General features: G+C 43.0%; 1 protein-coding gene and 2 non-coding genes across 11 annotated transcripts; all 3 read right to left on the reverse strand.

The window, feature by feature from the left end:
- Positions 1–36322: 36322 nt before the first annotated feature.
- Positions 36323–171364, reverse strand: SEMA6A (semaphorin 6A). 9 transcript variants are annotated; one of them, XM_066382059.1, is made up of 20 exons: positions 170548–171364; positions 101956–102093; positions 99694–99811; positions 95091–95151; positions 93732–93794; positions 92669–92770; positions 86316–86406; positions 81732–81851; positions 80979–81067; positions 79877–80094; positions 74347–74478; positions 71757–71912; positions 70233–70409; positions 69337–69477; positions 69176–69256; positions 66759–66817; positions 64229–64249; positions 64041–64091; positions 58867–59031; positions 36323–39743 (listed from the first exon to the last, which is right to left on the reverse strand). In XM_066382059.1, exons 2-20 carry the CDS (start codon positions 102053–102055, stop codon positions 38548–38550), a joined length of 3141 nt encoding a protein of 1046 aa, XP_066238156.1. In that variant the 5' UTR covers positions 102056–102093; positions 170548–171364; the 3' UTR covers positions 36323–38547. The 9 variants fall into 9 exon arrangements, with proteins under 9 accessions (XP_066238156.1, XP_066238149.1, XP_066238147.1 ...); XM_066382052.1 differs by lacking the exon at positions 64041–64091 and adding an exon at positions 154569–154671 and having other exon boundaries at positions 170548–171363; XM_066382050.1 differs by lacking the exon at positions 64041–64091 and having other exon boundaries at positions 170548–171363.
- TRNAP-GGG (transfer RNA proline (anticodon GGG)) lies at positions 74053–74128 on the reverse strand. The gene has a single exon. It is a non-coding gene; the product is annotated as a tRNA-Pro (tRNA).
- On the reverse strand, positions 86024–86099 carry TRNAV-GAC (transfer RNA valine (anticodon GAC)). The gene has a single exon. It is a non-coding gene; the product is annotated as a tRNA-Val (tRNA).
- Positions 171365–288358: the final 116994 nt, after the last annotated feature.

Consider the following 288358-nt stretch of genomic DNA (forward strand, 5'->3'; position numbering starts at 1 on the left):
TGCCCTGGCCGGGAATCGAACCCGGGTCCTCCGCACGCTAGGCCGACGCTCTACCGCTGAGCCAACCTGCCAGGGCCAGGAAGGCAATTTAAAAATGTAAAAATCTGAACTTTTTATATAGATCTTGAAAATGGTTTCCGATCCCATGATAACATAGGTTTTAGGGGAATATTGTATGATTCCCATTAGTTTGCATGCCTGCAAGAGCACTGGGAACCAGGGTACCACAGCACATAAATGGTCTAATGATGAAGGACTCAGGTCATTGGACTCCAGTGATTACTTAAAGGACAATGTCCAACCCAAGCTTCAGGTGCTGTGGGACATGCCTATGTTTGGAAGGATCATAGTTTACTTACCTCTTTCCTGGTTCAGTAGACACAGCTTCAGAGGGCAGTAACTCTCTCTGACTCTACATCTGCCAGCTGAGTCTGAAGTCTGTCGGGCCCAGGTGTGAATCCTGACTCAGCTGCTCACCACTTTTCCCATCTAGAGGTCACTTTTCCATCTGTAATACAGGGTTCTTGTGAAGATTAAATAAAATTTTGAGACTGACACACATAGTAGAGATCCTGGCAAAAAATCAGATTCCTACAAATAATATATTTTTTTGCAATTATTTCCTTTCTCCTTCCTCCCTGAGGTAGCTAGCTTATTATTCTCCATTCTTCAGCTCTCTCTGTGTACTGTTTGCAATGTCACTTTGATGTCCCTTTCACTAGAGGCAGAATATATATTTCTGCCTCACTGATACTGAGCTTGGCGACTTGGTTTGCTTTGGATTTGGCCGAATGCCTTGCTTTGGCCATTGGGATATTAGCAGATATGATATAAGTGGAGACTTGAAGTGTGTTTTTAGGGTCGAGCTTATTCACGTGCATCCCTACTTTTTAAAATTAATTAATTAATTAATTTTTTACAGAGACAGAGTGAGTCAGAGAGAGGGATAAACAGGGACAGACAGACAGGAACGAAGAGAGATGAGAAGCATCAATCATTAGTTTTTCATTGCGCGTTGCAACACCTTAGTTGTTCATTGATTGCTTTCTCATACGTGCCTTAACCAGACTGAGTAACCCCTTGCTGGAGCCAGCGACCTTGGGTTCATGCTGGTGGGCTTTTGCTCAAACCAGATGAGCCTGCGCTCAAGCTGGAGACCTCGGGGTCTTGAACCTGGGTCCTCTGCATCCCAGTCCGATGCTCTATCCACTGCGCCACCGCTTGGTCAGGCTGCATCCCTACTTTTTACCATGAGCACAACGTGCCTCCACAGAGGATGAGAGAGAGACGTGCCCTGCGGAGGAGCCCTGGGCCCAGCCTGCAGTGTGGAGTCAAGTCCGGCCAAGCCCAGTCTCCTTCAGCTGAACCCCAGCTGATCTTCAGATGCAAGAGGGAGAAACAAATGCTTATGATTGTATGCCTCTGAGTTTATATAACATTATTGTAGCAATAGCTGAGAGCTAACATTATAGTTTTCACACTTCATAAAAAATGCTCCATATATTAAATAGCAGAGAAAGTAACTGTTCCAGGGAAGCAGTGGAACAAAGTGAATCACTGGTGTATAGAAGGGACTAGAGTTTTATTCTTCTTCTAAGCCCTGAAACCATTTGGCGGTGTCATGTGCTGAAACGTCCCCTCCATCGTTATTTGTGGGTGGGAAATTTCATACCAAAATGGAACTATTCGGGGATGGCACTATATCCTTTAAGATAATAATGCCAGGGTTATTGTTTCTCTGAGAGTAGGGCCAAGCTGTTTATAGAAGAAATAAGCATACTTTGTGCAAAAGCTGGCTGTATTGATTTCAGAAGAAAACTGATTCTTACTGAGCAAGGTTGTTAGCTCCTCCGTCATCATAAGGTGGCCTGAGCTGTCAATGGCGGGGAATCTAAAGTGGATTTCTATCAAGCATGGGACAGAGCCCCTGACTCCCCACTGTGCAGCCAGCAAAAGAAAGCAAAGGGAAAGGGCCCCGCCTCGCACAGCTGGGGAGACAGCACTTCCCCTGGCCCTGCAGCCCTGTTTCCCAGGGGGAGGGTGTGTCCAAGCAGACCGGCAGAACACTGGACAAAGCGGAGAGAAGGGAGGGGCTGCAGGAGTAGAGGGATGGAGATAGAGTTAGGAGACCTCCGTGATCCGGGAGCAGGTTGGGCAGTTTATGTCCTGAGCCTCAGTGAGCGGATGGGATGAGGGAGGACTGGAATTCCGGCCGTGTCCACTTACCAAGCCAGGTGTCCAGGCATGAGGCTGGGTCTGCCTCGGGGAACATCAAGATGAAAAGGAAGCTTTCTTTATTTTTCTAGTTCTTACAGGAACACAGCATGAACTAACAGCTGCTCCAGGGGATAGCAAAGCACTGCCTCTGTGGGGCTGCCCACGTAGGATATCTCCTGAAGGCCTAGACTCTGCAGTCTGTGCTCCCGCCCCCAGCCTTGTATGGCACAGGGAACAATGTTAGTTAAATAAAGCCACATCTTCCGGCTCATCTACTCTGTCTGCCATGGGATACCTTCTTGAGCCTTCAGTAAATCATCCTGCTGAGATCAGAGTGGGCTTCTGCCGGGGAAGACAGGGTGATGATTCTTCCAAAGAGGAAGCACCTGTTTCCTGATCACCTAGCAGCACCTCGCCCTTCCTCTTTGGACTGCTGGAAGGAGTCAATTACAGAGCCTAGACAATTCCTCCAGCCAAGGGACCCAAAGGCAGCATATTTCTCTGCTTGCCCGGACCCCCATTAAGTATGGAGGGGCATTCCCCAGTGGACAGAAAGACGGGACACTCCCTGGTTACAATTCTCTTCTATTTCAAAAGCAAAAATAACTTTTAGCTTTTGATTTTGTTCAGAGTCCCCACCTCTAGCTTCCTGGTTTTATTTTTCTGCCCTCTGTCTTGCACTCCGGATAGAGCCGAGCTTTGCGCAGCCCACTGCTTACACAATTTGGAGGGCCTGCTTAATGAAACAAACATACACTAACAATGCGGAGTTAGATTAAATGAGGAAGTGAATCTTTATTCAGTCTGAGACTGGAGGCGGCTGCTGTTAGTACAGGGTTGGGTTTTATAAGGTTCACAGTACTTCGGCCTCAGACCACAGTTGACTTAATCCCCCCCCCCTTTAGTCCAGGAGGGTGATAGCTGCAGCCAGAGGTGTCCTCAGAAGAGAGAGGAAGAAAGCTTCCTCCTGGGCTCCCTGTGGGGGATGTCCCCTGCTGTGTGCGCCACTGCACACAGGCCGGCCTGCACCCTCTTCTGCAACCCTCCCTCAGAGGGCGTCAGCGAGGGCACGGCAGGCTGCCCCGGCCGGAGTCATCTCCAGGCCATAAAGTGAGTAGGAAACCCATCCAGAGGTCTCTGCATGTGTCAGACGTTGCCCTCAGGCCTTTGGTCGTCCCTGGTGGAGCCCATTGGTACAACAACAGGGCGAGTCTGGGCTCTGCTGAAAGCAGCTACTGTCGCTTCCTCTTTTCTCAGGGAGCACACCCAAACCTCCCCAAGGGCCGCGTGGTCTACAATAGTCTCTTCCAAGGTTTCCTCTTCTTAAAATGTCCAGTTCTCTATTCTTTTCGGTAAGGAGAAGTATTAGGGTTTCTTGCCTCGCTAACTAATCTAAGAGAATAAATGGGGGGAGCACTTTCCTGGGTCGTTGTTCAGGCTTCAGAAAGAGCAAGGGAACCAGCCCAGTCATGGAGATCTAGAGAGCCCAGATTAACGCACACCATTTTCAGAGCCCCCCTTTGGGGTCAGTTGTTTTGAGCTGATGGTCATCCTCTTGTCACTTCTCTCAAGAAGAGCCCGATTGGTCTGGCTAAGGCCATGTGCGCCTTTCTTGTTCGTGACAGACCTGGTCGTTTTGGTCATCTTGTCACGATGACATAAAATGGGGAGGTGAGGCTCTGCATAGTTACAGGGGAGCTGTTGCCGGGTGGGGAAGAGGTGCAGGCAGGCACACGCACTCAATGTGTATTTCAGGTGGGAAGCACCTTCCGTAGCAACCCGTCACCTACAGGGACTGCTGCAGCTGTGCCACTTCGTCGTTAGAGTGACAGTGCAGGGTGTGAGGACACAGGCCAGGAAGGTGACTGATGGAGGATTGGGCTGCGGGAAAGGTCTGGAATGTGGAAAGTGATGAGGCAAACCTGGGAGGAGCATCCACGGTGGGGTGGGAGGAACCTGAGCCCTGGAGAGGCTTCGGGAGTGTGGAATGTTAGTGCCGATGAGCTGGGGTGCTGAGAGGGGGACAAGGGCCCGGCCAGAAAGTGCACTGAGTTCACCAGTTCATCTAGGGAGGACTCTGACTTCCAGACGGGAGCCTTCCCGATAACTAAGCACTCTTACACTAGCCATTTTCAAAACGTGATCTAGGCAGCCGAGTCCAAACGCGGTCAGAGAATAAGGGAGGCAAGCTCCAAGGAGTGAGGAATTTCAGCTTTGCCAGGTGCATTGAAAGTTCTGAGGAACACCCCTACAAGGCAGTTTGGGAGATCTGAGGTGTTGAACGGTCATAGGCAAAGTTTGCCTGAGATATATTTGTGGGAAGTCATAAAGGCCATGGCCGACTTTGACAGATTGGTTCCCGGAAACAGCAAAGGGACAATAAATCACTTCTGGATTTTAAAAAGGTAAACACACATGGCATCATGCCGCCCCATGAGAGGACTTCCTGTGTCAAATCGCAGGTCATAGTTAAGGTCAGGCTCTGCACACCGAGGTCTTCAGAGCCTTAACGTGAGAGTCACAGCTGGACCACAGTCCACGCTGGCCACAGGGTTTCTGGCATCAGAAATCACTTGTATGTTCAAACGATAGAAATATTTCCTTTTTCTACCAGATTCTTCAGGCTCAAAACACATGGCATGAGCAAATCTTAAGAGTACAAGACCCCGTGAGGGTCTGTGAGCTCCCAAAGGGAGGCTGGTAAGGCTTGTCCGCGAGGAAAAGCGGGTCTGGTTGTTGTCAGAGGTGGAGTCGAGGTGAGTGCCTGCAGACAGCAGGAAAAGCAGTGCTCTCTGGCTTCTTGTCCTTCTTCAGCCTCATGAATTCCCCCTCCCCCTCACATTTCAAACAGGTGTGTGTCCTGTCCACACCCGAACAAACCATGGGATCCTGGAACCACTGTCCTTGGTACCAAATCCATGTTGAGCTCCCGTCCCTCATTCAGCTATACTGACCTTGGCTGCTCAGTCCCACTAGTAACCTGCTGCACTAATGGGAACAGGTCTTTTTTGTTGTGGTGGTTCTTTTTAACTGCACAGAGAAGCAGAAAGTACTTGTATGTCCTTCACCAGGGAATATATTTTTAGACAGCTCCCAAATGCTTCTTTTCTTTTCCTTTTTTCCTCCCCAAACTCCCAAATTTATTCTTGGAAGCAGCCCACTACTGCTAACATGACGTCTCTCCCTGGTTGTACCGAAGTAGGACCGCTGAGCCGGAGTCCCTGTTATCTGCTTTATGATGAAGAAGGACACTCAGTTCTGCTTTGCAAAAGAACACTGAGCTTGCGTGAAAGGCCCTTGTTTCAGCTCCTGGTTGCTCCAGGTGAGGATTCGTTGACTAATTTTAGACCTGTCATAAGCCTTCTGGGTATGGATTTGAGGATCTTAAGCAAACACACAAAGCCCACAGCGTTCTGACTGCATCACTCCATGCTTAAACATCTTTGACGATTCTCATGCCAAACCCCAGATTCGTTAGCCTTACGTATAAAAGCCCTTCACGATTTAACTGAAGCCAAATTTTCAAGCCTCTACCTGTTTCATGACCATGCATTCTACACTCCATGCACACCACCTCGCCAGAACTGGCTGCCCACTTCTGTACTTTCTTTCCCTGCCTTTGGCCCTCAGCTGGGAATGTCCCTGTTCCCCCATCCTGCTCTCCTAGGCACTGGCACTGGCACTGGCACTTCTCCCAAGCAAAGTTCACGGCTCCCATTTGTACTTCTGGGTTTGATGTTCATCCCTCTACTGGGACATATTTCCAGAGTCATTTTTTTTTTTTTTTTTTTTTAATGAGAGGAGGGAAGATAGTGAGACAGACTCCTGCATGTGCCCTGACTGGGATCCACCCTGCAACGCCCATCTGGGCTGATGCTGGAATCAATTGAGACCTTTTTAATGCCTGAGCCTGATGTGCAGACCCCACTGAACCATCCTCAGTGCCCAAGAACAGTGCTCAAACCAACTGAGTCACTGGCTGCAGGAGGGGAAGAGAGAGAGAAGGGAGAGAGTGTGGGGCAGAGAAGCAGATGCTTGCTTCTCCTGTGTGTCCTGACCAGGAATCAAACCTGGGACATTCATACACCAGGCCCACACTCTATCCAGTGAGCCAACCAGTCAAGGCCAGGGCCATTTTAATTATTTGCTCATGTCTACCTTCCTTGACAGTGAGTTCCCTGAAGAAAGGCACCAGGTTCTTATTCCCACTTTTAAATCCTTAGTATGGAGTCTGGCCAGTAAATATTTGATGAGTAAAAGGAATAGTTTTGCAAGCGCAACTTTCCCTTAGACACTAGAAAATCAGCCCTTTTTAAATGGACCCAGGTCCCTACTGTACCTAGATGTTTGGGGAGGGACTCACACCTACTCTCCTTCCCTTGCCTGACTCTCTGCTGTCCCAAAAGGCCAGAATTTCTGGGGAGGACTCTTATGCCTCCCCTGACGATTTATTTCCTGTTCCTAGCAAAAGAGAACTATATACTATTGGGTTTTATTTCTTTTTTCTCTCTTGAAGGAAGTTCAGCTCTAAGCCAATGTTTTCTGATGTAATTATTCTACAAATTTCATCTCCACATCTTCTGACTTTAGTTTTAGAGATTTTATTATGGTTCTTTCATATTTGTGCTTTTCATTGAGGGCTGTGTCACATCCTTTGGAAGCAGGTAGGGTATGAATAATAAATGAAAGCTGAACCCATGCTTCACAACAGCCTTGCCTCATAAAGCAAGGGATTGCCCACCCTGTATATGGGTGTGTGCCTCTGGCCCCTCAGGTGCACACTCTGGTTTTTTGGTTGCATCATAAGACAACAAAGTCTTTGTCACTGTTTATATCATCCCTAGCTGGGCATGGGAAGAGAATCCTTTGGTGATCTCCTTCTCCAGAACAGCTGTCACAGATTTCAGGGAAGGGGTTCTGTGCATGCAATGGATTTACCTTACTGTGGATAGAGAGCCCTGCCTTGTCTACCAGATGCTTTGTAGGAGATTCTGAAAGAGGAGGGTGATCAGAGATATGTTGTGGCTCAGAGTGACTGCCTTTCATAGATCTCTGGACACACACACACAATTTTGCATGCAATTTCAAGGGGTCTACAACTCCAGTTTAAAAACCCATTCTCTACAGGATAGCTAAGGTCAGAGATGGCTACATCTTAATCTTGGCTATATAGTATGTACATTAATATACAGTGTGTCCGTAAAGCCATGGTGCACTTTTGACCAGTCACAGGAAAGCAACAAAAGATGATAGAAATGTGAAGTCTGCTCCAAATAAAAGGAAAACCCTCCCAGTTTCTGTAGGATGATGTGGCAGCATGTGCGCATGCACAGATGATGACGTAACACCGTGTATACAGTGGAGCAGCCCACGGTCATGCCAGTTGAGATGTGGATGGTACAGAGGAAAGTTCAGTGTGTTCTGTGGCTTGCTAAATTCGAATCCGTGACCAAAGTGCAACGTGAATATTGGCGCGTTTATAACGAAGCACCGCCACATAGAAATCACATTACTCGGTGGGATAAGCAGTTGAAGGAAACTGGCAGTTTGGTGGAGGAACCCCGTTCTGGTAGGCCATCAGTCAGTGACGAGTCTGTAGAGGCTATATGGGATAGCTACCTAAGAAGCCCTAAAAAATCTGTGCATGCGTGTGCTTGACAATTACACCTAAGCAAGACTACAGTTCATAAGGTGTTAAAGAAACGTCTCTGTTTTACAGGATACAAATTGCGGCTGTTGCACGCTATCAAACCGTTGGATAGACCCACATGGTGCGCGTTTGCTACAGATATGCTTCATGAGATCGACAATGATGCAAGATTTTTGCAGAAGATTGTATTTAGCAATGAGTCAACCTTCCATATCTGTGGACATGTTCATCGCCATAATGTTCGAATATGGGTTGCTGAACATCCTCATGTCTACATTGAGTACGAACATAACACCCCTAAAGTGAACGTGTGGTGTGGCCTGATGCATGATAAGGTGATAGGCCCATTTTTTTTCCACAGAGCAGTCTGTGACGGCCAAGTCCTATCTTGACATGTTGGAATTGTATGCAGTGCTACAATTTCCAGAAGGTGTTATCTTTCAACAGCACAGTGCTCCTCCACACTACACCACCATTGTTCTTGAGTTTCTGGATAGAACATTCCCCCGGTGGTGGATAGGCAGGGGTTCTGTCAAGCCATGGCCACCACAATCCCTGGATCTGACACCCTTAGACTTTTACTTTTGGGGTTATGTGAAGCAACATGTGTACATTGAACATATCCATGACATTAATCACTTAAAACAGAGAATCACAGATGTTATTCACTCTGTTACACCAGACATCCTTACCCGTGTGTGGCAAGAACTTCACTATCGTTTGGATGTGTGTAGGGCAACAAATGGAGCCCACATCGAACTGCACTGAATAGGGATGAAACTGGGAGAGTTTTCCTTTTATTTGGTGCAGATTTCACATTTCTATTGTCTTTTGTTGCTTTCCTGTGACTGTCAAAAGTGCACCATGTCTTTACGGACACACGGTATATGTGATAAATGCCAAGAAACTGTTAAAAAGAGAACATTGTGATGATTTTACTTTACCTGCTTTAAAACAACCCCAACTAAAGAAGCATGATCCTGAAAAAATACAAAAATGAATCAATGGAAGAGAAAAAGGAGAGAGATCCATGTAAATTTGGAAACAATGCATGATAAAGGTGATAGTGTCACTCACGGTTCAATCAATCATGGAAGCAGAATCACCATCAGTGATATAGAATGGTAGTTGTCAATACAGGTGATCTGGGCCCGAGGAACATTTGGCAATGTGTGGAGACATTTTTTTGTAACCACCACTAAGCAGCAGATGCTAATATTATCTAATGGGTAGAGACCATGGTGCCGCTAAGCCATTCTACAATACACCGGAAAGCCTCACATAACAAAGAATTATCCAACCCAAATGTTAATAGTGATGCAGTTGAGAAATTCTTATATAAAGGATTTTTTCTAGGATTTAGATCTCAGTCAACAATGGGAGCTTATTGAGAAGTCTATGCAAAGCTATTGCCTCTACTGTTAGGGCCTGAGTCACCATAGAGCAGTCAGGGAAAGAAGCTGAGCTGGAGCTGGTGAGAAAAAAAGACAAAGTTGGGCACACCAGTGAGGATAAACTGGAACCTGTGATGCTATGGGTGACCTGCAGACGAAGCCGGTGCCCTGTGCTACAGAGCTGTGTGTGCTCCTGGCCCAGGACTTAGAGAAGCTGATGGAGACTTGGTGGGAGCCAAGAAGCTGCAGTCCTGGGTGCTGCCCCAGTCAATAACACCCAAGAGCACCTTGCACCGTACAATGACCTTCAAAGAATAATCATTGCTGTGTCACTTCCACTTGTAATTTTTCTTGTAGATATCTCTAATCTGAACTATACAGGAAAGAAAGTTCTGGAAAATACAGTTCCAGCTTAGCTGAGTTGACAGAGTTCAAAGTCACCACACCAATATTACAAGACAGTGGGGGAAAACGCCTTACTTAGTAATTAGGCTTAGAAGAAATTGCATCTGTTTGGAAGACAAGAAGCGCAAAGCCTGGCCTAATGCACACATAAAATTAAAGAAAATGGAGAAAATTCATGAAAAAAGAGATTCTTTTTGTTTTCCTAAACAAAGGGAAACTTGCTTAACTTTAATAATATTCAGGAGCACAGACACTTAAAACAATCTTTTACTCACAATATTGATCAAATTTTAAAAGATGGAGGCCCGCCAAGGGTGGTCATGGTATGGGGAGAAGGTTAATTGCGCTTGTTATTGGTTGTAATGGACTGAATGTTTGTGTCCCCTTCAAAATTCACATGTTAAAACCTGACCCCTCAATTTGGTCATATTCGGAGGTGGGGTCTTTGGGAGATAGTTAGGGTTAGATGAAGTCATGAGGGTGGCGCCCTCATCAATGGGATTAATTCCCCTAGGAGAGTCAAGAGAGAGCTCATGTCATCTCTTTACTCTCTGCCATGCGAGGATACAACAAGAAGGCTGGAGCCTGCAACCTGATCTTGAAGTTCCAGCCTCCAGAAGGGTGAGAAATAAGTTTCTGTTACCCATAAACTACTATATTTATGGTATTTTGTTATAGCAGTCCAAGCTGACTAAGACATTGGTAATTATTGTGAATTATAAGATCATTTTTGAGTGATTTTCAGAAATAATCATAGATATTAAAATATACATATCTTTTATAATAGTAATCCAGAGTCTGAGAAGCTAATAAATAAAAATATCAGCTTTTAAAGATATAGGTTTAAGTTTATGTATTATAGCCTTGTTGACATGGGAACAACTAGATATGTGATGCTACCTATTTTTGATATGTATAATATTATAAAGAACAAAACTACGATTAACCTGGATCTGGTGACTGCAAAAATGTAATTTACAATATATGGTTAATGGAAATATAGATAAATTCTGGGGAAGAAAGCCTGCAAAAGAGTAAGTATGTGACAGCACATATCAAATTGTCCACACTGTTATGTTTTCTGTGTTTGTATTTGTACAAGAGAAGGAGGCTGCCTAAGGAAAAACGTTATGTGTAGATATTGATTGTATAATAAGGTCTTCAGGGACCTTAACATCTAAAGAAATGTATCCTTGTTAGAGTTGAAGTCTTTGCACATTCTTTTTTTTTTTTTGTATTTTTCTGAAGTTGGAAACGGGGAGGCAGTCAGACAGACTCCCGCATGCGCCCGACCGGGACCCACCTGGCATGCCCACCAGGGGGCGATGCTCTGCCCATCTGGGGCGCAGCTCTGTTGCAACCAGAGCCATTCTAGCACCCGAGGCAGAGGCCACAGAGCCATCCCCAGCGCCCGGGCCAACCTTGCTCCAATGGAGCCTTGGCTGCAGGAGGGGAAGAGAGAGACAGAGAGAAAGGAGAGGGGGAGGGGCGGAGAAGCAGATGGGCGCCTCTCCTGTGTGCCCTGGTCAGGAATCGAACCCGGGACTCCCGCATGCCAGGCCAATGCTCTACCACTGAGCCAACTGGCCAGGGCCTCTTTGCACATTCTTACAAGAGCCATACACAGTATTATTGGGTCTTTATTTACACATGGTATTTCTTTCTCACAGAACAACTCTACGCCAACCCCCAAAGCCAACCATCGACCCCTTCTGTTTCTAATTCTTATTCATCCTTTAAGATACAGCTTGGGAGCCATCTCCTCCAAGAAGCCTTCTCAAAACCCCCTCCAGCCTCACAGTCTGGGGACAGGGTCCCTCTTCTAGCTTTCTGGTTGGTCACACATAACCAGATCAGAACACCTGACTCACTACCTCACATTCATCTCTTGACTGACTTACTTTTCCAGCCCCTAGAATAGCAACATGCAACATGATATACAATAAATGTTTACAGACTAAATGAATCAATTGAAGATTTTATGAGACATTTTGGGGAAATATATCTTTTTTGTGGCCATTAGAATTATGTCACAATTCCTGTCAACACTAAAGACAACCAGAGTGGGGTCTAGCCAGGGGAGATATGCTATATTATTATTTTTAATTTTATTTTAAAATTAGAGTTTACATTCAATAGTATTTTATATTAGTTTCAGATGTACAACAGAGTGGTTAGACAATCATACACTTTACAAAGTGTTCCCCAATATTTCCAGTAACCGTCTGGCACCATACATAGTTATTACAATAATATCAACTCTATTTCCTGTGCTGTATTTCACATCCTGTGACTGTTTTGTAAGTATCAATTTGTACTTATTAACCCCTTCACCTTTTTCACCTAGTCCCCTAACACCACTCCCCTTTGGCAACCATCAGACAGTTCTCTGGATCTGTTTCAATTTTGTTTGTTCATATATTTTGTTTTTTAGATTCCATATGTAAGTGATATCTTATGGTATTTGTCTTTCTCTGACTGATTTATTTCACTTAGCATAATGCCCTCTAGGTCTATTTATGCTATTGTAAAAGGTAAGATTTCCTTTATGGCCATGTTATGTTCCAATATGTAAATGTAACACAGCTCTTTTTTCTTTTCATTCATCCACTGATGGACACTTTGGCTGTTTCTAGATCTTGGCTCTTGTAAGAAACACTGCAATGAACATGGAGGTGCATATATTATTTGGAATTAGTGTTTTGTGTTTCTTCAGATATATACTCAGAAGTGGAACAAATCGTTGGGTCATAAGGCAGTTTCCTTTTTAATTTTTTGATGAACTTCCATACTGTTTTCCGTAGTGGCTGCACCAATCTGCATTTCCACCAACAGTCCAAGAGGGTTTCTATTTTTCACAATCTCGCCAACACTTTTTTGTTAACTTATTGATGAGCGCCATTCTGACAGATGTAAGGTGATACCTCATTGTGGTTTTAATTTGCATTTCTTGGATGTGACAGTGAGCATTTTTTACATGTCCATTGGCCATCTGTATGTCCTCTTTGGAGAATTACCTGTTAGGTCCCTTTGTCCATTTTGTAATTGGCTTGTTTCTTTGGTGTTGAGTTGTAGAAGTTCTTTATAAATTTTGGATATTAACCCTTTATCGGATGTATTATTAACAAATATGTTCTCCCATTCAGTGAGTTGTCTTTTCATTATGTTGATGATTTCCTTTGCTGTGCAAACACCTTTTAGTTTGATGTAGTTACATTTATTTTTCTTTTGTTTCCCTTGCCCAAGGAGATATATCAGAAAAAATATTGCTAAGAGAAATGTCAGAGATTTTACTGCCTGTGTTTTTTTTCTAGGAATTTTGTGGTTTCAAGTCTTTTATTTAAGTCCCCAATCCATTTTGAGTTTATTATTGAATATGGTGTAAGGAGGTGGTCTAGTTTTATTTTTATTTTTTGCATGTATTTGTCCAATTTTCCCAACATCATTTATTGAATAGTCTGTTTTTAGTCTATTGTATGTTCTTGCCTCCTTTGTCCTATATATTGATCATATAGGCATGGGTTTACTTCTGGGATCAGTAGTTTGTTCTGTTAATTTATGTGCCTGTTTTCATGCCAGCCCCATGTGTTGATTGCTATAGCCTTGTAGGATAATTTGATATCAGGTAATGTGATAACTCCAACTCTGTTCTTCTTTCTCACAATTGCTGTGGCTATTCAGAGTCTTTTGTTTTTCCGTTTGCATTTTTGGAATATTTGTTCTAGTTCTGTGAAAAAAAACACCATTGGTATTTTGATAGGAATTGTGTTGAATCTATAAATTGCTTTGGGTAGTATGGACATTTTAATTATTTTAATTCTATCCATAAATATGGTATATATTTCCATTTATTTGTATCTTCTTCCATTTCTTTCTTTGGTGCCTTATAGTTTTCTGAGTAGAGAAAACTTTTACATCCTTGGTTAAATTTATTCCAAGGTATTTTTGTGTGTGTACATTTGTGAATGGGATTCTTTTCTTAGTTTCTCTGATAGGTCATTATAGGTGTATAAAAATGCACCTGATTTCTGGATATTTATATTTGGTGTTCTGCTACTTTACTGAATTCATTTACCAGTTCTAGTAGTTTTTTGGTGGAATCCTTAGGGTTCTATCTATATATTATATGTCATCTGCAAGTAATGACAGTTTTACTTCTTCCTTTCCAATTTGGATCCCTTTTATTTCTTCTTCTCATCTGATTGCTGTGACTAGAACTTCCAGTACTATGTTGAATAATAGTGGTAAAAGCAGACATCGTCATCTTGTTCCGTATATTAAGGGAAATGCTTTTAGTTTTCTCCCATTGAGTAAAATGTTAGCTGTGGATTTGTCACATATGGCTTTTATTATGTTGATGTATGTTTCCTCTATTCCCACTTTACTGAGAGTTTTCATCAAAAATGGGTGCTGGATTTAGTCAAATGCTTTTTCTACATCTATTGATTTTTAAAATTTTTTTTATTTAGTGAAAGAAAGGAAGGCAGAGAGACAGAGTCCCACATGCAGCCAACCGGGATCCACCCAGCAAGCCCACTAGGAGGCAATGCTCAGCCCATCTGGGGCCATTGCTCAATTGCAACCAGAGCCATTTTTTAGCACCTGAGGTGGAGGCCATGGAGGCATCCTCAGTTCCTGAGTCCAACTTGCTCCAATTGAGCCACGGCTACAGGAGAGGCAGAGGAAGAGAGAGAGAGAGAGAGAGAGAGAGAGAGAGAGAGAGGAGAGAGGGGGGGAGGGGTGGAGAAGCAGATGGTTGTTTCTCCTGTGTGCCCTGAGAGAGGGGGAGGGGTGGAGAAACAGATGGTTGTTTCTCCTGTGTGCCCTGACTGGGAATCAAACCTGGGACATCCACACGACAGGCCAATGCTCTATCACTGAGCCAAGTGTCCAGGGCCTGATTTTTTCTTATCATCTGATTTTTATTCTTTATTTTGCTTATGTGGTATATCACATTAATTGATTTGTGGATATTGTACCAATGTTGCATCCCAAGAGTAAATCCCACTTGAACATGCTGTATGATTTTTTTTAATGTGTTGCTGAATTTGGTTTGCTAATATTTTGTTGAGGATTTTTTAATCTATGTTCATCAGGAATATTGACCTATAATTTCCTTTCTTTGTAGTGTCTTTATCTGGTTTTGGAATTAGGATAATTCTTTGTAAAATGGAATAATGACCTTGTAAAATGAGCTTGGAAATCTTTGCTTCTCTTGAAAGAAAGAAATTTTTTAGAAAATGTTTATTTTATTGATTTTAGAGAGAGGAAAGGAGAGAGAGAGAGAGAGAGAGACAGGATGTTCCTATATGTGCCCTGACCGAGGATCAAACCAACAACCTCTGTGCTTCAGGACAATGCTCTAATCCAGTGGTCGGCAAACTCATTAGTCAACAGAGCCAAATATCAAGAGTACAATGATTGAAATGTATTTTGAGAGCCAAATTTTAAACTTAAACTACATAGGTAGGTACATTCCTTATCGAGGTAGTGCCCGCATGTGGTATTTTGTGGAAGAGCCACACTCAAGGGGCCAAAGAGCCGCATGTGGCTCACGGGCCGCAGTATGCCGAACAGGGCCCTAACCAACTGAATGATCTGGCCAGTGCTTGAATTTTTTGAAATAGTTTGAGGATAGCTGTTAGTTCTTTTTTGAATGTTAGGTAAAATTCACCTGGGAAACCATCTGGTCCAGGAATTTTATTTGTTGGGAGGTTTTTGATTACTGCTTAAATTTCATTAGTTATAATCAGTCTGTTCAGATTTTCTGTTTCTTCTTGATTCAGTCTTGGAAAATTGTATGTTTCTAGAAATTTACCCATTTCTTTCAGATTTGTTGGCATGTAGTTGTTCATAATTTTTTCTTTCTTTCTTTTTAGGGCAGGGTAGACAGAAAGACAGACTCTTTCATGCACCCCAACTGGGGATCCACCCGGCAAGCCCCCTATGGAGTAATGATTCTCTGACCGGCAACCAAACTACTTTTAGTACCTGAGGAGGTTCTGCTGAGCCATCCTCAGTGCTGGGGGCCAATGTGCTGAAATCAATAGAGGCATGGCTGCAGGAGGAGAAACGAGAGAGGGCAAGAGAGAGAAGGGGGAGGGGTGGAGAAACAGATGGTGTTCTCCTGTGTGCCCTGACTGGGAATTGAACCTGGGACATCCACATGCTGGGCCAATGCTCTACCATTGAGCCAACTGGCCAGGGCCAATATTTTCTTATACTCCTTTGTATTTCTGTGGTGTCAGTTGTTACTTCTCCTTCAGTTCGATTTTGTTTATTTGGGTCCTCTCTCTTTTTCTCTTGATGAGGTCTAGTTAAAAGGTTATCAGTCTTGTTTATCTTTTCAAAGAACCAGCCCTTGGTTTCACTGATATTTTGTATTGCTTTTTAGACTATTTCATTTATTTCTGCTCTGATTTTTATTATTTCCTTTCTTCTACTTACTTTGAGCTTTGATTGATGTTCTTTTTCTAGTTTCTTTAGATTTATTTCCTTTTTTCTTGAAGTAGGCCTGTAATGCTATGGATTTATTTCTTAGGACTGCTTTCACTATGTCCCATTGATTTGGGGTTGTTGAGTGTTTATTTTTATTTATCCCAGAGAATCTTTTGATTTCTTCCTTGATCTCATTGTTAACCCATTCATTGCATTATAACATGTTATTTAGCTTTCATGTGTTTGTGTGATTTTCAGCTTTTTGCTTGTGATTAATTTCTAATTTCATACTATTATGGTCAGAGAAGATGCTTGATATGATTTCAGTCTTCTTGAATTTATTGAGACTTGTTTTGTGTTCTAACATGTGTTCTATCCTAGAAAATGTTCCATATGCACTTGAAAAGAGTGTATATTCTGCTGCTTTAGAGTGAAATGCTTGAAAATATCAATTAAAATCCATCTGATCTAATGTATTATTTAAGGCCACTGTTTCCTTTTCTTTTCTTTATTTTTTTTTTTTAAATTATTATTAAGTGAAAGGAGGGGAGGCAGAGAAACAGACTCCTGCATGTGCCCCTTATGGGGCAATGCTCTGTCTGTCCATCTGGGGCCATTCTCCATTGCTCAGCCAAAGTGAGACCATTGTGCCATCCTCAGTGCCTGGGGCCAACTTGCTCAAAGGAGCCATGGCTGCAGGAGGCAGGAGAGACAGAGAGGGAGAGAAAAGGAGGAGGGGTGGAGAAGCAGATGGTCACTTCTCCTATGTACCCTGACTGGAAATTGAACCTGGGATTCCATATGCTGGGCCAACACTCTACCACTGAACCAACCAGCGAGGGCTCCTTTTTTATTTTCTGTGTGGAAGACCGATCCATTAATGTCAATGGGTGTTAACATCCCTCACTATGACTGTACTACTGTCAATCTCTCCCTGTATGTTCATCAAGATTTGCTTTATACATTTAGGTACTCCAATGTTGAGTGCATCAATGTTTATAAGGGTTATATACTCCTGTTGGATAGCTCCCTTTTTTATTGTCTCTTTTTATAGCCTTTATTTTAAAGTCCATTTAGTTAGATATAAGTACTGCTACCCAATTTTTTTTCATTTCCATTTGCATGATATATATCAGTGGTAGTCAACCTGGTCCCTACTGCCCACTAGTGGGCATTCCAGCTTTCATGGTGGGTGGTAGCGGAGCAACGAAAGTATAAATAAAAAGATAGATTTCACTATAGTAAGTTGTTTTATAAAGATTTATTCTGCCAAACTTAGTAAAAATCCGACATGAAGTACTTGGTAAGTAATTATTATTATATGCTTTAACTTGCTGTAACTCTACTTTATGAATTTTATAAAGTTACTTCCTTACTTTATAAATCACCATTACTGTGGAACCAGTGGGCAGTTAGAAAATTTTACTACTAACAGAGATACAAAAGTGGGTGGTAGGTATAAAAAGGTTGACACCCCTGATATATATTTTCCCATCCCTTTACTTTAAGTCTGTGTATCTTTCATTCTGAGGTGGCATATATAGGGATCTTGTTTTCTTATCACTTATCTACCTATGTCTTTTTCTTTTTTGATTTATTAATTTTTTTAGAGAGAGAAGAAGGGAAAGAGAAAGAGAGAGAGAGAAACATCAACCTGCTGCTCCACTTATTTATGCATTAAATGGCTGATTCTTATATGTGCCCTGTCCTGCGAACTGAACCTACACCTCAGCACATCAAGACGATGTTCTAACCAACTGAACTACCCGACCAGGGCTACCCTATGTCTTTTAATTGGAGCATTTAAGCTATTTACATTTGAAGTGATTATCGATAGATACTTATTTATTGCCACTTTACTCTTTTAACTGTGTTCTTTCTTTCTCCTCCTCCTCCTTCTTTTTTCTTTCTTCTTTTCTTCTTCTTCTTCTTCCCTTTGATGTTTCTTGTAATACTAGGGTTGATAGTGCAAACTCCTTTAGCTTTTCCTTGTCTAAGAAGTTCTTTATTTCTCCTTCAGTTTTAAATAATAACCTTGCTGGGCAGAGTAGTCTTGGTCATAGGTCCTTGCTTTTTCTCATTTTGATTATTTCTTGCCAACCACTTCTAGCCTGAAATGTTTCTGTTGATAAATCAACTGTGTTTTATAGGAGTTCCCTTGTAAGTAACTTTCTTTCTTTTGCTGCTTTTAAGATTCATTTTTTGTCTTTAACCTTTGCCATTTTAATTATGATATATCTTGGTATGGGCCCCTTTGGTTAATCTTAGTTGGGACTCTCTGCAGTTCCTGGACTGTGTGTTTTTTCCTTTGCCAGGTTAAGGAAGTTTTCAGCCATTATATTCTCAAATAGGTTCGCAGTCTTTTGCTTTCTCTCTTCTCCTTGTACCCCTATGATGCAGATGTTGCTATGCCTAATGTTATGTCAGAGGTCCTTTAACTACCCTCATTGTTTAAAAAAATTTTTTTTCTTTTTGTTGCTCTGATTGGATGTTTTCTGTTACCTTTTCTTTCAAAATATTAATTTGATCCTCTGCTCCATCTCACCTACGGTTGATTTCTTCAGGTGTATTCTTCATTGCAGACATTGTATTCTTCATTTCTGACTGGTTCTTATTTACAGTTTTCTTCTTCTTCTTCTTCTTCTTCTTCTTCTTCTTCTTCTTCTTCTTCTTCTTCTTCTTCTTCTTCTTCCTCTTCTTCTTCTTCTTCTTCTTCTTCTTCTTCTTCTTCTTCTTCTTCTTCTTTTTCTTCTGTGAGCAAAGGAGAGATAGTGAGACAGACTCCTGCTCCTGCATGTGCCCCAACTGGGATCCATGCAGCAACCCCATCTGGGGCTAATGCTCAAGTATCAAGCTAATTTTAGTACCTGAGACTGATGCACTCCAATGGAGTTATCCTCAGTGCCCAGGACTGCAATCGACCAATCAAGCCACTGGCTATTGGAGTGAAATAGGGAGAGAAGGGGGAGAGAGATCGGGAGAGAAGCAGATGGTTGCTTCTCTTGTGTGCCCTGACGTGGACTCGACCTGGGATGTCCATACACTAGGCTGACGCTCTATCCACTGAGCCACTGGCCAGGGCCTCTATGTCCTTTATCATGCTCACTATCTCTTTGTTTTTGTGTTCTCACTGAGTTCATCCATTCTCCTCTGAGGTTCTTTGAACATTCTTAAAACTGTTGTTTTGAACTTTACCTGGTAGGTTGGTTGCCTACATTTTTGTTAGCCCCCCCCCCCAGGATTTCTCCCTTTCTTTAATTTGGGGCATGTTTCTTGGTATCCTTATTTTGACTCCCTCTCTGTATTTGTTTCTGTGTTTAAGTAGATGAGCTCTGTCTTTCAGTTTTGGTATGGTGGCCTTATGTAATAGATGTCCTTTGTGGGCTCAGTGGCACAGTCTCCCTTATCACCTGAGCTATGTGCTCCAGGAATGTCCTGTAGTGTGTTATGTGAGCCCTCCTGTTGTAGTTGAGTCTTAATTGCTGTTGGCCTGTTTGTGGGTAGGATTGGCCTTTAGGCTGGCTGACTATGAGTATCAACCCTGACCACAGCGTACATGCTGCTATGCGGGCACTGATCCCATGAAGCAGAATTTACCCCAGCAGGGGAGATGCCTGCCAAGATCTCTTTTTGAGTATATGTCACTCCTAAAGCTAATTGGGTCATCCTCTGATGTGATCTGAAGCCTTCCATTGGGTGTGTTGGTTCTGGGCCTTCTTGGGAGGATCTCCAGTGCAAGTCAGTATCAGACCTGGCCTGTGATTGGCCCTGGTCTACCTTTTTGGAGCTACAAAGCAATACATAGTTTGTGACTGCCTCTGCTGAGCTTGAGTATGTATGGGAAGGTCCAAGCCAAACACCAAGGCCTGTTTCTACCAGCACTGAGTTTAGGTACAGGTTAGCAAAAACTATAAGGCACCTCAAGATTCACCTCCACCTGCTGTCTGTCTGTTAGGTTCTGGTGGTACGTGAGTCACCTGGTAGAGGTGAGTGGTGTCACCAGATTGATATAGATTTAAACTTGGTGCCAGTGCTGGGTATGAGGCCAATCAACAGGAGCCTCAATGTATATATACTAGGTCCAGCTGCCACCTGCAGGGTGCCATGGACCCTTGTAGTGAGATACAGTCTCAAGAGCTGTCAGGTGAGGTCAGCAGAGTTCATCAGGCCCAAACAGACCAAGATTTGGCTGTGTGAAAGGAGGGCTCTGCACGGGCGTGGTTGCACCAGGAAGTCATGTGAGGGAAAATGTCCCCCAACCTAGAGCCACACAACTCAGTCTCTCTGTCTGCCTGGACCTCCTTGAGAACCTTCTAGGAAAGACTGCATTGTGGACCCAAGCTGTTGGCAGCCAGCTGACTCTTTTACAGGGTGGGATCTCAGCAAGACGGGCCATTGTGAGTCAGGAGGGTGGGGCTAGTGGACTCCTGTGTGGGGGGTGCTGGTCAGGTGTGGGGAGGTGGCTCAGAATGGCCCCTGTGCCAGAGGCACACAGCTTAGTCTCTGACATCCGGAGTCAGCTCAAACTTCCTCAAGAGCCCTCCATGAAAGTCTATACTATGTGCCCAGGCAACCGACTCCTCTGCAGATGTGGGCTCTGCAGGGAAAGGTGACAGGGAGTTGGGAGGGCGAGGTTACTGCATTTCCTGAGGCTAATCTCATAGGGAGGGGAGTGCCCAGCTCAGAAAAGACGGCATCTGTGTGCAGTGTGGGAGAGGAGATCAGCACAGGGACCCTGGCTGCTGTCCCTTCAGGGCTCTCCCTAGAGCCTCACAACCCAGTCTCTCTTCACATGACTCCAGTCTGTTCTGAGTCACCCTCCCTCTGCTGGAGCCCAGGGTGAGTGGCCTTGAAAAAGATTTTGTGTGCTGGTCCTTTAAGATGGCACTTGAGTTTCTAGCAGACTCCTGTCTCTGTGGTGGACAGAATTCCACTGATTTTCACAGCCTGATGTCATATGGGCTTTCTTCCTGGCTCTTGTGCTCTGGGCTGGGGAGCCTGATATGGGGTTGAGACCCCCTCACTCCTCAAGGGGGACCTTTGTATCTTAACTATCTCTCAGATTCTCAACTGCTGCATGTAGGTGCGAGACAAGCCCTTTTTGCATCTTTGCCCTTCCTACCAGTATTGATGCAATTTTTTTCTGTAAATATTTAGTTCTATGACTTCTGTTTGGCTAGTCTTCAGTTGGTTTTTCAGGTTAATTGTTCTATAATTTAGTTGTAATTCTAGTTTGGTTGGGAGGAGGTAAGTGTAGCTCCTACCAACTTCACAGCCATCTTGGATCCTCTGAGGAGCTTTATTATTAAAACTTCATTTATATCCACCGTACTCAATCACCCTCTCCCCTCAACTCTGAATACAATTCTCAAACAGAGATTTTTTTTCCACCCTCCTCACCTGACAACTGATGCTCTGATATCAAGGGGAAAATATTTTTTAATTATAACATTAAAGAATAAAAATACATTGAGCACCTATTGAGTTGCATTAACCATGTAGAATGTTGTGTTTGTTTAAACACATTCAGGGCCCAGAGACTGCTTTCAGTGCTGTCACTCAGCCTAGTGCTCTCACATGTGGAGTCTAGATGTCAGAGCAAGCGCTATGAATTTGTATTTACAGTCAGAATGGACCCTCAGAAAAGCTAATAAAAATCAAGTACTGTGCACCTGTGTGTAAAACCTTAGGAACAGGTGAGCGCCACAGGAAAGGGTACCTGTCCTCTGTGGCCCTCTATGTAGCAAGACAGGAGAAGGGCTGCCATTTCTTGAGAGCCTGTATGTGCCAACAGTGTTCTCAAATTGACTAATTTGAATCTCTCCAAAAAACTTATTTTTTTTTAAATGAGGAAGTTGGGGTTCAGAAAGGTTAAGTAATTTTCCTCAAGTTTTTCAACTTAAAAATAGTAATTATTAAACTCCAAAATCATAGTCTGCTTCTTCCTTCTGTCCTTACATGGCCCATAAAAAATTCTCGAAACGGCAGATAATGGCTGTATCTCCTTGGAGCACAGGTATGCTATGCTCTGGCCAAGTAGGATGACTGCCAGGCCTCCACTACCATCAGCCAGCCCAATTATAGATTCCGAACCTTGGGCTCCATCCCAAGGTCCAAGGCTGACACTCAGAGAGGCTGGTTAGTATTTGCCATGTGTTGGAAGTGATGTGCTTTGGAGGATCAGGCTGCCTTTCTGGAGGGGCCACTTTGGAGCCATGTGCAGAGAGTCAGAGAGGGGCAGTCTTTGGAGCTAAACTAAGACATCAGAGGCCCAGGGGCCTCAGAGACACAGAGGATCCTGCTTCTTGTTCTGGTTTCCAAACCCTTGTGAGGCCCAGTGAACTGTGCATCTAGTATTTGATGTAGCCCCATATCCTGAGAACAAACTTCCATGTTACTCAATTAAATTTTGACTATATGTCATGTTAGTTTGGTCCTCAAGTTGTACCCTTTGTCGAGAAGGCTCAGTGCCCCAGCTCCATGATTCACCAATTCTGGGTGCAAATTGCCTTTAACCACCATATCTTCTAGAATCTAGAAGGTCTTCCAGGGGACTCAGCTGAATGACGCAGCCTGTCGCCCCACCTGTTCCAGACAGAGGGTTCATATGTTGGCTTCTACTTCCTATCTCACCTCTTTGTGTGTCACTATGTGCATCCCTTCCAACAGCACTTACCCAGTCCTTAGTGGATATGAGTATTTTATTGTTACTACATCCAGAGCAGTTTCCAGCTGTGAAGCCTGACTCTGCTTTCCAGGGCACATCCAGTGAATGTCATCTGTTTAGGCATGGGTGACAACCACTGAGTACAGGGGCCATTGGGTTACGACAGTCTCGACATATGGCATTTTGAGTATACGACACTCACTCCCATAAAAACTTAGTACAGGTAGAATCATCTCCAGCGTCTCCTGCATGTTCCTTAGGCAATCCTACTCACCTGACCCAGTATCTCCAGCACCTTCTGCAGGTCCTCCTGCCTCTCCAACTTCTTCTTCCCGATAGGTCACTCTCTCCCACCCTGCAATGCCCCTTTTAGTGTGCAAGCCAACCATAGGAATAAAGGTAAGGAATTTTTTATACTAATTTTTTTATCATTTTTTCTTTACTACAGGACAGTGTACAGTACAGTATATGTATATCTTTTTCCTTTTTTCTGTGGCTTAGTTGTGATTTTATGTTCTAGACTATGATTTTACAACTATGTTAGGATAGGTAAGTTACTTAGGTAGGCACAGGCATGGCCAACAGTTTTTGCCCCCGGGCCAGATTGGAAAGAAAACTTTTTTCATGGGCCAGACGAAATATTAAAATTAAAAAATGTTAAATACAAAAGCGATTTGTTTAAGTAAACAAAATTTTATTATGGAATTTGTTTATGGAATTAATGTGAATGAAAAAATTTTTAATATACAATATTATTTTAATAAAAATATTTTTAAATAAAAATACAATTACAAACCATATAAATATCCAAACTGTACTGCAATCAATCAAAATAATATTTAATTAATAGAATGAGCTTGAAGGGGTTATATCGCAAATAAAACAATTATTTCGTTTTACAAACAGCCTGGACACGTTTTCAGTTATCAACTGTAGCTATTGTCTATGCTACAGTGCCACTTGATTCAGCACACTTGACCACAAAAATAACGAACTAATTGTTTGACCTTGGGTGCACACTGGCAAACTCCACCTAAAAGAATGTGGGTTTCACATCGCCGCTAAACGTCAAACAGTTCATATTGAGTACAGACGAGTACAAAAGTTGTAAATCTTTATAATGGAATTGTTTTAAAAAATAAAGAAGTATTGTGAATCCATTTGACCAATTATTGGAAGTTAACCCTAGATTAGTCACACACGGAATTCTTTTCCGTGTATCACTATCTTCTTAAATATCTCAATTTCCAATAATCAAACACGTTTTTGCTTCTGAGTAGCTGAGATTTTAAAGTAGCGGAAAATATTAAAAATTTAATCGCGGGCTGCATAAACTCACTATGCGGGCCAGATGTTGGCCATGCCTGGGTTACAACTTACACCAAAATACAGGTTACGCACTATTGTAAGAATGGAACTGTGTCATAACCTGAGGACCCCCTGTACATCCTTCTCCTTAAGATTCTGGGAGAAGACTCTGATTTATCTTGTGTTACCTGCCCAGTTCTTGGTTCAGGGAAAAGCAAGAAATCTTAATTTATGGTCCCATCAACATTATATATAACAAAGGGGGATTAACTCTCCAGAAAGAAGGTAGGATGCTGTTGTCAAAAAAAAAAAAGCAAGGCAATGTGGCCTTTTACTGTCTACCATTATCTATCATTATGAGGCTTTTATGTGTATTATCTGGTCATTTCCACCTGTCTCCTTATTGCACAAAGGTTAATGGTTTGTCCCCTCTTCGCGTATCCAACAAACTGCTTTTAAAGTCAGATTTCTTACCTTCAAATAGGGTTCCTTAAATTTATTTAATACAATTCAATCTGTATTTAAAAGAATAAGTGTGGGATCTGGCAGGTTGGCTCAGTGGTAGAGCGTCAGCCTAGTGTGTGGATGTCTTGGGTTCAATTCCCAGTCAGGGCACACAGGAGAAGTGACCATCTGCTTTTCCAATCCTCCCCCTTTCATTCCTCTCTCTCTCTCTCTCTCTCTCTCTCTCTCTCTCTCTCTTTCTCTCTTTCTCTCTCTCTGCCCCACTTATTCTCCTGCAGCCATGGCTCTATTGGAGCGAGTTGGCCCCGGGCACTGAGGATGGCTCTATGGCCTCTGCCTCACGCGCTAAGAGCTCAGTTGCTGAGCGTTGGAGCAACGCCCCAGATGGGCAGAGCATTGCCCCCTAGTAGGCATGCTGGGTGGATCCCGGTTGGGATGCATGTGGAAGTCAGTCTCTCTTCCTCCCCTCCTCTCACTGAATAAAAAACAAAAACAAAACAAATATGTGGAGTGGGGTTGTACCCCTCCAGTGCCTGGCATGTTTTTTGGCATGAAAGCTTGTGGATAACTATGGTGCATGTCATCTACTTTTGCTGGTTTGGCATTTCATAGTTCCTCACCTTAGAGAAAAGGCTTCCAATTCTGGGTTCCTCCCTCTTCCTGGACAACTCCTCATACAGTGTCCCATTTAGTCAATATGTTTTGTTTTTTTGTTTTTTTAATTTTTTCTCCAAAGATTTTTCCACATCTATCTGTGTTACTTCTCTTTCTTTTGTATCCATGATATTTAATTTCCTTTTTCTTTTTTCTTTTTGTATTTTTCTGAAGCTGGAAACGGGGAGAGACAGTCAGACAGACTCCCGCATGCGCCCGACCGGGATCCACCCGGCACGCCCACCAGGGGGGGGACGCTCTGCCCACCAGGGGGCGATGCTCTGTTGCAACCGGAGCCACTCTAGCACCTGGGGCAGAGGCCAAGGAGCCATCCCCAGCGCCCGGGCCATCTTTGCTCCAATGGAGCCTCAGCTGCGGGAGGGGAAGAGAGAGACAGAGAGGAAGGAGAAGGGGAGGGATGGAGAAGCAGATGGGCGCTTCTCCTGTGTACCCTGGCCGGGAATCGAACCTGGGACTTCTACACACCAGGCCGACGCTCTACCACTGAGCCAACCAGCCAGGGCTAGTCAATATGTTTTGATGACCATAAAGACTCTTACACAGATTCTCCTCCTCAAAGATCCCAAACAAGAAACAATGGTATTGTTTTCTGCTTCAAGAAGTTTTCTCCCAGAACGTTACGCTTCCCCAGGCTCTGGTCGGGCAGAAGGGCAGGGTGTACGTGGCCTGCTGATGCTGGGAGTGTCCACCACCACCAGCTGTTCTCCTGACCCCTCTTTCCTCTGGGCTCCCCCCAGTTCTTTGCACAGAGGTGGGGTGAGAGCATCAACCAGTGAGGAACTTCACGAGGCTATCATGTGTTCCACCTTTGCCCACCCACAGAAAAAATTTCCAAACTTCTTTTAAACCAATGTTTAATTTTTACCCCCAATTTTTGAAGTGAAATTTGAAGCTTTGATGCCTTCTTTATTTTAAAATCAAATTTAACTCCTTCCCACACAGCCCAGATGTTCCTTCACTTTTCCTATTTTGATTTCCTCTTGACGTAAGTCAGGAATGACAGAAATTAGGGCCAGTGCAGGTATCACTGCAAACAACCTCGTGCTGCTTGAAAGGTTCCTGACCTGCTGATTCCCAACTCTTCACCCAGAGGTCCTCTGCCATCTTTAGACCCCGGTGATCTTGCATCTGAACTTGGGAAATGTGTAAGTCTGCTGAATCAGGCCCTCTCTGCCAGCTTGCACATGCTGGCACGTCACAGAGGTGGATGAACAAAGTAAAAATAAACCTAAGTTAAAATGGTGTTCGAAGACCTTGAAAGAGCTGAATTTAGATGTGATTTAAAGAAAAAGTAGGTTGGCCTTTTTTTTCTCTTCTTCTTAACTTCTTAGATGGAATTTGGGGATTTCTTTTTTTTAATGGAAGAGTGAAAGATTCAAATTCTATTTCTTTAATTTCTTCAAATTGGTGTAGAGAGTAATGAAGGCTCAACTTGGCTCAAATATTTTTCCTTTGTGTAGAACAGGCACTCAGTTAATGAAAGGACATTCAGTGCCCACTGCAAGGAGAGGGAGAAGCAGATATTAAACACTGATCAAAAAAAAATTAAAATAAAGAGGAGCCCTGGTCCTTGAATTACCTCTAAGTGATATCATATACAACTTTTTAGTGTTTCCTAGGAAACCAGTTCGTGTAAAACCCTAGTCTTTGTCTTCTGCTCTTTGCAAAATTGTTTGAACTGTATCTCATAAAAGGTTGCTTCACAGGTGATTTGAACCACATTTTAAAAAAACTTAATCTACAGTTTGCTGCACTGATGATGGTGATACAGCTTTATGCTTCAGATTGTATTTGCTGAAAACAGATAAGACTATATCACTAATTTTGAAGCATCTGTAAAATCAAATCTTGTTGTCCTTTTCCCTCAAAGTTATGATTCTGTCTGCACCTAACAGACTCAAGGTGCATTAAAAGTATCTCCTAATATAGAGAAAAGTAAGTGCCCCCCAACCCCCCCTTCTCTGTCTCTTTTGCTCTCTCTCTGTCTCACCAACACGTGCTTGGTCTCCAGAGCTAATGTGCTTTGTGTCCCAAGTGTTACCCTGAGTTGGAATCCTCCTAAGGCCCACTCTATTGTCTTGGGTCATCTCTGATTTATATTCCATTACATGTTCAGTGTTACTGCGGTTTGACAAATGATTGAGGTACTGGGGTAGGAATCTCATGAGGGTCAAGGGTTTAGGCCAGTGGTTCTCAAACTTTTTGAAGTTGAGGCGCATTAAAATTCTAAAAATAATTGTAGTTGCACTATATACAAATTTCTGATAAATATGTTATAATAATTAAATCAAATATTAAAGAAAAAAATAAAGTCCAAGCATGCTTTTATGGTAATTAAATGAAATAAATACCACAAAATTCTATTTATTCTGACATTAAAAAACATTTTTGTTACATTTTTTGAGTTATGCTTTTTAAAATTTGTAAAAAAGAGGGGTTAAAAAAAAAAGACAATAGGTTATCTTTTTATATACATAGATACATTCTTAGTAAGATTTAGTAAATTCGGCAGGTCCCAGCACGAATGTGTTAAGTTTTTTCATTCTTGTGTTTATGAGAAACATGAGCCTGATGTATCCTAGCGATTTTTTCAATGTTTGGGCATATATTTGAAAGGCAAACTCTCATTTCCTCATCAATACATTGAAGAATTCCTTTCTTTTTACTCTTAATTGCATTGAGAGTAGAAAATTCTAATTCACATAAATAGGATGTTGAAAATTGTAGTAAAATGTTCAAAGCTTTTTTAGATATTGTCACATATTCTTCTTTTATAGAAATCTAAAAGGCTTCAAGAGACAATTCCTTATGTTTAATCATCAATCCAAAACCCCCACCATACATATCATCTTAACTTTACATCAAACAAAGGATAGAAGAAACTTGCCTCCAGTCTATCTGGGGAACATGGGGGTAGTGTAAACAATCCAGCACCACAGCTTAACAGCCTTCCTTTTGCAACCTAATCAGGCAAGTGAGGTAGGGGGTTGGACAGACTGTCAGCTTACAGCCAGTTCCCCACACCTGTGTCCCCCAACAATCTAAACTCCAAAAACTCTGTTGGTTTTTTGGTCCCCAACAGGCACATATTTCTCTGGAATACCATAGGGCACACCTGGAAATCTTCTAGGGTGCACCAGTGCGCCCTGGTCACACTTTCAGAACCACTGACTTAGGGTATTGGGAGGTTTGATTGTTTTTAACACTAGAAGTTGCAGCTACTTTCTCATACGGGCAAGCCCTTTGGGGAACAGGATAAGCATCTCCATGATAGTGACGTGGGCCTACACATATGGATTATCTGTCTGTGTGGTAAGGAAGAGTGTCACTAGGGATTAGTCTAACTCCTATCTTTTGTGTCATTAATCACTTAGCTTCCTTCAGTGTCTGGCTGTCTCTTGATTTCTGACAGACACTTTTCATTATATTACAGAACGCATCCCCTATCCCACCTCACCTGGTAAGACACAAGATGACTAAAGGCCCTGCCTATGGGATCACCCCAGTGTACACCCTGGATCCATCATGACCAGCTCACTCAGTATGGCCCAACCTGTTCTCGCCCGACTAGCCATCTGGGAATGGAGCCGTACTAAAGTGGAACCCAGGTCTCCACGCATGCATCGTGTGGTCGAGACGGCCACACCAGTGAAAAGAGCCAGAACTCTATCTGGTCAGGCAGGGCTTTAGTTTAACCAGGTCTTGCTGGCTGCTTTTGTTGGCAGATAAGTATTTAGGGGAGAGAAAAAAGAGACTTTAATTATCAGCAACATGGGGACTCAAACTCACTTATTTAATTTGAAGATTTAGAGACCTGGGATCTTGTTTTGAAGGCCAAGTAGGGATTCCGTGTCTGCAAGCCCCTACACACTTGCCTCGTTGGACTCTCTCCCGCTTCTGTGAGGGAGGCAGGGCGGTCCTCATCAACTCTAATTTTCAGGTGGGGAAAATGGAGCAGCAAGGGTTTGAATGCCCAAATGGCAAAGACAGCTTGGACTAGGCCAAGCCCACAGACTCACAATCTGACATGCTTCCTTCTAAAGTACTTCGCCTCGCGAAAAGCAACAACTCCAAGTTGCCAAGTGGGGGGTAACTTTCCCTAAGAGCCTCTTTGTGCGGCTGGTCTCAGAGCACCTCGTCCTCACGACACCAACCCCACTGAGCCTTGCTCTGTCCCTGGGCCCCGGCCCATCTGCTGCTCCGGCCATGTAATTAGAGAGGATCTTTTTGGGTCAGTCTTTCTTAAAGACAAAACAAGCCCTTTGGTTTCTCGACTAGAAAGCTCAACAGATTAAGTGACGTGGAAAAGTTTTTGATCTTGCCATTATAGTCACCTAATTAAAATGAGATGCAGATGCTCCAGCACCTAGTAATTTTCACCTCACTCACTTTGGCTCCAATTACAGCCCTTCCCTACTGACTTACACTGTTTAAATTACAAAGTCAGAAGGAAATATGACTATTTACCTGTTTCTATTCATACATATAAGTCTAACACATTACCTTTTCTCCCCGAGCAAGAAATGTGATCACAGATCACCCTGGAAATAGAGGAGAATAAATCTTTGGTTCTTAAATAAAATTAAACGCTGATAAGAATTAAAATCACCCAACTATTTTGTTTCATTAAAAAGAAAGAAAGTATTCTGCTCCAGGAATGGAAGAGTGGGGTCTTCAGAACAACTATAGCATTTGGTATTGTCCTGGAACACACATTTTGGAATAGAAAACTTCTTTTTCGAACTTAATCAGTTATCCCCCCCTCCCCCCAGGAAAGAGCTGATGAACACATTCACTCTCAGGTGTAAATGACTAAGAATGCCTTAAAAACAGGGGGGAAAAGTTAATTGGTATTGATGCTGACCCTTTAAATCAGTAAAGGTAATTGTTTCAAAGGTTGTTACCTTTATTGAGTACCTAATTAAGTAAATAGCACTGTGCAGCAGTTGAAGTTATCTATGTATTTTTCCACAGTAGGTGGCAACCAAGCCTTCGTCTTTACTAAAAAAGCATGTCTGTGTACTGAGAAGAGCTTTGTGGACTGGGAACAGGGCTTCAACTGGCAAGCAAGCAAACAAAAACAACAGCAACCAACCGAACATAAAGAGAACAGTGGGGATCTGAGAAGAAGGACTCTTTTTCTTGCCCTCTGAGTGGAATCTGTCTGGGGTCATCTGTCAGGGCAGCATGTGCAAGATGCCAGCTTCGTGTGAGTTCTGCATGGTGAGTGACCGGGCCACGCTACTCCCAGGGCAGGAGGGAGGCCAGGAGCCTGTTCTAGAGAAGTCAGTCCTGCCTCTTCTGCACCTCCTGCACTCAACACCAAATAGCTTATTAACTCCAGGAGGGCCAGTCGGAGGAAGTAGCAATGTGGAACATGGGCAGCGATGTGGAGTAGGAAGATAGGGACCACATGGAGACAATCTTCACCATCTATCTCCTCGTGTGGGAGACTTTTCTTGGCATTCAACCAAATTATCCCGCCATTGACATCAGGGATGAACTCAAATTGTTTGGTACCCGCAGCGCCAGAGTATCTAATGGGGCTAACAAAGACAGTAGTGACATTTCTTACCTCTTCCTTTCACACTTTCCCTTGTCTTCTACAAAGGGAAAGGTGGGCAAACTCTTCTTCCTTCTAGATACAGCGCATGTCTTCTCTGTTCCCAATCAATTCTCAGCTCTTTAAGCTTAAGTTTCTCTTGTGATCTGTGGCCTGAGTAGGAGAAAGGAGCCATGAAAGCTGGCTTTTCGTCCTTTTCCTTCCGCTGAGGCAGGCGGTGTCGCTGGTTTCGAGGTGGCAGGGTGCGCCTCAAGAAGGGAGGTCACTGAGTTTGGCTTCACCTCTGTCTTTTCCTGCTTTGTTGACAATTTGTAATAACACTGCTGGCATCGTGACTTTGCAGACGCAGGAAGGAAGAGATGTGTTCTTTAATGATGGAAAAATATTAGAGCACAATGCCCTTAAAATAGAACATGTGTGCCTAGCCTTTATTTTGGGGACTGTATTGTTACAACCATCTCCCCTGGGGAATGCTGTGGGAGGCCTTTCCTCTTTGGTGAAGCAGAGTGATTGTGTAACCTGAGGTGTCCCTGAGAGAGCTCAGAGGGGATGATGTAACACATGGGTGTCTGAAACATTACTGCATTTTTATGTTGATTGGGGCTCCACTAGATCCGTCCTCTCCAAACTCCAACTTCTGTGAGATGAGGAGAATCATCTAAGTGCTGCCCACCTCACTAGGCTGTCATGAGGGTCTCTACCAAAATAGTGGACAAGACTATGTGTGCAAACTGTGACATGCCACTGATTTGTACTGATGTTAACTATCACTGTTATTGACAGTTGGAAGCCCTGCCCCACTTGGGCGGTACACTTTTCATTTTTTTATGAAATAAACCTTAGTCCTAATGTTGAATTTTATGCTTTTTGCACTGACATGGACTAGGTGTGCAAAATGTTCAGTATCCACACCAGAGACCTGCTATTAAGCTTGTGAGATCAGCTCCCTGTCCCACTGCCCTGTAACATGGAAAGGGCAGTTGTCATGATGAAAAGGAAAAAGAGAGTGTTTGGCTCTCAGACAGATTTTTCTTTTTATCATCTTCCTCATCCTAGGAAACTGGGGGCATCCTGCCTGCTTCTTTTGTGCTGACTTCCTGGCACTTGGTATTGTATCAAACGTCACCTGAAGGTGTGTTTTTTTCTTTTTTCTTTTTTTTCCTGAAAATCATCAACGAAAAATGCTTCTGATTTGATGGTTACCTACTTTCCCCCTTTATTAGCATCACTGTATTTGGACCATTGTTGCATCCCATTAGAAGGACTGATGATTTGCTCTGGGGATGTTGTTAATGATGGTCATGGGAGTCTTCATCCAAAGGTGATTAGGAAGAATAAAGAAGATGCTAGCCACCTCACTGAGTGGCAGTGGGCTGTAAGTGACCTGTGTGAGGCTCCTCTGCAAAGGTCTTGGTTCCCATTCTTTTTTTTTTTTTTTACAGAGACAGAGAGAGGGACAGATAGACAGGAATGGAGAGAGAGGAGAAGCATCAATCATCAGTTTTTCATGGCGACACCTTAGTTGTTCATTGATTGCTTTCTCATATGTGCCTTGACCATGGGGCTACTGCAGACCGAGTAACCCCTTGCTCAAGCCAGCGACCTTGGGTCCAAGCTGGTGAGTTTTGCTCAAACCAGATGAGCCCGCGCTCAAGCTGGCGACCTCAGGGTCTCGAACCTGGGTCCTCTGCATCCCAGTCTGACGCTCTATCCACTGCACCACTGCCCGGTCAGGCTTGGTTTCCATTCATAAGACTAGTTTATGACAGTTCGCTTTTGCTCAGAAAGTGCTGGGGGGAACCCATGCTTTACCAGGAAAAGGGGTGAAAGACCTCTGAAGGGGCCCACATTCTGCAAACATGGGTTCTAAACACAGACATTTTGGTATTAGGCACCAAGAGGAAAAGGCGGCCTGAAAGCATTTTTGTGCACATGTGTGTGTGCAGGGATGTGTTTACAAAGGGGGATGGGAACTCCTCGCTACTCAGCTGCCTCTCTTGATTTGCTCCAATTTCATTTCCATTTGCTAGAGGGACATCTGCACATTTTTCTGCCCAGCCAACATTTAATGCACATCAGTTCAGCCCTAACCCTCTGTTGAGGTCAACCACCCTCTACCTCCAGGCATCCCAGGGGGTTAGAGCAAAGGATACACAATACTCTAAATGGAATATTGAAGATCCCCATCTGTCTGGCAGTCCCGATCAATAAATATGAACCCTTCTTTTCCAATTTTGTATAAGCAACACGTCACCTCTGGGTTTTAAGACAAGTGTGAGATGTGGGTGTTTAAGGGTTACTGAGTCTAAGCACCCAGCTGTCACAGTGCTCAGCCAGGACAAGGATTATGCTCTTAATCATGTTATTCTGTTACTAAAGCGTTCTTTTAAATTCCCCTCACCCCTTTCTGTCGAGCAAAATGTACCAGGGTCTGAAATTGTAGGTGCCTTTCTGACACTTTTATTTCGCTTGCTGAATGACTTTTTTGAAAGAGCTTTTGTTCAGGTGGTCATATTTAGGCTCTGTGGTTCTGGGGCATCTTGTTTGGCTTCTGCCAACTTACAAGGCTGAACAAGATCAGTTTGTGTTTATGAACAAAGCACTTAAGGAAAGCAGGCACATCTAAGATGCCACTTCTGGCCTCATGAAACACCTAGCCTGTTGATTGTACTGGGACAGCCACTCCTTAAGGCCAACAGTTTGAAAAAACCTTACAGAAACCACCAGCCCTATACTAGCAAGCAAGTAAACACAATTAAAAACCTGGGTTGTCTGAGGCACTTCTCCAGCCTGAGCAGGGACATCCCTAAGGCCCCAGCTAAAATACAGGCTGCACCTGTTCAGCCCCGTCACCTCTTCCCCAGACAGAACAAAGCTGACTGCAGCAGAAGCCATCCTACCAAGTATCAGGTTGCACCGCGGGGACTGTCTGCTTCAAGCCAGTGAGATCCGAGCTCCGGCCCATCCCCTCCCCTTGGCCCAGATTAAGGAATTTGGGATGCCCAGGGCAGGGCTGTGTGAGGCGGGTATGAAGGGCTTTTTGTGAGAAAGGATGACTGAGTGAGAAGGAGATGCTGTCTGGGCTGAGGGGGCCTCGGGCCTTCCTACCAGTATTGCTCTAATGATGCAAATGGAGGAGGTGGGTGTGGGGGAGGGGTAAGAGACAGACGACTTTATCTTCGGAAGAGCTGTTGTACCACCGGCTGTAGGATTGTGGGAACATCCTTTCACTCGGTGGACCTCAGCTTCCTCATTTTTTAAAATGAAAGGGTCAGAGTAGCTGTTGGTCATTCTCTCAGTTCTACACTTGGGTGTAAGTGGGCAGGGCAAACCTGTCAGTCATAGAGACAAAGAGAGATCTTCTATCTGGCAAAAGGGGATGATCACAGAGCTGCTTAATGAAGAATCTGAAGTTGGATATGGAGTTTTCACTTGTGTTGCTCCCAATAACTTGGCATGCCTTTGGCACATTGCCCAGTAGTCTGCAGCCTCTCCCTGAACCAGTCCGTTTTCCAAGTTACTGCCAGGTAGCTTTCTAAAGCACAAACACATGTGTGTGCTGTTTCATAGATTGCGAAGGTGCCCCACTGCCCACCAGCTAAACTCCCAGCACAGTGAAACTGGTCCCCTCCCGGTCTGGTCCCAACCCCTTTCCCAGCCTTGCCCCGGCCAGGCTCTCTCATAGACAGTGGTCGAGGCCTGCCAGATCTTTTGTTTCCCAAACAGAGCACACTTAATGCTTTTCCACAAGTTATCCCTTCTGCCTGGGCTAGCTGTCCAGAGGACTCATTCTGTGAGAGCCAGCTCAAATGTAGCCTTGTGCCCCAAACTCCTGGGCCACGAGCTCAGCACTTGGTTTTCCTCTCCCAGTGGCAATTACAGAGGCACTCCAATCTCTCCTTATACAAAAGAAAGAAGGAACTATATTCTAGTCAATTTTGTGCCCGACAGTGCCTAGCCCTATGGGTGGGATTTAAGAAAAACAATTGGAAATGACTTATCAAAGGTGATTGGATAACTATAGGTGTGAACTGAGGCCCAACCCAGAGCTTTTCACTCTCAAACTGACTTACCTAAAGCATTAAAAAATTATTTCAGAAGGTCAAAAGTAAACTACGTTAGCTGAGGACTTCCTTAAGTAACTTCTAAAAATATCCCAGAGGGAAAACCTGAACTAGGTATTTTATAATGCTGTTCTGCAAAGTAAAAAATGCTGCATCCCAATTTACCTCCAACAGTGTCTTCTGGGTTTACAAGAGATAAATGCTAACAAGGAGTGAAATCTGGCACCCTCTACCTTATTAATATGTAAAAAGGCTGAAGTCACATCTGTGCAAGGATCTATTTTTAGTGGATCCTACATACTAAAATCCTAGCCTTGATCTCTTAAACTATCAAGCCTACCATAAATGTTTGATGATGAACAAGCCCATAAAAAGAAAACGCATAAGATGAATAGAGGAAGTCAGTGCATGCTCTGCCTTTTAATTATGGGTGGCTTCCGCACGGTCCTGCTCCAGGCTGGGTGCAGGAGAGAAAACACAGCAATAATTTTATCCTTTGGGGGGGGGGGCAGGGTGTGCGTGCTATAAACAAATGGGTCCAACTACATTCTTATTTATGCTTTAGAAGCCAAATAGAGATGGCAGAAAGAGTAGAATCCTACCAAAAAAGTGTGAAATTTAAGAAGGGAAAAATTAAGACATAAATAAAAGCATCCAGGACACAAAAGATAATGAACAGTCTTGTTTTATTACTTTTAAGTAATAAAGAGCCTTTTTCCTTGCTTTTTTTGTCTTTTTTTTCCCTTTTTTTCATTTTTTTTTTTTTTTACAACATACATTAAGTCGTGAATCAGATGTTAGGGGATGTGGAGATGGAAGGAAAATTGGTGACATCACAATATTTTTACAACTTTACAACAAATATAAATCTGAGTTGTTGCATCTACCAGTGTCTAGCAAGGGTGGAAAGCAAAGGCACACTCAGGTTTATGGACCCTCCCCCCACATGCAGTGGGGAAAACAAGAAAAGGTGAGAATACTTAAATGCAGAAGACCAGCTCAACACATGTGAGCACTCTAGGGTTAACACCGTACGTGAGGGGTTGTGGGATGTCAAGATGTGGGATGGGAGTTGGACACAGGTCTCCATAACACAGCTGAGGCGATGGTGTCCACACGCGGGGAGGAGACAGTGGGCACTGCACCATCAATACTCTTGGGAGTCAAGCTTGGGGAAGAAGGTAGCAGGGTAATATACACCCATCACTTTCCTACGTTTGGCATTTCTAAAGAAAATCCAAGGGAATAAACAATATCTTGGTTTCTATCTGGAAAAGACTTCATGGATTCAGGATATAGAGTTCACAGGATGTGAACATCGATTCCACTTACAAAACAAAAATAGAAGGACACAAAGGCTACCGCAGACAACAGTAAAACGTCAAGAAAGGTTTGGGACAAAGGCTGTGCCTGCAACCTGCTACACATCCACCTTTCTCTCTGACCATGGAGGCATCCTTTTTTTTCACCAGCCAACTCCAACTTGCCCCAAATTGTCCGTTTTGAACATTTTTATTTTTAAGAAGACAAAACTAAACCAAGATCAAACTGGAAATAAAAACACAAAGAGACCACCAAATAGGTTTAACTGCTGAAAAACACAATGATCAATAATGCTCACAGTTTACAGTATGTTGACAATTCCTTTGTTCGTGGTAGAGTAAACAAAAGTCCCTTCTGTGTGCTTGCACTAATAAAAACTATGGGGAAAAACACTCATTCACCCACCCCCTACAAACCATAACAAAAGGATAAAGAAATTAAAAAAAAAAAGTTAAAAATCTTTTGCCCCAGTCAAGGTTTTTGCAGCATCCATGGTGGTTGGCCTTGTACTTGGAGTTATTTATTAATCACAGCAGGGACCAGCCTGACTGCATCTATTTCCATGTCATTTCTTTGTGTGCATGGCTCGCATGCGCTGAGCACACAGCTTGGAGACTCCTCCCAGATGCCTGCCCAGCCACACACAGCGTGTTCTCCAGCCAGTGGACATGGCAGAAAAAAGGACTGGGACATTGGTCCTTTTTCTGCCAGTAAATGAGGATATCATCATGTTGAAATGATCTGAGAATCTAAGGGAAGCAAGGAGGTCTGGAGGGAGAAGGATTTGCTACCCACAACACTGGGGTCCATGCTTGGCTACATGGCCACAGGGTGGGTGGAGTTGGCACGACTAGAAGGAAGTGTGAATTGGAGGGTGTTGTGCGCCCAGCTTTCCCAGGCTGCGAGATTATAAGCATCACCGCTGCATTCTTCTTCCATCTGCTGGACAGCTAATCTTCCAGAGAACTGGAGTGGGGTGGGGGAGGGTTAAATAAATATCTGCATTTCAAAAGGAAGAAAAAGTTTATCATAATGACAGCTTACAAGTGTACACAACTCAGGGTGTAAGGCACAAATTTACATGTGGAAAACAGGCTATTCACAGATGTAACCCCACGAAAAACCCGTGTGATCAAACCATTAATTTATGCAAGGTAGCAGCCAGCGTATTAATTAGTTCACACCATTTATGGATTTTGTTTGCTGTCTCACATGCAAGGTGAAATGAGATGGCATATCACAAGCTGGTGCCTTCACAGAAAGTAGGAACCACTGACAAAGCCATGTTGGCAGCAATGGGACATGGATGTGCCATTCTGAAAGTTCCTCTCCTGGTTGCTTTAGAAGTTAGGATCTGGAAGGACTTTTAAGCTAATTAATTTTTTGCATGTTATATAGCACAGAGACTTGACCAGCAAATTAACTGGTAGATTTAAATAAATATTCCCCTTAACTCTCCTTAAGCTAGAGATCAGACAGTCCAAACACAAAGCTCAGAATTCCAGCTCCAATAATTTACTCAGTGAATTTATTGTAAAAATAAAGAAACTCAATTATTCCAGTTAATGGATTTCACGTTAAATAGTGTAACTTCAAGGGGCTTTCTGAAGAGCTGTTCATAGGGTGGTTTGTGGAAGAGTCCTTTCCTTAAGGAAAAAAAAGGGTGAACAATAAATAAAGTTACTTGCGTTAACGGTCACGTTATTTCATTAAAAGAGAGGAGCAGAAATCTATGACATAGTTGCCCAACGTGGCATTCATCTGCTATAACAGAAAGCTGTAACACTGGTGGGCATTTCACAGTATCTGCGCATAGTAAACTTCTGCCATTGTTAAAAGTCTGAGTTAGAATTATCAATGAATCTTTATTTTTTTGTCTTTTTAACTTTCATAATTTTTAAAAATGCATTTGTTTTGCAAGTTGGAACGCTAGCCTAGTTTGGCAGCGCCCTGTGCAGTCATGGACAGAATGTTGCAGTTGCTGTTCGTGTGTGTGTGTGTGTGTGTGTGTGTGTGTGTGCAGTTGTTCGTGTGTGTGTGTCCGTGCTCGCACACGCAGGCGTGTGGCGGTGGGTGGGTATGTGCTTTTGGCTCATGTTTGTGATGATAATTTAAGTCTTTCGTGAGTTCGACCTGTTGCAGGGAGTGGGAGCGGGGGAGTGAAGGAAGAGAATGGAGGTGAGTCCCGTGTTGCAAACCTTCACCAAACCACATGGGCCACTTGGCACGTCCCCCCGAGTCCCAGAGAAGGACGCAGCACCCGCGCTCTGCCGCGGCCATCTTGGTCTGGTGTGGACTCAGGCAGCTGCGACCCGCGCGGAGCGGAGCACGCAACTCGCCCTTCCTGCTGGTTCAACACCTGACCCCAGCCCCTGGGATTATGTACACGCGTCATTGGGCTTCATGGATGTGGAAAGGGGTGCAAAGGTAGGTTTGGGGGGTACGTCCGGCTTTAGCGAGGGTGTGCGCTTCAGCCCCGACCTGGTCAATGAGTTGTAGGCGTTGAGGCTGGGCTGCCTAGAAACAGTCACCGACGGGCCCGACGGCTGGGAGCTGTGCACCTGGATGGAGTCCACCCGCTGCGGGGCGGGGGGCGGGTTGTCCCCCCGGCCAAAGCTCTGGTTTCTGGAGAGGTGGGAGGAATTGGAGGAATTAGTATTGTTTCTTTTCAGAGTGGTGGCCTGGTGGCTTCTCGTGAGCGAGTTCGTAGGGTAGCTCCTCTTATAGTCAAGCCCATAGGAAGAGGAGTGGTGCATCTCCAGCCGCTTGCTCAGGCCGCTCTGAGACAGGGAGGCTCCCGGGGGGCCCAGGGAGGCCTCCCGCTGGGGGACCTTGGGGGGCAGGCTGTCCAAGTTCTCCACTAGGTTCACCCCATGATTGGGACTCTTGCTGTTGAGATGTTCCTTGATGGTCTTATACTCCAGGGTGGCCGCCTGGTCCTCCAGGGCCAGTTGGGCCACCTCACTCATTTTGGGCTGGTCCACGTACTCATGTTGGTAACCCTGCTGCGTGATGGGCAGGACCACCACGCTGGGGATGTGGCTGGGGGAGGCCCGGAGAGGCAGGTCGGTGGGAATCACGGGGGAGCCCATGGGGGGCATGTCCTTTGTGCAAGCATTGATGAGGTTCTGGTTCCTTTCCCACTCGCGGCTGCCGCGGCTGGGCTTGCGCTTCTGCTGCAGCGTTGGCGTGGACTCCGGCGTGGGCAAGGCTGCTAGGTCGAGGTGGTGCTGGTCAGCCTTAATGAGCATCTTGGCCGTGTTGCTGGGAGTGGCGAGCTTGCCGTTGTGCATTAGTGGTGTCAGGATGGCCTCTGGCTTTGGGTCTTTGGACTGGGTGTCACCAAAGAGGCCGCTGAGTTTGGTGACGCTGCTCATGGAGCCCCGGCGTGAGTGGGTGAGCTCCTCCTTGCGCTGCACGGCGGATACATCTTTGCGCCGATGATCGCAGACGCAGTAGACCACGATGCCCGAGAAAACGGCCCCCATGACAAAAGCCAGAATGACTGCAATGGCCAAGAGGGTGACTGGAACGAGCTGGTCATGTCCTTTGAGGTAACTTTCGCGAATCACTCCTGCAACAGACATCGCGTATGGTGTTAAGAAATGAAAGGGCACTGCGAGGCATATTTTTATTTGGCATTCACCCTGTTAATTAATAACAGTAATAAGTGACAATAGCACCTCTGCCTAACTTCTCATCAAGATTCAGCTTGCCAAATATTAACTAATTAATCCCATCCCCCAGAAGTATGTAAAAGACTTTATTTGTTGTCTTTGTGTTCTGAAAAAGTGCTTCTCTCTCTCTTAAATGCTTGCTCTACTTCGCTGCACTATAGAATATGGCAGTTTGTCGTTTCCAAAATATCACTTTTTCTCTTTTTTCAATCTTTCCCCTTATAAAATTGGGATAATCAAGATAGTTTGAGTCAGGGGAAGAGGCAACAATTTTACCCACGTTAAATGAACAGATCACACTTCCAGGGTCCTTTCTGATGACTTCCTTGTGGGCACCATGGCCTGTATCTGAAGAAAAGCTATGCTTGTTTTTGAAGCAATTGGAGGAAAGACAGTGTGTGCCACTTTCAGGGAAAGAAAATAGCTAAAGCTCACAGATTACCAATGTATGCTGATTTTGCATCACCCTAAAAAAAAATAGAAAAAAATTACGCACACCCAATTTCAGGTAAACATGCTGAGTATCTGAATTAAGCTCTTCCCTCACTTGAATTGAAAGGATCTTTAGAAAAGGAGACTATTTGGGGCCCTGAAGTGGATTTGAGAAGTGTCAGGTCTCGTTATTACAGCTAGAGTTTGCTGTCATGGTGAGATTTTTCAGCAGAGCTAATCTCTTTGATTTAACAAAAATTATGTGACTACGCTCGTCAATAATCTTACACTGCATTAACCAAGATGCTGTGTTTCCGAAAAAAGTTGCTATCCCTGCTCCTGCTTAATCAGCCACCAAGCTGAGAGACTCTAATCAAATGCAAACACTGAGACTTTTATTTTTTAATATGAAGTGAGAATACATATCACAATTGTCAGATCTTAAGCGCTTGATGCAGTAGTTAAAAAATAAAATCGCAAATACTTCAATTCCTGCCTCGGGAGAGTGAAAGAACATGAATACATTAGAAGCACTGCATGGGCTGAGGAAATGTAAACATTGTTCCTATTATGGAAACTGATAGTAAGACAGAAGATGTACCTTCTATAGTCCTAGGAGACACATTTTTCATCTACTAAATCAACTCTTTCTGAAATATGTTTAATGTATTTTCCTAGAAGATTATCAGTGGTGCAGAATTAGAATGAAATGAAATAAAAATCCGTACCCCTCCCAAACCCACAACATGCAACCGTTAAATCTATGCCGAAATGCTTTTGTACGTTACAGCCGAGACCTTGAAGAGATGCAGCTTTATTGTGTGGTTTCTTTTGCTAAAATATTCTGATTAGTGAAGTGATGGTTTTAGAACTCAGAAACCTTTAGCCTGAGAAGATGCATTCTCTTTTTCTTTACAAACTGTCCTCCTCCCCTCAAATGTGACATCACAGTTGGTTGCTGTGCAAATGATTGTCCAATGATAAAGGATTGTGACTTCAGGTGAGGAATAAATAGAAGCAGCAAATAGCTCTTGAGAAAGAGTGAATCTGTAATTAAACAAATGCCCTTGGTAATAAAGGGCAGCGCAGGCAGTTCACCCCAAGGAAAATACGTGTAAGGTGGTAAGACATTGAATAATTTCCAAATGTGACACTTTTCAGATATTTCTTGATTTATCTTCATGAACTTTTAGGGGGTAGAAGCTGAGAAGAAAAAAGCCAGCAGGAAATTCAGCTGTAACTCACACCTTTTATGTTATGGAGCTCCCTAATCAGTGGGTGTCTTTGTGTTCCAATAAGTTTTAAACCTAGTTACCAAGGAACTGTACTAATGAAAATTTCTTTTCCTTAAATTTGCATTTCCGTGTTGTAATGCTAAAAATAGCACAGCTTTTCTATCAATTTTGATTGTGTATGGGGGTCTACTGAACATCATTTATTTAATTGATTTTAGAGAGACAGAGAGAGAGGAAGGGAGAGAGAGCGAGAAACATTATTTTGTTGTTCCATTTAGTTGTGTAGGCATTGTCACTTCCCATATGTGCCCAAACCTGCAACCTTGGTGTTTTGGGACAACTAACACTCTAACTGACTGAGCTAACCGGCCAGGGCTCTCCCGAACATCGTTTTTAACCACTTACCTATAATGGTACAAACATGTAAACTATGAGAAAAATAAGTTTAATTACCTTTATTGATTTTGTGATCTCAGTGGGACTAGACACCACTAATGGGGGTACTAGGTACGTTTTCTTTTTCATAGCAAAGGGTCTTTCATGAGTCCCTTTTAGGCAACCATATTTATGAGGCTGTGTCCTCTCAATAAATGCATACTCATAGTAGATAGCTGTTTACAACTGGCTTTGTAATTTTATAATTTAAATTGGCCTCTCAGTTTAAGAGGACTGTGACAAGAATAAGGTTAGAGCAGTCAGTTGTTTCCCCCATTCATTGTTCAACTGGGAATACTGCAACATTTTCAAGTATAATTATATTTTCACTGCTTCTTTTTTAAGCTTTCATTCTTTTTTTCATGTCTGAAGGTCCTTGACTATGTTAGACTCATGAAAACCACTTGCTCTTTGACTAGGAAAAACTCTTCTTTAGTGGGTGACTTTTGGTTCAGGTTTTTGGTTGGTAACAAATCAAGCAGGGTCTGACCTTTGAAAAATAAAATGGTGTCTCAGACAGTGTGCCTCTGTCTCATTTTGTTTGCCCTTTAAAACCTTTCCATATCTCTTCAGCTTTGAGATATCTACCATAAAGCAGGTGGTTTCCTTCATCTGCTTGTGCAAATCCAGAAACTCCATGTCCAAAGTTACAAACATGTCAGAGATTAAGTTGAAAACACAGTCAAGAAGTTGAAAGTTATTTTTGGAAAATGCCTTTTAAACTTAAAGCTTTTTGCATATATCATGAAAACAGTGAAAGGGGGCATTTATGGGAACGATTACATCATATCTGTGCCATTGGTCACTGTGAAAGATTGAACACATTAAATTTGTCAGAGAGGCTGCAGGTGGTGTGTGCTATGCTAGAGATCTCCAAAGGCATGAAGACTCAGGCTTCATGGGCGACCTTTTGCAGATTGACTTAAGGTGTCTGGGCCTTAGTTTTTTCATCTGTAATGAGGGGTCGACACACCTGATTTTAATGCCTTATTGGCTTGTTGCAAGAATCAAATGAAATAATGTATAAGAAAGAGTGCAGATGCTATATATAGTTCACTGCACAAATCTAGAGGCCGAAAGAAGCCACAAAAGAAAAGTGGTGGGTTAGTACTTCACCAAGGGCTCGAGGCCAACAGTCCTAGCCGCTTCCATTTGCTGTGGATCTCCTGGGGAGATTATTCCCAGCTCCAAACCTTGAGCTGTCCAATTGTTACAAAGGGTAATATGTTGAGGCAACATAAGAAAACACTGCCTACTGCTCCTGAATTTTGAAATAAGTAAAACAACAAAAGCAGGGATGTTCAGCAAAACATCAGTTATAGTTAGGTATCTAGTGGGGTCATAATCTAGCAATCATCTCCTTGAGGATAGGGACCAAATTATATGCAGGTATCACCTTCCCCATCCCCAGGACTCACAGGCACTTAATAGATGATTATTAAATAAATGGCTTTGCAGTGCATTGTAGAGACATTTTTAAATGGACTTCTAAAACTAGGTGGGTTATCTTTGGAGTGACTATATAACCTTGCTTCTGAAGTCACAGACACATATCTCCAATCATATAACAAAATATAAACATACTAACATCCACGAAATAAAAGAAATCTATTTAGGTGCTCAGTACTTATTCAAAATAATGAAAAGCTATTTTAAAAGTGAAAAACTCATTTTGGGACAATTCCAAAAGAGCCTATGAGGGTAAATGGGTTATTTGTAACAACTGAGTATTCAGGTGGAATTGAATAACTGGAAACACATGCAGCCCCGCGGAGGGCGCAGGGCAGCCCTGGGGCAGTGGCAGGGCCTTTGTGTGGTGGCGTACTCCGTCCCCAGGTTTCCCTCCACGGTGGAGGCGCGTTGGCTTCTGTACTCCAGGGTGTTGAAATGCCCTTCTCTACCAACCTCTGGATTTTCTGCTCTCATCAACTGAAAATGGAGTATTAGTAATGAAAAACGTTTCTGAAAAACTTCTCTGCATTGATTCATTAACCACAAGCTATTTCTCACCAGTCATAAGGTGCTAAATGGTTTATTCTTTCCACCTTCCTATTGCAGGAAGCAAGCACACAATGGCTTAGAGATTTCTCTGAAATTGTGCCTAAATTGGCAGAACTGAGAAAGAATAGAATCTCTTCGCCTCTTCGCTTTTTTTTTTCTGATGTGGGAGGGCTTTCAGATACTGGAGGAAGGTCTCAGAGGGAAGGTTCACAGGGCTTTAGAGGTTGAAGCAATGAGGAGATTGTGAACAACCCCGCACCCCAGGCCCTGAGCTATGTCAGTCAAAATAAGAGCAGTTATAAACTGTATCAAAGAGAAAGTCCAATACAGTTGTGTTTTTTTGTGTGTTTTTCTGAAGCTGGAAACGGGGAGAGACAGACAGACTCCCGCATGCGCCCGACCGGGATCCACCCGGCACGCCCACCAGGGGCGATGCTCTGCCGCGACCAGAGCCACTCTAGCGCCTGGGGCAGAGGCCAAGGAGCCATCCCCAGCGCCTGGGCCATCTTTGCTCCAATGGAGCCTTGGCTGCGGGAGGGGAAGAGAGAGACAGAGAGGAAGGAGGGGGGGTGGAGAAGCAAATGGGCGCTTCTCCTGTGTGCCCTGGCCGGGAATCGAACCCCGGTCCCCCGCACGCCAGGCCGACGCTCTACCGCTGAGCCAACCAGCCAGGGCCCCAATACAGTTTTGATTTTCCCTATGATGACCATGTCAATGCATTTTAAAATTTCAAACATCAAATTCTTTAAGAAATGGTTTCTGGTTGCCTTGCTTGCAGCTTCTCTACAATTGCCTAGTCTGCATGGGGGCCAGCCCAGCAGCAGGTCTGGAACGGTGTACCTCAAGAAAGATGCTCTTCTAACTCGGAATGGGTTGTGATGTTCTTGGTGCCTTTACTGTTACTCTCCTGCTATAACAAGGTTTTGGCTCCAACCATCTCTGTGGCTGTCTTCAGCAAACGTTTACTGACATGAACTAAAGCACTGTGCTAGGTACAGGGAGACAGGGGAGACGGGGTGATGGAGGCACAAACCCCGCGATTCAGGAGGGGAGGGAGAGGCAGGCGCTCACACAGGAACTGCATCCAACGTGTGGAGGCATCAGGAGCTACATCGCTTCTACTTCAACATGGGCAAAGGCTCTATGTAGGAGGTAGCTCTCGAGCTAAGCGTTAAGAATGCACAGGATGTCAGCTGAAATGGAGAGCGCTACCAGAACGATGCATGGAGGGAGGGAAAGTGAAGGCTATGCTCATGAACGCCGAACGGTCTAGCTCCCTTCTGGTCTCTTCTGCTCTCTGTACTCCACACTGTGCTGTACTCTGGCTTGCTTCTGGACTTCCACACAGGCTGTTCTCTGTCTGGAAAACCTGGCTCACTTTCTGTTTCTCCGACTTTCTCCTTTAGGTCTCAGCTTAAACGGAGAAGCCTTCTCCAACTCAGACTGGGTCAGCTCTTCCTCTTACAAGTGTCCCGAACTCTGCACTTCTCTACCCTAAAATCACCACTCCTAAGATACCAGCTTTACCTTTGTTTTTCTTGCCTAGGCTGCTCTAGGAGGGAGAGATTTACCACTGAATTCCCAGGCAGAAAAATGCTCAGTAAATATCTATTAAATAAGGAGTGAATGAATATTTGTGGAGGGAAAATAAGAAAGAGCTAAATACCATTCAGAAGCAGGCTGTGAAGCCTGAAAAAGATACTTAGAAGACATGCCAGTTTTGGAAGGAAAGGTCTAGTTCATTTGCCTGCAATTTCAAGTGTCTCCTTTCCCATGAAAGCTGACTTTCAGCTTACTTGCTCCATGTTGAATCCATTACTGGAAAACTGGCTTCAAAGAGTCAATACCTTTGCATTAAAAGCACAGCTAGTCTACCTGAATCTATTATTACTGTTTTTAAATTTGTCTTCAACTCTACTTATCCCCTGCATCCCACAGAAATAGGTAGGAGATGTTATCTGTCCTTTCAAAAAAGTGAAGCAAAACAAACAAACAAACAAACCCACATAAAATCAATTACACCCACTAAGCTAAGTACCAGGGAGGAGCCCTAGCCATCTGACCCCAATTACGTTGCTAAGTGTATGAGACCTAGGCAGCCAGTACCTCGAAATGGTTAAGCGCCTACTTTCCCCTCTCACCCCTGTTCACTGGACTGCCTGTTTCAGAGCTGCTGTGATATGATGGATGTGTCTGTCTCCATAGTGAAGTGATTAATAGGCATCTGTGTAAATCGGGCCCGGTAACCACAAAGACAACAAAGCCTCTCTGTGTCCTCTAGAGAAGTCTGCAAAGGCAAAAAGGAGGATGGACATTTCCTCCGCTGCTGAGCCAAGGCAGCGGGGTTCGTGTCGGGTCTGAGAGCTAAGAAAGATGGCAAAACACCAAGAAAAGTCCCAGAGTGGGAACCCCTAAAAATAGACTCTTGATTCTGCTTTATAGTAAGACAAGCCTACAATTTCCTTGAAATCCTCATAACAACTTGGGTGAATGGAATCTAACAACCCAGTTTTTCTTGTTTGAAAATCGTATTGCAACAAAACGCCAGGCTTACAGTCCGCAAGGCAGCATGAATGAACTCATCGTGGCCCAAGCATCATGGCTGCTAACCACAGAGGGCCCGCTGTAATCCCTATTAAGGAGAGAAGAAAATAAATAGGGGAAAAACCCCTAACTGGAGACAATTTAGCCTCAAAGCCACACCCCCGCCCATGGTGATGACCACACTGAAAGTGCAGTGGGAGCTCTCTGTGGTTATCTCAGCAGGAAGCAGCCTTCTTCTTGTCTTACGGTATAATGGGAACCAGATGGTTTGGGAATAAACTGAAACTCCAGCAGCCATGGACACGGGCTCAGAGTTTATAACTCAGACTTTCCTTTTTCCTTTTATTTTTTATTTCCCCACTGCCCCGTGCCAACAGGAGGCTGAAGATTAGTTACTGGGAGGGGCCATGGTCTTCAAGAAGATCAAGTTAATGACTGACCATGCCAAAGCAGAGGCAGCTTTCTGGCTGTTTAATATCTTCAGTTCAGAAGCTATTTTTAAAAAAACTTACATATTGAAATAGAGCTTACTGTGTGGTTGACTGCAGATGAATGCACTTCCAGTTCTATCACCTTTGAAATGGATGCATTTTGTTGTTGCTGGGAGGCCATCACAGGAAGAAAAGGGAGAATGAGCATGAAACTCATTGATTTCATATATATATATATATATATTTTAGGGGAGGAAGAGCTTCATTTCCCTGTTAACAGGAGCGCTCAGTTCACCGTTCCTTCTCTGCTGTACTGTTTTAGATTTGGTGCTGCTGAAGGTCGGGCCACACCCAGACCCTGGGCTGAGGTCTAGAGTGGGAGTCATGATAAGGTAATTTTTAAACGCCACGCCCTGGGATTTTGGTCTGTGGTTCCATGTGTTAAAACTGTCACTGTCTTTGTAAAAGGTAATGATTATTTCAGATGGGCAAAGTTTTAGCAATATTTGCATGGTTTATCTTCTCTCTGAGGTTTTCTTTCCACGAACACTGGAAAGGCAACATCTAAATAATTTCTGAAACCAGACAAAACACTTCTATTATCCAACATCCTGGTTCCATTTTGTTCCTTTGCTCCCTCACAAGGCATCAAAGCTAGAAAAATGGGGGAAAGAATATCCTTATAAAATTGTGAAATTTGGGTGATCTTTTGGTATTATTTGTAGGTTTTGATTTTTTTTTTTTTCTCTACAAAGATAAAACAAATATGAGGAAACAGGTTTGTTTGAAAACTACTAAAAACCAACAACTAACACTTGCTAGAAATATAGTTCTTAGGATCTAGATTGTAGATGAGTCTGGGTATTAATGGTTAAGAACATAAACTTTGAGGTCATCAAGACCTGGGTTTAAGTCTTGGCTCTCTAACTAGCTGCATGACCTTGGGCAAGTCACTCAATCTCTCTAAGCCCCAGCAGTGTTGGCCATGAGGTAAGTGTTTTTGAAAGGATTAAATAGATTAAGTAAATGAATGCATATAAGCATTTGGCAGTGTGCAGGACCCATGTTAATTTTCAATTAATAACATAAGGGAAGTGTTTCTAGAATTTGTGACAAGTTAGCCTAGGTTTCACAAGGGCCAAGACAAGACACAACACTCTCGTAGGGTTCGACTCTGTTAGCAAACAATATTTTTAAATTGAGGATTTAAAAATGCAACAGAATCCTGGAGAGGGACCTCAAATAAGCTAGTCCATAGCAACTGGGAAATTGTCCTAAATCAATGATAGAGTTACCTGGACATAGAGTTACCTGGGTCCTACCCAAACCTTCTGAATCAGAATCTCTGGCACTGGGCTTCAGAAATGTGTGTTTTAACAAGGCCCCCAGATGATCCTTACATTCCTGAATGCTTGAGAAGCACTGCCCTAGAAAGCACGAACAGTACCCCAGAGAGTACATCTGAGGGTTTACTTCTAAGTCCAACCTCAGATACCACTGAGGCAGTGTATAACCAGATTTGAAATGAATGAATGCAGGTTTACCTTGGTGTTCAAAGTATGAGTTTTAGTGAGTCTCATGTACAACAGTTTCTTTATTGCGGTCACCTTTATTCTGATGAAGAATACAAAATTGATATGATTTTATTAAAAAGACAAATCCCTTACACTTTCCTTTGGTACCTGACAGTAGTTTGACACACGGCCTGAAATACTGTGCTACTACTCCTGGAAAAATGCCACAGACCTCTTTATTTGGCCCCAGCATGAAGACACAGAGGGAAATTTCAGACATTCCCCATCTGTCACAGGGGCCACCAAATATGTTCTAGATTGGATCAGCCCAGTCAGGACTGGGTCCCAGGGCCAGAAGCAGAGTCTCAGTGGGAGCTCACTACTGAACGGAGCAACCTTCCTTAAAGGCCTGAACCTCATGTCACCTCAAATCAACTCGACTCAAATAACACACAGCTGTCAAGCGACATCTCCCCTTATCCTTGCGTGATAGCAGATGGAAGAATAAGACACTCAGGAAGAGTATTTTCCTTTACATTTCTGGACTGCCCTGAGTTCATATGTCATTCCCCAAGTTAAGGTTCTGCTTTATAATAATAATAATAATAATAATAATAATAATAATAATAATAATAGAAATGCCCAGCACAACACTGCACTCACTGGAGCTCTTTGCTTGCAGATCTGCTGAGTTGAACTGACTCTGCAAATCCATAGACTTATATAAGACATTTTAAATTACATTAAATTTCTGCTGTGTGCTTTTAAATCATGGAGTGCAAGACCCATCAGCACTTAGGGTATATTTATTACCTTAACAAATGTCAGATGATTGTGTCCAGTGTTATCTATTATTTATGAATAACAAGAAGCTGTAAGACTGGAAATGACAAGCTTTAATATGTCCAAAAGGTTAGGCCTAATGCAGTTGGCTGCCCTATAAATTTCTTGGCATCCTTTTCCCTCCTAATAAAGCCCTGTCAGTGGTGACTACACTGAGCTTCCATTATTTCTGTACCGTTCATAATGACTGCTCCGGCCTTCAGTGAAGAAATGTGATTGCAGATACGTATCTGAAAAAAGAATGCATCCTTTAAAAAAAATGAAATTTTAAAATAATTGGAGTGGGGAATTCTTGTTATCCTATTAAAAATGCATCTGTTCACCAAGACAGTTTTCAGGCTGTAGACTTCCAAGAGCTTTAAGAAATGTTAATTAAGGATGAGGAACCTTCACCCCACTCCTAATGAGCTTTCTGACTCCGACCAAGATGCCATCTCCTGTGCATCCAATGTCTTTGAGTCTCTCCGACTACACTTCAGTGGTTCACCTCAGGGCCCGGGAGTGGTTTAGGGCGCTGGGCCATCTCCACGGGGTGTGGTTCACCAGGGTCCTTTCGGGCCACAGCACAGCCCTCCACCTACCTGCAGGACTTCACCCAGGACTGTGGCCCTCTCTCCCACACAGAAGCCCCACTCCCCTGGCCTCCTTCTCACTATGGCAATGGCATGAATCATGTATTCTGAGCACCGTTTGCAGCTCTCCAGGCCATTCGCATGGATAATGGCAAGAAAAGAGAAAAAACGTCCTGAGGAAATTTTCTGGTTTCTAGTCTTTGGCCCTTGCCAGACTACGTTGTCTATGGAGCAGTGAGGTGTGCAAAATAAAACGTAACAAGTATTTTTTGTTTTGTTTTGTTTTAAACTCCAGGAAATAAGGCTACCAGAAAGTGTTATTACAAAACTAATACTATTTTTCCATTATTATACACGAATTCTAAATACAAATGACTCTTCGCAGTTTTACTGTTAGGACACAACAAATTTTAGATGAACACAGTACAGCTGAACTAATTAAAAAGCAAATTTTTAACTACTCCATATGTTCAGTTAATAAGATCACGCCTAGCCTAGTCCCTGCAGTCCTTGAAAGTTCCATTAAGCTGTCAGGAAACTTTGTCACTGTGTGTGTTTGTGCTTAAGACGGGAGAGAATGGAAATAAAAGAGACTTTCAGGAAAAGGGTGGGGTAGAGTGGGTTTGTGTCAGTGGTGATGCCGCTTGAAAAAGTGGCCACAGATGAAAGGTAAGAAGCACTTCTTGTAGGTGGGCTGATTTTTTTAAATACCCTACAATTTAAGGTGCTGATTTTAAAAGAAAAAAAATCAAGTCACCATAGTCATAATTTAAGTCCTTCATTTTTTTTTTAAGAAAAATGGACATTAAAAAAATAAAGGTTTAGTTAGTATTCTCTAGAAAGAAAAATATTAGTGTGCAGATTCCGACAGGCAGGGAGATGAAACAGCTTTCTACAGGGCTGACATTTAACTTATTTTTTCTTTTACCCTTTCCACAATAATCTCATCAAGGCCTTAGATAAATTCAGCAAGTTGTCAAGAGTATACAAAATTAATTAGATCAAATCCACGCCTCTGCCCGAGCTGCTGGAAGGACAATTGCAGCCTTCTGTGTGGGCCTCTCAGTCATGCCCCCCTTCCCCGCGCTCACGTGGCAACGTCCACGTCACCTGTCTGAGCCCAGCCCTGACCTCACAGTATCATGTCCCTCAGTTCTTCAAAGAAAAACCAGAGACTACAAATAAATTCCTTTTCTGGTAGGTGACAAAGAAATACTAATATAGCAAAAATAAGTGGTGGTGCCCAGGATTACGTTATTACTTTCTCAATCTCCCTGACTTCCAACTCTGTTCTGGATAAAAACCTCTGCCATGCGCCACACACCCTGCTTTTTAAACTCAAGTGACAGAGGAGCCCAAGGTTGGAGTTCAGCTTGCTGAGGGCTTTACCTAAGACAGAGCTTTCAGCTTGGCAAGGAGCTTCTACCAGGAAAATGCCAGTGATGTGCAGACACTTCGGATCCAAAACTGATGCAACCTTTCATGTCCCAAATTTATGGCGTATTATGTAATTAATAACCTACTATGATTGAATAATCAAAATACATCTGTCTCGACCTCTGTCTTTCCTTCTCTCCTCCCTCCTTTTGATTCCTTTCCATCCATCCATCCCCGCCTCCCACTGCCTGCAGCTGTAGCCGAAGCCCCTTTGCATGACTTTCAAGGCTCCATACTATCATTTCAATCCCAGTTCCCATTCTGGCCCTCTGTACATATACTTCATCACTTTCACCACAGCACACTACTTGCCCTTTTATCATTACACTCTGTACTCTAATAGCTTTGTATCTTGGTCATGTTATTTTGCTTGGAACGGCCTTTCCCCCTTTTCCTTCAAGACTTTGCAAGGCCTTCCCCTAGCCCTCAACTTGGAACGAGTTGTGTTTCCCTTTATCCTTCCTCAGCGCGTGGCCCGTCCTTGTTCCCTTTCCTTCTTTGACTCTCAGACTTCACCCTGCCCCGTCCGCTAGCCAGGAGGTCCCCTATGCATATCCCCTGCTAAACTGGAAGCTTCTTGAACGCACAGCTGATGTTGCCTTCAGATCAGTATCTGCCAAAACACTCAGCATACGGCTGATATACAGCACAGGTTTGCCGAATGCCAGTTGAATGCATGAAGAAAGAAACGAAGGAAGGCTGCTCTTTGGCAGCCTTTCTTCGAGACTAGGGTTGTTGTCATCATTATTAGATTATTATTTTTTAGTGTTTTTGGATTCCAGTTCATCCCCTTCAGAGCCATGGAAATGAGAAACGGGAGGAAATTAACAGCCACACAAAGAAGGAGGAAAATATGGTTAACATAAGAGTTGATTAAAACATGAGATTAAATAAAATAAGAAAGAACCAAACGTTTTAACCATGCCCTTGTTTAGAAACAGATTTCTGAGCCTTCCTTAATTAAAAGTGGCATTTGAAAGCCTGCTTTCAGTGAGAATCATTTACATTATTACATTACAAACACATAGCTTTTAGTGAGAATTCTCTGAAATATTTTTTCACAGAAGGGAATTTTTACTTTAATTCTTCTCGGATGGGTTATTCTAGTGTTAAAGGGCAAATGTAATCTAGAGATTAGATCTACTGTTCTTACCAGTTAAGTTAGCAGGAATGTCTTCAATAGGCTTGTCAGGCAGCAACTAAATATTATTATGTAACACCTGGATAAATTTCAGCTTCAGGCACATAATCCTATGATATTTTAGTGTAAGTATGTCCCATGCAATATGTGGGACATACACTAAAAAATTAATCCTGGTTTATTTGAAATTCAAACGTAACCGGCATTCTGTGCTTTTTATCCAGCAATCCTACCTACACTTCTATCCCCAAATAATGATTCCTACAAATATTCTTTAAATCCACTGTAAACTTACGGAGATTAAAGTAGTTTAACAGATAGTAATGAAAATGGCACTTAAACAAATTTAAAGAAAAAGAGGAAAAAAAGATACTAAACCTTTATGGGCAGGTATAGCATAATTTACAAATAAAAAATACTAACTGAATTTCAAGAATTATATTTTATTTTTTGCAACGACAATTAGATACCAAATTTCTTGTGAACTTTGAAGGATACCTTTGCTCTACCCCTCAAAAATAGAAATAAATGAACCGTGATTCAAAAGAGTTGTTAGAGCCATAGCAATCCGTTTCCCATCTCTGTCCTTGGCCCTGACCATGCATGTTCCTACCTGGTTCAGTTAATGATCAAATTGTTGGGGGGGAGTCTGAGTTTCTTGTCCCTCTCACTACTAGTCCTCCTTATCGGACTGAAACCCTTTCTCTGAATTCTCTAAGACTGTCCTGTCTAACCATCACATGTAGAAATAGCTGTGATACTACAGGTTTTTAACTTACAAAATCTATGGAAATTATCATGGATTTAGTGTTTTGTTTTTGTTTTTTAATAAAGCTCAGGCTGTTAACAAAAAGAAAAAGGCCTGCTTTTGCCAGCAGTTCCACAGAAAATTTCAATATGAACCCTATAGCAAACATCCTTCACTTCCTTCTTCCTCCCTGTCAAGTGATATATGGCTGCTATAACATAGGTACCGAAGAGAAGGAAAAACTGTTTCCAAGTGCTGTGTCCTTGATGTGTTCGGCCAAGTTGTCTTCAGTTGTTTAATATCTTTTTCGAAAATCTGCTGTGCACAGTTTTGCCTTGTTCACAAAGACAGTGGTGGTCGTAAAAGCTTTTTGGTGCATTTCCTAGTCTCTGTGTGCTCCATCTGTCTGGCGGCTTGATAGTTTTTGGACAGGAACTATGTCTATCTCTAGTATAGCCTCTAACTCCTTATTGGCATCCAATACTGTGCTAGGGAGCCAGTAATAAATTTTGTTTGAGAAGCTTCGGAAAACATTTTTGTTATGGTAATGGTACTGAAGAAATGGCAGAGAAAATCTGATCCCAGCTAAGGAGTCAGGAAAAGAAGGGAAGCTTATTATTCTTTCTTTATTATTGTTATCAGCAACAATTTTCTCTGTACATAAAATTACCCGCATATGACTTGATAGGAGCTGAGAAACCACTTTCCCCATCAGATTTAAAACAGAGAAGACTGTTGAAATGGAAGAGCAGTCAGGACTAGGTTCTATCATCGACTCTACCTGAAGTCAGATTTCTAAGGTTGTTAATGAAGAAAGCCAGGCTCTAACAGTCTGGGACTAAGAATAGGTAAGGGTTAAATGGGAGAAAAATGAAAGAAGGGTCAGGTGTAGGCCATTGCCAGGCCAGGGGAATGTACTGTAACACAGGAGTCCTTACAGATAAGGCAAAAGTAGCCAAAGAGCTAAAGGTAAACTTCCCTATGGCCACAGTTCGGGTAATAACTAGCTGAAATGAAGCCTACACTTGGTGGCACACTGCTGGTTTGGAGAAAATCTCGCCAGATGCGTAATAAGCCTAGAATGACTTTTTTTTTTAAGTTTAAATTTGTTTTACTTTAAATATCTCCTTGACCAAAGTTCTCATTCCTAACCATAAAAGCTCAATAGTTGGAGGAGAAATCAGAAGAGCACTAGGTAATATAATTGCAACATTTAGAGCCTAGCCAACAGAAGGTATAGTGGTTACTAAATCTTGTTCTTCCAAATGCCAAAAGTAAAGTTTTGGTTGTAGTTTAATCCTCAGTGGGCTCTGATTGACTCTAGGCCAGACTTACCCAAATTTGAATCACTCCACTACCAATACTACAATTTTAGTGATACCAGTGAACCTCATCGACTGTTATTTAATATTTCCTTTAAATTATCTTTAGGATATATTTCAAATGGAAACTTTATATCATTATCATAAATGGAAAAAAGAGTGTCACTTTTCATAGATAGAAGGTAATCATAAAAATAAAATTAACTGAAAGCAAAACAAGGTTACTTCCAGCTAGCTCCAGCTGCAAGTCAAAGCCCACAATCTAAAGCCAGCTCTTTCTTATCAAAAAGAGATAGCAGTAGCAAGTTGAGGGAGTTGTTAATGATAAAGGATCAAACTGAGACGTTTTCCTAGACATAACCGAGAAGACCGAAAGAGAAATGAAAATGATGTAACTTTCCACCATGTGATTCTTGAGAGCCTAAATCATCATGTCAGGTGCTGTGTGTCCAGCTTGGAGGCAATACTGCTGTAGGCTACGATGCATTTGAGGAATAAATAATTAACTATAAAGAGGATTGTTAATAAACCCTGTGATTTAAAAAATTCCATTCAGGATTGCTATGAAATGTGGACAATAGACTCAACAATACTTTATAGACCTTATGATACTTCCTGGACTAAAAATTGCTTATATACAAATAGTTTACACATTGATTAAAATATATTCAACATTTACTGTATAGTTTACTTTAAATTATTCATTTGATCTCTTATTTAAATTTTGTTTCTGCATCTTTTCCATGTCTATAATAAGCATATGGTGACTAACTGTAATAATGTGGTATCTCACTTTAAAGATTTTCCAAAATATACACGCATTTTACAATTCTGGTACTGTATAGTATGTACCTTTGTATGTGTTGACTATTCCATCTATTTTCTGAGCGCTCATAAGAACCCTACAAAATAGCGTCTGAAGCAGGGGGTTTTCTTCTGTTCCTGATTTATTCTTGTACCCCAGTGGTCAGCATTTACATTTTATAGTTATGCTACGTACGAGCTCTCTTGGCAGATCTGTACATGGCTAATTTCCTCACATATCTTGCAGTCTTCTTGGAAATCAGGTTTTTTGGTATTGTTACTTTTTGGTCAGAAACAAGAAGCACAGGAATGGCTATTAATTCTCAGGACTGCTTAACCTAAGAAAGAAAGCTCTTATTCCTTTTGCTGTGGGAAGGGGCTGGTGGCGGTAGGGGCGACAAGCCAGATCTGAAAAGAAACCGAATTTTTTTTCCCTATTCATATGTAATTAGAACCCCTTTGTAACTACTGATTTCTACCTCAATAGTTATAGGAAGAATAAATAATATATGTTTTTAACTGTGGCAAAACTAAGAAAGAAGTAGCCAGGGCTGCATCTAATTTATCAACTTGGTGATTAAAGGGCTGGCTCTAGAGGCTCCAGACATCTAGGGACCCAGAGATAAAACAGAGCGGTTGGCTGTGTTTTCACTAATGAATCCAGGGCTTGAAAGATATCAGGCAATTTTAAAGGAAAGCAGCAAGGACAAGAGACATTAGACAAGGCCAGTAGGGTAATGAAGGGCAAGGCCAGTAACTGAGAGAGAAAATTACTTCATTTTCTGTGATAATGCTTCTGTGTGCTTTGCAGGTCTCTTCTCACGCTTTGTTAACATGACTATATAAATATAAAACATCAGAACGCTACTCACAGTAGAGAAGGAAAGAGCCTTGGAACATTCCACAGAGGGGTAGAGGGCTTGGGTCTACTATTTTGAAAGGGGGAGGCTAAGAACAATGGTAGCAGAAGGGGGTTAGATTGCAAGGCTGGTAACGGTGCTTGAACAGAATGTGAGGGACGCACAGGATTAAATCAACACGGAAGACACAGCAAGGAAAAGAAAGACAAGGCAAGTAAACATACTCTGGAAGTGCAGAAGTGTTTGGAAGGCGAGGTGGGACAGATGAGGAGACTCGCCCACTGGTGTTCAGCATATCTGCAGAGCAGAGCTGTGGGCTTCTGCTCACTCTTGGTTTTTGTTTTTTTGTTGTTGTTTTTCCAGTGGCCAAAAAGCGCATTGGACATTTGACTCCTCCTCAGCTAGCTGGTCAATTGGCACATTTTCTGCTTAGTGGGGGAACTGTACAGTATTTTAGAAACAATTCCAGAGTATATTTAGCTCCTAACGCTGGCGCATACAAATGTCACATTCCCATGAGACAATCGACCCAGTGAAAAGAGCACCTGCCAGAGGCCCTCAGAAAACCCACGAAAGTCCCGCATCCCAGGAGACGCTGCACACACGGATGTGACATCATTAAGGCATCCACGTCAGGGAATGAGAAGGAAAGCGAGGGGGGGGGGCATCACAGATTGGGTCAAGTCAAGGCACGTCATAATGAGTCAAAAAAGAAACAGGACTTTTCCAACAGAATAACGCCACCACCGAGTCATAACACACAGCGCTTGGCAAAAGAAAACAGAAGATCAAAAGAAATCATGTTCATTAAACAAAAACAGTTGAGAGCAAATGGAAATTAAAATCATAAAAATCATGGTAAAAGGAACATTAAAGCTACATCTCTCAAAAATTTCTGCATAGCATCTCATTGTCATTGCCCCGTCAGATACATAATTGTCAAACATCAAACTCGGATCGGACAGGGCAAGGCAAGGAGTTAACAGCACAAGAACAGTGATCATGTTCAACACCCATGCAGCCACCTCTGCCACCATTGTCTGACAATTTGTAGCCTGCTTCCAGCTTTGTCAATATTCATAATAAGACCCAAGAGAATGAACAATGCCGATTTTTAAAACGATGTCAAGTGTTAATTGGACTCTTTGATAACCTCCATCCCTTGGGGGAGTTAATGATTGGAGAAAATTCAAGCCATCGATCTCAGTGAAGTGAAAATGATTATAATAACCAACAGCTAGATATTTGGTTGACATATTGAATGCTTTACTGGAAAGGCTGTTTGGTTTTTCAGAAAGTCGCAGTAGGCAAACACAAAGAGGTTTTACTGAGTTGTCTCGCCTTGAGAACCCAGCCAAGACTAATACATCTGCGGTCTGGAGCCACACATAACAAATACTGGCACACGCTAGGGCTTGTGGCCCGCTGTGAAGGTTCTCCCCATCACAAACCCGCCTCGTGCTTCCTCGGTGTGGCAAGTGCAAGGATCCCTCCAACTTAAAGAGGCTGCTGAGACAAAAGCCACCTTTTAAAAAGGACTTGGGGCAGGGCACATTAATAAGTAATAGAAGAAGAATAAAATCGACTAAAGGGGACATGCTCAAGAACAAGTTAAAAGGGCCACGTCTTCACAGTTTGGCTTGGCACGTGGAGCCGCAGAGCAGACGGCAGTCTTGGGAGATGAGATGCAAACAGGAGGATGGGAGGGCAGCGTGCAGTGCTGCCTAGAAAGCATTCTCTAGGAGGAGGGGTGGTCACAGGTAGACAGGAACCCCTGAGGGAGGACATGGTAGACACTGTCTTCTAAGGGTCACTGTGGCTGGTCTGCCCTCGAGATTCCAACCCCTGCTTGGGTGAAACTCTCAAAAACATACAGAAGTAAACAATTCTGAATGGGGGAGGGGGCAGCTCACAACATAACCGGGCTTTTCAGCCTCTGATTTACAAGACCGTTTTTCGGACAAGTAAAGGCCTCTTTGGTTGCAGCTGCAACTAAAGTAGGATGTGTTACTAGAAGCCACAAAATGGCGAGAAAAAAGGACGACATTTCCTGTCTCTAGATGAGCAAAAGAAGGCAAGGAGAATTTAGGACAGTTCACAGTGGAGTCCCTTTCATTCAGTGCGGCTTCCTTCCCGTTTTAAATGCACAGCAATTCTGCTTGATTAAATAACATATTTTTGTTTTAGCTGTTGTCCTCTCAAGGCAATTACAGTATGTCTTAGGATCATGGCTCTTTTCTAATTCAGGACCATGTGAGAGTGAGAGATACGACCAGCCAGAAAAGCCTTTGCCCGCTGTTCCTCCATTCACTGATTAAATGGGCCTTTACTTTGATTACACACACTTGCCAAAGTCCTCACTGCATTCCGTTCCATTGTGGTGTGAAAAGAGGACCCCAAATTCACAGACCGAGGGAAGAGGAGTGGAAAGGGATCTCAGGAGCCAGCCTTTGCTTTGGGCCAAGCCACACCTCTTTTGGGTGGAGGACGCTTAGAGGCTGTGTTATTTGTTTTGTGTGGTTTCTCCTTGCTTGGGCAATAATTTCTGATCAAGCCTAGCATCTTTTTTTGAGATGCTTTCAATCACGTTGTGTTGGAGGTTCCTTCAATCTTGCTGTTATTCAGCTGGAAGCAGTTACACAGTCCTCCCTACTTTCCCCTCCCTCTCCCCCCAGAGGAAGAGCCAATTCCAAGGCCTTACCCTTCTTGTCTTGGTGATTATGGGAAGACACTGCCCCCAAAGAGTCTGTGCTGTCAGGTGAGTGCAGCAGATTCTTCCAGTCCATCATTTCTCCCCTAGACTCATACCCCTCTTGAGCCGCCGAATCGGACGTGGTGGTGCTGGGCAAGAGGGAACTGGAGTGCCCTGTTTTCATCACAAATACAGTTAGGGAAACATCACTGGAGATGCCCACATTCCCTTTGCTCAGAGGCCAGGAGAAGGGACCCCCAAGCTGGCTCTGAGACTGGGAGGAAACTGCCTGAGACACAGTAAGAATGGTGGGGGTGGGGGTTCAGCAGCAGACCCCTTGAACTTATAGTTAGAGGATCAAGGGTCAGCTCCCATCTTTGCTTCTTCCTCGGTGGTGAGCCTAGGGATCATTAACCTCTCTGGGCCTTTGTTTTCCTTGTGGACAAAATGGGGATGATGCCACTTACCTTGCAGTGTTGGGAGGGTAAAGTGGCATAATGGTGAAAGTACCTCACTGTGTCTGGCATATAGTAGGTGCTCAAGAAATACCAGTGTTCTTCTTTGGTATTGCCATAGCAGCATTAAAGGCAGGACTTGCCTACTCTGGGGGTGCCATTTGTGACTGATGTGGGAGGTTTATGGCAGTGGACCAGGCCTCCCCAAATCACCACCAAGAGCTCAGTTGTCCTGAGCCTTTCTCATGGGGGTGTGTCTAATTTTCAGCTTCAGCTCAACCTCACAGGCATTCCTCTTTCTGTTTTTAAAGGGATCTGCTCCCTTTTCACCGGAGCAGAGGACTCAAATGCTCATGTTGTTAGGACTTTGCCTTTTGTATCTTACTCTAACATTATCAGTTTCATGATTTTATGAATCATACTTGTGAGAGGTTTTTGAGGCCGCACCAACTGATATTATTCCGATTAGAAAGAAATATATAGCTTTTTGAGATCCAGAGTAGTCTGTGACAGGATGTCAGGAGAATGGCTAGGTTGGGAATTATGGTAGAAACTGGACATTTCCTGTAAATACATACCTAAGCTTTTCTTCCCTCATTCCACAAGGTTAAATGCAGATCATACTAGGGGCTTTGCTCTAAACTGTCACGATGATTTAAAGAAGCCCCACTATCTGTTCTTTTTGGCAGAAATAAAATATAACCTGTGATTTTTCAAGTAGTCTTTGGTTTATTCAACCATTTTAATCTATAGCGACCTCTTGAGTCATTTTTAGAAAGACAACATCAGGGCAACTCCTGTGAATGTGTAATTGGTACCTTTGGTAGAAAGCAGGGCAGATGCACAGGTGGTGTCAGCCTTGGGCTGTGAGCACCATATATGTGATCAATAACATACTGGCCACCAGAAAGAAAGATTATAAGGATAAATGCATTGCATTTTTCCTTTTTACAATGATTGCAAATTGGATTCCCAGGAGACTTTAATACTGCAATTACAGAAGAAAAAAAAAAGCTATATATATAAAAGAGCAGGGAAAACAAGTCAGCGAAATGGCTGATCTAAGCTATAACGATGTCTATGAAAGCACCACACTTACATGCTACCACAAAGCTTTGGTCACATTTAAGAGGCTGCTTTCTTTGTAGAACTTGTTTGGCTCCCACACATCTTCAGACATCCTCTTTGTGGCAAATTGTCTGGTTTATATCCAACTGCTAAAAACACTTTCTAAAACTCAAGAATACCTGATTCTAGACTTTTTGTTTTTACATTTCTAGGTTTCATATCTCATCTCATAATACTGGTAAGAGATCAGGGTAGGAAAAGAACCTAGAATTGGAAATACAGAATTACTTTTACTTCCTCTTGCTTATATTGGGGTCTAAAATCCAGCCTGCATTTTCTAATCTTCAATTCAACACTGCTCCAGTGAAATATATAGTTAAACTAAGAGAGAATTTAGCACACAGCATAAGCAAACAATTAGAAATGGCTTTGTAGGGAGTTAAAAGGGGGAGGAGAGATAAAGCTCTCCTCTAAGAGGCAAAGATTTCTGTTACCTGAATTGAGATGCATTTTGAGAACTTTCAATTTAACTGCGTTCAAGGGGCAATTTTATGATAATGCCATAAGTATGGTTTAGGGAGAACATTTCTTAATACGGTAATCTAGGGGAAATATATGCCTAAGGGACACATTCTCTGTAGAAAGATTTCTTGGACCATATGCTGCAAATATGTGGAAAACTCATTGGTAATGGAAAGCTATGGCTATGAGAGGATATTAATGTGGACCAGATGGTAGTTAGGTAGGAAAATGTTTTACACAAATGTGAGAAATCAGCTCCTTCCTATTGCTGAAGTGTTAGTCTAATACCCACCACATCTCCATTTTCTGTATGTAAATCTAGAGAAACCATGCATCTGATGTTCTCAAAAGGAAAAAATAGAACAGCATGAGGTTTGTAATCTTTTAAACTTATGCTTGAGGATAGGCAACACGTGTGTCACTGGTAAATCAAATAGTCAGAGAAAGCAATACCTGATTCTCAAAAATTTTAGAACCACCATGTAAAAGGACCATTAAGCAGCACAGCGTAGTTTAAAATCAAAGAGGTATATGATTATTACCTCTCCAAGCTTAAAAAATGTTGAAAGGAAATAACTTTATTTTTTTCTTAGAATCTGATTCTACAGATACATTATTTTTATGCATTCCCTAATAGACTTTTAACCAAAATAATGCTACAAAAATAGGCAATCATTTGTGGATATAGAACTATGTGTCAAAAGAATTTAACCCTATAATTTTGTCTTGTTAATCCAATTAGGGAGGTCATATTTTAGTTAATGTAGTTTATACTGTATTATTCTTATACAAAGAACTATATTTTAAAAGTAAACCTGAATATGCATCATATAGTTTCTCTATATCTACAAATCTTTGTGATTCCAGAGGTTAGAGACCCTTCACACTACTCTAACCTATTAACAATGATTGTAGCCAGTTAGACACAAAAAAGAGATACTATATATAATATAAGAGAGGAAGCGAGAAGGCAAATCATCAGGGTCCAATTCACTAAAAAGGGGCTCTTGGTTATATGACTAGTATCGCAGAGCTTTTGCCAGGCAGAGAGTGCACGGTTTATTGAACTGATCCCTTCTTTTGGACTTCAGGCCGTTGTGGTTTTGTCGTTCACTCTATGAACCTGCATCAATTAATGAACTTTTTATGGAAACATTCAAAGGGCACAGCTAGAAACAGTGATTGCACTTTGGACTGTGGGGTTGGCTTCCTAATCTACAAACATGCTCTTAAAAACAGCAATTTGGTATTTCCTTTGATGGTACAATTACAGCATCTAGTCCAGTGCCTAGCATAGAGTAGGCGCTCAACAAATATATGCTGAATAAATTAAATCTGTTTATCAACTTCCAAAATAACCCTATCTTCAACAGTTTGTGAAAAGAAAGTTCCTGTATTTTTCTAAATGTCCGGATCAGGATAATTTTGATAGTCAAAATTTGAAGCTAGAGAGATTTAGTCTGAAATGAACAGGATCTTTAGTTAAAAGGAATATTCCAGCTCTTTAATTTCATCACAGATCAAGAGCTGAGGGTAAAGGGGCATTGTCCTTTAAAGTGTTAATATGAAGGGATTAATAAATTCCTTTCCTTTTGTAAAGGAATTAAAAGATACATAGATTAGAGAATGATTTTTGCCCATAAAGAGCATCCCATGGCTTAACTGTTCTATGAAAAATTACCTGGGAGTTAAAATAGCCTTTAGTAAATTGATGAATGCTGGGGGTATTGCTGGTTCAATTAGATTCAAGACCTGAATTTCTCAATATCTGATAAAGATTATTCAATTATAAGAAATGATTGCAAAGTATGATAGTGAGAAGAGTAGATGCTAAGTGGGTTCTCTTTCTGAAGGACAAGCTGAGCTAGATGACATTTGCCTCCTGAGAAATTTTTCTTCCAGCAGTTGCTATTTAATATTCTGGCTTGAATCACAGATGAGAGAATGCTAAAGGTGAATGAATTCTGTGGGCTCATCTATTCCACACTGTCTCACTTAACATGGTGGACAATAAGGAGAGTCCAGGCTTTGATTTCCACATCTGCACAGCTCCAGTTTATGAGATAGTCTTTAAGACTTCCAAAGAGGCTTTTTATTTATGCTAATTAGACATATGGACTGAGAGTTTACATGGGACTATTAGACACAAGTGTAGCCATCCTGAATTCTTTGAATTTTAAGTCCACCTCCTTGCTTGCTTTCTTTCCTCTTTTATTCTCTTTATTTTTTCCCTTCCTTTCCAACCTACCTTTATATGTATTTAAAGTCTATCTTAGAACTGGTATTGTTCTCAATCACAAAACTATAAAATGTCTGCATGTCAATGAAACTCGTAGTCCCTGTTATAATGCATAAGCTTAAGTTTGCCATCTCACATAATTCTCATTTTATTTAAAAAACACATGAATAGTTTATCCTAATAAGTATTTGGGGGAAACTTTGAGAAATGGAAACGGAGCATTTCAACTTTTCTTATAAAGCACTCAGAAAATTTTATTTATGGACTTAATAGCTTTGTTTAATACAAAGTCTGTGTATTTCAGAGCAGGAACAATAGACAAATCCTGTTTGCATATCATTTGTACTGTATCACTCTTCCTTGTATACATTCTAAAGAAATCTCAATGAAAATATGTCTAAATATTCGCACTGTTGGTGAACTTAAATTTCAACGGCCAATTTCATGCTGTATTGGAAAATTTTGCCTAGTTACAACTTGGTATGTTCACCCTGTATAGATTTTCCCCTGCAGAAGGTATTGTCCTGAAAGTCAGCATTTTGGGATTGTGACTCTCTTAGCAGATAAAGAGCTATGACCTATTAGTATAAACACTATTCTTTTATATTGGATACACTTATGTCCAAAAGCAATTTCTTCTCCCTCAAGAACTCATTAAATGTATTCACCAAGTTCCCTAAGGTTGGCATATTTCATGTTATGTGGATTAAACTGTAGCACTCTTTCTCATACATTAAATACAGGCAGTGATTTTTGAAGCATCCTGAAATCTATTATTTTAGTGAATTGGGACCCTGAAGTAACAAAGAATCTGGTCCATTATGTCGAGGAATGAAAACTATGAACTACCATAGGATGAGTGGCTTGAAGAATTAAAAAAAAGAAATCCATAAACTGACCATATACTGTGTTGTAAGACATTTCATGATCTGGTAGAGGAGTTGAAATGTCTATAAAAAAATAATGAGGATATAAAAATTAATTTTAAAAGAAACCTAAGGTTTGAAAATACTGAAGAGGATTAATGAAACAAGATTTCCTAAACAGAATTTTATCAATAATTAATTATGAGTAATATCTTCCTTACCATTCAATGCCACGAAGGAATCTGAAAGACAAAAGGGAGGAGAAGGTTACTCGTGTTCAACAGTGCTTAATGTGACTTACATGGTAAGTGGGAACGAACTAATACAGAATTATGGTAACATATGATGCCTAACACTGAGTAAGTTCATCTTAATCTTGTTTTGTAATGTAAGGTGCTTTATATTCAGTCAAACCCCTATCTCTTCCCCAGGTGAGCTTCGTCAAAGTCACTGCTTTTGTTGCCAAGAGACAGAGGAAAAGCAAGAGTTAGTAAGGAAATGGTAACTACAATTACATGTTTCTGAGACTCTAAGCCCTATTGTACACAGATGGACATATATGTGGGTAAAGTAAGTGGCTTCTGGACCACACTTATTCACATTCTTTCATTTTCATCCTTATAACCAGGCTGTGAAGAACTATCCCATAACACAATATTCTGAACTCAACAGGGGTTTTAGTTAATTAAAAACAAAAATAAAAGTAATCACACACACATATAGGCAACATACGTGTGTGTGTGTGTGTGTGTATATGTGCTGTATGTCTGGGTCAGAGCATGGGTTCACTCAGCCTGGAACTCAGCTGCTGATACTGGCTCTTCTAAAAAAAAATTTTTTTTTAAATTTTAGTTAGAGGAGGAGTGGCAGAGAGACAGTCTCTTACATGTGCCCCAACTGGGATCCACCAGGCAAGCCCACTAGGGGGCAATGCTCTGCCCATCTGGGGCCGCTGCTCTGATGCTCAACAATGGAGCCACTTTTTTAGCGTCTGAGGCAGAGGCCATGGAACCATCCTCAGCACCTGAGGCCAACTCGCTCGAACCAATCAAGCCATGGCTGCTGGAGGGAAAGAGAGAGATAAAGAGAGAGAGAGAGAAAGAGAGAGAGAGAGAGAAAAGGGGGAGGGGTGGAGAAGCAGATGGTTGCTTCTCCTGCGTAACATGACCAGAATTGAACCCGGGACACCTACACGCTGGGCTGATGCTCTACCACTGAGCTAACAGGCCAGGGCAACACTGATTCTTTATGATATAATTTTCCTTTACAATCCTGTTGAAGAGTAACTGTGCATCAGTGATCTAAGCCCTGTGAATAGGTACATCTGATAGAAGTAGGTCATGCTCCAGCAGGAGCACAGGGAGCTGAGAGGCCACTAGGAAAAGCAGCAGAGGGTCGGGTCAGCTGTGGCTTCTGCCCTGCACGGACAGAGTGCCTCAGCAGGAATGGGAGTCAAGGTTAGGGAGCACATGAAAACAGAGGCTTGGCTGTTGAGATTAAAGAGTTAAGCCACTGACTTTGGACCTGAGGGTCTCCCCTGTGCTAGAGACTGAGGTTTTCTTAGGCTTCCCTGCCAAAGACACAAGTGTGCTGTGAGCCTGCTGGTGCAGTGGACACTTGATAGAGATAGTAACAACCATTTTCACATTCGAAATCCAAATCGACACCCTAATATTCTACAGAAGCCCAAACCACCAGATCATAAAAACGTGATGAAAATTATTCATTAAAGTCAGATAATTAATAAGTTCGCTCATATAGAAACACATATAACCCAAAACCTGTTTCCCTGAAAATGGAGCCCTTAAGGCACTCGTGTGATTAAGACCCATGGATCAAATTGTTTCACTGCATGAAAGTAACAGATCTTTTGGCAACGACACTGTCATCTATGCTGATTTCTTAAATTGTTAAATTTTGTGTGCGAAGATATAAGCTTTTGCCAATGTACAGTATTTGCAAACAAAAACAACAAAAATACATGGCAATGAATTTGGAGAGAAGCCTGCCTTATCTCTTTATTTAATTATATCTACACTCTATAAAATATAAGGTAGAAAGTTGAATGACACCTTAGCATTTTTAGGGGAATTTTTGATATTCATCAGATCACAGGATAGTCAGGATCCTTTACAATACATGAAGGTCTAGCTAAAATGTTACCATTTAATAACTTTTGAAATGAACTCAAGAGATTAAAATTGGTTATTTCCTATGAAAAAGTTGAGTCACTTTATACTTAGAGGGTTATTTCTGAATTTTTTTTTCTACTGCAAATGGTAACAGTCATAAGTCTAATTTAAAAATAATTTTGTAAAGTTTTTATGTTCAAGAGGAATAAAACAGTCATATTCAATTAAAAAGTTAAGATTACAGTGTTCAATCTTTTTATTCTTTCTCTAAAAATTACAGTTGCAATAACACATTTCAAAAAACAACAAAATTGGTTTTTAAAAGTGAAAATGCGGATATAACTTACTGCTCCGCTATAATTACTATCTTTTAGAGTCAATTTGTTCTACAGCATTATAATAATGAAATAGGTGCCAGCACTTACAGCAACAACATTGACAATAACATTGGCTTTAAAATGAACTCTTTTCTTTGTTTGATATGTAGAAGATGGTTTCTGTTATTTATGCATGTTTTGGTGCCAGCTGTACTTGGTTCCACATTCAGGGTAATGTTTCTGGGCCATTCAATAAAAGCATCTCTGCCCAAAGATAAATATGGATAACAAGCTTTACTTACTGTGACAGTCTCCGAGGCCATCTGTGTTGCCACGCTCTATGTCCTGTTCAAAAGTTAGTCTTTAAAAAAAGGAGGGAGGAGAAAGAAAGAAACAAATTCAATAATGTGTGTCATTGTTCTGGTTTAGTTTCACTAAAGCAACTTAACACAGTTGGATAAATTGAGTGCCAGGTGCAAAGAATAAGTAAAAAAATTATCTCCTAATTTAAAGAATTGAGTCTTAATGTATAAGAATATCCAAAGAGAAGCCATGGTTTAAGCAGTTAATTCAAATACTGTTTAGGAGTTAGTTTATGCATTATTTATATCCTTCTTTTACTCTGATCCCCTGAGTGTTTAGTAAACATTTAAATGTTAAAATACAGTGTTGTAGGCAATATAGAAGTCTATAAAACTTGACTTGGGGGTGGTGAATACATAATATGATGTACAGAGATGTGTTGTGGAATTGGGCACCTGAAGCCAGTGGAATGATGTTAACCGGTGTCACCCAATAAATTCAATTAAAAAAAGGAGTGGATGGGAAGAAAGCCTTTCTTTTTTACTATCTTTCACCCTACCCCTTGTCTTCCTACACCTTTATCTATTGCTTTTGCTTAGCAATAACTTAGATAACCAAGTGTTAAGAAGTACAACTGGCCAGCGGACCTGTGGGGCCAACAAGAGAGGACTTGGAGGTGTGTTTTGCTGGGACTACACAGCTATTCCGCTCACTCCTCCCAGTCCTCAGGAGGGTAAGTGCATGCTCCCCACACACTCATTTTTCTTTCAAACCCACCAGGTCACCACTGGGCTGTGGAAGCTGTGTAATGTTAATGAACGAGATCAATCTGAATGTATTTTGGTTTTTAAAATAAGCACAGTGGAATCATCCAAAGAAGTATTGTCCTTTCGGGGCAAGCTTTGCACTTTGTCCCATAACATACTTAAAATTCCTATTCTGCAACTGCCTTCAGTTTATTTATGAGCCATATAGGAAAACTTATTTTGAAAGTCACACCTTGATCTAGTAATTCACCATGTTTGTTTGCTAATGTCTTTTTGTTTTTGTTTTTAACTGTGTTAAAACCTCAGATTCATCCTCAAAGGATAAAGATTTCTAGTGGTAATGAAAGCCAATATTCGTCAGGCCCGAAGGCCGTTTTCCAAGGAAAGTTCCACATATTTTGAGCAATATCTGTGTAGATGTTTTGAGAAATATGTACATAGATCCTTAAAGGAACAATTTTAGAGTTTTCATGTTAACTTAGAAATGATATTTAAAAATCAGTAATCAGTTCTATTGCCTTCGGTTACTCCTTGACCATAGAAAGGAGGCAGGTCACCCCTTAGCTTTCCTCGCTGCTTCGTGATCCCTCCTCCTTCACTTCAGGAGCTCCCATGAAAAGCTGTACCGTGCTAACATCGTAGTATGTCTGTAGTGCTACTTGTGAAGCTGATCTAATAATATCTAGAAGTCAATCCTTTGTATTCGTCGATTTCCAGGTCAGCTTTAGTTAGCCTTAGCTCTATTATGGGACTACTTTCCCTCATCTTATGCAGGTGGTGGTCAGAATAAGCCCTTCTGTCTAGCTATTCTAAGATGGGAGAGGAGATTCAGAGTGATGTGAGGACCGTTCTGTTTCCCCTCTGGATCTGGGGAAGTTGAAGAATTTGTCTAAGAAAGAACTGTCCTGACATATGGCATCTTTCTTGAGTTGCCATAACCTGTCAAGGACATGCTTTGGATGTTTTTTTCCAGTGTAATTTTGGATTTCCCATCCACTGAAGTAAAAACATAAAAGAAACCTTTTAACTAATGCCATATGAGCATTTAAAAACACGGTAACAATTTTAAGCACCAGAATCACAGGCATGTTCGACTGCCCTGATCTAGCTGATCTGCTGGCGAGCTGCCAGGAATTGACTACCCAATGAGCAACAGGTTAACTGTTCCTCAGCACGGGAGAAAGGTTTATTGGATGTATACAGCATGCTTGCAGTACAAATGCATCGCTTAACAAATGCTCTGCAATTCCTTCTCAGCCTTGTATGGTCAATTAGAGGAGCCAGTTTTGTGACGGCTGGACAAACCACATCACTAATCTAATTGGTACCCAACTGCTCCTTTTCTCTGCTAGTCACGAATAGTGATGATTAAGGCATGCGCCGCCTTGTGCCTCTCTCCAGGGGACACTCAAAGGCCCACTGTGTTTCTTTTGTTTGTGTTTTTAACCAGCCTGAGGATGGGTGATTAATCAGCTGAGAATCTGCCACATGTGATATTGGGGTGTGCTATGGAACGGGAGAGGGAAGGAGAATGGCCGGCCCACTGATGAGGTTGTGCGCAGAAGGCTGAGGGTGGTGGTGCAAGCACAGTTAATCACACATATAGAATGCACGGCAGTTCACACCCTCCCACACCTCAGGCACCCTACCTGCTGTTGGGTGATAGGTGGGCGCAGGAACCTCCTTCCTTTAACCACCCGCAATATGGGTCTCTGGAGGCGATACAGGTTCTGCAGGAAGAGGAGGACCATGAGCTACCTAGGACTCCTTTCTAAGCATCTCCTAATGGTCAATGAGGCAAAATACATACTTTTTACACTTCCCATGTCGTTCGCAACGGCCAAGGGGAACCTTTATCACACAGGTGGAGAACGCAACGTACAGAGAGTTGCTTGCTTTGTCCAGTTGCAATCCCATAATCCTCTTGTCTTCTACTCCATCATAGCTGCACCTAATTTTTTAAGGCAGTATAATATCATTAAAAGCTTCTCTTAGCTCAGTTCTCTGTTTGCTGCCACTACCCTCATACCCCATCTCTCATAGTAATCTTTTTTTTTTCTGTGACAGAGACAGAGGGAGAGACAGAGAGAGGGACAGACAGGGACAGACAGACAGGAAGGGAGAGAGATGAGAAGCATCAACTCAATATTTCCATGTGGTTCCTTAGTCATTAATTGATTGCTTTCTCATATGTGCCTTGACAGGGGGGCTACAGCAGACCAAGTGACCCCTTGTTCAAGCCAGTGTCCTTGGGCTTTAAGCCAGTGACCATGGGGTCATGTCTATGATCCTGTGCTTAAGCCAGTGGCCCTGCGCTCAAGCTAGTGAGCCCATGCTCAAGCCGGCGACCTTGGAGTTTTGAACCTGGGTCCTCTGTGTCCCAGTCCATTGCTCTATTCACTGCGCCACTGCCTGGTCTGTCTCAAAGTGATCTATTAATCTGATCCTAATTGAAGGTGAAACAGATCCCTAGGCATGCGTGCACACACACCCACCCACACAAACACACATGTATGTAACTATATAATTACATACGTTATTGGCAAGGAGAAAATAATGCCTCATGTATTAAAAGATTTTTATAAATAATTTTAAAAGCCACCTAAAAATACATAAAACCTAAGTCTGGCATGATTTTCTGTGAATGAAAGGGATTACAATAACATAACAAATAACAACTAAGAAAGGACCAAACATTCTACATACTTTTCAGGGTTGTAAACGCTCATCTCCTCCAGAAAAAGGCTGTCATTTAGGAAACCACTGTTTCCTATTCTGGCCAAGAACTTCAAGATGATTCCCTTCTCCGAGCCCAAGAAAACCACAGTGTGATTCTGATAGGGCCCAGCAGCGGTGTCCACTGCAATTTTGGTGAGGCGGTATCTGAAATGACAGGGTCACAGTTTTTACCTCTTTGTTGGTCTGTCATTGAAGTGTCCACTTTTCCACTTCAAACAATTGTGACATGGCTTTCTAGTAATAACCTCAAGAAAAATATATACATATAAATAATGCCATCAAGCTGTTTTAGTATGTTATTTCCATATGCATAGCATTAGAATAACTCCAAGGGGAGAAAGGAGGTGTAGTGTGGGAGGCCAAGTTACATAATGGACAACTATAACCATCTGAAACCACTCAGCAGTTATCCCTTCTGTGAGCAACAGGGAAAGGCTAATGTCTCCTCTGAAGAGGCAAGAAGTAAGGGACCTCATTTAACATTTCACTTAACATTGGAAAGAAAAGCCATGGCTACCATTTTTTCATACTGTTCTAGAAAGCTTTTCAATCGTATGTAGAAGGACTGAGGGTTTTGAAGGACGCCCCAGCCAAACAAGATCCACTTAAAGCAAAGGTGAAGGGCATCAGTCTTGCCACATGTCTAGAGTAAGGCCTATTGGGCATCCTCTTTCCCTGAAATTCCTCAGCCATTTATTACTCCACAGACATGTATTTGTATTGTCCTAAGCACCAAGGCAGGTCCCAGAAAATATGGATCCTCCTGCAAGTTACATCGTTTCTATCTTATGGGCAAGAGCCATTATAATACTCTAATTTCAATAAAGGCACAGTTTAAAAATGGTGGTAAAGTTAATTAACACATTATTTGATGACCGCCACAACTGGATTGTACTTGGGAAAGACTGTTGGATTGTTTGGAAATGAGCTCTAAATATATCCAAGGAGGAGTATTTAATGCTTTCCCAGATTTCAGATCAGTTAGTTATCCCATATCGTTTGGCTGCCACTTCAGATAAATGCTTAAAGTATGGACCTTCATACTTCACCTTTGCACAGTGGTGCAAAGCCTCCTCCTGTCTGTGCTCCATTTGACAGTTAACTACCCACCCAGGTACAGTGCTTGGATCGGAACTGCAGTGCGTTTTGTAGCCATATCCAACCAAACAGGTATCCATATCCATGAACTGATTCTCCTTCACTGTTCCTCTTCTTTTGCACAGATTGGACTAAAGGGCTAACCAGTAAGGGAGGTATTTTTATTTCCTCTAATTGCTGTTATGTGTCTGGTTACGCAAGCATACGCAAACTTTTCCCACTGGGAATGAGGTTATGGGGGTTTGGTGGCATCTACCTAATTCGCCAGCATTTCATAGCTGAATCCATGAGCATAATGGTAGGTGTCTGTGGCATTTCAAAACATGATCTGCTGATAGAGCATGAGGTCGAGTCGGGAAGATCCATTCGGGACATGGATTGCTTGACACCCACCTGACCATCGTCCTCAGGAACCACGGCCTGTTGATGATAGAAGGCACGGCCTCATCCATGAGCGGGTGTGTTTTGATGAAGTTCAGGGTATCATCAGGAAACTCATTAGAGGTTGCATATTTTTCTAAGGAGGAAGAGCCAGCGCAGCAACCTGGCCTAAGAAGAACAAGAAAAAGAGAGGGAGCTTATTTCATGCCTCATGGCAAATTCTTTGAATGAACTGCTTCTCTAAGCATCTGGCATGAGGGAAAATGTCCCGTGGGCTGAGAGGAGGAAGTTGAATGAAGAATACCACCAAATAAATGTGCTGAGATTTCCTTCAGGCCGCCTCCTCAGCCCATGGTGGAGCCTCAGCCCCAGCAGTTCACCCTTGGCTGGGGGCAGCTTGGCTTCCCCCCCAGAAGCACAAAAGGAGAGAATTAAGCCAACCATTCCACCAATGTAGAAAGCGAAGGCATTCAAAAAGCCACCAGTCAGCATATGTGCCAGCAAGACTCCATGTAACCATCTCTCATGGGGAATCAGAGAACATCTGTGTTTTGTTTCTTTTATTGGGCTTTTGTTTTTGTTTGATTTGGGCAGGTATGAAAAGCCAATTACAACGAAGATTCCCTACTGCAAGGTCACTTCTTTGTGACATGACAATTTGTTTCTACAAGAAATTCTACAGTTTCAGGAGTCAAAAGACATCTCAGGAAAGTCATATCAATGAAACACTGACACCAGTCCTATCCAGACACCTGGTTTGCCTGCTGGGCAGGAGGGAAATTGGACCCTGCTAAAAGGGTAGAGTCTAGCCCCATGTACACGCTCTGTCACAGCACTGACCCATCCAGCCCTGTGATAGCATCCTGCTGTCTGTAAGAGGGGTGAGACATGCCTGTGGAAAAATGAAGTTAAACACACTGCCAACAGTAGAAAATCACTTAAAGTATGTTCCTTGGTCATGACTGATACCATGTTATGCACCAAGAACATATTACTTAAGTTCTCCCTGAAACCTGATCCCTCAGGCTCCATTCCCCTTCTTGCTTACTTAGAAGGCAGTAACAATTGCAGAAATTGACTCAGAAAATCTATCTGAGGTTTTTTCCAGAATGTGCTTTTTGCACATAGTCTGTTCTCCATAAGTAACAGAGTGTGCACATTCCAAATACTTCAGATGATGAAGGCAGATAAATAGTAAGTTTCTCTCCTGGGTATAGTGGTTCACGTTATCTAAGTTCAATGAAATGAATTAGACAAGGCATTTTCTATGGGGGACTAGAGGTTGGAGGTGATAGTTGGAAACCAAAAAAGTTAAGACATTGGGCTTCCTTTCAGAGGTTCACAAGTTCAGTAGAGGAAGCTGGGCACACAGGGATGTTTCTATGTAATTTAGATTGCGAATGCTGTAATGAAGGCATCCAGTGCGTGGCACATAAACAGGGCAGGCACAGGGTTGGGGGACAGTTTTCTCCTGACCCAATTATAAATAATGAATTAACTGCTAGTGTGAGTTTTTGAAGTAGATTACAGAGAATCAAGAGATCTCTGAATTGTTTTGGGATGATAAGTTATCAATGAAGGCGATTCTGGGACACATTTTGGGGCGAGAGGAATCTGGATTGCAGCTGGACCCAAAACGGACCAGAATCTGGCAGACCAGAGACATGTTAATGGTCCACTGCACCTGTGGTCTCTTCTTGCCCTTGGCCTGAGTCTTGACTCAGCTCTGATCCAGCCTACTCAAAAAGCACAGAGAACACCATTTATATTTCACATTTTATTAGCACTTAAAGACATGAGTTTGTAAAACTGAAGGGAAGCAGGGAGGAGTGGTGGAAATAATCTATACAGCTATGTGAACTCACGCAATACACCTTATACTTCTCTGGGCCTCAGTTTCCTCAACTAGATATCACCAGGGCTGGCTGACCACATGGTTCTATTCATCTTAGGATTACATTGGATAAACCACAGATATAGAGGTTAAGCAGAAGACTAGAGTCACTGTTTTTTGTTTTGTTTTTGTATTTTTCTGAAGTTGGAAACGGGGAGGCAGTCAGACAGACTCCCGCATGTGCCCGACCGGGATCCACCCGGCATGCCCACCAGGGGGCGATGCTCTGCCCATCTGGGGTGTCACTCTGTTGCAACCAGATCCATTCTAGCGCCTGAGGCAGAGGCCACAGAGCCATCCTCAGTGCCCAGGCCAACTTTGCTCCAATGGAGCCTTGGCTGCGGGAGGGGAAGAGAGAGACAGAGAGGAAGGAGAGGGGGAGGGGTGGAGAAGCAGATGGGTGCTTCTCCTGTGTGCCCTGGCCGGGAATTGAACCCGGGACTCCTACATCCCAGGCCGACGCTCTACCACTGAGCCAACTGGCCAGGGCCTCGAGTCACTGTTTTAAATACAATACAGGTAACTCTGAATTTTGCTTTAGCAGAAGAAGGCAAAAGGACCTTATAGGCCTTTCTATTGGTCTGGCATTTGTGTCTGTATGGCTCACACAGAAGACACTGTGTGCAGTTCACAAGGTGTTCATTATCAGAGGAGCAAGCTGCACCATTTTTAGAAGTTCAAAACAGCCATAAAAATATCCGCATGTACCTGGGCTTAGGCACTCGCTCATCAGGAACTGGTGTCCAGGTGGAATCCGGAGACTTCTGTTCCTTGAATCTCCCAGTGAAAACATTGGCTATGTCAAGCATGTCATAGGCACAAACTGCTGACCCAGGGATGCTGCAACGTGACATTTCACACAGAGTGTTACTCACACGACAGGTACACACAGAGCTTGGAAAACATACTCCAAAGTAACTTTCCCATTACGGGCAGTTGACATTTAAAGTTCATATACTGAACAAAATCAACGTAAGCAATCCTAGTGCATAAAGAGAATGTTCCTATGAATCAACTTTTCATCAGTGGCCCCAAGAAAGCGCTAGTTACAGCGAACTCCTAAAGAGGAAGGGCCTCTTGGTGTCTTCTGGAACTGCATTTGTTTATAAAGGAAGAGTAGTTGGAGTGATCATTTAGAAGGTTCATGAATGCTCTGATATTAATTATCAGTCAATAACCCCAAAATAAAATCTTTAGAAAGTATTTTACATCTCTGTTATTGGCAAAACTTTACAGTAAATGTGCCTCCACTGTCCACACATCGCTTCTCTGGCTTTGCTACCTCAAGCTAAGGACTCCCGGAGTGAGAATGTATGTGGGCAGGACCCACGTGTTCTGTTAATCTCTGTACATTCCAGTTTTTCCTTCTTCATTTACATACAACTGAACAATTCAAGTCTCTAAAGCATCACACTTTGCAAGGACAGTGCTCTATTAAGCACTAAATAATAATAATGATGGGAATCTCTACCAGTGGTTACATTCTTGCCTGGCACTCCTGGAAGGACTTGGGATTATTTTTTCATCAATAGTGAAAATCATGAATTATTCATTCATCAAGGTCAGGGGTCAGGAACCTATGGCTCACGAGCCAAGTGTGGCTCTTTTGATGGCTGCATCTGGCTCACAGACAAATCTTTAATAAAAAAAAATAATGTTGCCCTGGCCGGTTGGCTCAGCAGTAGAGCATCGGCCTGGCGTGCGGGGGACCCGGGTTCGATTCCCAGCCAGGGCACATAGGAGAAGCGCCCATTTGCTTCTCCACCCCCCCCTTCCTCTCTGTCTCTCTCTTCCCCTCCCGCAGCCAAGGCTCCATTGGAGCAAAGATGGCCCAGGCGCTGGGGATGGCTCCTTGGCCTCTGCCCCAGGCGCTAGAGTGGCTCTGGTCACGGCAGAGCGACGCCCGGAGGGGCAGAGCATCGCCCCTGGTGGGCGTGCCGGGTGGATCCCGGTCAGGCACATGCGGGAGTCTGTCTGACTGTCTCTCCCCGTTTCCAGCTTCAGAAAAATACAAAAAAAAAATAATAATAATAATAATAATAATGTTAAAAATATAAAACATTCTCATGTATTACAATCTATTCATTTCCTACTGCTCATCTTCATGGTTGCAGGTGGCTGTTGCCAATCACAGCTGTCCTCCGGGACAACACCAAATTTTTATTGGATAATGCTTAATGTACACGAGTCGTTGTATGGCTCTCACGGAATTACACTTTAAAATATGTGGCATTCATGGCTCTCTCAGCCAAAAAGGTTCCCGACCCCTGATCTAGGTATACTGTTTGAACTCATGTTTGTTTTTGACTATGCTTGTTCCTTGATTTTGATCAAATAAACTCCAGGCATCAGCTTGCCAAGAGTTTTAATCAGGCTTTGCGGCTGTGGGCCAGTGTGAGGCAGGAGCACCGGGCGGGACCCAGCGCTTTGCAGATGGGCGTGGCATCCAGGCCGACTGAACGATCTAGTCTGGATTTTGCAAATGTCGAAAAGTACATGGAAATCACTACATAAATGATCAGAACTTTATGCCATCTTTAATTTCATAACACAATTACTGAAGAATTACTAGTGAAACAAGAAATAGGGAGAGCATTTGGAAAGCTTATTTAAAAAAAGGTGGCAGAATGAATTTAAAGCATTTTAAAATTAAAAGTAGTAGTACATTTTTAAAGTAGTATATATGCTACACATTGTTTACAGAACTGAGTATATAAGACAGTGATCCACACTTGTTTTGAAATTTTAGAACCCTCACGTTACTTAACTTTGTAACATTTCTTTATACTCCCTTTCCTAAAACAGGTGTACATATTTACTTTAAATGTTAAAAAAAATAGGATAAACATTGAATTATTTTATGAGGTACCTTGTAATGAGTAAACCCTAGGGTTTTATAATCTTTACAAGGTCAGAATTACTTGTGACATCCTTTCTACTTCCTTCCTATTTTATATCCAGCCTCCTTTCTTTCATCTTCCTTTCCTTCCTTTTTCTCACCTGCTGTTCATTCAGTCTATATTTAAGAAATCCCAATCTCTCTTTTTTTTTTTCTATTGAAAGGAGGGGAGACAGAGAGACAGACTCACGCATGTGCCCAGACTGGGATCCACCCGGCAAGCCCACTAGAGGATGATGCTCTGCCCATTTTGGGGGCCAGTTGTTCGTTGCTCAGCAACTGAGCCCTTTTTTTTTTCTTTTAAAGAGCCTGAGGTAGGCCAGGGAAACATCCTCAGTGCCCTGGGCCAACTTGCCATGGCTGTGGGAGGGGAAGAGAGAGAGAGAGAGAGAGAAAGAGAGAAAAGGGGAGGGGGAGGGGTAGAGAAGCAGATGGTCACTTCTCTTGTGTGCCCTGTCCGGGAATCGGGAATTGAGCAGGGGGACACTCACACCCACACGCTGGGCCAATGCTCTACCACTGAGCCAACCACCCAGGACTAGGAATCCCTAATCTCAACCAGTCAGTGCTCAATAAATAACTCAAGAGTACTGCTCTCAGTTGACTCACAGTTCAGTGTAGCGGTAGATAGCAACAATGATGATAATAATAACTAATCCAATACAATCTGCTAAGAGCAGTACAGGGTGTCGTCCTCAGGTTACGACACAGTTCCGTTCCTATGACAGTGACATAACTCAAATTTTGGTGTAAGTCGAAACAAACCCTAGACTAAGTCACTTACCTATCCTAACACAGTTGTAAAATCATAATCTAGAACAAAAAGACACAACTAAGCCACAAAAAAAGAATAATGTGTCTTCTTTCGCCGCACACAACCAAACCAGTTTGCCCATGTAGTCTGTAAATATGAGGCTACACCGAAAAGCTCACGTTCCAATTTTTTAAAGTTTTTATGGGAGTGAGCTGTCAGAAACTCAAAACGTCAGATGTTGAGACTGTTGTAACTCGAGGACCCCCCATATTTAAAGAGGAATGGACCAGATCTCATGGGAAATGACTTGAATTGAGGTTTGGAAATCCTTAGGGTTTCAGTGGGCAGACAGACACTGGTTAGATGGGCAGACTTGGTAGAGAACAGGACACAAGCAAGCATGGCATGTTCAAGACAGATCTTAGTTCCAGAAAGCCCGTGCTGCTGGAGGAGATGGACCAGACCATGTGGGGGTTTGCATACCATTCCAAGAAACTTGAGCTTTAGCCCCAGGGCAAAGAGGAGCACCTACAGGGTTTGAAAGAAGCTGACAGTGACCAAGTTTGCATGTGTAGAGGATAGGGTGGAGAGGAATGAAACTAGAGGGAGTAAAACCACAGAAGGACTATAATTTATAGATGAAAATGGAAATGTGCATTTTACTATTTTCTGATTTTACTGAACAAATATGTTTCTGAGACTACATAAGCATGCGGTAATTGGATGTTTCCTAGGGGCCTTTACAGAAAATACTTTAAATGGAGTATCTATATAATATGCAGGAATCTACTACTGTATTGTAATCATGGAGCAACTCACCCCCCTCAAAAAAACAAACAAGTATACTCTGAAATTCCACTAGCCCTGCATTCCCATGTACCAGGACAGCATTCTTTTCCAATAATCTTAGATAGATGCAGTCTGAAGTATGAATAGTCAAGGCCGGAATTATTCTACCTTTTCTATTCTCAAGTCTAAAAATCTCTACAGTTGATTTAAGGTTACTTAAATGTCACTGAGTACTTCTTACTGTGATATGGTTTCATATTTTCACATATCTTCAGTGGGGCACTCTTGACTTCCACATCATTAAGGAACATAATTTCATTCTGTAGCTTGCTCTCTTCTGGGATCTACCCGGTTCTGAAGCATTTCTTTCTAGCCGCTATCCTCCACTCTCATGTACGTGACTGTTAGCTAGGCACTCATCGAGTTCTTCAAGTCTTTGCAAAAATTATCATTCAAAATAAAACAGTGTGTTCTAAAAGAAGATAATATAGAACACCCAAAATTTCTACATAAAAATGAAAAAATAGGCCCTGGCCGGTTGGCTCAGCGGTAGAGCGTCGGCCTGGCGTGCGGGGGACCCAGGTTCAATTCCCAGCCAGGGCACATAGGAGAAGCACCCATTTGCTTCTTTACCCCCCCCCCCTCCTTCCTCTCTGTCTCTCTCTTCCCCTCCCACAGCCAAGGCTCCATTGGAGCAAAGATGGCCCTGGTGCTGGGGATGGCTCCTTGGCCTCTGCCCCAGGCGCTAGAGTGGCTCTGGTCGTGGCAGAGCGATGCCCTGGAGGGGCAGAGCATCGCCCCCTGGTGGGCAGAGCATCGCCCCTGGTGGGCGTGCCGGTGGATCCCGGTCGGGTGCATGCGGGAGTCTGTCTGACTGTCTCTCCCCATTTCCAGCTTCAGAAAAATAAAAAAAATAAAAAATGAAAAAATAGTATGTGTTTTTAGATTTTATGACCATACCCAGAGTTACGATCATTTTCACACTAGTGCTCGGACTCAAGGGTCTGGGAGAACTGAGTATCAGAGAACCTAAACGCCTGCCTTCTATTCTTTAAACTCCGCACGTCCCCGCTGCTTCGGGAGCAGGCATAGGGTATTACTGCTCAAAGTCTTAGCTTTTAAAAAACCAAAATAGGAATAAACAGGCTGACACTCAGCATTTCTAGGTTTGACAACTTAAAAGTCCGCATTCGAGTCCCCCAGAGTCAGACAGTGGTGCTGTGGTTGGGAGCCAGGTTGCCCTAATGGGGTGACAGCCAGTGTGTCTTAGGTGGGATGCAAGCTGGACTCATCTGAATCCTGACTTTCACTCTGTAGCATTTTAATAAGTTTCCAGTGTTATTGCTTCAAAAGTTATCAATATTAAAAGTCAAACAGAATGGTACATGACCTAGGAGAGAAAGGAGAAACATTTTTGGGTTTGAAGCTGATTACCTGAACCAGGTACAATTTTAATTGAGTTCAGTTTTCTCAGGCATAAAAAGAGGGCAACAGTGTTTATTTCTAGGATTACTGGAAGGATTGAGAAATAATATATGAATAGTGTTTATATGCCAGGCATATAATTAGAAGATACTGTTATAATTTACCTTACTGCTTTCCCTAAAATCCTAATCTAATCATGCTTATCAATGACTGTTAATTTGTTGATAAAAACGGAGTGTTAAGTGCTTTTTAGCTACAGATAATGAATGGCAATGTTTCCATCAGTTGCGAATCTTATGTATTAGAAGAGGCCCCCAGGAAAAGGAACCCGGGAAGAACTGATTAGGTCAACACAGCCAGGGCATGGTTACCTGTTATAAGGTGTGGAGAAGGTTGCCAGGACAACATCACGACCATTAATACGAATCACCTCTGTAACCGCCTGGAGTATGTTGAAATAAAAATGAGAGTCTCCAGGAACTGAGCAGTTGAGGCGAGCCTTCAGGAAGGACGTCCACTGTTTCTCCAGGACTCTCTGCGAGCCTCCCCTGTCGTTCTTACAGACCTGGGCCACTCTTGGGAAAACGACCTGCGGAGGAAAAACACACAGGGAAGATGAAATGCACTCACTTTTCGAGGAGATCTCAGTAGAATTTCCCTTTCTTTGAAAATAGAACAACAAGGTACTTAATTTAATCTCATGTTTCTAAAATCAGTACCAGAAAAAAAAAAAAAAAAAAAGAAAGAAAAGAAAAACCTCAGCATTGGAACAACATGTTTTAAAAGATAAGGCTGTGGCATTTAATACGGAGCCATAAATCCTTCAGGGGATCAGCTCTCAGCCACATACACTCATTTCCATACAGACTGCTTGGCTTTTTATTTCTTCAAACAAAAGCATACTTTGTATGCACCATCTCTGGCATCCTCACTAGCTGCCTATGGGCCTTGAATCATACTCTGAATTCCTCGAACTGTGCAAGCCACCCTGACATTGAATTTGTGCCCTCTCACTTAGTGACCTTGATCCACTCTCTGGTAATAATAACTGAAATGGATGACCCCTAAGTGTTCTCTTGCTTTATTCAGCAGACATAAAATTCAAGACATTCAGCTTGCTTAAACATACTAGATATCTCTTCTTTCTATGTGGAGCAGCTCATTAAAAAGAGAAAGCAGTTGAGTATACCTGGAAACCAACCACATTTCAAGACATACTTGAAACTCAGTATATGAAATCACCAAACATCTGTGATTTCAAAAGAAGCATTTTCAAAGGAAATATTTAAGATGCTCCCTGCCCCCTGTCGCTGTCCTGGTAAAGCCCACAGGGCTCTGAAGCTGCACGGTGTACCACCCCCATCAGTCTTTGGATCTTCTCAAAATAATGACCTTGTCATTTGACTTATGGTTCCTATTTCAAGGTCATTTATGATAACATTGGTCCAAAAACGAGATACCCTCCTCTCTTACCTTTCCCATGGTGTTGTACTCCACTGCTATTTCCCTGAAGAAGAAGTAGATGTAGTCTCCATAATCCACTGCTTGGACAAAGTATGGTTCTGTGGACAAATTGGGAACTTTAACTGGGGACCAGTTACACAGAGTTAAAAGAATTTTAATCAATTGCAACCAATGATATGTTATTAATTAAAAGTGTAGGGCCATTAGATATTTGATTAACACTAACCACTTCTAATGACTTCACACATGCAAGTGCTGGTGACTTCAGAAAACACTCGAGCCTACAATTATGTATCTCAGATGTGGTTGCAACTAACAATGAAGACTAAATGAGTTTTGTGTATCTCTGTAATATTCTTTTCCACAGTGGAATGCCCACACTACAGGAAGGTTTCTGTACACCCCTCCTCATCCACCCTGACTCACACGGGTTACAAATAGCTTTTTTCCTGTTCCCTACCACCTCCAATCCCCTGCCTCCCTTTTATGAATGCAATGTTCAATTCTTTTCATATGTGCAGGGAAAGATGAATGTAATGTATTCTATTGCAGTGGCATTGGTACTTTTGTTAATATCCCAGAAACTCATGGGAAGTGGAAAGGGGAGGTCAGTTAATTAGTTGAGGCAAAAGATGCAATTTTCACCTCCCTGTCTATCAGAAGCCATTACTAAAATGAAACCGCAGTCTGGTCCTTCGGGACTCCAGATCTCTCTCAAGACATGCGTCCCCCCTCCCCCTTTTTCTTCTTTTGTTTGTTCACCTTTCAGCCATTTTGAATCATGCTTGACGGTCCGTAGGGTTGGGCTGTCTCCAAGACTCCGGTAAATAACGGCGTCGATGGCAAGGAAGTCAGTCACTGTGGCCGAGTATAGTTTTCCGTCTTAGCAGAAGAGGAAAAGAGGTGAATGGGGTGGGGTAGGGCAGTGGGCAAGGGGGGATAATAGAGACAGACCCCAGATCGTTTTCCTACATCAGGCAAATGAGATCGGACAACTGGGAAAAATCCAGAAGTCGCTAGGAAAATACTTGGCCCACATTCCTAACCATTTTAAATTGGGATCATGAGAGAGGAAGCATTTTTCATTTTTAAATTGCATGGCAATTTCTAAGCAGCGGCAGCTCCAAGAACCAGGTAAATGGAAAATGTTTGCTTCTATCGACTAGATGGTCCTTGACTGAAATCTATAGGCCAAGGCCCCTTGGACGCTGCTGCTGCCACGCCACCATGGTAAGCTGGATTTGCTGGGGTCCCAGGGAAAGACAGATGCTGTTATCACCTGACTTTTTCTGTTCAATAGAGGTAGTGGCGTCCTCAGACTAAACAAGTGAGGGGATTTAAAAAAGGAAGTTAAGAAAGGGGGGTTCATAAACAAAAAGGAGCTGACTAAATTGCTGCTTATATCCTGAGAGTCACTGCTCCTCCTTACCTCAGTCATGAGAACCACTACACCCTGCCATTCTCTTTGACTTAGATTTACTTCAGTATTTTCAAAGGCATAAACTTGAAAAGATTTTGACGTACAAGATGCCAAAGCAAAGAAAACAGGGGAAGGGGTGATAATGAGTTAAAATTTGGCTTTCTTTATGAATTCATGCTTTATGGGAGTTAGGTTTGAAGGAATATCTAAAGCAAGAGAGACTGACTTAGACTAAAGATTAATTCCTAAAAATTTTTATTCTTTTCCTGGATTAGCAAACGATCTGCACACAGATAATTAAATGGGATGTTCTAGAATAGCAAAATCTATATAGATGGGACAACAGTTATGTTCAAACTAAAAAATTACTTCCTTGGTTCATTTTTAATGGATTACATATCTTCATTAATTATATGTCAGAGTGGCTTATGTACAATATAGTATTCCTTAAGCTCTTCCATTTGTAGGAAAGCATAATGTTTTTTAAAAAGTTTATTCCAATATACCTAAGAAAAGTTTGTATTTTTGGCCTTAAAATAACTGAAATTGGTTCAGGTTCAGTTTAGAGCTGTCTTAATATCTACATTATTAATAGCCATATATCAGTAACTGTTGATTGTCTGGGTTAGATTGGAACTGCAGAAAACAAACATTCTTTTGATAAACATATCTACAAAAATCACAACTTTTTATTGTAGAGTCATAGTCCCAGATCATACAGTATAACTGGGGGTTAGAGGAGCGGGGGAAGGTGGTGTGTGTGCCTGTTGTGTATTCATTCACGTTCGTTCTCCTTGACCACTGTCTAGAACAGGGATCCCCAAACTTTTTACACAGAGGGCCAGTTCACTGTCCCTCAGACCGTTGGAGGGCCAGACTATAAAAAAAACTATGGCCTGACCAGGTGGTGGCGCAGTGGATAGAGCGACGGACTGGGATGCCGAGGACCCAGGTTCGAGACCCCGAGGTTGCCAGCTTGAGCACGGGCTCATCTGGTTTGAGCAAAAGCTCACCAGCTTGGACCCAAGGTCACTGACTCAAGCAAGGGGTTACTCGGTCTGCTGAAGGCCCACAGTCAAGGCACATATGAGAAAGCAATCAATGAACAACTAAGGTGTTGCAATGCGCAACGAAAAACTAATGATTGATGCTTCTCATCTCTCTGTTCCTGTCTGTCTGTCCCTTTCTATCCCTCTCTCTGACTCTCTCTCTGTCTCTGTAAAAAAAACAACAACAAAAAAACACACTATGAACAAATCCCTATGCACACTGCACATATCTTACTTTAAAGTAAAAAAACAAAACGGGAAAAATATAATATTTAAAATAAAGAACAAGTAAATTTAAATCAACAAACTGACCAGTATTTCAATGGGAACTATGAGCCTGCTTTTGGCTGAGATGGTCAATGTCCAGTTTCATATTTGTCACTGCTAGCCAGCCGTAACAAGTGATATGACGTGCTTCCAGAGTAGTGACGCATGCCTTCCGCATCACAGGAAGTAGTACTGTACGTGAGCGACACCGCGCTTCGCGGTGCCACCGCATACAGTACTCCAGGAGCACAGGATGCATCCACCAATGAAAGAGGTGCCCCTTCCAGAAGTGCAGCGGGGGCCGGATAAATGGCTTCAGGGGGCCGCATGCGGCCCACGGGCCGTAGTTTAGGGACCCCTGGTCTAGAACTCTTTGTTTTACAGTCAATACCAGGTATCTCACCAGAACTTTTACTTGTAAAACAGAGCACTATTCTGGCATTCATAATAATATGGCAACCATTCAGTTGCAGCAAGGATCTTTTGGTGGCTTTAGAACATACTTTGCCTGTTCTCCCTTTCCTACTTTAGGCTAACGTCCTCTTTTTAGTTTATAATTAAATTTAAATTTTCCACTGTAGCCCCACATCCTCCATAGTACCAACTAATGCAGGTTCAAGTGTCAGAAATGTGCTACAGTGGAAGTTATGCGTTCAGGAGTATATTCCGGCATCTCTTTCTATTGGACTTGCTCCTGCACACTCTGACATAGGTTTATAAGACCTTGTGTTCCTTACAGTGATGCTGCTTTTCAGTGATACTGTGCTCTCACTTTGGCAGAGGAAGGCAAGGAGACTTTCCTTAATGTGTCACAAGCTGTCTCTTCATTCTGTGACTAGATTTAGAACCACAAATGGATGACACTGAGGATGAGTCAAGGAGTTAATGTCATTTCGTAATCAAAGGCCTGAAGCTCCTCATCTAGCTAGGATGTGCCAGTTCTTAGCTTTTATAATGGAAATTATAGCTAACTGCTTTATTACATACTCTAACAATCCCTGTTATACTAACTCTTTTCCCTATACCCATCTTCCACACACACAGCTGGCAATGAATTCCTAAACAAATTTCTTTTTTATTTGATTTTACTTTATTGACTGAGAGGTGGGGAGGCAGAGAGACAGACTCCTGCATGTACCCGACCAGGATGCACCCAGCAAGCCCCCTAATCGGGAGATGTTCTGCCCATATGGGGCCACTGCTCCATCACTCTGCAAGCTGTTTTAGCACCTGAGGCCATGGTGCCATCCTCAGCACCCGGGGCCAACTTGCTCGAACCATTTGAGCCATGGCTGTGGGAGGGAGAGAGAGAAAGAGAAGGGGAGGAGGAGGGAGAGAGAAGCAGATGGTTGCTTCTCCTATGTGCCCTGACTAGGAATCAAACCCAGGACTTCCATACACCAGGCCAATGCTCTACAGCTGAGCCAACTGGCCAGGGCCACAAATTTCTAATTAAAACACACACATTCATCTACAAGAACCTCAGTCTGAAAATGATGGTTTATGTGTTGCTGCTTTATATCATTTACAATGGGAGGAAAGTGTGAGGATGGGGAGTATGGGTCACCCTAAGCTAACCAGCATCATCCTGTCAGCCACTGCAACCATTCCATTAGAGCCAGGCGTGTGACCCAATCAGGTCAATGATATTGGAGAAGGTGTTTGCTGACCACTTGGGATTATGTAGCCTCACTCTCTGAGAGAGCTTCCAGAAACTTCCTTTTATCTCTTTCCTTCTCCCTTCTATGGACAAGAAGATATATAGCCCTAATTGGGGTTGGCAGGCATTCTATGACATGAGAGCAGCCAGTTTCTCTCAGAAGGATATGAAAGTGAGCAGAGAATTGAAAAGAACTTGTGTCCTGGATGATATCAATGAGAGGTTGAGTCAGACCGACCCTTACCTTATGTAATCACTCTACATCAGTGACTTGAGATAGGATTTTTTATTATTTGAACCAAAGAGGCCCTAACCAGTATGTCACGTGTGCAGTACAAAGCTGTAATCTTTTCTTTCTTTTTTTTTTTTTTTTGTATTTTTCTGAAGCTGGAAACGGGGAGAGACAGTCAGACAGACTCCCACATGCGCCCGACCGGGATCCACCCAGCACGCCCACCAGGGACGATGCTCTGCCCCTCCGGGGCGTCGCTCTGTTGCGACCAGAGCCACTCTAGCGCCTGGGGTAGAGGCCAAGGAGCCATCCCCAGCGCCTGGGCCATCTTTGCTCCAATGGAGCCTTGGCTGCGGGAGGGGAAGAGAGAGACAGAGAGGAAGGAGAGGGGGAGGGGTGGAGAAGCAAATGGGCGCTTCTCCTGTGTGCCCTGGCCGGGAATCGAACCCAGGACTTCCGCACGTCAGGCCGACGCTCTACCACTGAGCCAACCAGCCAGGGCATGTTAACCTTTTCTGAAGGCACAAAAGCTGGGTAAGTGTGGCACAGACATCTTTTAAGAAGCAAAAGTACAATTTCCATACTAATTCCAAATGGTAAAGGTGTTCTTAATTACAGTATTCACCAGAGAAACAAAGTCTAACGGTGACTCGGCGAACCCTCCGGAGCAGGCTTGCAGCACCAGGCAGGAGATGCAATGAGAAATCAGGCTGTTTACCTGCAAACAGTGCGATGTTGGCATGTTTGGCATCATAAGGGCATCTGGCCATTCCACTAAATTCATCCCCAAAAGGTTCCAAAGTATCCATCTAAATGAAATGATAGAACTTTGTTAGGAAGGACAACTAATAGTAGTAATAGCAACTAATACTTAAAAAGCCCTTCATGTGCTAAGTAATTCATATTCATGGTGCAAACTGTCCTCAGATACCCTCTTAAATGAGCGTGTTGGCTTCAAATGAGGGAACTGAGGTCAAGACAGGTTAAGTCACTTGATCAAAGTTCTGTAACTATAAGGGTCTGAAGTTCAGGCATGTCTGCGTGCCTCTTAACCATTACAATAAGTAGGTTCCCATATCCTTCTAAAGTCCTCTACAAATAAGTGTCTTCTCTTTGGAAAAGGAATTTTTGAGGCAATCACCAGGGAAACTTATTTGTCTCCTTCCTTCACCCTCTTCAAATTATGTGGCTTCATGAACTCTACAAAGAATGGCCTCAGTTTTTTATTTTGTTTTGCCTGAGGAGTCCTGCCTTTGTGGGTTAAATCCCAGGAGAAGGCACTGGACTCTTTTTTGGGTTACCTGGTAGAACAACGTGGCATCAACAAAGGTGCAAAAACACAGATGCAAGCAGATCTCAGGTGACCTTTTGCACCTACTTCAGAAACGTGTCCCAACCTCTGACTAAGTTGTTGAGAAAGAGAGGTCCAGATGAGGAGGGCTCACACTGGTCAGTGAGGAGGGGGCTGCTACCGACTTCTGTCTCCCAGTGCTTGACCCAGGCCTTGTTCCTGTATGGTAGAGGTTACCACTGGCTTGCCAGTGAGTTTTGTTTGATCACCTTAGTATGTTTAAAAAAGAAAAGTCAAAGACAGAGAAACAAAAAGAAAGAAAGAAAAAAGAAAAGAAAGAAAGAAAGAAAAAAGAAAAGAAAGAAATGGCCCTTTTTTAAAACAGAGAGTTTGCACATGAAAACCTGGATTTCTTCTCTTGAACAAGTGAGAAAGTCAGTTCCCGCCCTTCTTACCCAAGTGGCAGCGACCAGCTATTGTTGAGTAATGGGCACCCTTGTCCATTTCTTCAAGCACTGTGGTATCCAGTACCAAGGCCCCTTCACCCACAGAATATATCAACATCTTGCTTGCTTCACATCTACTTGCTTCACTCCTCCATTACCTGCCTGGTCCTACAGGCATCTGCAGCTGTGGCAAAGCCTTGCTAGCTATTCATCAAATTCCATTTCTCTTTTCTCTATATCACACTAAACTATATTTATCACCTTGTGGTTAGGTGTGATCACATCCTGGTCAATGGAATGCTAGTGTAACGCTTTGCACCACCACTAGCTCTTGCCACTAAAAACTTTCCAGGGCCCTCTGCTCTTATTCTCCTTTCTCACCCTCCCCCGAGACACAGAGGACACAGTGAACGATTCCAAGACCCTAGGAGATGGCACAGATATGAGCAAGAAGGAGCTTGGCCTGAGTAACCTCATAGAACAAAACCTCTGTCATTGACCAACATTCGACTGTGATGCGAGCAGGAAATGACCCTCTATTTATTGGTCAGCCACTAACATTAGTCAGCAGCTGGCCTATGTTGATCAGTAGTTCAGTGGTGCAGGCTTCTACCTCTGGTCTTCTTCCTTACACATGGGATCTTCCTAGCATTTAAATCTCAGAACTATGCAGTCCCTGAAATAAACTCCTCCACATCATTACATTCTTTAAAACAAATGTGCTCTTTTCCCCAGCACATAATTATGAAAGTCTTTTTCTGATATTTTATTCCAATGGGACCTTCCTGTTGAACTGTGCCAGATTTTGCTGTCTATGGGTCTGGCGGGTGAGTATTCAGAACTGATGCTGAGCACACCGTGGTGTGACGGAAATGCCCTTCTCCCAAGCACCAAACTCTAAATCCTGGAAACATGTACAAGGGGAAGGTGTTTCAACGTACCTACTCCTAAAATAGTGGCCTTAGCATAGCTAGTCAAAGGCAGGAGGCAGTGAAGAATTAATATGTTAGTTTGTGAGTTTGGACAGTGCAGAGATGAAACAAGGCCATGGTGAAATCCTCTTTTCATCAGGTAAGAACTAATCTTTGCATTACTCATCGAGTCTCAGATGTGACAGCAGCCCCTGGGAAATGAAGTCTTCATAGCGGATAGACAGTTATACTAAGAACCAGCCTGACTTTTGCAAAAGTTCAAGAGGTTTAGAGACCGGATGGAAAAAGTATGGAGTATAGTTTTAGAGTTACTGTGGGTAGCCTTCAGAATACCCCAGGTTAGCTTCTTTGGGGGCCATAATCTTTCTAATACATTCAGCCTCTTTTGTTATACAAATTATATAAATAAGGGAGGGCATGGAGCAGAGTCAGAGACCAAAAAATCACTCACCCTCCTGTTTCAAGTTAGTCTAATGAACTTGATGCTTCTACACTGTGGGGCTTGGGGGTTTTGGTGGAAGAATGTTCACTGTTCTTGCTTTGAATCTTTGGTCTTGACCTCTTGATAAAAAGTGCTTCCGAGACAGGCTGTCCATTCTCTCTGAAGCCAGATACAACATGTCCCGAAACGACAGCAAAGTTCGGCTGTGCCTTGAGTCTACTTTTCTGAGCAATGCCCAAGGGTCTCACGACCATTCACCGTGCTAGGCATACAGATGGGGACCGCGCAGGGAGGGCATCTTATCTGGTTTCTGAGAGGCTCGTGCTCCTGGATCGTGTCTCAGCAGGCGAGGCCGGAACAAGTGAGAGGTGACGGGACCGCCACGGGTGAGGCATCGTGGGGAATGGAGCATGAGCGGGAAGAATGAGTGAGATCACTCGTGGCCTGTGTATCACAGTGCCAACAAAACCTGTCATTTGTCATAAAAGATAGCTTTCCAGCTAGGGAATTTATTGGGATTTGTTAGAAGCATTCATCTTAATGAATCCTAAACAATGAAAGGCAGCAGTGGAATATTAAGTGGTGGAATTAAAGTCGAACCTTCAGCTGTGTGCTGTTACTGGCTGGAGTAAATGTTGACTGGCCTGGCTGCCTTTATTAGAAACTGCTTGGATCCTGTCATGATTTAAAATTTTGATATTTTATGACAGTATTTTTTTGCATTGATTTAGGTTTTTAAAAATAGAGCATTAAAAATAATAGCATTTGTCTTGATAACTGAATTTTTTTGGTGCCCTTACATTTTGCAAGTTCCTTACGTCACCCTATCGCTGGCTCAGGTGCCGCCCATGTCCAAGCCCAAGATTGAAAATGAGCATTAGGGTGAAACAGACCCTCCCTTTGATGTCTGTCTCTGCTAAGGCACAGGGTCTCTTAAAGCAGTCAGAGACTCCAATGGCAAGAGAAGTGAAGGCAAAGATAAATGAATGGGACTACATCAGAATAAAAAGTTTTTGCTCAGCAAGAGAAACTGATATAAAAATAAACAGACAGCCAACTAAATGGGAAATGATATTTTCAAACAACAGCTCAGATAAGGGCCTAAATTCCAAAATTTACAAAGAACTCATAAAACTCAACAACAAACAAACAAACAATCCAATAAAAAAATGGGAAGAAGACATGAATAGACACTTCTCCCAGGAAGAGATACAAATGGCCAACAGATATATGAAAAAATGCTCAGCTTCATTAGTTATTAGGGAAATGCAAATCAAAACTACAATGAGATACCACCTCACCCCTGTTAGATTAGCTATGATCAACAAGACGGGTAATAGCAAATGTTGGAGAGGCTGTGGAGAAAAAGGAACCCTCATTCACTGTTGGTGGGACTGTAAAGTAGTACAACCATTATGGAGGAAAGTATGGTGGTTCCTCAAAAAACTGCAAATAGAACTACCATACGACCCAGCAATCCCTCTACTGGGTATATACCCCAAAACCTCAGAAACATTGATACGTGAAGACACATGTAGCCCCATGTTCATTGCAGCACTGTTCACAGTGGCCAAGACATGGAAACAACCAAAAAGCCCTTCAATAGAAGACTGGATAAAGAAGATGTGGCACATATACACTATGGAATACTACTCAGCCATAAGAAACGATGACATCAGATCATTTACAGCAAAATGGTGGGATCTTGATAACATTATAAGGAGTGAAATAAGTAAATCAGAAAAAAACAAGAACTACATGATTCCATACATTGGTGGAACATAAAAATGAGACTAAGAGACATGGACAAGAGTGTGGTGGTTACCAGGGGTGGGGGGAGGGAGGACAGGGGGAGAGTTAGGGGGAGGGGGAGGGGCACAGAGAACTAGATAGAGGGGGGCGAAGGACAATCTGACTTTGGGCGAGGGGTATGCAACATAATTTAATGACAAAATAACCTAGACATGTTTTCTTTGAATATATGTACCCTGATTTATTAATGTCATCCCATTACCATTAATAAAAATTTATTAAAAAAAAAAAAAAAAAAAAAAAAAAAAAAGCAGTCAGAGAGAAGGCTGGTGACCCCCTGGTTCTGTTATCTTTTCTCATTCTTCACACCACAGGGTTTCACTTTCTGCTGGTAAAACCCAAAAGTTCTCCCCATGTCTCCCCCTAAATCAAGGCTTAGCCATCACTCTCCTTGTTAGATATCGCTGTTCACGTGTCAGAGGCATGGCCACCCGCAGCGCTCTGCATACTCATGATGCACAAGACCGGACCCCATTTTCTTACTGCCCAGCTCAACCTGTCTGCACTCCTGGCAGCCCTTCTGTGCTCTCACCCTAGAGAGAGCCTAGTGGTCATTCTTAACTTCTCCCTCTCGTGCTTCTTATTGATTCTTGAAACCCACTGGTATTTTTGTCACTTAAGTATTTCCTGAGTCTTTCCCCCTCTTTTCACCTGTGGGGCCACCTACCTCTCCAGCCTCTTTTCTGTTATCACTTGTCACTTCACAGTTCAGCACTCCAGAGCCAAATGAAGGGTTTTCAAGCTCAATAGACTGCTTTTACTCCATGCCTTTGCTCATGCTGTCCCCACTGCCTGGACTGCCCTTCTCCCTGCATTTGGCTAACTTCTACTTCTTCTTTAAGAAGAAGGTTAGGCGTGATCTCATTCACTATCTCACAGAAATGAACTGAGCACCTGTTCTGGAGGTGCCCTGCCAGGTTCTGGGCAATCAAAGGTGTGGGTCCTTGTACTCACAGAGCTGATGGGTTTCTTCTAGGCTGAAAGTATTTGTGTACTATGTGAGAACATCAGGGGGGGATGTTTGAAGAGAGGGGTCATCCGCCTCTTTCTGGAACTATCCCTGACTTCTCCTCTCAGGCTAAGTACTTCTCTGTGGACTTCTGTAATGCTGTACACTGTGTTGCCATGGCAGCAACCCTTTGGATTGTGGTTTCTTCTTCCTGTCTGGCTTCCCTAAGGATGGAGACCTATCCGTCTTTATGACTTCAGTGCCTGGCCTTGGGAGAAACTCGGTACGTTTGCTGGATGAAAGACTGTGGCGGACAGAAGGGACAGGGAGAGCTAGCAACTGAGGGGCCAAGACCACAGATCACTGCAGCGGCCAGCTCCCGCCGCTTCAGCAGTGCCTCTGCTCAGCTGCGTCAGAACTGACCAGATTTATTAACCCTTTCAGAGTTCGTCCGTTCCCCTTGCATGGAGGCCAAGTGAGGTAAGGCCGTGGTTAAGTAAATGCAGTGCCAAAAGGAATTATACTGCTCATCAAAATTAGAGGATATTTCAAAATATGAAGTGATAAAAAAAAGAAGCATTTGATTTTTTTTATTAAACAAGAACATCAGAAAAGCAAATGACACCTCAAAGAAAGTTGTTTGATTATGCAAATGAGATGCAAAACCAACTTTTATTTCATTGGTGGAAATGCACTCTACAAAAGGCTGAAAGCACTGGACTGGCTGCATGTTCCCCCGATCCCCTCATTTTGGTGAGCAGTGTGCATGTCTATGTTCTTGAAAATCTTACCTGGAGGAAAGCCCCCATTTCAGTGGCCTGCTTTTGAGATACCTTTGAAAACAGGAATCACAATACATACGTGTAAGTGTGTTTCTGTGCTCAAAGAGGTGGGAGGGAGAAAGAAGAAGGAAGAGAGAGGACATCCACATGGCACGTTGGTGTTCTGACCAATAAAGAATAGGGTCTTACAGAAACTGACTTTGCTGGCTAGGCTCTGTAAAGACGTGTCAATCAATCCTGAACCAACAGGAAGCTTAGAGGCTTGCTCAGGATTCCCCATGTGGAGCAGTACATTAAGTTAAACAAGTCAGAGTACCCAGGTGGTGTTGAATTACCCCTCTTGGGTTGCTGCAGGTACAATCACAGTGAATTATGAAATCCCTCCAGGACAACTGGTTCCAACAAAGTCACACTTACCTTATAGTTTCTGCAGGAAGGGTTGAAGGCATTAGTTCCACAGACAAACAAAGTATCATCGTTTTTCTTTAGAATAACTTTAATAAAGTTGTGACACTCGTCCTGAAAAATAATTCAAACGCTTTTGTATCCAGTCCATTCAGCACAGAAACCCATTCTCCACTGTGTACCATGGTCTGCCGACAGGTTAGAAACCCATTCTCCACTGTGTACCATGGTCTGCCGACAGGTTAGAAACCCATTCTCCACTGTGTACCATGGTCTGCCGACAGGTTAGAAACCCATTCTCCACTGTGTACCATGGTCTGCCGACAGGTTAGAAACCCATTCTCCACTGTGTACCATGGTCTGCCGACAGGTTAGAAACCCATTCTCCACTGTGTACCATGGTCTGCCGACAGGTTAGAAACCCATTCTCCACTGTGTACCATGGTCTGCCGACAGGTTAAAAGGATGGTGGCCGAGGAGCTCCTCTGTTAAAGGTTTGAGCTCCTTCGGAAGTGTACCGAAAGATGGCAATGACAACAACAGTCATCTTTAGAACAGTAAGTAACAACGGGGCACAAAGTCTGTGTTTATGTCATAAAAGGAAAGCAAGCCTCCCGCCATATGAATTCTAATGCCAGAGGCCATGGGGTTTCTTGATGTACAGGGCTACGGGCTGAAGTGTGTTTTTTATGTTGTTCTGCGACCAAAGGCACAAACCCGTGTCTGTCTGCAGCAGCCTTTTCTGAGCTCTTCTGCAGGGTCCCCGGGGGCTTTGCACTGTGAGGTGGGCTGCTAGAGAGTGCACTTAGAGGAGTCAGGGCAGCCAGCTTTGTGTCCGTATTCCCTAGTGCCCCTAAGTAGTTCACGAGGCAGCCCTAGCAGCTGTCGTGGTGTTTCATCACATTAAAAGCAAACTATTTCTGCAAATTAAAGCCTTCAGTGAGTTGATGGAAAAAGCAGTTACTGGGGGGAAAGGGACTAGCCTGATCCACTCCACATCACGGTCTATGGCTGGAGATAACAGTCAAAACCTTAACCCAAAGTGGCAGTTGCAGGAGAAATGAAAATTGCCTACCTTATGTTTTCCCTTCATTCTGCATGTGTCTACATCAGCCTGTCTAGATTTCCATGTCAGTTTCTGCAGGGATCAAGAAAGAAATCAATTAGAGCTCAGAGATTGTTGCATTTGATTTTTGAAGTAAGAGTTCCCTTGGGGAGACTAGAGGCTGAACATATATTTATTGAAAGCTTTCCACACCCTTTCTCCATGATTAATTCACCATAACAAAAGATTAAAGATGGAAATGTTCATTTAATTTTGAACTCACTTAATGAATGTTAAGCTACAACATCATCTTCTCTTTGAGATAAAGATGAAGAAAAAGGAAGAATAAACAACTGTGGAAATTTCACCCAAATTAACTTGCTAAACTGTGCTCATTTCAATAAAATACATGCTGTTGCTGCCCTTTCCTTTCAGTGGATAAATCAATTTTCATAAAGCAGGCTTTGCCCTTAAAATGTGGAAGTAATTTTCCTAAAAATAAAGAAGACATTCACTTTAGGTGGACAAAGATTTAATTCAGGTTATACTCCATGTAAATTCATGGACTAAAGGGATTGTCTACTTGTACGGCAGATTTTATTTACTATGTAAAATACCTCCGTGTGGAGATATCAGGGGAGCCCACAATATATTTTAGGTCTGTCTGAAATGATAACGATCAAATTCCTGAGCCACAACAGTCAAATCAAACTTAATACTGCAAGACATGGAAACATAACATTTAAACATTTGTGGGACAAAATTTTACATATGAAAACTGATATTTTCCTGAATAAACATGGCAATATTTTATTGCAGGAATGTAGGAATTACCTAAGACTCCAAAGTTTAAGTGTTCACATATTCGATGAATAAAATATGACATGTATAACTGTTTCTGAACATGTATTAACTTACCCCCAAAATAAGATTTCACAAAATGTTCTAAATTATAATATTATTGGCCATGTCATCTCAATCAATGCATTTAAAATACAAATTCTCTGGCCCTGGCCAGTTGGCTCAGTGGATAGAGCATTAGTCTGGTGTATGGACATCTCGGGTTCAGTTCCTATTCAGGGCACTTAAGAAAAGCGACCATCTGCTTCCCTTCCTCTCCCTCACCCTCTTTTTGCCCTCTTCCCTTCCCGCAGCCAGTGGCTCAGCTGGTTCAAGTTTAGGCCCTGGGCACTGAGGATAGCTCCATTAATTTGAGCATCAGCCCCAGATGGGGTTGCTGGGTGGATCCCAGTTGGGGTACAGGTGCGAGTCCGTCTCTCTAGCTCCCCTCCTCTCTCTTAAAAAATAAAAATAAAATAAAATAAAAATTCTTTTCAAGAACTACCCTAAGGTCCTTCATTTCAGAAAGATGGTTTTAAAACTACTTACTTTGCTACAATAAATTTCTTCTCTGTGTGATGTGTCTATATCAACAGTATAAATATGGTCCCTAGAAACAAAGAAAAATTAATACAATGTCAAACATAAGAATCAAGACAGTTCATTTTCTCCTGAATGAGTATGTATCCAATTCAGGATAAATAAATCCATATCCAGGCTATTAAAAACAAGACATCCACATGCAAGTAAAAGGGAAGAGTTCAGTCTGCATGAGGTGCCTTTGGATCACATTTGGCACCTTTTGATCTGGTGGCATTTTTAATTAAATTTTTACAATTTATTCATTTTAGAGAGGAGAGAGGAGGGGGTGAGGGGGAAAGAACAGGAAGCATCAACTCCCATATGTGCCTTGACTGGGCAAGTCCAGGGTTTTAAACCCGTGACCTCAGCATTCCAAGTTGACACTTTATCCACTGTGTCACCACAGGTCAGGCAATCTGGTGGCATCTTGCTGTATGGGACAACTATTATGAAAACTTTCCTGTATTCTCTCTCATATCAGAACTACAGTGATACCTTGAGATACGGATTCAATTCATTCTGTAACCGAGCTCGTAGGTCAGTCAACTCGTATCTCAAACTGCTGATACTGGACCCATGCACCAACGCGCCAACTAGTGGCAGCTTCCCAAATCATGACTTGTATTTTGAAATTTTGCTCGGATCTCAAACAAAAATACGGACCGAGTCACAGCTCTTATCTTAAAAAAAAATTCGTGAGTCACAGCTCTTATCTTAAAAAAAATTCGTATGTTGGTCTGTTCGTATCTCAAGGTACTACTGTATATATATATATAATATCTGTATAACAATATAGTTCAGGAGAGAAGACTATGAAAGTTAAATTGGCCCCTAAACTGGAACACAGATGGGTTCACATTTCAGTATCTTCAAATCCGTGTGCCAGGCACATGCTATTCAGTGTGCCACATCTGTTCACCAGGGGGGTTAACAAAAAGCTAATCTTCATCTCCGTCTCTCCGCCTTGGCTTTGGTGATGTGATTGACAAGATGGACAATGATAAAGGTAAAATTATTTCCAGAAGCCACCCTGTTCTTCATACAATGATGGTCAATTAAGGTCTAAAATGTACGTGAGCTAAAGTTTACATTTCTTGCTTCTGTTCACCTTCCTGTTTTGCCGAGAATTTGGCTGTCTTTGAGACTTGCTGCCAATCTCTCCTTGGAAGGGGAGAAATAGAATCAGCAGCTCAGGTGTGGGGCTATATTTAAAAATCCCCTTCTGTTTGAGCTGAGTACAAGGGCGTTTTTGTCTGGAATTCAGAAGAAAGAAAAGAAAAGAAAAGAACTACACTCAACTGGGGAGATGAGGGACTAGTGAGGGAAAGCAAAACAGCTCATTTTCCTTTGAAATAACATTGACTTTTTCTAAAATGCAGGAAGTCCTGGGGCTGGAAAATTACCCACAGCTTTAAACCAAGACCTTCAGGCTCCCATGCAGACTTTCAAGGCCCTCATTACTTAAAGAAAAAGTGAGGGGGAGGGGGAAGAAAAGGGAAAGAAAAGAGATATCTATCAGGATTTACTTCAATCCCTACCCCACAATTTTTTTTGAAATCTCTTTGCTTCCACTTTTAGGAAAGGTATAGTAGATATAAATAAAAATAAAAACAAGCTCTCTCATGTGGAAATAAAAGGAGAGGGCAAGGCAGTTGGCTTAGAAAATTTCCTTGCCCATTGTGGACCTGTGTGTACGTGTGTGTAAGTGTGTGTGTAAGAGAGAGAGAGAGAGAGAGAGAGAGAGAGAGATTGTGTGTGTGTGTAAGCAAGTGTGGTGAGGGGGAGAATGGGGAGCCTGTTTTGTAAACTGCTGAATTGGGAAGTTCTTCAGACTTTAGCAGGGTGCCAGAATTGCCCTGCCCTTTCATTTCAAGGCAGTTTTATTGTATTTCTTTATTACGTTGTTTAATTTACTGCATTCCTCGTTTGACTTCATTGGTAGTGCGGTGGGTCAGGCTCATTATTGGAATGGAATTGCCTAAGACTTTGGTATCAGGTGTGAGATGACTCCAGGTTTTCCTTGCCCTGCCTCCCCTCAAACCTTTAAGTAGGAGCTGAATATATGAATTGTAAATTAACAGCTGATTACTATGCATTGGCAATTCCTCAGAAAGCTCCTGGATTGCCCCTTTCTGGCATGGTCTGTTTATGTTAATTAGCAGTTTAGAGATTAAAGGGGGGAAAAAGAATTTACAAAATGGATAATAATAAAGCAGAACTGAAAGGGGCTCTTGCCATCAAGCCTCACTCAGTCCCGGGGTTCTGGATGGGACTTCGGATTGCTGACACCAATTGTCTAAAAGAACAGGGGAGCCTAAAAATGACAATCTCTAAATGAAATCTCATTTTGGACAACGACAATCTTTTTTCAATATCCAAAAGATCACATTGCCCAGCAAACAGAGACAGACCAGGGTCAGGGGTTATTCCCAACTACCCAACCACCGGTAAGTGCATCCTGGGAACACTGACTTAATCCTAGGACTTCCTCTTCCGCCCTCCGGGAAGCACCACAAAACCGTGTTGCCATGGCTTGAGCCTGGGGGGAAGGATTTAACTCTAATCGTGTTACTTGCTGCCTAGGAACCTGGATCTCTCGGAGCAATGACGGGAAATGTGAAATTAAAGTGAGAGGAGGAAGCCTAAGTGTGGCAGCCACGGAACTCCTTCAGGAGTCTGTCCAGGGGCTGTGTATTGAAGAGAAGTGGCTGCACACAGAGGGAAAAGCAGCTTGTCCATTCTGGGGAATTACACAGTGTACCTCTAACAAAAGGCGAGTCTGTTTTATAGTTTTTAAAAAATTGAATGTGTTTCTCTTTTTTTTTTCCTCCTTCCATTTCTTCTTTCTACTTCTCTTGGCATAGGGGTTAGGCTGAAACTTGGTTTTAACAAGCTGGCATAATGGTCACTACTGTAGCAATGCTCCTGACTCAGGTTCCAGCCCGGACCTGCAGTCCGCATCCATGCTGGCTCATTGGGCATGAGGGTGGTCGGGCACACCACGCTTTCCCCTACAGATGCCACTGCAAAGTGAGCACTTCATAGAAGATTCTTGCATCAGCCTATTTATTTCTCACAGATTCAGTGTTTAACCGTTTGTTTTGAACAGCCTTTACATAATTGGGTACAAATGTAATTTTCCAGCCCTGCTACATTTAGGAAAACAAAAAATGATATTTAGGAAGGAGCTAATATTCTGCCACAGAGGTGGCTACTGAAGACCTCATTAAAATGCTTTTTAATGAATACATACAATGACTCTGTTCTTGGGCAATAGTTATAGGTTATTCCCAGGACAAACATTACCACCTCTGCTGCTTAGAGGGCTGCATAGTCTAAGGAATAATGATCCAGACTCTAAAGCAAGACCATTCTGGTTCAAATCCTGTCATTGTGACCCAGTCATTTTTAACTTTTTGTACTTTGGTTTTCTCCCATAAGACATGGGGGGATAATACTATCTCCTCATAGGTTTTTTTTTATTTTTGGGATTGAATGAATTGACATTTATAAAGAGCTTATATTTGCAATTTATATAGCACATACAACTAGTGTGTACTATACAAGTTTTTGTACACTAAAACTTTTGAAAAGTGTTTTGGCATCGCTACCTGTAACCAAATGTAGGGTATTCGCAGGATACTTGCACCATCCCAATGATTTCTTTTAGCTTTAAGTTGCACAGCTTGTCATTTCAGAAAATCTACATGCTTTAAAAGAATTGACCACTGCTGTTCTTTACGTATGCTCACAGCCAGATAAGTACCACAAACACAATCTCTACTTCTTTTTCACAGTGTGAAACGATTAATCAATCTAGACTCAGTAAGACCATGGTGGAATCCCATAAGATGATGCTCTTTGTCACTGTTCATTTAGAATTGTTTGGAATAAGCTACACCCCCCCCCAAAAAAGTGGGGATCATTCATTGTTTGAATCTCAGGAGACTTCATTAAGATATTCTATTCCAACCTCTCATCTGACAAAGGAGTCTATTTCCAGAGAAGTCATGTTCCAGGTAAATTAAGAGTAGAATTAAAACAAAAGCCTAAATTCATGTAATGTCTGTTTAGGCAGTATTCTTACCATGCCATTCAGCTTTAAGACATGGTGTGTTTAAATGACATTTCTCCAGTGGATATTTTCTTACTAGATCCAAATCAAAGACTCTTTGAGTGCTACTGCCATTCTGATAATGTAATGATATATATTATATATTCACTGTAAAAATACAAACAGGTTTAATATACACACACCTACACATACTATATACAATAATACAGAGAAAGACACTCTGCTGGGTGCTTTAGTAAATATTTGATGCATGTGTATTCAAGAAAAACAGTGGATTGCTTAGTCTAAACTCCAAAATAGGTAATTATTTCTGTCTATATAATGTTAAACACACAGAAAACCTTGAAAGAATGATTGCTTGACAAACTAAAGAAGACTTTAAATTAACGCCTTGTGTGCGAATGTCATGATCTTTAAATTGTTGCATAGTGAGTACATTTATATTTTAGGACCTTTGGACGCTGGGAAGGCAGAGCTGAGGAGAAGGTCACTCACCTAGCAGCAATGTAGAGGGTTCTATTCATGATCATAATCATCTGGATGTCCAGTCTGTGCCTCTGTGTGGTGTTCCGTCCTGGCTTGTGGCCCACAAACACCGGATACTGTTTTGTATCTGTGAAAAGAGGAGATGGGGCAAGAAAGGGAAAAGGAAATCAAGCCAAGAATTGCCAGGGCAGGGAGAGAAGGGGGGCCATCCACAAAACAAAACCATATTTAAGTCAGACCACGCCACCATTTTCCACCCTCCACGAGTCTGTTATTTTAGAAAAAATTATGACATAAAATTGCTCTTTAAGGATGATCAAGTTACAGTTTCATTTCCAGCTGATAATAAGCCTGGACTTCTGTTTCTGAGTGTCACAATTTCTGACTTGTCCCTCTTCCTGGGGCTTAAACTCACAAGTGAACCCTTTCCGTGAAGGTGCTCTTTTTTCCAGCTTTCTTTTCATCTTCTTTAGAGTGCTAAGCCCGAGGGGCAGTCTGCCAAAGATCTTGTCTCGGGACAAAACTATTTCAAAGCAGCCTTCCCATCAATCACCACAAAGGCAATGTGGTCTGGAGGCGAGAGCCCTCGACCAGGAGCCAGAAGAAAAATACAGTCTCCACAGGCGTCCGGTTGGAATAATCTACCATTGAAGGCAGCCCTGCGAGGTTGGTTGGCATTCTAGGAACTGTGGGAAGTTCACTCTTGAGTTAAGCAATTGGCTAATCTCACAGAAATGGGCGCTTTGACAGGACAGGGTCAAGTTGAGTGTAGCCAGTCGGGTGATCTGGAATTTCCCTGACTTGGAGAGTCAGGGAGCATATTTCTCCTTTCTTATAGTTCTCTCTGGATGATAGCGGACAATCTGTAATGAGATCTGAGCTTTCGAAATACCTGCATCTCAAAAATCTCTCTGCCTTTAAACCTACAAATTCTGGAGCAAGGGCATTGCTCCAAAGAGACTGAGGAGGAGAGAAAGATGAGTCACATTTAAAAGGCACTTGTTTTCCAGGGGGTTATGCTCAGACCCCTCACTTTAAACTCTTGTAGTACCTGAGCTTGACTCACAGTGGGCATCTTATTCACCAGCCACAGTATATTCTAGTCACAATTAAGCTTAGAATAGGATTATCTTGTGCTTTTCCCGCCACTTCTCTGACATTTCACTTGTCCATTCATCAAGGAGCTAGAACGATATCATGTCTCTCTACTGTCAGGGATTGAGAGCTCACTGACGTATGCTTTTCAGTAGCACATGTGGGCGGGGGTCTTTTCTGAACACCTGTCTCAAGTGGAGATAAACACTGATCAGGGTTTAGCACCTAGAATCAGGGGGCTCTGCCAATTCAGGAATGATGGTCTGGAACTACATAATGTGGCCTTAATCATGCTCTAACTTTTCTTCTCTAATTGTTTTATGTATATCAGTCTTACCACCTCACTTTCATTCAAAATTATCTTTTTCAACTCAGACCATCCAGCGGAAAGCTGGATTAAATTAATGGGTCTTGTTAGTATCCCATATTAGCGTTCAACAGCTTTGTATGATTCATTCAGTGTTTGTTTGGGGATAATTACTGGGAAAATGGATATTTGGAAAAAATGCTCGTTCACCTTTACTGTGGTAAAATATTTTGTTTTTTGGAGGGAAGGAGAAAAAGTAGTTGGATTGGCTGTTCCATCCAACACACAAGTAAAACTTTCTTCATTTGAGGAGTCAACTAAATTCGTATTCATGTTGTTTTCTACCCTTGACAATGAAACAGACCAAAGAAAAACTATTTAAACAGTTAAACTAGGCCCTCTGAAAATAAAAATCATTCTACCTAAATTTAGCAATGATGTCACTTCTAAGTCTAAAAAGTTAATTTTTGTGTCAAATATTTCAAAGCAGTTTATTTTCTGTTCTTATCAGTAACAACACTGTATTAATTACATATGAAAATGCAAAACTAGTAATCCCCAAGTGACCGTGACACTCTCCCACAGCGGGTTTTCAGGCATGAGGACAGCCTACATGTAGAAAATGAGACCTTCGTGAAGGCATTGAGGAACGTTTCCACTCCTCTCCCGTGTTAGTCCCACAAAATTTCATGGAGTTCTAGAACAGGTATCCCATCCATTTGACTAGACTTGAATTAACTTTGCCACTTACGCAAATTAAAAGTGACTAACAAGTCTCCTATTTTATTAAACTTTTAATTTTTGTGTTTCACTGGTTGATGCAGGCCACAGTGTCCACAAAGGGAGAGAGTGGGATTGCGGGTACTTACAGTTGCCATGCGAAATACTGATTGGCTCAGAATCTTCTGGGAAACCGGCCCCAGCAAAGTGTAGCAGTGTGAAATATAGCAGCAAGGCTTCTGACCTCATAGTAGTTCAGCGGGGAGACTTTATTTCTCTACTTCACCCTGCCAAAGAGCAAAGAAGGGTTTTTTTTTTTCCTTTTTCTTGCAAGTCAGCTTTATTCAACTCTATAAAATGAAATGGCCTTGAAGATAAATTTAAAAGAAAAGAGGTCTCTGCTTCTTATCTTTTCCACTGTGAATTCACTGTTGTGTTTCACATAAGGAACTTGTGCCCCTCCACTACCCACTGCACCCTCCTTCCCCAGGCACCTGAGCCCATCTGCAAAGCTTCTCCCAATGTGACATGCGTCTTAGTTCCTTGTCCCGAACCTCTAACAGGCCACTATGGTGGCTATTTCACAACTATGGAACTGCATTTCCCAAACTGCAAACAACCGAAGAAACATTTTTTAGGGGAAATACTTTTTTCTTCTCAGAAGCTTTAAAAGCATCCTGCCTCAGACATGTTTTGTTTGGCCAGTCCAGGATCCTTCAAAAATCTGTAGTTTCCAAAATTGAAAATTTAGATGTCTAACCTTTTTTATAAAAATCAGAGTATCTTTCTTATTGACTTAAAAAGACTGTTCCTCTCAGGACCACCCCTATCCCCAACTCCCCCCTCCCCCCACACACACCTATAACTGGTCACATTCACTTATTTCCATTATCTGCCTCACCACTGGTTTATGTAACTCTACAGTAATTCTACAGTGACTTTAGACATACATAAATAATCTATGATTAAAAAGAAGTAAATTGCTCTTTTCAGACTCTGACTAATACTATAGGGAGAATCTGAAGCCACATCCTGAAATGGTATTGCTTACTAAAAAAAGCATATGTCAGTATATTTTAGTTTCATATACTACCCTGCAATGAATAGCAGTGAATAAAAGTGTCAGATATACTGTTCCACACATCTGTATTTTCCTAAAGATGCTCTTTATGTGTAGGAAAATTCTCCTAAATCTTAGAAGTAAAAACCATTTCATGTAGAGCAACTGGATACAGTGAAAGAAAACTTATTAAAACAGTAAATATTGCATAATTCTGAGACATATTTCAAATAAGTGCTGATCTATCAGGGAAATTAATGTAAAATGAGGATATCTTTTCATCTCTCCAGAGTAGTCAAGCCTTAGAAGTAGCCTGCCAAAGATGATCTTTTTTTTGAACAAAGCTATTTTACATTAGTACATCAGTCCTTGAGTTTTCTACACACAAATCTTAAACTTAGTAACAAACTAATTTATGCTTTTTAGAACATCACTTAATATAAGATACCTATGTCTCTCTTTTTCATGCCAAAAAGAGCATTAACAAGTCCCGAGTGTTGCATTATAACTTATAGTTTTACAGAAACAGCTGGCTCTTAATCATTTTTTCAGTTGAAAAGTCCACATGAATTATTTTGCTTTATTTTGAAAATCAAGGAGGGAGCGAGGCTGAAGACTAGCCTAAGCAATTCTGTATCTTCAGCTCCAATGTGTAGATAAAATTAAACTTTTTTTTTTTTGTATTTTTCTGAAGCTGGAAATGGGGAGGCAGTCAGACAGACTCCCGCATGCGCCCGACTGGGATCCACCCGGCACGCCCACAAGGGGGCGATGCTCTGCCCATCCGGGCGTCGCTCCGTCACCAGAGCCACTCCAGCGCCTGAGGCAGAGGCCAAGGAGCCATCCCCAGCGCCCGGGCCATCTTTGCTCCAATGGAGCCTCGGCTGCGGGAGGGGAAGAGAGAGACAGAGAGGAAGGAGAGGGGGAGGGGTGGAGAAGCAGATGGGCGCTTCTCCTGTGTGCCCTGGCCGGGAATCGAACCCGGGACTTCCGCACGCCAGGCCGACACTCTACCACTGAGCCAACTGGCCAGGGCAAAATTAAACTTTACATCATTACTTGTTCAAAAGAGTAACCCATTACCAAAAGAAATAAACATGTATTTACAGACAGGTTAAAAGCAGTAGTTCATTCGTTTGTTCATTCATTCATTCATTCATTCGCCAGTTCTTTGGATTCTGGAGAATCAGATCCCAAAGTGAGGAAGCTCTGAGGTAGCCTTATTTGTTTCTTATGGTTTCTGTTCAGTATAACATTAAAGATGTGAAATCAATAATAAGAGTTAAGTAAAATATAAACCAGACACTAGTCAGCTGTTACATTTTAGATGAGAAAGTGTATGGGGAAGAGGAAGTAGCAACATTTACCAAGAGCTCAAGAGCAGTATTATAATATTATGCTGAAGCGTATTACCTTAGAGAGTTTGTAGCATGTAATGGAAGGGTAATGGAGACTCAAGTGGCTGATTTTCATCCTTTTAGAAATCTTTGGGAATATATGGATACTTTTAAAGATTAATTTTTCTTGACATGACAAATGAATCTCTATCCTTCCACAAAATTGCCTTCGTTTTTGTGTAAATGTTCTACAAGCTAATAAGACAGAGTCCTGATATTTTATTGTATTTCTCAATTTTATCTTTTTCCATCTCAAGATGGAATGGTTTAGATGCAACATTCTCACCCCCGAAGGCTAGAAGGAAGAGTACTGCATGCAGAAGAAATCTATTATACAATTCAATGACTCCTTTTCATCTCTACACATTGCCAGGACCATGGTTGAGATGGGGTATTTAAATATTTCCAGGTTTAAAGTAGGGCTCTATGCCAGGAAAAATAGCTGTTTTGTGTATCTTTCTATCATCATGCCATCCGGCTGTTAACGTGTGCATCATAGAGGTGAGGGTGTGCTGGCAGCACCAGTTAATCTTGGCCAGTCCACACCAACATTTTATAGTTTTCTTCAGCTGAGGTTTTGATGTATTATTCCCATCCTACACAGTGCTGGGCTCTAATCCTTGTAAATATATAGACAATATATTTTCTTGTTGAAGTGATTGCTTTATGGAGAAATTCCCAGTTCAATCATAATGTCAATTTCCATCCTGCAGAACAAGGGGTTGAGTCTCCCCACTAAGGCCGTAGCTATATAGACTTGCATCGGCCAGGGGAACAAAGACAAGTAAGAACTTGCCACTGAGTTTCAAAATCTCCAGCTAGCTGGGCAGCTGCAAGTACAGAGATGTTTAAGTAACCACTGAAACTTTAAAAGTGCTACCTAAAAATATTTTAAGGCATCTGCAGACATTTGCTGGTTTCCCTCTTTGTGACCATACTCACAGAGGCTAAATATGAAGCAGCTATCCAGAAAATTAGATAATTGGAAGACTGTCAATATGAGGATTCTAAACAAAAGGAAGTAATTTACTTCCGAAGTAAACCTTTTATGGCTGAATTTTCCATCCAGTTGTCTCAACCTTCCACTATTCTTAGCCTGAGGAGAAATGGCCTTTGGTAAAATATACCATTACAATAAATTTGTACCCCTACTCTATCCCAATCTCCAAAATTCATGGAAACTTGAAGAAAGTTCTTAATTTTAATAGACATCTGTTGCTGAATTTATTAGATCTATTTGGGTTCATCTAAAATTATTAGTTTTACTCTGAGTCAGATAGGCAAGAATTGTGTTGACTTTCTACACACTCTTAGCTCAGACAAAAATTCTTTTTACTGCAATTTTTCCTACAGTATTTAAGACCAAACTGAATAATAGAACTGTGATACATAAATGGTGTTGTGACTGTTGGCTGCCATGAGCTAAATGGTTTGTGCCAAATGTTCACTGGCCAGGAAACCAGTCTTTAGGTATTCCAGAATGAAGACCAAAAAGGGGGCTAAAAAGAGATCTATTTGAAAATCAGATGACTGCATTTGTGTTGATAATTGTTTTGTTGTTTTTCCTTTTAGAGAGAGATACACACACACACACAGAGGAAGAGAAAGAGATGAGAAACATCAATTTGTAGTTCTTGTAGTTCATTGATTGCTTCTCATATATGCCTTAACTGGGGGGATCCAGCCAAGCCAGCAACCATGAGATCATGTTTATGACCCCACGTTCAAGCCAGCAACACCGCATGTAAGCTGGAAGCTTGTGCTCAAGCTAGATGAGCCTGTGCTCAAGCCAGTGACCTTGGGTTTTGAACCTGGGATTTCAGCATCCCAAGTCAATGCTCTATCCACTGCGCTACCACTGGTCAGGCTATAATCGGTTTTTTTTCTTCTTTAAAAAAGTTTTTTTTTGCCTGACCAAGTGGTGGCGCAGTGGATAGAGCGTCGGACTGGGATGCAGAAGGACCCAGGTTCAAGACCCCGAGGTCGTCAGCTTGAGTGCGGGCTCATCTGGCTTGAGCAAAGAGCTCACCAGCTTGGACTCAAGGTCGCTGGCTCCAGCAGGGGGTTACTCGGTCTGCTGAAGGCCCACGGTCAAGGCACATGTGAGAAAGCAATCAATGAACAACTAAGAAGTCGCAACACGCAATGAGAAACTGATGATTGATGCTTCTCATCTCTCTCCGTTCCTGTCTGTCTGTCCCTGTCTATCTCTGCCTCTGTAAAAAAAAAAAAAAAAGTTTTTTTTCTAAATTTTATTTAGAAAATTAAGTTTAACAGGATGACATTGATCAATAAGAGTACATAGGTTTCAGGTAAGCATTTCTATAGCATTTGAACTGTTGATATGTTGTATACCCATCACCCAAAGTCAAGTCATTTTCCATCACCTTATATTTGTCCCTCTTTATACCCTAACCCCTCCCCCCTCCTTCCCTTCTCCTACCTTTGGTAACCACTTCACTTTTATCTATGTCCATGAGTCTCAGTTTTATATCCCACCTATGTGTCAAATCATACAGTTCTTAGCTTTTTCTCATTTACTTATATCACTCAGTATAATGTTCTCAAGGTCCATCCATGTTGTCATAAATGTCACTATGTCCTCATTTTTTATGGCTGAGTACTATTCCATTGTATATATGTACCACATCTTCTCTATCCAGTCCTCTATTGACAGACACTTTGATTGTTTTTAAAATGATCAAATATGTATCTTCAATAATTAGAGCTTCCAATCCACCCCCCCCCACACACACACACACTTGTCATATAGCAGGTCATTGTGTCAAGAAAGTACTAGCAAAGGGAATGGGCTAGAACTGGAAATGATTATGAAGTCAGAGAATGAGGTAAAAAATGACCACATCTTGCTTTTGATTAATCAGGTTAATTTCATAAGGGCTCCTAGGACTGGGAAGCCCAGCCAGAGTACCACTCACAATGACCCCAACACTAGTTTAACCTTCTGCCCAAGTATTCCCCAAATCCTGCCCTGGAAAATCCTACTTGAAGTCACAAAACTGGTAGGACTTGGCTAAAGCTGGCTCATAGAGAACCAAAGAACTAAAAAGAACTAAATTACTTGTTAACTTTTGGAGGGCGGGGGAGAAAGGAGATTTAACACACAACTCCAGATGTCTGGCTTCTTAAAAAAAAATGACGAGGTCTGCCTCTGCTGGCCAACATTACACATGACCAAAACTTTGGAGCTGAGCAATGGCTGCCCAAGGCAGAGGGGCTCGCCCTCCCAGTTGGAAACATTCCCACCACAGTTTCCATTGTCTCAGGAAGCCTTTCTTATCCCCTAACCCAGTGGTCAGCAAACTCATTAGCCAACAGAGCCAAATATCTAAAGTAAAACGATTGAAATTTGTTTTGAGTGCCAAATTTTTTAAATTTAAACTGTATAGGTAGGTACATTCCTTATCGAGGTAGCGCCTGCACGTGATATTTTGTGGAAGAGCCACACTCAAGGGGCCAAAGAGCCGCATGTGGCTGACCACTGCCCTAATCTTACTGGCTGATCTCTGAAAGGTCGGGCAGCAGCCTTCACACCACTCAGGGAAAGCACATCGCCATTGCTCCTGGAGGTAGTCTGCTTGTCTTTACCATCATTTGCAAGTGGCTGTGGGTCCGTTTTAGCAAGTGAACCTAGTGGGACTCATTCATCCTAGTGGGACACACGGATGAATGGACATTGCTTGTTTTAAAGACCCACTTGGGCTGCTCTACACTGTCTGCATGTCCAGCTGTAGCAAACAGTTCATCAATGCACTTGGACTTGGCTTTATCAATGTAATGTGTGCCTATGAAACGCCTCTGGGTTCTGAGAATGTTCAATTCTAGGCTATTGTGTCCCAGTGAAGAAAAAAGTGGGTATGCCATGGTGATTAGGGAGGACAGTACATGGAGTGACCTTAAGCCAGGACACCCTATTGTAGCCCATTTCCAAGGCCAGGGACCATCCGGAGGGTGGGGCTGGGCAGAGGATTGGGAGTTGAGGCAGAGTGAAGTTGGGAGCTGGTAGTTGTGGCCTCAGGTGCTCTCTAAGATATAGCAGAGATTGGGCAGTAAAAGCTCTATGCACTGGGCGAGTTCTCTACAAAGAAAACAGGGCTGATTATTTTTTTGCATCCTTTCTTGGCTGTCCCTAAACTGCATTTGGTTGGGAACTCTGGGGTAATGAGTGTGTCTGTGGTTCTGTGTGTGGCAAACATGAGGGGTGGAACAGGCTCACTTCCATGTAGCTGTCAGCTGACTGCTCTACGCACAGCAGGGAAGTAGTGAAAAATTCCTCAGGCTAGAGCAAAGAAATCCCAGCATGTGACACTGCCTTAATTTCAATGTCAGGACAAAGTTCAACTCCCACAAGTAGTTCTAGTGTGGTCAAAGAGACCACTGTTGTAACCATTTAACCATATTCAGAGTTTAGTTGGGTTTTACACTAAGGGTGTAAAGCCAGTAGCCACGGCCACCATCACAGCCGCCTGGCCCATGCAGGTTCTCATTGAATTCGGACAGATGGTAATGAAACAATGGAGCCAAGAACTGGTGTGCCATTAGCTTTAATCCTAGCTTGCACCTGGCAAGCAAGAAATACACACAGTGGGAAAACACTTCCCTTTCCATTCAGGGCTCCCAAAGCCACTGAATCATCATCCGAGTTTCCTAGAATCAAAGTTTTCTACCTCACCAGTCTCATTCACCTCTGTTCCCCATCTCCTTCTCTCTGCACAAACTCTGCACAAACTGGATTCTCCTTCAGCACCCCGCCATCTTGGCTGCTTCTCCTCTCCTCCATGTGGCCTTTCTCTGCTCTCCTCTCTAATGCTAATCTCAGGAACCGAGAGAGAGCAAGCTCCCAGTCTGCCCCACTTTATAGTGTAGAAATCAAAACCTTTAATCCAATATACAAACAAGGAAGAGTCTGATACAAAGTGACTTATCTGAGGCATAATGGGATTCCTCATGAGAGCGCACCACCCCACATCAAAAAGGGTGGGAAAGGCTTAGTCTTAAAACTAAGCCTTAGGTTATAAGGATCCTGCCTGCTTACAGCCTGTCCCCCCACATCCAATGCAAACTATAAGCGAGCAAACATATATATCATATTTACAAACTTACTTGACCAACAAAGCGCAACAGTTTATTTTTATTGCTCCAGCTTTTTGACATCCTCTTTGCCTTTACAGTGTGATTGTCTTTAAAAATCTGAATCAAAACTGCTTTAAAAGCTCTTCCATGAGATTCAGCTATTGCTAATAAATATAGGGGAGCAAAAGAGCAGAGGGTGAAGACATGGGGTTTGAATTCTGTTCCACTGACTAGCTGGGACTGTAGGCAAAATGCTAAAACTCCCTGAGCCTCAGTTTCCATCTTTGCAGTGGGTCAAGTTATCTCAGGATGGATTGTGAGATAATGTGGCTCTCAAGAAATATTTACTCGTCAGTTGAGATACTAAAAATTGCCTTTTACTAGCTTTTCTTAGAATTCCCTGAGACAGTCTCAGGTAGACCTAGATTAGTGTTTTACTTCCTCAGTGGAGAAGAAGCCCACTCCTGATCACCCCCGCCCCCCGTCCTCGGTGAGGTCACTAAGCTTTCTGTCTCTGGAGGCGGGCAGCTGGAGAGGCAGGAGAGTGTCTCAGCATGGCATAATCATAGTGTGTGATGATTTTTAAAATATGAATCACAGTACTCACACGAATGCAAAGGAAAATAATGATTTGGGAACTAGAGAATGGACAGGGTGGAAGCAGAGGTTCCTGTGCACCTTCTGTGTGCAAGGTACATATGCATGTTTTATTTTATTTAACATCACAGCAACCCCCGGTGACAGGCCTTATCATCTCCGTTGTGCACACAATGGAACTGAGGCTCAGAGTGCTTCCCGTGTCCAGACAGCACCCAGTCAGTGCTCACAGCACATCTGTAAAAAGGGAAGGCCCAGATGCAAACCCAGGTCTCTGGGAGGCCAAAGTTTACATCCTTTCCATTACATCCGAGAACGGGGAACAGAGGGAAGGCGGGAGAGAGATGCTAGCATAAATGGAAACTGCACTTAAGATAATAGTTGAATACAGGTTGATGCATCTATGCTTACGTGGACAGAGTGGCTGAATGTCCCTAATGGCTTCAGTAATAAAATCTATAAAAGGAGTACACAGAGGCGTGCAAACATGTAGGCATGCAAGGCTCATTCCGCTTTATGGCCTTGTGATTGCAGGCTTAAGGTGATAGGAAAGATGCAAAGACTTCTCAACCACAATTTTAGGAGGAATTGATGATCTCATGACACCGCTGTGTTAAGTGAAACCACTTGTCCGCTTACAGCTCCTTAATAGTATTGTTTTAAAGTCAATACATCATAGGGAACAGTGTCTGTTATGAAGGGTAAGGACAAGGCCGCCTGCTTCACTAGCTGATATGGTAAACCTATTTGGACACTCCTCATGTTAGAGTACGAAACCTCTCCCCAGAGAGAGGAGGGAGAGCAGGTGTTTGTGCAAAAAATCCAGCTTGCTGAATGCAGGCGACTTGTCTCAGAGACCTGAAGTGCTGATTATCCCTGCACCAAAGGAACATATCAAGAATGAAGGAGTGTTTAAACAGCAGGTGTCCTTCACTGCCCGAGACAGCCCTGTTCCCAGGACTGTAGCATTAAGAGGACACTGCTATCCACAGGATGCATAACAGGCCAGAGAAGAATACTTCCCAAGTGGAGTTAGAAACAACTTGGGCCCATTGATTTTGGTTGAAACCTTTACTGCATTCCCAGTCTTCAGGGACCATGCTGGCCACCTGTTTGGTGGTATTGTATTAAGATGTAAGGTTCATGCAAATGAGAAAAATAGCTCTGGCCTTTTAATACAGCATCTCGTCTTTCTCTCCTCCTCCTCTCAGCCATTAGCAGAGACATAAAAGAACCCATTTCAGAGGAAAGGGAAATGCCACAGACCTAATTTCAACACGGTTTGGAGAATGATGATGGCATTCAATGGAGTATAATAATAAATATCGACTGTGTATAATTGATGTTCCATTTTAGATCTAAACCACTATCACAAGAGCAGGAAAACCATTGTGAATTTAGAAAGTATATTTAGAAAAAATATTTTTGGAGAAATTAAGGTTGGTTGTAAACCTGTTATCTTTTGAGGGGAGAAGGCAAGTCTTGTGTTCCAGGTGATTCTTTATGACAGTTTTCTCTCTACCAACACCCCCTACCCCCAACATACACCACACCCACATGCCCATACACGCTTGAGCCAGTGCATTTAATGTACTTTTCTTGGATGTTTCAGATGCAGTCTAATGACTGTTTAGGGCCCTGAGGTTATAGTTATGGTTCTCAGCAGGCCTGAAAATACTGTGACAAACTACCTTGATTTCAAAGAGCTGTAACACCTCAGCCGTATTAACCGATGCCACACCCTAGCTTTTTGCCACCTCCACCCTTCTCATTTTTGTAATTTGCTGGACTCAAACATCTGCTCCCGAGGCAGATACAAATACCCCCTTTATTATATTACTATTATGGAAACTGAGGCCCTGAAAAGTCATGTCACTTGCAAAACGTGGCACAGTTCAAAAGTGGCAAGCTAAGCAGTAATTGAGGACGCCCGGCTCCTCCAGTGAGCTCTGTACCTACATTATGCTGCTTTCAGAAAGGAAGCCAAGACTCATTCGTTTCTCCTTGGCTTGCTGCCTGATGTTCATTACTTCCATTGCCTGATTTCCATCTTACTGAGTCCCTGCTTTCTGCTGGGAGCCAGCTCTGTGCTAGATGCTGATACAGACAGAGATGGAAAAACAGTCCCCTGTGCCCTAGACCCCCCAAAGGACCTCACTCTTTATAAAATGGGCCTGACAGTTCCTGCCCATTGTCCTCAAATAGAACATGAACAGGCAATAATAACTTTTCAAGGAGAAATTAAAATTCTGTAGGGAAGAAGACTGCCTGGGGGGTGGGGTGGCGGGGTGCAGAGCTCTGTGAGTGGGATGGCAGCAGAGGAGGCCTCTGGTTGGAGAAGCCTTCGCTGACCGTGTGATGGGTCACCGTGGACAGCGGGGCTTAGAGGAGGGACAGGCAGGAGAGCAAGGCATTTTGGGTAGAAAGATCAGGTCAAGAGAGCAGGATGCTAAAATGAACAACTCCATGCCAACCGGACTTTCTGAAAGTCAAATTGGACCATTTCACTCTTTGCTTAAGGAATTTTATATTATTTATCCAAAGTAATGGGTGGATTTTTTCACTACACCTAAAGTTTGGTTTAATAATTATAACAAAATAAAGATTGTGTCTGATTACTTTTTTCCTCCGAAGAATACTGCAGAAGAAGAAGGGATGGGAGGCAGAGGTCTGAAGTAGAATGTCAGAATATGGGTATTCATTCATTCGAGGTGCTACATGAGTTACTATCACATTCCCCTCTCTAGATTCCTGTCCATTGGTAATTTCATTAAAAATGAAACAGGGCGAATGGAACACGAATAAATTGAAGGCACTTTTCCCCAACCCTTTGAAAGATATTTGTAGAGTGACTAGAAATATTAATGACTGGAGTTTTCCATGAACCACTGTCAAAATCCTAAACTGATTTAAATGAAAAAAGAGTAATCGCTGGCCTTTGACAGGATGCCTCTCCCTGATAACTTCTCTGTTTATTCAGTGTAGTTAATAGAAGATAGAATCTCCCAGCCATGACTCTCACCTTCCTGCTCCTCTCTTGACCTGGGATTGCCCGGGCTTAGGTGGCTGCAGGGTTGTGTGTTTTCTACGGTTTTAGAGTAGACGTCCATTGAAACTTGGCTCGGAGAGAAATAAAAACAACCTGCAAGTGTCTCCTTCTTTGAGCTCTGAGTAACAGCCTAAAATAACAGTAGTACCAATCACAGATGATTGGAACCTTGACTGAACCCTACAAACTCTTACTGCTTTTCTGGTAACATGTCTCAAGATCAGGATGTGAACAGACATTTCCTTGAACTAAACTTTTTGTGTTGGGTTCTCTCATGTTCACTGTGTGCTATTTTTATTGTATCCCTTATCTCTTTCAATGAGCTCTGACTCGTTTAAATTCGACTACAAGCTTCTAATTGTATATCGAGACATAAGAACATTTTAAGATCTGCTCTGTAACAAAGCATGGTATTGCTGACTGGTGCTTATCATCAGTCTAATATCTATAACCACAGAGGATTATCTGTATGTATGTTGTATATATCTAGACATAACAAAAATGAGATGGAAGCATTACCTCTTAAATTTCCACAATTTTCTTATATTTTCTTTAGGAAATTCTTTTTATTTATTAAAGGGGAAGGGAAGCTTTGCTTGATACCCTGTGACCCAGATGAAAACTGCAAACCCATACATTTAAACCTACTTAAATTTATTACTGTAGTTGGTAGAAAACTTCTTGCTAAGTTTTCCTGAAATGAAGGATATCTTGATTGGCTTTGTTCGTGTTCTTTACCTATAAAGAACTACTCATTCGGCGGCCCCGCTTTACGTGGAGCAGGTACGTGGAAAGAGGACCACTCCCTGGCTGCCTCTTCCCAGTCAAATCTAGTGCTAACACTCCCTGAAATGTTTCTTTATTTTGGATGTGAAATCCTACCCTTGAAATTAATTATTATTCTCAAACATCCTGAAAATATGTTTCCTTAAGGCCAGTGAGGGTTAACTTCCAGGAAATAATGGGTTTGTTTAAATGTCTCTGCCACTTAATGACTTGATCCTTACATAGGTGACCTTTAAGTCAATGCAGAAGCAAATTTAAAGACTCACTCATTGAGGTGAAGGTGGTCGGCATATGGATGAACTCTTTTGGTGGTAGTAGTTGTTTTTAATAAAATCTTCCTTGTTTTTTTCCTTAAGTTTGAAAGAAAAACAAGATTCGTTTTTCTCTGTTGCTCTAAATGTGAACGAAGCAAGTTGGTTTTGGAAATACAGGTAATCCAGTCCCTTATTTGCAATTACAAAACACAAAAACAAACCCCAAAACCTGAAAAGTTTTTCTTATTCATTTTGTGACAAAACTTGACCTGAACTGGCATGAGATCACTTATAGTCCTTTCTCATCCAACTCTTAGGATGCATATGTATACATTTCACTGCAGAAATAGTACTGAGTTTGATTTCTGGATGCTGCCCCCTCAGGAATAGATGTCCCATGTTTCTCTTCTGAAATCTGAAAAATTTAAACTCCAAAACACATCTGTTCAAAGAAGAGACTGTGGCACTTGCATCCTTTGTCCCTGGAGAGATTAAAAACAGGATAAAAAACAAAGGGCAAGGAGGTCCTCGGGAGCAACTGGTTTTCCTACATGCAGGACCTCTCTCATTGTCCCATGCTCTGGTGGGAGTCTCATAGAATTAAAAAAATATAATCTGATTTTTTATTTTTTAAAAAGTATTTCATTTTACACTCTACTTGCAAGAATAATTCAGAGATTAAGAACTGCTGACCGAGTCATCTAGTCTTAATTTCCTGTCCTGTGCTCATAATATCAGGGTTCCAGGCTCTTGTCCATACGGGTCACTGATAAGAAAAGGCCTCCACAAAACAAGCGATGCCCTCAGAGTAGAGGTGGCCTAGGGAGTGACAATCACAGGCTTCTCATGGGTAAGCAGTGACAGGCAGCAGCAGCACGCACGGCCGCCTCACCGGGATAGCAACCCCAGCCTGGCAGTGCTTCATTTTCCCCCCATCCGACAGCCAGCCTCAGGTGGGTCAGCCCCCTTCCTCTCAGCGTCAGGTGTGGAGATGTCACAGGCTTTCTGTGCAGTTGCTGGTGGCTTCTCCGAACGAATGTCCATGATGTCTGCAGCCTGTAACTGTCCTCTCCCCCAGGGAATGGCCCTGGGGGTTGCTTTTTCCAGTCCTCATAATCAGAGGGGATGGTCAGCTGGTGTGCTGGTCCTCTGCTTTGTTCTATGTACCTGCAACCTTACTTTTCAAATACCTGCAGCTGTCTTTTCATAATTAATACCAGTAAGTTGAAGGAGCCATTAATAAAATGAATTTTTTTTTTTTCCCTGAAGCTGGAAACGGGGAGAGACAGTCAGACAGACTCCCGCATGCGCCCGACCGGGATCCACCCGGCACGCCCACCAGGGGCGACGCTCTGCCCACCAGGGGGCGATGCTCTGCCCCTCCGGGGCGTCGCTCTGCCGCGACCAGAGCCACTCTAGCGTCTGGGGCAGAGGCCAAGGAGCCATCCCCAGCGCCCGGGCCATCTTTGCTCCAATGGAGCCTTGGCTGCGGGAGGGGAAGAGAGAGACAGAGAGGAAGGAGGGGGGGGGGTGGAGAAGCAGATGGGTGCCTCTCCTGTGTGCCCTGGCCGGGAATCGAACCCGGGTCCCCCGCACGCCAGGCCGACGCTCTACCGCTGAGCCAACCAGCCAGGGCAATAAAATGAATTTTTATTTTTTATTTCAAGCCTAACTTGGGAGGGCAGCTGGTACCCTGAGGGTGGCAGAAGAGGCAGACATAGTCTCATCCCTCTCCTCTGAGGGGCTTCTCCACAGACTGTCCCCCTCTGATTTCTTTCTCACAAGACAGACACTGGTCATCAGGCACAATGGTAATCAGTTTTAACTTCGAGATAAAATGGAGGTAAATGGTTAATAGCAGAAATCCAAATTATCTGGGGGGGAGGGCAGCGGGAAACAGCACATGGATATTGCCAATTAACGCCTAAATCTAAAACTAAATAAATAAATAAAGCATAGTTACCATAATTAATAGCACAGCAGACATTCACAGTAATTACAATCTCTGTGAGAGAGACCAGAATCAGGAGGAAAAGGGAAATTATCCAATAAGCTTGAGTGTGACAAGCAGAAACCAAATTAAAGTGCTGAGGGTCAGACAAATGAGAGGCGATAAATCGGAGAGAAAGTGAGCGTGAGACCCATGCCCAGCCCAGCAGAGGCGCCCAGGCAGCTGGTCACCCCGGAGAGCACACGGACATCTGCACACACGTGTCTGCCTATCCTGGGGAGGAAATGGGAGCGCAGGAAATGCATAAATGGCTTTGAATGCTACACATCGCCTGGTCCATCAGGGTCAGGCAGGGTTTCACTGGTAGGGATTTGAAGGTCTGGGCAGTGATACAGAAAGAGCATGTCTGTGGAATATGTGGAGAGGGAATAATGCATGAACTTCTTTTCGAATGGCAGATTTCCCCAGCGATACTCTTCCTGTTCAGTTAACGTAGTCTTCATTGCTCCAAAGAGCAAAAAAAGAAAAGTCGTTCTGAAGTGTTCTGCAAGAATAAGCAGATGTGCTCTTCACATATCTATTTAATCAGCCTTCTCCAGCAACACTACGACAGGAAAGAAGGCTGACGCTTGTCCAGAATCTTCAATGAGGAGGGAGCAGGACGCTTTATGGGGCCTGAGCGAGGCTACCCAGGCTTGAGCTCTGCTTCCCCCCCTGAAACCGAGGGACCTAAGAATGCCGCTGCCTCCCTCACACCAAAGGTACACTTGAAGGTTAAGAGCCATCACTAATTTTCCCACTTTTTGCAAGTAGTCTAACTCCAAAGGAGCATTGTTTTTGTACATCCTGAATTACTTCTTCAATGTCATGGCAGTTACCAGTGAGAGCATGAGACATGAGAATTTACTGCACAAGCGTGTTGGCATTGAGCAGGGGCTTCATTTTCACTGTTCGGTAAAATGAGAAGCCATCTTTGTTAGTGCTTGTCCTTCACTCATTCACCCATCCATTCAAGCACTCAAGAAATGGCCGAGTCTACTATGTGCAAGCAGGGAAGGCACTCTGCTGGGACAGTGAGTGATACCGAGGTCATGGGCTTTGTCGTGCGTTCTGTGCCCGTAGAGAGACCCCATGCCACGATGGGAGCTCGTGCAGGAGCAGCTAGCTACAAACAATGTAAAAAGCAAGATAAACAGAAAAGAAGATACGTACTATAGTAGTTCAGAGGACTGAGAGATAACATCCAGATATTGACCCTACGACCGAAACACATGCCAGATCTGTCCACCTCTCCACATGCTGCCTGCTACCTATGATCGTCCCGCCCACCCTCAGCACCTGCTCAGATAACTGCAGTAGCTTCCTGATAGTTTCCCTCCACCCACTTGGCCCTCCTTCCACTTAATCTCCACAGAGCGGCTGATGATCTTTTTAGAAACATAGATCATGTCCTCTTCTGCATAAAACTCTCTAGTAGCTTCTTACTGTGTTTACAACCAAGTTGAAACCTGCTATCCTGGGTGCAAAATGTATCACCTTACTCCGTGCCCCATCTTGTTCCTGTCTACTGTTTCCCGCTCTGCTCCAGCCCCCCTAGCTCGCCCTCTTGTCTGGCGGATTTGCTGTTTCCTCCAGTTGGAATAATCTCCCCCCACCCTCCCTCTAGTGTTCCTATAGCCAGCTCACTTTTGTCATGCAGAATGCAGTTAAAATATCATTTCCTCAAACAGGCCTTCCCTGAGTCCTGAAACAACCCAATGCCTTTCCACCCCATCACTTTATCCTCAATTTCTGTAGTCCGTCCCTTGTTGACACTTCCACATGTCCGTTCTTGTTTGCTTTTGTCTGTCCCTCCACTCCATTAGAATGGGAGCTTCATATGAGCAAGTTTGTCTTGTTCATCACTGTATCTCCATGTTCTGGAACAAAGCTTACCACACAGTGGACTCCACACAAACACTGAGTAAGAATAAGTGCTACTCCAAGAAAGAACATCAGAACAATTTCTGGCAAATCAGGGTTAAAACAAAGAGCAGACATGCGAGGGGCAAGGATAGGCATTTTCAGATATCTGATGCGCAATTTGTCAGACAGTTTTGAGAGCAGAACTAAGATCAATGGGCAGAAACTGTAAGGAGATAATTTCTGCTCAAAATAAGGAGGAACTTTTTAGTAGTCCCAGTAACACAAATATGGATGGACCTACCAATGGGTATGGGAGGCCAGATGAGTGCAATTCCTTCTGTCCATAGGAGTCAGACATTGAATGTGGGGCAGACTTAGCCAATGATTTAGGTCCAGTGGAGAATATGATTACCTGTGATTCTTGGGTCCTCGGATAAGTCCTTCCTCCTACATAGCGAGGAAACACTGCTTAGTGGGGGAAACAATAGATGGTCCAGCAAAATCCTGCTGTTAACCCAAGCCCTTGCTGGAAGCTGCCCATACAGCTCTGTTGATGAAAAAGCACGTCTGGGATCAAAGGACTAAAGAGAAAGTCCTCGGGCTTTGGCCAGATCTCACTGCAGGATCCCAGTCTGGCCAGCATGGCTAGGTGATAGATCAGTAGCCAAAAAGTATTTGCAAGGAGAGAAATGGTCACAGCCAAATGAGGACCAGAGGCTTTTTCGGTGGGAACATACAGCGCACACACTGCCCTAGTTCTTCTCACCTCTGCAAAGCCCAGAGAAGGTATTCAAGTGTGGGATTCAAAGTTGAGCTCTGGTGTGTGGCCTTCCTGGGGATGAATGTCATCCACTGGCTTGTTACTAAGGCTCAATTGCCAATGACATACAGACCCCGAGAGATGATTTAACTTCGCTCTTGTCTCAAATCCCTTCCCAGTGACTCATAACTTTCTCCTGACATCAGAACAGCTGGGCCAGCCAGCTGGAGAGAAGATATACAGATGCTGCTGGCTGGAGCTGGAGGGGGCCCGGAGGCCCTCGTCTGTGCGGTCAGCCCGGAATGCCCCTGGGCTGCAGTGTGGGTGTTCCCCCTCCTCGGAGGGTCCATGGGTGGGGCTGTCTGCTTTGTCATGGCCCAGCTCTCATCCTTCCGTCTCTGAGCAGAGAGCACTGTAGCTCCTCTTCTTACACAATTTAAAGAAGTTTTATTTCTTGTGGGACTATCAAATCCTTGATCCAATCCATCTGGAAGAAGGTACGAGTGATAGCGCTCTGGCCAGAACGTACCACCCACCCAGAGGCCTGGGCTGAAGACGAATCTCACATGAGAGAATGTGTGAAAGGTGGAGAAACTGAAGGAGGGGTTGGATCTGAGGGACAAAAAAGAGATGGTCTCTTGTTTCCGAGAAGAGGATTTAAAACAAAGACATAAATTTAGATTCTTTGATTATATAGCAGAAAAAATACGGAATGTCTACATGTAAGGTCCTCGTTAGAAATGGCTTGCTTAGGCAACATCTTGTACATTGAAGTACTCGTTAAATAGTTGTTGATTTTGATTTAAGTGGCTTTGAGTATTTTGAAGTACCAGCGCACATTGAGTTCTACAATGATTGTAAAAGAGGCATTTTAAAAAAATGAATGTTGAAATACAAACCAAGACGGATTTTTAAAAAAAAACGATTGTGACCATTTTTAAGCCCACGATAGAAGCAGCTAGTAACAGTGGCTGTCTCTGAGGGTGGAGGACGGGAGGTCAGCTGTAGGAAAGAAACTCGCTTTTTACACTGTACTCTTTTATATTTCTTTTCCCCTTGCGGGTGGTGTTTAATTTTTGGAATAGACAAACCTAGTAATTTCTTTAAATCTGCGTCTCTAGAGACAAGCTGGGAACTCAGGCCTCCTGATACCTGCCAATTCCCTCTATTTTCCCCAGCTCCTATCCCTTCACCATGTTCCGTCAATGGTAACGTTCCGGAACGTAGGACGAGAGGGAGGGAAGTTTATAGACACGGGAGTGTCAGTAGCGATAACTTTAGTTTATCTGTGATGCAGATGGATGTATACGGCAGCCAGTAGCTTGCACAACACTGTAAACCCACCCGCATGCCATGTGAACACTGCCTAATTTATTAGCTGTCAAATAAAAATGTTACAAACTCAAGAGAGCCAGGGCGCAGTGCAGTCAAATACAAAGAGTCAGAAGAGCTCAAAGCTAATGCCCTTCATATTTTTTTTATTTGATTTTCCATAAACAAGATTCCAGTGCTGTGTGTGCATGGGAACCTTGTATCCCTCTGCTTGTACGTTCATTCCCGGGCAGACTCCTGACCCGACGTTCCTTGGCGTCGCTGCCCTTGCTTGGCCTTCGCCTCCCGTGGCAAAGGAAGGACAAAAGCTGCTTCTGATGCATTCCCGAAGGAAGTCCCACTTTTTAGAACCCGAGTGAGAGAGAGTTCTGCTCGGGGGTGGTCACCTCGGATTATCGCAGAGTGACGGCTCCCAGAGAAAAGGGCAGGCTGAGCACGCTGGAGAGAACAAGGCTTCTCAGAAGTGCAAAGACAACTGCGCGGAGAGGCCTCTGCTGTATTCTGATGTGAATGATGGAAAGTGGCCTTCCTCCTATCCCAGTGCCTTTCTTGTCTGGGAGGTGAGCTACAAGTGACTGTCTCGAGTTAGATGCTGCCGGGGGGCAAAGGCTCATTTCTTCCTTCCTCAGTTCCCCTTCTCCCCAGAGTCCCTCTCAGCCACTTAGGAGTTGCTTCTCTCAGCAGGTTAGTCTCAGGATGCTCCTCTTCTTGGGGCCCGAAGTCTCTCCCTGGGGTGCGTAGGAGACAGTAGTTTCTAATTCCAATTTCAACTCCAAGCTGAACCTTGGAGGCAAGTGCCACCCATGCACACGTGTGTTCTCTTTTCACCACCCTGCCAGTAAGTACAATACATGCTGCTCTGTCCACAGCCTAATGCAAAAATACAGCTCATTGTAAGTATAAACTGATGGTTTCCAAACTTGCCTCCATGCTGGGGTCACCTGGAGAGCTTCAGAAACTAAGAATGCCTGTGTCCCACACCCAGCAATTGTGACTTAAGCCCACCAGGTGATTCTTATGAGCAGACAAGCTTAGGAACCGCTGATATAAACAGAAGTAGTATCAAAATTACAATCCTAATCCCTTCCATTTCAATGCCTACAGCTATAGTCAGGGATAATTAATCATGATTCAAAAAGCTTGTACTTGTGCCAGCTGCATGGAGTGGCTTTTCAAACATCTAAGTTTATTTTGTGCCCACCTACCCTCATGCCAAACCACTAACAAAGTATAAGTTAATCCATTAAAAATTACAGGGAGCCGTGAAGAACTTCTGTACTAGCATAGGGCTTGCAAAGTATTTTTCATGTAAACACAGACAATAGGTATGTTCTCTTTTATGACAGAATTGAAATGGAGCAGGCCTAATTAACCCACCGAGATGCTGTTGGGGGCAGGCCATGTGAAGACTGCGTTAGGAAGCCTTTCTCACAGCCTTATCAAAAACGGTTTTCTCTTCAATCGTGCCCTGGTAACCTGGGAAATATAAATTTTGATTACTGATTGCTGCATTGTTAGTAACTGGCTATACATCATCAGTACTGGTCACTGGTGTCAGCCCAGACTTAATTATCTCAGCCAAAGAGAAAGTAACCCCGTGAAAGAACCATTTTCCAATTAAGGCAGCATAGAATATGTGATTTGTCTCTCTGGTGATATCTAGTTCATATTCCTTTTCATGCTATTTGTATTGTATTCCTTTCCTCATTACAAGCCCAGAGTTGGAAATCTTGGGCTCCCTAACAAGAAACATAAATATGAGGAGGGCAGCTGTCAGACCTTTAAAAATATCATGAACAGTCACCACCAAAAACACAACAGTAATTACAGCGTTTCCCCTAGAAAATGCTGAGTTGAGGTTAAAGACATCTTTCAACATATCCATTTATTTTCACAGGTTCTTAACCTCCTATAGAATCTGTGTATGAGTATGTACACACACACACACACACACACACACTTAATTTTTATAAGATATTCTTTAGGGGTCCAATGTTCTATGCTTTGTCTTAGCTATGGTTTCAATGGTAAGGGAAACATTTTCTACTAGTACAAGAAAAGATGTTTTGGGCAAAGACCTAGGCAGTTCTATCTCTTAACTCATCTTCCTTATTTGTTCTGACTGCTGTTAGTTCATTTATCCCATCTGAATGTCTGCCCAATTGCCTATCTAGGCAATTCTTTATCCCAGGAGTAAGTATAAAAGTTTGTCTTCTCTGTGACTAAGTTGCCCCTGACCACTTTGTAAACACAAGCTTTGAAGTCTGGGTTGTTTCAGAAAATATTTACTGAGCACCTACTATGTGCCAGACATGGCCTAGGCATTGAGGATTCCTCAGTGAACAAAAGGAGTTTCTGCTTTCATGTTTATATTCTAGTGGGTTTCCATCCAATTCCTCCCCTTAGTGGCTAAGTGGCCCTGGGTTAGTTATTCAGTTGCTGTACACCTGAGGTGTCTAGACTGTGAAGTCAGATAATGATGCTTTCTCTTCATACGATAGTTACTGACCCCTGGCCCATCAAGTTGTGTCTTATAAATGGGAGCTTCCATTTTCTTCTCAGTATCCTTTGTACTCATGGTTGGCGATTGGAAACTCTTTAAGTATGCTCATGTTTAATTTTGTATCCTTATATATCACTTACCGCATTTCCCCACGTATAAGTTGCTCCCATGTATAAGACATACCTTAATTTGGGGGCCCAAAATTTGAAGGAAAAAAAAAGTATTACATAAAGTTATTGAACTCAAGTTTTATTCATCATAAAATTCATACAACTTGTTATCCGTGTGAAAAAGCGGGAAATGCTAGTAAAAAAAAACAAAAAACAAACTACAACCATTGTATAAGATGCACCCAGTTTTTAGACCCCAAATTTTTCTAAAAAGGGTGCATCTTATATGTGGAGAAATACGGGATTTTGTAAAAGTCCTTCCTCATTGTAATTTCAGTTTTCCCCTTTCCCCTTCATCCCCAACCATGGCTTTCTGTGTCCTGCACTGGAGCTGCCCACCTCTTGTTTCACTTATGCATAGCTGCCGTCCTGAGAAAAGGGTGACCGCAGTTTGCTGTTTAACCAAAAATTCATGGATGTCTAAATGATTTATTTTGAGGGAGGGAGAGTCGCACTTTTTATGATGCGTTTTTAGGGCCATGTCAATGTGAGAAGGAGAAACAGCTCCTGGTCACTGGTTTAGTCAATATCTTCTTGGTTCACATCTCTCTGCCCAGCTACACTGAGAACACCTCCAGACGAGGGGCCCTTTCACTTCCACTTATTTCCAGCAATTAAAGTCGAGCATTTATTAGTCTGCATTGATGAACAAGGCACTGTGGCCAGAAGAAGGGTGAGGTATGGTTGATATACAAGAACTTGGGAAGGAAGCAGCACTTCAAACGTCTTTGACATCTTCTCACCTGGCAGTCCTAGGTGAGCAGCCTGCCCACACACCTTGGTTCTCCTGCCTGCCTGACCAGGATTAATAGTATACACCAGCGTGTCAGTGAACTGTCCCTAACAGTCAAGTTGAGAAGTTCTCACAATTCAGTTGAATCGATGGAGTTTGCAAGAATGGCTCTTACTGGATTTTCTTTTGCTTCTCTTCCTCTGATCCTTTGTATCTTGCAATGTGCTGTATGGGGTCTTCTGGGTTTTGTCCCCAATGCTATCCCCTACCCCACCCTACTTCTCTATCCCATTCTTTTTTTCTGTCTTAGGAATTCCTACCCTTCCCTTAACACACTATTCAAACAGCACCTCCTCAGTGGGGTCTTCCCTGATCCTCACTGACAGTCAATCATTAATGTCTCTCCTTTCTTCCACATGAAAGGGCTCTATCATAACAATCAAATTGGCATTGTCTGTTTACTAATCTGCCCATAACACTATACAGTGAACCTGGCAAAGACTAATAAATGTTTGATAGATAAATAAATGGATCAGTGAGTGAATAATTGAATATACAGTCTGTCCTCAGGATTTACAGTTTATGGGGGAGACAGACCTGTCAATAGCTAACTATAAAATACAGTACAGATAAATATGTACTCCAAGGAAAATTGCTACACATTCTCAGTTTTAATTTTTCCAGAAAGGTGTAGACTTACTTATATAGTTTACTTTGTAACAGACTGGAGCTTTGAAGCGGTTACTCTAGATTGCACCAGACTTTCTTTTTTAAAGGCCTTAAGGCTTGCTGGCCTCAGAAACTTGATTAGGTGCACACAGCCTGGTAATACACAGCAGACTGACACAGCATTTGCCTTTGTACTTGCAAATACACGCTCTTGAAGTGCTGTGTACAGGAAATGTAAGACTCTGGTGTTCATATAGTAACATGAACACCTCCGTATCTGATGAATCCCTGACCTAGTTATGTTGCTGAAAGTACAGCTTAAGTGCATGTAATGCCCAGCACATGGGAGAAATTGTTATCTTGAGAAAAGTAAATTTTGCATTCCCCGAGTCCTGTATTATTAAGTCTGTGACCTCAATATTGCATTGGAATAGGCTTTCTATTCAATTATATGGACAATGAAATAAGAACTGGGAGAGAGGCAGCTGGCCCGATTCCCCCAGGTGTGAAGATGATGATATTTAAGTTATCGACTTCTGACAATGAAGTTTAAGTTGTTACTTCAAGTTCCTACCAACAAAATGGCAATTCAGACAGAGATTAATTCTTCATAATTCATACTTGGCTTTAAATATTTTGTCATTAGAACTAAGTAACTGAACATTTCTGCCCTAAAAATGGGTGGAGTTGGATCTTTTAAAATGCTAGATAAAACAAACAAACTGAATGTGGCCAAAAGATGAGTGTTGCCAAATTAAACAAATGGACTTGGATTTTACTAAATAAAACAAACCGTTTCTGATGAGTTAATGCAAGGAAATATATGGGCTTTTATATTACATGTGGGGAAATATAAGTTTCAGAAAGGGATCTTTTATACCCAGGAGGCCATGAGAGGTGAAATTGTAAATGAGGTTGGAGAAGGATTCTTATCTCCTTCCTAAGAGCTGATGTTCTCGCTTGGTGCTAGGTACCGTACACGGTGTCATGTCTCTGTCAGACCAGTTGATTTTAATGAAGTCTAATTATTATTAAGGCAGAGGTAACAGCACGGCCTGAAAAGCCAGTAAGAACTTTCAGTTAAAAGTCAACTATGAGACCACAAAACCTTAGATAAGATTAAATTTTAACAACCAAATAGCTCTTAACTAATCAATCTAACAGGCTGAAGTCCCACTTAAGTGCCATTAATTTAATAACACTCAAGACTAAATACCAACAAAGCAAAGGCTTATTAAAAATGAACAGAGGCAACTTAGAGAACAAAAGAGAGGGATGGGGAGGGGAAATGCAGATTTTTCTTTAACACCTCCTTGTGGGATCTAAGTTGCAGATATAACTTCCTTTAAGTCATATCATTGAAGTGAGTCTAGCTGTAGAGCAATTTACACTCTCCAGGATCACAAGAGGTTAAACACCGTATCAACAAACGTGGATCCCTTACTGCCAGCTTCCTTTTCCTCTCCTCATTTCCTTTCTTAACAATTGGATACTACTTTACGTGATTAACGTAGCACACAATCTCTTCTAAATTTTCCAACTTCATCCTCGTAACAAATCTTTGTAAACTTCCTGCCATGTTTCTCCCTTGCTTGCGCATATGATGTGGATATTCTGGAAGTGCCCAATTAAAGAAAAGCACTACCACATAGACCCCAGTGCCCGGCTGGCCAGTACCTCTTGCCCCACCCCCCAAATTCATTTGTCTCTGCAGAGTGGAGCTGACACTGTAGAAGCAGTTGATTATCAGGAAAGCCAGCTCAGGTGAATTAGCTTAATGAAAAAGATGACTTTGTATATGAGTGTATCTTTGACTAGGCTCAAATATCCACTCAGCTAATGAGCCTGCAATAGGATCCTGGCAGGTGTCATCATTCTGCCACTAAAAGCCTTTCCGAAGACCTGCATCCTATCTTTCTTTCTGAAAACTAGGCAGAAGCTTAACAGCTGCCAAGCTTCCAAAATGCAAACAGCAGCAGTTGCCTACGTAAGTTGTGATTGATGGTATACAAAAATGCGTGACCACTTTATAGATATTCTGGCCAGCACCAAATGAAGGATCTAAACCTTTGTGCTAGGCAGACAGGATAGCCCGTGTGTTGTGGGGGCCGGCTGTGGCTCTCTAATTATATGCAGCCTGATAATCATCCATTCTGCTGTGGTGAATGGCTGGTACCCAGGGACTTTCATTTCACTGTCCCTCACCACCAGATAACGCCCGACCCTGTGTCACTCTGACTGTGAAACACATTAAAGGAGACAAATGAGTTTTTCTCCGGGTATGTTAAATTAATTAATGGATTCTGATTGTGAAACTGGCATAATAATAAGCCAAGGCCCTGCCAGTACTGGGTGGACATGTAGGCAGTGTCTCAGGTGTTATTAACCTCAGGCATTGAAACAACAACAAAAACAAAAGGAATCTGGTCACTGTGAAGAAACAACCTACTTAGTATGAATAGTGATTAATCAAATACTTTATATTTCAACCAGTTATTTTAGAATCTTGAGAGACAGCTGTTTTATGGTCTAAAAGTAGGGATTAAGTGAGCAAATGTGACCAGCATTTTCTTCTTTCCTGGAGTGCTGTGTTTTGTTTTCCTAATCAGAAGGCGAGTATAATTCAATATGGCCCCACAAACATCCATTTGAACTAAATGTTGTAAATCTTAAGTAGCTTAGAGTGAAAATAACCACTGTTTACATTACTTTCATTTTAATATAAAAGGCACTGTTGCTTCCAATAATTGGAAAAGACCAATATACACAGGGTAACTGTGCAAATTCCAGTATTATACCTATAGGTATAATGTTATACATAGTTTTAATTTTTAATTTGTATTTTTCTTTTATTCCCTAAAACATTATAGGTTTCATTTTCATTCAGCTGAAAAGATAAATGTCCTTTCCCATGTTACATCAGAATTCTATGAGTTCTGGGAAGTTAAAAAATTGTAATTCAGTGGTTCCAAACTGTATTAAGAACTGAAATTTTGCAATCCAGATGTTAATGGGTTTCCAAAAACCAACATAATCTGTTTTTTTTTTTAGAGGAAAAAAATATTTTAGAAGTTTAACTTACTTTTTAAAAGATTCAGAATGTTTTTTTAAATAAAATAAAAGTACATGCAATTTTATTTAAAGCCCCTTCCTTCTGAAAATTAAAAACCCATATTGATCTAAAATGGTCACCTTTAAAATTAAGCTACTAAAAATGTAAAACTTAGAAGATCTTAATCAGTAACCAAAATTACCTGCTTGCCTTATTTTCGGTGCTATATTTTCAGAAGGGCTGTCTCCCTCTGCCTAGGAGTAACTTATTTTTGCAAAATAATAACATTTTATTGTGTATTTACCATGCATCAAGCTCAGAGCTAACCCTTTGTGTGTAATGACTCATTTACTCTTCACAACACACTGAAAACATCCTATTATTTGTCCATTTTGCAGGTGAGGAGACTTCCTCCGGTCATACAGCAGCAAGCGAGGCAGCAGGGATTTCATCCCTGGGCAAGTTGGCTCCAAAGCCCACATTCTTAATTACTGTGTACACTGCTCTTTAATTATAGTCATTTCCTAAATCTCAAATTCACTGAACATTTTCATCAGTGCCCGCATGCAGGGCATCATACTAGAGGTCCGGGGGTGGGATGAGAAGGGGAGGGCGTCTAAGGCCATACCACCCTGAACGCGCCCGATCTCGTCTGAGAATGGGGAGGGTTTGCGATAGAGAAAAGGGGCAGCAGAGTCCTTTTTTTTTTTTTTTTTAAACCACCATTCCCACCACAACTTCCTGGGCCAGATGGACATGACTCAGTGACTTGAATATCATATACTAACTCGCGGCCAGCAGGCCGCATAGGCCCGCCCACCAATTTTGTGCGGCCCGCAGACTGGCCTGCAGATTAATCCACGAAGTTTGATTAGTCTGCGGGCCGCACAAAATTGGTGGGCGGGCCGCACGGCCGCGAGTTTGAGACCCCTGTGTAACTAAAGCCTGCCTTTTCCAGTTGGAATTGTGGGACCTGGATGTTAGTGTCTCAGAGGCATTTGAGTTCCTCTGGATGGTATAGCTTGCATGCCTGGGGCCCAATCAACTTGTGGAAAGGCCCTCTTGTTCCACTGGAGACATTTCCAAAGGCGATCCTTCTAAAAATACCCACAATCTGCCGGTGAAAGTCCTCCCTCACCTATGTCACTGTGCTTGTTACTTTCCCGCAGACTCCAGTAGCCATCAATAGCAATGCTTTCGGATGTGGGTGCTTTGAAACCCTGGCTCTTAGCACTCTGTCACACATAAGCCTATTGTTAAAGTGTCATTAGCCGAGACCCAGACAGAGATGACAGGTGTAAACAGTTTATAATTTACAAAGTGCAGGATCAGGTTTCTCCATGCCCTCTGCCAACAGCTCACAGACACACCTTGGCTTGGCCCTGTGTGTGCACTGTACACATTCTCACAGAATTGTTTTCAAATAAATCCTAGAAGGCACCTATTTGGTAATGTTTTGGCCATTTGAGTCCCTTTAACTGTTCACTCAAGCTATGCAAAGCTATCGGCTCATTTCGAAGCGAACATTTCAAAATGCTGTCCATGAGCAACTCATCACACATGGCCTGGAACACCATGAATGCACCCTGGTCTGCGCTGCCCATTCCCTTCTGGGCTGTTTTTCTTTTTTTTTTTAACCCATGACGCTGCTGTGCAATCAAGTCTGAAACGGTGAGCCATTGAGGAGAGCTGCCATTGTCGCTCTGCACAGATGGGGGATTTCTGACACCGTTTTAGTCTGTCCTACTTAGCTGCCTTCTGCGTTTTTCAATGCTGACATGTTTCAATAAAACTGACTAACTGGAATCCTTGGGGGATGGAGGTTCTGGTTGAACGATGTCCTGGTTAAACTGAAAGTTATTTAGGAAGCCCTTGTTATTGAAAATCTTTCCAAAGTACATCAGCACATTTTCCTGTGGAGTGAGGCAGCACTGCTAGAGAAAAATTGTACCTAGCTGCTCGGAAGGGCTTCGACACAAATTTAGCAGAGCTGCTAACCGCTCTTCAGTCCTTTCTCTTGGTTGAAAGCAGCCCCTCTCTGGACTGATGAGGCAGCTAGAATTCCAAACCCTTACTATGCTCGCTCGTTCCCTTCCCTAAACTGAGGCCTAACTTCCTGCTCGGCGGGAAATACAGAGGCCAAGAGGCCATCCGCCCTCGCCTTTCCTTCCTCCACCTCCAGTCTCCCCTGGCATCCACGTGGGCAGAGGCTGACCCACTTCTTCACCTGTGTTCAAGATCATTCTCTCCACCGCTCCTGAGAGCGCCCATCTCATTGCCTCTTCTTTGGTAGTTTCATTCGCTCCCAATCCAGTGACCTGACGGTACACGTGTTTGTTTTGTTTCTCCAAACAAACCTTTCTCCCTCTACCTTTCTCCTTCCCTTAAAGGCAAAGTCCTTCCTCGTTGCCAAACACCTTGCAAGGTGAGTAGAGCTGTGGCGTGCACTTCCTTCCTAAATCTCCATCCACTCCACAGCTGTTTCCCTCCTCCTGTAAGTCCCCAACACTGCTCTTGCCAAGGGCATCAGTGGCTGGCCACTAAGCGCAACGGCTTTATCTCGGCAGGCCTTGCTGATTCTTCTGAAATACAGCTAAAACTCCTTACCTTCTCTCCATGTCTGCTGCCACCACTGTTTTGCCGAATTTCTTGTGTACAGAACATAAGTCAGATCTCATCACTCCCCTTCACGGCTTCCCGGGCCCTCGGAGCAGCCTGTGACTTCCCCAAACTGGCCCCAAGCCCGACCCTCCGTTAGCACACTCCAGCCACTCTGTCGTTGGGTGCTCAATACCCTAGAATTCCTTCTTGCCCTGAGGTTCCCTCTGCTAGACAGAGCTCCCCCCAGACTTCCCCTGGCTGGCCCTGCGTCCTCCTACAGGTCCTCGTTCAGTTACCTTCGTGAAGAGACCTTATCTCTGGGGTTCCTGACACCCCCTCCTCACCACCGGCTCTTTTTCACGGCACCCTGTTCTTTCCTTTCATGCTAGTGACCAGTAACCACAGGCTGCAATGGTAGATGTACTTGCATATTTACTGGTTAATTATCTTTTGCCTCCACTCGGCCGTGAGCCCCATGAATTTTTGCGTCGTGTCCTTTTTATTCACCACTGAACACCCAGTGTTGAACCCTGTATCATAGTCACTGCACGACTGAAGGAACAAATGAAGGCTATATTTTTACAACAGAGGGTCTTTCTAGAGGGACTGCAGAAACCTAACCAGAGACACAATTCAATAGAGAACAACTGAAGAAATTCACATTTCAAGCTTTCCATGCATTTGAAATGCCTTACTCATCTTTACATATACATAAATCAGGCCGCTTAGCCTGGAGGGGAAAAGTACCCAGCATAATATAAATGTATGTCTTTCTATAACAAAATGAGGGGCTAAAGAAAGCCACAGACCTTGTGTTAGGAAAAGTGACTTAGGGTGGCCTGTAAAGGGGTGCCCTGGTGAAGGAGAAGTCAGCCTCACCATGGGGGGGGGGGATGGGGTTCCCAGCAAGGGAAGCTAAAATTAGACCAAGTGGTAAGGTCATTGACCTGGCCGGAAACAGGGTAGCTGGGCAGCACGTGGGTGCAGAAGTGCAAGTCTGCACAAACACAGAGCTGGCTTTACAGCGGACAGGCAGGGGAAGAGGACAGGGAGGATCTGGGCGGAGGCGAACAGAAATTGCCGTGATGAGCAAAAGGCGCAGGGGCATAAGGAAGTCCTTGTGAGCACAGCTGAGTGAGCGGCAGGAGTTTCTTGATAGGCATGTGATCTTTGGATTCTGAACTGTGAGAAACTGTGATCAAGGTAATATCACAGTTCATACTGACTTTGTAGCCAATCAGAAAGGCAGGGTCATTGGGCTGACGATGTCTCGGGTCTCAGATGGGGATGTAAACCTTAGGGAAGGAGGCTGCTGTCAGCCTGAGGGAAATGACAAGCGGCAGCAGCCCATCAGCGGCGGTTCCCCTGGAGCCGGAGCCGGGAAGCGTCTCCGTTCAGGCTAACGTCCTGCGCATGCCAGGGGCTGGTGAGCTGAGGGCGAGGTTGGAATTATGCAGCACCTTTCCACAAACGTTCAGCTTTTAAATAGGTCATGTTGTAACTACAGGAGTGGAGCTTCTGCTTCAGACAGATTCCTCCTAGAAATGATTCTGTAAAACGTTACACCCCCTCCCTGGATTTTCCATGACTCCAGACTCTCCTGTACCAGGCCTGGCAAGCCGCAATCTCTATAGCAGTCTAAAGCAGGAGGTGTGCTAGTCATTTGGCACAGCTGTTTAGCTTTTAGGCATTTTTAAAAACACTGAAAATGTTAAATAACTACCCCAAAAAAACCTCAATCAACTGAATCCTATTTTCCCAAAAGGAAATGATTTCAGATAAAGATGCCCACCTAGCTTTTAGTTCACCCAGCTCTATCTGCCTGTAAGGATCGTCCTAATTTCTGCTGCATAAAAAAGTTCTCTAGGATTATAAATTAGAAGACACATTTTAAACAGAGCGGTGAAGCAGCCACCAGTACCAGTAAAATTGCCTTCATCTCTCTCTGTGTCTCCGCCCCCCGATGCAATTAGATTAGTTCTTTGGTGTTATTTTAAGAGTGATTGGAATTTAATTTTAGTTAGGAAGAGTGGAGTCCATTGTTTACTTACAAACCAACAAAAGAATCTTCTCCCCAGCACTGGGATTCCTGCTTGGCTGGTTTTAAATAGATGAAGCTGACCAGATATTTACCATCAGCTTGGTGAAGAAAGAGACATTGTCCTAGGAAGCCAGAGTCATGGGAACTCGGTCCACAGTGATGCATTGCTAACTCGGAGTGGACTATGACCAATCAAAGTCTCACTGTACACATCACGGAGGTGGGACCAAAACAGGAAAAGAAAAAGCCACTACGTGCCAGCATGCTGGGACGACATCATTGCAATAAATTGTGAAACAAACGCTGGCAGGCAAACAACATGAAACAACCACAAACTGCAATATGCTTATCACGGTTTGACCAGTCTTTCAGGGGGCACTGGCAGAAATCCCAGGTCCTGCAACTCCTGAATAAGCCCCATGTGCACTGTTTCCTTCAGGTACTGCGCTGTCAGCCGCGAGAGGTTCTCAGCAGTCAAGGAACAGCTGCACAATGCAGACGGCCTCTGAATGGTAGAGGAGCTTTTTATTCAGAGCTCGTGTGATTTCAGAAAAAAACAACACAAAAACAACAAAACCACAAAACTGGTGTTCTTTTGTGCTTTACAAAGGCAGTACTTTTCTGGCTCCAAGTTTAGGACTCATGGGGTATTAGGAGAGGCAAGATCGACAATGTATTAGCATTTGTGGGGGAAAAAAGTAGGTGTTGCTTAAAATCAAGTTCACAATGAGAGCAGCCTAGTGTTTAGAACACCTACCTAGCCAGAAGCAGCTTCAAGTATTTTGACTCCTGTGTCTTTAATGGGAATCTTTTGGCAACAACCTCACACTCACTCATTCACTCACAGAAATCTCTCAATAGGAAACTATAACATTTATTCATAATGTTTTTTGGGTTTTTTTTTCTGAAGTGAGAAGTGGGGAGGCAGAGATACAGACTCCCACATGCACCTGACCGAGATCCACCCGGTATGCCCACCAGGGGTCAGAGCTCTACCCATCTGGGACATTGCTCCATTGCAACCAGAGCCATTCTAGCTCCTGAGGCAGAGGCCATGGAGCCATCCTCAGGGCCCGGCCAACTAGGCTCCAGTGGAGCCTTGGCTGTGGGAGGGGAAGAGAGAGATAGAAAGGAGAGGGGGAAAGGTGGAGAAGCAGATAGGTGGTTCTGTGTGCCCTGGCTGGGAATTGAACCTGGGACTTACACATGCCAGGCTGATGCTCTACAACTGAGCCAACTGTCCTGGGCCATTTATTCATAATGTATTCATAAATGCATTTCTCGAAAGGGCAGTAATTGAAACCAGACTCACAGAGCTGGAAGAACATCTAATCTAATACTTCAGGCTACAGAGAAGCAACCTATTGTTCTGGAGAGGTTAAGTGACTTGTCCAAAAACACAGATACTTCATAAATAAACAAGCTCTTAACCCCTTTTTAGGAGACTGTCCTGGTGCTCCCACGCTGCCCTGCCTGTGAAGCAGTGTTTAGTGTCAGGGGAGACCAGATTGTGGGTGTTGCCATCAGTCCATCCTGGGCTTGAACCCCTAGCACTCTTTTCCAGTTTTGTGACCTAGGGAAAAATTCCTTTCCTATTTAGAATCTCGACCGATAGAACTAATAGGAATAATAGGAACACATGTCCTTGGCGTTGCTTCCTAGATTAAGTGAACATGTAGCCAGCACTAAAGAAGTGTTGGTTACTGTTACTATTAGTAGTAGCAATAGTGGCATTTCACCTTCTCTGCAATTTTAATGTTTTGAAAATAAAAAATAACAGAGGGGATATAAAAAATAAAGAAACATATGGGGAATAAATGCAGGTAAGGTCACACATACAAAACATTTAATTCTTTTATCTGCTCTTAATAACTTAGGGCTACATGGTTTGTAGGAATAATACTATAGCCTGCTATCTCCACAGGTGGATATTATGCCTCTTATCCATCTACTTGGCCTCAATGGTTTGAGTTTGTTTTTTCCAGTGTTAGTAGTAGGCGTTTGTTGTTTCTTCATAAAAGCATTTTATCCTCCCAAAATAACGTATTGCTGGGCATCTAATATTTTATTTTCCTTCATGACTGGTGGGTGCCCTGAAGTAATTAACTTGGATGACCAAGTGCGGTGCCACTCACTGTCCTGAGGTGTCAGCGTGTGGTGTGCTGCCACCCGGAGTGCGGGGGTAACAGTCATTCTCACGTCCCGTGTTCTCCATGTTTCTCAGAGTTCTTACAGCAGCATCATTGTCCACGAGTCTTCAGTACAGTTCTGGTCAGAGGACTGGGAGTCCGGTCAGTGTTAGATGTGTTGTTGCTCTCAACAACAGTTTGTAATGCTTCTCTCTATTAACTTATTTAACCTGTTATATAGGTTAGAATATACTGCTTAATAGCTGCTTTTCATAGGCTTAGATTAATTTTGGAGTTGCCAGTAGTTTCTTTTTTATGGAAATCATTCATAACAACTAAGAAAGTAACAATTTCAATTGTGTTCTGCAGTCAAGCAGAGCTTTCTTCATTATATAGTCGTAAGCCACAAAATGACTAATAGTTCAATGACAGACGTCATCTGTGATGGTGCTAAAACCATATACCTAGGTGTGTAGTAGGCTATTCCATCTAGATTTGTGTAAGTACATTCCGTGGTGTTTGTACAAGCATGAATCACCTAATGACACATTTCTCAGGAAGTATCCCCTTCGTTAAACAGTGCATGACTGTGTAGAAAGTGCCATTTTTTTTCCATCTATACCTTATGCTCATGTACCACACACCAATGACCCCACCTCTGGAAGTGAGAACCAACAGCATTTCTTTCCTCGGCACAAGACAACTTTTTGTTGGGGGCGGGGGGTTTAGTTGTGATGATTGAGCAAGCGTTATATGGTAGGTAGTTCTGCTTCCTAAAGCTGGAGGTGATACTGGGTTGCTTCCATAGTTTTTGTTTTTGGTTTCTTTCCTGGAATATATGTCACATATTCTTAATTCTAAGGCTTTAAAAATCTGTAGACTATTGAATATGCACATAATCCGATAAACTATAACAAGAATTCTGTTTTGCAATCTGAAAGCAAAACAAATTATTGATAGTCATTGCTTGCAAGAATTATTGTACCACTGCAGCCAGGGTGGGCAGTGTGTGCAGCTGCTGTCCATACTCTTAAGTTATACTCCGAAGTGGCTCCCAGTACTGTAACATGGTAACCATGTACTTTTCCTTGCAAGACATCTTAGTAAGGCTCTCCTTTAACTTGTCCCTGATTAATTCCCCTCAGATCACACATAAACATAGAATAACTGAAGGATTTCCTTCAATAACTTGATTTTCACCACTGGAATTGTTCATACCATTTTTATCAGGGGTAGATGGACCGATGAAATGAGTTACAGGTCTTTGAAGTCTATACACTTTGTTTTAGTTTTTCGCTTACTTCTGTCCTAGAATTACTTAACCTCTTCATTTTTAAATAAGATTTTAATTATTTAGGTCATCAGTCACATTAATTATTCTTTCCAATGTGTCTTAAGCTAACACTAGGTATAGAATGCATGATATTGCTTTGTCGGGTTAATTTTTAGTGTGGTCAGCGTTCTTGAAAATTTTCTGATCTCATTGTTCGGGTAAGTCTTTCTATCACAATTTCATTTCCTCTTATTTTCTTTTGCTAAACTGCGTATTTTTATAAAACTCCTTGTCTCACACTGTAACTTTTTGGTTAGGTGAAAGATTGATCTTTTTTTATATGCTTAGTCTGATATTTTCTTTAGATATGACACAGTTTTCAAATACTTATTGTTTTCAGACCATGTAGGTATTATTATACTGAGATGTACATTATGTATCTTTTAATTGGGAAAAGTATCCATTATCATGCTTTTGATTCACAATCATTTTAAGCACCACTTTTAAAGTAGGCAAGTAAAAAAATTATTATGGTAAAACAGGTCTGCCATCATTATAAACTCTGTGGCACGGAGGCGGCCTTCTGGCCCTGCCTGTGTGCAGTCGCCATCAGACGTCGCTATCCCTGGAGAAGTTCCTGCTTCAGGAGTTCACAATGACTCCTGGTTTGGGACTATCGCTTCTGTTTCATGTCACTTCTACTGGCCCCTTGTCATACCCTGAAATGGAGAAGAAACGAACTCCCCCATCATCCCCACATGTCACTGTGCTCTCTCTCCGTCGGATCCATGATTTGGCAAGATAAGGGGTGGCACATGCAGCTGCACTGAGTTTTGCCCCAAGATTTTTTTTTTTTTTTTCATTTTTTCTGAAGCTGGAAACAGGGAGAGACAGTCAGACAGACTCCTGCATGTGCCCGACCGGGATCCACCCGGCACGCCCACCAGGGGTGCTGCTCTGCCCACCAGGGGGGCGATGCTCTGCCCATCCTGGGCGTTGCCATGTTGCGACCAGAGCCACTCTAGCGCCTGAGGCAGAGGCCACAGAGCCATCCCCAGCGCCCGGGCCATCTTTGCTCCAATGGAGCCTTGGCTGCAGGAGGGGAAGAGAGAGATAGAGAGGAAAGCACGGCGGAGGGGTGGAGAAGCAAATGGGCACTTCTCCTGTGTGCCCTGGCCGGGAATCGAACCCGGGTCCTCCGCACGCTCTACCGCTGAGCCAACCGGCCAGGGCTGCCCCAAGATTTTCACTTTGCTTTGTAATCAGGCATCCCCCATATTCCATGGAGACTGATGTTGTGCGTATGCATGTTACATACCTAATGTCAAAAGCAAGAGAGAGAGAGAGAGAGAGAGAGAGAGAGAGAGAAATCTTGGCCTAAACTATCATTTTTCACTTGTTTCCTCCTTGGCGTCTTTTCTCATTATACTGGTACTAGTTACCAGCCAACAGCTTCTACTTCAGATCAGCATCTCCTGGCACTTAGATGACAGTATGTTTCTGCATGGCTGAATGCAGACAGGAAAAAGTCTTGTGCAAGTAATATTTTCCATTAGCAACGCTGAACTGATGTCAAAGCTCTCGATCCACCCCAAGACAATAAAACTCACCACCATGATAATGATTATGCTGATGAAACATAAATGACTTATAGGGGAGATTATTCTGCCCCACTTGATACTAACTGGGGTAAAATAAAGGAGGCAGATCTGGACCATGTCTTTCTCAGGCTGCAAATGCTTGATAACATTCATATGGATCATTAATGATAGGTGGTGGGGGTGGAGAGGAGACACACAAACAGTTGAATGACATGCTGGCCTGGCGACACAAAATGCTGATCAGCGATGATCACTGTCCGTGCACTTCAGATATTCAGAATCAGAATTCAAATTTATACCACAGGTCTTTAATAATTAAAACCTGTTGTGTTTCTTTTCAGAAGTCCTATGTCTATTGTGTGTGTGTATGGGGGAGGTGGAGTCACCAAAATTATTATTATCTATTTTTAAATGATAACTAACCTTCAAGGACATTTGAAAGTAATATTCTTAAAAGACAACCCCAGATTAACATGACTAAATAAAGGGTTAATTACTGTGCGTGTTCCTGTGCTAAGAGGCCACCCACACAAGTCCATCCTGTCAGTCCCAAGCTCAGGTTATTGTCATTACAAGTTCAAATGCTAATTAATAGTTAGAGTGAGCATGGTAACATCTTACACATGAATGGGTATCGAGGGCAGAAGAAAATCTTAAGTTCTTTAGGATGCTTTATTTATCCAATTAAGAAGTCTCATGTGCAGAAGCACATGTCATGTCTTGGTATATGTGTTTGCTTCTCCCCCATTCCATTTCTTCTCCATGTTTTCTGAGGATTCAGTCCCGCTGCTGGGAGAGTAGCCTGGGGAGCCATAAAAAATTAAGAGTCTCTTTATAGTCCGTCTTCATTTAAGATGCAGGAGTGGGTATGGGGTTTCTTAAGACTTTGCATACGGAATTTGACATCATCATTTTCTCATATTCTTTACTGTCATTTGCTAGCCAAATTGTATAAAGGTCTAGAAACCATCCACTGCAGCTGCTGCCATCAGTGATTGGTATACTGGTGTCTCTGTAAGTCAGAGATCTGGACGCTTCTTTGGGAAAGAGGACACTCAGCACCTGTCCTTTCCTCTTCCTTGCTCCATTGTGTTCTGTTTCTCCCAGGAGACCCCTCTCCAACCTCTTTACACAGAGATATCAATTTTGATAGCCTTTTTAAAGGACCGCATGTCCCTTTATCTTTCATTAATCTGGTTCAGAAAAAATTTGTTTTCTCCCCTCTTATTTACCTTACTCGTTTAAAAAGCAAAATGGGTTCGTGCATCTGCTGTATCAGAGAAACTAAAAAATAATTAAATAAAAATTAAAAAGGCAAGATATCACACTACTAGGATTCCAAAAGAATTTGGATTTCTTTGAAAATGAAGTTTGACCATTTGCAAATACTAGTAGATTACGGTAAAAGTTGTAAAGGTTATTATCATCATTTTGAACCATGAGCCATGCCGTTTCCTGTGTCATGCTTGGAGAAACAGGAGGTTTGGCTGACTGAATGGTATAATGAGCAAAAATGTGAGGGCAGTCGAGCCTCTTCTGTTCAGGACTACTTTGTTCATCCTCCTTGTCTTCGTTTCCCTGGACTGGCAGCCACTTCCTCCACTTGCAAAGGCTGCCGTGCACTACTCGACCCCTTTCCCTGATAGTTTTTGTCACGTTGGAGACAGCATCGCTTTCCATTTGTAACACTGAAATGCTGTGGGTGCAGGTCGATTTGAATACTCACAAAGCCCAAGCAGCATATCATAAGGTGAAGGGTTGTCCCCCTAGATACAGAAAATACTAGTTTTTCTATTTCAAGATTAGGTCACTTTCATCTTTCAACTACTATGAGATGATGATTGTTTTTTTCTGTTATGACTATAACTGAATTCCTTTAATTCCTGGAGGGGCTGTGTTTCTGTTTCATAACTACCTAGATTTTACCTGATCATTTTTGGAAAAAATCTCACAAGAGCCCTTGGTTCAGTAAACCCCCTGCTCCTGCTCCCTCCCGTGTAGCGGCATGTGAGCACAGAGACCCAGTTCAGGGGAGGTTCTCTAGCACCTGGAACCCTCCACTCTCTGGTTCAGTAAACCCCCTGCCCCTGCTCTGCTCCCTCCCGTGTAGCAGCATGTGAGCAAAGAGACCCAGTTCAGGGGAGGTTCTCTAGCACCTGGAACCCTCCACTCTCTGGTTCAGTAAACCCCCTGCCCCTGCTCCCTCCCGTGTAGCAGCATGTGAGCAAAGAGACCCAGTTCAGGGGAGGTTCTCTAGCACCTGGAACCCTCCACTCTCTGGTTCAGTAAACCCCCTGCCCCTGCTCCCTCCCGTGTAGCGGCATGTGAGCCCAGAGACCCAGTTCAGGGGAGGTTCTCTAGCACCTGGAACCCTCCGCTCTCTGGTTCAGTAAACCCCCTGCTCCTGCCCCCTCCCGTGTAGCGGCATGTGAGCAAAGAGACCCAGTTCAGGGGAGGTTCTCTAGCACCTGGAACCCTCCGCTCTAAATCTTCAAAATTGCAAAAAGGTCTCAATTTTTTGTTTTTTCTCTTGGTCTAGTTTCTACTGAAAATACTGTTCTCTTCCTGAATAATTCTCATTGCTCCTGAAATATAACAGGCTATATAGAAGAACATGCTAATATAAATATATAAAGCTTATCCCTAGCATCTAGACTTGTTACAGTTTTATTGATTAATTGATTGGGGAGGGGGGACAGAAACATTGATTTGTTCCTCTATGGACCTCAAGCAGGGATTGAACCAGCAACCTTTGTACATCGATGATGCTACAACCAACCAGGCTATCCAGCCAGGGCAGACATGTTAGAATGTAATTTTTTAATTCAGCATGGTCCATACGATCAACATGGGGTAACTATTAGGTCTTCTCCAGAGGGGTATAATCTGACTAGTTTCCTGACCTTGCAGACCTGCTTAACCCAGATTAGGTAGCAGAAATACCACTTCCACATACTGGTAAGAGTTTGTACTGAAAGAAGAAAAAGAAATGTAAACTGGACAATATGATAAGATTAGCATGCGTTTAGATAAGGCGGTCAACCCTCCGTGTTCTGGATCGGGTCTCCAGTACGGTTCAACTGATGCCCAAACTAGTCCTTTTCACTCTTGAGGTAGACTTCCTAGGTTCTCTCTTCTCCTTTACTTCTTTTCTTTAATCTTTTGGGCAGCTCCTAAAATGCGTTTAGGAGGTCTCTGATTATATGGCAGTCAGTGTTCTCTGCTGCATTTCTCGTGCAGATTAAATGAAGCTTGATAGCAACAGGAGGAAAGAATTCTCTTTGCTCCCTAACGTTTCCAAGAAATAATCTGAGTACTGGAAAGGCTGGGAATAGACTAGTCTTTCTTGCAGCAACATATTTAAACTTCTGGTTTATTACTGTTGAAGGCACTCCTTCCAACTGCTGTCACAATGGGCGGCCCTTCCTAAACAGAGCTGGTTTCTGGGATTCCTGCGAAACTGCCTTCCCAGTCCTCTTTCCTGGCCTTGGGTCAGGCATAACCTAGTTGGCAGTTTCCTTGTGTACTTCTTAGGGAAGGCCTCCCATGACTCTCAGATTGGATTCTGCCTGCCAGACAGGGCTGCGACCATTATACCAAAATGTTACAATGAGCGAGAAGGAGATTTGTCATTACTGTGATATCAGCATTTCTAGTCAGTGTTTCTCTAGGTCAGTATGCATTGCTTTTAGACTTTGGCATAAAAGATGAAGTGGCGGAGGCTTTATCTGCAGCCTCACCCTCCACTGTTACAGGAAACTATGTAGGAGTTTATTCACACATGACCTCGTTGTTCTGGACAATGGCAACCCAGAGTGGCAACGCTGAGGCAAGGACCCATCTAGTCTCTCTCTGTAGGCTTGGAGATGCCATGCAGATGTGGCGGCAGTCTGCTCTGAAGAGGGGCATCTATTCCTCCCGGTCGTCTTCACGGTCCCATCCAGTCCTGGCATCCATCAAAACTGCAGGGGCGATGGCCGAAATCCTCGCCTTTTAGAATCGGGAACATAGTTCTGAGTTATCTCGTGAGGCTATTAGGATGATTAAGGTTTCTTAAAAAAGGGCTGTAAAGCATTATGAAAGCAGGAAGCTTTAATAAAATGGTGACAAATCATTTCAATAATAAGTATGTGCTAGAAACCAAGGACAGAGTCTTGGTTTTAAAATCTGACAACAGCCATAACCTTAGAGGTCACTGAGATTGGTGTCACTCTTCTTATCACCCAGAACGTTTGCCCATGTAGCTTTGGGGTGTCAGGCAAATACTGGGCTTCAAGCACGTCAGGGTCCAGGTTAAGTTCCCCAGGACACTGACTGCTTTACATCTTCAAAGATAAACTACCAGCAAATATCATCACATCCCTCTACTGTAGTTAGCTAGCTCTCTAAAAATAGTTTCTTTTCCTTTTTCTTTTTCTTTTCTTTTTGGTGACAGAGACAGAGAGAGACAGAGAGAGGGACAGATAAGGACAGACAGGAAGGGAGAGAGATGAGAAGCATCAATTCTTCGTTGTGGCATCTTAGTTGTTCATTGATTGCTTTCTCATATGTGCCTTGACAAGGGAGCCACAGTAGACAGAGTGACCCCGTGCTCAAGCCAGCGACCTTGGGCTCAAGCTGGTGACCTCGGGGTTACAAACCTGGGTTCTCCACATCCAAGTCCAATGCTCTATCCATTGTGCCACCGCCTGGTCAGGCCTTCCTCCTTTTTCTAAGACAGCCCCATTTTTGCCTGCGCACTCTACATGTGTCCTCATATCTCATATCAGTGTGTATGCCAATCACCAGTCACCTTGTCAAAATGCAGATTCACCTCTGGTGGGTCTGGCACAGGGCCTGAGCTTCTGCATTTCTAATAAGCTCTCAGGTGATTCTAATACTGCTGGTTGGTGGGCACACTTTCAGTAGCAAGGCTTTATATCACCTGTCAACCAGATAAGTCTATAACTAGGTAATTACCGGGAACTCTTCCCTGGAGCCCGCAGACTTTCCAGACTGCCTGGAAAGCCCCCCATACTCATTATGCAGATCCTTATCTAAACCCCCTCCAATTAACATAACTGCACAAGGGGGAATATAGCGCTTTCAAACCTGAGCGCTGCCCAGAGCCCACCCATTTTCCGAGTCCGTCTCCTCCGCACTTCAGCCATTCCCATTCCCACCTCTTTTTATGACTCATTATCGGGAGTCTGAGCAAACACGAACTTCAGCCTGATAAGTAATCAACTGACTTTTCCATAAATATAGATTCTCATGAAAAACAAAAGGAAAAGGGAACATAATGGAGAAGTGTTATATATTCAATTTATTTTCAGTTCCCAACCTTTTTTTTTTTCCTTAGGCTTGTTGCCTGATTTCCATTTAGTCATCCTGTTTGCTCATTGCGTCTGCATCAGTTTTTCCTGCTATTCTAGGAAAAGTTTAAAAGGGTTTTAAAAAGTCTATTAGCCTGATGAAAATAAATCTATTCTTTTTATTCTAGTACCTTAAAGAAATGGTAGGTAATTCCTGGGCATGTGTACCAAGTGTCCTATAGGGGTATATTGCTCTGAAAAACCTCACATTCAATATTATGGAAATATTTGCTCTGATCCTTTTCTTTGAGGTCATCCTAATGGGATTCCAAGCCAAGGCATGTATGTGCTAAACCTTCTGAATATATCTACACTCTCTTTATGCTTATTTTTCAATATTTGAACATGAGAAATTAACTACTAAAATGTCTGCAAATTTGGGGTGTGTGTATTGTCAGAACTTACTGGTTTTATAAATGGTTAAGATGAAAAGGGCTTTGTTTTAAAAGTATGTAACATTTTTGCATTGCTTAACTACATAATACCTCAAGTAACGTACTGATTAAGAAAAAAATCATAACTCTTAAGGAAGCTTCTACAACAGAAGCTTTTATTTCATAACAGTATTACTAAGAAGCAAGCATTAAGGTTGGCTAATAATGTATTTGGATCTAAACCAGGAGAAAATCCAATGGTATAAACTGCTATACGTCTGGTACTTAATAAAAGAAACCGAACGATCCCTTGAGTCAACACTCGTGAATGTAAAGCATCCTGCAAATAGGGAGGGAACATGATCAGCCCTATTAATTAAGGTGTATTATACCCAGAACCTTGCAATATGTAAGCTCCTCTTTGAAGTGGCTAAAGTGCTTTTAGGGGCTGCAAATTAATGTTGTCTCCAAAAGTGCTGAACCTTATCCCTGGGCATGCCTTTGTTCGGGTTGACTCTGGCTCCATGGCTATCACGTTATTGTGTAAGACCATCCACCCTATCACTTACATTCACACCTGCAGACAGGGATGTCTGGCAGCCCTGGAACTTAACTGTCTAGTTTGGGTGTGATGTGTCTTGAACTGGTTTCAAAGCTCTGTGTGGGTCATCAACACAGCTGGGCACTACAGAATAGCAGGGGCCAGTTATAACGCCTTCACCCTCCTTGACAGCTTTCTTTTTTCTTTCTTTCTTTTCCATATTTGAGATTCGATTTAGGGACCTTAGTGCTTGCTCCCAGGGAGGACTGGTACACTACACTCGCTACCCTGTCCATTTAGCTGCCACGTCCACGTCAGCCCAACAGTGGTTCTCAAGGCCCATGGTATGTTTCAGTGAGTACCACATTTCTTTTTACACTGGAGCAGAAGACTTGCTTTGGGATGAATGGAGTTACGTTTCAAGCTCTTGCCATGGAGGACAGCAACTGAGTGTTATTTTATACAAACAACTTAGGAAATGGTTCTGGAGGATCGCAAGGGCTGCTAATACATCTCTGAGAGTTTGATGGTCAAGAATGATAAAACTGGCCTCTGAATATTTGTGTTGCATTCAAAACTCTTTTCTTTTTCTTTTTTTTTTTTTTTATTTTTCTGAAGCTGGAAACAGGGAGAGACAGTCGGACAGACTCCCGCATGCGCCCGACCGGGATCCACCCGGCACGCCCACCATGGGGCGACGCTCTGCCCACCAGGGGGCGATGCTCTGCCCATCCTGGGCGTCGCCATGTTGCGACCAGAGCCACTCTAGCGCCTGGGGCAGAGGCCACAGAGCCATCCCCAGCGCCCGGGCCATCTTTGCTCCAATGGAGCCTTGGCTGCGGGAGGGGAAGAGAGAGACAGAGAGGAAAGCGTGGCAGAGGGGTGGAGAAGCAAATGGGCGCTTCTCCTGTGTGCCCTGGCCGGGAATCGAACCCGGGTCCTCCGCACGCTAGGCCGACGCTCTACCGCTGAGCCAACCGGCCAGGGCAAAACTCTTTTCAATATATAGTCTGTAAATATAATGGTATATACCATGCAAAAGCTATTGTTGTGCTTAAATAACACAGCTTTCATTGAGGTAACTTGTTCAGCTGGAGGGGTTTTAAGATGTTTCCAAGAAATCTCCTTTTTAGTAGAAAACTGAGGCCAGGGAACAAACAGATCTTGCCCACAGATTATACCAGGTCAACAGAAGATTTTATAAAAAGACAACTTTATTTTCTTTGCCTGAATGGTTTCAATTTACCTTAAAACAGGATTGTTCTGCACAATTCCATCCCATAAACTTTAATGGATAACCAAGAGGTTTTGTCATTACCCCAAAACATTTTAAACTCTGTTCTTACATGAATGCTGCCTTGAAAACTAGGGGAATAATGGGACAGGTACCACCTTCTCTGTCTGCAATTTTTACTTCTAGAAAAAGGTATACAATAACTAAAGCATGATCTATCTTATAGACACAGTATTCAAACCACTAATTTAAAAGTTCTTGATGCTAGCTATTGGGAAGACCAAATAAGTACTTTTTAGTTCAGGCTTTTGATGAATCAACTAAAAATCAAAATTAAAATAATTATAAACAAACAATGATTAGTCATCTCATAGGTCCCTGAAAATTAGGGGCGAAAATCACATACTAAATTCCCTTAAGCCTCTACCATTTGAGGGCTGAATCAAAAAATAAAAGTTTCTCTTGGAGTCTGAGAGGTTAGCCTTAATCATGGGATAAATTCTGTTTTGAATCACCCCATAGCATATGGAGATCTCAGATACTAGAACACAATTCAGGCTAAAACCTGAAGAGAGATAAGAAGCAGAAGGATTGGGATGATTACGTTTATCTTCTGGGGAAGACTAAAGTACCACGAAACCCTGGTGACATTTAGGAGATGACAGAATAGGGAGTTGGCATGGGGACAATGGGACATGCTGTCGTGCTCCGGACTTGCTGCTGCCCGTCCTCCGGCTGGGCATTAGGGAGGCCGATTTTCTTTTCTCCTCTGCCCACACTGACCAGAGAAACAAAGTGTAAACAGAGATAGAAACTGGAGACATGGAAAAGAAATGTTTATTTATAATGTTATTTATAGTAAATGAGAAACTACACTCTCCTCTTCTAATGAGGCATAAGGATCCAATTATGGTTAACAGAATCTGACACGTGAATACTGTTCTAGTAATAACAGGAATGAAGTATACCATTTATGCAAAATTCTTAAGAGTCCCCCCCCCCCATATCATTAAATTATACATTTTCAGAGCTTGGAATAGTACACAAACAATAATCAGAATTCACTTAATCAGTAATCATGCACTATCACCAACACGCCCAAGGCCAGTGCTACTTCTGGGGCTGGTGACTATACATCTTCCATTGGCTGTGACTGGTTCTGTTGCTCATGGGCCTTTTTTTATTTTTATTTTTAAGATTTTATTTATTCATTTTAAAGATAAGAGAGAGGGGGTGGGGAGCAAGAAGCATCAACTCCCATACATGCCTTGACCAGGCATGCCCAGAGTTTTGAACCAGCAACCTCAGCATTCCCGGTTGATGCTCTATCCACTGTGCCACCACAAGTCAGGTTTCACAGGCCTTCTAAATGGGCATCTTAAAAGATCATGGTGAAGTCAGTAATGGATTCTAACCTTATACAAATAGACAATAAGGAACTGCATCCCTTTAGGGTTTGAATAGAAAGGGGTTGGTAGGTAAAGAGTTTATTTTTTAGAGGCATTGTAAGCCATTGTCATTTTAAAATATAAGTATTATAAATATCCTTCAATTATTTCAGGCCATTGATTTCCATAATATTTTATTTTATTACCACTTCTAAGCCTCCTTGGTTTTATTTTAAAAGCAAAATAAACTTATCTACTGAAGGTCACAAATGTCATGCTGTCAGCAATGTCTGGATTATTTTAAGAAAGGAGAGATTACTAAAAGAATGATCCTCTCTGAAGTTATCTGACACCATTACTCCACCTTTTAGCTCTTGAACTTGAAACCAGGTCTGTGAAATAATACTCTAAATGTGCTAATGTTAACAATATCTAACGGTACAGAGGTCCCCATGGCCAGTTCCGCGGGCTTGAGACCTTGCCCTTAACTGGCTTTACTGAATCACAGCAGAAGCAAAGGTGATATATGGAAGGAGAGATTTCTCCAAGGCCATGCTTCCTGGGGCCCTTGCAGCAGGGGCCCAGTAGACACCTGTGTGCCCTGTGGTCTGAAGATCTCCCACAGCACTCTGGTGCTTTACATCTAATAGTAAGACCGTTGCCTGGGGCTACCTGGAGCTTTATAATGCATAAAATGACATCTTTTGGTCTGCACCTAAACCTTGGGAGAAAAGCTGGGCTCTCTAATCATCTCACACATGAGGAATGGTTAGTCTCAGAATGATGAATTAAAACAGAGGCTCTCAAAATGCACTGACCATCACAGTCCCCCAAAGGACATTTGATTCCTGTAGGTTCCCAGGCCTTAACCCTGGGAATCAGGTAGGTATTTGGCAACCCATTTTCCCAAATACCTTCATGCCTACAACTCTCACCCTTAAGGATGGGAACCCAACATTGTCAAAAGAGGTCCTGGGTTAGCTGTATTTTTAAACATTAGCACCTATTCACACACTGAGCAGGTAACACTGAATGCAAAGATGATTAGGGTATCATCTTTGTTCTTGGGGAACATGAACTTTATATATATATAGGCTTTATGGTAAAGCATCACTTGGATGCTTTGACCAAAGGGAATATGGGTAGAAAAATCTAAAGAGGGAAGGTGGAGGAGAGGTGATAGACCAAGCGCTTTGCATGTAGAGAAAGTATCAGAATCATCAGGTAGGCAACAGAAGCTAAATGTGCCCATGTTACAATTCAAGTGTAGTAGGATCAATTTTGCATGTTATTCTCTATGCGCACCCTCCCCCCCCCACACACACACACACTTTGCAACTTATGCCTCATCAGCATGCTTACATGAGCAAATGATTTGGGGGGAAAGAATAAAAATAGGAAATATATGTCTAGTGGTTACTATGAAACAAGTCCTTAAGGCAATTTACATACATTGACTCATTTAATCCTCACAGCCACCACATGAAGCAGACACTATAACCATTCCATTTTACAGAGAAGGAAACTGAGGCACAGGAGGTTAAGTAGTTTGCCTGGGGTCACACAGCTAGTGAGTGGTGAACTTTGAATCTGAATCAAGGCTCCCACCTCTCTGCAAGGTGCACAGTTTTGTTTGCTCAAGTCTTTTCCCTCTACCCATCTCTAAGTTTTGACCTCATTATTGAATTCAGATAGAATAGGTATCTCAGAGGATGTAATCACAGTAAGCTTGCTCTATCAGTTTCCTGTTTGCAATTAAACACAGACATGCTACAACAACAACATCAATAATCTCACTAAGGAGCTAGAATGCCAGGACTGACAACTTAAAAGTATCAAGAGCCATCAACTTTCTGACAGCTAGAGCAGGGCTTTAAAAATAAGTACCTGACGTTTGCCACAAGGACTTTCCTGAGGGTCTGTCACAGGATCCTGTCTATAGATCCTAACTCAGTTGTCTGCATTAACCTGAAGAAATGGTGACAACAGAACATGTAAGCATGTCAACCACAACCCACCAAATGTCACTGGCACCAGTCAAAGAATTCTGATTAAGCTGGAGAGCACTGCAAGGTGAGCCGCGGCCCTTGTCCCTACTCTTTAAAATTTATCAGAATGTGTAAAATAATTGTGGCCATGGCCTAAGGCTTCCTCTGATGTTCACATTTCTTTTTAAGAAAGGATTTTGTAGCCAACCATCCTTCTCAACATGTTTTAGTTTGCCAAGCAGAAAATTACAAAGCACAATATTTAGGCAAAATAGTAAGAACACATAACTTAGAATACTGACTATCTTTTTTATTCAAGAGGAGAGTTTATTATCTTTTTTCCATATGTAAAGCCAGTATCCATGGCTACCATCACAGCTGCCCGGCCCGTGCAGGTTCACATTGGATTCAGACAGATGGTAATGAAACAACAGAGCCAAAAACTGGTGGGCCATCATCTTTAATCCTAGCTTGCACCCGGCGGGCAAGTAAAACACACACTGGGCTCCAAAACCCACTCATTCAGTGCTCAAAAAGCTACTGACTTATCCGAGTTTTCTAGAATCAAAGGTTTCTAGCTCACCAGACTTATTCACCTCTGTACCCCATCTCCTTCCTTCTCCCTGCACAAACTCTGCACAAACTCTCTTCTCCTTCAGTACTCCACCATCTTGGCTGCTTCTCCTGGCCTCCTCCACATGGCCTTTCTCTGCTCTCTGCTGTCTCCTCTAATGCTAATCTCAAGAAATGAGAGAGCAAGCTCCCTGTCTGCCCCACTTTATAGTGCAGAAATCAAAACCTTTAATCCAATATACAAAATAGGGAAGTCTCTGATACAAAGTCCACCCCACATCAAAAAGGGTGGGAAAGGCTTAGTCCCAAAACCAAGCCCCAGGCTATAAGAATCCTGCCTGCCCACAGCCCACCCCCAACACACATTAATACAATCACGCCCATCCCAAGCAATTACCAGGGCGACGGGCTTCTATGTGGGCAGCGCCATCTTTAACAAAGTGAGCATAATATATTTTATCTGTTCCACACCATACCAGGGCAAAGACAGGTGCCATGTCTTGTGGGGTGGTGCATATAAAACAGCTTTGGAAAGCCTTGCACTAATTACCTGGTCACCCTCTGGGTCAACTAATGATTTGGTACTACATGAAGTCCTGCAAAGTTGGGCCCATTAGCATGATGCTCTTCCCCATCTCTCAGCTCAGATGCTGAAAGCCATGGAGCAAGTAAGGTAGGCGAAGCCAGTTAGGTGTGACCCAGTGGGAAGGAGAGCCAGCCTCCTTCTCAGGCGGAGCATTAGGCCACATACTCTCTACTTGGGGGCGAGTTCACGTCTGTCAGCCTTTGAACCTGCAAGTGCAGATCAGAGTCTCTCTCAAAGCCTTCAATCAGTGGGGGACAATTATTCACACTTACACTTACTTATAGGAAGTGTTATTAATGGGGCAATTTTACAAAAATCCAAAAGAAAAAAACTTTTAAGTGGTGCCACATGTTGCCAACTGTGACAAAAATGAACACATTTTCATTCCACCATTGCCAAAATATACCAGGAGGTTAATAACATAGTAAAATTTTATGTGGATTGGGCATAGAAATAAATAGGCAGTGATGGAGATCCTGTCTCCAGAGGCCAGCATTTCCCTGCACAGATGGGGGTCCCCAGGGAGCTGGCTGTGCTCTAGAGCAGTCCACTGACAGGTCTGCCGGAAATTCCGTGCAGGTCCACGAAAGGGTTAACCACCCTGATGTTGTATGACGATTATAGATCCAGAATAGTCTATAGGAGAATTCACTTACACTCGGGGTGATTTCTGCCCTAGCAGTCCCCAAAATAATTCTCTTATTTTCACTGGTCCCCCAGTGTAATATAAAAAGGTTGAAAACAACTGCTCTAGAAAACATTCATTCATTTCCAAGACCCTTGTGAATCACCAAAGGACACTTCTCTATTTGGAAGATTGGGACAATATTACTAATTTGCAAAATGCTTTGAAAACTATAGATTAAAAAATTAGCCTTGGCCAGTTGGCTCAGTGGTAGAGCATCGCCAAGCATGTGGATGTCCTGAGATTCCCGGTCAGGGCACACAGAAGTGACCATCTGCTTATCCACCCTTCCCCTTCTCTCTGTCTCTCTTTCTCTCTCCCTCATCCCTTCACGCAGCCACGCCTGGATTGGAGTGCATTGCCCCAGGCGCTGAGGATGGCTCTGTGGAACCTCTGCCTCAGGCACCAAAAATATCTCAGTAGCAAGCATGGATCCTGCTGGGCAGAGCATCGGCCTTAGAGGGAGTTGCTGGGTGGGTGCCGGTTGGGTTGCATGCGGGAGTCTATCTCCCCTCCTCTCACTTGGAAAAAAAAGAAAAAGAAGGCCCTGGCCGGTTGGCTCAGCGGTAGAGCATCGGCCTGGCGTGCGGGGGACCCGGGTTCGATTCCCGGCCAGGGCACATAAGAGAAGCGCCCATTTGCTTCTCCACCCCCCCTCCTTCCTCTCTGTCTCTCTTTTCCCCTCCGGCAGCCAAGGCTCCATTGGAGCAAGGATGGCCCGGGCGCTGGGGATGGCTCCTTGGCCTCTGCCCCAGGCGCTAGAGTGGCTCTGGTCGCGGCAGAGCGACGCCCCGGAGGGGCAGAGTATCGCCCCCTGGTGGGCAGAGCATTGCCCCTGGTGGGCGTGCTGGGTGGATCCCGGTGGGGCACATGCGGGAGTCTGTCTGTTTCTTCCCGTTTCCAGCTTCAGAAAAAAAAAAAGAAAGAAAGAAAAATAAGTTTTAAAAAATTAAGTACATTTTTGTACACTCAAATTACATATATAGGGTGGGGCAAAAGTAGGTTTACAATTGTGAGTAAGTGAAACAGTTCATTCTTGGTATTATTATCTATTTATTACATTATTATTTTCCATACAAACAACTGTAAACCTACTTTTGCCATAACCTGTATGTACCAGGCCTAGTTTTGTGACTGTGTTGGGAAACTTTTATTAATATGTTCGACTTTAAACACAGTCACGTCATTAAACTGTAAGCGCTTAAAAACCCATCAAGTATAATTTTAGCCAAATTTGTTATGTGTAACCACTGTAAGGAGACCACTTCTGAACTCCAACTTGAGTCCCTAAAAGGGATTAAATCTTAAAACACGCCATCATGTCGACTGCAGTGGCTGATCACACTTGGTGTCATTAGCGTCTATTTAATACGGCAGCTGATGCCTTGTGGTCCCTTGCAAATGGGGGAGCACAGAGCCTCAGAGAGAAGCGAATTATAATTGCCTGCTGCGGGACTGTGTGGCGCTGCCTGTGACAGCGGCAGAGAGAGAAAATAGGAAGGCTTTAGAGAAGGTCTGTTGTACTGATGAAGTGGAATTCCTAGAACACACTGTGCTATAAAATGAGATTTGGCTCCACAGAGCTGGGAGCAAACAATGGACTCAATAGTCCCCAGCACTGGTTGCTGGGCACATTCTAGCCCTCTTAGTCGGAGCTGCCTTTCATTCACGGGAGCAGGAGCCACACTTGAGAATGGGAAGGAGAAATCCCCGGAGTAAATGTTAGGGGAAGGGAAACCAAGGGACTTTCAACCAGGATGAATACCACGATTAAGATAACCTCTCACACTCAACATGAGATAGCTTTAACCAGATCTATATATTTTTATTTTATTTTTTTGATAAATAACTACAGAAACGACTAGCAAAATTGTGTAGTCTCTTTAACTGGGTTAGTATAGCAGCGATCCATCTTTTTGTTTGTTTTGTTTTTAGGAAGATCTGGGTGGAGATGTTTTTTTTTTTCCTTAGGTCTTTATCTTTTGGAAAGGGCGTGGGGCGTGGGGAGAAGGAGGCTTTAATGAGTGGGGTGGGGGAGCTGCAGAGGAGTTTGGGGGGGCCTATTCTGTGCCCTCTTCTGTATGTGGTCGGAGTCCATGGAAGACAAACAATGAACAATAACATCAGTAAAAATGTACTGAATTACCTATTACAAAGCTGTGTCCTGGTTTAGAAAAACATTATTTGTCAGTCTCTTGATGGGTAACAGATTGTTTAGTAATGGGCCAGGAGTTAAGAGTTTGTTCCCAACTTGTAAAATTGAGAGAAAGGAAGGGGAGAATTCCTCTTCAAAAAGTGCCCCAGGCACTAAAAAGACAGTTTAACTGTTGAATTCAAAGACACTTAATTTGAGCTTTTACAAGTAAGAGCAAGTCCACCTAATAATGAATGGGGTATTGTCAAACACCAGTTTGCCCCTGAAGTACTCACTTTAACTTTGGTTAAACTATTTGAACAAAATTACACTGCAGCTATTATTGATCAATTGCAACTAAAGGTATACAATGAAGCACACCCATTTTGTTTGTGGGTTCACATGAAGGTAATCTGTAATAATTTCTATGATGTATTTGTTCAAAAACTATTGCATAGAAACCAAACTCTGCACTTTAAGAAAATTCTGCCATTTATGACTTACATTGGTGGAAGGTCAAGCCCTGATCTGCCCACTTTCTTGAAAGGTTTCATTGTTAAGCACATATACACAAGCATAAATACATGTAAAACAAATACTGAATATCCCTTTAGAGGATGTATGGAGGAGCCCAGGAACCCCAAGTTCCTGAGTATGGAGAAAGCTGTTTCCAACAAGGCCTCCTCCCCTATCTGGGGAGGCAGGCATGGGCCTTGAGATGGTACGGGCAGATCCAGCCATTCCTGCTTTATTTGTTCCGATCATTAGAAAGGTGCCAATTAGCTCCTATTTTGATGAAGGATTTTGTGTTTTGAACATCTGTCCACTAGCATCTGGCCAGGGCCCAAGTCTGTTTCACAAGGAACACCAAACAGCTGTCAGTTGATCCAGAGTTTGGGTGAATACCAAATGAATACAATGTTCCCTGGCCACCACTCTCAATTATCCTTCTCTGGACGGACCCAGTCTCCAAGTTCTTTTTAGTTAGCACGTTCTCTAACTCCTGACCGGCAACTTCCTTACTTTTGTGAATTAGACTTTGCTCACTGGAGTAAATACTTGGGATGCATAAAGCCAGAATTAACTTGTGTTTGCTTGAGGACTAATGATCAGTTTGGCCCTTGATTTTGTTCTTTAATCACCCAACTTCTTTTCTGCCTTCTCATTAGACCTCAGAGAAGTGGGGGTGAAGGCAAGTTTCGAATAGGAATTTACTTTCCAACCCGTCTACCTTGCTGTTTACTGGTTCAGTTCTTAGATTTTGTGCAAATCAAGTGTTTAAACCAATGAATCAATTGGATATTTCAGTTTATTATTCTAAGTAGTTAATTCCATCTATAACTTAAAGTTTTGTTGTATAAAATACACTTTATACATTGGTTTTGACCCAGCTATTAACAGAGATGTTGGGCCCTCTTTGTCTGAAAATTTCTGAATATCATGATTCCAAATACAACATTAAGTACAATCTAAATGCTGCATACAGAAAAGTGAGAACACACTCAGTGTTCCTTCAGAGTTACAACATCCCCTACTCCCAGTGTTTAGGAAGGCTGTCGTTCAGGGCACGTGGCATAAGCCCGATAAACACAGGCTCCTCACTGAGCGTCAGACCCAACAAAGGCAAATTAAAATGAGCAAAACCTAATCATGTCACCTAACATCTTGTTTAATATTTCAGAAATATCTAACAGGATCTAATATAGCTTAATGCACATAATATGTGTGTATTAAATGTTTCCTAAATAAAGTGAAATAATGAATGACTGGTCAACCAGTTATTTTAAATCATGCCCCGACCCACAAAAGAATATGTGGAAAGAAACAGAAACAGAAGCAGGCAGAGAGACTGACTCATCTGGACAATATTCATCTTGTCATCTTGTCTTTCTACTTTTAACCTACATGCCAGGAACCATACAGCTGGTGACATAAGACACAATAGCCAATTCTATCAGGGGAATTTTGTGCCAAATTGCAACAACCGATTCTTATTAAGTACTTACTGTGCACCAGACATCATCCTGGTACATGTGGTGTCAGTTAGTCATATGAGTCGCCTTATGAGTCAGGCACTGCTGGCGTTCCCATTTTACAGATGAGGCAGATGGGGCACAGAACGATTAAGTCACTTTCCCAACATCTCTTAGCCAAAAGAAGAGGAAACTCCAGAGCTCACATCTTGAACTACTGTATCACATCACCCCTCTAGAAGAAAAGAAGTTGACTCCCAAGTAATTTTGACCCTTGGCTTCATTCTGTGTCTTGAACTCATGTGGTCTTTGTTGTTCTTCCTGATCTTAGTCTCAGAAGTTTAGGGAGATCCTCCTCCTCCTCCTCCTCCTCCTCCTCCTCCTCCTCCTCCATCATCATCATCAGCAGCAGCAGCAAGCCTTTCTATCAAATGCCTATTAGTTGCTCTGCTGCTAGGAACTGGATGTTCTTGAAAAGTTGTAGTATCACTTTTATAATCCACTGAGAATGCCAATACCATGCATGCAAAAAGTAGCTACCGAGTCTGACATTTACTCTCTCCCCTTATTGCAAACTTGCGAGAAAAAAGCAGAATGGGCAGCACTGTCAGAAAGTACTTAATGCCACAGTTTTGGCTGCAATGTGTGCTTCTTAATAGCTTCAGAGAATAATCTATAATGTGATAGAATTTACTCTTTGAAGGTTTGGAATACGATACTGTATTGAAGTTGGAGACCTTTTCCCTGAGGGCTAATTATGTGATAAACTTGGAGGCTGTCTGGTCAGACATCTCCCACCTGACGGTGGGTGAAATATTTTTCTTGACACTTGTGATTTTTATTTAAACTTATTAAAAGAAGTTCTTTTAAACTTACTTAGAGCTTATTTGATCATATCTTGCTCTTTTGAACACACACAAAAGAAAATAAGTGAAATTAATTGGACAACGTATTAAGAGACAGGGTCTAGCTTGCCTGGGTTAACTGCTGATTAGTCGGTAAAATTCTCTGTTTTTTCACCTTTCATGGTATCTAAACAAAGTGGTTGTGTTGAGATTCAGTAACACTAGAGGGCAGCCTGCAAGTTAGAAACAAATAATAAATCTATGCAATGATTTGACCTATCACAGTAAGTAATCTGTAGTTCAGTTTCTCAGCATTATGACAACTTAAATATGGTACCCCAACATGAAAGAATCAAATTATTGCCTAATGTTTACTTTCTTTGTGCCTTTGAAGCAAGACATCAAAGCAAACAGTATCATACAGGTTTTCTCCCTTCCAGAAACTCAATTTGTTAAAGCTCCCTGAAGATACTGGATATTTTCAATCCTGCTCTGTTTCCCTTATGTTTTCAACCTCTTTTTAAAATATAACAGACAAACTTTATTTTATTATAGAATAAAACTTTCCTGTGACAAGTTTTATTTAGAAATCCCTGAAAGAAAACTGCAAAGGGAAGGGTAAATATAGAATATCCATTTTATTTTTAGAATTCTTTTTTTATAGTACAAATATTAGTTATATTGAACAATTAAAGATAGTGGAGGATTCTTCTGAATGATTATACAATAGTAAAACTTATCCAGGGGTTGAAATCATAACCTAAAATCTGTGATACCTCAACAACCTATTAATGAAGATTGATTTCTTTCTAAATAAAATATTAAACAATTTTTTCTTTCACTGTATAAGCAGCGTTCAGATTTAGCACACTGCAGCAGAAAAAGCCTAGCTGTCTACTAACACTGTCTTATTAAATAAACAACACAATTAAGGTGTTATTTTTGTTTTGTGAATTACATCATCTGTAACATTTTAGTTGCACAAGGCACCTTAAGAGATAAACACATATAAATATGCCTGACGGGGGTGGAGAGACAAACACTGTCTATCTTGTTTCAGAATTCAGAAACTTGCATAAGGTAAAATAGTTCAGAATGAAAAAAATAGGAAACAGGTGGCTCCATGGGTGCCCTGATTCTCACATGAGTGAGTCATTAGCTCCTGCTCCTGCTCCTGCTGCACTTGGGTAATCAGTTTGCATAGATGCGCTAGATGGTGCTTCGGGCTTCCTCATCTTCTCTACATCATATGATGCTGTTAACCTCCCTGATGTTGGAGAAAGTGGTCCCAGCTGCCAGACCAAATGTGCTAGCTGAAACACTCTTAATTTTAAAATCTTAAGCACTTGTTTTACAGAGCTGGGTATGAGTACAATGGGACTAGGCCCAAAGCTTTGGTGTTTGGCCTATTATGTGTTATTTAAATAAGGTTTATCCTAGCTGTTAAATATGAACTATTTTGTCTGTAAACCTGAATTCCTGTCCTTGCCAATGCCCCCTCTAGCCACTCAGTTCCCCAGACGTGACATCTCAGAACCGTATTTTACTCCTCCCACCCCCTTATCCCACATATCCAGCTGGTCCCTCGGTGTTGATGGCTGTCCCTTGCAAACACACCTGGAGTGTTGCCTTTTCTCCACTCAAAGCGCTAGCAGATTTATATTTCTAAAACACACATTTGATGATGTCCTTAAAAGCTTCGACTGCCTTCACCTCCAAGTCCCATCTGGAAAGAGGGCAGAGGCTGCGTTCCATCCACCCCCCTTTCGGTCCTTGGGCTTCCCCCTCACGCTCCAGTCCCTGGGGGGGACCCTGGCTGCTCTGGGGCCCAGGCCTTCATCTTCCTGCCTCTGGTCCTTTGCTCTGCCTTTCCCTGGGACCCACTGCTCCTTCTCTTCTGGCCTCCCACCTACTGAAATCTCGCTCATTCTTTAGACACAACTCACATTCTTCCTCCTTCTCAAAGGCCTGTCTGACATCCCAGCTGAACGGAGCTGCTCCTTGCTGTCCTTCTTAGGATCCTCGACACTCTGCTTCTGGGATGGGCAACAGTCAGACCTTACACTATAGTGATCTTTCATGTATCTGCTCCTCTCACTAGAACTGGGCCCAATCTCCGGCCTGTAGTGGGTACACAATTCATAAGTTCTGAACTAGGTCATCACTGTGTCTCTTCAGTATCTAGAACTTGTCTAATGTAGGTGCTGAGTATATATTTGTTGAATTAAATTAACTGCTTTCACTAGACCTGGTAGCATGGACCAGAGAGTAAAATGACCTTGTCCAAGGTCAGATCCACTTACGCTGTGCCATACCACTTCACTCCTTGCTAAAAACATGTCTCTGTTTTATAGGTATAAGTTGCAAGTCCCCAGGGGCGATTCCTGCCACTGTATCTGGCTCAACCTTTTGTCCCTCCAGTTCTATCCTGCACCGGGGCTGGAATTTCCACCCTGATGTTACTGTTTATTTTTATCCCTACTATAAAACAAGGTTAGAATCCCACACAAAAACAGCTTCCATTTTTCAATTGATCTCCTTTCAGATGACAGGCTCAAGGCCCTAAGAGCCTCTGAGATGGTGTCCCTAAATGGCATTCCATAGAAAAGCAGGAATTTAAGTCCCAAGTGCACTGAATGAAGCCGCAGGTGAAGTCCTTGGAAAGCTGCTTCTAAACTTGCTCTGTCAGTATTAACCTGCACAGCAGGCATAATGTAATGTGAGAACGTCTATGGTGGGAAGACTGTAATCGTTTTTTAAAACATTTTCAAGTTTTCAGTGAAATAACATGGAAGAGCACAAAAGTCAGATTCTGAAGGTTAGGGGCATGTCCCAGGCCCTTCCTTTACCACAGGTAGGCTCTTAGGCAAATTATTTGACCTCTCAGAACCTCAGTTATCTCACCTTTAAATTGGGCATAATAATACCTGCCTTGCCTAACTGGGGATGTAATGATATGAAATGAGGCAATGTTTATAAAGGCACTTTGAAAACTATAAACGCTTTGTAAGTGAGGTCTTTATTATTAATAATAGCACTGTAAACACTGCTGAGGTTGACCATCATCAGTAGGCCTGATATCTAAATCTGATGTGAGGTTCAGCAAGACTCCTGCCCAGGCAGGACAGGACCTCCAGGCTGGAAGCTAGTCTATCCTCTCCCAGCAAGGGGCCATCCCAGGAAGGTTTGCACTTGGAACACAAGCACTGAAAAACAATGGAATATGCAAATGAGTTATGATTACTTTTAATAGAACAAGCCCTTTGGAGTTAAGACTAGGTGTAGTTGACAACAAGCAAGAGAAGCTAGTGCCCTCATCCTACATTTAAAACCTTTTCAAGTTCTGCTCAGAAGAATTTGCATTTCAATAACAATGTGATAATGTCAAGCTATTCATATTTCACAGCCTTCTCGGGCACACCTGGCCTGTTGGAGGCTCTGCTGGGGAACGGGCTGTGGCTGTTTTCTAACAGCACAGGCAATTATATTGTCCTTTTCATTCTTGGGAACGAATGTGTTTGTGCAGTATTAACAGGTCTTATGTGCTGGACATGACAACATATGAAAACGAAAGCCCCACCCTCCAAGATATCCCACGAGAATTAATTAATCAACATATTCGACAAGTTGAACTTCCTCTCATCACAAATGAGAGGAAACACCTTGTAGATAAAAGTTGACTTTTTAATAGAAAACTTTTTCCTGTACTCTGAACATCCCTTTAAAAGGGAAACATCCAAAAGATGTTTGTTACCTTTTCTCCTGGTTACATATGAAACTACTCTGTTCTTTCTACTTTTGATACCAGTAGTATCTCCTCTTGGTTGGGCAAACATGGGATCATAACACTGGGTTGACTTTATTTCCATTAAAAGTAAAACCATATTGCATGCGGTGGGACCACCATCATGAAAATTATTTTACATAATCACTACCCTAGAACACAATACAGAAAATATTATAAATCAATTTCATTTATGTAATTTCTCATTAAGATGCTTATAGATCGGTAAGCTTAATTGTAAGAGCAAAGCAATGATAGTAAGCACAAATTATGCTAAACTAGATGAGCTGTGTGCTATTAGTTTCATTATATAAGCTACAAAATGATTAGTCACAGAACTTTAATTCGTAAATTGGAATTTATTATATCTAACTTTTACTAAACCCTCTAGGTTAAAGTTGAATGTAAGTTCATTAACAATATAATTCAGCTTCTTGATATCTGTTCTAAAATTCATGACACGGAAAAAAAAGCACTTTCAACAAAAAGTAAATCCTGTTTCTCCCCAGTGCCTAAATATTGCCTGGTCTTTATTTTCACACTTGGTAAATACTTTAGGGCAAAGAAATACCATTTGGTCTAGTAGCCGTCATTTCAAAGACCTGAGGCATCCAAGTCCCATTCATTCAGTTTTTGAAGGAATGGCCTTAAATCCAGCGAGGAGCCAGTAAATATCAGCTCTTTTGATAAGTAAATTACTTTAAAATTAAAAATGGTTCACCTACAGATTCAGAGAACTCTGCATCACTTATAAATTTGCTGTTCCCCAAGTGATATATTATTCTTTACAGCACCATTCTGCAAATGATACAAACTTGCATTTTTCATATGCTAAGAACCTTGTGTGGTCTGCATGGCAAGACAATGGAAGCATGTTCAAGCCACTGCTGTCTGAAATGTTTCACCAAAATCCATTTTGTGCCTTGGAGGCACAAAAGAAAATCTGTAATCAGAAATCATTAATTAAGGTTGATTAAAGTCCACAATGTATTTGACTGACATCCACACAAATGTACTGCTTGCTTTTCTTTAAGGCTCCGTGTATAATATCATGCCTGGCGAGACACCCAAGAGAATAATCCCAATCTTGTTACTGTAGAGAGGACAGCAGACTGAATTCACACAAATGCTTCTTCCAACACAAAAAGCTTCTGATCTGAAATATTAGTCTCACTGTTCACTCTTACTCCATTCTCCCCACCCCACCCCCTTTTAAAACAACTAATTTATGAGAAAACTATGAAACTTGCAGGACCTATTTTCTTACCCTGTCAAATAATTGGGGTCCATTATACTGGGTTTAAAAATGCATGTTTGTTTTGCTGCACAGAGATATTTGAGGGGGGAGGTGGAGAAGGGCTGGGATAATTGGAGCTTATGGGTACGCCAGACCACATGATCAGAAACTGCTGCGACACTTAAAAGTGTTTCTCCACAAGGAATTCCAGTGCCCAGAAGCCTGGGGAAGCCAGTAGCAATTAAGGCCATGTTATCCTTTTAATTTACTTCAAATTATTGCCTCTAAAATCAATCATTTAGTGTGGTTGGGTAAGGGAGGGGTCAATATAATAGGCACGTGCATTAAAAATGCTTGTTCCTCTTAAACAAAAATCGTGGCAGGCTGGAGTTGGGGAAATGTGAAACGGTTGCTTTGAAGCTCACCCTGAAATAAAAACTAGTCATTTTCTAGTAAAAAATAAAAAATGACTGATTTTCTAGATTAGGCCCATTTGTAATGAATTAAAGCTTTTCTTCTGAATTTGCCTGGCTTTTCATTGGACACTTTTGCATGTCCTGAATTCAGTGCCGTTAGCATCAAGTGTGAGATTGTTTTAGTTTGTGTGTTAATCTACAAGGAATTTAATGGCTCAGCTTAGACTGGTAGGAGTCCTTGAAAGTCCACTTGAGAAATGGGAAGGAAAACATTAAGAAGTGGACCAGTAGTATCTGTGACACAAGGCCAAATCTACCTAACAAAGGAAAGCTGTGTTCTACATCGCACATGAAGCTTGCCACAATTTATTTCTCTAAATCTTTTGACTGGGTCACACAATATATACACAACTGGAGAGCTTTTCCTAATCAACCCTTAAGCCACAAACCTAAAAACAAAGTAGCAAGACACTACAATTACAGAAAGGAAGGAAGGCTCACATATTCAAGAGCTGACAAAGCAGCAGACCGTTGGGCCAGTGTCGTTGCAAAACACAGTAAAATAGTCTCTAGCTCCTCAGTAATGCATGTCACACCTAAAAAAATAAAGGTGAACCTGATGTAAAGCACTCAAGGTTTGCCTTGCCATACCCAAGCACAGCCTACAACACCCCTGAGGTCATTTTATTTATTCAGCCATCTGCAGAGCCAACACTGAATTATGAAACTGAAATTTTGAGCAAAGTCGTGAATGCCCTCATTTACCTCTACATTTATGAGCAGCCTTCACGAAGAGTTCGCACCCTTGAGCTTTCTTGTCGAAAGATGAAAGTGACATCAGCCTCTGGACTGTTGGGGGGTTTTTTGTTGTTGTTTCTTTTTTTTTTCCATTTTTACCAGCAAGACTGAGCAAGAGGCAAATCCTGGAGTAAATATCAGCTGGCTGTACACATAACGAGGTCTAGAGAGACACTCTCAGAAGTCGCCTCTTTTAATCCAACACTGAATTAGACGAGAAGTGGTTCTCAGTCCTTTCAGAGCACCACCACTGGCAGCACAACGGCCAGTCTTGCGGGCCCTAGTCTATCTCAAACCTTTCCCCAGGCACTCTAGCACTGTCTGAGGCGCTGAATAAGAAAGCAGCTGCATGATTAATAGATGAAGATCCCTGCGACAGTGTCTAGCTGGGACCATCATTCATGATGCAATAAGAATTAGCACAGAATTCATCTTGAAAACCATTAACAAGGATTCTCATAAAGAAAATCCACCCAACTGCCATTCTGCCGTGTACCCTCTAGTTCAGAATGCTATAAACAATTCGCTTTCTATGTATCCCCCCCTGTGCTGAGGTGACAATGTTCTTAATTACTCTGATGCTCACATTTTTAGAATATAGAAAGGCTTAATAGACCAGCTTTCCACCTGGGTATTCGAAGCCTAAGAACTAATGCATTCAAACACCAAAATATGTGAATGAAAATCATGTGGTTCTCCGGGGTGAAAAGGCGGAGACGCAGTTGTTGGACTGTTGGGAGTGTTTTTCATGGAATGCAGTTTTTCATAAAGCATTCCATTTTCAGGAAAGGAACATTTCCATTCACCACCTCAATCAGTATTCTCTCAGCTTCCTCATTCAAGGACAGTCGGAGTCTGGGGGAAGGGTGGGGAAGTGCTAGAGTCGCTGCAATATTAATGAAAAGATTGAATACACGCCTTAAACAAGGTTCAGGAGTAAGAAAAAGGAAGAGTGGATCCATCACAGAAAGCGCGTCTGTAAAAGTCTCAGATAACATTAAACCGTAATTAATATATTCTTTATTTCTCCCCAGTCCCCAAAATGTTTATTTTCCAATGGCGTGTTTTCAATGTGCTCAGTGCTAGCTCCTGTGCTATAGATGTTTCCAATCAAATCATGGCCATAGAATAGGCTTGGCCTTAAACACGTGGGAGGGTAGAAAGGATTAAGAGGAGAGGGGTAAATAGCATCAATTTTAGAGATTCTCCTGCTAAGTTTTTTAACTGGCAGGGGTTCTTTGAATTAATTTTCTATAGATGGTAATTAAAGGTTAGTGGGAAACCACAGAAGTGCTGAGTCATATTAAATGAAAACCGCAGGTCTATAGGCTGTATGCAGAAATACCTATTACTTAAGAACACTTTCCAAGCACCAGTTAACACACAGGCTGCTCAAAAGGACCTGGCCCTTAGGTAGTTGGGGCATATTAATTGCTGATTTATTTCTCTCTTTTTACATTCTCTTTCCACTTAAAAAATTTTAAGAGAAACAATAATTTTTTTTTCCTAGATGAAAATACTGTAATTCTAAGCCATGAGAGGTTCCTCTTCCTCCTGGGTCATCAGGAGCCCATCAGGGAGTAGTACCAGTTTACTGCCCCTTCTGCTGTGCCTTTCGGAAGTCAGGTTCTTCTTACTAACGGGAACTGGTATGACTATCATTGACTCAAATTTCAGGTTGCATGGCAGTATACTAGTCAGTAAAGTAAATGCTGTGTCTATTGGGGTCAGCCAACTAGCTCTACGTTTGGTGGGGAAGGTAATGGTTTGCTTCTGCGTGGAAATTTATGCCCTCCCAAGTTGATTCCAGGTCTGGCCAGGGAAGAGTGACCCAGTAACCGTATGGCCACCATAAATACCCTCTTGCACAAGTCAGTGAAGCCTCACTGGAGGAGTCGTTCTGCAGCCAAGCTTTTCTATCACAAGTAAGGTGACTGGGGTCAACCCAACTCATCCCTGAACGGTACTTACAGGCTGTTCTCACATTCTCTGGTAGGTTCAGATTGTGGTGTATTATTAAAATGTTAGTAAGTGAAGGCTATCATTTCTTTAAAACAACTGATCTTCGGGCTCTTATTTGTGGTAAGGCCCTGTGCTACTTGCTGTTGTTTTGTTTGCATGGTGTTTTTTCTTCCATGTTTTGGGTGTGACATTTCAACTTCCACAGTTAGGAAAAGGATCATGACTCCTCTTCCCTTGCAGGTGACTCTTGCATCACATGCTTCCCAGCTTAAAACCCCTGAGGCTCTGGCCACTGACAGTGTGAATGCTCATCTCTACTCCAAAGGTTGTTTCCTTTGCATCATCTCTTTATGCAACAGACTTGTGGCCATTTCCTCCTGTCCTCTTCCCTCTCCATGACTACTGTCACCCGAATAACAATAACACCTTATATTTAATGAATATGTACCATGCGCTAGGCATTGTGCTACTAATTTTGCAGCTATCATCATATTTACTCTTCTTAACCGTAACATTATCACCATACTAACATTTTACAAGTGAAAACTTAGGCAGACAAGGTAAGTAACTGGCTCAAAGTTACACTATTTATAAATGGCAAAAACTGGGATGCAAATCCCAGTGTGCTGTGTCTACCTAAGCGTGACCTCTACGTTGCCTCCCGAGCTGTCCACTGCCTTCATACCACAGAACCTAATGAATTTGCCCTTGTTAGAGCAGATCAAAATGTCTCCCCTACTACTCCTGCTTTGCCCTGACATATCGTTTCCACATAGTGTGCACATTGACGAGAACTAGTTTAGAACTTACCTAAGCAAAACAATGCCCTTACTTTGTTTATGATGACTGGCAGAATGCCAGACCCATGACCTTGCCCCATTTAATGGTCACATTGAAAGCAATCTTTACATGACACAGTTAACATTCGGATTAATAAGGCTGCTATCCATGCTCTGTGTAGATTGTGCATTTTTAGTGAATTTGAGGATATTTAATTTCAGAATTGGGGTTTACACTGAAATGAAATCAATAGAGTATAATCTTTCTTTTCTGATTTAGAGTACAATGAATTAGGGTCTCCACTAGGCCCAGGGTCGGGGGAGGGAGGAGCTAGAATCAAACTTTGGATCTCCAGAATATATTTCATATTTCACCAAATGCTTTCACATGTCTGCATAGGCTTACTGTTTTTAATTTTAACTTAAAATAATGCAGTTTCAGCGAGGTTAAGGTGGCTTGTCCAAGATGGTGTGGAGCCCTGGTCTTCTGACTCCAAGTACAGGATCTTCAATAACAGTTATGGCTGTACTGGTACAGGGCAGACATGTGGGTTAATAGGCATACCATTTCTCATGGTAGAAAGATGAATTTTAAAAACTACTATTAGTAAACTCCAAAAAAGCAAGAAGTTTCTTTGGCCAGTGGTTAGAATATAGATCAAATGCGGCCAAGGTCAAAAGCTCAATCCCCAAGTGCTGGTTGTCTCCTGAGCTCAGTTTCTGGCAAGTTGATTTTCCTTAACTCGGATTACCCCCAGCTTCAACCAGGTGTCCCACAGATGTGTGCTCTTGGCCACAGAAGGGGGCTGGGTGAGAGTGTGGGAAATGAGCAGGCTCTGATTCATCATCAGGACTGAGAAAACAACCCAAAGTGAATGCTCTACTAATGGTGCGTGATACATACCACCTATGTACATGGAAGACGGTGCTACCCCCCAATATACACACACACTCTCTCTCTCTCATACTCATGCAGGCTGAGAGGTAGCTCATTTGATGCAAACATGAAACAAAAAACGAGCAGACGGAAGATAAAATAAAGACCCGTTATTTGGGAAAAGATCCATCATTCATTCATTCAACAAATTCTTGTTATGGAGGGCCTGGGATGTGTCAGGCAGTCACAGGTGTAGGTGCTGGAGGTACAGCATTGAAAAAAAACACATTAAAATAGCTGTCCTTAAGGCATTATGTTTTAGTGGAAAACAAATAAACTAAGACAACATATAGTTTTTTGGGCAGTATAAAGTGTTATGGAAAAAAATGAGGCAAGTCAGGGGGGGTAGGAAGCGTTGAGGGAAAAGAATGAAGTAAATAAGGTGATTAGAAAAGGTTCCCTGAGAAAGTGACCTTTGAGCAGAGACTAAGGAATGTGAGGAGCGAATCATGCAGCCATCTAGGAGGAAGACCCTTCCCAAGCCCTAAAAGAGCAAACGTAAAGGAGGGCACACCTGGCCTGGCCTATTCAGTATCCCCAAGGAGTGGAGGTCAGAAAGGTGGGGACCCAAGCGCAGATCATGTGGGGTCACAAAGGGCAAGAAGGGCTTTGGCTTTTATTGGAATAAAGTGGGAAAGTATCTGAGCAGCAGTGATCTGATCTAGCTTAGAAATTCACTTTGGCTACAGTGTGGAGAAAAGACTGTAGGGGGCCAAGAGCAAAACAGGAAGGCTAGCTGGGAGGCAGGTAAAGTAACCCAGCGGGGGACAGGGGCAGGGGAGGCACTGTGGCTTGGCCAGTATGGGGTCCCAGGAGTGGAAGACCTTAAAGAAGTCTGCATGCATTCTGAGGGCGGGGCTAACAGCATTGCAGCGGGACTGGATGTGAACAGAGAAAGGATCAAGGAGTTTGGGCTTGAACAACTCAGGATGGAAATACTATGAAGAAGATATATATATTATATAAAATATATATATAATATATATATTATATAAAAATATATATAATATATATATTATATAAAATATATATATAATATATATATTATATAAAATATATATATATATATTTTTTTTTTTTTCCTAAGCAGGAAACGGGGAGGCAGTCAGACAGACTCCCGCATGCGCCCCGACTGGGATCCACCCGGCACGCCCACCAGGGGGCGATGCTCTGCCCCTCCGGGGCGTCGCTCTGTTGTGACCAGAGCCACTCCAGCGCCTGGGGCAGAGGCCAAGGAGCCATCCCCAGCGCCTGGGCCATCTTTTGCTCCAATGGAGCCTCGGCTGCGGCTGCGAGAGGGGAAGAGAGAGACAGAGAGGAAGGAGAGGGGGAGGGGTGGAGAAGCAGATGGGCGCCTCTCCTGTGTGCCCTGGCCGGGAATCGAACCAGGGACTTCCCTCACGCCAGGCCGACGCTCTACCGCTAAGCCAACCGGCCAGGGCCTGAAGAAGATTTTTAAGAAAAGCATATTTGGGGGAGAAAGATCCAAAATTAGGTATTTTAAACATATCAAGTTTGAGATGTCATACAGTTCAAAGAGTAGCTATTTACCCTATCGGCAATGAATATTTGAGAAATACAGGAGAGAAGTCTGTGCTGAAGAGGTTATTTGGAAACATCAGAGTCTTGATAGGTGTGTGTGTATGTGTGTATTTTTCCAAAGTGAGAAGGGGGGGGACAGCAGACAGACAGACTCCCAAATCCACCCGGTATCCACCCGGCATGCCCACCAACGGGTGATTCTCAGCTCCTCTGGAGCACAGCTCCACTGCAACCAGAGCAATTCTAGCGCCTGGGCAAACTTTTCCTCCAATGGAGCCTCGGCTGCAGGAGGGGAAGAGAGAGACAGAGAGAAAGGAGAGGGGGAGGGGTGGAGAAGCAGATGGGCGCTTCTCCTGTGTGCCCTGGCCGAGAATCAAACCTGGGACTTCCACAAGCTGGGCAGATGCTCTACAGCTGAGCCAACTAACCAGGGCTAGTTGATAGTCTTCTCCATTAGCCTAATTATAATTATTCTAATAAAAAGTTTTACAATAAGTCATCTGCTTCACAAAGCAAGATACTCTAGTGTATATCCAAAGTCCCATTGCTGAGACATATCCTGAACTCCCTTCTCCCCTTGAGGTTTGTGCGGTGTGATATCTTATTTGCCCATTTCAAAGGGATTAAATGCCTCCCTCCCTTCCCTACCTTACCATATCCCCAAGAGGCAACCATGTGGTTGCCAGTAGAGAATAGCTCAGTTGCTCTAGCAGCACATTTAGGCAGATGAGAAAAGCCCTCACTCTGGAATAGAAATATCAGAGGCAACTTGGCTCCAAAGCACCCAGGGGCTGGGGGAGAAGACATGGATTTGGAAGGGCACAGCAGGACGCTTCCAGGCTTGACCTTTCCCTGGAAGTGTGAACACCCAGGGAACACCCGCTCTGGGAGTTGGACAAATGTGTAAACCTTTTTGGGGGAGAGGGTGGGGGTGCACAGAGATACATGTAGGCTTTCCCAAGCTTTACCCTGCTGCAAATGGCAGATGCCTAATTAAAGTATTTGCAATTAGTTTGGCTTGTACAGTGATTTCTTCTGCAAACAAAAAAGATGGGAGAATGAATGTATTAGCTCTTGGCCATCTAGTTCTAAAAAAAAAAACCTTTTTCTCTTGTCATCATTCTTTTGTCCTGCTTAGAAAAGAACTGAACAACTATGTACACACAGTCAAGTATCTGACTTACCTCCTTGTTCAAAACAGTATTTTTCCTTCCTTTTCATATGGGAATGCAATTATCCATTTGCTTTTAAAGCATGAGTATTTATTTTGAATTTAATGAAAGTTCTTAATTTGGGTGTCTTATTCTTATTCAATTAAGACAGGGCTTCCTAATTCTTACCATCCTTCTGATTCAACACACTTGGCAATGTTATCTGCCTACTCAGAATGCAAATGCCATATTTTATTAATGAGGGGGAAAGCGTTTACTAGACTGAAAGAACTTGAGGGGTGTATGTTTGTGTGTTTGTCTTTGTGTGTGTAAATAGAGTTGCACTTACTGCCACTTTATAATAACCACATACTTGAAGGCATAGATTTTTTTTTCACTGTAGAAAAAAGCAGGTCCATTCTACATGGAGAAACATGAACCATGTGTGACTGTTTCATTCATTCACTTATTCTTCAACATTCAGTTGAGTTTCTACACTGGTTCTTATGAATTTTTAACCTACATATTTAAACTTAGATGTTCTATCCAGTAAGTATACTCTGAAGATGGCTCCAGAGATAAAGATTTTGGGTGTCTACTGAACATTTACATATGTGGATTATATGCTTTATTGAGAATGTGGCCCATCTCTAAAGGGTGATAACTGCAAAACATAAGTTTGGGAAGATTTTCATAAATAAGAAACATGAACACAAACATTGCAAATAAGAAACATGAACTAGAATGCATCTTTATATCGAGTTGGAAAAAGACCTAACACAAAAATGAGGTTTTATATCTAACATTCATTCTTTTCTAATTTCAAGTTGGTTTGCAAGGTGCCTCATTCAAGAATGTCCTAAAACCAGAATATTAATAGAGTGGAGGTTACTCAAGATTAAAATAAAAGTGACCAACATAAACAAGCATAGGTAAACCAAATTCAAATAGTGCAATTATTTTTTAACAGATAGTTTAGGTTAATAGGTGGAGACACGGTTCTGCCACTGTATTTAAGGTTAGGTTAATAATTAACTTTGGTGCCTGGAGTAGTTTAATCAAAGCTTACTGTAAATCATAAAACTGCTCCATGCAGACTAAACAGGGTATTAAAAAAACATAAAGAATGCTTATACCCTTGACCTTTGGTAGCCAACTGGATAAAGTGTAAAAAAGTAACATTTTTCTTCAGAATTGAGCACAGACATCTTTACTTCTATGAGAAAACAAAACAAAACAAAACAAAAAAAAAACCCAAAGGATTTATGTATTGGAAACCAACAGTCTCCCTCTGCCATCAGTGGCAAACCATGGACTTAACGTCCAAGATAAGATACATGTTGGTAGGAAAACTGACAGTTATCAGGATTAGAGAAAGGCAAGGCAAAGGCATTCGCCCTTCCTATTCGGAAAAGACTTTAAAAACCTGCGCTGGGGGGCATTAAACAGCTTTCATGAGACCTGCTGGTAGGATACTGCAAGTGGTTTAAACATCTTTTCTGAGTTGAAGCAAAAAAAAAAAAAAAAGTTGTGCGTACAAGTGTGAGAACGTGTGTCGTGCGCGCCTCTGTTTTGAAACCTTTCACGGACCACATTCAGTATCAACTTGATTTCCATTCAGCAAAAGCAGAGATCGTTCCCACTCAAAGCAGCCACATTTCTCCCAAGGACGGAAGCCGAAGGGTCGGAGGGTCTGCCCGCTGCAATATAGGCCAGAGGCCGCCCCTTCAAATGCCTGCTTTGACTGTGAAGACAAAGGTTCCAACCCCGCTCCAAGAACGTCAGGCTACCTGCTCTGTTCCTCTCTAGACAGCCGTGGGCTGGAAAACCGCGCGGGGCGCAGGAGGCTGGGGATGGTACTTCCAAAGCAGCTAGCCCTGGCGAATGCACACACGCACTTGTGCGCCGGCCCGATGGCCACAGTGGCCGCATCAGCGTCCCAAGTCCTGACCCTGAACTTCCCTTTCTCTGCAGCTTAAGAAACTGGTCCTGCAAGTGCAACGCTGGGACCCCAACCAAGCGGACTGTTGGCTTGGGGGCGCCACTGTCCGACGGGCCCACATTTAGCTACTAGCCGCACCCAGGGCCTTGAACCCGCTTCCCTTGGGGTAAGGTTTCTCGCAGGCCACACGCTGAACCCCAATTCTGTCATGCCTGCTGCCCCTGACTTTCAGAGAAACTTTCCAGAAGCGTCTGGTCGTGTGACCCGTGCTAAGAAAGGAGGAGGAGGCTCTGGGCTGAGGGGCGGAGAGGGAGCGGGAAAGACAGCAGAGTCTTGTTTCCTTTCCTAACACCCACAAGCTCCCTGGCTCCCCTGCACCGCTCGTGTCGTGGAGAGAGGAGCGGACGGCAGGCAGGATCCTGCTTTGCACGGGGGAGAGCTGAGGAGAAAAGTGGGGAGCCTGAGGAAGAGGCACCTCCCACCCTAGCATGTACAGGCGGGGTGGGTGGGCATTGTCGGGCTGCTCCTGAGGGCCCCGCTGCCCGCGAGGCAGCGCTCTAGGGCGCAGCTAGCATTTCGGACAGCCAGAACCTGGGGCTGGGGCAGAGCCCTTGTCTGGGTAGCAAGCACTGGGCTATCACTTGCCAGGTCTTCCCACCCTTCCACCTCCAGGAAACCTCCTTCCAGAGAGGGACCTCGTAGATTATGAAGGGGCAGAGGGCACCAGCCCGGAGTGGTGGGTTCTTGAGGGGGACAACGCAGCCGCGCGACAGACGCTGTCCTCACCTGCCCCGGAGCTGCGACGAGCGATGGGGCCCAGGACAGGGACGTCGCACCCCACAAAAAGACCGCTTCTGGGCACACATTCGAGCAAACAAAGCTCGGAACCTCTGGTGCCAGCGGCCGCGGGAACCGAGATGTCACCAAGTGGCAGGGCGCGCGGGTGCCAGGGCCATTACAAGTTTCCAGCTCTTCACAGAGCCCAGTCCAGACTCCCCGCGGACAACAAAAGATTCTCTTCGCTTTCCCACTGTCTCCGCGGAATCCATTCTCCCACCTCCCTAGAACCCAAACCTAGTAGTGCTGGGCGAAAGCAGCGCTCTGCTACCCAACCTCTTTCAGCCCTCGAGGGCAGAATCTCTTTCCCAGCTTTCGCACCAGAACAGGGCGCTTCCTAGAATTGCACCCTCACGGGGTCTCTCTGCTCCTTGCTGGCCCAAAAGTGAGGACGAGCCCCGGGTCCTGCACACATATCTCCGGGCCAGACAGCCATCCGCGCGGTCGCGGACCCGGGCGGCGCCGGGCGTGTGCGCAGCGCGGGTAGGGAAGCCCGCAACACAGAGCCCGGCGGTCTCTGGGGCTCAGTCAGGGCAGAGAGGAGCAGCCAGCAAGGCTCACGAGTGTTCCCCCAAGGCCGGCCAAAGCTCAAGGGACACATACGAGACAAAATAAAACGCAAGCACCACAAAGCAGCCAGCGCCCGTCGGCCGCGGCTCCAAGACCCGCGAGCTGGAGCCGAGGCGCCCGGGAGGTGGAGCGCGCCGGGGCGCCCCAGCCGTACCTTTTCGGTGCATCGACGGGTAGGCGGCCTGGGCTCGGAGCGGGCTGGTACAGCGTGTATCCCATTTAGTAATCCATTATCGAGGGGATCTCTCCGGGCCGCGAGCTGCGCTCTCTCCTTCGCAAGCCTTTGTCATTCCTACATGTGTGCTTGTCGCTTTGGGGATAACAGTCGCGGCGACTACTTTCTGGGATGCAAATGCTCTGTGTTCATCTCCAATGACAGGCAGAGAAGGGGAGAAGAAAAAAGAAAAAACCAACAAGGAGTAAATGTTCAAGAAACTCTTCTCCAAATCCAAATTCCACTTGGATTCCACTCCAGTGAGTCCCTTCGGTAGTATCTGCGCCGATTAACAAGTCATTTCAGGGTGGGGGGCGGGGTGGGGGCTGGGGCAGGGGGTGCACCCTCGAGCCCGTTCAGCGACCGGGAGCGCTGTGCTGCCGGTGTGGCGATGCTGGCCGCTGCGGCCGCTCCTAAGCGGACATCGCGGTCGGTCAGCCCCGGGGGAAAGCGCTGCTGCTGTGTCCCGAGCGCCTGGGCAGCCGAGTGCGCGGGGAGCAGAGTTGGCTGCAGCCTCACCCGGTGCCGCTTGCTACTCCTCTGTCAACCCAGAGGCCGCCGCTCCCGGGCGGAGCCAAGTCCCGGACTGGATTACGCACAGCGGACTCTCCTCCTGCAACCCGCCTTCTTTGGCTGGCGTCTTGTCGGACCCAAAGGAGAGCTGTAGTGTTGAGTGTGAATTCGACTGAGCGAGACGTTGAGAGAGAACCTACTCAGTGTGGCGGCAGGTGGAGCCTTGGACTGACTAGCCAGTGAAGCTTCCTTCCACTGCGATTCCTGGCCCTGCCGCGCGCAGGGTGAAGGTCCGGGAGGGGGCGACTCCAGCCGGAGCCCAGCCCTTGCCTTCCCCACCCCGTGCATCTGCTCTAACAAGGAAAAAAAAAAAAAAAAAGAAAATCCCGGACAGCATTGCTGAGTCCTGCCAAATCAGAAAAATAAATAAAAATAGACGTAGTATAGAAGCGAGTTACAGAGAAAGGATCTATTCATCGATTTTCTTAAATGGAAAAGTTTTAAAGCATGAGGGTAAGTGAACGGCAAGCCTTTCTAATTCTGATTACTGTATCAAGAAGTAGATTGCAGAAGTGATGGATGCTCTACGCACCCGGATGAATTGGACCGAAGCCGGCGCGGTTAAAAATACACTTCCAAAGTATGAAAACAACTATGAGTGAACGCACACACAACACGTTAATAAAGCATGTTAAGTAAGCAAATAAACCATAGTACAAAGAATGGTGTTAACGATGATGTTTTAAAATTTAGAAAATGCATAGATTGTTTTTAGAATTAAAGTTCAGAAATAAGCCGCAAACAATGCCAATGAGAACCAAATCGCAACTTCTTCTAAGGCACTATTGTTATGTGATCACACGAAGAATAGCAGACACAGCCTTCCGCCATCGCTTGAAGTTTCATTCGCCAAAAAAAGCCTTGCTATTACAGGCTTTTGCCAACTGTTCGGGCCACACCAAGTCCCGCAAACGCGGCCGTTGCGCGCTCCCTGCCGCGCCCACTCGCGATGCAAACAACTGCGCGCCTTGCCGGACGCTTCCCAAGTGGGCTTCGCAGACAGCGCGGGCGGTACCCCATGGCCTTTTAAGACAGTAACACTGGGCCGCCAAGCAGTTCTTGAAAATAGTTACTAGTCACGGGTTCGGACTAGAAAAGCACTGGGAAGGTGCTTGGGGTCTCATTCACCCTCAGTCCAAGTGCCCTCAAATGCATTAGAAATTGTACCTGTTCCCTCATTGGGGCTAGGGTCACTAAAACGTGCCCGTTCCCTTTTTTTGCGGGTCCGGCTGGGAACCCAAGTTCCGTACAAACATCTGCTTGGAAAGACTCACGGAGAATAAATGCACACGCAATAACATCATACATGTATATAGGTGTTTTTTTTTCCACAAACCACCTGGAAAATGGGGAAGTGAGTCAGTCTCTGCTGTTCGCCAGACTTGCCAGAAGGGGCCGCTACCCCCACCTTTCCGAAGCAAAAGCAGCTACAAATTCGGGGTAGCGGGAGGCGGGGAGGCGGGGGGAGGCGGGGGGCGGCCTTGGGTGCGCGCGCAGCCCTCGTGACCGGCAGGGCTGGCTCCGGGAGGACCCTGCGGCGTGGGGCTCCGCGGGCTTGGCTTTGCTCTCGCGTGGCAGCGATGCTGGCTGGCTCCCGGAGGTCTTTCTCCATTGCGGTTGGGACCCGAGGAAGGGCGTTGGCGGCCCGGGACAGCTCCATTCTCAGCCCCTCTATTTAACGCCCTGGTGATGGCAGGGCCAATGCGAGCCGGCTCCGGGGTTCCTCCTTGAGCCCCTGGCGTGGTCCCGAGGCCCGAGGGTCATCGCAGTTCCCGAAAGGCACCTCTACCCCGCCCAGGTCGCCGAGGCCTCTTATTCACTCTGCCGTTGATTTACATGCTAATTGTGTCTGGGAAAAGTTCTTTAATTGGCAGAATTAGGCAGAGCAAACGAATAGTTTCGCAGACTGAACCAAATTAATTCAGAGTTTAGCTTCTTCCCTTGGAGAAACAAACAATTAAACTGTCTTGTTTGTTTTATGGATATATTGGAAATGCCCCACATCGAGTTTCAGGATATGTTTTTAAAGGGAAATTATTTTCATTAATAGTTGCCTGTTTAATTTCCAGGAACGCTAAACCAAGAGGCAAGAAATTAAATTTACCTAATTTAAAATTATAGAATACAAGAAGAAAAGAATGAGGTAACTTCCACATGGCTAAGAAATACCACCCAGAATCTTCCTGGCAGTTCCTAGATCTTAAAGTCTCAGCATCCAATTAGGCGCCCATCTCCTGACCAGGTGAGACTTCACCTCCACCCCACCTGCCTGCGGGGGGAGTGATAGCTCTGAGAGCTGGAAAAGGGGGGAGGGGGACCTGTGCGTCCTTCCCTGAAGCCCTCAGGGATGCACCTGTGGGGAATAGGCTGAGGAAACCTCATGCTGCCATTTCTCCTGTGTATCTCAGCCCAACTTCCAGAAGCCTGCCTTAACTTTTCAGTAAAACTGCTGCCCCTCCAAAGCTTTAAGTGTGAGATCTACCCTGCCTCTTAGGGGAAGGAAAGCCAATGGGAGTTAAAGAATCACAGACTGTTAAAACTAGAAGGAGACTGAGACTGCTTTGTAGTTAAGTAGCATGAAGTGGAGTGAGAAAGACCTTGGTCTCTGGAGGCCAGCCGTGGTTATATAACTTACTATATAGTTGGTGACCTTAGGCAAGTCATTTGTCTCTCTGGAGCCCCTGTAGCAGGGGTCCTCAAACTACGGCCCGCGGGCCACATGCGGCCCCCTGAGTCCATTTATCCGGCCCCCGTTGCACTTCTGGAAGGGGCACCTCTTTCATTGGTGGTCAGTGAGAGGAGCATAGTTCCCATTGAAATACTGGTCAGTTTTTTCATTTAAATTTACTTGTTCTTTATTTTAAATATTGTATTTGCTCCCATTTTGTTTTTTTACTTTAAAATAAGATTTGTGCAGTGTGCATAGGGATTTGTTCATAGTTTTTTTTATAGTCCAGCCCTCCAACGGTCTGAGGGACAGTGAACTGGCCCCCTGTGTAAAAAGTTTGGGACCCCTGCCCTGTAGACTCAACCTTAAATGGAGATTCTTGTAGTCCTCATTCCCAAGGATTATGTGAATTAAATGAGATAGTGAATGTAAACCACAAGTGTAGGGCCTGCTCTGTAAAAGTTAACTAGCATCATTGTCATGTTGCCATCCTCCACATCAGTCCTACCACCACATTTTATAGGAGTCAGATGGAGTCACAGAGAAAAGACGTGGTTTACCTTTTGGCCAGCGTGGAGAGCTACCCATAACACTTCCTCTTTAATAAATGCTTGTCAAACAAGCATTTATTTAAAATAATGCTTGGAAAAAATATGGAGGAAGATTACATAGAAAGGTCAAGTCACCCAGGATCTTCTTAAAGAGCACATCTATTGCAGCTGTCTGTTTGGAACCTCTGTTTTAAAACAAAAGGGAGTGGTGAGCTTGGGAGGGGAAGGGTCTTCTGGTACTTACTACAGAACTCTTTGTAAGTATGAGTTCCTGGGGGACATTTGGGGAGTTCGGTTTGTACATCAGGCCATTTTCAATCCTAATCAAGAAATATCTCCTCATCTACAATCCCTTGTTCCCAGTTCACTTCACTTCTTTGTCTTAAATCTGTGGTTTTAAAATTCATTTGCACATTAGAATTGCTGGGGAGCAGTAAGTGGCACAAATCCCCAGGCTTCAGAGATTCTGATTTATCAGTCTGGGGTGGGACCTGGGCAAGGGCATTTTTTACAGCTCCCTGGATGATTGTAGTGTGTAGCCAAGGGTGAGAACCACTGTCACAATAAATCCAGGCTATGCTCTCAAATGCTGATTTTCCCTAGCTTTTCCTGGTGTGACTCATTTTCCCTCTTGCCTGGTTATGCCAGCACTGGGAAGTGAGGTCAGTGCCTTTGCTTCTCAGACCATTTCTCCTTCTCAAAAAGTCCCAAACCTTTGGAGGTTGTGTCCTACAAATACTTTGGTGCTATCATCCACAGACCTTATTTTTACCCCATTGTTCAAAGACTTAGCACCAGGCTTACTGTCCTTTTACCTGTTCTACCACTTGTCACCATTCATGGAAGTGTTAGCACCAGTGGTGGAATTCAATTAGATTGTGCCTTTTCGGCAAAGCGGATACCTAATTTTTTGTTGAGTTTGGCAAACTGGTTGTTAAAATGGCACTTGTAATCAGGGTTCTCTCTTAGGTGGGCACCTGGGCAATCACCCAATGTGGAAATCACAAATTTACATTCCTTATCCTTTTTTATTTTATTCATTTTATTTTTTTTTGAAGTGAGAAGCAAGGGGGAGGCAGACAGACAGATTCCTGCATGCACCTGACTGGGATTCACCCGGCATGTCCACCAGGGGTGATGCTCTGCCCATCTGGGGTGTTGCTCTTCTGCAATTAGAGCCATTCTAGCACCTGAGGCAGAGGCCACAGAGCCATCCTCAGCACCCGGGACAACTTTGCTCCAATGGAGCCTTGGCTGTGGGAGGGGAAGAGAGAGATAGAGAGAAAGGAGAGGGGGGAGGGGGGAGAAGCAGATGGGCGCTTCTCCTGTGTGCCCTGGCCGGGAATTGAACCTGGGACTTCCACACACCAGGCTGACGCTCTACCGCTAAGCTAACTGGCCAGGGCCTCCTTACTCTTTTTTAATGTTCATCTGTGTAACTGCATATTCTAAGCACCCATAGTAATGTTCATTCCCTTCATAGGTGAAAAAAATTGCAAATGAGGATGTCACAAAGCAATATGGAAATACCTTAAATAATAGTTTTATATTATTTAATATTTTTTTCATTAATAATTTAAAACTCTTATAATCTAGTTTTATGTACCTCTTTTATTGTTCTTATTTAAGTATTAAATGCATGAAATAATAAACTACCTTTTGGTATATCATTTTTTCATACTTAAAATAGTCATTAGGGCAGAGAACCGATTGTTAAATTATTTGAATCCCAACACAGGTTAGCATCCACCTAAACCACCAACCCTCTGCTTCTCAGTATCCCTTTGCCCTCGTCTACACTGTCTGTGTCCCTCACTCACCTCGGCCCCCTTCCCCAAGGGCTTCCTGCTAATCCTTATTAATCAGAAAGCCTCCAGCTTTTAAATCACTCAACTTTCGTCCCACTCCCTGTCACAGCTTCCTCATCCTGCTTGCTCCTTAGGCATCCTCTGCACTCTGCTTTCATGAAGCCCTCCAAGCCACAGGTCCTGCCAGTCTCTCTCCATCCATCTACTCCGTCCTTCTCTCATTCCCCTCTGTCCAGTACAGCTTCATAATAACAATCTCTCTCTAGCAAACACTTTCAACTCCGTAGCTCCTCTGTCTTTTGGTTTGACCCATCTGACTAAAAACCAGTCCTGAATTATATTAAATACCAGCATTCTCTGTCCTTGCATTGGGCAGATGAAACTCACTAGAAAAAAATTTAAAGCACACATCCAAGCAGAGGTTACACTCAGTTGTTCACCTCAGTTGGACCCTCAGCACCGTCTCGTGTTAGGTTCGGGTCCAAGGCCCCTACCAAAAGCCTCAACTAGCCAGGTTGAACTTTAGGTGACCCGATGCAGGACAGTTCCCATAACTCCACCTGCGCAATCCTGATTGATATCTTACCTCCTCCTGACCCTGGGATATCCTGCCAGTTAGTCACCTCCCATTACTTATGCGAACGTTCTGTTACTTAGTCAGCACCACCCTCCCTCCCATTAACTGCCACAGGTTACAGAAGTTCTCCCCCTGCAGCAAGAAATACACCCAAACTCAGTCCTACAGAGGATGAGGCTTTTAATCCTCTCACTGCTGACGTCACTAGGGTCTCAGCCCACCTGTTCATAGACGCATACACAAATTTACTTATTTCTTTTTTAAGTGAGAGGAGGGGTGTTGGGCAGATAAAATGTATTATGCTCACTTTGTTAAAGATGGTGCTGCCCACATGGAGGCCGTTGCCCAGGTGATATTATTGTTTGTCTCTGTGGTCTGTGAGCAGGCAGGATTCTTGTAGCCTGGGGCTTGGTTTTAGGATTAAGCCTTTCCCACCCTTTTTGATGTGGGTTGGTGCAATCCCATCATGCCTCAGAGAAGTGACTTTGTATCAGAAACTTCCCTATTTTGTATATTGGATTAAAGGTTATGAATCTACACTATAAAATGGGGGCAGAACAGGAGCTTGCTCTGTTGGTTCCTGAGATTAGCATTAGAGAGCAGAGCAGAGAAAGGCCACGTGGAGGAGGCCAGGAGAAGCAGCCAAGATAGCGGAGTATTGAGTGAGAAGCCAGTCTGTGCAGGGAGAAGGAAAGAGATGGGGAACAGAGGAGAATAAATCTGGTGAGCTAGAAACCTTTGATTCTAGGAAACTCGGATAAGTCAGTAGCTTTGTGAGCACTGAATGTGAGTGGGTTTTGGAGCCCAGTGTGTGTTTTTACTTGCCCGCCGGGTGCAAGCTAGGATTAAAGATGATGGCCCACCAGTTTTTGGCTCCGTTGTTTCTTTACCGACTGTTCGAACCCAATGTGAACCTGCATGGGCCAGGTGGCTGTGATAGTGGCCCTGGATACTGGCTTTACAAGGGGAGATAGAGAGACAGGCTTCTACATGTGCCCAACCAGGATCCACCTGGCAACCCCTGTCTGGGGCCGATGCTCAAATCAACCTAGCCATCCTCAGTGCCCAGGGCCAGTGCTTGAACCAATCAAGCAACCAGCTGTGAAAGGGGAAGAGAGAGAAGAGGTACCGAGAGGGGAAGAAAAGCAGATGGTCATTCCTCATGTGTACCCTGACTGGATATCAAACCCAGGACTTCTGCACACTGGCCCAATGCTATATTTACTGAGCCGACTGGCCAGGAACTGCTAAACTTCTTAAAAAACTTATCAGGCTTTGTGTGTCCCTGCTTTGGTGACTGTAAAGCCAGAAGCCAGGGCCACCATCAGAGCAGCCCAGCCCATGCAGGTTCGCATTGGATTCGGACAGTCGGTAAAGAAACAACGGAGCCAAGAACTGATGGGCCTTCATCTTTAATCCTAGCTTGCACCCGGTGGGCAAGTAAAACATACACACTGGGCTCCAAAACCCAAGTAAAACATTCAGTGCTCACAAAGCTACTGATTGATCCGAGTTTCCTAGAATCAAAGGTTTCTAGCTCACCAGCCTTATTCTCCTCAGTTCCCCATCTCCTTCCTTATCCCAGATACAAACTCTACACAAACTGGCATCTCACTCAGCACTCCGCCATCTTGGCTGCTTCTCCTGGCCTCCTCCACGTGGCCTCCTTCTCTGCTCTCCTCTGCTCTCTCTTCTAATGATAATCTCAGGAACCAAGAGAGCAAGCTCCCGCTCCGTCCCCATTTTATAGTGTAGAAATCCAAACCCTTAATCCAATATACAAAATAGGGAAGTAATCCAATATACAAAACAGGGAAGTCTCTAATACAAAGTCACTTCTCTGAGGCATGATTGGATTGTACCACCCCACATCAAAAAAGGGTAGGAAAGGCTTAATCCCAAAACCAAGCCCCAGGCTACAAGGATTCTGCCTGCCTTTAGCCCACCCCAACACACATTAATATCACCTGGGCGACAGCCTCCTCGTGGGCAGCGTAATCTTTAACAAAGTGAGCGTAATACATTTTATCTGCCCAACAGTGACCTAACACCGCATGATCATCTTCCTTTTCTCTCAATCTCTAACCTTTTTCCCTTTAACCAGATGTTTTGCTGTCTGTGCCCATTGCTTCCCTGAAAAAAGTCTATCAGATGGGAATGTTTTGCTTTTGTATTCATTGCTCCCTACATATCTGTATGGTGGGGGAGGAGCCCTCTTCCCACCGGACAACTCTCTCTACCTGCTCATTTACACATTCTTAGAAATTCTGTCCTGTTGCGACCACCCTCCCTCCTGTATGTCCCCATCAGCGTGTAAACAAACTTCAGTCTCTCACATCTTACAAGCAAGCCCTTCCTGGATCCGCTGTTGCTTTCAAGCTACCTTTCTCTCCTCTCTTCACAGCCAAAGAGCCCCACAGATTGTTGACAAGCACCACTGCCACTTCCACCTCTCCCGGCTCCTCATTCCTGTCTGCCTTCTGTTCCCAGTCTCCAGTGACAAGGCTCTTGTTAAATCTTCAGTGACATTCATGACAGTCAATCTAGTGGACATCTTAAAGTTTTTATTTTATTTGAATTCTCAGGCACAATGAACACAACCATTCCTTCCCCTTTGACCTACTCTTTGCTTTTGACTTCTGAACACATCACTGTCTCCTCGTCCACCTCCTGCCTCTCTCCCTTTTTTGACTTTGCTTTTCATTTGAGGAAACTGAAAGAGTCAGACATTTTCAAAGAATAATATAACATTATTTCAATCTTCACCCCCCAGAATTAGCAAGCTGTTAATGTTTTGTCACATTTGTTTCCTGTCTTTATTCCAAGCAATAAAACATAATGTATAAAGCTCAGCTTCCTTATAACCAACATTGTCTTTGCATTCCTATCCACTTCTTCATAGGTAACACTACTGTGAGTTTTCTGTGCACCTTTATAGTTCGTTTTCTATACTTTTTATATATACCATATGTTCCTAGAACCAATATAGAGCAACATGTTTGGTAAGGTTTTTTTGTTGTTGTTTTTTGAGTTTTTACCCCAAAATTAAACATAAAATTCTGTTTACTCTTCCCTTCCAATTCATTCTCCAAGTTGTAGTTAAAGTGACCTTTGAAAGATATATATCTGACCACATGCACCTGCTTGAAACACCTCGGCACCCGTTGGGGTTTTGACCTTCACAGCTGTGCCTGATTTGGTTCTGGTTCTGGCCTGTCTTTATGGTGTCATCTCTCTGCCATGCTTCTCTCTGCAGCATTGCAGGTATGGAAGTTCCGTGCTGCTTTGTAACTGCAGGCCTGCCCGTGTGCTTCTGCCTTGAGCACTGACCTCTTCCCCTCTCACCTCTCTACCTAGCTAACTCCCATTCATCCTTTAAATTTTAGCCTAAATGTTCCTTCCTCAAGAAAGACGTCCTTGATACTTCAGAATATGTTAAACCCCCTCTAATATGTATTCTCAAAATACCCTACCAAATTAGTTCATGTGTCACAGCTAGAGTTAATTTTCAGTGCAGCTATTTCTCTTTCCTGTTAGATCTGAGGCTCTTTGAGTCCTGGGAATACATCTCTTTTGTTTCTCTTGTATGTCTGATACCTAGCAGAGAGGGAGAGCTTGGAAGATAAAAGACAGGATGAGTTAGAGAAAGCAGTGAGTTCTTTTTTAAGCAAAAGTACCTTTTCAAGTAGGGAAAAAATAGATTTTTGAATGGGATAGGGCTATTTAAAAAAGGGAAAGAAAAAAAAAAACTAGACAGTTATTTTAAGATTCCAGTTTTAAAGATGAACAAAATCTAGGCTTTCCCCCAACATAGGACTTCCAGTATACAGTGTCTAATTTGTTTATTGAATGGGGAAATAAGAATTTACAGATGTAAGTGATGAGTAAAGACTACAATTACAAAACAAGATGCTTGAAAATAAACTGCAGTAGAAGAGAAATATAACTCGAAAAGACCAGTGGAAGGAGATAAAAGTGCGACTTGAATCCACTGGGAACAATGCAAGAGCATCTCCCAGGACCGCTCTCCCAGCAAGCTGGGATATGCAGACAGTGATTTACTGTCTGCCCCGCCATGAATAGCTTCACGGGTACCCTCTCCGTGTGCAACAATCATTCTACTGTGCCACAGTGAAGCCCGGGTTCCATTCACTTCTGATATCAAATTATTGTTTGGGATATTAAGAGAATGGTAGATTAGAAATAAGGTAATGAATGAACAATAAATGTTAAGTAAACCAGAATTCCCCCCCCCACACACACACACAGAAGCTTTTTACATTTAATTGAAGTCTTCAGTTATGTAATAAGAGCAAGGCTATCTCTGACTTTATTCTCATCTTTCTGTTCCAACTTAACTTCTTCTAATTGCCCCTCCTACTAACATTTATACGTAAAAGTATCTACTTGGATATGAATTTGTTTAAAAATTGCAGTTACCTAAATGTACTTTATAGTTTTCATAACCAGATGATTAAACACCACTTTGGAATTTGCTGCTTGGCCACAAGAATAGTGAGAAGTAAAATATACTTTTTTTTGGGGGGGGGGACTGTCTTTAAGGCATTTGCTTGCAGGTAGTAGAAGGCCTGCAGCTACAGGGAATGTTCTGACCCGTGCCTAAAGATGAAATTATGCTTCAGTTTCTTCTAAATCTAGTTTTTAGATTATGTGAGCAAGCATTGTCCTGATATCAGCTGAAAGACTTTCCATGCTGTTCATGCTGTGTATGTATTTAAGAGTAATATTATAACCAAAGAAATAGAGACAACTAAGAGTACTTTGTTTGCTTTAACACAAACTTTAAAACAGACAACAGCTGTTTTAAACATCTAAACGAAGGCTGGGTAATTGTGGACAATGGAACTACTAAAAAGAATATACGCTTGGATCTAAAGCAGGTTTTTAAATGAAGTATAAAAAATAACATCACTGAATATAACATTATCCTCTAACACACAAGTAAATATAAAGATGGTTTTCTGGTGTCTTAACCCAACTTTGGATTCTGTACCTGGGCAGGTCTCTAGTTAATAGTACTATAAAACCCTGATGTTACTTAGCTAGCTATATTTAAGAATGTCCTCAGATTTTAGGCTGAAGTTGAGCTTAAATATTACATTTGAAAATAAACAACATATTCTTTGGTACTTCCAAAAGTTTCATATGATTCAGTAATTACTAGTGCTTCTTTGTACTTCACCAAAACCTAAGACAAGGGGAACAATTGATGTCAGTTTCTTTGTGAAACCTCTTTAATACACCTTTATTCATAACCAGGTACTTATTAATATAAACTAGAATGGTACACTTTTACATTTGAACTGAAAATCTACACATCTGTTTTCTTAAGAACTACTGTGTCATGAACTATTATTATTAAGACTTATAAAAACACGTGGTAACTTCCTCCTAGTTCCTCTCCCTTTCTTTCCATGTCTCAAAGCAATTGAGTCATTTCCTTTCTTCAAATAGTCTTTTTAAACCTTTTCTTATTTAAACAACTTTTGAAAGTCCCTAACCCTCACCTCCTCCTCACAGTCACTGCTGCCTTCCTTCCTTACCCTATGAACAAGATCACAGGCATGGATTTTTAAAGTATTACAACCCACTGTTGATATGGTATTGCTAGATTCCCTTGTCTTAGAGAATTTTCACTTTTTGCTTAATTTCTTAATCATCACATTACTTTTTCTGGTTACTTCTTTCTTTCTTTTGGTCAACAATTTAACTAGTTTTCTTACAAAACATGCCATGTACGCTGCAGTAAGAACATTGCATGGCAGTCTTAACTCACACTGGAGTGAGAATTAACCCCATGCTCTGAAGTCTGAGGTTCCGGTCGATGTGTTACTGACCTGTGGTGACTCAGAAGTAGTGGCATTTAACTTGTTAACATTGTGTCTTTGATCACATAACAACATCATGCTGCTCTGGCCGAACAACTTAAAGTCATCCTTGACTGCCTCTCTTACCATTTGTCACGTCCAATACATCAGCAAATCCTGCTGACTCTGCCTTCAAAATATATCCAGTATCTGACTACTTCTCATTTCCACCATTATCACACTGGTCCTAACCACCAACCATTATTTTCTTCTTTTTTTCCCTTTCTTTAAAAATTTTATTTACAAAATTATATTTAATAAGGTTTTAATCAATTTAACATTGATCCATAAGAGTACATAGGTTTCAGGTAGACATTTCCATATCATTTGAACTGTTGATTATATTGTACACCCACTACCCAACGTCAAATCATTTTTTGTCACCTTATATTTGTTCCTCTTTACATCCTTCCCCCAACCCCTCCTCCCTCTCTCTCCCCCATAATGCCCTCCCCCTGGTAACCACTGCACTCTTATCTGTGTCCATGAGTCTCAGTTTTATATCCTACCTATGTGTAAAATCATATAGTTCCTTTTCTGATTTAGTTATTTCACTCAGTGTAATGTTCTTAAGGTCCCTGCACAAAAGTTAACTCAAAATGGATCAAAGACCTTAATATAAGGTTTGAAACAAATTACATAGAAGAAAACATAGGTACTAAACTCATGGACCTTGGCCATAGAGAACAATTTATGAATTTGACCCCAAAGGCAAGGGAATAACTAACTAATATTTTCATCTGGAGTCTCCCAATATCTTCATCACCAGTTTTCCCTCATTTAACCTTAATTATATTTGATACCCTACAATCCAGTCCCAAAGTAGCAGCCAGAGCGGTCCTCTAACTTTTTCAATTAAATCATGACCTCAAAATCACCTCTCCTCAAAACCGTCTGGTGGTTTCTTTCCTACCTTTTTTCAGAGTGAAAGCCAAAGCCCACACCACTTGGCCTCTTCTCCACCTTATCGCCTATCCTCCCGGTCACTCATGCCACTCCAGTCTTGCTGCGTGGTTGCACATCCCACCTCAGACTCTTGTTTCTCCTCTTCCTAAAGACCATCCTCAGCTGTCCCTAGAGCCTACACGCTCACCTCCTTCAGATCTTCGCTCAAAAATCAGGATTCCCTGACCACCATGTGTAAAACTCCTCAACCTATTGTACTTTCTCCCACTCCTCTTACCCTACTTCATTTTCCTCACAGACCTTATTGCCATGTGACCTTGTACAAATAGTTGGCCATGTCTGTGCACAAATGTGGAACCCATGAGTAAGGGGGAGCCAACCAGGGACTCGGGCATCTGCAGATTTTAGTATATGCAGGGGTCCCTGGAACTACTATAATTCCCTATGGGGTTACCGAGGGCCGACTATATTTACTTGTTTATTTGTTTAATGTCTGTCTCCTGCCACTCATCTAAGCTTTTATCAGGGCAGGAACTGATTTTATTTATCACTGTATCCCCAACACTTAGCACAGTGTCTGACACATCCTAGAAACACAATAATTATTTTTTGAGTGAATAAATGAACACATCTTAACCACATTTGACGTCAGCCACGTAAAGCCCTATACACCACGTAACATTTAGAGCAAAGTGGATATTCTAGGTCGAGAAATGCTCTCAGGTATAGAGTTCTCTTTTACAGTTTCTTTTACTGTTACCATAGGCAACATGTGGTCTATTTTGTTTTTAATACAATTTTTTTGTGTGTAGTACTTTCTGTTTAGTGGTGAGAATAGGAGTTGGGTGTGCTGACCTAGGAGGTTCTCAGTGAGAAATGCCTGGTATGGATGATGAGGGTTTTTCCTGTTACTTGCTGGTTCAGATGATCACTTCTAAAGACCAGGAGTAAATGAAGTGCCGGCCTCACGTCACAACCTCCACATGGGTCGTTGTGTCAGCTCAGGCTGCTGCAATGAAATATCACAGACTGGTGGTCTGAAAGAACAGACATTTATTTTCTCACAGTCTGGAAGCTAGAAATTTAAGATCTAACTTCTGGCTGTTTCAGTTTCTGATGCGCACTCTATTCCTGGCTCGCAGATGGCTGCCTTCTCCCTCTATCTTCACAGTCTTTCCTAGGTACACCTGAGCAGAGACAGAGAGTGAGCCTTCTTGTGTCTTATCTTGTAAGGGCACTAATCCTATCAGATCAGGGCCCCATCCTTGTGACCTCATTTAACCTTAGTTACTTCCTATTCTAAATACAGCCCCACTGGAGGTTAGGGCTTCAACATAGGAACTTTGGGGGAATGCAAACGTTCAGTACCTAACTGCCTCCCTTCCAGGCTTAATGAGTCCTGTGAAATCTCATGCCCACTGTCCTCCAGGCAGGCTTACATAGAGGAGGGGCCAGCAGAGCCATTTGGTTTGGGTCTCGCATTCAGGAAAGTTCTCAAATGCTCTTCTTTATTTTTTCAAATAATGTTCATACACACACCACATACATAAAATATATATAACATGTATATATATGATACATAGACTATAACATATATAAAATCATTGTATTTTTATTTTATAAGTTAAATACTTGCACAGTGTTTATGAGCCTGTTTTAAGACTTTTTACGTTTTTGTATGATGGAGCATCCACCTTTCTCCACATCAGAGGGCCTGCCGTCTAGATTTAGAGCACTCAGTCTGCCACACTTGTCATCCCTACTACTCGCGGTTAGCATCCTGATGTTGGCCCTTCCTTCCAGCAGTTGTCCCTGTGTTTTACTGTCCATACAGCTCTGTGCTTCTTCTCCCTTCATTGGGTCTCCCACTCTTCTCAATCCTTCTAAATTTCCCTTTACTGTCCTTGTTTCTTTGGAACTTCTCCAGAATGAACTACACCCCTCCTCACATCCTCATCATCTTCATGGACTAATCTTTCCAATTCTGATTCTCTCCTAATATGGCACACAAAAAGAGCTGGGGCACTTCATGGTTATTCTTGGGGGACAAAGACTTCATTAAGGTAGAGCAAAAAAATGTGTAAACTGTTCCCCAAACTGATTATCTCTCAGGGTGGGAATCCCAGCAGAACCCCCAAATGAGGATTAAGGCCTTGGTTCTGTAAAATAAGGGCCTCTTGGTTCTATAAAATGAAGGATAGTTTGGTACATGAGGAGGCAGCCTGTGTGGTAAAAGAGCTTAAGAGTGGGACGCAGGGAACCCAGGTCAGCCTGGCCGTCCTGAGCCTTAGATTTTATCTGAAATCTCTTACCAAAGTGCTGCTCATAAAAAGGACTTTAGTTGGCTCTGGCCAGTTTGCTCAGTGGATAAAGTGTCAACCTGGCGTGTAGACATCCCAGGTATGATCCTGGTCAGGGCACACATGAGAAACAACCATCTGCTTCTCTTTCCTTCTCCCTCTCCCCTTCTCTCCCTCTCCCCCTTCTCTCCCTCTCCCCCTTCTCTCCCTCTTCCCTTCTCTCCCTCTTCCCCTTCTCTCCCTCTCCCCCTTCTCTCCCTCTCCCCCTTCTCTCCCTCTTCCCTTCTCTCCCTCTCCCCTTCTCTCCTTCTCCCCTTCTCTCCCTCTCCCCTTCTCTCCCTCTCCCCTTCTCTCCCTCTCCCCTTCTCTCCCTCTCCCCTTCTCTCCCTCTTCCCTTCTCTCCCTCTCCCCCTTCTCTCCCTCTCCCCTTCTCTCCCTCTCCCCCTTCTCTCCCTCTCCCCCTTCTCTCCCTCTCCCCTTCTCTCCCTCTCCCCCTTCTCTCCCTCTCCCCTTCTCTCCCTCTCCCCTTCTCTCCCTCTCCCCTTCTCTCCCTCTCCCCTTCTCTCCCTCTCCCCTTCTCTCCCTCTCCCCTTCTCTCCCTCTCCCCTTCTCTCCCTCTCCCCTTCTCTCCCTCTCCCCTTCTCTCCCTCTCCCCCTTCTCTCCCTCTCCCCTTCTCTCCCTCTTCCCCTTCTCTCCCTCTCCCCTTCTCTCCCTCTCCCCCTTCTCTCCCTCTCCCCTTCTCTCCCTCTCCCCCTTCTCTCCCTCTTCCCCTTCTCTCCCTCTTCCCCTTCTCTCCCTCTCCCCTTCTCTCCCTCTCCCCTTCTCTCCCTCTCCCCCTTCTCTCCCTCTCCCCTTCTCTCCCTCTCCCCTTCTCTCCCTCTCCCCCTTCTCTCCCTCTCCCCCTTCTCTCCCTCTCCCCCTTCTCTCCCTCTTCCCCTTCTCTCCCTCTCCCCTTTCTCTCCCTCTTCCCTTCTCTCCCTCTCCCCCTTCTCTCCCTCTTCCCCTCTCACAGCCAATGGCTTGATTGATTTGAGCACTGGCCCCAGATGAGGGTTGCCAGGTGGATCCCAATCAGGGCACATGTGAGAGTATGTCTATCTTCCCACTTCTCACTTAAAAGAAAGAAAAAAAAGGACTTCAGTCAATAAATGTAGCCAGCATGCTTCCTAGCCTCCGCGGCGCACAGGAGTGCTGCAGCCTTGGAGCTGACCTTCCGGGGTGGCTGGGAAAGGCTCTGTGACTGAGACTTCCCTTGGAGCCAAGCTGGGGTGTGGAGATCGGTGCGCTGTTATCCAGCTGTCTGCAGAGACATTTTCCAACATTCTTTGACAATGAATTTAGGACAAACACTATTTTTGAAAAAACACCAGAAAGAACGTAGTAATAATGGAAAAGAGAAGTGAATCTGAAAACGTGAAGTTTTAAAAAGGACGAAAGTGGGACAATATAAAAGCAGCACTCCGCAGGGTTTAAAGCTTCCCCTAACACTGAATGCTGGTTGTGCTGGAAACATCTTTAAGAGCTTTGTGGGTATTATTTCATTTAATATTTTAATGATTCTAATATGTAAGTATTTTTATTATCCCCACTCAACAGATGAGGCAAATGAGGCAAACAAATACTAAGACGATGTGGCCAAAGTCTTGTAGTTGTGACATGGCTGAGGCAGAATTCAAACCCAGGTCTCAGCCCCAGCCACCAACTGCTTGGCACAGTCAGGCAAAGGAAACGTGCATGTTTTATGCAATCGGTTCCTTGTTTCAGCACTGTTTAGAAAAACATGGAAGTCCAAACATCCTTGAGACATGTGGTGTTTAAGGCTGCTGCTAACTTAACAAAGAAGAGTCTGGTTCAAAATGTGTGGAATGTTCTGGCAAATCTTGTCCTAACACAAATTTAAATTTGTTTAAATTTATATGCATGTTCATTCAAAAACCAAATTAGAGGAAAATTTTAATTATAAAAGAGATAATGCAGGGGTTGATCATTTGACTTATAGAAAAGAAAATTTGCTTTTGAGAGGCATCAAAATTAAAGTAAGCTCTTCATTCAGGATTAGTGTATAGCCTTACTAAAATATCACTTATAACCTATGTCTGTTGTGTGAAAAATGAATGTGCCCGACTTCCATGCTTCCAAGTGTGTGGTCCTGTTCTTCTGGAAGGGTTGGGCACAGCTGTAAATACTAGCTAGTTTTTCTCTTGAGCTGGATCCAGAAACCATGAGATACAAAAGTGTTTTCTCATCTTAGAGTTTGAGTCTCTAGCAAAAAGTGTCAACTCCTTGCACTAGAACAACTAGCCATCCATTTGGAAATTAGTAAAGTTAGTTCCTACCTCATGCCACTTTTGAAAATAAATTCCAGATGGATTAATGATCTAAAAGTAAAATAAAAACAAAATAAAATAGAAGAGAGTTAAAAGATGTAGTGTCGATGCAGGACATGACCCTTCCCCCTCCCTAACTGTGGTCACAGATCCTGACTTCGGGCCACGAGATAAAGGGTAGTAAAACTGTAACTATGGTTTTACTAAGAACAATGGAACAGAGTCACCAGATATGTGTCAAGGAAAGACAACACAGAATGGTGTATACCCTTCTACCTACCCCTGCTCACCTGCTGGCTTGCATGTAGACAAAAAGTTTTGCTTGAGTAGCTGCCCAGGGCTTAGCTATTTAAACTGCAACCCCACCCAGTGAGGCATGGAACTTTCACCTATCGGCCAGCATCAGTGCTGCCCCTGTATATGACTAAGAAAGGCTGTGTTTGCTCCATCTGGTCCTCCTTGTGGTTTCTTTGGGATCTTGCAACAACATGAGATCCATTTTCTGGGTCTGAACCTTCTGAGTGTACAAGAGAATATAATTATGATCTTGGAACAGAAAAAGCCTTCTTATGAGATTAAAAGCAAAACCCTCTAAAGAAAATATCAGAAATTTTAACTATCTCCAAATTAAAAATATACTATAAATAAAGTAAAAAAGGCAAATGCCAGATTGGGAGAAACTATTTGCAACCTAACTAACAGACACAGTGTTAACATATAGAATACATAAAAGAGTCACAAATTGAATAGCAATGATAAACAATTTGATAATAAAACATGGGAAAAAACATAAAAAGGCAGTTCTTAGAAGAGAATGCAATTGACCAATAAATATCCCAGAAGATGCTCAACTTTACATTAATCAAGAAATATAAATTTAAATAGAAAGATAACATTATACTCATTGGATTGGCAAGCAATATTAAAGATAGTTCATCTCAAATATTAGCAAGATGATCAAGCAGCCTTATAAATAAATGGGAATAAAAGTTGGAATAGCCGCCTTGGGAGACAATGTGACAATATTTATTAAAATTGATAATGCATATTGTATGATCTAGCAATTCAACTTCAGGGTATCTGCCTGAGAAGCGGAATCACCTTTATATACAAAGAGGCATATGTATAAAGATTTTCATAGCATGACTGTCTTTAATCAGGAAAAAAATGTTAGAAATGACTTAAACATTCATTAATATGCCATTAGTTATTTAAAATAGTTAATAGAATCATATTTTAGAATATTATGCAGCAGCTAAAAAAGTAATAAAGTAAATACCTATATACTACTCTCAAAATTCACCAAGGCATATTTTATTTTAAAAAAACAAGTTGAACTCTACAAATGGGAAGATTTAAAAAACTGCACAGAATAAAATAACCTCATAAAATCTATAGTATTTTTAATGTCTAGATACATTCCACTACCAGAGAATTGATAATGGAGGTCATAATTGGGGAAGAGGCAGCTAGGTGGGGGAAGGACGTCGGAGGGGGTAATGTGTTTTGGACTGAATGTGTTGTCCAAAATACATATGTTGAGGCCTTAACCCTCAGTGTGGGTGTATTTGGAGTAAGAGTGTAATTAAGCTTAAAAGAGATTATACGAGGGGCTGCTGAGTCGATGTGATTAGTATCCTTGTAAGAAGAGACACCAGCCTGACCAGGCAGTGGTGCAGTGGACAGAGCATCGGCCTGGGACACTGAGGACTCTGGTTCAAAATCCTGAGGTCGCCAGCTTGAGCATGGGCTCATCTGGCTTGAGTGCAGGCTCACCAGCTTGAGTTCGGGGTCGCTGGCTTGAGCATGGGATCATAAGTATGACCCCATGGTCATGGCTTGAGCCCAAGGTTGCTGGCTTGAGACTAGAGCCCCAAGTAAAGGTACATATGAGAAAGCAATCAATGAACAACTAAGGTGCCACAACTGAGTTGATGCTTCTCATCTTTCTCCCTGCCTGTCTGTCTCTCGCTTAAAAAGAAGGAGGGGGGGGAGGGACACCGGAGAGCTACTACTATCTTCTCTCTTTCCATTATGTGAGGACACACTGAGAAGACAGCCTTCTGCAAGCCAGGAAGGGAAATCTCCTCAGAAATCCAACCCTGTCAGAACTTTGATGTCGGACTTTCAGCCTCCAAAACTGTGAGAAAATAAGTGTCTTTTAAAATTCCAGTCTGTGGTATTTTGTCATGGCAGCTGAAGCTGGTTTACACAATGGTAAAATAGGACTTTAGCCTTAGCTGACATGTTAGGTGTCCCATTTTAGAATGAAAATGTATTTACATATTATGTATGTGATTAAAACATTAACTTCTTAAAGTTAATTTCTCTTTCCTCTTCCCCTATAACTGCCCCTATTTCCTCACCTTCCACAGAACAATATTAATTCAGGTAGACATTTATGTTCTGAGTCTCCCAGCAAAACTTTCCAAGATGTCGTTCAGGTCAGGGTCCCTCACCATGAATCTCTGAGCAAATACCATAGAAGGTACTTGTAACTAGATCAGTAGAGTAGGGCGGAGTGGATTGGTGAGGGGAGATCACGTTCTCTTAGCATTGGAAGAGAAGGCTTGAGTGATACTACCTAATGTGCACAGTATTTCAAATGTATTACCTTAGTACTGACGGCCAGCATTGACTTCATCCTCAGTATATAGCAAACCCTCTGTAAACATTTTAGCTCTATGATCTCATTCCCTCACGAAAACCCCTATGAGGAAATTGAGATATCATTCCTAAAGAATTTTCTCAGTAAATTTTATTATAGCAACATTGCAAAACATTAAAGACAAAACAATATTTCCATTATCACTCCACTGTAAACACAAACATGATTTTCATTTTTTAGGCGTTCCTCTCTAGGCTTCACCTATATGTTTACATATTTTCTATTGTCATTAAAGGGCTACATAATATTTTAAAACTATTTTTTAATTGAATTTACTGAGGTACAGGTTCAGGTGTGAACTCAATAAAACATCATCTGCATACTTCCCCAAGCAAAGTCTCTTCTGTCCCTATCTCCTCCTGGGTGTACGTGTTATATTATATATATATGCTTTTGTGGGGGGTTTTGCTTAATTGGTTCACCTTCTAGCATCAGTCCCCCTCCCCTCTGACAGCTGTCAGTCTGTTTCATGTATCCATGTCTCTGTTTCTATTTTGTTCATCAGTTTAATTTTTTATTAGATTCCACATATAAGTGAGATCATATGGTATTTGTCTTTTTTTTTTAAATTTTTATTTATTTTTTACAGAGACAGAGAGTGAGTCAGAGAGAGGGATAGACAGGGACAGACACACCGGAATGGAGAGAGATGAGAAGCATCAATCATTAGTTTTCATTGTGCGCTGCAACACCTTAGTTGTTCATTGATTGCTTTCTCATTTGTGCCTTGACCGTGGGCCTTCAGCAGACCGAGTGACCCCTTGTTGGACCCAGTGACCTTGGGTTCAAGCTGGTGGGCTTTTGCTCAAACCAGATGAGCCTGCGCTCAAGCTGGCGACCTCGGGGTCTCAAACCTGGGTCCTCTGCATCCCAGTCCGACGCTCTATCCACTGCGCCACTGCCTGGTCAGGCTGGTATTTGTCTTTGATTGGCTTATTCTCTTAGCATAATGCTCTCCAGGTCAACCCAGGTTGTCACAAAAGGTAAGATTTCCTTCTTTTTTATGGACATGTAGTATTCCATTGTGTAAAAGCACCACAGCTTTTTTATCCAGTCATCAACTAATGGACACTTGGGCTATTTCTAAATCTTGGCTACTATTGATATAAATAAAGCAGCAGTAAACATAGCGGTGCATATACTCTTTTGAATTAATGTTTTGGGATTCTTCAGATATATTCCCAGAAGTGTAATCACAGGGTCCAAAGGCAGTTCCATTTTTAATTTTTTGAGGAAACTCCATACTGTTTCTACAGTGGATACACCAGTCTGCATTTCTACCAACAATGCATGAGGACTCCCTTTTCTCCACAGCCTCACCAGCACCCGTTGCTTTATTGATGCAAGCCATTCTGGAAGGTGTGAGGTGGTATCTCATTGTGGTTTTAATTTGCATATCTCTGATAATTAGTGACCTTGAGCATTTTTTTAATATGTCTATTGGCCATATGTACATTCTCTTTGGAGAAGTGTCTAATCAGGTCCTTTGCCCATTTTTTAATTGGATTGTTTATCTTCCTGGTGTTGAGTTGTATAAGTTCCTTATATATTTTGGAAATTAACCTCTTATCAGATGTAGCATTGGTGCCTGACCTGTGGTGGCACAGTGGATAAAGCGTCGACCTGGAAATGCTGAGGTCGCCGGTTCGAAACCCTGGGCTTGCCTGGTCAAGGCACATATGGGAGTTGATGCTTCCTGCTCCTCCCCCCCTTCTCTATCTCTGTCTCTCCTCTCTCTCTCTCTCTCTCTCTCTCTCTCTCTCTCGCTATCTCTCCCTCTCCTCTCTAAAAAAAAATGAATAAAAAAAAAATTAAAAAAAAAAAAAAGATGTAGCATTGGCAAATATGTTCTCCCATTCCATGGGTTTCCTCTTTGTTTTGTTAATGGTTTCTTTTGCTGTGCAAAAGCTTTTTAGTTTGACTAGGTTATTATTTTTTCCATTGTTTCCCTTGCCCAAGGAGATATATAGGCAAAAATATTGCTGCAAGAGATATCTGAAACTTTACTACTATGTTTTTATGGTTTCACAACTTACATTTAAGTCTTTTAATCATTTTGAGTTTATTTTTGTGTATGGTATAAGTTGGTGGTTTAGTTTCATTCTTTTTTTGCATGTACCTGTCCAATTTTCTCAACACCATTTATTGAAGAGACTGTCTTTACTCCATTGTATGCTCTTTTAAAGGATTATATAATTTTTTACATACCTTATTTTGCTTGTTGGCATATTTGTTATATATACTTTATAGTTGTCATTTTAATGGCTACTCAATATTTCATTCATTTGTTGTTTTATAATTTATCTGTTCCCCCATGGTTGACATCTAGGCAATTTCCAACTGATTATTATAGATAATGCTGAATATACATTTTCATACACATGAATTCTAAAATTTGAGTTTATTTTCTAGGATAAGTTCTCAAGGACATTACTAAAGACTGCATGATTAAGCAAATTTTATTCTTATTGACAAAAATTGCTCAATAGCCTTTAAAAGCCAAGTAACTATTAACAATGCCCCCAATGTACAAATACAATGGATTCACCACAAGATCGTTGGCATTGGCTAGTATCATTTCACATTTTTTTTCAGGTGTACCACACTTAGGCAGGGGTGGTGCTCAGTTCTCCTAAGACTACTTGGTAAACTGGTTGAAAACTACAGAGATACATAAAAGGACAAGGATTAATTTTTCCAGATCAGTTGACTACTTCCTGTCCTCTGGGAACAGTCCTCCGAGTCCCTCTGCTCTCTCAATCCATCTGACTTGATGGGACCCCCAGGTTACCCTTACACACACACACACACACACACACACACACACACCAAAACGAAAACAATGGATTCAACAAAAGGCAAGCTGAGGCAGGAGGAAAGAGTGAGAGTAAGCCCTGGTGACAGAGCTTGAGTCCCTTGATCCAGCTGGGCTTGATGCCAGGCTACTTGGATTTAGGGCTGCTAGAGTTGAGCAATTTGTGAATTGAAGAGGGTTCGCAGCCAAGGGGAAAGATGGGGGCCAAAACCCATTTGGGGCATCTAGGAGCAAGGCTGTATCTAACTGGAAGGACATGTTTTATTTCTTTTTTTTTCCATACAAAGGTTTCCACAGCTTGCCAAGTCATGTGTTCACTCAAGGTGACTCTGTTTCTACTTCTCAAAAGGGACTATGTGGGCTGCCAATAGCTTTGCAGTTGTATGAACCAATAAATCTCCCCTTTTACTTAAATCCGGCTGAGGTCTGCTAATCCTGGTTAATACATCTGATTAAGGGATTTAAAAACTAGGATAAACCTTAAAAATTCCCAAGTACCTGTGGGTACCCTACATATGAAATAACTTGGGGAGTTTGATAACTTGTTCAAAGTCACACCGCTATGCTAGTGGCAGGGCAGTTAGCATACTTTGCACCATAATACACTATCCCTCTACTTACTACCTGTGATACATTTTATAAACTTGGGTTTGAGAGGCTAACCCTGCAGAGATGGCCTATTTCCTCTGGGATGCTCTGTCTACTGTGTAGCTGCTCCCGAGTCAACTACCTACACTTCTCAATGGAATAGCGATCTGAAAAATAAAACATAGGATATGACTTAATAAACTTATTACCATGTATAAAAAGTCAACTGAGAAAGTGCGAAAAGATTATGAATGCTCTGACTAGGAAAATGAAACGTCTGTACTCTTTAGCCTAAGACTTAAAGAAATATGTTTAGACATATTTGCATCTATCCTAGCATTTACTAAATAGTGTTTAATTTGTGTGTGGTCTTTTCCCAGGCCTAAGCAGAAAATTAATTATGGGTCCTCTTAGACTCATAGATAAGGTCCCAGAGGTAGAGTCACCCTGGCCTGTGCCCAATTGAGTGCTAAAAGGCATTATTATGTCCTCTGATCATTACCCATTTGATTTATCATTTTCCCCTACTTATTTTGATATTCCTGAATTTTATTTATCCTGGGGAATCTATCTTCTGCTCTATATGCCTCCTTTAGCCAGAAAAAGGAGGGAGCTTTCAGCTCTTTGATAAACACAAGGGAAGATTTCTCTGGGTTTCTGTCACAGCTTGTTATGGTCTCTTCTCAGACAGAAGAGAGTAATTTTCTTCCACCAGACAGTCTTCTTCCAACCCAAATTTGCCCTGTAATGATAAAAAAATCAGATTCGCTGCCAAGTTCTATAGATATCTTCTTGTTTTGAGACCTGGTTTCTTTGTGAACGACCTTTGAACAAATTACTTTTCAAGGAGTTAGGCCCCTCTCCTGCTCGTTGTGAAACCCGTTTGAACAGCACTCTCACGCCAGCTCCTCCTCTTATCTCATTTTATCAGTGAACTAACATTCAGAGAAAGGTGTGGAGTTGGTGCTATCAAAGGGGAGCTGCTCCTCCTCTCACCAGGAGCCAGACCTACCCTTGGTCTTGGATTCCAACTCTTCCCGCCTTGTAGGAACTTTCTACCATCCATTATCCCTATGCTCAAGTCTCACCCAGTTTAAAAAAGTACTTTTTGTAAAATCCCAAATTTTCTTCCAGATACCACCCTGCTTTAGTCCCTCGCCTTCATCCTCATGTTCACTAGGATTTGTCTGCACATACCATCTCTATTGCTTCCTGCCACTTACTCTTTACACCATTCTAGGTAAGCGTCATCTCTCCATGAAACAGCTTTGGCTAAAGGCATTATTTAGGGAAGCGGATAGACCCCCATGTGGCTCAGACACTTCAGAGCCTCCCTGTGCACTCCAGTATCTCCATTATCATTTCCTGCTGACTTTCTTCTCCATCCAGTCTCTATGTCTTGGCATTCATTTGGGCTCTGTCATGGGTCCCCCTTTCTAACTCTGTCTACATTCTTATTCATCCCCATGATTTTAAAAACCATCGTAGGTAATAACTCCTGAATATGCATCTTTGGTCTAGTCTGAGAATCAGATTCATATACTCAACTGCCTGCTGGATACCTCCATCTAGATGCTGCAAAAGCATCATGACCCAATAGGACTTTGCTTTTCTCCATAAATTTGACCCACACTCATTCTTCTCCCGCTCAGTTTTCAAATGAGAAACCCAGGGGTTCCTCTGCATTTCTCACAATTAGTCCATCAGCAAGTCCCCTCTGTCCTATCGCCAACAGATATCACGTCACTGTCTTCTTTTCTGTCCCACTGCCACCATCCCCACTGAGGGTACTATCCCCATTGAAGCCATCATCCCCATTGAAGCTATTTCCCACTTCTCAACTATTTCACTGCAACAGCCTCCTAACTGGTTTTTCTGAATCCCATTTTGCTCCCCTTTCATCCATTATTCCTACTGCATCTGGAATAAAGATACCAACTTCACCGTATCATTCTGATGCAGAAAACCATTGGATCATTTGCTGTTGGCTTTAAATTCTTACCATGATCTACAAGACTTGTCTAATCCTCTGGAATGTAAGCTTCATGAGGGCAGTTATCTCTTCTGTCTCATTCTCTAGTTTATCCTGAGCACTAAACATCATACTGTTAGTATCATATATGGAAGGCATCTGACAAATATTTGTTAAAAGAAATGAATGATGAACATTTTACCATACTGTGTGTGGCTATTTGTTTAAGGTCTGTTTTCTCAACTAGAATGTAACCTCTGTGGAAGCAGAAAACAGGAGTTTCCTTGTTCAGCCCTTTGTACCTCATAGCTAGAAAAAGAATCCATCCTTAATTTACAAGAATTAGAAATAACAGATTGCACACAATTTAATTGTATCTAAAGCATAGTGCTAAGTGACAGTAGTATGAAAGAATATTAGATATATAACACAATACCATTTTTTAAAAACTGAAAAATGCATGCAGAACAGCAATATTTTACAAGAATGCAAATGGCATTTTGAAGAATACAAACAAAAAGGTACACATTAAACATATGAAAATGACTGCTTATGGAAGGGAGGGGTGGACATGGAGAAAAAGATAAAATAGAAAAACTAAAGTAAGAGAGGACAAATTGTTAAGTGAATGATGAATGGATTCTGCAAATGACATGAAATTCCAAGGTGAGAAAGTAGCATTTTTAAGGAATAGCCAAACAGAGAACTGAAGTTTATAAAAATCCATTCGTTAACTGGTGATTCCCACCTAGGTTTTGAGAATAATGACGGAAATGTAGCTGTAATGGCCTGGTACTTTATAGAAGACAAAATTCCTTAGCACCAACAAAATAGGAAAAATGTAATTTCCATTAGCATCAAACATTGCAAGTAAGAATGCAGAGTCATCCTCTAATTCTTTTTTTTTTTTTTTTTTCATTTTTCTGAAGCTGGAAACGGAGAGACAGTCAGACAGACTCCCGCATGCGCCCGACCGGGATCCACCCGGCACGCCCACCATGGGGTGATGCTCTGCCCATCCTGGCGTCGCCATGTTGCGACCAGAGCCACTCTAGCGCCTGAGGCAGAGGCCACAGAGCCATCCCCAGCGCCCGGGCCATCTTTGCTCCAATGGAGCCTTGGCTGCGGGAGGGGAAGAGAGAGACAGAGAGGAAAGCGCGGCGGAGGGGTGGAGAAGCAAATGGGCGCTTCTCCTGTGTGCCCTGGCCATCATACTCTAATTCTTAAAGGAAAAATGTCCTTGAGGGGAAAATTCTATTGTTCTTTTCTCTTGTGCATGTTCATTAAGAATGGTCAAGTTGCGGGATCCTCAGAAAAGCGGTTTCTAGATCTGATTTTGTTGACTCTCTAGGAAAGCTCCATGCTTGTCACTTCAAACAAAATTTGTTTTAATTCACTTTAATTAGGACAAATAAATAAATATTATGCAGCACTTTGGAGAGAAAAATGGATTAGCACATCAAATTAATGAGGCTAGGCCTGATAAGTAGGGCGCTATTGTTTCAGAATAAAACCTTGGGCTCTGTACAACATAATGTAAAGATTTCAGGACATTTACACATTTTCCAAGTTTATTATGTGATATATCCCTGGCTTAGCCTGAGAGTGTAAGACCTGCACTTTTCTGTTTGAGAATCACAGGCCACCGACACCAGCTCCTACAGCACTGGGTGGGGCCCAATCAAAATGTGAAAATCTAAACAGACATTAATGGGCAAAAAAAAAAAGTGAGAAGGCAAAATTGTAATAAATCTTATTATAATGACATTTAAGTATTTTATCAAAGAAGGCCAATTTCAGTATCACAGACCCACACACACCATTCACTCTTTGCTGTATAAATTAAACAAATGTAATTCTGAAACATACACTGCAACTTTTTTTATGAGGTTTACTATTTGGTAGCTACAGCTACGTGGCATCATGGATTAGGAAATATTTATAAATTTGGGGGAGTTGATTTCTAAACTTCTCTAATGAATCTCACATATCACTTTAATTATAACCACAAACTTGACTTTTAGTGTGTGGATTACCACATCCTAGGTTTCTTGGTCATCGTAACAGTTCTGCCATCTTCTTGTCCAGAGGAAGGGGCAGATATTAACTAGGAATCAGATACCACTTATAAAATATGACAAACATATTTTGTAATGAGGACTATAGATAGCCAGGAGTGCTTTTACTTAGTTGTATTATCTAATCTGTTGCAAATGGTTTAATTTACTAATATAACCACCATTGCTTGTATACTTGTTATATGCTAGATTGGGTTAGTCAGGATGGTCTATACCAGTGGTCCCCAACCCCCGGGCCGTGGACTAGTACCGGTCCATGGGCCATTTGGTACCGGTCCACAGAGAAAGAATAAATAACTTACATTATTTCCGTTTTATTTATATTTAAGTTTGAACGATGTTTTATTTTCAAACAATGACCAGATTCCCTCTGTTACATCCGTCTAAGACTCACTCTTGACGCTTGTCTCGGTCATGTGATACATTTATTCATCCCACCCTAAAGGCCGGTCCATGAAAATATTTTCTGACATTAAACCGGTCCGTGGCCCAAAAAAGGTTGGGGACCACTGCTCTATATCAGTGGTTCTCAAACTTGACAGTACATCAGAATCACCTGAAAGTATTGTTAAACATAGATTCCTGGGCCCCGTCTCCAGATTTTCTGAGTTTGCACATGAGGAGTGGGGCCTGAGAATTTGCATTTCTATCTTTTTCCCAGGTGCTTTTGTAGTAGAAAATAAGCTCGGTGGCTTAACACAAGGTTTCTCTCTTGCTTTCAGAGTCCCACATGAGCGGGCAGCCCTCCTCCATCCTCTGGTTATACCGTCTGTTACACAGCCTCCAAGGATGGAAGCAGCGCAGGGCTTCCTCAACCCATCCGGGCACGGGCCCGTGGCTATCCATCCATTCCACGGACCTGGATTCCAGGAGCGCTCTTTCTGACACACAGGTACTTGACATTCAGTGTCCTTGCTCTGCACCACAAAGGTGTGTGCACACTGAATTCAGAGCTAAGAAAACAGTCTCAGAGAGGTGTACTACACTCACCCGCCACTATTCACAAAGGGGTGGAGCCAGGATTTAGATCCATGGCTATCGAACTACAGAGCTGGTGTGTGGTCCCCTTTAGCCACCACTCTGGGTGGGCTGAAGAGGCTGATTCAGGTCAAAGGTTGGCATGGAGTAGACTGCTTAAGAACCCCCTCCAACATCAACAGAACAGACCCACGACTGCGGGCTGCGGCAGACTCCTTCCGCAACTCCCGTCCCCCCTCTGGTTTGCAACCTAAGAGGCCCTCAGAGTAGAATACAATAGCCATGAATTTTTACAGTGGCTTATACCCCTGTGCTGGCTGGCTATTTTCAGGAAAGGAATCCTGAAGAAGAGAAAGAGAAAGGTATTTAGAGAAGAAATACTAGAAGATGGCCAAGGAGAGGCCATCACCTGTCATTGTAGGTTCATTTCTTTTTTTTTGTTTGTTTTTTTTGTTTTTTTTTGTTTTTTTTCTTCAATTTTACCTTTCTTTTATTTTATTTTTTATTTTTTTTATTTTAATGGGGTGACATAAATAAATCAGGGTACATACATTCAAAGAAAACATTTCCAGGTTATCTTGTCATTTAGTTCTGTTGCATACCCATCACGCAATGAGAGATCGTCCTCCGCCACCCTCCATCCAGTTCTCTCTGTACCCCTCCCCCTCCCCCTCTCCCTCCTTCCCTCCTCCCACCCTCATAGCCACCACACTCCTGTCCATGCCTCTTAGTCACGCTTTTATGTCCCACCAATGTATGGAATCCTGTAGTTCCTGTTTTTTTTCTGATTCGCTTATTTCACCCCGCACAATGCTACCAAGACTCCACCATTCCTCTATAAGTGATCCGATGTCACCATTTCTCCTAGCTGAATAATATACCATGGTGTATATGTGCCCCATCTTCTTCATCCAGTCCTCTATTTTTTTTACAGTGATTAAAAGCCTTTAAGCAAACTCTTGGCCAATACAGCAAGAATCCCTAAAAGAGTAGTGTCCTTAACATGTTCCCCAAGTCCAAGTTGGCCCCATCACCATGCCAAATCTCTGAAAAATGCAACCCAACCACAGTTCAGTCTGTTAGGAGCTGTCACAAGGAGCAGGAGTCCAGGAAAGTTCCCCACAGGAAAAGTCCGCATGGCACTGGAATTGTTGTCACCATTCTATACTTTGCAGCTCATGTCCAAGTCCCGATGACCGCTGCTTCTAGCTGGTAATGATTCAGGTAGACTGGAAAAAGCCATTTGCAGCATGCGTGGATATGGAGCTTCTGTTCTCCTCTGCCTGGAGGGTTGAGACCAGGTTGCTTTTCCCTGGAGCTCTGCGACTGTGGCCTGGTAAAGAGAACCTTGGGATACACTAAACTGGGTGGCAAAGGTAAATTCATAATACAAGTTGGCAAAAGGAGGAAAGAGAGCTCTAAATTAGGAGTAGGTCCCAGCCTGAAATATGAGTGGGGCATTGAGGTAGGAGGGATAAAGGAAACACTATATATTAAGCAAAGCAGCAGAAAATAGGACTATCAACACCCACACCAGAGATCTTTGAGGGAAGAATAAAAAACCTGACTATTCAGGCAAAACATAGTTAAGTGGCCCTTGTGCAAATGAGATCAGTTTACCTGCTTCTTGGAAGAAATACCCTAGGCTTGTCCACAGATGGGGCCGACGGCCCTGGGCACCTTCAGCCTTCAGTGGCAAACCCCAGCTTTCTGGGCCAGGTTAGGTCATAGGTAGCTGGAGCAGGGCTGGAAGAGACTGAACCCTCCCTTAGGAGAGCGAGGGGGAAGCCCACCTTCCAGTGTCCCTGTTTCCTCACAGCAGAGGCGTGTAAGCCTGGCAGGCTTTAGCTCAATGACCTTCCTTTCCACTATTGAAGCAGGAACCAGATGGCATCCTATGAGACCCCTTTGGGGTGTTGGAGCCTTTAAGGGTGTATCCTAAAAGCTGGTAGTTCCCCTGATCTCTATTGGGCTTTTTCTGCCTCTAGGTATCTTAAAAGCCATTCTCAGAAGATCTCGCTGAGGGGTTTGAGGATCCCCATCCGCCTATATAAATCTTTTCCATATATCTGGAGCTATTTGGAAAAAAGACAGAACAGTGTTATTAGCTAGATCTAATAAAGAAGGTAGTAGTTTGCAGGCGAAAAAGATTTGGTGTCTCCTGTTCATCAGTAATCAAAAGAAATGTAAAATTTTTTTTTTTTTTAAATAAAAAACATGATATGGTAGACCCGTCGGAGTCATTGACCTGGTGTGCAGAATTCCCGGGTTTGATTCCTGGCCAGAGCACACAGGAGAAGCGCCCATCTACCTCTCCACTCCTCCCCCTCTCCTTCCTCTTCGTCTCTCTCCTCCCGCCCGCAGCCAAGGCTCCACCGGAGCAAATCCACCCTGGACACTAAGGATGGCCCCATGGCCTCCGCCCCAGTCGCTAGAATGGCTCCAGTTGTAACAGAGCAACATCCCATATGGGCAAGAGCATTCCCCCCGGTAGGCATGCCAGGTGGATCCCAGTCAGGCGCATGCAGGAGTCTGTCTGACTGCCTCCCCATCCCCATCCTCAGAAATATACAAAAAATAAATAAATAAAAGAAAAAATACTAAAAAAAAAAAAGGGGGGGGGGGCATTCCCTTGTGCTAAAGCTCCAGGGAGAATGGAGTGAGCTTGAGTATGTCCTATGAAACATGGAGCTCTATGTTTACATATAAGTCTTTGAAGAAGGAGGAACTGCTGAAATAGTTTATCAGCATTTGTCCCTAAGACAGCAGTCTTTATAGTGGGAACACCATACGTAAATATTTGCTGTCTGTCTATAGATTAAGGGGGGAATATGGCAAATGCTGAAAAGCCATGATCTTTGTGCCCCTCCCCTCCCCCAACCCCCTCCCTCTCCTCCCCCCACCCTGTAACCCCAACACTGTTGTTCATGTCTCTGAGTCTCATCTTTATGTCCCACCTATGTATGGAAACATATAGTTCTTAGTTTTTTCTGATTTACTTCTTTCACTCAGTATAATGTTATCAAGGCCCATCCATGTTGTTGTAAAAGATCCTATGTCATCATTTCTTATGGCTGAGTAGTATTCCATAGTATATATATACCAAAGCTTTTTAATCCACTCGTCCTCTGATGGACACTTGGACTGTTTCCAAATCTTTGCTATTGTGAACAATGCTGCCATAAACATGGGGGTGCATTTCTTCTTTTCAAACAGTGCTATGGTGTTCTTGGGGTATATTCCTAACAGTGGTATAGCTGGGTCAAAAGGCAGTTCGATTTTTAATTTCTTGAGGAATCTCCATACTGTTTTCCACAGTGGCTGCACCAGTCTGCATTCCCACCAGCAGTGCAGGAGGGTTCCCTTTTCTCCACATCCTCACCAGCACTTATTCTGTGTTGTTTTATTGATGAGCGCCATTCTGACTGGTGTGAGGTGATATCTCATTGTGGTTTTAATTTGCATTTCTCTAATCATTAGTGATGTTGAACATTTTTTCATATGCCTATTGGCCATCTGTGTGTCCTCTTTGGAGAAGTGTCTATTCATTTCTTTTGCCCATTTTTGGATTGGATTGTTTGTCTTCCTGGTATTGAGTTTTACAAGTTCTTTATAAATTTTGGTTATTAACCCCTTGTAGGTTCATTTCTCAGTTGGAAGCACTGAGGAGTTGAGTCCGCACGGGCGTTGGTATGGTCTGTAATTTTAAAAAGCTTCCAGCCACGTACCTCTTTTCCTTCTTCTTCTATCCTCAGCTTTCCCTCATCAGAAATAATACTTTTCTGTTTTAAGTAAAAATCTTTTTTGAGTGAATCAGAACACAGTGATACCTGCATGTTCCACCCTCCAGCACATGTCAATGACGAGTTCTTCCATTCTCAGTCAAAGTACAGTTGTCCTCGCCATATCGCGGTCTCATTGTATTGTGGATTTTAAAATTGTATATATCTCATTTTGTATCGCAGATTTTTCTCTATATTTTGCGGTATATAGGTATTTTTACATATTTATTATTTTAATTATTTTTGCTGTAAAATAAGCATTTCCCAGCCTAAAAAACTGAAAACAATATAAAAATATTAATTAAAACATATTAAAAGAATATTAAATTGAAATAAAACACGTAGCGTACAGCAGATGAGTAGACAAAGACTCGCAGGTACGGAAAATAAAGTTAAGGCTGCTTCTGCTTGAGCTAGTTTGCCCACTTGGGATCGTACAGAGCACACTATTGGTTGATGGATGGGAGGTGACCAACCAGAGCACTGTGTTCTGTATCCTGGGCACTGATTGACTCAGCGACCGTAGCCCTAAAATACATATAAATAAAACAAATATAAGGTTGCTACTTCCTGGATTTTTGCTTATCGTGAGGGGTTCTGGAACCAACCCCCTCCCCATAGCTGAGGGACCACTGTATAGTTATTTAATATTACATTGGTCACAAAAATTAGGGAATCAGCAGAGGCAGATTAAGGTTGGTTGTGGCCCCGGGGACAGAAGAAAATATTCGGCCCCTTAAAAAAAAGAGACAGGGGGCTTGACCTGTGGTGGCACAGTGGGTAAAGTGTCAACCTGGATCACTGAGGTTGCCGGTTCAAAACCCTGCACTTGTTTGGTCAAGGCACACATGGGAGTTGATGCTTCCTGTTCCTCCTCCCTTTCTTTCTCTCTCTCTCTCCTCTCTAAAATGAATAAATAATAATAAGAAAAAGAGACAGGAAAAATAAAAATACATGTTAACCATATTTTTAAATAAATAAAAAATATTATACACTCTTCATGTTAAAATTGCACATATGAAACCAAACTTGGTGTCATTAGAGAAAAGTATAAGTTGGGGTTCTGTGGGGCCCTTCAGAAGTTGGGCTCAGGGCCCACGCCTGGTGCACCCACCATTAAATCCACTGCTAGGGATCAGGGAACGTGCAGATACTCCAGTACTTACAGCATTTTGTACAGTGCACTTTCACCAATGAAATAAAAGTTGGTTTTGCATCTCATTTGCATAATCAAACAACTTTCTTTAACTTGTTTGCTTTTCTGATGTTCTTGTTTAATAAAAAAAAAAAATCAAATATCTCTTTTTATTGCTTCACATTCATTTTGAAATATTCCCTAATTTTTGTGAGCAGTTGACTTTCGTTGACTCAAAACATGTTGGTTTGGGAGCTAATGATTCTGTTTGCGGATTGTGTAGTCCTTACCTCTCTCACCATTTTACTTCTTTCATTTGGTTGTTTTGCTCTTCAAAAGGACTTCCGAAAGAAGTTGGTATGTTAAAGAAGACAAAGCAAAACTCCCTCTTTCCCTTCATCTATCCATGGACGTTTGCACCTATCTAGAAGTTCTTGCAAGAGAACTAGTGGAAAAAGAGGTCTGAAATACTGGCTGAAAATAAAAATTTTCTGTAAATATGCTTCATTTTTACACTGTAACTAATTGAAAATTCATGCTGTCCATTTACTAATTCCACCAATTTTATTGGTGAAATTTCAAGTTGATTTTAAACTTGTGTCTACTTCTTTGAGGGAGAGGCTATAGTGATTTCTGAACTAATACTCTTTTACTCTTTAAAAATTGTTTAAACATTTCTGGGGAAATTTAAAGATATATATGTATATATATAAAATCTATAGCATTTTATTTACACAATAACAAATTTGCTATTTTCAGAACTAAATACAAGTTAAATGTTAATAAAATGAACCCAATCCTGATATATATCATTTAAAAAGAATCACTAATATGAAAATAAAAAAATAGTGTGGGACTTGCTTTTTTTTTGATTCACAAAACTATAACTAGCCATATCTTTTCAAAAAAATAAGAATTGTTTTTTAAAGATGTCATTAAATTGCTGAAAAAGAACATATCCATGTAGAAAGAATATCAAGAGCTACTGAAAATTACTATAAATAAATAGGCACATTTTAACTACATATATTTTGAAAACACAGTGATTAGACATTAAGCAAAATGACTTCATTAGATATTGGGATGTCTTTATTCATGATCCAAGTAGAACTCTTTTAAGAAGGGCACTTCTGCTTAGTAAGTTTGGTTATGCTAAAGATAATTTGAGCCTTTAACAAAGTTCTCTGGCAATGAGGTCAGATGATAGGTATGTGTGTTTTCCAGGGGCCTAATTTTAAAGGATATATAGTTTGCCTGACCTGTGGTGGCACAGTGGATAAAGCATCGACCTGGAACGCTGAGGTCGCCGGTTTGAAATCCTGCACTTGCCTGGTCAAGGCACATATGGGAGTTGATGCTTCCTGCTCCTCCCTCCATCTCTCTCTCTCTTTCTCTCTCACTCTCCTTTCTAAAATGAATAAATAAAATCTTTAAAAAAAGAATGTATTATTTATCAAACAGGATATTTAAAAGAACAAGCTTCAAGAAAAATGCCTAGATTAAAATAAAATACCTATACATTAACACAGAATACAACACAGCCCTACATGAGTACAGAAAAAAATAAAAATTCAAAAGTATACATTGAAGAATGTTGTTGGGTGTCCCCCACTTGCTAGAGGGTTCCATGCTTCTCAGCCTTTTCTGAATATCACTCCACATCAATCCCTTCCCCAGTCCTCTCATCCTGCCTCCTCCCCCTTCATGGCTCCTGCTTCCTCATTCTTGGAAAAAGCCTTGTTCATTCACTACCCTTCCCACTACCATCTTTTCCCTCCTGCTACCACAAGGCTGGGCTGCACTGTGTTGATTCGTATCACACGGTATTGTTATAGTGGCTGTTCTACTTGTGAGAGCCTTCAAAGCAGGGTCTCCGCCCGTCACTTCCACACCCCTAGCACTGAGCACCGCGCCCAGCACACGGTGAGTGAACCGAGCAGATTGACTTAACTGATGGCGGCAGGATCCCCTTGAGGAGGCCTCAGCAGTGACTTGACGCACATAAAACTGAAGAAAGTTACAGATTATCCTTTTATTTCATTGAAGGATCATCAGTATTTTAAAGAAAATTGTTGTTCTCCAAGTACAAAGAACGTTTGAAGGTAGTTAAATAAATACACCATTTCACAGGAAACAGAAATGTCAGCAGCGATTTCATTTACTAATTGGGCCCATAACTCTTGTAAGGTCTATTTTTAATGCCAATTAAAATTTCAACTCTTTAGTTTTCTTTTTCTTTATTCTTTTTTCATATGGGAACCATCTTTTTAGTTTACAAATTAGGGGTTTAAATACTGACCTAAATTTTTCTGGGATTAATTTTTCTTTACAGCTTTGATCACAAGTAGACAGACTTCTTTAGTCATATAATTTGGGGAAATTCTTCAAAGTATGCAAGCCATGTATGAACACTGAACTCTCGATAATTGCCCTATGGGCAGAACTTTTCATTTGTGGGTGTCATCTGGATGATAGTTCCAACATAGTCCATAACAATCCTGAACTTATCCTCCCCATAAGAGACATTTTTGTATGGGGGTCTAATCGAAAGCCTTCTTGAAATGTTGATGTGTTTTGACTGTAATCAATCTTGGCTGTTGCTCCATCACAGAAATAGGTCAAATTCCACAATGCTACTACTATCACTACTGCTATCAGCACGACCACTATTTACTATTCCTTCTACTCTGACTTCTGTGCATGCACACATGTACGCACAGGTGTGCAGCTAACTCCACAGTCATCCAAATTATGTTTCATTGGCATCTGATTTTAATAAGTATTAATTAATTAATTAATTAATTAATTCATTCATTCATTCAACAAAACCCATTCATTGGTTTCCACTCTCTCCAGGTAGTATAGTTATGTGAGATTCAGAGGTGAACAAAGCAAAGTTTCCACTGGCATGAAGTTTACATTCTATTGCAGGAGATAGAGAAGCAAACAGATGGGAAGGTAATATAATTTTCAGTAGTGGTAAGTGCTATAACGAAAAAGCAGAGTAAGAGGTTGAAAACAACTCCATGGAGAGAAGAGAGAAGTTATTTTATAAAGAATATGCATATAAGTCATTTAAGTTTCCTATTGCTGCTGTAACCAGTTACTACAAACTTAGTGGCTTAAAGCAACACAATATATTATCCTAGTGCTTTGGAGGTATAAAAGCCAAAGTGAGTCTTACTGGGCTAAAATCAAAGTGTCAGCAGGGCTCCGTTCCTTCTGGAGGCTCTAGAGGAGAATCTGTTTCTTGGCTTTTCCAGCTTCTAGAAGTTGCTTTGTAGCTTGATGTGTGGCCCCTTCCTCCATATTCAAAACCAGCAGCCTAGTATCTTCAGATTTCTCTCTGACTCTTAGTGTTGGAGGAGGTCATGGAGTGGACGTGGCTACTAGTTTATCTGTGAGCTGGCCCTAGGCAATTCGAGGCTCCTCACCCCTTCCCTAGTCTTGGGATGTATGTTCTGCCCACTGTTCCTCCAGTGGTTTCTGTGCTCAAGGATGCAGCCTTAAGGAGAGCTGGGGTTGTTGAGACCCTTTGGACGATGTGTGTGACTGAACCCAGTAAAGGCCTCTGTATAAACTTCTGAGGTTCTGGTGGGTGGATATGGAGGTCTACTTGTCTTGCTAAGATAAGCCTCATATGTTATGTTCCCTTGCTCATTAGTCCTGCCACCTACCAATCTAGAGTGATCTACCCTTTCTTTGTTCTCTCTCCTTCTCCTCCATGTATGGGGGCCCGTTTAAGACCACTACTTACTCCCTTTTAAGGACCCTACCCAGATAATACAGGAAAATCTTCCATCTGCAAGGTCTTTATTGGTAGGTAAGGTCATATATTCACAGTTTCAGAAATTAGGAATTTGGGCACCTAGTGGGGCCATTATTCTGCCTACCACAGAGGGGTCAAGAAGGTCTTTTTGGTGGTTTGACCTTAAGCAGACAGACACCTGAGTAGTCTGAGTGAGCCACGGGAAGACATGGTGGAAGGGTCTCCCAGGAGAGAGCAAATGTAGAAGCCCTTTGGCAGGATGAGCTTGGCACATACGTAGAAACAGAGGAAAAGCCAGTGTGGTGGGTACAGAGCAGACAAGGGTCGGAAAAGGCTGGGTTTGAGGTCTTGGAAGAAAGCTGGGCTGGATGTGTAGACTCCATTGGTCCTCCTAGAAAAACAATTTGGGGCCCTGGCTGGTTAGCTTAAGTGGTTAGAGCATCATCCCAAAACAGCATCGACCCAAACCAAGGGTTGCAGGTTCAATCCCTGGTCAGGGCACACATGGGAAGCAACCAATGAATGCAAAACTAAGTGAAACAACAAGTGAATGCTTCCCTTCCCCCTCCCCTGTCTCTCCTTCCTCTCCTTGCCTCTTTCAAAAACCTCAATCAATTAATAAAAAAATTAAGCCTTAGCCTAACCAAGTGGTGGTGCAGTGGATAGAGCATCGGACTGGGATACAGAGGACCCAGATTCGAGACCCCAAGGTCACCAGCTTGAGCATAGGCTCATTGGGTTTGAGCAAGGCTCACCAGCTTGAGCCCAAGGTCACTAGCTCGAGCAAGGGGTCACTTGGTCTGCTGTAGCCCCCCAGTCAAGGCACATATGAGAAATCAATCAATGGACAACTAAGGAACCACAATGAAGAGTTGTTTCTCATCTCTCTTCATTCCTGTCTGTCTGTCCCTATCTGTCCCTTTCTCTGACTCTCTCTGTCTCTGCCACAAATAAAAAAAAATTAAGCCCTGGCCAGATAGCTTGGTTAGTTGGAGTGTCATCCCAGAGCACTGAGGTTGCCGGTTTGATCCCTGGTCAGGGCACATACAGAAACAGATCGATGTTTTTGTCTCTCTGTTTCTCTCTCTAAAAAGAAAGAAAGAAAGAAAGAAAGAAAGAAAATAGTTTGGAATTTCATACTGAGTGTGAGAGGAAGCTTATCACATGATTCTGAGAAGAGGACAGGAAGGATCTTATACATTTCTAGAAATCATGAGCTTGTAGAAATTCCTTTCTTAGCAGAGGTTTTAGGAGGTAAAACTTCTTCCCAGGCTCTTGAAATCAGTCAATGAAGAGAGCAATACATTCTGAAACAGAAAGGAAAAGAGTAAGATGTTATTTGTGTCCTTCTCTGTCATCTGAGGGACTGAATCCTGTGTTGAGGGGTGTGGTTGGGTGTTGAAAGTGTCTGATGGGAAGGAGAGTTGAAAGTGATGCCTTCTTTTTATGTGTGTGTGTTTTTCCAAAGTGAGAAGTGGGGAGGCAGTCAGACAGACTCCCACATGTGCTGACCAGGATCCACCCAGCATGCCTACCAGGGGGTGATGCTTGACCCCTCTGGGGCATTGCTTCACTGCAATTGGAGCCATTCTAGTGCATGAGGTGGAGACCATAGAGCCATCCTCAGTACCTGGGCCAACTTTGCTCCAGTGGAGCCTTGGCTGCAGGAGGGGAAGAGAGAGATAAAGAGGAAGGAGAGAGGGAAGGGTGAAGAAGCAGATGGGTGCCTCTCCTGTGTTCCCTGGTTGGAAATCAAACCTAGGACTTCCATATGCCGGGCTGACGTTCTACTGCTGAGCCTACTGGCGAGAGCCAAAAGTGATGCCTTCCTAATAGCTATGTTAGTAGAACAGCTGAGATTATCTTGGCTGTTTTCCTTTATTTTTTTCCATCACAAGTAAAAGACAAAATGATGTCTAAGAATATGTAAGCTTTCTGGCAGAGACCTGAGAAAGTGTGTATTCCATAAAATAGTTTGTTATATAGGATTTTTCTTAATTTAATTAAAAATCACTGTCATCTTGTCCCCCCCATTAATACAATTTAGCTATACAGAAATATTTTTGTAATAGTATGCATTGTAATGTAATTTTACCTGAAAGTTAAATTGGTCTGTCATGATTTTCCTGCTATACAGTCATATTGGTTGCTATTTCATCATTACAACTGACATTCTTCTAGGATTTTTGTCTTTATTCATTCTATGACATTGGTGGCATATCTCTCCCTGAAACTTCAACAAATTCAACAACTAGAGACAGAAAAACAATCTCGGGAGCATCTGAAATACAAGTAAAAGCTCCATCAAGATCACAATAAAAACAAGATTAATCTGTGACAAAGAAACAAAAAAGGGGAGAGGACAAAGATTAACAGTAGCAAAGTAGGATGCAGTGCAGAAGCACTAATGAGATAATGTACTACAATGAACATGATATGTATGTTTCCCATTACTTAATGGTAACCACCCCTGAAAAAACCAACACAGAAGTACATAGCTTGAAAAAAGAAGTAACAGAGAAAAGAAGTATGGATTACAACCAAAAAAACCCAAATGATAGAAAAATAAAAGAGAAGAACCAAACAAGATACAAAACTATCAGAAAGCAATATATAAAATGGCAGTAGGAAACCCTCAAATGTCAATAATTACACTAAACGTAAATGGACTGAACTCACCAATAAAAAAACACAGAGTAGCAGAATGGATTAAAAAAGAAAATCAACTGTATGTTGCCTACAAGAAACACATCTAAGCTACAAGGATAAAAACAAAATCAAAGTGAAAGGCTGGAAAACAATACTTTGTCCAAGCAAATAACATCCAAAAAAAGCAGGTGTAGCAATACTCATATCTAACAATGTTGACTACAAGATAGCAAAGGTAATCAGAGCCAAAAATGGTCATTTCATAAGGATAAAGGGGACATTGAATCAAGAAGACATAACACTTCTTAATATATATGCACCAAAACAAGGAGAACCAAAATATATAAGACAGCTACTGACTGACCTAAAAATAAAAACCTACAAAAATACAATCATACTTGGAGACCTCAATACACCACTGATGGCTCTAGATCATTCATCCAAACAGAAAATCAATAAAGAAATATTGGCCTTAAATGAAACACTAGAACAATTGGATATGATAGACATCTACAGGACATTTCATCCCAAAGTGCCAGAGTATACATTTTTCTCTAGTGTACATGGAACATTCTCAAGAATTCACCATATTTTGGGCCACAAAAATAACATCAACAAATTCAGAAAGATTAATATTATACCAAGCATATTTTCTGATCATAAGGCCTTGAAACTAGAATTCAACTGCAAAAAAGAGGTAAACAAACCCACAAAAATGTGGAAACTAAACAACATACTTTTAAAAAATGAATGGATCAAAGAAAAAATAAGCGCAGAGATCAAAAGATACATACAGGCAAATGAAAATAACAATACAATATATCAGAATCTCTGGGATGCAGCAAAAGCAGTAATAAGAGGGAAGTTCATATCACTATGGCCTATATGAACAAACAAGGGAGAGACCAAGTAAACCACTTAACTTCACATCTTACAAAACTAGATAAAGAAGAACAAAGACAACCCAAAACCAGCAAAAGAAAGGAAATAATAAAAATCAGTGCAGAAATAAATGAAATAGAGAACAGAAAAACTATAGTAAAAATTAATAAAACAAGGAGCTGGTTCTTTGAAAAGATCAACAAAAGTGACAAACCCTTGGCAAGACTCACCAAGGAAAAAAGAGAAAGGACTCATATAAACAAGATCCAAAATAAAAGAGGAGAAATCACCACAGATATCATAGATATACAAAGAATATTATAGAATACTATGAAAAACTATATGCCACCAAATTTAAAATATAGAAGAAATGGATAAATTCCTAGAACAATACAATCTTCCTAGACTGAGTCATGAAGAAGCAGAAAGCCTAAACAGACCCATGAGCAGGGAGGAAATAGAAACAACTATTAAAAACCTCCCCAAAAATAAAAGTCCAGGGCCAGATGGCTATATTATTGAATTCTATCAAACATTCAAAGAAAACTTGGTTCCTATTTTACTCAAAGTCTTCCAAAAAATTGAAGAAAAAGCAATACTGCCAAACACATTTTATGAGGTCAACATAACCCTCATACCAAAACCTGGCAAGGACAACACAAAAAAAGAAAACTACAGACCAACATCTCTAATGAATACAGATGCTAAAATACTAAACAAATTACTAGCAAATCAATTACAACAACACATTAAAAAAATAATTCATCAAGATCAAGTGAGATTCATCCCAGAATCACAAGGATGGTTCAACATACGTAAACACCATGTTGATATGGTTAACGTAATATATTATATCAACAAAACAAAGAACAAAAACCATATGATCTTATCAATAGATGCAGAAGAGGCATTTGATAAAATACAACATCATTTTATGTTTAAAACACTTAACAAAATGGGCATAAAAGGAAAATATCTCAACATAATAAAGGCCATTTATGATAAACCACCAGCTAATGTCATATTAAATGGCATAAAACTGAGGACTTTTCCCCTAAAATCAGGAACAAGACAAGGTTGTCCACTCTCTCTACAATTATTCAATGTAGTGCTGGAAATTCTAACCAGAGCAATCAGACAAGAAAAAGAAATAAAAGGCATTCATATTGGGAAGAAGAAGTAAAGGTTTCACTTTTTGCAGATGATATGATCCTGTACATCGAAAACCTCAAAGACTCCACAAAAAGACTACTAGAAACAATAAACTAATACAGTAAGGTCGCAGGATACAAAATTAATACACAAAAGTCCATTGCATTCCTATATGCCAACAATGAAACATCAGAAAACAAACTAAAAAAAACCCCTCCTTCATGGTTGCAACAACAACAAAATACCTAGGAATAAACATAACAAAGAATGTAAAGGGCCTATATAATGAAAACTACAAAGCATTGTTAAGGGAAATTGAAAACAATATAATGAAATGGAAAAATATTTCTTGTTCTTGGATAGGAAGAATAAATATAGTCAAAATGGTTATATTACCCAAAGTGAAATACAAATTTAATGCAATTCCCATCAAAATTCCAATGTCATTTTTTAAAGAAATTGAACAAAAAATCATCAGGTTTATATGGATCTATAAAAAAACCCCAAATATCCAGAGCAATCTTAAGGAAAAAGAACAAAGCTGGGGGCATTACAATACCTGACTTCAAATTATATTATAGAGCCACGATAATCAAAACAGCATGGTATTGGCAGAAAAATAGACACTCAGACCAATGGAACAGAATAGAAAGCCCAGAAATAAATCCACATGTCTATGGTCAAATAATTTTTGATAAAGGGGCCAACAACACACAATGGAGAAAAGAAAGCCTCTTCAACAAATGGTGCTGGAAAAACTGGAAAGCCACATGCAAAAGGATGAAACTCGACTACAGTTTGTCCCCTTGTACTAAAATTAAATAAAAATGGATCAAAGACCTAAATATAAGACTTGAAACAATAAATTACATAGAAGAAAACATAGGTACTAAACTCATGGACCTTGGTTACAAAGAGCACTTTATGAATTTGACTCCAAAGGCAAGGGAAGTGAAGGCAAAGATAAATGAATGGAACTACATCAGACTAAGAAGCTTTTGCACAGCAAAAGAAACTGACAACAAAACAAACAGACAGCCAACTAAATGGGAGATGATATTTTCAAACAACAGCACAGATAAGGGCCTAATATCCAAAATATACAAAAAACTCATAAAACTCAACAACAAACACGCAAACAATCCAATAAAAAATGGGAAGAGGACATAAACAGACACTTCTCCCAGGAAGAAATACAAATGGCCAACAGATATATGAAAAGATGCTCATCTTCATTGGTTATTAGAGAAATGCAAATCAAAACTACAATGAGATACCACCTCACACCTGTTAGTTTAGCTATTATCAACAAGACAGGTAATAACAAATGTTGGAGAGGCTGTGGAGAAAAAGGAACCCTCATCCACTGTTGATGGGAATGTCAAGTAATACAGCCACTATGGAGGAAAGTATGGTGGTTCCTCAAAAAATTAAAAACAGAACTACCATACAACCCAGCAATCCCTCTACTGGGTATATACCCACATAATTCAAAAACACTGGTATGTAAAGACACATGCAGCCTCATGTTCATTGCAGCATTGTTCACAGTGGCCAAGGCATGGAAACAACCAAAAAGCCCATCAATAGATGACTGGATAAAGAAGATGTGGCACATATATACTATGGAATACTACTCAGCCATAAGAAATAATGACATTGGATCATTTACAACAACATGGATGGACCTTGATAACATTATACTGAGTGAAATAAGTAAATCAGAAAAAACTAAGAACTATATGATTCCATACATAGGTGGGACATAAAAATGAGACTCAGGGACATGGACAAGAGTGTGGTGGTTACCGGGGGTGGGGAGGGGAAAGGAGGTGGGGAGGGGAGAGGAAGGGCACAAAGAAAACCAGATAGAAGGTGACGGAAGACTATATGACTTTGGGTGATGGGTAGGCAACATAATAAAATGTCAAAATAACCTGGAGATGTTTTCTCTGAACCTATGTAGCCTGACTGATTAATGTCACCTCATTAAAATTAATTAAAAAAAGGAAGTGAAAAAGAAAGATTAGACTGACCAATCTAGTGTTGGAAGAATATTTTCCCCCTCTTTATTTATAAAGGGTCTCAGGAAGAAGTTTTCTTTATTTCTTATTTTTAGTAGTAATCTTTAAGCGAAAAGGAAACCAAATGTTTGTGTGAGCATAACATAGCTAACTGCTATAAGGAATCATGCAATAATTATTTTAAAATCAAGATATTTTTTTCTTTTCTTTTTGAAGGACTTTATTTTTAAATATGAAGTCAACAGCTTAGGACCAAAGACAATAAAATTCACAGTTTTGCAGCTGCTATCCCTGTTTATATGATCTGGGGCTACAGCTAACCCCGTAGTGTTGCTTGGAGAAGAAAAAGCTCTCAGTGGGAATGTGCAAAAGACATCCTGACAGGAGCGGCATGGACTAAACGCTGGGTTCACAGCAAGACTTCATAAAAGCAGAGCATCAATCAAGAATTTAGGGGAGCAAGGAGAGAGGAGTGAGTTTGTCTTGGCAAAGTCCATGTTATTACAAAAGAAGAGACTGTGGGCCAGTGTAGACCATAATCGTGCCTCCCAAAATAGCTGAAGTCAAGGAAAGGGTGTAATTGCCATAATTGTAAATAAGTGGCCCAGAGAAGTCTGTATTATATCATAGGGGTTTACATGCACTTATAACATTGAGCAGATTGTTAAAAATCAATAGAAAATAATGAAAAAAGTATGAATAGGGAAATTGAAGGCTGTCCCTGTGACCTTCCCCTTGAATTTTGTCATGCATGCAGTCTAGTTAGTATATGGTATTCAGCCTCCCAACACTGGGAAGCCATGTATGCTGTCAGAGGCTTGAACATTGGGTTTTAATTGAGAATATTAATTATTATGAAGCCAATTATTTTTCTTTTGGGAATAAAGGGAAAGAAGAGGACACATTCTAAAAGTTTTATAGTAGAATTGGAAAGAAGAGGACACATTCTAAAGTTTTATAGTAGAGATAGTCAAGGCAAAAAAAAGAAGAAAGAAGGTGAGAAACAGAAGGGGGAAATAGAAAACAGTGCACGTACTAAATCAGATGAAGTAGAACCAGGAAGCTTATCTTGGAAAAGCTGGGGAGAGAGCAGCTCATGTTCTTTTCCCATGTTGGTATTTCAGACATGGTTAATATTTGGCTGTTCTCATTATCTGAAATAGGCTGAAGGCCAAGTCCACATGAAAAATGAAAAATGTGCTCAATTATCCAGATGTTTCCAAATACCTGGGGTTTTGGCATCAAGTAGATGAAACATCTCAAAAATCGACTGAATTCTTTGCTTTGGTTGTATATATGTTGACATCATGTGACAGCCAAAGATTTCTTGGCATCTGTCCATATAAAATGTTTCTGACTGGAACCTGTTTAACATGTAGTAACACTTAGGCATGTGTTTGCTCTGGCTCTGACACAGTGCCGTGCCGCCATGGTCTTTGTATATGAGGAGGAGAATTAGGGTTAAGCACATTGTCATCACCCATGAAGAGAGGTGACAGTGTATTGAAAGATACTGCAGAATACTTGGAAAGAATAAGAATGCCTTTCTCTCAACGGCTTGTTGTTCACTGGTACTTAAGAATTTTAAAAACCGTTTTGACTTCATTCTAATCCTTAGGAAAGACTGAAAAGAACCTCCTAGAGCTAGTGAGAAAACGCCTTGGAACGGGGATCAGCAAACCTTCTCTGCAAACGGCCAGAGAGGGACTGTTTGGGGCTGTGTGGGCCTCGCCACCTCAGATGCTACTTCGCTGCCTGGCCGCTTTGCTGTGAACGCAGCCATGGACAGCACATCCGTGACTGAGTAGCTGCATTCTAATTAAACTTTACTTATGAACAATTACATTTGCATTTCATGTGCCATAAAATATTTTTCTTCTCCCCCAACCATTTTAAAAATTAAAATACAAACAAACAATTGTTACCTCTCAGGATGAACAAAAACAGGCAGTGGTTAGATATGGCCTGTGGAACACAGGTTGCTAAACTCTGCCCTAAAATATGAGAGATTTAGATGAATAAAAATACTATAATAGTAAACATTTGCAACATGTTTAAAATGTGCCAAGCGCTATAGTAAACACTTTGTGTTCTATGGCAATTTAATCCTCAAAACAGCCACATGAGGTAGATACTCTCATTTCCTTCCATTTACAAAGAGGAAATGAAGACGCAGAGATCTGAAGTAAGAGCCGCTGTGTATAGAGTTGTGTGGCTTGCTTACTGCAGGTGGTGCTCGGTCACAGGGGTGACTGGGGGTCAGCCTCCTTGAGATTTCATCTGCCCAGAGGGGCACCTGTTTCTAATTTGCACAAGGTCATTAAGAATAGTGTTTTAGGCCCTGGCTGGTCGGCTCAGCGGTAGAGCGTCGGCCTGGCGTGCGGGGGACCCGGGTTCGATTCCCGGCCAGGGCACATGGGAGAAGCACTCATTTGCTTCTCCACCCCCCACCCCTCCTTCCTCTCTGTCTCTCTCTTCCCCTCCCGCAGCCAAGGCTCCATCAGAGCAAAGATGGCCCGGGCGCTGGGGATGGCTCCTTGGCCTCTGCCCCAGGCGCTGGAGTGGCTCTGGTCGCGGCAGAGCGACGCCCCGGAAGGGCAGAGCATCGCCCCCCTGGTGGGCAGAGCGTTGCCCCTGGTGGGCGTGCTGGGTGGATCCCGGTCTGGCGCATGCGGGAGTCTGTCTGGCTGTCTCTCCCCGTTTCCAGCTTCAGAAAAGAAAAAGAAAAAGAAAAAAAAAAGAATAGTTTTTTAAGTGACTTGTTCAAGGCTACAGTGGTCATTAAGTGGCAGGGACTTGAACCCAGGACTCTCCCTCTAAAAACTCTGCTATCCCTTTGAAGCAATTCCTTGCAGCCTTTCAAATATATTCTGTGTCCCAGAGGTATTTTTTGCATAAATCTTATTTGTTTCTTTAAATTCTCTTCTGCTTCCCCAGGACTAACAGATTTGAGTATTCTAAGGTAGCTTTGTGCCTGCAATTAGACATGTTTGTCTTCATAGTTGGCTTGTGCAGCATGGTGTCCGAGAGGCAGGAGACATTAAACAGCAGTAGCACCAAACACTACAAGAATGAAAACATTCTGAGGATGGAAACACTTGTTTTCTCTTGACTTCTGTACTTCTTTCCCAGCCCAAACCAAGGCACCACATTTCTAAATGGGCTACGGTGAACAGCAGCTGCAAGTAGCAAGCTGTTATATATTATGTGATTTTTGCCTGCAACATTACTTGGGATGATCTATCTTATGCCCAAAGTGATCGATTGATTGTGAGCTCAGCCAAACAGAAAGCTAAACTCCTAGTCCTAACTTGCCAAATGAATTCCACTCTTCAAAATGCTTTCTTCCACTATTTCATGCATTCATTTCTTTCTTCCCTCCACTCCTGATGCAGGCCGTTACCTCCCTTTTTTCCAAATTACTGAAATGGCATCCCTTACACTCTGCTTTGTTCCAATATCACTGGCTATTAATGTCATACCAACTTCACATAAATCTTAGAGTATAATTTTTAAACACCATTTCACAGTCCAGTTTGAGGCTCTCTGTTGGTGTCTTGTTGTGTATGGTACCGAATACAAACTTGTGAGTTAGGCACTCACAACTCTCAATGGGGTGACTCACATTTATTTTTCTAGTCATCTACTGTTCCTGCAAGTCAGTGGGTTGAATGTGTCTCTTTCCTATCTTCCTTGAATAAATACACCCACCATCAACTCTCGAGTCTGCACTCAGGCTCTTGAGACAGTCCCAGACCTCTGTGGCTTGTTCACACTTCCCCAAGCACAAGGAACCCGGAGAGTACAGAGGGTCTGCTCCAGTCCTGTTCCTTCCTGGCCTGGAGAGCCCTGCCTCCTCCCCTGTACGTCTCATTTTTCTGTATTCCGCTAAGATGCCACTCAAATCCCCCCTTCTCCAGAGAGCTTCCTTCCGGTCCCCAGCTCACAATCATACCCCCTCTCCCCCAGTTGGCTGCTGACAGCTTGGTGTCCTCCGGTCACTTCAGCCTCTGTATCTCATATACCAGAAGATGATACATTCTTGTGCAGGATTCACATAGTCTCCTTGAGCAGCTGGGATCCGTTCCCCAAACTCGGGAGGACAAGTAGTGCTTCCTCTTTTCACTTTCTAGATCTCAACATGAGACCCGACTATGATTTGCTCTTTCTAGGGGGCCTGTGGAAAAGCAAGCCAATAAGCAAAACACAACTAACTACATTGTAGTTTTTCTTGGGGTCCTCTGACCATTTCCCTGGAGCTGTGCCTCAGCTCTGGGATCTTCCCCAGAGGTGAGTGCTGGGGAGGGGGCAGGAGACCTCTGTTAGCACTTCCCACAGGGTAGGCTTGTGAGCTTGTCCTCTCCACCCTCAGCCTGCTGCTGTTCCCCTGTCATGCTGGGAGCCAGGAATCTTCATGAAGGCTGCTTATATTTCTCTCAATGAGCACAATGTCGCCATTGCTCTCTGGGCTGGCAGCCTTCCTAGTGGGCTGCTTCATGCGGGGCATGGCCCTGTGCTCTTGGGACAGGTCCCAGACCCCTCTCTCCCTGTTCACACTTCCCCAAGCCCGGGAGCCCAGAGAGTAATGAGGAACTCCTCCAGTCCCATTTCTTCAGAATGTGAATGGAGAATTTCTTTCCCCATGGGTTTAAGCTTTTGTGAAAGAAAGACACAAAAGCTTGTGGCTTGCCCTCTTTTCTACTCTATTACGTTCCTCTCCTGAATGAGTGGAGATGTGATCTTGTGCTGGGATGGGGTTGGGTGGGAGAGGCTTTGGGAGAAGGGAGGAAAAATAAAAAATAGAAGAGAATTGAGTGAATATTTTAAAATAATAACCATCGATGGGCATTTTGTGGTTGTTGCTTTCTGTCGAGCCTTATACAACATTGGTGATAATGCAGGAGCTTACGACTATTTAAATCATTAATTCGTTAGTCACATTTACAGTGAAAACAATAGGAGCATCCATTTCTAGCATTAGAAAATTTTAAATGCATTCTTTTACTTTGTTTCAGTATGTTTGCTTTCACATCTGGATTATGTTTAACTAACATTGTTCCATGTTTAGCAAAAATTATCCTCTTTCACATAGGTGCATTTTCATCATCATACAACATCTTTGTCTAGAGAGAGGCGTGAGGAAGAAAGGTGGAATCTGTTTACGGAGAAGAAACCGTGGCTCTCCATGACATCAACAGGTAAGTAGGTGGCAGTGAAGTCTGTGCAAGTAACTGGCAGGAGAACTCCCTCTGTTTGCCTGAGTCCCCACTGTGAGTCATTTGCAAACACTGTCCACTTAGGCTCTGCCAGGTGCATCCCAGTCTGAACATCTTGCTTCATCCAGATGAATCCTAGGTATGTCTGCTGGGTTTCAGAGGAAACTACACACAAAGAGTATAGTATCGATTGTGGGATACTTCTGCATCAGCCTTAAATTCAGGGCCAAAAAGGCAAACGCAGAGGAGAGCAATGGTGCCCGCACTGGAGCCAGATTCTCTGCTCGAGTGACAACTCATATTAGCTATGGGGCCTGGGGCAGGGGCGGTGGGCTTAATTAAGCTCTGGTGCCTCCATTTTCTTTTCTGAAAAAAGAATGGGGAGAAGTATAATATTCTTGTAAAATTATTATGAGGAGTAAATGAGTTAATATGTCCACTGCCAGACACCTAGTAAGCACAATATAGTGTTAGCTATTATTATGATCAGATCCATGTTCTCCTTTTTTCTCTGCTGTTCCATTCCTGCTCACACCTCTTTACCCCCAAAAAACTAGTAAAAAGAACTTATCTAAAACTCTTTAATTTACGTTTCTGTTCAACATAGTTGGAATTACAAGAGTGACTTACTAAGATCTGTCATTGTAAGAAGCTTAGACTCATGGACAACACTTTCTGATTTTTCTGTTGTATCCAGGTCTTTAGGTAACTGGGTTTTCAATTAGTCTGGAATTGTATTACTTTTTAAGTATGTCAGATGCCAAGAAACAGAAATAGACCTAACCATTAAAAGCATATATGGTCTATATAGCTGGCAGTCTACAAGTAGGGCAGACCTCTGGATTACTTGAATCTAGTAGCTCAACACTCAACAGTGTCGTCAAGATTCCTTTCCATTTCCCCTCTTTGCCCACCACAGTGGTGGATCCACACCAAGGCTGTTCTTACCTCCTAATCTGGCTGCTAAGGAATTCTCAGTATACTGTTTTTCACATGTACCCTGAAGAGAGCAGGAGAGATGGTCATTTGCAGAAGCTCTCAGAAAAGAGCAAGGATGCTTCCTTTTGAAAGTAACAGAAAACATCTCCTCCTCCTTGGCATAAAAAACAGACACATAGATCAACGGAACAGAATAGAGAGCACAGAAATAAACCCACGCATACATTGTTAATTAATTTACAATAAAGGAGCCAAGAATATACAATGGGGAAAAGGACAGTCACATGAGAAAGAATGAAACTGGATCATTATCTTATACCATATACAAACATTAGCTCTGTTTTCTTTTAATCATGTAAACAAGTCAAGAAACAATACAGGGTGGTTCTGAAGGTACCAAGAATATGCTTTATTTATGCATAAGGATGACATGTGCTCTGCAATGCTTCTAGGGTTTAGAGAAGTAAAAATTCTTGGAAGATGGCCTTTTATTTTACCCAGTTTTATAAACCAGGATTTTTATCCCTTTCCAGCCCCACCTTTCACCACCTCCTTACTCAAACCATGTTCTCCATGGTAGCAAGTTATTTGTGACCCTTGGACTGTTGGCTGTGAATGTCCTCTGAGGTGTGGTCACATCCGTCTCTGCCTGGCAGATCTATTCGGTTAACTCATTCAGAACATTGTACTGAGCATGCTGTCCGTGCTAGGTGCTCGGGAAACACTGGTGGGCAAGGCTTACTTATTCTACCTTCCTGGCACGAGGGTCTTGAGGGGAGATGGACACTTGTCCTTTAAATCTTTATTTGGATTTTGGCTCTTTTGTGAAATCTTCTTCAACTGTCTCCCCTTTCTGCTTTCTACTCCCCATCACCACTGCCTGAAGCTCTTCCTAGCAATTTGTACTTACCTCTCCCTTCGCAAATTCCCTCCCATTACCACTTTTTTTTTTGTATTTTTCTGAAGTTGAAAATGGGGAGGCAGTCAGACAGACAGACTCCTTCATGCGCCCAACCGGGATCTACCTGGCATGCCCACCAGGGGGTGATGCTCTGCCCAGCTGGGGCGTCGCTCTGTTGCAACCAGAGCCATTCTAGCACCTGAGGCAGAGGCCACAGAGCCATCCTCAGCACCCGGGCCAACTTTGCTCCAATGGAGCCTTGGCTGTGGGAGAGGAAGAGAGAGACAGAGAGGAAGGAGAGGGGAGGGGTGGAGAAGCAGATGAGCACTTCTCCTGTGTGCCCTGGCCAGGAATCAAACCTGGGACTCCTGCACGCCAGGCCGACGCTCTACCACTGAGCCAACCATCCAGGGCCTACCACTTTTCTTTTTATCCTTGTCTCCTCTACTTAGCTGAAAGTTACCTAAAAATTGGGCTCTTCCTTATTCACCTTTGTGTCCTGTGTACCTAGAAAACTGCAGGGCCAGGGTTGACACTCATTTAACAATCTCTGGCTTGACCAGGTGGTGGCGCAGTGGATAGAGCATTGGACTGGGATGCGGAAGACCCAGGTTCAAGATCCCAAGGTTGCCAGCTTGAGTGCGGGCTCATCTGGTTTGAGCAGAGCTCACCAGCTTGGACCCAAGGTCACAGGCTCAAGCAAGGGGTTACTTACTCAGTCTGCTGAAGGCCCACGGTCAAGGCACATATGAGAAAGCAATCAATGAACAACTGAGGTGTCGCAATGAAAAACTGATGATTGATGCTTCTCATCTCTCTCTGTTTCTGTCTGTCTGTCCCTGTCTATCCCTCTCTCTGATTCTCTCTCTGTCTCTGTAAAAAAAAAAAAATAAAATAAATAAAATAATAATCTTGGGTGGGGTAGGGACATTAAGTTTATAATGAAATTGCAGATTCTATCTAAAGATCATGGCACCTGCACATCTGTAAGTTAGTGGGGGGGGGAAAGGTTAATTAATAGTTAAATAGGTAGAGAAGAGGAGGAGGGTACTTTTAAAGTCTCCACCTTATGACGGATTTATATTATTAATTAAACAGAGGTAGAAAGAAACTTGTGAACATTTACTTCCTCCTCTAGACAGGGCCCCCTTTCTTATTAATTAAGTTGTATGTGGTACAGCATAGATCTCCCATTGCTGACTGCATACATACTAATGAGGATGAGCCAATGAGGGTGGTGGTGGTGGTGGAAATCATTTATTCAGCTGTCGGAAAAGTAACATCAGGACTCAGACCCCCTGTTGACTTTGCACACAGTTTTTAAAAGATTTATATTAGCATGCTAATTAAGTAGTTGCGTGCATTAAATACAGAGCATACCATTGCAAATGTTATAAGCCACTCCTTGTGTTTTCCACTTAGCATCTTGTAGGTGAGGGGGGAGGGGGGGTTTCTCTTTCCTCCGCACATTATCTGCCGTCTTCATGTTTTCTGCTTTCCTAAACAGTGGATCACAGAGAGTTCAGAGAATTTTCAGAGTTCTCAGTAACTATAGAAAGATAAATCTGGATATCAGATGCCACAGTTAGTCTCTTCTCCTTCACACTGGGTGTACTTAACATTTAAAAATGTGGGTGATAGTCTCACTAGCTAAGAGAGAATGTATTCTGGAAACAGACCCTCAGATTTGAAGATTGTGCTTTCATTATTTACTAACTTGTAGAAAGAGAAGAAAGGGGAAGTTAAGTCCCCGAGTCCTTGTTTTATCTGCAGGAAATGATTAGTACTCTTCCTGGAAGTGAAATAGCATTACTTCCTACAAGCCCAGTGCTTAGTCAGCTCTACTGTATCCTGCCTTACCACAGCTGATGATGGGCAGACACACAGCAGTATTAATTTCACAGGATATCGCCTACTATTTTTATTTTTTGAATGTCAGGACAAACAAAATATTTCTTTTAAGCCACAGGGAAAGCATGTATGTGTGAGTGTGTGTGTGTTTGTGTGTGAATATATAAAGATAACTTTTAAATTATTTCATAAGGATATAGAAATGAAACAATCTTTCTACAAGAAAGAAGGTGCCTTAGTGTGACAGTTTTCTTCCTTCCTCTTTGCTTCCGTGTATGTGGGCATAAAAATATAGGAACAATTCGTGATAGGCCAGTGCCAGGGGACTGATTACCTGGTTAATGTGTTTGTTTTAGATTGTGGCTGGACCAAAACCTGGAACTGAGGGTCGAAAGTGGGCAATGTCTGGGCCAGGGTTACACAGCCAGCTAGTAGCACAGCCAGGACCAGACCTTCGACTCGGACTGCCAATTGGATTGTCCTTCCACTAGAGCAGGGGTTGGGAACCTTTTTGGCTGAGAGAGCCATGAACACCACATATTTTAAAATGTAATTCCATGAGAGCCATACAATGACCCGTGTTACGCATTATCCAATAAAAATTTGGTGTTGTCCCGGAGGACAGCTGTGATTGGCTCCAGCCATCAGCAACCATGAACATGAGCGGTAGGAAATGAATGGATTGTAATACATGAGAATGTTTTATACTTTTTTTTTTTTTTTTCATTTTTCTGAAGCTGGAAACAGGGAGAGACAGTCAGACAGACTCCCGCATGCGCCCGACCGGGATCCACCCGGCACGCCCACCAGGGGCGATGCTCTGCCCACCAGGGGGCGATGCTCTGCCCATCCTGGGCGTCGCCATGTTGCGACCAGAGCCACTCTAGCGCCTGGGGCAGAGGCCACAGAGCCATCCCCAGCGCCCGGGCCATCTTTGCTCCAATGGAGCCTTGGCTGCAGGAGGGGAAGAGAGAGACAGAGAGGAAGGCGCGGCGGAGGGGTGGAGAAGCAAATGGACGCTTCTCCTATGTGTCCTGGCCGGGAATCGAACCCGGGTCCTCCGCACGCTATGTTTTATATTTTTAACGTTTTTTTTTATTATTAAAGATTTGTCTGCGAGCCAGATGCAGCCATCAAAAGAGCCACATCTGGCTCATGAGCCATAGGTTCCCGACCCCTACAGTAGAGAAAGCGATACAGTTGCAAAAAGTTCCCCCTTTCTTTGCTTTTCTTATTTATTTTTCCCAACTTCCCCTCCATCTGTGTCTTGACACTGTATGTATTAGTAGTAATAAAAGGAGTCCCTTTTGTTTTCATTTCTAATTTCTCTTGATGCAGCCAGCCCCCCACCCCCACCCCACTCTGGGCTCCCAGCTAACTCTTTCCACCCTTTCCTGTCAACATTCTGTTCCCAGGGAGCTGGATCTGTTTTCTGTTTTCCTGGCTGAATCAAGTCAGTAGGAAGAATTGAAGTGCTGATTTTGTCTTATTTTTTTATTTTAACATGAAAAGTAAAGAGAAGTAGGGTGGCTGGGAGGGACTTTTTCAGTAATGGTGAGAAACTGCTCCCTCCCTTTAATCAAAGGGTTTTTTTTAATTGTACCAGTGGCCGTTCAGTGTGCAGTACTATCACATGCATCAGATTGATGACGTTTTCTCACTGCCTCACTGAGTGGCACCGTCCCTGAGACTGTCGCCCCGCCCCCGCGGGAGAGAAGCGAGAGGAAGCATAGACCAGGGGTCCCCAAACTACAGCCCGCAGGCCACATGGGGCCCCCTGAGGCCATTTATCCGGCCCCCGCTGCACTTCCGGAAGGGGCACCTCTTTCATTGGTGGTCAGTGAGAGGAGCATAGTTCCCATTGAAATACTGGTCAGTTTGTTGATTTAAATTTACTTGTTCTTTATTTTAAATATTGTATTTGTTCCCGTTTTGTTTTTTTACTTTAAAATAAGATATGTGCAGTGTGCATAGGGATTTGTTCATAGCTTTTTTTATAGTCTGGTCCTCCAACGGTCTGAGGGACAGTGAACTGGCCCCCTGTGTAAAAAGTTTGGGGACCCCTGGCATAGACAGTGGCGGACTGTATCCAGCGCGTCTTGGAAGGAACATAATGTACTGCTTAGGAGTGAACTGTCAAGATTTGGTCCCTGGCTCTTCCACCTTCTAGTGCAGGCCCTGGCTAAGTCATGGCCCTTTTGTGCCTGGTACTCTCATCTACAAAATGGGGACAATATCTCCCTCTCAGGTTACATGTGAGGATTAACTGAAGCGTTGGGCACAAAGCCTGGCCTGCAGTCAGTTATGCTCTTTAATTGAGTGGTAGCGACAGGTAGGACATGGTTTCTTAGGAACAATCACAAATTCTCTCTGAACCAAGAAGTTATGAAACAGAACTCTATTCCAGCCAGTTGCCTCTCTTCAGGTTGGGGAGGTGGTGAGAAATAGTTCCTGCTCCTTGGGCTGGGGGCGTGAGGGAGGAAGATGGGAAGACCCAGAGGAGGCATCAGGAGCTCAGTCGGCTGGTCGGAGTCCCAGCAGTGCTCTGGTCCTCGCAAAGAACTGCAGGGCCGGGCTGGAAACGGAGGCAAAGCCCAGAAACCAAGTGGAGCGAGTCTCCTTCCACTGATTCCACTGCCCGCTGGCTGGAGGATCCCAGCTGATGTTTGCTAAGGACCACTTCCCAGTTGAGCAGAGCTAAGCCTGTGTAGTAGCAGCATCACCTAGTCCTGCCAAGTTGCCTTTGGCTCCAAGTCTCTTTACCACCTGGCTGACCGCGGTGCCTTCATCTCCATGTATGTCTTACTGTAGATCCCCTCCCTTCACAGGCATACATTCCCTGCTCAGGTGTGCGAATTGCCGCTCTGCCCTATACCTGCACCACCAGTGTCTAAGCTGCTCCCAGATTCTGGGCACACAGAAGGCTTCCCTCCTTCCAAACACAGTTTTCCTTCATCTGCGCTGCAAACACTGGCATTTGCAAATCCCCTTTTTTTTTTTTTTAGCAGCAAGAGAGGACAGACAGGGACAGACAGACAGGAAGGGAGAAAGATGAGAAGCATCAATTCTTTGTTGCAGCTCCTTAGTTGTTCATTGATTGATTTCTCATATGATCCTTCACCTAGGGCGTGGGGGTGGGAGTGCTCCAGCCGAGCCAGTGATCCCTTGTTCAAAGCAACGGCCTCGGGCTTCAAGCCAGCAACTTTTGGGTTCAAGTCAGCAACCATGGATTCATGTCTATGTTCCCACCCTGTGCTCAAGCTGATGAGCCCATGCTCAAGCCTGTGACCTTAGAGTTGTGAACCTTGGTCCTCAGTGTACCAGTCCGATGCTTTATCTTCTACGCCACTGCCTGGTCAGGCTGCAAACCACTTCTGGGTGTGCAATTAAAAGATGTCAACACTGGCCAGTTCTTCCCTCTTTTTTTCTTTTAGTGTGTGTGTGTATGTGTGAGACAGACAGAGAGAGGGACACATAGGGACAGACAGACAGGAAGGGAGAGAGATGAGAAGCATTCTTTGTTACAGCACCTTAACTGTTCATTGATTGCTTTCCCATATGTGCCTTGACCAGGGGGCTACAGCAGAGCAAGTGACTCCTTGCTCTAGCCAGTGACCTTGGACTCAAGCCAGAGACCTTAGGCTTCAAGCCAGCAACCTTTGGGCTCAAGCCAGCGACCATGGGGTCATGTCTATAATCCCATGCTCAAGCCAGTGACCCCGCGCTCAAGCTGGTGAGCCCACACTGAAGCCAGCGACCTCGGAGTTTCAAACCTAGGTCCTCCACATCCCAGTTCGATGCTCTATCCACTGCACCACCACCTGGTCAGGCCCTGCCCTCTGTTTAGACAGAACTCCCACCTCCATATAGAGATGGAGAATGTCGTGCAGCACAGGGATGTGGGCCTGCGTGGAGCCTCAGCTGACCTGGAGTGTCCTGTCTCAGAGGGCCTTCACGGGAAGCCTCTGGAAGGCATTTCCACCTCTCCCTGGATCCAGACTCCCAGCCCCAAGCTTGGTTCTCAGATCTTGGCCAGCACGGTGACGGGGCTTCAGCCCAGCCCCTTTCACTGTGAAGCCCAGTGAGCCTGTGAGGCTTGAGAAGTAAATGATGTGCCTTCCGTTCCCAGCATCCTTTTGTTCCCAGCATTGTTGTGTGTGGACCAGACCCAGGGGGTCTAATGGAGTCTGCTTCCTCCCTTGTGTTCCTCCCTCTATGATGAGAGGGAGAATGAGGCTCGCCACCATACACTGTGAAAGAGATAAGAGGAAGCAGAACCCAGGGTAAAAATTCATTTTTCTTGTTGCCATATTTCTTTGCTTGTTATAGTTTCTTTACACCCTAGAGCTCTTGTCAGTGACCCATTTTGTGAATGGAGACAGTTCTGCTTTGAAGTCATAATTTATCCTGTAAGAGCTGCTAAAAGAAGCACTTTTAAACTCAGATCTGAGCACAGGCTGGGAATTTTAAGTCACCTCCAAGCACTTGGGTGAATTGCAAAGAGTGGAGCCTTTTTACCTCAGGGAGTCAATTTTAACTGACGGCTTTTTTTTTCTCTGAAGATAGTTTCCTCAAACATTTTCTCCCCCTTGCTTTCACTGCAAATTCTGATTTAGGTTATACAAATTAGCCGTGTATGATTTATTTATGACATTTAGTTTGCTCTAAGTTAACTTGTGACTACCTTATCATTAACCATCTAGTTAAACAAGAGTTTTAAAAATTAGCCTTTGGAAAGCCTAAGGAAATACTATATTTTTTTCCAATCTACTCCAAGATAGTTCTAATTACTACCAACCATCCCTCTTCTTAGGCTTAGAGAGAGGAAGTGGCAGAGAGGGCAAGAATGCGGACTTTTGCATCCACAAGTCTATATTCAAATCATGCCTGTACCACTAATCAGCTCTGTGACCTAGGGCAAGCCTCTCACCCTCTCTGTGCCCCCGTTTCCTCGTTTGTGAAAGGAAGTAGAGCTATTATTACTTGCAACTTCCTTACAGGGTTGTTGCAAGTAATAATTCAGTTAAGATACCCAAAGCATTCAGAAGAGTGCTTGACACATACAAAACAAAATGTCAGTATGTTTTCTTCTTATTAAGTTGCCTTCTAAGTGTGTGATATTTGAATCCTTAAGGGAGAGAGATATATAAGGTGGACAGTGAAAGCATATCTTTGCAAAAACAGGTATCTTTTGCTTTCATGGTTGGATTACTTATAAAATGGCTTTTAGAAGCAGATCAGATTTAATACAACAGTGTTCCTAGATGTAGTCACTGAAAGTGTTTTGTTTTTTGTTAAATACAGCCAGATGCTTTATTTAAATCTGCTGGGTCTTACAACAATGTTATTTTGAATTTCATGTTTAAAGGGCTGAAGAGAAATGTCTTCAGTGTGTGCGTTTGCATAATACAACCCATCTGACTGAATAGGGCTATATTTAGGGGGCTGGCTGCCCTCTCCGGTGGCTCTGCCCACCAACCTTTTCTACCTTCCCACACACTCTCAAGAGGGATATGTCCCGCACATTATGCAAGCCCTACAGAAAAGAAAGATAATAGAAACATATCTCTGTCTCCATATGTTACTGCTTTTTCTGCACACTGAGCTTTCAAAGTAACTACCTTGTTGTTAAATTTGCCCATTCCTGACAAGGTTATTCAGGAATAAACAATGCCCTCTGCCATTTGATAGGCTGCCAGGTTTCCCTAAGAGGATTCTTTTGGAACCCTCTAAGATCCCTTTGTCGCAATCCACAGAAAGTCACGAGAGAGCAGTTGAACTGTGCAACTGAGTGTTATTTATTACACGTACACACACGCGCGTGCGCACACATGTACATGTATACACAGAATGCTCATTCCTCGTTGCTGCACTTTTTTTTCCGAAGTGGGTTAGCAAAGAAATTTGAGGCTAAATGCCTGCGGGTTTGGAGCCATGATTGCTTTCCCCTTCCAGGAGTTCAAATATGTTATGGTCATTTCTTAATCTTCACAATGTGCGTTTAGCAGTGCTCCATTATCATACTTATTTTATCGCCAGGAAGTCCCAGGAGAATTCCAGGGATTTGGCCAATGCTGGGATGAAACAGATGAAGCACCTGGTAGTCACGACTCAGCCCCGTGGACTGAGCAGCTCTCTAAGTGTTTGGGAGCCACCATAGGGAAGCTCGTGCGCTTGAACTGGGTGAGGTGGGTGTGGGGAGAGGTTTGCAGTCTTGACCTGGAGGCTCAGAGTTCTGCTGCCAGCACAGTTGTTTCCTTCCTCCTGATCCCGCCGTGAAGGTCAGGTCCTCCATCTCCTGCCTTCAGAGCCCACATCTATCATCCCCGTCTCATCGGTACCATGTTGTAATCTTGTCGTGATTTACGACCACCTGAATAATTGTTTCCAGCAGAAAGGTGGGGACTCCATAAGGAACATGTTTTACTGATCACTGTGTTCTCAGTACCAAACCCAGTGCCCGGGTGTGTACAGTTGGTGGTTACTACATAGTGTCTGGCTGAGTACTCTCCTTTCTGTGCATGCTTCCTGAGCTGGTTTTCAGCGTCCTCTGTAACACTGCTCACTCAGTCGGTGCTGACTGGGACCGGACACAATAGGAGTGGTAGAAATGATCACCCAATCCTCTGGGCAGGCAGGGAAGTGTTCTACCCATCGACACATTAGCAAGAATTTATTAGATTTGCACCATACACTTACTTAGCCCTCAATGCTAAAAATGGAGGGAAATTTGCTGAGAGAGCTTCAGAATCTAGCTGGCAAGATGAGTATTATACAAATATCACAATTAAATGCTTATTAAAAAAAACAACAACCCAAAAACCAAACCTGAGATGGATTCTAAGGAAAGTAGAGTTTCAGAAAATGGAGGGATAAAGGTTCTGAAATGGACTGAAAGGTCCACCTGGAGGTGGGACTCAGGCAGGAACAGTGTATAGGGTTGGGATGTCTCAAGGGGCAGAGACGAGACGTTCTGTATGGGAGGGGCAGACCGCATGAGCAGAGACAGGGAGCCTGGCGTGGGCGTGGCTCAGTGAGGAGAAGAGAGGCCGCTGACCTGGCCGGAGTGGAGAGCGCTGGGGGTACGATCAGGCCAGAGGATGCAGAACCTGACCCGAGTGTGTGATCTTGAGCCCTCCCCTGTATCCAGTCAAGTCGTGCTTGGATGTTTGCTCCCAGGGCCGGGGAGGCAACCGTGTGAACAGTGGTGGAGGCTGGGGACCGTGTGAACAGTGGTGGAGGCTGGGGGACCGTGTGAACAGCGGTGGAGGCTGGGGGACCGTGTGAACAGCGGTGGAGGCTGGGGGACCGTGTGAACAGCGGTGGAGGCTGGGGGACCGTGTGAACAGCGGTGGGGGCTGGGGGACCGTGTGAACAGCGGTGGGGGCTGGGGGACCGTGTGAACAGCGGTGGAGGCTGGGGGACCGTGTGAACAGTGGGGGAGGCTGGGGGACCGTGTGAACAGTGGGGGGGCTGGGCTGGGGAACCGTGTGAACAGTGGTGGAGGCTGGGGACCGTGTGAACAGTGGGGAGGCTGGGGGACCGTGTGAACAGTGGTGGAGGCTGGGGGACCATGTGAACAGTGGGGAGGCTGGGGGACCGTGTGAACAGCGGTGGAGGCTGGGGGACCGTGTGAACAGTGGTGGAGGCTGGGGGACCGTGTGAACAGTGGGGAGGCTGGGGAACCGTGTGAACAGCGGTGGAGGCTGGGGGACCGTGTGAACAGTGGTGGAGGCTGGGGGACCGTGTGAACAGCGGTGGAGGCTGGGGGACCGTGTGAACAGTGGTGGGGCTGGGGGACCGTGTGAACAGAGGTGGAGGCTGGGGGACCGTGTGAACAGTGGTGGAGGCTGGGGGACCGTGTGAACAGTGGTGGGGCTGGGAAACCGTGTGAACAGTGGTGGGGCTGGGAAACCGTGTGAACAGCGGTGGTGGCTGGGGGACCGTGTGAACAGCGGTGGAGGCTGGGGGACCGTGTGAACAGCGGTGGTGGCTGGGGGACCGTGTGAACAGCGGTGGAGGCTGGGGGACCGTGTGAACAGCGGTGGAGGCTGGGGGACCGTGTGAACAGCGGTGGAGGCTGGGGGACCGTGTGAACAGCGGTGGAGGCTGGGGGACCGTGTGAACAGCGGTGGAGGCTGGGGGACCGTGTGAACAGCGGTGGAGGCTGGGGGACCGTGTGAACAGCGGTGGAGGCTGGGGGACCGTGTGAACAGCGGTGGAGGCTGGGGGACCGTGTGAACAGTGGTGGAGGCTGGGCTGGGGGACCGTGTGAACAGCGGTGGAGGCTGGGGGACCGTGTGAACAGCGGTGGAGGCTGGGCTGGGGGACTGTGTGAACAGTGGGGAGGCTGGGGGACCGTGTGAACAGCAGTGGAGGCTGGGGGACCGTGTGAACAGTGGTGGAGGCTGGGCTGGGGGACCGTGTGAACAGCGGTGGAGGCTGGGGGACCGTGTGAACAGCGGTGGAGGCTGGGCTGGGGGACCGTGTGAACAGCGGTGGGGGCTGGGGGACCGTGTGAACAGCGGTGGAGGCTGGGCTGGGGGACCGTGTGAACAGCGGTGGAGGCTGGGGGACCGTGTGAACAGCGGTGGAGGCTGGGGGACCGTGTGAACAGCGGTGGAGGCTGGGGGACCGTGTGAACAGTGGTGGAGGCTGGGGGACCGTGTGAACAGCGGTGGAGGCTGGGGAGCCGTGTGAACAGTGGTGGAGTTTGGGGAGACACGGGAGTTTGTCCTGGCACTTCCACTCCATCCCCTCCGCTTGACTTCCATTTCACTACAATTGGCACACAGATGTTTTTTACTTAAAAACCTCCTACGGCCTGACCTGTGGTGGTGCAGTGGATAAAGCATTGACCTGGAACGCTGAGGTTGCCGGTTCAAAACCCTGGGCTTGCCTGGTCAAGGCACATATGGGAAGTAACAACTATGAGTTGATGCATCCTACTTCTCCCCCCTCTTTCTCTATCTTCTCTCTCTAAAAAATCAATAAATAAAATTTTAAAAAAGGAGGAAATTAAAAAAAAACAAACCACCTCCCATGGATGAACTAGACGAGGGGTAGTCAACCTTTTTATACCTACCGCCCACTTTTGTATCTCTGTTAGTAGTAAAGTTTTCTAACCGCCCACCGGTTCCACAGTAATGGTGATTTATAAAGTAGGGAAGTCACTTTACTTTATAAAATTTATAAAGCAGAGTTACAGCAAGTTAAAGCATATAATAATAATTACTTACCAAGTACTTTATGTCGGCTTTTCACTAAGTTTGGCAGAATAAATCTTTATAAAACAACTTACTATAGTTAAATCTATCTTTTTATTTATACTTTGGTTGCTCTGGTACCGCCCACCATGAAAGCTAGAACGCCCACTAGTGGGTGGTAGGGACCAGGCTGACCACCACTGAACTAGACTAATTCTGTACGGGGCAGTGGCCCTCTACCTTGGGTGTGCATCGGAATCCCTCGGGATCTTATTTTAAATGCTGATTCCTGGGACCTGTCTGCTACTCCACACCCAAGGGCTGGTTTAGTAGACTGGACTGGGACCGAGAGCTCTGCATTTTTGCAAGGAGCCAACATGCTCCATGGACCACATTTTGTGAATTTGACCCTAAGGAGTGAGTGGTCTTGGGAGCAGTAAAAATCTCCGAAGATGGGCAGCCGGAAAAGGCATTTGTAATAGAAGCAAACCGCACAATAATCACTATGACACTGTTCTTTGATGAAATTTAAACACTCCAACAAGCCCTTATCTTTCCCATCCCGTGGGAGTTTGCCTGAACTTGATGAGTAAGGTGGTATGGAAATGCCCTGTTCTGAGAGGCCCTGGAGTGAGAATCTGCAGCCCACCTTCATGCCCACCACATGACACCTAGAGCAGCCCCTTGAATCTATGCTTTGCTATCAGCTGAGCCTGGAGTAGCTCGTTTTCAACTACAATTAGCAGCAAATTACAGTCAGACTGACTTTCAAAAGCGCTGCTTACATTCTGCTAGGAAGCAATGTACAAGATCAGATTGGTGCTGCCACTAAATCAAACCAGGTCCTCTGGCTCGGGAGACTTGGGCTTCCCAGCCCCGCAGTCTGCATGTTGGCTTCTTAGCTCCGGGCTTTGGTATTCTAACCAGGGTTCCCTCTAACAGCAGGCTGGTCTGCGTGGGGGGGGGGGGGTGGGCAGAGAACGTATTTGCAAAAATGCCACATGGTAAAGATACACGCTCCTTTGACAGCTGCAAATGGGAAACCGGCCAGTGACTTCCATGGGACCCAGCCCGGTTTCTTCAACTGCATCGTGTCACCTCTCTGAAAGCCTTCCCGGGGAGTAAAGAGGACCCCTCCAGAAAGGAGGGGAACTCCCCTCTGTCAACTGTTTTTTCATTCAGTACATATGGAAGAACGGCTGAACAGTGAGAGCAGCATCGTGCGCTGGGCTTCCCACAGGCCCCCCGTGAGAGTGGTGGCCGAGCACTGTGGGGACAGTACTGAGGGGCTGGGTGCAGCGTCTGCAGGTGCATCCAGTTCTGAATGAGTCAAGTGACCCTCCTCAGAGCTAGAATTTGAGGAAATTGTAAAAAGCATTTTATTTCTTACAGCTATGGGAGGGATGGGGCTTGATGCTTTATTTTATCAGAAATATTTACTTTCTTTGTGTTTTTCATTCTCCTACTGTTTTATAATGAGAGCATAGCCATTTCACCTGGGATAAAACCAAAGGAAGGAACTCTAGTAGTAAAATAAATACATTTTAAGACTAATTTTGCTCCTCTACTTTTTTTTTAAACTGCCAGCAAAAAATGTTTGTGTTTATTTCATGTGATACTGGCTGGGTAGAGGGAAGCATTCATTGGGGAATGCACAGAGCTGCCTGTCTTAAGGTTATGAGTTCAGCACAGATGCCGGGCTCTTCCCTGCCCAGCACAGACATCTGTAATACCTGGAGTTAGGGAAACGAAGTCCCCTACTTTTTGCTCCAGTGCAAGGCACCAAAGGCAACCCTCCACTAGCTCGAGGACAGGCGACCTTCAACTCTTCCAAGGACCATACAAGACAGAAAGAATGTTGTTGAACTAAACTGAATTTGAATCAAAATCCAACACCCTTTACAAAAATGTAAAATATTTTGCTTGGCTAGACTATCTGTTAGGTACTGAACTGGGTGGGTCGTTGGTGGTTCTCCAGGACCACCTAGTTTTTGACTATCACCAGCTCTAGATAAGGTAGAGACACCTATCCCAAAAGACATCTTGCATGCTTTTGCCTTTTTTTTCCCCTTCTTTGATCATTGACCCTTCACCACTCACCACTGATGAGTTAGCTGTCTGAAGGGTAGCTAGAGATAGATTCAGTGTCTTCATATTCTTTTTTAGACACCAGGGAAGAAGGTCACACAAACCATGGACCATAGGGCTCCCAACCACTTCAGAGGTAGAGGGTAGAAGACTTGTCTTCACCATTTTAAGTGGGGCCTCTGGGGACCCAGTGAGAATGGGGTAGATATGCCCATTCTGAACAATGCCTGGTGTATTTTTTTTTTTTATTTTTTGTGACAGAGAGAGAGAGAGAGAGAGAGAAATAGAGAAAGGGACAGATCGGGACAGATAGGCAGGAAGGGAGAGAGATGAGAAGTTTCAATTCTTTGTTGCGGCTTCTTAGTCTCCTTAGTTGTTCATTGATTGCTTTCTCATATGTGCCTTGGCTACAGCAGAGCAAGTGACCCCTTGCTCAAGCCAGTGATCTTAGGCTCAAGCCAGCGACCATGGGGTTATGTCTGTGACCATGGGGTTATGTCTATGATCTCACGCTCAAGCCAGCAACCCTACACTCAAGCTGGTGAGCTCCAGCTCAAGCTGGATGAGCCTGTACTCAAGCTGGTGACCTCAGGGCTTCAAACCTGGGTCCTCCATGTCCCAGTCCAATGCTCTACCCACTGTGCCACTGCCTGGTCAGGCAACAAAGCCTGATATATTTTTTCACTCCATCATATATGTCACAATGAAGTTTCTGATCCAGTAGTTTCCTGGTTTCACCTGTGTCGGGTACAAAAGATTTGTACACACTGTCTCTCTCGAATCTATATTTTAAAATTGATTCTCCCTGGGGCATTCACAATCTACACATCAATATGCTATTGAAAATCCCAGGAATGTGGCCTAGGGGCTCTGGGCTCAGGAGCAGGCCTACAGGAAAGTGTCTGCGATGGCAGTCTGCCACAGTGCTCTCTTCCCTCTGTCTACCTCTCTTCCTCCTGGCTCAAAAGCAAGCAAGACAGGAACCATGGTGGAAGACACATTTTCAACCTCAGTGACACATTTTTAGTGCACGCTGTTGAACTTGCTCCCTACCTACCATTTGTTGAGCAGAATTGAATTGGTGAATTCTGTGTTGCCCTGTGTCCTCCTGTGTTGGGATCTTTAAGGGAATTAGGAGGAAGGCTTGTGAGCCCCTCCAGGACCGACTTCTCAGTCTTCTAGGAATTCTGTGCACTGTGGTCCTACCTGCCATCCTGCATTGAGGTCTGTCATTCCTTTGTTTCATCCACTTCTCTTCTTGTCCTCAGTTATGGATCAGTTCAGTTTTTCATGGAATCGACAAAATCATGCAACCCAACATCCTAATTTTACAGATGAGGACATGGTGGCCCTGGAAGGTTGAGGGACATATATTCACAACCACAGGTGTCCTCTCCTGGCTCCTCTGGCCTTTTTGCCTGATGTTGCATTTGTATGTGTGTTGTGTGTGTATGTGTGTGAAAGAGAGAGAGAGAACATTGATATTTATTGGGTTCCTATTACTTGCTAGACTAAAAGCTTTATATATAATTTTATTTGAGTATCATATCAGCTGTGTGAACGAGGTGTTAATATCCACATGTACCGCAGAAAGAAATGAAGGCTCAAAGAGGTTAAGTGATTTGTTCAAGATTTCACATCTGGAAGAAGCTGGACTCAGGATCCACCTCTGGCTTGGCCCAGGATGGTTCAATTGTAGCATGTCTCTTGGGCCCTGAGTGGAGCACTGCCCTGGTCTCAAAAGATGGGAAGCTGTTTTGCACGCAGGGAATGATGGGTGGCCTCGGAGCAAGGCAGCCCTTGCCCTGGGAGGATGTGCACCTCACTGCTGTGCTCGATGCCAGGGGAGGGGCTGTCTGTATGTGATTACGTCCTGAAGTACAGCAACACAGGTGACAGGATAGTCTGCCGCTCAGCAGGGTACTGCTCCTAAACCACCTGCCCTACTTCTCTCTTTTCAACTTAGAGGATATATTTTTTTCCCCTTCTGAAGTGACATTGGGAGGAAAAAGGATCTTTTAGAGGTGCTAAGAATAATGATACCAGTGTTATGGTCCCTTATAGGCTGTGTGTTGCATAGGTGTTACCAGGGACCTGGGTGAGGCTGGGGAGGACAGGGAATGGGACAGAGCAGGCATTTTGTTCTCTTTAGGGGGATGAATGTCTCAGATCACCCTACCTGTTGCGTATCCAAACAAGAGAACCTTGTTTCCTGGGCCCTGTGGCAGGGAAGGTGCTCTTGGGGAAGCACTTGAAGTTTTTCTGGGCATCATTTTAGAGGGTCAGTTTCCTTCCCAGTGGCCCTCCAAATGGAGGAGGAAAGGAGATAAGTGAGAAGGGAATTTACAATTATGGACCAGGGGTAGCATGTCAGGCACAAGGCTCTCTGCTCTTCCTGCATTTTTTTAATTAATTAATTTATTTATTCATTTTAGAGAGGAGAGGGAGAGACAGAGAGAGAGAGAGAGAGAGAGAGAGGAGAGACAGAGAGAGAGAAGGGGGGAGGAGCAGGAAGCATCAACTCCCATATGTGCCTTGACCAGGCAAGCCCAGGGTTTCGAACCGGCGACCTCAGCACTTCTAGGTCGACGCTTTATCCCACTGCGCCACCACATGTCAGGCTCTTCCTGCATTTTTTCAAGACCAGAGAATAGGGGCTTCCTCTCTGCTAAGAGCTGACTTGGACCCTCTGCAGGGATCTGCTAAGACTCTCCTAATAGAAGTGTTTTCTTTCTTTCTTTCTTTCTTTCTTTCTTTCTTTCTTTCTTTCTTTCTTTCTTTCTTTCTTTCTTTCTTTCTTTCTTTCTTTCTTTCTTTCTTTCTTTTTGCAGAGATAGGGAGAGTCAGAGAGAGGGACAGATAGGGACAGACAGACAGGAAGGGAGAGAGATGAGAAACATCAACTCTTTGTTGCGGTTCCTTAGTTGTTCATTGATTGCTTTCTCATATGTGCCTTGACCCGGGGGACTACAGCATACTGTGTGACCCCTTGCTCAAGCCAGCAACCTTGGGCTCAAGCTGGTGAGCCTTGCTCAAACCAGATGAGCCCGTGCTCAAGCTGGCGACCTCGGGGTCTCAAATCTGGGTCCTCCACATCCCAGTCTGATGCTCTATCCACTGCGCCACCGCCTGGTCAGGCGAGAGAAGTGTTTCTAATGGGAACCCTGAAATCTAGTTAGGACTTGATTTCTTCTGTTCTTTTTGCTTATTCTGTGCCTTCATTCATTACATTTGTCTTTGAGAACATTGCGACTGTAATTAATCCCACTTTTCTTTATCTCCAGGGGTTTGACTTTAGCTTATTTTAAGATATCAAATGCTAACACCTTTTTCTTCCCCGTCTTTCCAAAGAAGGCTTGCAAACAGATAGAGCTATCAAAATGCAGGTGATCTGAAGAAATTTTGGTGTAGGCTATTCAGACATAGGTTTATTTTTTCAGAAAAGTACAAAATGACTTTTAGGAGTTCAGCAGAAAATAACTAAAGTTATTTTACTATTTTACACTGAGAAGCAAGACCCCAAGAAAGAGCAGAGACCAATATAACATCAGACGGAGGGAGAGGGGGGAGGCAGGGGTGGGGGTGGGGTGGAAGCTTCTCTAGGTTCCCAGTGCTTTTAATTGTTGTGAGTACTCCGTGATCATTTCCACACGGACCTCGTCGGGAATGCTGACTTACTTTTGCTGCTTTGGGAAAGTTGGAAAAGTCAGTCCACTGGCAGGAGTTTGACTTGCAGGATTATCACAGAAAGAAAACCTATCAACGTGTGCTCTTTCAATGACCACAGCAGGCTTTTTCATTTCTTTGAGAATTCCTTCACTGTGCTCTGTTTCGGTCCAGCTGGGACTGGCCTGCTTCGTGCCTTCATTACAGGGCTTTGCATAGGTGATAACACGGTGAGCAGGCTGTCTGATGGTAAAAGTTACCCCTGGAACTCAGACAGGCTCCTCAGCTTCAGATCCCTAGACCAGTGTCATGGATTTTATTTACACATCCATGTATTTATATGCTGTTTGGTGCTGAGACACAGGGGGGAAACATTAGAACAGAAGTTCATCAGCGGGACCCACGTTGGAGCTAGGTTAAAACCTGAACCTCTGAACTTCTGGCACCTCCTACCACAGAAATAACAAGATCATTACTGAGCACCTTGAACAAAGGAGACTCTCTCTTCCCCCCACAGCAGGAGAGGGGGCAGGCCTGCACCATCAGGACATCCAACACCAAAACAGAAACAACTGTGCCAGACGGCCAAGTGAGCAAAGCTGAAGTCAGCCTCCAGTGAGCCCGGTGAGCTGCCGCCAGGTGAGTGGCCGGGTTTGGCTCCCAGCTGTTTGCCGGGGGCGGGCCGGCGGATTATGGGATTACGTAATTCCCACACTCTCGGTCCCTCGCCTGGGAAGTTCAGCTTCTCATTTTAGACTTTTACTCCTAAGAACTGGCAACAAAAGTAGGTGAGAACCTCACTGCCACTGCTGCAGCCAGGCTGCGGAGGTTTTCGAAGGTGATTTTATCATTAGTGTTGGGGTGGCATGGAAGGGGAGCCACATCTGTGAGATAATAAAATGAATTTCACTCTTGGCTCCCCCAAAAGTAACTACGTTGCCCTCCATTTTATACTCTTAGGTAATCCATGCCCCCGCTCTCTGAGGTCAGAGGGCCTGACAGTACGGGCAGCAAGCCCCACTCGCCTCTTCCTTCCCCAGTGGGGGGACTGCGAGCTCAGGAGTCGCTAAGGACAAGCCCGAGAAGCCGCAGGAAGGAGGCTGGTGGCTGGCATCGGAAGATGTGGTAAGGAAATGAGACCACGGTGCACCAGATGCCCTGCAGGTGTCTTCTCATTTCACACCCACATCAGCCCTAGAAAGTATTATTCTCTTTTTACAGCAGAGAAAATTGGGTCTGAGAAAGAAAGCAGCTTGCTTGAAATCACACAGCTGGTCCGTGGTGGCCCGGCCCACATGACTCCAAGCCTGCTCCACTCTGAGTTCAAGAGATTCCGGTGAAAGCGTCCAGTGCCTCCCTTAGCTCCGTGGGCACTTGTGTAACTGGGCCTCTAAACATCTTTATCTCTAGAATCAAGGTCTTACATGTTCCCTAGTCTCGGTGCTGCTCAGTACAGTCGCTACTAGCCACATGTGGCTATTTAAATTAAAATTAATGAAAATAAATAACTCAGTTCCTCTGTTACAGTGTTGCAAAATTACCTCCCAAATTCAGGTTTGTGAGTCCAAATGACTAGTGGGGAAGGATTGACACACTAGTGTGTGAGACAGAGAAAGGTTCATTTGATTTGGCTGAGTCAAGAGGACTGGAGGGCAAGAGCTCTCAAATCCGTCTCTCTCAAAGTGCAAAATTAGGGAGAGGGGAGAATTCAGAGAACTGAGAGGGCAGGCTGTGTTTCTTTAGTCCAAGATGACACTATTTTGTCTCAGACTCCTGGGCGTCAACAGCTGGCCACAGCTACCTTGAAGACATTCTTGTTTTTTTCTTCTGCAAAACAAACTCATAAATTCGACTTGTGACCCTGAAGTTACTTCCTCCTGCTTCACAGTAACATCAGCAACATAAAGTTATTTGTGAGAACAAGAGGTGTTGGGTTGAAGAACCAAGATTCTGCAAAATGTCACATAATTGCGTCAGCGATGTTATCCTTAAAACAAGAAGCAGAAACTAGACATCTTGTGACTCTCGCCATTGTTTGAGCTATCATTGTTTTGTGCTTGGCTAGCTATATTTTTCTATTATCTCAAGAAAAGTGTACTTTTAAACATTTCTCTTGGACCTTGCCTTCCAGCCAATCCTTCAGAACATGACTAGCACATTGTCTTAATGTTTTACTATAAGCTACGTGACAACCAAGGCAATCAAAACACTTTGTTAAAGCTTATACCTATATCCTAATTAGGAATTAAATTATTTAATTCTAACTGTGAAAAATACTTGGGGCATTAAAATCACAGGGAGCTTGGTTATGCCACTAGCTCAGTAACCGTGTGTGGCCAGTGGCTGTCTTTCTGAACAGCAAAGCCTTCTAGAATGTCTTCATCTTCACAGAGAGTTCCAGTGGACAGCACTGGAGATGGACCATCCTAGTTGTACATGGACCTGCCCCTTAGGCTGTACTTGGTCCTTCTGGGCCTGGAGAACCCAGCTCATTCTGCTTGTTAGAGGAGACGTGCTCAGTCCTACTATTGGCTTTCATTGGGAGGGATTTTCCCTCAGCCCATTTCTGACCTCTCTCTTTCTCTGGATTTCTTCTACTCCTTGAAGGTGCAGGGGGTTTACTGGATGGATGATATGGGGAAAGTAATTGGGAATGAGCTATCCACTGGGAACCCAAGTTCTGCTGTTCCCTCAGGGCTCTGCCCCTGTTTGTGGTGGACAGGGTTTGGAGGTGCCCAGAATATCTTGTTATTCTTGAAATCCACTTTCCACTCTTCTGCACCCTGCTCTTGTTTCCAGGAGGCTGCCATGTGTGGTATACCTCGGTGCCCTCCTTTGACCTCTGTCAGATCCACCATATCATAACAACAGCAGTTTATGCTTGGGTGGAAGAGTTACACGCAGGGTCGGGGCACAAGGAAGCTACATTAGCAAATAACATCGATCATTTCACCTACCATTCTTGCACCGGTGCCTCGAGGACACAGTAAAGACCCTACATCAACAACTATTCATAGGGCTGTGACCCTACTAGGTAGCAAGCTTGAGTCTGGGAACCCTGGAGGTGAAGGAGGAGTAGTTCTGATTATAGCACTACTATTGACCCACTGAGGGACGTTTTGTTTCCTGTTACTGCATTTCTAAGCTTTTTTGGTGTTTAAAGGTCTCAGTTTCCAGAGGGAGGACATTTCCCTCTGGAAACTCAGCAGGGGTCCTATTAAGCTTTAAGCTTTACCTCCTGACTTATACCCTTGTGCCTTCAATGTGTGTCAGGTAAGGGAAACAGGCTTCATCCTAGCAGGATGGAGCAGGAGGAGGTAGGGCTGCTGTCGCACACTGGGGTGTCTCTTTGAACTCCCTTACCCAATTTGGACAATAGAGGACAAAGGCAGTACCCATGGACTGAAAAGGACATGGTGACCAGAGGCTCAGATCATCTTGTGGCAGGAGGTCAGGGTGACTCCACCAGCTAAGCCCCTGAGATCAGCAGAGGAGCTAGCGAAGGCTGAGTAATCGAGTGGAGAGATGATACGTATCAGTTACCTCGGAAGCAGCTGCAGCAACAGGGGCTATAATCCATGTCACTAACCTTCCTCTTAACAAGTTTACCCAGAAAAATAGACCAGCCTGAATGCTGGAGAAGCTGTTACCAGATTTTACTGTTAAAGAAAATGGATCCAAGTAGCCGGGAGCTGAACCCTAGTGAATCTCTGGGGCACTGCCCAGATCCCTGTCTTGGACAAAGGAGATCGGTCATTCTCCCACCTTCTGAGAATGTTAGTGACATGACTTATGCCTCTCAGCTGAGGCTCTTTCTAGGAACTGTTTTTCTCTGAAGAGAGTCACAGGCCACACTCTCCCCAGGTCAAACTCTACTCCCCAGGGGGAGTTGCCATCCAACATGTGGTCAGTAGAAAGAGACGCAACTTTCTTGCATCAAGCAACATCTGGGAAGGTTCATCTCAGTTCAATACCTCCCTCTGCTCAATTCCGCTTCTTTCACCCAACACATTTCCTGCACGCTCATCTCTGTCTCGGGGCCTTTGTCCTGGGGCACCGACTTAAGACATTGATATCTTCATCTTAGAGTACTTTTCCCTGTCCATACTTTTGATAGTCTTCTGGGATCATCTTAATTTGAGCATGCTCTCTGACTTCTGCTGGGACCTACACTGATAGGGGCAGGGACATGGGGTAGGCCTGCTCCAGGCCCCTCGTCCCATGGCTGGTGGGTTAGCCTGCCCAGTTCTAAGGTTAGTGTTAGTAGGACATCCCTAGTCTCAAGTAGAATCTGCATCCTCAAACTTACAGGAATCAGCTTGATAAATATATTTCGGCTCCTACATTAATTCTGTGTTTAAACTATTTAGAACAAGGGTGGGGAAGCTGCTCATTGGCGGCTCCCGTGGAAACCCCACCCCCAGCTTCTACCAGATTTGGATGGAACAGCCAAGTGTTTGGCCTGTTCAGGGGTGCCTTTTAGACAGTGTTTTTGTGGGGGTGGAGCTGGAGCGTGCAAAGCCTCATAGCAAGCCCAGACTCTTCTAACTAGGCAGCTATTTTCACTCCTAGACAAGGGACCCTGATAGGATAGACAGGCTGATCGAATCTCATTTATTCTCAAGGTTATTGAAGCCATTAGTGTGGTCTATCTAAAAATCTCTCTTAAAAAAAAATGTTTTCATTGCATAATTAATAAGTGAATTCATTCTCTTTGTTTTAAAAAAGAATTAAAACATTGCAGATAAGGCTAAAATTTCTCTTGGCTGTCAGAACAAACCTTTCCCCAGAAGACAAGTGATTACCCTGCAGACTTTTTTCACATTGGCGGTATCTACTTAAAACTAAAGTTCTGCATTTTCTTTGACCAAAATTCTACTTCTCAGAAGTTACCCTCAAGAAAACCTCTTGATTGTGCAGGAGAAAAAATGAACAAGGATATTTATTGCAGCATTGTTTACGATAGCAATAAAGGTAAACAGCTTAATAGAGGTCTAAGCAAATCGTGGTATATTTTTACAATGACATTGTATGCAGTTGTAAAAACAGTGAGTGCTTATTAAGTGCTAACATGGAAAAAGTCTTCAGGAGATACTGTTGAGTGGAAAGGGAGCTTGCTGAATGAGAAAATAGAAATGATTCTCTTTTATCAGGGCTATTTAGGAAAATGATCCCCTAATACAAATGACCTGGCTTAGAGAGCTAGGGATAGGAGCAGGGAGAGGGATTAATCCTCTCTCCTGCTCTGCCTCCTTCAATTATTTCTTCCTATTTTTTTTTTTTTTTCATTTCTGCCTTTCTTTTCACTCCACATTCTCCTTCTCTTAATCACTTCTTTTCATGGGTTAAAATTAGAGCCAAATCTACATGCTATGAACTGTTTTTGTTTACTCTCATTAACAACCAGTGGAACTCAGTTGATTAGCAAAGAGGCCAAGCCAAACTGGTAGTTAAAGTGTCAAAATAAATGGATCCAGTGCCTAGGCCCCAGCTCACACGATCAAGCTGATGAATAATTAATTAAGCAGCAACATGATCTGTTATATGGAAGCCTGCCTGCTTGGCTACTTAAAAAAGCCTCAGCGATAAACCAACAATTCAACAAAGTGACAAAAAATATATATAAAAAAAGAAACTTCAAGTATAGTTTGAATAATACAAGTCTAGTGTTTGCCTTAAAGAAAGGGCAAGTAGCATTATATTTTGTGCTACTATAGCACGTAGATTATCTGAATTGAAGAATTGAAGAGTTCTAGTCTAATGGCTTCCTTCTGTATTGGTGAGAATAGTGGCCAACAGAAGGGTTGCCAAGCAGGACTCCTGGCTCAGCTGTTTTCTGATGACACATTTTGTAGATAGTAGAGATAGATAGTCATTCTCCTTTACTTTGGGAATGGTCCCATCTCTCTCTGGTAGAATAGGATCCAAATGTGTGCTCTTTTACTATTAATCTGTGTTTGGAACACAATCTTTATGGGATGGTGGAAATGGCTGACACAATGCTGAATGGGTTAATAGCAGGAAGGACCAGCTCTGGGATTTTTTTTGGAGCTCTGTATCATGGTTTAAGGGTGTCCCAGTGCTAGAGGTCTGGGAATAAAATCATAATGAGAAATAGTCACAGGAATTTGGCATTTCTAGCTAGAAGAAGAAATCCAAGTGTAGGGTTATCAGATATGTACAGAGCACCAGTTGAGTTTGAATTTAAGATAAACAAATGGATATTTTAAAAGTATAATTATGCCGCAGATATTACATGGGACAAACTCATACCAAAAATAAAAATTATATAGGCTGATCAGGCAGTGGCTCAGTGGATAGAGCATCAGATCAGGATGCAGAGGACTCAGGTTTGAAATCCCAAGGTCGCTGGCTTAAACACGGGCTCATCCAGCTTGAGTATGAGGTCGCCGTTTTAAGCATGAGATCATAGACATGACCCCATGGTTGCAGGCTTGAGCCCAAGGGTTGCTGGCTTAAAGCCCAAGGTCGATGGCTGAGCCCACGGTGGCTGGCTTGAGTAAGAGGTCACTCGCTCTGCTATAGCTCCCCCAGTCAAGGCACATATGAGAAAGCAATCAATGAACAACTAAGGTGCCACAACAAAGAATTGATGCTTCTCATCTCTCTCCCTTTCTATCTGTCTATCCCTATCTGTTTCTCTCTCTATCTCTGTCACACACACAAAAAAAAAAAAAAAAAAAAAAAGAAAAGAAAAATATATTACTTGTCTGAAGTTCAAATTTGATTGGGTCCTTGTGTTTTTATTTGTTGAATTTTCTCGAGCCTACCAGAGACACATGTTGAAATATTGGCTGGCAATGTCTTATAAACTGTGAGTATATTATTCTGCTTGCTTTTTTGGTTTCGCTAACTCTAAAATTATAAATTGTCACCAATATTTTGAACTCAAAGAGTGTTGGATGTTAAAGCAATTCAAGGACAAATTTCCTAGTAACCGGAGTATCCTGCGCTGAGTACCTGTGCTCGTGTATTTCATGTTTCTTGCCAGGCAGTTACTTCATATGTATTAAGAGGAGAATGATGCTAACGTTTCAGAGAGGCTGTGTGCCTCAGGTAGCTCATGGATGTCACCAACATAGCACGGGGCACGCAGTCAGCGACGTGAGGAAGCTGCATCGAGGCGCGTCCACCTCTGCGTGAGGCTGGGCCCGAGGTGCGGGCTAGCACAGCCTTCTCTGCTTAGAAAGTGTCCTTTCAGCAGTAACCACTTCCTTAAAAGGCGCCTTTTCACTTATTAGTTAAATTCTGGTACCTGTAAGTGAGGAAGTTTAGGTCCCACTCCTGGCGCGCTCCCTTCTTTGAGTGTGGAACTAGATCGTTTTGACATTTTGGCCCTTACTGGTCCTGCCCTCACGGAAAAGAGGAAGGTATGAATGACATGACCTCTGTGGTGAGTTTCTCTTTGCCTTTATTTTTTCTGTTGGATCTGTCATCTACATTGGGCACAAGGTCTCTTCAGCTCCACCAGAGGCCTCTTCCCAAACTCACTGGTTCAGAATCTGGCCAGGAAAGACAGGCTAGTCTAGATCATAATACATGTGGAAATTTTATATTTATACTGTGGGGTTTCTGTGAGTAATATATATATCAAAAGATCTGTTAGAATTCAGTGTCTCCTTTGCTCTGAGACCATGCTTTAGCTTTGCCAAAAATTTCAAATGCTCATTAAGCACACACATTGTGTATGTTCAGTATTTTAGTAGGCAGCAGCTACCATACTAATGTGAACATTTGTGATTTGCTATTTGAGATATTTTGGAATAATTTAGTACTACAACATTAGGTATTCATGCTAATTTTTAAAGATGTGATGGTATAATAGATTTTTCATTTATTTTGGGGATTATTTTTCTTTCTTTAGGCCACATACTAAATTTTGAAATGGAATGAACACAATATTCATCTTAGTGTGATTGAACTTTTGGCTTACGGATAGAATGAAGGAGTCTGTTCCCTCACAAGCACTTCATAGTTTGTTTTTTAAATGAAGTAAAATAAACATAGGGAAATGTACATTATAATATACCTCATGTCCAGATGAAGAGAGGGAGCGTTACCAGCACTCCGGAGCTCCCTGGCAGGTGCTCTTCATCATAGCCCTCACCAAGTTAACTGTGACCTTCACCTCTCACATCGTACTTTAATTTTGCTGGGTTTTGAACTTCATATAAATGCAATCATACAGTGTGTACTATAGTTCCTTGATTATGCAAATAATACTGTGATGATTTCTAAACCAGTTCTTGGAAAGGAAAGAAAGTAGGTGATTGGCTCAGTGGTGATAGATCATTGGCCTGGTGTTTGACGTCCCAGGTTCAATTCCTGCTCAGGGCACACAGGAGAAGCAACCATCTGCTTCTCTCCTCCTTCCTCTCCCCCTTCTCTCCCTTCCATCCCTTCTTTCCTTCTTCCCCTCCCGCAGCCAGTGGCTCCATTGTTTCAAGTGTGGCCTCCGGCACTAAATATAGCTCAGTTGATTCAAGTATGAGCCCCAAATGGGGGTTGCCGGGTGGATCCCAATCGAGGGTCTATCTCACTATCACCCCTCCTCTCGCATAAAAAGAAAGAAAGAGAGAGAGAGAGAGAGAGAGAGAGAGAGAGAGGAAGGAAGGAAGGAAGGAAGGAAGGAAGGAAGGAAGGAAGGAAGGAAGGAAAAATGAGGGAGGGAGGGATGGAGGATGGAAGGAAGGAAAAGAAAGAAAGAAAGAAGCTGGAGAAATAAGAAGGCAGGATGGGCAAGACAGTGACTGTGCAGTGGGGATATGGACACATGGGTCTGACACCTGTGAACCTTAAGAGATCCTCAGGGGATTTACCTGGCTAAATTATATAGCATGGCTTCTGAGTCTCTTTTGCTTTAAGGTTATATATAGTCTTGTACCCCAGCTGTCTGGCCAGAGTCTGAAAGAAATCTCTGTCCAGACATGTTTGCTTCTAGGTTTTCACTGTAGTCATAGATAACACACAATTGAGGAGATAACAGTATCTTCTTTCCACATTATACATTCCCTGTTTGGAACATTAGGAAGTTTTAAAGATGGGGAGACTACATTTGTCATGGCCGCCTTCACAGCACAGAGGCAGGCTTAGTGATGCCTGGCCTTCAGTGCCTCTGCATGTCCTTCAACTTCTGTCTCCAAGGATTATTTTTTTGAAATGAAGGCACATGGGTGCCTTCATGTGGTTCATTGTTCAGGGAGGAGGGGAAGTTAGGTCTTTTTCTGAGGCTAATCAGTAAGAAATCTAAAATTTGAGTCTAGCTGTCTGATTTCCAGTCTAATGATTGTTCCCTATACTTCACTGCATGGAAACTGTATGATCGTAATCTACCCTTTAATTTTTCAAATGAGGAAATTGAGACTGTAACTTTTCCAAGGCTCAATGCCCTTTCAACTTTACTACCATGTCTTTTGTCTCCTTTACCTCTTCACCAACCCAACTGTAAAGCCAGTAGCCATGGCCACCATGACAGCCACCTGGCCCATGCAGGTTTGCATTTGATTCAGACAGACGGTAATGAAACAATGGAGCCAAGAACTGGTGGGCCATTAGCTTTAATCCTAGCTTGCACCCGGTGGGCAAGAAGTACACACAGTGGGAAAACACTTCCCTTTCCATTCAGGGCTCCCAAAGAAACTGACTTATCCGAGTTTCCTAGAATCAAAGGTTTCTGGCTCACTAGCCTTTATTCACCTCTGTTCCCCATCTCCTTCTCTCTGCACAAACTCTGCTCAAACTGGCTTCTCCTTCAGCACTCTGCCATCTTGGCTGCTTTTCCTCTCCTCCATGTGGCCTTTCTCTGCTCTCTTCTCTCTGCTCTCCTCCCTAATGCTAATCTCAGGAATTGAGAGAGAGCAAGCTCACGGTCTGCCCCATTTTATAGTGTAGAAATCAAAACCTTTAATCCAGTATAGAAACAAGGAAGTCTCTGATACAAAGTCACTTAGGGTAGAAAAGGCTCAGTCTTAAAACTGAACCTTAAGGTATAACAACCCTGCCTCCTTACAGCCTGTCCCTCACACCCAATGCAAACTATAAGCGAGCAAACCTATATATTATATTTATAAACTTATTTGACCAACATTCCACCCCTTTTGCTCGGTTCACAATCTAAAGCACAGGTATTCCTGCACAAGGAAATTAGGCACATTACACAAATTACAATAATATGACAAATTATACAATTTCAACAATTATAAAGATACATTTCACCAGTCTCTGAGCACTTTGCCAAAAGTGCAAAATGTCCTCGGACTTCTTTCTAGCCATGAGAAAAGCTTCCCAGGTCAGGGGGAGGAACTCCAGCAAAGCCGGCCCCCACCCTCATCAGAGTATTTCACATTGTCCCAAATCCGTAAGTCCATCCAACAAAGGAGCCAATGCCCACTCCAGTCGTAGTCCAGGAATCAGTCTATGCACTTGGGGCCTCAGCCATCCCCCTCATCCCTGCCGTCCTGGCAGGTCTTACACTTTCCCAAGGAGGAGCACGTGGCAATGGCAGTCAGCATTTCCATCTCTGCTCTGGAGAGTATGATGGCATTCAGCCCTATGTCCCAAAATCACAGACCTACCAGGGGTGTAGTAGGTACTCCTTGCTGCTGGGCTCTCACCTTCTGAAGAATTCGGATTGCAACTCCAGCCCTATTCTCCTCATCCTCCAAAGAGGAACTGAAAACACCAGCTCCCGCCGCCGGGCTCAAGCCCCAGGCTGCTGCTGCCTTCTACTCTGCAGGCCTTGCAACCCCAGCTCCAGCCTCAGCCCCAGCCACCCGCTGCTGCTGGTTCTCCGCAATGTCCAGGGCAATCTGCAACTCACGAACCTGTGATTCCTTCTCCAGTGGTTGCTCCATTTCCAAACGAATCTCATGAACCTGGTCAGCCTCATCTGGTGCTTGCTTCAGCTACAGGGTCGGCATCTCTTTCTCCCACATTTGCTCCAGTTCCTTCCACTGCTTGGTTTTCAGGTCCCAGGCAGCCTCTTCCACAGAACTCTTGGTTTCCTCACGCATGGCTGTAAAGGTCAGCCAGCCTATGGCCCCCAAAAGGACAGACATGGGGAACCATAACAGCAGCCAGTCCTCTACTCCATCGCTCAAAGGTGGTGGTAGCTCCATACTGATCTGTATTGAATCCTGCCACAGACTACGCCAAATATAAGACCAGTAGCCATGGCCACCATCACAGATGCCTGGCCCATGCAGGTTCAGGTTTGATTCAGACAGACGGTAATGAAACAACAGAGCCAAGATCTGGTGGGCCATTATCCTTTAATCCTAGCTTGCACTTAGCGGGCAAGAAATACACAGAGTGGGAAAGCATTTCCCTTTCCATTCAGGGCTTCTGAAGCCACTGACTTATCCAAGTTTCCTAGAATCAAAGGTTTCTAGCTCACCAGCCTTTTTCACCTCTGTTCCCCATCTCCTTCTCTCTGCACAAACTCTGCACAAACTGGCTTCTTCTTCAGCATTCCGCCATCTTGGCTGCTTCTCCTCTCCTCCATGTGGCCTTTCTATGTTCTCCTCTAATGCTAATCTCAGGAACCGAGAGGGAGCAAGCTCCCAATCTGCTCCATTTTATAGTGTAGAAATCAAAACCTTTAATCCAATATACAAACGGGGAAGTCTCTGATACAAAGTCACGTAGGGTGGGAAAGGCTTAGTCTTAAAACTAAGCCTTAGGGCAGGGGTCCCCAAACTTTTTACACAGGGGGCCAGTTCACTGTCCCTCAGACCATTGGAGGGTCAGACTATAAAAAAAACTATGAACAAATCCCTATGCACACTGCACATATCTTATTTTAAAGTAAAAAAACAAAACGGGAACAAATACAATATTTAAAATGAAAAACAAGTAAATTTAAATCAACAAACTGACCAGTATTTCAATGGGAACTATAGGCCTGCTTTTGGCTAATGAGATGGTCAATGTGCTCCTCTCACTGACCATCAATGAAAGAGGTGCCCCTTCCGGAAGTGCGGCGGGGGCCAGATAAATGGCTTCAGGGGGTCGCATGTGGCCCGCGGGCCGTAGTTTGGGGACCCCTGCCTTAGGGTATAACAACACTGCTTGCTTACAGCCTGCCCCCCATACCCAATGCAGACTATTTACAAACTTATTTGACCAACACCAACCCAACTTTTCTCTGAGCTCCTACAGATATCTCAGAATAAGTGTTTTGTTGTTGTTGTTGTTGTTATTTGACTGCTATGAATAAAAACTAAAAGGGGGCTTGTAGGCCAGAGAGGAGGGGGGAAATGGTGCCTTGGTATCATGGTGAGAAAGCTATTTTGGCACAAGAGAACCCTTAATGTCTCTAAAACCATACCTTGTACATTCTCTTCTCCATTTCTGCATAGATCTTGTCTTCACTCTATTTATTTTTTTAAAAATTATTCATTGAGTACCTACTATGGGCCTAGAAGTATTCTAGGGGTTAGGGTACATCTGTCAACATAATAGACAAAAGTCCTTGGTCTTCTGAGGCTTATATTAGGGAGTGATAGAGAATAAACAGTAGATATTATAAATGATAAACGAGTAAATTAAATGGTCTGTTAGACAATGAGAAAGGGAATGGAAAACAATAGCATAGGGTGATGAGGATTAGGAATGCTGATGGACAGATCACTGCACAGGTGATCTCACTGAGAAGGTGGCATTTAATAAAGACTTGTAGGCAGTTAAGGAATGAGCCATTCAGATATTTTGAAGAACAGGAATCCACAAAGAGGGATGAGCCAAGGCAAAAGCGTTAATGTGGGAACATGCCTAAAGTATTCGAAGTAAAGTACAAGGTCATTGAAGGAGGACAACGATAAAAGAAGAAGTCAGTGGAGTAACCACCATGTAGTTATTGGTCAGCCATTGTTAGGACTCTAGCTTTCCCAGAGATTGAAATGGGGAGATACTGTGGGACTTTAACCAGAGGAGAGACACGATGTGGCTGATATTTTAACCTCTCGTTTTGATCCAGTTATTGAGAACAGGCAGTAGGGGCCAGTAGACAGAGAGGGAGTCCAATTAGGAGACAATTTCAATAACCAAGGATGGAGATACCTTGGAACAGTGGGGAGAAATGGTCGTAGTCTGGATACAGGACTTCCTTATGTAATGGAATTGAAACTAAGAGAAAGGGAAGACAAGAACAACATTAGTGTTTTTAATGCAAGCAGCCTGAAGAGCGTAACTGGCATAGACTGAAATGGGGAGGACTACACGAGCAGCTGAGGGGAGGTGGACTAGGAGCCCACACTGGTCCCGATTAGCTCAACTAGAGATGTGAGACTGGAGTTTGGGAGCAAGTTCTGGGTGGAAATATTTTGTGGGAGTTTCTTCCCATGTATGGATGGTATTTAGAGCTATGAGGCCGGAAACTTTCAAAATAGTTGGGGTAGACAGAGAATTCAAGGTCTGAGCCCAGAGCATGTTAAAAGGTAAAAAAGGCCCTGGCCGGTTGGCTCAGCGGTAGAGCGTCGGCCTGGCGTGCAGGAGTCCCGGGTTCGATTCCCGGCCAGGGCACACAGGAAAGGCGCCCATTTGCTTCTCCATCCCTCCCCCTCCTTCCACTCCCGCAGTGAGGCTCCATTGCAGGGCATCGCCCCCTGGTGGGCATGCCGTGTGGATCCCGGTCGGGCGCATGTGGGAGTCTGTCTGACTGCCTCACCGTTTCCAGCTTTGGAAAAATGAAAAATAAATAAATAAATAAAAAAATAAAATAAAATAAAGGTAAAAAAGAAGAAGAGAAATAACCAACTAAGGAGACATGGAGGAGTGTCAGGGAGATACTGAGGGGAAAGTGTGATGTTTTGGAAACCAAGTGAAGAAAGTGTACGAAGGAGAAGAGAAGCAGCATCCATCACTGTTGATGGGTGGAGTCATAAGGAGAATGAGAATTAGAAATGGGATTTCGTACAGAAATGGTCCAGGGAGGCCTTCCTTGATAAAAAGAGTTTTGATGGGGGTGGGGCAGAGTGACAACCTTATTGGGATGAGTTTGAGAGAGTGTGTGAAGATACACAGATGAAATAGTGAGTATAAAATCTCTTTCAAGTAGTTTTTGTGAAGGAGAGGAAAAAAATGATCTGGTAGAAGTATGGTCAAGAGAAGTCTTTTTTAAGATGGGAGAAATAACAGAATATTGGTGCGCTGTCAGAATGGTTGGTGTCAGGCCAGAGAGATGCTGGGAGCACTGTGGTGGCAGGCAGTAGAAGGCGTGTCAGAATGGAGGAACTGGCTCTGCGGTGGGGTGTGGGCGGTGCCTGGGTGACAGCGAGGGAAGCCTGTGTAGAGGCCAGTGGCTGGAACATGACAGGGCAGGGGGCCTGTATGGAATCTCTTTGAACTGCTTTGTTGTCTCAGAGAGGTAAGAGGTCATCAACTAACAATGAGGATGGAGGAGATATTGGAAGTTGAGGAGAGAGGAGAAGATGTGAAATAGACTTCTGGGAAAGCAGGAATCTGAAGGGATTGGGGGAGCACAGCCCAATTGCCGGGCAGCTTTAAGGGCCTCTTTGAGGTTCACGGATGCCACAGTTTGAATGTTTTCAGAAGGTTCTGCCTTCCTCCGGCGGCAGAGATCTGTCATGCTCTGCTCTCACAGTTTGGGTGTTTTGTTTGTAAGTTGCTGGGACCAAAACTGGCCAACTGAAGGCAACAATAGTAATATGAGGGCCTTGATGGATCTACTGCAAGGATGTGGAATAGTTTGCAGAATCAAAGAAAGACAGGGCAGATCCAGGAGGGAGGAGTTCTAGGAATGGGGAGCCATGGAAGCCTCTCCCAAGCCCTCCCCTAGAGGTGAATGGGCTCCAAGTGTCCTTGGGTGCCATGTCCTGCTCCCAGCTCCGGTCTTGCTGAAGTGTGATGAGGCCAAGGACAATGGGTCCCTGATGAAGCTTTCTGCAGGTCTGTATCCAATAGGAGGAATTCCCCAAACTGAATCAGTACCTTTTACCATCAGAAGGGAAATGGAAGTTAAGCAGTACAGACAGCAGTCGCCCACTCCACTGCTGGGTCCTGGAGTCATCCAAATGGCCAGTAGCAGCCCTGGCCAGGTAGCTTAGTTGGTTAGAGTATTGTGGACACATACAAGTAAGAACCACTGAATGTATAAATAAGTGGAATGACAAATTGATATTTCTCTTTCCTTCTCTCTCAAATCAATAAATAATTTTTTTAAAAACTAGCCTGTAGCAGATTTGGCCTCATAGTGTTTTAGTCCATTTATTTAATCTAAGTGAATTAGCAACAAACTTTATTTTAAAAATCATCTTCATACCTACATTTTGGAAAAAGTTATATTTTAAAACAACTTGGTCTGGCCAATTTGCTCAGTGGTAGAGTGTCAGCCTGGCATGTGGAGGTCCTGGGTTCAATTCCTGGCACGGCACACAGGAGAAGTGACCATCTGCTTCTTCACCCCTCTTTCTCCCTCTTCTTGCTCTTTTTCTCTCTCTCTTCTCTCCTCCCACAGCCATGGCTTGATTGGTTTGAGCATGTTGGCCCCAGGCACTAAGGATGGCTCCATGGAGCTTCTGCTTCAGGCACTAAAAATAGCTTTGTTGCAAGTATGGCCCCAGATGGACAGAGTATTGGCCCAGACAGGGGTTGCCAGGTGAATCCTGGTCAGGGCACATGCAGGAATCTGTCTCTCTATCTTCCCTCCTCTCACTTGGAAAAGAAGAAAAAAAAAGTAATATTCATTAGCTCCTTCTTTACTTATAAACTTGATGAATTGGATAGAACTAGAACTAACATTCCATCTTGTGAGGTGAAAACTGAAGGTTTGGATATTTAAGGCACTTGTCCCAGGTTACCCTGATGTCTTAGAAACTTAATCAAAGTTCCAACGGAGTTTGACTTTCTTCCATCAGCTCTCCCTTTTCTTTATATGGAGTAGTTCCCTTAAGTTATCACACCTCCTGCCCCCATTCATAAAAGTCTTGGGAAGCTGCAAGACAGAAAATAAGAAAGTGCTCTGGAAAGGTGAGAGTCAAGTCATGGCTTTACCACTTCAAGTTGGATGGTCACAACTACCATCTCTCTTACCTGAGTCTTTCTGGTTGGTTGCCTCCCAGGGCTGATAAAAGAATAAAATGTAGTGATAGATATTATAGGGGGTTATAGAGCAAAGTGTCGTACATCTGTGAAGTGTTATAATTTTACTTCATGCTCTAAATTCTCCTTATAAGTGTACACACAAAGTGACAGTCACTTTGAGCACGTGCTCCTTTGAGTGAGAGCATCAACAATGCGAGGTGGGTTTCCTATACTTTATGAGTGCAGATGGGGTCAGTGGATCCAATCCTCCCAACCTGAACTCAATTTGCTACAGTTCGTTTTTCTTGCAACCTGTTAAACATGCAGTAGTCAACGTGTTCCACTTCCCAAGAATAATTAAACCAAGGACATTGTGTCCCATCTTGGATGAAATACAGATTTCACATTAAAATTAGATCTTTCATTTTTAAAGGTTGAATAGGATAGCAACTAAAAAAAGAATTACCACTTACTAAATTTAGGCTGGTGGGAAAAAAAGTTGAATGTAAGATTGTTTTTGGTACAGAAACATTTTCACTTGGCTGTGAATTGGATACATTCTGAAAGCTCTTGCTTTCAGAATTGTCTGTGATCAGGGGATTGTCAAACAAACGTTGATAGGCACACTGGATTCAGTGACAATGCCTGCCTCATTCTAATGAACTGTTTTAAATGGTAACGATCCACATGAGAGTGGTCTTCTGGTTGCAGACACACTTGCAGTGATTGATTGAGAAGGACTGATGGTAATCTTACACGTGTTGGTTGGTTTTTCCATTCAGGCTTGGCTTGCTCCAGTTCCTGGGCAGGGAGACACTTGTTTTATTTATTTGAAATTATTAGCCTTATATATATACAGGTCTAGGCACTTAAGTACTATGTAGCAGTTCTAGTCATTTTAAGAGACATACCAATTATACTCTCTGTTGCAGATCTGATGCATATAATTATAATAGATGACGTTTAGTGAACTTGTATTATGTACCAGGTTATAGGCTGATAACTACATATCATTTTAACCTCATGCTGTGAACATAGAAATTACTGAGGAAGAAAGAAATTACTCACCTGGCCATGAAATAGTCCAGCCATTCGGCATATCTAAATTTGACCATCACTGGCTGGGAAAGATAAAAAGAACATTGTACATCTTTCCTTGAAATGTAGAGATTTTTTTATTTCTCGCTACTTTACTAAAGAAAGACCTCGAAACAAAACAAAACAAAAAAAAATAAGGGTTGTTCTTTCTCACCCTATTTTATTGCATTATCATCTCCGAGATGACAAGAGTGATGAGAGTGAAGACTCCTGCTAGACACCCTTCACACCTCAAACCCTGTGGCCCTAATAGACTCAAAGGAGGAAAGTGATAGCAGCTCTCATTCCCAGCTCCCCCACTTCTGCCACACACAGCCTGTGGCATATGCCCATCTGGGCAGCCTGCCCTTTTTTCAGGGCTCTTTCCTGTAGCCACTTGCAAAGCCTGGTCACATTGTCAGCCTTGGAGGATCTTTCTGGGAGGGCCACGAAGCTGGGGAGTTGCTTTCCCTGCTGCGGGAAACAACAGCTTCAGTCATATACCAGGACTGTGGATGCGAGAGTGGCTCAGTCATGATAATGCCTGTCCTTCTACCTCATGGGGGTGTCGTCTGTATGAGATGACATAATGGATGCAAAAGCTTTTTGAAAAGTAAGTCAAAATAATTAAAGAACAAAGAGCATTAGGATTCCTATTATGTGAGAGCGTTTCATCCCGGGACAGTCAGAGCTGTCATTCAGAGCAAGGACCAGCCATGTTCTCTCTGGAGGCAGCAGTTTTCACCCAAGTTTGGTAGCAGATTTGTCTAAAATTTAACATTCTCTTTGCCAGGGAAAAAGAAGACTAAAAAAGAGCAGTGAGCTCATATTTGGATCGGATATTATCCCAAGATTTCTCTCTCACACACACAGACTCACACCTACATGTACGCAAGCTACGCATGTAAGAAATACGTAAAGGTTCTGTGAATGTTGAGAGAGGGAAGAAGGATAATCTAGACGTAGCTGGAAGCTCTCTGTTCTCACGGATCTGGATCAGGTTACCTCTGTCTCCAACTCCACAGCAGGGGTACCCCCGGGCACCCCAAGATTTCTGCAAGTTCCCCAGGTTTCGAATGGTTATGCAAGTTCTTACGGTTTCCGTCTTGGGTTTCTTTATCTTTGCTGCGTAACCAAGAGAGCACAGAGAAACTCGGCCCCCTCAACATCAACGCTAATGCGAACGTACCATTAGATTGTGCTGGAACAGGGGGAGCAGTGGCCGTGCAGGTGAGCCCGAGGCTCCACGGCAGCGGTGAAGGCAGCGTTCATCAGTTCAGGAGGTATTATCCATAGTGGCCACTCCGTTCCAGGAGAGATTGAGACCCTGCTTCCAAAGGCCTGTTCTTCTCCCTCCTTACCTCCGTCTACCTCCCTCCACTGCACATCCCAAACTCCTTAGGGAAGCCAGGTAACATATCATTTCGTTGTCTCGAGCAGAGCAACTCCTGTCTCCCCTTCCTTCCCCAATCTGATGGTGGGTGAGGCTCCTCCTCTTCTACGTGGAACTTTTTCAAGCCACGAAGAAGTCTTCCTAAGTGAACCTAGGGACTAAATTGTCTTCACTTCCTTCCAAAAGTGTAAAATATTTACACATTACCTAAATCCTGGGTCCCGTCAGGGTGAACAATAATAAAAGAATCATGTCGAATACACTTTGACTATAACTTGAAATAGGTCACTTAGTGAAGTCTTTCAATTAGACCCAATTGTCTTGAAGATCTCGCTAAGCTCAAACATTCATGCTTCTCTGTTATTTCACTGAGAGAAAGAAATGGGAGAAAAATAATGATTTCTGCCAGTAAAAAAAAAAAAAAAAAGATCATCGGTCTAAAAAAGAACGTAAGGTGAACACCTACTATTCCTGTCCCTTCTCAACTGTCACATCACATTGATCTTGGTGAGCTGAGAAGTCACTTAATGCATTCTTTAAAACGTCACACAGTCCAGGGAAAGAGGGACGCCTTCTTTCACTTCCAATCAGCCAACCCATTACTCCCTTTCTCCCCTTGTACATTTGCAGAGTAAGTTTAAAGGCATGAGTCATGTTCTGAAAATCAAAATGCACATAGAGAGGTTATAAAATGAACAACAAAGAGAGTAGGAATTAGAGACACAATGTGGCCCTTTGTGAAACACGACAACCTCCCTGGGGACTAAGGTTTCTGAGTGTTGTTGAACTGAGAAGGTAATGACAGGGTTCAGGGCTTGCCAGAGACTGTGTCATAACATGGAGGTTTTAGGGAAAGTGCAGAGTGCCTTTAATCAAGCCTAAGAGGAGCGTGCTAATGGTTCCCTGTTTGTCAGTTGTTTATGTGGTGGGTGGGCTGAAATCAGAACGGTACCATTTTTTTTTTTTGTTCTGAAAATTTATAGAGTGTTTATCTAATTTTTTCTTCTCTAAGGAAACATTTATAAAATGTTAATTATAGAGACTCTTGATTTACCTTGCCTGAAAGATCAACTCTGCAGTATTACTTTTACTTGGGGGGTCGTCTCTATTAACAGGGGACTTGAGTTTCAGAGACTTGGCATGTCACCCTAAATGCCTGTGCCTCCAAAGGGGTCCCTTTGGGGCCCACTACTTATTTGAGGGCATATCATTTTGGGCTGTGGATCCTGGACGCTGCACAACACCTTGGGAGGCTCCTAACCACACACAAGTGGAGGAATTTCTACTTGTTAAGCCTTGCAGTTTGCCAAGGTGGTTATTACCTTATTTCTGTGGTAATAGATGTTTGTTCAATCATGGAGTGTTATGGCTTAGTCTTTGATCTCACCTCCCAGAGTTAATTGTAAAACTTTTGTATGATCTCCTGTGTTCCTGGGTTACAAAACAGCATCATCAGGCCATTCTTATTGTCATGGATAATTGCCATAAAGAGGGAAAATAGGATAGAGAGCTAGAATTAAAGAATGAAAGTAAACATTTATGGGGAGCATTATGCTGTAGAAGAAGGATTGCAATGTGATAGCATACTGATTCCAATCTCAGATTTATAGTGATTTAATGAAATAAGCAGCATGCATTGGCTCTAAACACGATGACAGAGGCAGATTGAATATCAGATATTTCTGTTATAAAGTAGTGATTTTTGTGTCCAAAATGTCATTATCTTTAAAAGATATATAGTCCTTTGAGATCTGAAAATACCCATAGTTTCCTTTTAATGCTTCTTGAGCTTAGCACTTATTGTTTTATCTCAGAAGACACTTGCTATTTCCACGTACAGGCATTGTAATAGGATTTACATTTCAGCAGCCCTCAGTCCCCAGACTATTAGAAAGGCGAGGGAAGAATGAGAGGACTTCTTATTCTGGCTGTCATAGATGATGATTGGGTGTAAAAAGGACTTCAGATAAAATGACAGGGAGCATACATAACTGGATGCTTTCAAGTCCATTTCATGCTCTGCTTTTAATTAGAACTAGCCCCCTTCTCTCTTTTTCATTTGCCAAGTAACATACCTTTTCTTAATTTCTGGGAGGAGAAAACTCTGCCAGAACTGGATGAAAAACTGTTGATTTGGATTCAGATCATAAACTAGAACTAAAGAGAAGAGTTGAACGGGCTGCCTCAGCCTTAAACAGCTCCCCAGAATGAGTCCCACTGCACTGTTGACGGAAAAGAAAGGCAAAGCAAACACCAAATCATGTTAGTCTGGCAACTAACACAGAGTTAACTGTGACTATCTGCCAAAGCTGGGGTTCTTTCAGGACTTCACCTAACCCACCCAATGTTTATCCCACTAATATAGTTTGAAATGTAGGGCTTTTTTCCACACAGGACTAGGAATCCCTCTTTCTGATAGATAGAATGGCTGCTCAGCCACCATCTTTCCTAAGCACAATGCAGGCCTGAGGAGGAAGAAGGCTTGCCTACTCAGTAATCTGGCTCAGACCTCCCTTGCAGCTGGATGCTGATAAGGAAGGACTGGAATAGAGTGCAGACAGTTTTGAGGAACTGTGGTGCCACTCCCAACCACAAACAGAAGAAGTGATCTTGCAGCCACCTTTGCCCAAGACTCATGGATGAATCCATATCACCCCTGCCCCATCCCTCCCTCGGGGCTGACACCCTTTGCTGGTCTCAGCCTGCCTGCACCCAGGCTTTTTCAAAATAAATTTTCCATTTGGAACACACTAGCCTCGTGTTTTTGGTTCGGCCAGTGGCTTCTGCTTTCACTTTCCTCATTGTATATTCTGCTGCTCCCTTTCAACTCATTTTTGGTCCCTCGCCTTCCCTTGTAGGGCCTTGGCTTTCATTCATGACAGACGGGGTAGTTAGTGTTTTTAAATTATACTTGTACTTATGTTTCTTTGAATGCAGACCTTAGAAAGTGTTACTGAATGGGATGAAGAGCTTTGGCAGCGCCAATTTAGTATTTTTCTGTGTACAGGTCTTGAATTTTTCTGCTCACTCCAATCTTCATTTACCCCAATACTAGGATACAGAGTTTCAGAGGCCACTTTTCCCTATGAAATTATCCATGTTTTTTGACTTAAAAAAACCCTCATCTCTCATTAAAGAATCCATCCAGATTTAAAGAAGGAGATTAGAAAGTTCAGGTGTTATTCCAAATGGATTTTTTAAAAAAAGAATTATCAGAAATGAAGGTAATATATATCTGAATAGGAATCAAAATGCTTCCAATTTGAATAAGTAAAATTTGCTAATTTTTTCCCCCTTCAATACTACCTTTTCAGGATTCTTTCTTTTCTTTTCTTTTTTTTTTTTTTCATTTTTCCGAAGCTGGAAACGGGGAGGCAGTCAGACAGACTCCCGCATGCACCTGACCAGGATCCACCCGGCATGCCCACCAGGGGGTGATGTTCTGCCCCTCTGGGGTGTGGCTCTGTTGCATCCAGAGCCATTCTAGCGCCTGAGGCAGAGGCCACAGAGCCATCCTCAGCGCCCGGGCCATCTTTGCTCCAATGGAGCCTTGGCTACGGGAGGGGAAGAGAGAGACAGAGAGGAAGGAGAGGGGTAGGGGTGGAGAAGCAGATGGGTGCTTCTCCTGTGTTCCCTGGCCGGTAATCGAACCCGGGACTCCTGCACGCCAGGCCAACGCTCTACGGCTGAGCCAACCGGCCAGGGCCTTTTCAGGATTCTTGAATGCCTAATCATTGAAAAGCTTTGCTCATTTTCTATCATGGTAATGTATAGAGATATTGTGGTAGCTAATTGCCATTATCTACCCTAGACAAAAACAAAAAGAAAAAAAGAGTCTTTATTTTTCCAATTTCTTAGTTTATCCCAATACTTAGTTTATGTGCAAAGTTGCTGTTCCAGATGGGGCCTATTATGTGATGTTGTATTTCAAAGGGATACATTTCTTAAAGTTGCTAAAAAAAAAAAATGTATTAAGGAAATAAGAGCTGTTGAAGGAAAGACTATTTTATCTCATTCTTCAATTATTGGCAAAATTCTAGTAGCATTCCTAAAGAACTCTGGGGGTTCTAATTGAAGTATTTGAGTCTCTCTCCTCCTCAGTCTACTCAGTGCTGTTGTGAAAAGGAAGAAAGAATGATAGGATTCAATTCTAGGGAAAAACAATTTCTGATTTTGTAACTATGAGAACAGAGTGTCACTATTTGCTTAATGTGTCGTTGATTAAAAGTTTTTCTCAGTAGGACAGCAAGCAATTATTTGAAACAGCTGGGTTATAAGAAGGACCGATCACATGTTATTACACACAGAAGAATTAAGGATTATGGGAAGATGAACAGTGTAATTGTTGTCAATTATTAATTTTAAGGTGAGTGTCACTTATTCATTTTAAGGTGAGATTTGTCATAATATTATAATAGCTGTAAAATCAGAGTGAACATCTGGAATTCTAAGGGCCTCTGAGGTTTAAATTTGGTACAAGGCTTTAATTTTGTTAAAATGTGGTACAGTGCATAAGAGTTTTCAGTGTTTCAAGGGGAATGAAATTGTACAAATGCTGAAGACAAAATCTAAAACACAACCTAAAATTCTCGTTCCATTAACTTTCATTTATTACTACCCCACTCCCTTCGTGGGTTACTGTAGAAATGGACTCAGAATAGGAGAATCCACAATTGTCTTGCATTTTGTCTGAGTAATTATGCAAAGGTGAAAAGAGCTATCATCTCAGAAGTAATTGACTTCCGTGGTCATTAACACCTTTCTCCCGCTCCACCATGGTAATTATTTGAAAAGCATCACCTTTGAGAAGCCCAACAGTCACTCAAAAATCAGGTCCATCTTTGTCTTTTTAGAGGCCCTTCCCTTAAACATTTAAAATAATTTCTCTCTACAGGTCTGACACGTTTTATTGGCTTTACTGTATTGCTTTCCACAGATGTTGCATATTTCACAAATTGAAGGCAAGACCCTCCGCCAGCAGAGAAATTCCGACTTGCTTTATCGCGATACTCGTTTCATTGTGGTGGTCTGGAACTGAGTTGGCAACATCTCGGAGGTATGCTTGTATTTTTGTTTCCATTGCCTCTTCCACTCTCTTCCTTCTGGTTTTTTGTTAGCGTTATTACTAATCAGGCAGCTTTTTCAAACAGGACTCATCCTGTTTGAAAACAGGGCAGTCTCATTCACCAGGTAAGTGGGTGGTATCTGCAGTAAGCATTCAAAGTCCCGTTACTGAATTTAAAAAAAGAAAAGACTCGGCCTGACCTGTGGTGGCGCAGTGGATGGGAAGTCGACCTGGAATGCTGAGGTTGCGGGTTTGAATCCCTGAGCTTGCCTGGTCAGGGCTCATGTGGGAGTTGATGCTTTCTCCTCCTTCCTTCCCTCTCTCTCTCTCTCTCTCTCCCCCTCCCTCCTCTCTAAAATAAATAAATAAAATCTTTTCTAAAAAAAGAAAAGACTCGTAATGACAATAGTAAAACAGCAACAACAAATGAGGGTGGAAATCTGAAGTGACCTAGAAATCAAGCTAAATTAGTAAGCTGTGAGGGGGCCCGAAAACCCTGCAGGAGCAAGTGAGCCAGTTGCCTGAGCAGTGGCTCTTTGATCCGGTGCCCTCAGCTCTCTGGGAAGATGCTTCACCCTCTGTGCCATTGGTCAGGGCACAATAGTGGCTCTGTGACCGCCTAACAGATTATCATTATCCCATGTCTGACGTGTTTTAGTATTTCCAAGCTGCTATACAGTTATAGAGTGTTAATTTTTACCTTGGAGTATTGTTTACCAAATGGTGAAAACTTTATTTTTTTTGAAACCTCTAAATACAGTGGATTCTCACTATTAAAAATTCAAATAAAGTAAAATTCCCCAGTGGAAAATTCTGCTAATATTTAGTGTCTGTTTTTCTAGTCCTTTTTATATGACACATAAATATAAATAAAAGATACAAATAGATGTAAATGCATTTAAAATGAAAATTCCTTTTTTTCAACATTGTTTATTGAGCACCAAGTATGTTTCAGGCAATGGAATAGCAGAGTGAGCAAAACAGACAGAATCCCTCCCTGCGTGGACTTGAACAGCCTATGGGAGTGAGATATTAATTTTAAAAATCATATAACTGAATATAATATTACAAATGTGGCGAGTGAGATAAAGGAGAAGTACATAGTGTTAAGAACGTATATTAGGGGACAAGGGCTTAATTCAGGTTGTCAGGGAAAGTTTCCCTGAAGAAGTGATTATATTGGCTTTAGATTTCATGGAAGAGTCAGAGGATGGATGGTACCTAGAAAAAAGATGAGGGAGAGGGAAAAGGAGGGACCCAGAGCCGCTGAGCTTTCCAGGTAGCTTGTTTCAAGGATTTGTGATAGGAGGGAGCATATGCATTTGAGAAAATCAGCAAGAGTAACATCTAGAGAGTATCTTCTTTCATAGTGGGAGACAAGTCTGGTGCAGTAGGTAAACACCCAAACTTTGTGGGGTCTTGTAAACCCTTAAAGGACTGGGGCCTTGGTTGTCAGCCCTAAGAATAGTGGAAGCAGTGATTCGGGCGTGGAGGTGACATGTGCTCCATACAGCTAGCCTACCTTCAGTGTGGAGGACTGACTAAGGGGGGCACATTAGATGCAAGGAGATTAAATGTGAGGTTGTCCTGGTAGAAGGGAGAGAGATGACAGTAGCATGGGGTGGTGGTGGAGCCGGAGAGAAGAGAACTTGGTGATGAATTGTATATGTCGGGTGAGTAAGAGTGTGGAGTCCAGGGAAACTGCCTAGTTTCATCTGTGGTTGCCTTTCAAACCTTTTGTCCATTTGACTAGAGTGCTCTCTCTCTTTTTTTCTTATTGATTTGTAGAACCTTTTTATATATTGTAGATATTATTATTATTTTTGTTACATGCTCCAAATATTTTCTTCTGGGCTATCCCTTGTGTTTTAATTTTGTCTTACAGTATTTTTGACAGGAGTTTGTTTTGCATAGTTACATTTGTCAACCTGTTTTTCTTTTCTTTCTAGATTTTGTGCCTTCAATTCTAATGGTTTTGTGATAATATTTAGTTTTATTTATTATTCATTTGGAATTTATTTGGTATATTTTATAAGGTGGGGATTGACCTCTTATTTTCTAAATGGGTAAAAAAATTATATCATTTATTTGCCTTTCCCCACTAATTTGAAATACTTATGCGCACACACACACACACACACACACATACATTTATGGTAGATATATGGTACATTATTCTAGTCCGTTGTTCTAGTTAATTTTTCCTATGCTAATCATGCACTGTTTCAATTAGTATAGCTTTGCTTAACTAAGCAATTAATTTAAAAAATAGTGTTTACTCTTTTTTGTACATTATCTTTTCCACAGACATCCAGAGAATCAACTTATCTGTTTCATAAGAGGTACTGTTGGTATTTTACTTGAGATTCCACTGAATTTATAGATTAATTTGGAAAGAATTGACATTAAGTCTTCCTCTCTAGCAATGTGGTATGTCTCATCATTTATTCCAGTTTTCTTTTATGTCCTTAAGTAAGGTTTTATGTTTTTATTCATATACAGTGTGTCCATAAAGTCATGGCGCACTTTTGACCAGTCACAGGAAAGCAACAAAAGACGACAGAAATGTGAAATCTGCACCAAATAAAAGGAAAACTCTCCCAGTTTCATACCTATTCAGTGCAGTTCAATGTGGACTCACACACAGATTTTTTAGGGCTCCTTAGGTAGCTATCCCGTATATCCTCTACAGACTTGTCACTGACTGATGGCCTACCAGAACGGGGTTTCTCCACCAAACTGCCGGTTTCCTTCAACTGCTTATCCCACCAAGTAATGTTATTCCTATGTGGTGGTGCTTCGTTATAAACGCACTGATATTCACGTTGTACTTTGGTCACAGATTCGAATTTAGTGAGCCACAGAACACACTGAACTTTCCTCTGTACCGTCCACATCTCGACTGCCATGGCCGTGGGCTGCTCCGCTGTATACACGGTGTTACGTCATTATCTTCGCATGTGCACATGCTGCCGCATCATCCTACAGAAACTGGGAGGGTTTTCCTTTTATTTGGTACAGATTTCACATTTCTATCATCTTTTGTTGCTTTCCTGTGACCGGTCAAAAGTGCACCATGACTTTACGGACACACTGAAGATCTTAAGGCAAAAGTATTTTGTTTAACTTGAATTATAGTTTTCTACTTCTTGACTTAAGGTAAGTGTGTATAAACAGACCCATCTTCTCTGTTGAAAATATCTAGCCTGCTAATTTTGCAAAGTTTGTATGCCTCAGATAAAAAGTCCTCTCAAAGGTGTGATACTTATTTTAGGCAGGAGGATGTGAGGAAGGTACAATTTTCTTTTCTTAGAATAAATACCTTTATGAAGAATTTCAAATCAATCTTTCTCTGCAAGTGATGGCCTGCCTTCTCTAGAGCAAGTTTTAATGTGGGCAGTGTGTATTCATTGCTGTATATTTGCATCTTTAGAAATATACTCTATAGTGATTTGGAAATATTCCAGCATAAGTCCTCTGCTGGTACATGCTCAAGCCCAGCTAAAGAATCATTTATCCTTATCTTTGTATGTTTATTGGCTTACTGATATTTCTCTTGCCTACTATATTTTAGATTCTTTAAAGGGTCAAAAGAGTCTAGCCATAAGCCCTTAAGGCCTGACCCTGAAGTTTACCTTCTGTTTTTGAAAGACATTCTCTTTCTTAGCCCTCCTGTTCAGGCAAAGAAAAAGTTATGATTAGATGTTATGGTTGATAATGCACATTGTGGCATGCACACACAAAAAGAGATCAAAGACTTCAAACATATTTATCTGTTTGATGGATCCAACATTCTTTGTTCATACAGCTTTGTTCAAAACTGTTCTTTCAATGTCCAAGCTAAGCTTGTGTCTAGTAGTACAGACTTGATTTAAGTTAGAGAGACATGGTGAATTCCACGGGAGAGCTGGCAGGGACAAAGCAGGGTTTCCTCAGTCTCTCTATCTGCTGTCTTTTGCCCTAAGCCTCTCCTGTTTTGCTTGCTTGTGAACCTCCATCAGTGATACTTGTGTCTTCATTTTGTAGCCGTAGCCTGGGTTCTGCAATGGTAATAGCTTGTGCTTGCTATCAGTTTTATTTGGGGTTAACACTTTCCTATTATGTCCATTGTCTGGCCCTCACTCTCCTGCCTGGTACCGTAATACACTGCTTTCAGTATTTGAATGGGATTGCATGGGTCTGTCATCACCAACTTGATTTTCAACAGGAAGCTGGGACAATAAAGGCCTTGAGAAAGCAAATGTGAGAAATGCATGCTTCTGTCTAGGGACATTAGTGCACACTGAAGACAATACTGTCTTTTTGCTTGCTTCTGCCATCCCATTTTCATCAGTGAAGAACAAGAGCCCTTCCCTGCGCCACAGGCATTACTGAAGAAAAGTGGCTCAAACCATCAGGTGCTGCACTCTGAGACATACAATAATTTCCTTGTAAATATACTTAATTGTCACCTGTTACCTACTTTCCTTCTTTCTACTTAATACTTAACTCTAGGCAAAATATTTTTTGGTTCAAATAACATACCTTGATTAATAATAATGATGATGATGATGATAATACCACATGGTATTTTAAAAGTAAAATTCAGAAAACCTAGTGACAGGTATTAACAACTCCTTTGTGCATTACTTGAACCTAGCAGATAAAACAGTACAGCTTTGTGGGGACTCGCTCCATGCAGAGCTGGCCTTTGAGGAAGGGACCTCTGCTTCTTTCCAGACCCAGTTAAGGACACACTGTATAATGGTGACAAGTTAATGAGACTTTAAACAAAATTTGGGGACTCCTAAGGGAGAAGAACATTCAAGAAAGGATAGTAAGTTTTCACTATTCTAAAAGAAAATGTGGAAAGTCAGAAATTATGTCTAATTTCATGTCAGGTGTCTAATTTCTAGCTTTTTTTGCAAGGTTCATCTTATCCTTCTTCAGTGCACTTACCTTGTTGTTCTTACTGACTCCTCTTTCCTTCCTCAAATGCCTTCTCCAGTTTTGTACTGAAAGGGATAGAGGTTTTATTGTTTCCAAAATTCTGTTCTCTTTTTTAATAACAGTTTTGGCTTGACACATGGTAGGTACAGTTGCATATCTAGAAACTGTTGCAGGAAAGAAACCTACTGGAGGATTGATACTCAAATAACTATCAGAGAAAAAGAGAATTTATTAATGCTGGTGGAGCACATGGGGCCTGTGGCTCTAAAGACACCTGCTCCCTGAGATTAGATTTCTTACATCTTATATACCGTTTACAGAACACAAGTTCACATACATGGATCTTGTGATTCCTTTGTCTAGAGGTACATACGTCAGTCACACGATTTCAGGATGGAAGGGGGCTAGATGATAACAGAGGATAGCGTTTGTAAACTGCCCATTAAGGAGAAAGAAAGGGGAGAGGAAAGGGCTACTCAAATCTCCCTTCCCCCCTCCCGAATTCCTGTCTGTTTACCTTCTTCCTTACAGGTGTGGGGAAGGGAGGGGTCCGAGTCTCCTTCCTCCTTCCTCTCAAAACCTTCTAGTATGAAAATCTCCCCATTTACAATATAACAGCCCTTCCTAAACAGGAATGCAATCGGCCATCTTAAGCTGGTGTAAATCACACTCAAGTATAAAAATCATACTTACAAAATCTCTCTGAATGCTTAGCCTAAATCATAAAATGCCTTTGAAGCCTCTTAGTTGAAAGGGGAGTTTCTTATCTCAAAACTACATTTCTCAGGCTCCCTTGCAGCTAATATTCTGGCTATAAATTAGGTTCCACTAATATAAGTTCTTACAAGATATTTAGAAAAAGAGAGGGCTTCATTTGGATTCTGACCACTTTCATTGAGCAGTAAGAGTGTGGGTTTTCAGCATTGGCTTCAAATCTTCTCTAGTTTCCTGGGTGTCAAGAAGTAGCCACATCTTGATCTGAACTCTAATCTCTGACCATAGCTTCCCATGCCCATGCTCCTGCCTCCTGCTGTGGTCTACCTTGGCTCTAGTTGTGCCTCTGAATTAGAGGCTCCTCTAATAGGCTGGTTCTGTGTTGTTTGGAGAGTCACTCCATGAAGCTCATCTCTCACCCTTTTTAGTGATTTTGTAAGTCGCTTATCCCTGTATTAAACCTATTTTACATTGAATATGTGTGGTAAATTCTGGTTCCTGCACTGATCTTGCTGCAAATAACAGTAATTATGTCCAGTCCTATAGAAATTGAGGGCAGAGACTATCCTCATATAGTAGGTCCTCACAGGGAATCAGTGAGTTTGAGGCACTTCACATATTTTTTCGTTGACTCATGCCAACCACACTAGAAGGTAGGTGTCACCGCCTCTTATTGAGGTCCCTATCCTTAAAGTGAAGGTTAAGGAGGTAGGTAACTTGTCTAAGGCCACAGAGCTAGAAAGTGGAACCTCGTTTTTTCTTTAGGCCTCCTCTATCACCTTAGCTGTGAGAAAAATGGTTAGAATATCAGAAATAAATATTGCCTACTAAGATTTCAAGATAATTTCTTTCATTTTCACAGGGGAAAACTGAGAGTAATAGAGGGACATGACATCATTTCTTTGACTATTCATTGTGTGAACTATATGTCCTGCAATGCTGAATTAAACTAGTCCCCTGAATACACTGTGGAATTTTATGCCTCTGAGTGATGGGGTTGGAGGGAGACCATTTGCTTCTCACCTTCTCCCCCTCACCAGCCTTATTCTACTCCAAGGAGGACTAGGTGCTATGGGTCAGTCCACTTCTAAGGACTTCCAGTGGCTAAAGATTTTATTATATTCCAAGTGAAAAATACATGAGGAACAGTAAGGTGACTAACTGTTTTACAATGAAAAGGAGGACACAAATAAATCGAAGAAAACAGTATCATAAATAAAAGAAACATTTTATTCATTGAAACAATAATACACTATGTAAGGTATTTTTCCCCACCGAAAAGGAAGGAAGGGGCCAGAGCCACAAAGTGTGGAATAACAAAAGACTTTATTGAGTACAGAGTGTGCATCCTGCCCGGCGAGGTTCCCTGGCCCCGAGGAAAGATGGAGGCCAGGGAAGTCGCAAGTGGTGACCCGTGTGAGAGATATTTAAAGGGTCCCTAGGGTGGTCGAGCTAATATGACGTGGTGAAATCTCACTGGCTGGCAGATGGTCGCTTTTTCCAAAGGGTTCCTGGGAAGTTTCTTTTGGCGTGCTTGGTTGTGGGCGGTCCTAGCCAAAGTTCCCGGGCCTGACCTTTCCCCATTATCCACCGACCTTACATTCTGACCTTTTGTGTTAAATAGAATAGGGGTGCCATTTATTCATCTGGCTACTTCCTGCTGATTAGGGGCATCGTGGGGAGAGGGAGATCGGAAGGTGGTGGTTTTGAGGGGTGTCAGAAGGAACATCTGTTTTGCCGTGAGTTGAGAAACTTCGCAGATGTGGTCCTGTAAGGATTTAAAAAAAAAGAGAATAGGGGGATTTGTAGGATCCAGCCTTTTGGTGAGCTGGAGATGGATGGAGTCCAGTGGTTCCAACTGCCAGTGGTCCTGTATGGAGGCAAGCTTGAGGCAAAACTGCATGTCAGGAGTGGCGTAAAAGAGAAAAGGAAGGGGTCCCATCCATTCCCATAACCAAGACCCGTGAGGGAACTAGAGGTCCAGAGTGTGATGGCAAAAAGAGAAGGCAGCTCCGTGTCCACAAGAAATGAGATAGACTTACCCACTCGTTGCAGCATGCCCTGGGTTCTCCAAGTCCAGGCCATGTCCTAGGAGTTCTAGTGATGCACCCACCTGGCTGGATTGGCCTCCCATTCTGGCAGCTCGTCCTCCACATAGAGGCGCTGAGGAAAAACCTGTTGCCCAAAGGGGCAATTGCTCCACCAGTGACCGGGCTGCTTGCAGTCAGGGCAGGGCTTAGTGGGCAGGGGCTCTGCCGGGACCAGTGGTCCTGCTTGCCACAGTTAAAGCAAGCTGCTGGTGGGGTTTCTCTTTGCGGCTTGGACTTGGGTCAGGCAATTCCTGTGTCTTGCCTCAGGGTTGCCACAAGAGCCTGGGTTTGGAGCATTACTTTCTGCTGCATGCAGGCCTGGCTAACAGCCTTGGCCTGTTATTACTAGTTGGGACTGCTAAAAACTTTAAATGCCATGTTCACAGGTCCAGGATAGGGGTTAGGGGTTGAGAATAAGAGGAGGGGGGCTTGTGAGGAGCCCGGCACCCAGATCTGGCAGGAAATGCTGGAGCTAGAGGCAGGACAGGGCCAGACTTCCTGTAAGAAAATTGCGGTTGGGCCTTGGGGTCCTGCAAACCGGTGTAAGAACCAATAGTAGGTGGAGAAAGGCCTGATGGAGAAGGAACTTAATAACACAGTGGAGAAGGGAGGGGCCCCTGGCCAGCAGGGGAAGAGAGAGAGAGTGGTAGTGGTGAATAAGAAACAGGATTTTGCAAAGGGGAGGAGGGGGCTCTCAGAGGGAAGAGACCCGAGCACAAAAGAGGTCCGCAGAGGGACCAGAGAAAAGTCCCGAGAGAGGGGCACCCCTGGGGGTCAGACAGGAGGGAGAGAGAGTTGGGAGTCCACGCAGAAGGGAAGATCAGGGGTGGAGGTTTTATATGAGGTTTCTCTGGCCAGAAAAAGGCCTGCATGGTGGAACAGGTGGCACAGAGATTAAGGACGGGCACATGAATAATTAGAAGTCATGAATGTAAGGGATCTCCAACCAGCTCCCAGCTTTTTTGGCAATAGTTAAGTTGGTGAGGGTGTTAACACCAAAAGTCCTTTCAGGAGGCTAATTCAGTGGGTTCTGTGGCCTGGCCACAGTGGAGAAGAACAGTTTCTTCTTCTTTAGGGAGGGAGATTCCTGTGCCCCCACAGCCGCCCTCAGTCCTCAGAGTGGTCAGATTTGAGTATCAGCATCCTAAAACTCAAGCTCTGGCCACAGACGGATAAGGTAAAGTGGATGTGCTTGGGATGTCTCCACAAGCACACACACTTGGAATGGAAAGACTTCCCTGATGTAGCTACGGTTTCGGACAGGGAGTCTCAGCGGAAAGAACTGAGGGGAAGGCTGGAGGCAGGGGACTTACTGCACCGTGCACTGAAGTGGGTGGAAGGTCAGAGATCCTGGTTCTTTCTCGGAGGGGATGGGAAAAGGAGCAGTCCTTGTGGACTTCAAACTCTTCCTGGGTTTTGGCACCAAAATGTAAGGTATTTTTCCCCGCCGAGAAGGAAGGAAGGGGAGCCACAAAGTGTGGAATAATAAAGGCTTTATTGAGTACAAAGTGCGCATCCCACCCGATGAGGTTCCCTAGCCTCGCGGAAAGATGGAGGCCAAGGAAGTCGCAAGCGGTGACATATGTGGGAGATATTTAAAGGGTGGGCAAGCTAATATGACGTGGTGAAATCTCACTGGCTGGCAGACAGTCGCTTTTTTCCAAAGGGTTCCTGGGAAGTTTCTTTTGGTGCGCTTGGTTGTGGGTGGTCCTAGCCAAAGTTTGTGGGCCTGGGTTCCCCATGTGACCATCCCCCATTATCCACTGACCTTACACACTATAATATGATAAATGCATAATAAAAACATTTGTAATATTTTATATTATAATTATGCTTACATGCCTATTAATTTTTAATAATAATTGTGTAAGAAAAAAGTACTCATTTAGATTCAAATACGTCACATCACACGCAATGGATGGACTCTGCATCGATCAAATACAGACATTTACAGATTAGTCTTCCAATACCAAAAAGGAGGACATGTAGGAGGATACTTTTCGAGGGAGGACGGAACTTACAAAAGAAGGGCTGTCCTCCCTAAAGGAGGACGATTGGTCACCTTAGTAACAGCAGCAGGGCATGTACTTTAAGAGTTTCAGGGCATCCCACGGGTAAGAATGGAAATAAAGCCTGAGGACACGCCCAGTGCTTTTCCCCATCACTGCCACTCATTGGGCTGAGTTGTTTACAGTGCACTGTGGTAAAAATGCACTGTGAATGCTCCTGGAGTGCATTCCCTGGGAGAATCCCCTGCTCCCCCCTCAGGGGCTCTATCTCTCACACTGCCAGTCCCCATGTCCTCACTCGCTGCCTGGCTCCTCTTGCTCTGGCACTGTCCTCGGGTCACTTGTCCTCACACCACATGCTGAGGCATGCATGTTGGGTTTGGGTTTTGAGTGAAACAGAGCAAGCCTTCTATTGTGATTCCTGGGCATTCCAGCCATTCCAGCTTAGAAAAAGGCTGCTTCCAGGGGGCTACCTTAGTTTCTCAGTTTACACTAAGGTTTGAACTTAGTGTGGGGGATGAGAAGCTAAAAATAAAATATGAGCTGAACTTGCTTTTTCTTTTATTTGTGCACATTTATCCTTGTAAAGCCAGTAGCCATGGCCACCAACACAGCTGCCTGGTCCGTGCAGGTTCACGTTTGATTCAGACAGACGATAATGAAACAATGGAGCCAAGAACTGGTGGGCCATTAGCTTTAATCCTAGCTTGCACCCGGTGGGCAAGAAATACACACAGTGGGAAAACACTTCCCTTTCCATTCAGGGCTCCCAAAGCCACTGACTTATCTGAGTTTTCTAGAATCAAAGGTTTCTACCTCATCAGCCTTATTCACCTCTGTTCCCCATCTCCTTCTCTCTGTACAAACTGGCTTCTCCTTCAGCACTCTGCTGCTTCTCCTCTCCTCCACGTGGCCTTTCTCTGCTCTCTTCCAGCATAGGCTCCTCTGCCCCATTTTATAGTGTAGAAATCAAAACTTTTAAACCAATATACAAACAAGGAAGTCTCTGATACAAAGTCACTTATCTGAGGCATAAATTGGATTCCTCATAAGAGTGCACCACCCCCTATCATGCAACAGTCAAGGGTGTGGGGAAAAGCTTAGTCTTAAAACTAAGCCTTAGGCTATAATGACCCTGCCTGCTTACAGCCTGTCCCCCCCCCCAATGCAAACTATAAGTGAGGAAACATATACATCATATTTGCAAACTTATTTGACCAACAACCCCTCAGGGACCTTTGAGGAAAAGGACTGGAGAAGCCAAAGCAGAATTTGGGTTCTATAATGTACCATTTTATCATCACCTTATTAGCTCTCTACATAACGAACCCCTGGAAAATTCTCTCCCCCATCCAGCCCACCCCCTCCCCCAACCCCACCCCTATCACACACACGCGCGTGCACACACACACACACACACACACCTGAGCTTAGTGCACCTATCTTCAGTCATGGCTCAGTTCAGTGCTTACCACCTTTTGGAGCCTCTTGAAACCTGATAGACACATTAATTCTTTTCTCCTTCGCAGCCCACAAGCTTTGTTGACACAATAGAAATAGTACCAAAGTACTTACCACAGTGCACTGTAATGAGCTGTTTACTTATCTGTGTTTTCTACTACATATTGACCTCCTTAAAGAGAGTGACTGCATCTTATTCATTTCTTAATCCTCCACAGCTAAATAAATATTTGTTAAATCATATCAAATTCCCACCTCCAATTCAATGCACTGTGTCAAGTACAGAGGCACCATACAGAGTTCCTTGATTTTAAAGAGCCCTTGATTGTAAGATGTACCTTTGAGTCATAACCGTTTGGGTTCTGACAAACTAGTGTACATGTGTGCATAGTCCCTTAAATTTGCTGCTGATGAATGTGGATTCCAGAGCTCCCTACTGTGAATGTTGGCTCCAGCAATGACAAACTCTTTGGTCCTGGGCAAGTGCCTTAACTACTCTGAGCCTCAGTTTTCTCATCTTTAAAATGGGGCTGATGATAGATGGTATCCACCTCACAGAGTTGTTTTGAAGATTAAATGAATTAACATTTATAGAATATTTAGAATGTATCCTGGCACACAGTAAGTACTATTTTTTTTCTTTTTTCTTTTCTTTTCTTTTTTTAGAGAGGAGAGAGAGAGACAGAGAGAGAGAAGGGGGGAGGAGCTGGAAGCATCAACTCTCATATGTGCCTTGACCAGGCAAGCCCAGGGTTTCAAACCGGCAACCTCAGCATTTCCAGGTTGATGCTTTATCCACTGTGCCACCACAGGTCAGGCCACAGTAAGTACTATTTAAATATTTGTTATTATTATCCTGATAATCAAATACAGTGAAATGTAAAATAGAAAACATACACCTTAAACTCAAATGATTTAATATTCTTAAAAGCTGGCTTAAACTCTATGCTGCCCCCTAAATTGACTCATCTTTCTCTGGACACTTAAAGCATTACTCTTTGTCCCACCCACAGGGACCTTGCTTACTTTTCCAGCAATGTCATTTTTCTTTCTGTCTGTCAGTCTTATTTTTACCCGAAGGACCAACCCAATGTCTCAAATGCTTTAACATCAGATGGCAGGAATCTGGCAAACAGTAAGTATCTAATAAAATAGTGTACAAACAAATGAATCAGCAACAGAACCCACATGTAACACCTGGCATCAATGAATAGATACTATATATTCAGATACTTGGAGTTAGAATCAACAAATTAACAAACAAGCCCCCACTTTCTTGCTTCATCTCTGACAGGCACAAAATCATGTTTTGGGGACAGACTGAGATGGGGACCAGGTTGTATATACAGCTTGTGCCTCTTCCCTCTATTACTTGCCTTTACTCCTTCGCTCATCTAAACTGAGACGTGGACGATTTCCTCCATGCTCTTCCTTATTAACCCAGTTGCTCTCTGCCTGCCATCTTACTGCCCCAAAATCCACTCTCCTGCACAAACCCTTAGCCAGTACATGACAACTGTCTTCTCATTTTTATGTCCAGAGTTTTCATTTGACTATTTATGCTTGCTCTGGTGCTGTCTGGCTCACTTGTGTGCACTGCTCTGTGAAGGCATGCATTTGCCTACATTATTATCACTATGGGACTCCTCCACATGCTACATTTGGGAAACATTTAATAACAGTTTTTGGATAAAACATTGGTACTGGCTTGGGTGTCTTGTTATATGAGAGATAAAGAATATAGATGATATGGCCAGTGCAATCATTCCTTCTTTTATTTATTTAAAAAACCTACAGAAACTATTTGACAGGTACAGTGCTAGGTATTGACAGTTTAACTGGAGAGACAAGATTAAAAGATGTTAAAAGGCATTATTACGTGCAAAATTGTTTGACATAGCATTGTAGATATTTATTGAAGGGACCTTCAACTGGGGAGAGTCAGAATGGTCATAGCTGATTTTCCTGAAGGGAGTGGATTTTCCAAGTGAGTGGTAGGGAAGTACCACATACTCGAGAAAAGAAGTATGGCGCAGGGGCAGGAATGAGCATGCCATTCGTGGGAGTGAGACCAGTTTGACTGGAATGGCAGACAGGAAGCTTTGAATGGTAGATTCAGGATTTTGATGTAGACAGAATCAAGTTTCTGAAAGGGGAGTGATGTGATGGAATCAGTTCAGAGAAGATAATCTCATTAAGTAGTGTTGAAGGATAGGAAACATAGCTTTGGGGAGGCCCTCTGCAAGTCCTTTGTGAATGAGCCAAGATGGCAGAATGGGAATGGAGAGAAAGTGTGGACATGAAGACATTTGGAAAGAAAAGTAGAGCTAGACAGGTCATCCTTCTTGCTATCTAGTTAGACTTCCAGCACATTTTTCTTCTTGTTTTGGTGCCTGCAGGAGTTTTGTATTTGTTTTAACTTCATATTTCTCAATTACTCTGGCCTCCATCTAACCTTACCTGTCTTTATAATCTATTCACATAGAATACAACCATGGAATAGTGTGACAGTGGTGTGATGGTTAATTTTACCTGTCAACTTGCCTGTGCCACAGGATGTCTAGATAGCAGATTAAATGTTATTTCTGGGTGTGATTCTGGATGAGATTAGCATTTAAGTCAAAAGATTCAGTGAAGAAGATGGCTCTCCCCCATGCGGATGGCTGAGAGGCTGAATAGGATGGTGTGGGAAGAAAGAATTGCCCCATCCCTTTTTGCCTCACTGTTTGAAATGGGACCTCTCATCTCATCTTCTTCCCTTGAACTGGAATGTACACCATGAGTTCCCCTGGGACTCAGGCCTTCTAATTCAGACTGAATTGTGACACCATCTTTCTTGGGTTACCAGCTTGCAAATGGCTGGTCATGGGACTTCTCACTCTCCGTTATTGTTTAATTCCTCACAGAAATCAATATCTATCTATCTACCTACCTACCTATTGAAACAAAATTGATTATATCTATGGCAGAAAGTTATAAATGTATCAATATTTTGGTTCTCTGGGGAACTCTGGCTAATACAAGTGGAGAAAAATTTAATCATGTGAAACACCAATTTCTGTTATTGGGTCATATGGTTGTGGTAATGGTGATGGGTGTTAATGAAATGACCAGAAAGACCTCACACAGCTGGCTGGCTTGCCTGGTACTTCAGTGAATCATTCTTTTTATAGCTGTAGTTTGGCGTAATGAGTGACAGATGTCTGACACCTTTACCCTCTCTGCCACACACCTCCCCATTTCTAGCAAGACAACAAGAACTGGGGTTGGATGGAGGATAGAAGCCAATCAATCATCAATCCTCCCACCCCCAACCCATTTGTGCTCATTTTTACTATATATCATAGTGATAGTGTTAATTCCCCAGTAGACAGCTTAATGAGGTTGTTCCTGAAAGGACTCAACTTTCTCGGTCAATTTTAGGAACTTGACAAATAGCATCACTGATATTTTCCCCCATTTCTCTGAACTTTAAAAAGCACGTCATCAGCCTGCTATTCTGGTTGCCCTTATAAACGCTGTTAGTATTCTCTGCTGTTGTTTCTTGGTAATCAATGATCTCTTCCCAACAAATTCAGCTTCCTTTGAGGGCCTGCTATGTCTTGTATTTTTCTTTATGCTTGGCAAAGGTGCCCACTAAGCAATGGTTGAAAGGATGAATAAATAAATGAATTCCCTGGAGTGCTAGTAGCAGTGAAGAACTCGTAAAAACAACATAACCTTTTTGATTTACTGTGATTTTTGAAGAACTAAAAATAAGTGTATTCATAGGCATGCAGATAAGGTAATTTATAATATGGGGATAAGTGTAGCTGAAGCATCAAGTATAGTTATACAGACTTCAAGTTGCAATAAATGCAGGAATGACAAAGCTGGCCTTGTGAACTGTAGACTTTAGGGGTCATCTACTCAGATCCTCCTACTTTTAAACTGAGGATTAAAGGAAAGAACTGACTTGTCCTAGACACTCTTCATGCTGTTAGTGCCTGAAATAAAGTCCAGAGTGGGATATCCCTAAATCTGCCTTCAGGCAGCTGCATTTAGAGCCATGCCCATCAGAACCCCCTCGAGGAGGTGCAAATGCTGCTAGAACTTTCTTATTTATTTATTTATTTATTTATTTATTTATTTATTTTTAAACAGCAACAGAGAGAGAGAGAGTCAGAGAGAGGGATAGATAAGGACAGACAGGAAAGGAGAGGGATGAGAAGCATCAATAATCAGTTTTTTATTGCGACACCTTAGTTGTTCATTGATTGCTTTCTCATATGTGCCTTGACTGTGTGCCTTCAGCAGACCAATCAACCCCTTGCTTGAGCCAGTGACCTTGGGTCCAAGCTGGTGAGTTTTTCTCAAACCAGATGAACCTGCGCTCAAGCTGGTGACCTCAGGTTCTTGAACCTGGGTCCTCCGCGTCCCAGTTGACGCTCTATCCACTGTGCCACCACCTGTCAGGCAATGCTGCTAGAACTTTCAATGCTAAATCTACTCTTGCTCCAAAGTCTTTGGCCAACAGCTCTTCCACAGGCTTTGCCAGTTGATGAAGCAGAGAAAAAGAAGTGCCAGGAGGATAAGGAAGATTAGGAGTAGAAGAAGGAGAGGACCCAGAACTGTGGCACCACAATCCCCCCCTTGGGGAGACTGGTGGTGGTGGTGAAGGAGTGGGCCTGAGAGCCAAGGCAGTGAGGACTCAGTTGTTATGGGCAGAATGTTTGTGTCCTCCTCAGATTCATATGTTGGTGCCCTAACTACCAATGTGATGTGCTGGGAGATAGGGTCTTTGGGAGGTTATTATACTTATGTGAGGTATTGAGAATGGGCCCCCATGATGGGATTGATGCCCATATAAGATGATGAAGACACAGGAGAAGGCAGCTGTCTACAAACAAGAGGAGAGCATTCACCAGCTAACAAGTCCACTGAGATCTTCACCTTGCACTTCCCAGCTGCCAGAACTATGAGAAATGTCTGTTATGTAAGTCATGCAGTCTACAGTATCTTTGAGCAGACTAAGACAACCTTTGCTCTGAGAATTTGGAGAGCCTCCCCACCCCCTTCTTTTTGCTGCTGGAGGAGAAAGAGATAAAAGTTTCCCGTGAACCAGATATTCCAAAGAATATTTGCAAACCTATTCAGACATTTTTTTTGGAGGGGTGTGTATTTGAACTGGGACATGATATAAAGTGGGACATTCTTTGCCCTGAGTGTAGAGAGACAGAGAAAATTATCTTCAGAGAAAAAATAGAGAAGCCACCTCACTGAGCAGAACAACGCAAGAAGTGAACTCTCAGAGAAAGAGGACTGAATATCCTTCCGCCAGCTTTCTGGTCTCAGGCTCCGCCCCCACCTTCCCGCTATTTTACTTAACTAATTTAAATGAGCTTTGTTTCTTGCCACCAGATAGGTCCCCAGTTAATCTCTGGACTAATGAATTGCAATTCTTCCCCTTCCTTCTCCGACAAACTGAAATACCTAATCCAAGAAAAGAGAGGCAAAACAAAATAACCAGCAATTATGCAACAGCGACTAATCACCTTTGGAAAATCCTGGTTGGTTTCACTTGTCTGTCATTTATGATGTTGTCTCTATATCAAAGTGCACTTTGAGTACTTAACACCCAAGTTAATAACTTTAAAAACTCGTTTAAAAGTTAATTTCTGTGTATGTGTGTGAAATAACTTGGTCCACTTGGAGGTTAATAATATAGTGCAAAGACCATGGATGGATTTCGGTCACTAGTGGCTCTAACATTCTGACAGTTTTTTTAGTTGAAATATCAGTCTCATTTTTCGTTCCTAAAAGGGGAATAGTAATACACTTAATGCTGGATTGTTATGAAGAGTAAATGACTTCGTCTACACAAATCACTACTGTTTGGCATATAATAGATTCTCAATGAATGACAAATCCTTCCTTCTTTTTTTTTTTTTTAAATCATGGCCAGAGGAATTCCACTGATAGACATAAATGATAGTCCTCTTGTAGTTGAGAACTTCGAACACATCAGTAATTTGGTTTATTTTTGCTAAGTTCAAAATAGATGAAAGTTAACTTTTGCCTTACTGATAGCCCTCTTTCAAAGCATACTGTCTCATATTATTTCAAAAAAGGCCCTGTTTTATCCCATGACCTTAGAGAGAAGAGGGTTTTGTACTGTATTTTTTCCCCCCCGGCATACAACTGGCTAAATGTAAACCTGAACTCAGAGTTAGTTCTCTGTGTGATTGAATGATGACTGGATGGAGGAGGAGGATCTTTAGGAAAGCAACAGAGATGGTACCCTCTTAGATTCTTTGTGTAGTCAGCTAGATGGATCCTGATTTGATTTAGGTGCTGTTTAGTTTGTAACTGGATTAAACTTTGCACTCCATTAAAAACCAATCAGCTGACTTGCCCTGCAGGAATTTTGCTTTTATGAAGAACACTTCATTTCAGAGCCCTTTTTTCCCTTCTCCTGGAGGAGTTTTTTTTAGCCTACAGCTTTCCTGGGTTTCCCTTATTGGTGTCTCCATCTTTTAATTTGAATAAAGACATGAGTAAATTATAGAATCCCTGTTGGCTATGGTTTTGTTCTTCGGAGTGGAGATGAAGTTCTCAAAGTTCTTTTCATCACTTATCCTGTGAATTCTATCACTGAAATTGAGAATTACTATGCAGGGTATGAGTCTGGGTTGAACAAAAGGTTGGAATATGTTTTAATAGCAGATGTAAAATAATCCTCATGCAGAATATTGAGAGAAACCGTTTAGTGACCCAAATGGAACAAGAGCATGCACATGATTGATTCTGAGAGTACAAAGCCCATACCCTATTTCTTCTGGACTTACAAACCATTACACATGGATGTTGTAAAGCCAGTAGCCACGGCCACCATCACAGCCGCCTGGCCTGTGCAGGTTTGCATTAGATTCGGACAGATGGTAATGAAACACGGAGCCAATAACTAGTGGGCCATTACCTTTAATCCTATTCACCTCTGTTCCCTATCTCCTTTTCTCTTCACGAACTCTGCACAAACCGGCTTCTCCTTCAGCATTCCGCCATCTTGGCTGCTTCTCCTCTCAGCACGTGGCCTTACTCTGCTCTCCTACAGCATGGGCTTCTTCTCCTAGAAAGTAATCTCCGGAGCAACGCGATCTGTCCTCTAATGCTAATTTCAGGAACTGAGAGAGAGCAAGCTCCCGGTCTGCCCCAATTTTATAGTGTAGAAATCAAAACCTTTAATCCAATATACAAATAAGGAAGTCTCTGATACAAAGTCACTTATCTGAGGCATAATGGGATTCCTCATGAGAGTGTACCACCCCACATCATGCAATCAGTCAAGGGTGTGGGGAAAAGCTTAGTCTTAAAACTAAGCCTTAGGCTATAAGAACCCTGCCTGCTTACAGCCTGTCCCCCACACCCAATGCAAACTATAAGCCAGCAAATATATACATCATATTTGACCAAATTTATTTGACCAACAGATGGGCTTGGTAAATGTGCTTTTTAATAACATTGCCTCTTAATGTGTGAACAATAGTCAAACATTTACACATGACTCTGCCACTGGGCATTCATTTTAGGAAGCTAGATCTCATAGTTTTACTATAGTGATAACATTAACAACAGAACTAAGGCTAAAAACCAGTGATAAGACTAATGAGGACCACCACTTCCTGAACACTCACCGTATGCCTGGCACTGTGCCAAGCATGTGGTACTTTTTTTTTTTTTTTTTTTACTTTTCCGAAGCTGGAAACGGGGAGGCAGTCAGACAGACTCCCGCATGCGCCCGACCAGGATCCACCCGGCATGCCCACCAGGGGGCGACGCTCTGCCCATCCGGGCGTCGCTCTGTCACCACCAGAGCCACTCTAGCGCCTGGGGCAGAGGCCAAGGAGCCATCCCCAGCGCCCGGGCCATCTTTTTGCTCCAATGGAGCCTCAGCTGCTGGAGGGGAAGCAAGAGATAGAGAGGAAGGGGGGGGGTGGAGAAGCAGATGGGCACGTCTCCTGTGTGCCCTGGCTGGGAATCGAACCCGGGACTCCTGCACGCCAGGCCGACGCTCTACCGCTGAGCCAACCAGCCAGGGCCCTCATTGCCTCTTTTAATGCTCAGAATCACCTTAGGAAATAAGTGTTTTTATCTCCTCTTAACATTGCTGAAATCAGATTAAGTTACTTGCCGAGGAACACATAACTAGTATTGGTACAGTGAGGTTCAAACCCAGGCAGTTCATTCTGCTGGGCAATACGTACTTGGTGTCCAATTGCACAGAAGAGTATTAGCTTAGTAAAGTCAGACTGAACTTATTAGCAATGTGGGAACTATTTAGCATATAGGAAATTTAGAGCACTTGGAAATATCTCAGATAGTGACAGATGTTGTTGAACACAAAAGTTCTTATAGACTGCTTGCTTAATTGGTCAAACTCAATTTTATAAAGGTGCTGATTCACCAACACAGTTGTTTTGCATTATGGCCAGATGCTTGTTCAATACTTAAGAATGTTTCCTCTTGATTCAGTCTAATGGGAAATTAACAAGAGACTTTTGGGGAAAGCAAAAAATATGAAAGGGCTGGGATTGGGTACAGATAATAATCTTGTTCATGAAGGAGCGGCTGGCTCCACCCCCAGCCCCCAGCTGCCCGCTCCTCTGCCGAAGGCATCTCAGCCATCATCAGTTGCTTTGTCCTGGTTGACACAAAACTCTGTTGTTTGTCCAACTGTTGCCAAGTGACACTTTGACATTTGCATAGCCAGGAAGTGCTGGAAAACAGGGCTCCAACATTTTCCTGCATTATTTTTATAGTAATTAGGAGTAAAAGTTATTTTTAGATTCCTGGCAGTAATTATTCATTGCAGGTTCTATTTTAACTTTGTAAATAAAGTTCTATTTCCTGGTTGCCTGGAATGAGATGTTGGTGGCATGCACCATCTCCTGGAAGACTGAGTAGTGCTGTGGTTTTTATGAGACAAATTCCAGGATTGAATATCAATTGATTCTTCGTGGGAGAAAACATTTTCAGTGGAAACATATATGGAAAGAATTATTCACTATTCCCCATTATTACATTTAAAAAGTATAACACTTTTCCTGCTTTAATTGTTTAAAATGTATAAAGATTGGTGATTTCTCTGGGATCAGAAAATTCCCTGCTTGGTTCTGGCAGATCAGGAGAGTAAGAAAATATGTGTTGCTTTGGATCTAAATCTTTCTTGGTTACTTACAAATCAGTTCTTGTTCTACTTTAATATATTGAGTATATTTCATCGTTGAGTCAGGCCAGAATTAATTGGGAGGGCGTTACAATGTGCCTATGTATTACTTCTCTTGCTTTCTTGGAACGTTACTCACTTTTTATTTTACTGTTTATTGTTCTCTTTCATAAGATCTCATTCAGTTTTGCCTGGGAAGAACGGGCTTGGTTAAAATCAAACCATTGACATGTCTTGTGTATTCTTGCCCTGTAATAAGCACTGTGAAAGGAATTCAGACATGAACTAGACTATAGTCTGCTCCCTCCAGAATATGGTAGCAGGAAAGTCATTGAGAGGCCTACATGGGAAGGAGAAGAAAAAAAGAAAAGGAAAACTTAAAATATGCAGAGTCACATGGAAATCTACTCTGCTTCTTTCCAGAGTTTGAAGTTATAAATATTGACTTCTTGTCTATATAGTCAGCACTAGAAATATCAGTGAATTAGCAGCTATTGACTTCTAACTTGGGAACTTCCAGAATTGAATTTTCCATATTCTATTCCCTTGGTAGGTTAAAAAATGCTTTCTTACTTGACATATTGCATAAGTTAACAGTTTCTGAAAAGCATTAATTGACTTATCAGGAACAATCTCTAAATGCACAACAAATGCAAAGTCATATTCAAAGAAATCTACTTCAAGAAATTCAGTGCGATGTGATTAAAGCGTGTTTGTTAAGTGCGGGGTTTGAGTTTATAGGTTCCTTCCAGGTTAGGAAGACATGATGCGCTTGAAGCTGAAATGAGGCAGGACCACTGATAGTCCTCATCGGCCTCATTTTCGTGGCCTCCAAAGTGCACTTGATTGTGTTTTGGTGAACAAGGGAGATGGTTATTTCTTCAGCATGTGACCCTTTCATTTTCAAATACTTACAAAGGCTTTTCTCATCTCTATGAGGTCATAGAGATATGCCCTCTACCAATAGGTTACTGAAGTTTGGACTTGGTGTTGGGGTGGAGGTGGGGTCGTACCAATCAAATCTCCATCCACTCAGCTGGACGTTGACAGGCCTCAGTTACTTCCTGGCTCTTGTCTGGAGGCTTCAGTGTTTCCACTATATGCACCTCTCCATAGGGCTGCTCCCACGGGCTGTTTGCTTCCCTCAGAGGGAGTGATGGGGCTGGGGGAGGCAAAGGGGGTCATAGGGGCGAGGGAGAGAGGGGTTAAAAAATAAGAGAATGCATAAGAAGTCACAGCCTTTTTTTATAATATAACCTCAAAAGTGACATATTGTTATATTCTATTGGCTACACTAACCAAAATTGATACCAGGAGGGGACTGTGAGACAGGTGAATCCTAAGAGGCAGGATGGTTGGTGGCCAGCTTGAAGAATGTTTATGGCTTAGGTATCTTGCTGATAAAGTTTTAATGTTTATGTGGTGTTGGTAAAGATAGGTAAAAATAGTATGTTTGGTATTTACGTTAGTGTTATCTTTACTTGTGGATATTTGAAATAATGGAACTATGGTTTATAATGCTTGAAGTATGATGCTTTTGAACACAAGATTAAATTTTACTTAACTAATAGTTGAGAACAGATCTCTGAGAATGTGTGTTTGTAACTGGTTGCTGACACGTGGGTGTCATCGGCAAGATGGAGTCCATATAATTCATACGTGCATGCCTAAATGTATTTTTATATACCCAGAAGTGTTTTGTCAGTTTTCATATGTGAGATTTAAACTTGCCTGTTCTTTATTCTTTCAAAGATATTAGGTTTTTATTTTAATTGTCTCCAGTTTGCTATGATTCTGTGTGAGAATAATATACAGATAACTTGCCTATACTGAAAATACCTTACTTGAACCCATTTGGTGGACTTAAACTGCTTGAGACCTCAGTGTCCCAATTTTGCTTTGTACGTCAAACAAGTATGTTGGTCATAGATCCTGACACCACACTGTGTTCTATCAGCTGCTTTCTTTTATTAATTACCATCCTTGGGAGTATCGTTTACAGATGGGCTGTGAAAGAAGTAGAGAGGTTGAAAAATAATAAATCATGTTAGGACATTCAACAAAACTTGTGTTTGTGCCAAAGAGTAATCAAGAGCTCTAAGGAATGAAAGAAAGAGTGTGTTCTAGTGATTAAGTAAATCCTATTGAGCTTGGTTTTCATTTCATATTTTATCCCGAAAGGTGTGAGGAGCGTGGCACCCTGGAGGAGTACACACAGGGGTCTGAGTGACAGGGAGGGGCTCCTAGATTTGACACTGCCATCACTTGAGTTTCAGTGATAATAAGAATTTATTTTTTATTTTTATTTTATTTATTCATTTTAGAGAGGAGAGAGAGAGAGAGAGAGACAGGGGGGAGGAGCTGGAAGCATCAACTCCCATATGTGCCTTGACCAGGCAAGCCCAGGGTTTCGAACTGGCAACCTCAGCATTTCCAGGTTGACGCTTTATCCACTGCGCCACCACAGGTCAGGCCGATAATAAGAATTTAACCAAGTGCGTGTGCCAGATGATCACGGTTTCCTCATCAGGGTACTCTGTCCAGCCCTAGGAGGATGATCGCAGTGGTGGGAAGGAACATGGCACGTGATTTGTGACTCTAGTAGAAATGCAACTCTCCTTCAAGGGTACTCTGTGCCCGCTGTGGGAGGCGTTTAGAGTGAAAGATCTTGTTTGGAATCCCTTGAGTAACTGGTCGGGCAGAATCGGTCAGGGCAGGCATATCTGGAGCTTACATCAGAATCTCGAGCAGTGTTGATCGCATGCCTCATTCAGCTTCTGAAATCTCAGGTTCCAGAAAGTTTTACTATAAAAAACCCTTTGCCTGTTGTCTCTGATGATGTCTGGGTGATTTCTCGGACAGCACCTTGAATCTTCGGCAGGGATGAATCCAGGCTTTTAGGATTCTTTAAAAAAATATACACAATTACATATATTAGTTAGATATGAAAATAAATATTAACTTAGAATGAGAAAAAAAATCACAATAAATTATACATTTATAAAAACTATGAAATACCTCAAACACCAGAAATCCAGGGGGAAAAAATGCCAAAATAGCTTCTGGCTCAATGCATTGCAGAACTTTTTTCTCTTTCACCACCCACAAACTTGTGGTTTGGGGCATTGTGAGACAAGGTGACCCTCTCGGGGTTTGCAAAGTGAAGGATCCTAAAGCTAAGTGTTATTAATGTCACTGGAAACCCACCCCTGATCTTCAGACTGAAAACCATTATTATGAATCGTGTTGACTGGTTCAGACAGACTGATGCCATTTCACCTTGACCTTAGGTCTCATTCCTTTATGACTTAGATTGGCATCCTCAGAGCTGTGAATACTCCAGCTGTCCTATCCTGTCCCGTCCTGGGTCAGCTGACTCAACCTTAATATAGTTTTCTCTGATGAATTCAGCATTTAGTCCCCATGTTTTGGAAAATGGAGTGATGGTATTGATAGAATACGTCCAGGATTGGCTGTAACATCATTTTCTTTCTTTCTGCCTCTTTTCCAATGTACATTAAACCCTGAAAGGGGGGGGGTGTTAATTCAGGGTTCGCTAGCTATCATTTTATACCCAGGAAGATGACTTAAGGGTGTTTTCATTCTCTGGAGACAAGATTGAAACAAGGAACTTCTTTCCAGTGTAGATAGGAACTAAGCATAATCAGAAAGTGAAATCATTAGCTCTCTAGACCTTGGGTAACATAGTCATTAATCTTAGGAAGTTTAAAAAGCAGGCTCGACTCATCTCTGCCTCCCATCGTAAATATTTTCTATTAAGTCCACCTGTATCAAGCATGCATCTTCCCATGTAGTGTATAGCTCAGGTTGGATTTTACTTTAATCCATCAAACATGTCCATAAGCATAAGGAATTTTGTGTTGCACCCACTCTGGGAAAAATTGTGCAAGGATCAGCCAGTCATGACAGGACAAGTAGAGCTCTGGGAACCCTGGTTTTTCAAGCTGTCAAATTCTTGTCTTGCTCTCCATTTTCCTAATTTCAACTAATTATCATCCCCACTAATCTAACACATAGAACAAAAGCTGAACGGTTCCCTCAGATCTGCAGTTCAGATTTCCTCCTGGCTTTTATTTCGGTTCCCTCCTCCTTTCTTTTATTTATCAGTTCCTAGGTGAACAGAAGTCTAATCTCTCTAGTCCAGTTCTGAATTTTCACTCGAGGTTGGCAAGATTTTCTTACCTCTCCTGGTGGGCGACTTGAGCGAAAGTGAGACTTCCTGCTGTATGGAACACCTGGCTGACTTTAGGAAGGAAAACTAGGCAACATGTGACCAGTTTAACCAGGAGATTGAGTGATGTTTTTGTTTTCCTTTACTCTTATCTTCTTTCAAGTGCTCATGTGCTATATAACCCAAAATAAAATCATGCGCAACTTATGTATATGTTTAATTCAAAAGCATTCTGTGTAAAGATAAAACTGAAATTTCACCTCAAATAGAGCTATTCATTCCGTGCTTTGGAGGCTAGCCAGAAATGAGCTCCAAATGGGAGACTCGGCAGCAGCACATGCTCCTTGGGACTAAGCCTGTGCTTTCAAATGGCCAATGGAACAAACTTCAGATGCTCTCAAGCTGCAGCTAGGCTCATGGGGAGGGATAAACAGAGGCCCCAAGCTGTGCACTGAATATTTAAGTCATCAAAGCAATTTTAGAATCAATTCAGCATTTGACAAGGAGCCAACACAATTCCCTTGTGATTAGAATGGCGTGCGCAGGCTAACTACCGTGGGTAACATTCTGACAGCAGTGTTTTGTACCTGCTGGAACCTATGCAGGGCCACCCCCACCCTTTCCCCCCACCTCCAAGGAAAACCCTAATGAAACATTACCATGGTGTGTCTGTGAGATCACTAACACATGAGCGCCGTTTGACTGTGAGTGCAGAGATGGCATTCTAATGATTGGGCAAAGGAGCCCAGGACCCCGTGTGTATGGTATGGCCCCAACCAGAACAGTCATCTCTGAATCTAGAGATAATTGAAGACAGGCTTTTTCTAAGGATGGGAAATTTTTTCTTGGAGGGAAGGCCCTGGTATATTTAATCTTTTTTTTTTTTTTTAAATAAATTTTTATTAATGATAATGGGATGACATTAATAAATCAGGGTACATATATTCAAAGAAAACATGTCTAGGTTATTTTGTCATTAAATTATGTTGCATACCCCTCGCCCAAAGTCAGATTGTCCTCCGCCACCCTCTATCTAGTTCTCTGTGCCCCTCCCCCTCCCCCTAACTCTCTCCCTCCCTCCCTCCCATGTTCTCCCTCCCCCCACCCCTGGTAACCACCACACTCTTGTCCATGTCTCTTATTTAATCTTTATAAGAGAAAAATCCAACAGTATTGGCTAACCAGAGGATCATTTGCCATTAACATTTTTTCCTCTTTATGTGACTTCCAGTTCCAGATCTCTGTTTTCTTATTTTAAAAGGTTCTCGTTGGCTTTTCCGGGTATCGAGAAGACCTGGTGTGAAAATGGGGTGGAAGAAAATGGGGGGCTCATTATATCTAGCTTCTTGTTATAGTTTAGCTTCTTGGTTTGGTTCTTTCTTTTCTTTTTTTTTTGTTCCTCATTGGAACTTCAGAAATAATTACCTCTGTTTCTTCTTGGGACAATCAGTAGGGACAAGTGGCCCCAGCTATGATTCTGACGCTGAACCACGTCTCATTGTAAGGGGCGCAAAGCTAGTCTCTCCTTCATTTCCCTTTGCTGCAGCCGCAGTCTCATTGCTGACAGCGGTTGCTTCTGCACTCTTGCCGCCATCT

This window comes from Saccopteryx leptura, chromosome 4 (genome assembly GCF_036850995.1).
Source record: "Saccopteryx leptura isolate mSacLep1 chromosome 4, mSacLep1_pri_phased_curated, whole genome shotgun sequence".
Classification (NCBI taxonomy): domain Eukaryota; kingdom Metazoa; phylum Chordata; class Mammalia; order Chiroptera; family Emballonuridae; genus Saccopteryx; species Saccopteryx leptura.

Coding starts and splice junctions, on each gene's coding strand:
- SEMA6A (XM_066382059.1), bottom strand. CDS start 102,055: ATGAGGTCAGAAGCCTTGCTGCTATATTTCACACTGCTACACTTTGCT. Junction 92,771..93,731: donor GAATGAAGGGAAAACATAAG/GTAGGCAATTTT, acceptor ATTATTTTTCAG/GACGAGTGTCACAACTTTAT. Junction 86,407..92,668: donor CTTCCTGCAGAAACTATAAG/GTAAGTGTGACT, acceptor CATTTCATTTAG/ATGGATACTTTGGAACCTTT.